This window comes from Tamandua tetradactyla, chromosome 12 (genome assembly GCF_023851605.1).
Source record: "Tamandua tetradactyla isolate mTamTet1 chromosome 12, mTamTet1.pri, whole genome shotgun sequence".
NCBI lineage: Eukaryota > Metazoa > Chordata > Mammalia > Pilosa > Myrmecophagidae > Tamandua > Tamandua tetradactyla.
In genome coordinates this window covers 63,360,656-63,609,884 of record NC_135338.1, presented here as the reverse complement: position 1 = coordinate 63,609,884, position 249,229 = coordinate 63,360,656, and the positions used below count along the sequence as shown (strand labels likewise).

At 42.1% G+C, this 249,229-nt stretch overlaps 3 protein-coding genes, 1 long non-coding RNA gene and 2 pseudogenes across 13 annotated transcripts; 3 read left to right on the top strand and 3 right to left on the bottom strand.

The window, feature by feature from the left end:
* The first annotated feature begins 101,591 nt into the window (after window positions 1-101,591).
* Window positions 101,592-106,724, top strand: HSP90AA1 (heat shock protein 90 alpha family class A member 1). Its single transcript, XM_077123583.1, has 11 exons — window positions 101,592-101,734; window positions 102,365-102,526; window positions 102,601-102,967; window positions 103,214-103,347; window positions 103,653-103,967; window positions 104,181-104,346; window positions 104,450-104,640; window positions 104,715-104,862; window positions 105,041-105,309; window positions 105,461-105,794; window positions 106,034-106,724. Exons 2-11 carry the CDS (start codon window positions 102,365-102,367, stop codon window positions 106,141-106,143), a joined length of 2,196 nt encoding a protein of 731 aa, XP_076979698.1. The 5' UTR covers window positions 101,592-101,734; the 3' UTR covers window positions 106,144-106,724.
* Window positions 106,725-107,507: 783 nt separating this feature from the next.
* On the bottom strand, window positions 107,508-124,492 carry LOC143652228 (uncharacterized). 3 transcript variants are annotated; one of them, XR_013160521.1, is made up of 4 exons: window positions 123,737-124,492; window positions 111,192-111,252; window positions 110,171-110,786; window positions 107,511-107,786 (listed from the first exon to the last, which is right to left on the bottom strand). It is a non-coding gene; the product is annotated as an uncharacterized LOC143652228 (long non-coding RNA). The 3 variants fall into 3 exon arrangements; XR_013160522.1 differs by having other exon boundaries at window positions 110,586-110,786; window positions 123,737-124,490; XR_013160520.1 differs by having other exon boundaries at window positions 107,508-110,786; window positions 123,737-124,483.
* Window positions 114,139-116,949, bottom strand: LOC143651556 (KATNB1-like protein 1; annotated as a pseudogene).
* LOC143652226 (uncharacterized) lies at window positions 123,989-167,075 on the top strand. Of its 8 annotated transcripts, none has more exons than XR_013160517.1 (10): window positions 123,989-124,040; window positions 124,325-124,598; window positions 126,864-126,931; window positions 127,522-127,587; window positions 160,597-160,660; window positions 161,297-161,435; window positions 162,302-162,352; window positions 164,891-165,086; window positions 165,806-166,360; window positions 166,820-167,072. XR_013160517.1 is itself a non-coding variant. In XM_077123582.1 (8 exons), exons 6-7 carry the CDS (start codon window positions 165,048-165,050, stop codon window positions 166,352-166,354), a joined length of 468 nt encoding a protein of 155 aa, XP_076979697.1. In that variant the 5' UTR covers window positions 123,989-124,040; window positions 124,325-124,598; window positions 160,594-160,660; window positions 161,297-161,435; window positions 162,302-162,352; window positions 164,891-165,047; the 3' UTR covers window positions 166,355-166,360; window positions 166,820-167,075. The 8 variants fall into 8 exon arrangements, 1 of the variants encoding a protein (XP_076979697.1); XR_013160516.1 differs by having other exon boundaries at window positions 160,594-160,660; XR_013160514.1 differs by lacking the exons at window positions 126,864-126,931; window positions 127,522-127,587 and adding an exon at window positions 165,478-165,629 and having other exon boundaries at window positions 160,594-160,660; window positions 166,314-166,360; window positions 166,820-167,069.
* Window positions 167,076-168,680: 1,605 nt separating this feature from the next.
* On the bottom strand, window positions 168,681-245,372 carry DYNC1H1 (dynein cytoplasmic 1 heavy chain 1). The gene is made up of 78 exons (XM_077123581.1): window positions 245,013-245,372; window positions 236,199-236,286; window positions 234,042-234,215; window positions 233,549-233,804; window positions 232,993-233,179; window positions 231,427-231,698; window positions 231,109-231,336; window positions 225,784-226,860; window positions 224,886-225,065; window positions 222,333-222,482; window positions 221,349-221,495; window positions 215,675-215,815; window positions 215,126-215,302; window positions 214,914-215,024; window positions 214,712-214,831; window positions 213,903-214,142; window positions 212,003-212,158; window positions 211,745-211,858; window positions 211,429-211,539; window positions 211,140-211,349; window positions 210,699-210,845; window positions 210,310-210,476; window positions 210,050-210,223; window positions 209,103-209,268; window positions 208,833-209,021; window positions 208,553-208,747; window positions 207,676-207,958; window positions 207,343-207,443; window positions 206,418-206,577; window positions 205,058-205,301; window positions 200,916-201,099; window positions 200,383-200,595; window positions 197,803-198,041; window positions 197,447-197,603; window positions 195,344-195,571; window positions 194,625-194,855; window positions 194,227-194,367; window positions 193,727-193,960; window positions 193,428-193,634; window positions 193,208-193,329; window positions 192,597-192,762; window positions 191,432-191,595; window positions 188,864-188,993; window positions 187,958-188,091; window positions 187,359-187,473; window positions 187,095-187,256; window positions 186,793-187,007; window positions 186,481-186,685; window positions 185,158-185,331; window positions 184,930-185,049; window positions 184,626-184,746; window positions 183,446-183,641; window positions 182,598-182,715; window positions 182,304-182,519; window positions 181,307-181,519; window positions 181,035-181,162; window positions 179,484-179,637; window positions 178,761-178,907; window positions 178,515-178,665; window positions 178,124-178,377; window positions 177,882-178,016; window positions 177,705-177,799; window positions 177,363-177,537; window positions 177,084-177,159; window positions 176,135-176,295; window positions 175,791-175,902; window positions 175,620-175,680; window positions 175,396-175,519; window positions 174,987-175,100; window positions 174,118-174,288; window positions 173,642-173,859; window positions 173,438-173,541; window positions 171,271-171,482; window positions 170,703-170,856; window positions 169,861-170,003; window positions 169,583-169,751; window positions 169,289-169,416; window positions 168,681-169,046 (listed from the first exon to the last, which is right to left on the bottom strand). The coding sequence occupies exons 1-78, from the start codon at window positions 245,266-245,268 to the stop codon at window positions 168,918-168,920; spliced, it is 13,941 nt and encodes a 4,646-aa protein (XP_076979696.1). The 5' UTR covers window positions 245,269-245,372; the 3' UTR covers window positions 168,681-168,917.
* Window positions 201,169-201,731, top strand: LOC143652225 (glia maturation factor beta pseudogene; annotated as a pseudogene).
* Window positions 245,373-249,229: the final 3,857 nt, after the last annotated feature.

Sequence of the window (249,229 nt, the reverse complement as noted above, 5' to 3'; positions counted from 1 at the left end):
TAAAAGACTCAGCTGTCTCCCTCCTTCTTAAACAAATATCATTGTGTGCTGTTTTGTCTTAGACACTAGGGATAAGACCAAAATGCAGGTTCCAAACCACGGCCTTGAAGGAAAAAAGTGAGAGAATCCATTTTCTCAAGACTATAACATTCCATCATTCACATGCACAAAAACAGTTGAGTAATTATGTAAAATATCTTTGAACTGAACTGAGTCCAAATTTGGATGTTTACTTTTTGAAAATAGAACTTGTGCTAGCTTTTTTTGTTTTTAATTGTTAAGATCCTAATTAGGGTTATTTAAATGACAGCTTAGTCAAACAACCCAATAAATTTTGTGGGTTTTATCTTTTTAGAAGTTACAGCAAGGACATTCAAGCTTAATAACCTCAACAACAATTTCTAAATTTTTCTATCTAAGAGACTTAAACCACAAGGAGAAAAATAAAGGTTAAGAAAAAGGAGTTGATATACATGCTGTACATAAAGAAAAAAAAATGTGTTACTTACATATGAGTAGCAGTACTTCTCAATTGTTTTCTGGACAGGCTCATCAACATTACTGGACTGCTGAGAAGCAGCCAGGAAAGCGTAGTGAAGTGGTAGTTGGGAGTTCATGACAGGAAGTAAGATGCAACAATGACGATTTGTTAATTTCATTTTCCATATAGGAGTCACTGTTTGGGAAAATAAAAACATAATTTATTTTATTAAGAGGATCTAGTCTAGGGTGGGGTAAGGAATATTCTCTGAAAGATTTATTTTAGGAGAAAAATGTTTCTATTATCTCCCCAGTTAGACTATGAGTTTGAGTGAAAGAATCATTTTTACCCCTGAATTATAAGAATCCCCTGGTATATTGCCAAGCATAGTAAATGTTCAACAGGTGCTGAATTTTCTCCCATCTTCCTTATGTTTTCACCATGTTTTCTTAATCTTTTCTTGATGTTTTCCATTTCCACATACTCCCTTACAGAGCTGAAGTACTTGGAGTTTCTCTTCCCTGTCATGCTGTGCTTTCAGGCCGCTACATAGTCCAGATTCCCTTCCCTCTCTGGGCTGGAATGCTGCCTCACCCTGTGGGGCTCAACTCAAAAATCGCCTCCACCTGATAATGCTCTGCCTGTTCATACCCCTGGTTTTAGCTTAAAGGCTTCTTTCTCGGAGGCTTTCCCTGATACCCCAAATCTAAATTATTACCCTATTATTTTCCTTCATAGCATTAGTATTTCCTTCACTGCACTTACCAGAATTTCTAATTATATACATTATGCATATATATGCATGTTTACTTAAGTCACCATCTCTGTCAGTACACTGTCAGACCTTTGAGAACAGGGATCCTGTCTTTTTTTTAAGCATTTTGTATCTAGATCAGGGCTTGACATTCAATAGGTACTTGACACATGACTCACCTCCTTTGAGAAACATTCTCCAACTTCTAGCATCTTATGTTAGTACTTAGCTTTTACTATGACATTTATTATATGACTGTCTCATTTCACTAGATTGTTAGCCACACACAATTGCAGTTCACATACTTGGAAATACACTGATTCATACTTACTTTTCTTATGGATTACCCCGAAGGTTAAACTCTGCTTTAACTTTGCATTACTTGTGCTTTCACGTAGCTTCTAACTTCTTCTGGGGGTTTTAGCCCGTTGTTTATTTTATGAATTTGGCTTTCAGGTAAGTACCTATTTAGCATACCTCTTCTTCTCACTTCCTTAGCCCTTAGTAGGATAGAATATTAAATTTCCTGGAGAAGTTTTAACTACATAAGAGTTATCTGGATATTTATTGTGATAAGGAGAGCTTATGGATTTGAGCATTACGTTATTCATTTTCTTTTTACTATGTCTTTCTCATTTAGAACATTGCTTTTTTGGTAATTGGTGCTCATTAATAGTTTAGTGGATTGACTATGTACCCAGAATAGAGCACTGGACTTGAAACCAAGAAATAAGTTCCAGTCATGATCCAATTATTTAATATTGTGTTAGAAGTGTTAGTCAGTGCAATAGCCAAAGTTTAAGATGCAATTATCATTATTGATGTGATTATATTTTGGAGAACCCAAGAGAATCAAACTCTTAAGAAACAATTAGACAGAGTAATAAGATAGCAAGTTATAAAATTGGTATTCAAACATTAACAATTTTTGAATGTCAAAATAGTAGCTAATTTATATATAATAGAGAAAAATATAATGGAAGAAAATACACTCAAAATAACATAAAATACAGAACTGAACTCAGGGTAGCTGATATTCATCACACAGGGAAGAGGGGGCCTTTAATTTCATTGACTACAATGTGAATGTGGCTGGGCTGTACTTCTGAATATACTTGAAAAATACTACAAAACTAAGAAAAAACAAAACAGCAAGTAAATGAAAAGACCTCATTCTCAGGTAGGAAGTTAACACTATTAAGTGCCATTTCTCTATAAATCAATGTACAAAAGGAAAGCAATGAACTAATGTTACAGTGTGACAAATCCCAATCAACAGACTTCTCTTTAGAACTCGTCAAAATTATTATAAACTTCCTTTGGAAGAATAAATATTAAGAATAATTATGGAATATTCTGAAAAAGAAGAATAATATACCATTACTTGCCTTCCAGATACTCATATGTATTATTTAACCTCTTTAATTAAAACAGATCCATGGAGTATGTAACGTTGGCATATGATTTGGCAATCCCACTACTAGGAATATATTCAGAAGAACTGAAAACAGGGCCTAGGATAGACATTTGCACACTGATGTTTATGGATAGACATTTGCACACTGATGTTTATGGCAGCATTATTCCAGTGGATGGAGACGGCCAAAGGATACGTGAATTAGTAGCTGAAGGGCAAACTGGTGTATACCTACAATGGAATATTGTGTACCTACAGAAAGAAATGAAGTTGTGAAGCAGGTAACAAGGTGAATGATCCCTGAGTATATTATGTTGAGCAAAATAAGCCAGAAACAAAAGGACAAATATCGTATGGACTCATTTAGAAAATATAAGAAAAATGGGGCCTAGATTGTAAGCTCTTACAGCAGTCATATTTATTCTTGGGATGCTGTTCTCAATGTGTATATCCTGGTATTTCCCTAGAATTTTGGGTACCTGTGTGACAACTAAGACTCAGAGTTAGACTTTAGCAGCTCTGAAAGCATTACTCTATACAGCAACTGTTGCAGAAGTCGAAAAAGAGATCAAACTTCAATTAGAGATATGAATGAAACTGATCTAGTTGGGACTAGGGTAAATTAGAATACAGGGTAAAGGATGACAGTGTCTGTGTTCTAATACTTCACCTTCTGTGTAAGACTAAAGGAAGAGAACTTTGTTTTGTCCAAAATTTAAATTTTCTGTAGCACACAATCTAACTTAACCTGTTTGGCCAGTTCATATAAACAACCTAAACACATGGAGCCTGGAGTAGGAAACAAGATCTTGTAATTCTGATAGCCTAATGTAATACCCTGACATTCCAGAGTATGCCGGGCAGATACAAAAGTATTTGCAAAGTCCCTTGAGGATAGGGGATCAGAAAAAAAAATCTATTAAACTTCCCCACCTGGGAAATTCCTGATACTCTCTCAAGCATTAGGGACTCCCAATTTAATAGGTCAAGTCCTGGATCTTGAGGCCTGCTCTTAGGAAATTCATTTCTGTAATGGGGAAGCTAGGCCTATAATTATGCCTAAGTGTCACCTCTAGAGAACATTTTTTTATTGCTCAGATGTGGGCTTTCTCTCCTAGCCTAACTCTGCAAGTAAATTCATAATCCTGGGTGGTGTGACGGTGGCTCAGTGGTAGAATTCTTGCCTGCCATGCGGAGACCTGGGTTCGATTCCTGGTGCCTCCCCATGCAAAAAAAAAAAAAGATTCATAATCCTCCCCCTACATGAGATATGACTTCCAGGGATAGAAGTCTCCCTGTTTACGTGGGACATGGTCCTGGGATTATGGGATCAACAATGCCTACCTGATCAAAAGGGGTAAAACAAATATAGCAAAAATAAGGTTTCTATGGTTAAGAGGTTTCAAAAAGAGTCAAGAGGCTATTCTGGAGGTTACTCTTATGCAAGCTTTAGCTAAATATTGCACATCGCCATGGTATGCCAAGCCCCAACCAATAGTATTCCTAAAACCCCTAAAGAATGTTCAGGGCTCTATCTGAGACTCTATAATAGTCTCAGTTTAAATTTCAGACACCAAAAAACCTGAAAATTGTTTCTGTGCCAGAGAAGCCCTGAAACCCAGAGTTACCAACCTTTCCAAGAACATCAAACAGTTGCACTCCTCTTCCCCTATAATGTCAACACCTCTTTTCAACATGAAGTTAGAATGGTCATTGCCCAAATATCCCTAAGGACTGGGAGAAGGATCAAATGAGAGGGAGGAGTTGTAACAGAGAAGATAGGATTTAGCAAATGAGTATAACTACTGAATCATTATACTGATATTTCTTATTAGTGTCCAGTGTATCAGAGCAGCTAGAAGAAAATACCTGAGAATGTGGAGCTGTACCCCATACCATCCTTTGAAATTTGTTCTATAAGTACTTGTTAAAATGTACTTTGAAATCTATCATTTTTCTGCATATATGTTATATTTCACAATTTAAAAAAAAGTTTTTTTTTTTTTAAAAACTAGGACTTCCAGCAAGATGGTGGAATAGGAGGGGCTGAGTTCAGGCCAGCTCCATGCAACAATAAGAGAAGGGACTGAAAAATGACCAGGACAGCAGTTCCAGGGTGTGAGTGACAAAAGAAGGTCTTCATCTCTACTAGGTGAGCCCCTGAATGAAAATTGGAGATAACTGTTTGAAGAGAACAGGGCGAGTGTGCTTCACCAGGATTCCAGCCCTTTCCCACAGCTGGTTTAGGAGATTTTTCCCTTATAGCTCCACAAGCTGGGATTTCCAGGTGGGGGTGGAGGGAGGAAATTGGAAGCTAACAGACTTGCTTTCCTTCCACACAAAGACCAACTAGCTAGAGTATAGAGTGTTCCTCACCCTTGAAACAGGTTGCTGTAAGCACCTGGTTTATTTCATCAGAGACTACAGGGCCTTCACCCATGGAGGAAGGAGAAACAGTGTTGGTCCAACAACCGGCCAGTGAGAAGGACTTGTTTTGGGTCCCAGTATCACTCCCCTACCCCCACAGAGGCTCAGAGACCAGAGGCATACACAGATGGTCAGGTGAGGTTGAGGAAACCAGACGAATTGTGCAGAGCGACCAAGCACCAGACATTTCCGGATTGACTGTAGGCAGGGGAAGCTGAAATCCCTAGTCCCAAAGCCCAAGTCATCCCAAGTGAGAGTTTGGGGGCCATAAGGACCATCAAGTACATAAATAGTGGGCCCTGGCTGTAATTACATTGGGCTTCTAATTAATTTTACTGGCACCTGTACCCAGGACAGGTGGGCCTGAGGGGAAGAGGTGGCTTAAGTGTGCCATCTGCTAGAAAGAATCAGAAAGTGCAGTCTGGCAAATTGCCTATCTGCCTAGCTCTCAATAGAGCTTTAAGGAGAATTACAATCCTTGCATGATATCAGGGACTTGGTTTGCGGGAGAAGGACTGACAAACCAAGTTCAAAGGGGAACTTTCAATGCAGATCTAAATACAAAACCATAGATTCATGAAGGAAATTAACTTGAAAAACAGCTTTATTAAGACTTTTAGATGCCCCGTGTGCCACATAAAATCATAAAACACGTAGAGACTCCCACAAATATGGCCCTATCAAATGAGCTAATTAAATCACCAGAGGCGGGGACACAGAATTTGAAACAACTAATCAGAGATGTTCATAGCGACATAAAAGATATTAAGAAGACACTAGAAGAGCATAAAGACTAATTTGAAAGAATTTGAAAATGAGCGGATCTCAGAGATGAAAGATTCTGTAGACCAAACTAAAAGTATAAAAGTGGGCAATCCGCGATGGCTCAGCATGCAGAGTTCTCACCTGCCATGCCAGAGACCCAGGTTCAATTCCCAGTGCCTGCCCATGCAAAAAACAAGCAAACAAAAAGTATAGTAGAGACACAGCAGATTTGAAGAGGCAGAGGAAAAATAAATGAATTAGAAGATAGGACAACTTGAACTTGATCATATAAAAGAAAAAATGGCAAGAAAGATGGAAAAAATGAAACTCGAGCTCAGGAAAATGATAGATAGCATGAAGTGTACAAATATAAGAATTATCAGTGTCCTGAAGGAGAAGAGAAGAATAAAGGGCTAGGAAGGCTAGTTGAAGAGATAATTTCTCAAACATTAAAAAAGACAATTACGCAAATCAAGAAAGTCCGACAAATCTATCCAAATAGGCCTACTCCAAGACACATACTGATCAGAATGTCAAATGTTGAAGAGAAACAAAAAGTTATGAAAGCAGCAACGGAAAAGCAATTCACTACATATAAGGGAAATCACATAAGATTGAGATCAGACTATTCAACAGCCATCATGGAGGCGAATCGGCAGTGGTATGGTATAATTAAGATTCTAAATGAGAATGATTTCCAGCCAAGAATTCTTGATACTGCCAAGTTGTCCTTCAAAATTGAGGGAGAGATTAAAATCTTTACTGACAAAGGCTAAGAGAATTTGCCAGCAAGAGACATGCCCTATAAGAAATACTAAAGGGAATTCTGTCAACTGAAAAAAAAAGACATGAGAGGGAGGTGTGGAGGACAGTACAAAATTGAAGAGTAACTGTAAGGGTAATTTAAATGATTATAAGAGAAAGGGAAAAGAATATATAGATCTGATAAATGAACACAGAAGCATAAGGTGGTAGATTCAAGAACTGCCTTTACAGTAATAACTCTGAAGGTTAATGGACTAAACTCATCAATTAAAAGGCAGAATGGATTTAAAAATATGATCCATCTATATGCTGCTTACAGGAGACTCATTTTAGACCTAAGGATATAAATAGATTAAAAGTGAAAGGATGGAAAAAGATGTTCTATGCAAACTCTAACCGAAAAGAAAGCAGGGGTAGCTATATTGATATCAGATAAAATAGACTTTAAATGTAAAGATGTCATAAGAGACAAGGAAGGATATTATATATTAATAAAAGGGGCAATTCACCAAGAAGAAATTACAATCATAAATGTTTACACTCCCAATCAAGGAGCTCCAAAGCACATGAGGCAACTAACTGGCCAAATTCAAGAGAGAAACTAATATTTCAACAATAAAAGTGGAAATTTTCAATACACCAGTCTGCTCTGTCAATGGAACTATCAGACAGAGGATCAATAAGGAAATAGAGAATTAAAATAATGTGATAAATGAATTAGACTTAACTGATACATATAGATTGTTTCACCCTAAAATACCAGGATATACTTTCTTCTCGAGTGCTCAAGGAACAGCCTCCAGGGAAGATCATATTGCTAGGACACAAATCAGGTCTTTATAAATTCGATAAGATTGAAGTTATTCAAAACACTTTATCTGACCACAACTGAATTAAGTTGGAAATTAACAATCACCAAAGAAGCAGAACTTTTACAAATATATGGAGATTAAACGATGCATTTTTAAACAATTAGTGGGTCAAAGAAGAAACTGTTAGAGAAATCGGTAAATATCTGGAGACAGATGAAAATGAAAATACAACATATCAGAACTTATGGGATGTGGAAAAGGAAGTGCTGAGAGGGAAATGTACCATCCTAAATGCCTTCATTGAAAATGAAGAACAAGCAAAAATGGAGGGCCTAACTACTCACCTCAAGGAACTAGAGAAAGAACAGCAAACTAACCCCCAAAATAAGTAGAGAAATAAAAAAGAAGAAGAGAAATAACAAAGATTAAAGCAGAAATAAATGAACTGGAGAACAACAACAACAACAAAAAATAGACAGAATTAAAAGTTGGTTCTTTGAGAAAATCAATAAAATTGATGGGCCCCTAGCTAGATTGACAAAGAAAAAAAAAAAAGAGGGGGTACAAATAAACAAAATTAGAATTGAGAAGGGAGTCATTACTATGGATCCTGAAGACATTAAAAAGGTCATAAAAGGATAGTATGCCAACTAGACAACTTAGATGAAATGAACAAATCTCTAGAAACATATAACATTCCCAACACTGTCTTGAGAAGAAATGGAAGATCTTAACAAACCAATTGCAAGTGAAGAGATTCAATTAGTTATCAATAATCTTCCTACAAAGAAAAGTCCAGAACTAGACAGCTTCACAGAGGAATTTTATCATTCCAGAAAGAACTAACACCAATAATGCTACAAGTCTTTAAAAAAATTAGGATAAAGGATCATTACCTAACTCATTTTATAAAACTAGTATCACTTTAATACCAAAAACAGAGAGAGTCACTACAAGAAAAGAAAACTACAGAAAAATTTCCCTAATGAATATGGATGCAAAAATTCTCAACAAAATTCTAGCAAATTGAATCTAATGGTAATTAAAAGAATTATACATCACAACCAAGGGAGTTTATACCAGGAGTACAAGAGTGGTATAAGAAAATTAATGTAATGCAGCTATTAATAAATTCAATGGGAAAAATCATATGGTCATATTGATTGATGCTGAAAAAGCATTCAACAGAATTCAGCACCCTTTTCTGGTTAAAAAACTACAAAAGGCAGGAATCGTAGGAAACTTTCTCAAAGTAAAGGGCATATTTGAAAACCCATAGCCAGCGTCATTCACAATGGTGAGAGATTGAAAGCATTCCCCTTAAGATCAGGAATGAGACAAGGATGCCCATTGTCACTACTATTATTAAACATTGTACTAAAAGTCCTAGCTAGAGTAATTAGACAAGAGAAAGAAATAAAAGGCATCCAGATAGGTAAGGAAGAAGTAAAACTTTCACTATTTGCAGACAACATGATCCTAAACTTGGAAAATCCTGAGAAATCCACAACAAAGCTACTTGAGTTAATAAACAAATTTAGTATAATGGTGGTGTTCTAATTTGAAAGCTGCCGGAATGCGATATGCCAAAAACAGAATGGCTTTTAAAAAAAGGGAATTTATTAAGTTGTAAGTTTATAGTTCTAAGTCTGTGAAAATGTCCAAATTAAGGCAAGGCTATAAGAATGTCCAATCTTAGGCATCCAGGGAAAGATACCTTGGTTCAAAAAGGTTGATGATTTTCAGGGTTTCTCTCTCAGCTGGAAAAGCACATAATGAGGTCTGCTAGTTTTCTCTTCAACAGCTTCTTGTTTCATAAGCCCCCTCAGGGGCATTTTCCTTCTTCATCTCCAAAAATCTCTGGCTGTGTGGGCTCTGTTGGTTCTGGTGGCTCTTCTGGCTCTAAAGCTTTTTCCAAAATGGTTCCCTCTTAAAGAGCTCCGGTAAGCAACCCCACCTTGCATGGGTGGAGACAAACTTAATGGAAACCATCTCATCAAAAGTTACCACCCATAAATGGGTGGGTCACATCTCCATGGAAACAATCAAAAAGCTCCCACCCAGCAATATCAAATGAGGATTAAAGAACTTGGCTTTTCTGCAGTATACAACAGTCAAACTGACACAAGTGGGATATAAGATTAATGTACAAAAAGTGGAAATATTTCTATATATAAATAACGACCTAAATATGGTGACAATTAAGAAAAAATTCCATTCAAAATAGCCACTAAAAGAATCAAGCATCTAGCAATAAACTCAACCAGAGAAATAAAAGACCTGTACATGGAAAACTACAAAATATTGTTAAAGAAATTAAAGAAGATCTAAACAGATGGAAAGATATTCCATGCTCATGAATAGGAAGGTTGAATGTTGTGGAGATATGAATCCTACCTAAATTGATCTATAGATTCAACACATTAGCAATCAAACTTCTAACAACATGTTTTGAACACTTGGAAAATCTAGTTATCAAATTCATTTGGAAGGGAAAGTAATCTCCAATAGCTAAAGATATCCTAAAAAAGAAGAGTGAAGTGGGAGGATTAACACTTCCCAACTTTAAAGCTTACCACAAAGCCACAGTCAGCAAAACAGCATGGTACCATGTACTCTAGACCTTCAGCTGCTGTATGAGATCAAAGGCAGAGAGGTTTATTATATCTAGAACCTAAATTTTCTGTAACACATAATCTGAATCAGCTTCTCTGTATAGCTTATCTAGACAGCCCAAATCTCTGAAGTCCAGAACAGGAATGAGCCCTAGTAACTCTTTATGGTTTGGTATAGTGCTAGGATTCATCTTAGACCACTGTGGGTCAATAATTAAAATGTACTGGTAGAGTCCCTTGAGGATCTGAAGGGGAAATATATACATATATTTCCTGAGAAATATATATATATATATCCTGAGAAACCCACAACAAAGCTACTTGAGTTAATAAACAAATTTAGGCTCCTCCTGCTCCGGCGGCTCTCCAACCACCACCGTGCCCTCTTCCGCCTTCACCAGCTCCTCCGCCACTGGCCTCGACAGCCTTGCCACCCTCACCTTTCCTCCTCCAGAACAGCTACTGGGGGAGTGGAGACGATACAGAGCAGCTCCCGGAGCCACGATGGAAATCAAAGGGACGGTGTACCCCATCCTGGAACAGCTGACTGTCTGGGAGAACCAGCTCCGGTGAGATTGCTGAGGGTGCGGGCTTTCCCGGGCGGGATGGCAAGCGGCCGGAGTCCCTCCCTTCCTCCTTCCCAGGCCAGCTGGCAGAATTGGGCAGGTGGTTCCCTCAGGCCGCGGCAGCTGGCGACTCCACTACGCGAGCTCCCCCAGACTAACTGAGAGAGTTGGGTCGGAAATCCCCAGACCGTGGAGAACGGTGACCGGGGGGGGCCCTTCCAAACACGTGACTCCCCGGTCCGGCTGGGAACGGTGCACTCTTCCAGGCTGCGGCGGCTGGTGTCCTCCCACCACGCTTAGCGCCCCGGGCCAACTAGGAAATTCAGTCGGGCGCTCTCCCGGGCTGCGGCGGCCGGCGACACTTTCCGCGTTCAGACCCCCGGGCCAGCTGGCACTCTTCCAAGCCGCTTCGGCTGGCGAACCTCCCCCACGGCGAGAGTTTTCCAAAGTTAAAGGACCCACACCACCTTTTCTTGGTGGAACCCGCAGACAAACGTGTGCCACGAGCGCCACCTACTGGGCAGGATAAGAAAAACAGAACCCAGAGATTTCACAGAAAAATCTTTCAACCTGTTGGGTCCAACACCCAGGGAAATCTGACTAAACGCCCAGACACCAGCAGAAGATAACGGATCATGCTCAGAAAATTGAAAATATGGCCCACTCAAAGGAACAAACCAATAGTTCAAATGAGACACAGGAGCTGAAACAACTAATGCTGAATATACAAACAGAAATGGAAAACCTCTTCAAAAACTAAATCGATAAATTGAGGGAGGACATGAAGAAGACATGGGCTGAACAAAAAGAAGAAATAGGAAAACTGAAAAATCAAATCACAGAGCTTATGGAAGTGAAGGATAAAGTAGAAAAGATGGAAAAAACAATGGATACCTACAATGATAGATTTAAAGAGACAGAAGATAGAATTGGTGATTTGGAGGATGGAACATCTGAATTCCAAAAAGAAACAGAAACTATCAGGAAAAGAATGGAAAAATTTGAACAGGGGATCAGGGAACTCAAGGACAATATGAACCGCACAAATATACGTATTGTGGGTGTCCCAGAAGGAGAAGAGAAGGGAACAGGAGGAGAAAAACTAATGGAAGAAATTATCACTGAAAATTTCCCAACTGTTATGAAAGACCTAAAATTACAGATCCAAGAAGTGCAGTGCACCCCAAAGAGATTAGACCCAAATAGGCGTTCTCCAAGACACTTACTAGTTAGAATGTCAGAGGTCAAAGAGAAAGAGAGGATCTTGAAAGCAGAAGAGAAAAACAATCCATCACATACAAGGGAAACCCAATAAGACTATGTGTGGATTTCTCAGCAGAAACCATGGAAGCTAGAAGACAGTGGGATGATATATTTAAATTAGTAAAAGAGAAAAACTGCCAACCAAGACTCCTATATCCAGCAAAATTGTCCTTCAAAAATGAGGGAGAAATTAAAACATTCTCAGACAAAAACTCACTGAGAGAATTTGTGACCAAGAGACCAGCTCTGCAAGAAATACTAAAGGGAGCACTCGAGTCAGATACGAAAAGACAGAAGAGAGAGGTATGGAGAAGAGTGTAGAAAGAAGGAAAGTCAGATATGATATATATATAAGACAAAAGGCAAAATGGTAGAGGAAAATATTATCCTAACAGTAATAATGCTAGATGTTAATGGACTGAATGCCCCAATCAAAAGACATAGACTGGCAGAATGGATTAAAAAACAGGATCCTTCTATATGCTGTCTACAGGAAACACATCTTAGACCCAAAGATAAACATAGGTTGAAAGTGAAAGGTTGGGAAAAGATATTTCATGCAAATAACAACCAGAAAAGAGCAGGAGTGGCTATACTAATATCCAACAAATTAGACTTCAAATGTAAAACAGTTAAAATAGACAAAGAAGGACACTATCTACTAATAAAAGGAACAATTAAACAAGAAGACATAACAATCATAAATATTTATGCACCGAACCAGAATGCCCCAAAATACGTGAGGAATACACTGCAAACACTGAAAAGGGAAATAGACACATACACCATACTAGTTGGAGACTTCAATTCACCACTCTCATCAATGGACAGAACATCTAGACAGAGGATCAATAAAGAATTAGAGAATCTGAATATTACTATAAATGAGCTAGACTTAACAGACATTTATAGGACATTACATCCCACAACAGCAGGATACACCTTTTTCTCATGTGCTCATGGATCATTCTCAAAGATAGACTATATGCTGGGTCACAAAGCAAGTCTTAACAAATTTAAAAATATTGAAATCATACACAACACTTTCTCGGATCATAAAGGAATGAAGTTGGAAATCAATAATAGGCAGAGTGCCAGAAAATTCACAAATACGTGGAGGCTCAACAACACACTCTTAAACAACAAGTGTGTCAAAGAAGAAATTGCAAGAGAAATTAGTAAATACCTCCAGGCAAATGAAAATGAAAACACAACATATCAAAGCTTATGGGATTCAGCAAAGGCAGTGCTAAGAGGGAAATTTATTGCCCTAAATGCTTATATCAGAAAAGAAGAAAAGGCAAAAATGCAGGAATTAACTGTCCACTTGGAAGAACTGGAGAAAGAACAGCAAACTAATCCCAAAGCAAGCAAAAGGAAAGAAATAAGAAAGATTAGAGCAGAAATAAATGAAATTGAAAACATGAAAACAATAGAGAAAATCAATAAGACCAGAAGATGGTTCTATGAGAAAATCAATAAGATTGATGGGCCCTTAGCAAGATTGACAAAAAGAAGAAGAGAGAGGATGCAAATAAATAAGATCAGAAATGGAAGAGGAGACATAACTACTGACCTCACAGAAATAAAGGAGGTAATAACAGGATACTATGAACAACTTTACGCTAATAAATACAACAATTTAGATGAAATGGATGGGTTCCTGGAAAGACATGAACAACCAACTTTGACTCAAGAAGAAATAGATGACCTCAACAAACCAATCACAAGTAAAGAAATTGAATTAGTCATTCAAAAGCTTCCTAAAAAGAAAAGTCCAGGACCCGACGGCTTCACATGTGAATTCTATCAAACATTCCAGAAAGAATTAGTACCAACTCTCCTCAAACTCTTCAAAAATTAGAAGTGGAGGGAAAACTACCTAATTCATTCTATGAAGCCAACATCACCCTCATACCAAAACCAGGCAAAGATATTACAAAAAAAGAAAACTACAGACCAATCTCTCTAATGAATATAGATGCAAAAATCCTCAATAAAATTCTAGCAAATCGTATCCAACAACACATTAAAGGAATTATACATCATGACCAAGTAGGATTCATCCCAGGTATGCAAGGATGGTTCAACATAAGAAAATCAATTAATGTAATACACCATATCAACAAATCAAAGCAGAAAAACCACATGATCATCTCAATTGATGCAGAGAAGGTATTTGACAAGATTCAACATCCTTTCCTGTTGAAAACACTTCAAAAGATAGGAATACAAGGGAACTTCCTTAAAATGATAGAGGGAATATATGAAAAACCCACAGCTAATATCATCCTCAATGGGGAAAAATTGAAAACTTTCCCCCTAAGATCAGGAACAAGACAAGGATGTCCACTATCACCACTATTATTCAACAGCGTGTTGGAGGTTCTAGCCAGAGCAATTAGACAAGAAAAAGAAATACAAGGCATCAAAATTGGAAAGGAAGAAGTAAAACTATCACTGTTTGCAGACGATATGATACTATACGTCGAAAACCCGGAAAAATCCACAACAAAACTACTAGAGCTAATAAATGAGTACAGCAAAGTAGCAGGTTACAAGATCAAAATTCAAAAATCTGTAGCATTTCTATACACTAGTAATGAACAAGCTGAGGGGGAAATCAAGAAATGAATCCCATTTACAATTGCAACTAAAAGAATAAAATACCTAGGAATAAATTTAACTAAAGAGACAAAAAAACCTATATAAAGAAAACTACAAAAAACTGTTAAAAGAAATCACAGAAGACCTAAATAGATGGAAGGGCATACCGTGTTCATGGATTGGAAGACTAAATATAGTTAAGATGTCAATCCTACCTAAATTGATCTACAGATTCAATGCAATACCAATCAAAATCCCAACAACTTATTTTTCAGAAATAGAAAAACCAATAAGTAAATTTATCTGGTGGGCAGGGTGCCCCGAATTGCTAAAAACATCTTGAGGAAAAAAAATGAAGCTGGAGGTCTCGCGCTGCCAGACTTTAAGGCATATTATGAAGCCACAGTGGTCAAAACAGCATGGTATTGGCATAAAGATAGATATATCGACCAATGGAATCAAATAGAGTGCTCAGATATAGACCCTCTCATCTATGGACATTTGATCTTTGATAAGGCAGACAAGCCAACTCACCTGGGACAGAACAGTCTCTTCAATAAATGGTGCCTAGAGAACTGGATATCCATATGCAAAAGAATGAAAGAGGACCCGTATCTCACACCCTATACAAAAGTTAACTCAAAATGGATCAAAGATCTAAACATTATGTCTAGGACCATAAAACAGTTAGAGGAAAATGTTGGGAGATATCTTATGAAACTTACAATTGGAGGCAGTTTTATGGACCTTAAACCTAAAGCAAGAGCACTGAAGAAATAAATAAATAAATGGGAGCTCCTCAAAATTAAACACTTTTGTGCATCAAAGAACTTCATCAAGAAAGTAGAAAGACAGCCTACACAATGGGAAATAATATTTGAAAACGACATATCAGATAAAGGTCTAGTATCCAGAATTTATAAAGAGATTGTTCAACTCAACAACAAAAAGACAGCCAACTCAATTACAAAATGGGAAAAAGACTTGAGCAGACACCTACCAGAAGAAGAAATACAAATGGCCAAAAGGCACATGAAGAGATGCTCAATGTCCCTGGCCATTAGAGAAATGCAAATCAAAATCACAATGAGATATCATCTCACACCCACCAGAATGGCCATTATCAACAAAACAGAAAATGACAAGTGCTGGAGAGGATGCGGAGAAAGAGGCACACTTATCCACTGTTGGTGGGAATGTCAAATGGTGCAACCACTGTGGAAGGCAGTTTGGCGGTTCCTCAAAAAGCTGAATATAGAATTGCCATATGACCCAGCAATACCATTGCTGGGTATCTACTCAAAGGACTTAAGGGCAAAGACACAAATGGACATTTGCACACCAATGTTTATAGCAGCGTTATTTACAATTGCAAAGAGATGGAAACAGCCAAAATGTCCATCAACATTAGAATGGCTAAACAAACTGTGGTATATACATACGATGGAATATTATGCAGCTTTAAGACAGGATAAACTTATGAAGCATGTAATAACATGGATGGACCTAGAGAACATTATGCTGAGTGAGTCTAGCCAAAAACTAAAGGACAAATACTGTATGGTCCCACTGATGTGAACCGACATTCGAGAATAAACTTGGAATATGTCATTGGTAACAGAGTCCAGCAGGATTTAGAAACAGGGTAAGATAATGGGTAATTGGAGCTGAAGGGATACAGACTGTGCAACAGGACTAGATATAAAAACTCAAAAATGGACAGCACAATAATACCTAATTGTAAATTAATCATATTAAAACACTGAATGAAGCTGCATCTGAGCTATAGGTTTTTTGTTTGTTTGTTTGTTTTTTACTATTATTATTACTTTTATTTCTTTTCTCTATATTAACATTCTATATCTCTTTCTGTTTTGTTGCTAGTTCTTCTAAACCGATGCAAATGTACTAAGAAATGATGATCATGCATCTATGTGATGATGTTAAGAATTACTGATTGCATATGTAGAATGGTATCATTTCTAAATGTTGGGTTAATTAATTTAAAAAATGAAATAAAACAAACAAATTTAGTATAGTGATGGTGTACTAGTTTGAAAGCTGCAGGAATGTGGCACTATTAAACTCTCCCATCTGGGAACCCCTGGGTACCCTCCCAGCCATTGGGTACTCCCAAGAAAATTGGCCAAACTCTAGATTTTGAGGCTTCCTCTTACAAAACTTATTACTGTAGGAGAGAAGGTAAGGCTACACATAATAAAGCATAAGAGTTGTTTCTGGGAAGCCTCTTTGTTGCACAGATGTGGCCTCTCTCTCTCTAAGCCCCACTCTGCAAGGAAAATCATTGCCCTCCCCCCCCCACCAACATGGTACAAGCCACTCAGGGGTGAAAATCTCCCTGACAACATGGGGCATGACTCCTGGGCATAATGTACGAAAAGCAGAAATGTTTCTATATACAAATAATGACCTAAATATGGTGGCAATTAAGGAAAAAATTCCATTCAAAATAGCCACTAAAAGAATTAATACCTTCTTGACCAAAAAGGGGAACAGAAGTGTAATAAAATATGGCATCAGTGACCAAGAGAGATCAAACGGAGTCGAGAGGCTGTTCAGGAGGCTGCTCTTTTGCATGGTTCAGTTCGATAGTACTAATTGCCATGATTTGCTAAACTTCAATCAACATCTCTTAAGAACACCTAGGGCTTGAACTGAGACTCTATAAAGGTTTCATGCACTAGGTTTTCTTCCTGAAACATAATTCTCAGAGGGTTCCTGGGTCAGATGGGTCCTGAGGCCCAGAGAGACCAGCCTCTCCAGGATTATTAATTACATTCCCCTGTCCTTCAGTGTGGACACTCCTTCTCAACATGAAGAAGTCAGAACAGGCATTTCCCAAAGATCCGTTTAGAGTGAGAGAAGGATTAAAGGAAGAGGAGAAATAGCAGAGAAGATGGGATTTAGCAGATGAGTATGGCTGCTGAATCACTACAACAATAATCCTTCTAGCCTCGTGCTTTGGAGCAGCTGTTACCAGACATAGACCATGGGTTCTTTTTCCCAATGTGCTCAATAACCAATTCCTGAGACCTCAGGATTTCAAAGAGAGATAGAGTTTATTATTAGGCACATAGTAGGAGAGTAGATGGCCTAGCAGCCCAAAATCTGTCTCCCTGAGTTTAGGGATGGTCTAATTTGCTAGCTGCCAGCATGCTATTTACCAGAAATGGAATGGCTTTTTAAAAAAAGGGAATTTAATAGGTTGCTAGTTTACAGTTCTAAGGCTGAGAAAATGTCCCAGTTAAAGAAAATCTATAAAAATGTCCAAATTAAGGCATGTAGGGAAAGATAACTTGGTTCAAGAAGTTGGATGAAGTTCAGGGTTTGTCTCCTTGCCTGGAAAGGCAAACATGGCAACACCTAATATCGTCCTCTCCAGGTCACTGGCTGTGGACTCTGTGGTTCTCTTGTCCTTCTGTCATGATTCTGTGGCTCTCTCCTCGTTCTCAAAAGGAACTTTCTCCAAAATGTCTCCTCTTTTATAGGATTCCAGTAAACTAATCAAGACCCATGTAGAATGGGTGGTAACACACCTCCATTTAATCATTTAATACCCAGAATGATTGAGTCACGTCTCTATGGAGATAACCTAATCAAGTTTCCAACCTATAGTATTGAATAGGGATTAGAAGAAACCATTGCTCCCACAAGATTGATTGGGATGAAAACATGGCTTTTCTAGGGTACATAAATCCTTTCAAACCAGCTCAAGGAGGTTCAAGGGTTTTAAGGATTTTAGCAAGGGGAGATGAAGTCATTTCGAATAGCAAGTTCTAAGCAGAAAAGGAGATGGTGTTATCATTATCATTTCAATAGGAGAACATTAGCTGAGAGGAGAGGCAGAGCTATCATTTCAATACTAAAGGAAGGGAGACAATTTATTTTTCAGTAGTAGAGTAGCTGATACCATTTACAAAGGCCCATGACTGAAGCTAGTTAATGGCTGACTTCAAATTCTTCATTAGCAATGGGGACTTTGCCCTACAAGGAAATGACCAGATAAAAGTTGCAACAGCTCTTACAGTCACAAAGGCACAAGATAAGGGCTTTCACAATCAGCAGAATTATAGTTTATGGGTTTGGGGTATTCCTCTCTGTCTACTCCAATATCCCAGAAAGCAAAATGGAACATAATTCAGTAATCAAAATCATCCTTTAAACCCTAATTTCTCAGTTACACAGCTAGAAGGAAAAATCTGAGATGGTGGAATGGTAGCCCATGACAAATCCTGGGATCTGTTCTGTAACTACTTGTTGAAGTATGCTTTGAAAATTATTGCCTTTTTTCTTTCTTTGCTTTGTATGTTATATTTTACAAAAAAAGAGAAAAAGTTAAAAACAAAAACAAAAACAAAAACCCAGCATGGTACTGGGACAAAGATAGAAGTATTGAAGTATTGCTCAATGAAATTGATTCAAGAGTATGGAGATTGACCACCAAATTTACAGTCAATTGCTCTTCAGCAAGGCTCCCAAATCTACTGAATTGGGACACAGTAGTCTCTTCTATAAATTGGCTTGGGAAAATTGGGTATCAGTAGTCAAAAGGTTGAAAGAGCACCCATATCTAACCCCTTATACAAAAATTAATTTAAAATGGATCAAAGACCTAAATATAAGAGCCAGTACTATAAAACTCCTGGAAGAAAACATAGGGAAACATCTTCAAGACTGTTAGGCCTGGAGGACAGAAAAACCTTCCTCCACTTCCCAAGACCACTTCACCATGCAGGACCGAAACCCATAGTCCTAGGCCCACCCCTGCAACCACTATGGGTCAGCCTACTCTGAAAACAATGTAGAATCAAAACCCATAGTTCTAGGACCACCCTCTGTGACTACACACACAGCCTGACCTGAAAACAATGTCACATAGCAGAATAGAAACTTAGCATTAGCCTACTTCTGCCAATTTTTCCACTCCAACTCCCTGCACCCAAGCCATAAAAACCTTATCCCCTGCTGCTCCAGTAGGGTTGCTCCCCCTGAGCACTGCCCAGGAGATTCTCTTTCTTCCTAAAATAAAACCTTTGCCTGAACTCCTTCATTCTTGCCTCGTTCTTGGTGAGTTTGCCCTCCAAAAACATGGTAATAGGAGGCAGTTTCCTGAACTTTACACCCAAAGCACAAGTAATGAAAGAAAAAATAGATAAATGGGAACTCCTCAAAATCAAATGCTTTTACACCTCAAAAGACTTTGTCAAAAAGATAAAGAGGCAGCCAATTCAAAGGGAGAAAATATTTGTAAATCATACATCAGATGAAAGTTTGATATTCCCTGTATGTAAAGAAATTACACAATTCAGCAACAAAACAATAAACCCAATTATAAAATGATACGAATAGACATTTTTCTGAAGAGCAAATACAAATGGCTAAATACACATGAAGCACCATCTTCTTTAGCTATAAGAGAAATGTAAATTAAAACTATGAAGAGATATCATCTCACATCTAAAGAATGGCTGCAATTAAACAAACAGGAAACTACAAATTTCAGAGAGGATGTGGAGAAATTGGAACATTTCTTCACTGCTGGTGGGAATGTATAATGATACAGCTGCTATGGAAGACACTTTAGCAGTTCTTCAGACAACTATATATCAAGCTCCCTTACAACCTGGTAATATCAATACCCACGATATAACCCAGAAGAGCTGAAAGCAGTGACACAAACAGATTTTGCACACCCAGTTCATGGCAGCATTTGTCACAGTTGCCAAACGATGCAAACAGTCCGAGTGCCCATCAACAGATGAGTGGGTTAACAAAATGTGGTGCATATATACGATGGAATATTATGCAGCAATAAGGTGAAATGAGGTCCTGAAGCATATGACAACATGGATGAGCCTTGAAGACATAATGCTGAGTGAAATAAGTCAGACACAAAAGTACAAATACTGTATGATCTCGATATCATGACTCTGGTAAAGATGACAATGTTGAGGGCAAGTCGAATGAGTTGCTCTGGATAATAGGCCAAGAAATGATCAGCTCCTAAATGGAAAGTCAATGCAACTGCCTCTTGATACTTTGCTCTAGTATGATCTGGATGAAGATTTTGAGGACAAATAATGGGGAATGTGATGCTCTCCTGCCAACATTGCCTTCCCTCCTCCCCCTTCTTTTCTCCTTCCTCTCTCCCTTCTCCTTTCCTCTCTTTTTCCTTCTCTCTTTATCTCTATTTCCCTATTTCTTCCCTAAAAATTTTAAATTAAATTAATGTATATATATACAATGGAGCTTCACTAATGTGGTTTTCAAAATCCACGTGATGACTACTGAGGTAGTCTACAAGTTTAACCTCAGTTATTATTGTATAACTTTATGAATTTATGTGTATTACCTCAGTATTATTGTTGTGTAACTTTATGAATTTATGTGTACCACTTTATGCATTTATGTGTATTACTCTATGTATTTGTGTGTATCACTCTATTAACTTATGCATTCATAAAGGTATATAAATGTAAGCTTTCTCAAAGGGAAAAAAGCAGAATGTTTGCAGAGCTATAATCACATCCAAGCTTACTCAACCATGTCCGAAGATATCAATGTGCAAAGACGGAGTCTGTCAGGCCTGTTTCTTGTCATGTCCAGGAGTTACCCTTATCTCAGACAAAAGAGTTCAGCTAAGGGCCAGATGGTAACTCCTACCCTGCAAGTTTTGTCTCTGAACTTTTCCTGTGTTTACCACCTGTTCCCTTAGTAACTCCCACCTTGCTCACTAGCCTATATAAAGTAGAAACATAGAATATTCAGGGCTCAGACTTTGGATGAAGAGTCCTCTGGGCCTGCCGGCAGTAAAGTTTTGTCCACTTCCCAGAGGCTCAGGTGCTTTCGTGGGTGGATCTGAGTTTTTCCTACTTCATTTCCACTTACTGATTTGATAATTGTGGTGATTAAATCATCTGTGAGAGATTTTTCTCCTATACTGAATTCAATAGCAAATAATCTTCATATGTAAGTGGAGGTGTCTTTTACAGGACCAGATGGAAATTATTTGTTTTATTTCACCAGTAATCTATTATAATCATATTCTTAGAAATGTATGGTTGAAAGCCACTTTGAAAACTCTTCCAGTCCATCTTCCTGATTTCATATGGGAATATGACCTTAAAGGCATTCGGAGAATATTCCAAGATGCTCCCTAGTAATTCATTCTACAATTTTAGAGTCCTTTTCAAGATTCAATACCTAACACTGTATTTTTTGTGGAGACAGAGTCAAAAATTAAACTGCCCAGGAAAGCTTGCCTACCCTCAGGAAATGAGGTATACACACCTGTAGTTGTAGATGAACATGATTCATAAATGAAAAATCATTTGGGGGTGGGATTATCCAAGAAACACTTTCTAGAAGAGGTATAATTTGATCTGGGCTTTAGAGGACACAGGATTTAGATTGGTAGAGAAGAAAAAGGTGCACATTTCTCAGGTAGGAAATTAGAAAACAAACCATGGTCTGGTAATAATTGTAAGACTACATTAACTGGAGCTGAAAAGTAACAGGTGAGATTGAACAGGTATGAGACAGTATTTCCCCCAGGTGTTCCAAAACCTGGGTGAGAGGTGATTTGAAATTGAAGCTAGAAGGCATGGAGGCTTTTTAACAAGAGAGTAAAATATATAAGCATTACTGTAGAGAGATTTATCTGGCTGAAGTAAGACCATTAGAATTGAGAAATTTTTGGAGGAACAGTATTGATTAAGAAGACACTACATATGCACCACAAATTTTTAAAAAATATACATACCTCTTGACACAGCAATTGCACTTCTAGTAATCTTTCCTAGCAAGGTAATCATGGGTGCACATGATGAGTCAGCTACAGAATATATTATACAGCAAATTTGTATAATACATCGGAATCAGCTCCAATTGGCCAATATGTACTGCCTAAATATATTATAATACCACCATATAGTGGACTACTAGGAGACCATTAAAACAGACACAATATAAGAATATTTATGTCAGAAAGAGATGACATATTGAAGAATGAAAAAAGCAAGGTACAAAATACTGTGTATGTAAAAGAAAAAAGTTTGTGCATCTCTGTGTATAGCTGACAATTTGAACAAACAGCACATTTTGATTATGTGGAAAAGGTAATTCTATTTTTATCTTCAGTCTCTTTAAACATGTATCCATAGGCGTGATCTTTCCCTGTCCTAAGATGAAATGTTGAGCAGACCCATGACTCTTAGATAATAAAAATTTCTCTAGCCAATCATAACCTAAAAAAATTTAAAAAAAGAATAAATCCAAAATTTTATCACAAATTAAAGCAAAAATATCACTGGGAGAGATCACAGAACTAGACATGGATAAAAATGGACAGTTAATATATCATAAAGATGGCAAGACTAATTTAATTAAAGGTATTAGAGCAAGCAACTACCCATGCAGAATAAAATAAATATGGGTTCTTCCCTCCTCACTCCAAAATAAATTCCAGGTGGATCAAAGATTAATATATAAAAATTAACATAAGACTCTGGTAAAGGTAACCTCATTGGTTTATACTGTAGACTATAGGGGACCTAGATGTATACAGAAGCTAGAGACAGGGAAAAGGTTACTCAGTGAGCTTGAACTCAAATGTAAGGTAATGGATGGTAACTATTAGTGGAGTTATAAGTATCATTGCCATATTGAAGGAGAGTATGATTGAAAGGGGATATATAGTGCCATGCATCCCACTGATTAACTCTATAATTATAAATAAGTTTTCACATGAATGACTTCAAAAGTTTGATCTTGAGAGTCAATAATAGAATCTATACGGTCAAACTAAAATTGCATGCTGTACCGGTTAGAAACTGTCATGTATCCCAGAAAAGCCATGTTCTTTAATCTTCATTCTATATTGCTGGGTGGTATCTTTTTTATTGTTTCCACAGAAATGTGACCCACCCAACTGTCGGTGTTAGCTTTTTTATTTAGTTGGTTTCCATGAAATGCGTCTCCACCCATTCAAGGTGTCATTGCATACTGTGGTCCTTTAAGAGGGAACCATTTTGGAAAAATCTTTAGAGCCGACAGAGCCCACACAGCCAAAGACCTTTGGAGATGCAAAAGGAAAAGCCTTATGAAATGAAGAGAGAAAGCTAGCAGACATTGCTATGTGCCTTCCCAGCTAAGAGAGAAACCCCAAACTTCATCAGCTCTTTCCTTGGAGTTAAGGTTTCTTTCTCTGGCTGCCTTACTTTGGACATTTCAATGTCCTTAGAACTGTGAATTTGCAACTTAAATTCCCTTTTAAAAGCCATTCCATTTCTGGTGTATTGCATTCTGGCAGCTTTAACAAACTAAAACACATGCTATGGGCAATAGTCAACAGGAAAAAAAGCAATAGCATCACAGCAATGCCAGGGGTAAATAATTGGGGAGGGAGTGACAAGAGGTTAGGGGAAGTTTTGACTTGATATTGGGTGAGTCAGTTCTGATATCAGTTCTGTCTCTTTGGACCAAGGAAAATTATCTAAAATTGAGAGTGCTGTTGATTACAACAAAGTGAGGATACTGTAAGACGGTTTATTTTGGACATTATCCATGATGCCCAACAGATAGAGTGGGGACAATGTGTTGGGCAAAATAAGCCAAAAACAAAAGAACAAAGATACTATGGTCTCTTTCAGAAAATTAGAGCCTAGATTGAAAGCTCTTATAGCAGCCATACTTAGTCCATAGTTGTAAGTGTATTTCTAGGTTCTTAGACACTGAGCTACATGTGTGTAAGCAGATATTTACCTGGAACTTTGAGAACCTCTGTGACACCTAAGACCCAGAAATGGAGTTCTACAGCCCTGAAAGGTAGCATTGCTACATTAACAGTTAAAATAACTGAAAAAGAGATCAGGTTTCAATTAGAGATTAAAAATGAAGCCTATCTGGCTGGGACCAAGGTAAATCAGAATACAGGGTAAAAGAGGATACCCTACTTTTTACTCTAGAGTTTCACCTACTGTATGAGACCAAAAGAAGGGAGGTTTATTGTGTCTATTACCTAAATTTTCAGTAACACACAATCTAAATCAACCTGTCTGGATAGCTCATTTTGGATAGCAATCCAAATTCCTGGAGTCTGGAAAGGGAAAGATGCATTGTAATTCTATATAGCTTAATGTAATACCCAGATACATCTCAGACTATGGTGACCTGATAATTAAAAAGTATTGGTACAGTCCCTTGAAGGAGTGAGGAAAAAAATAGGAAATATTAAACTTTCCCATCTTTGAAAATCCTGATACCTTCTCAGACATTTCATAATACTAAGAAAATAGGCCAAGTCTTTGATTCTAAGGCTTGCCTTTGTGAAACATTTCTGTGAAGAAACTAAGACTACCTATACTTATGCCTAAGAGTTGCTTCCAGAAAACCTCTTCTGTTGCTCAGATGTGGCCTCTTTCTCTCTAAGTCCAGCTCTATAAGGAAAGTCATTACCTGCATACATGGGACATAACATTCAGGGTTGAAAGTCTCTCTAACAATATGGGACATGACTCCCAGGGAAAGTCTGGTCTTGACACTGGAGAATTGACAACATCTTACTGAACACAAGGGAAAAAGAAGTGTAGCAAACTAAGGCATCAGTGGCTAAGAGAGTTCAAATAGACTCAAGAGGCTATTTTGGAGGCTACTGTTTGGGTCTAAGATGTGTTTCCTGTAGACAGCATATAGAAGGATCCTGTTTTTTTAATCCATTCTGCCAGTCTATGTCTTTTGATTGGGGCATTCAGTCCATTAACATTTAGCATTATTACTGTTTGGGTAGTACTTTCCTCTACCATTTTGCCTTTTGAATCTTATATATCATATCTAATTTTCCTTCTTTCTACACTCTTCTCCACACCTCTCTCTTCTGTCTTTTCATATCTGTCTCTAGTGCTCCCTTTAGTATTTCTTGCAGAGCTGGTCTCTTGGTCACAAATTCTCTCAGTGACTTTTTGTCTGAAAATGTTTTAATTTCTCCTTCATTTTTGAAGGACAATTTTGCTGGATATAGAATTCTTGGTTGGCAGTTTTTCTCTTTTAGTAATTTAAATATATCATCCCACTGTCTTCTTGCCTCCATGGTTTCTGCTGAGATATCTACACATAATCTTATTGGGTTTCCCTTGTATGTGATGGATTTCTTTTCTCTTGCTGCTTTCAAGATCATCTCTTTCTCTTTGACCTCTGACATTCTGACTAGTAAGTGTCTTGGAGAACGTCTATTTGGATCTATTTTCTTTGGGGTGCGCTGCACTTCTTGGATCTGTAATTTTAGGTCTTTCATAAGAGTTGGAAACTTTTCAGTGATAATTTCTTCCATTAGTTTTTCTCCTCCTTTTCCCTTCTCTTCTCCTTCTGGGACACCCACAACACATATATTTGTGTGCTTCATATTATCACTCAATTCCCTGAGCCCCTGTTCATATTTTTCCATTCTTTTCCCTATAGTTTCTATTTCTTTTTGGATTTCAGATGCTCCATCCTCCAGTTCACTGATTCTAACCTCTGTCTCTTGAAATCTACCCTTGTAGGTTTCCATTGTTTTCTTCATCTCTTCTACTGTCTCTTTCATTCCCATAAGTTCTGTGATTTGTTTTTTCAGACTTTCCATTTCTTCTTTTTGTTCATTCCTTGCCTTCTTCATGTCCTCTCTCAATTCATTGATTTGGTTTTTGATGAGGTTTTCCATTTCTGTTCGTATATTCAGAATTAATTGTTTCAGCTCCTGTATCTTATTTGAACTATTGGTTTGTTCCTTTGACTGGGCCATATCTTCAATCTTCCTGGTGTGATTTGTTGTTTTTTGCTGGCTTCTGGACACTTAATTACCTTAATTAGTTTATTCTGGAAATTGCTTTCACTTATCTTACCTAGGGTTTTCTTGCTCGATGAGTTTGTTTTCTATCTGTTCTTTGACCTTCAGTTCAGCTTTTTCTGGGCCTCTAGCTTAAGTTTTGTTTAACAGAGGGTAATTTTTCAGTTCTTGTTTTCTTGTTTCTTGTCCTGCTTGTAAGGTGCCTTTTCCCTCCCCACCCTTAGGAAGGTCTACATAGGTATTACAGTCTCCAGCCAGGTTTTCCCGGACTAAACTGGCCTCCTATCAGGGGGAAGGAGTCACCTGCATCAGTTTTCCCTGAGGGCGAGACCCAGGAGGTTGAGACTTTCCTGTGAAGTCTCTGGGCTCTGTTTATCTTATCCTGCCAAGTATGTGGCGCTTGTCTGTCTGCGGGTCCCACCAGCAAAAGATGTTGTGGCTCTTTTAACTTGGAAGGCTCTCCCTGCTGGAGGCGTGGTGGAGACAGAGGAGAGGTTGTAGGCTGGTTTTAATGGCTTCAAATTGTCAAGCCCTGAGTTCTGAATTCCTTGAGAGAGGGATTCCACCTGAGTTGGGCTTCACCCCTCCCCTGGGGAAGGCTCAGGTGGGAGACAGCCCTGAAAGCAGCCTATTTCTGCATATGCCTGGGGCAGTTGCAGCTTGTGTACTCCCACCGCTGAATCCAGAGGCAGCCAAGCCTCCGTAGAAACAGCCACAAAATCCTATGTTTCATCCCCTTTCCTCTTTTTTGGTTAGCCCAAAAGGCGACTTCCGTCTTGACCAGTTTCACCTGGGCTGGGGGCCTATTTTTAGTAGTCAGAATTTGTTTATTAATGCCACAATTGGTGTTTGGACTCAGTCCCTGCTACTGTTAGAGTCTCTTTCCTTTCCCTCCGGGAAGCCACCTGTGGGGGAGGGGCACCGGCCACTGTGGCTTGGGGAACTCACTGTTCCAGAGACTCACAGCCGGTCCAGCTGGTCCAGACTGGGGTTTGCTGTGTGTCCGGTCACTATCGTGGCTCCAGGAGCTTTTCTGTATGGTTTCTGGTTATTTAGTAGTTGTTCTGGAGGACGAACTAAAATGCGCACATTACTAAGCCGCCATCTTGGCCCCTCCCTTGGAGGCTACTCTTATGCAAACTTCAGCTAGACATTGCTAATTCCTATGGTTTGCCCAACTCTAACCAACATCATTACTGTTAATGCTTAAGATCACCTAGGACTCTGAGACTCTAGAAAAGTTTCGTGTACTAAGTTTATTTTCCTGAAACTGGTAATTTCCAGAGCCTTTCTAGGCCAGAAAAATGCTGAAACCCAGAGGGACCAGACTCTCCAAGATTATCAACTAATTACATACCCTATCCCTTACTGTCAACACCCTTTCCCAACATGAAAAAGTTAGAATGGGCATTGCCCAAATACCTCTTGTGCTGGTTTGAATTTGTGGACTCCAGAAACGCCATGTCCATTCAATATTGCTGGTTGGGAGCTTTTTGATCGTTCCCATGGAGATGTCACCCATCCAATTGTGGGTGGTAACTTTTGATTAGATGGCTTCTACGGAGTTGTGACTCCACCCATTCCAGATTGGTCTTAATTAGTTTACTGGAATCCATTAAAAGAGGAAACATTTTGGAAGATTTTGAGAGTTGAGAGAGAGCCATAGATCCATGAGAGCCCAGGCAGCCAGAAACCTTTGGAGATGAAGAAGGAAAACACTTGCAGCAAATCTTCAGGAAACAGGAAGCCTGGAGAGAAAGCTAGCAGAGGTCGCCATGTTTGCCATGTGTCTTTCCAGCTGAGAAAGAAACCCTGAACGTCACCAGCCTTACTTGAGTGAAATTAACCTCTTGGTATCTTAATTTGGACATTTTTATAGACTTACTTTAATTGGGACATTTTCAAGGCCTTAGAACTGTAAACTAGCAACTTAATAAATGTCCTCTTTTAAAAAGCCATTCCATTTCTGGTATATTGCATTCTGGCAGCTAGCAAACTAGAACACCCCTATATATTGGGAGAAGAATCAGATGAGAAAGAGGAGTTATAACAGAGAAAATAGGATTTAACAAAAGAGTATGACTGCCAAATCACTATATTGATAGTGTTTTGGGACAGCTAGAAGGAAAAATCTGAAATAATGGAATGGTAACCCATAACAAACTCTGAAATCTGCTCTGTAATTACTTGCTAAAATGTACTTTGAAAATTATTGTTTTTTCCTTATTCGTATGTATGTTATTTTTACAATTTAAAAGGTTTTTTTTTATAGCTCAGATGCAGCTTCATTCAGTGTTTTAACATAATTACATTACAATTAGGTAGTATTGTGCTGTCCATTTTTGAGTTCTTATATCTAGTCCTGTTGCACAGTCTGTATCCCTTCAACTCCAATTACACATTATCTTACCCTGTTTCTAACTCCTGATGGTCTCTGTTACCAATGACATATTCCAAGTTTATTCTCGAATGTCCGTTCACATCAGTGGGACCATACAGTATTTGTCCTTTAGTTTTTGGCTAGACTCACACAACATAATGTTCTCTAGGTCCATCCATGTTATTACATGCTTCATAAGTTTATTCTGTCTTAAAGCTGCATAATATTCCATCGTATGTATATACCACAGTTTGTTTAGCCACTCGTCTGTTGATGGACATTTTGGCAGTTTCCATCTCTTTGCAGTTGTAAATAATGCTGCTATAAACATTGGTGTGCAAATGTCCGTTTGTGTCTTTGCCCTTATGTCCTTTGAGTAGATACCTAGCAATGGTATTGCTGGGTCGTATGGCAATTCTATATTCAGCTTTTTGAGGAACTGCCAAACTGCCTTCCACAGTGGTTGCACCATTTGACATTCCCACCAACAGTGGATAAGTGTGCCTCTTTCTCCGCATCCTCTCCAGCACTTGTCATTTTCTGTTTTGTTGATAATGGCCATTTTGGTGGGTGTGAGATGATATCTCATTGTGGTTTTGATTTGCATTTCTCTAATGGCCAGGGACATTGAGCATCTCTTCATGTGCCTTTTGGCCATTTGTATTTCCTCTTCTGAGAGGTGTCTGTTCAAGTCTTTTTTCCATTTTGTAATTGGGCTGGCTGCCTTTTTGTTGTTGAGTTGGACAATCTCTTTATAAATTCTGGATACTAGACCTTTATCTGATATGTCGTTTCCAAATATTGTCTCCCATTGTGTAGGCTGTCTTTCTACTTTCTTGATGAAGTTCTTTGATGCACAAAAGTGTTTAATTTTGAGGAGCTCCCATTTATTTATTTCTTTCTTCAGTGCTCTTGCTTTAGGTTTAAGGTCCATAAAACTGCCTCCAATTGTAAGTTTCATAAGATATCTCCCTACATTTTCCTCCAATTGTTTTATGGTCCTAGACGTAATGTTTAGATCTTTGATCCATTTTGAGTTAACTTTTGTATAGGGTGTGAGATACGGGTCCTCTTTCATTCTTTTGCATATGGATATCCAGTTCTCTAGGCACCATTTATTGAAGAGACTGTTCTGTCCCAGGTGAGTTGGCTTGTCTGCCTTATCAAAGATCAAATATCCATAGATGAGAGGGTCTATATCTGAGCACTCTATTCGATTCCATTGGTCGATATATCTATCTTTATGCCAATACCATGCTGTTTTGACCACTGTGGCTTCATAATATGCCTTAAAGTCTGGCAGCTTGAGACCTCCAGCTTCGGTTTTTTTCCTCAAGATACTTTTAGCAATTCAGGGCACCCTGCCCTTCCAGATAAATTTGCTTATTGGTTTTTCTATTTCTGAAAAATAAGTTGTTGGGATTTTGATTGGTATTGCATTGAATCTGTAAATCAATTTAGGTGGAATTGACATCTTAACTATATTTAGCCTTCCAGTCCATGAACACGGTATGCCCTTCCATCTATTTAAGTTTTCTGTGATTTCTTTTAACAGTTTCTTGTAGTTTTCTTTGTATAGGTCTTTTGTCTCTTTAGTTAAATTTATTCCTAAGTATTTTATTCTTTTAGTTGCAATTGTAAGTGGAATTCGTTTCTTGATTTCCCCCTCAGATTGTTCATTACTAGTGTATAGAAACGCTACAGATTTTTGAATGTTGATCTTGTAACCTGCCACTTTGATGTACTCGTTTATTAGCTCTAGTAGTTTTGTTGTGGATTTTTCAGGGTTTTCAACATATAATATCATATCATCTGCAAACAGTGATAGTATTACTTCTTCCTTTCCAATTTTGATGCCTTGTATTTCTTTTTCTTGTCCAATTGCTCTGGCTAGAACTTCCAGCAAAATGTTGAATAACAGTGGTGATAGTGGACATCCTTGTGTTGTTCCTGATCTTAGGGGGAAGTTTTCACTTTTTCCCCATTGAGGATGATATTAGCTGTGGGTTTTTCATATATTCCCTTTATCATTTTAAGGAAGGATCAATAAAGAAACAGAGAATTTGAATATCCTCCTAGATGGATTCCTATCCTTTGAAGTGTTTTCAACAGGAAAGGATGTTGAATTTTGTCAAATGCCTTCTCTGCATCAATTGAGATGATCATGTGGTTTTTCTGCTTTGATTTGTTGATATGATATGTTAGATTAATTGATTTTCTTATGTTGAAACATCCTTGCATACCTGGGATGAATCCTACTTGGTCATGATGTATAATTCCTTTAATGTGTTGTTGGATACGATTTGCTAGAATTTTATTGAGGATTTTTGCATCTATATTCATTAGAGAGATTGGTCTGTAGTTTTCTTTTTTTGTAATATCCTTGCCTGGTTTTGGTATGAGGGTGATGTTGGCGTCATAGAATGAGTTAGGTAGTTTTCCCTCCACTTCGATTTTTTTGAAGAGTTTGAGGAGAGTTGGTACTAATTCTTTCTGGAATGTTTGGTAGAATTCACATGTGAAGCCATCTGGTCCTGGACTTTTCTTTTTAGGAAGCTTTTGAATGACTAATTCAATTTCTTTACTTGTGATTGGTTTGTTGAGGTCATCTATGTCTTCTTGAGTCAAAGTTGGTTGTTCATGTCTTTCCAGGAACCCGTCCATTTCATCTAAATTGTTGTATTTATTAGCGTAAAGTTGTTCATAGTATCCTGTTATTACCTCCTTTATTTCTGTGGGGTCAGTGGTTATGTCTCCTCTTCCATTTCTGATCTTATTTATTTGCATCCTCTCTCTTCTTCTTTTTGTCAATCTTGCTAAGGGACCATCAATCTTATTGATTTTCTCATAGAACCAACTTCTGGTTTTATTGATTTTTCTCTATTGTTTTCATGTTTTCAATTTCATTTATTTCTGCTCTAATCTTTGTTATTTCTTACCTTTTGCTTGCTTTGGGGTTAGTTTGCTGTTCTTTCTCCAGTTCTTCCAAGTGGACAGTTAATTCCCGAATTTTTGCCCTTTCTTCTTTTTTTGATATAGGCATTTAGGGCAATAAATTTCCCTCTTAGCACTGCCTTTACTGCATCCCATAAGTTTTGATATGTTGTGTTTTCATTTTCACTCATCTCGAGATATTTACTGATTTCTCTTGTAATTTCTTCCTTGACCCACTGGTTGTTTAAGAGTGTGTTGTTGTGCCTCCTGTATTTGTGAATTTTCTGGCACTCTGCCTATTATTGATTTCCAACTTCATTCCTTTATGATCTGAGAAAGTGTTGTGTATGATTTCAATCTTTCTAAATTTGTTGAGACTTGCTTTTTGACCCATCATATGGTCTATCTTTTTGACCCATCATATGGTCTAAGCACTTGAGAAAAAGTGTACCCTGCTGTTGTGGGGTGTAATGTCCTATAAATGTCTGTTAAGTCTAGCTCATTTCTTGTAATATTCAATTTCTCTGTTTCTTTATTGATCCTCCATCTAGATGTTCTGTCCATTGATGAGAGTGGGGAATTCAAGTCTCCAACTATTATGGTAGATGTGTCTATTTCCCTTTTCAGCGTTTGCAGTTTTTGCCTCACATATTTTGGGGCATTCTGGTTCCATGCATAAATTTTTATGATTGTTATGTCTTCATGTTGAATTGTTCCTTTTATTAGTACATAGTATCCTTCTTTGTCTCTTTTAACTGTTTTACATTTGAAGTCTAATTTGTTGGATATTAGTATAGCTACTCCTGCTCTTTTCTGGTTGTTATTTGAATGGAATATCTTTTCCCAACCTTTCACTTTCAACCTATGTTTATCTGTGGGTTTAAGATGTCTTTCCTGTAGACAGCATATTGAAGGATCCTGTTTTAAAATCCATTCTGCCAGTCTATGCCTTTTGATTGGGGCATTCAGTCCATTGACATTTAGTGTTATTACTGTACAGGTATTACTTCTACCATTTTGCCTTCTGTATTTTATGTCATATCTAATTTTCCTTCTTTCTACACTCTTCTCCACACCTCTCTCTTCTGTCTTTTCATATCTGTCTCTAGTGCTCCCTTTAGTATTTCTTGCAGAGCTGGTCTCTTGGTCACAAATTCTCTCAGTGATGTTTTGTCTGAAAATGTTTTAATTTCTCCTTCATTTTTGAAGGATAATTTTGCTGGATATAGAATTCTTGGTTGGCAGTTTTTCTCTTTTAGTAATTTAAATATATCATCCCACTGTCTTCTTGCCTCCATGGTTTCTGCTGAGAAATCTACACATAATCTTATTGGGTTTCCCTTGTATGTGATGGATTTCTTTTCTCTTGCTGCTTTCAAGATCATCTCTTTCTCTTTGACCTCTGACATTCTGACTAGTAAGTGTCTTGGAGAACGTCTATTTGGATCTATTTTCTTTGGGGTGCGCTGCACTTCTTGGATCTGTAATTTTAGGTCTTTCATAAGAGTTGGAAACTTTTCAGTGATAATTTCTTCCATTAGTTTTTCTCCTCCTTTTCCCTTCTCTTCTCCTTCTGGGACACCCACAACACATATATTTGTGTGCTTCATATTATCACTCAATTCCCTGAGCCCCTGTTCATATTTTTCCATTCTTTTCCCTATAGTTTCTATTTCTTTTTGGATTTCAGATGCTCCATCCTCCAGTTCACTGATTCTAACCTCTGTCTCTTGAAATCTACCCTTGTAGGTTTCCATTTTTTTTTAATCTCTTCTACTGTCACTTTCATTCCCATAAGTTCTGTGATTTGTTTTTTCAGAATTTCCATTTCTTCTTTTTGTTCATTCCTTGCCTTCTTCATGTCCTCCCTCAATTCATTGATTTGGTTTTTGATGAGGTTTTCCATGTCTGTTCATATATTCTGAATTAATTGTTTCAGCTCCTGTATCTCATTTGAACTATTGGTTTGTTCCTTTGACTGGGCCATATCTTCAATTTTCCTGGTGTGATTTGTTATGTTTTGCTGGTGTCTAGACACATAATTACCTTAATTAGTTTATTCTAGAGTTTGCTTTCACTTATCTTACCTAGGGTTTTCTTGCTCGATGAGTTTGTTGTCTATCTGTTCTTTGACCTTCAGTTCAGCTTTTTCTGGGCCTCTAACTTAGGTTTTGTTTAACAGAGGATAATTTTTCAGTTCTTGTTTTCTTGTTTCTTGCCCTGCTTGTAAGGTGCCTTTTCCCTCCCCACCCTTAGGAGGGTCTACATAGGTATTATAGACTCCAGATGGGTTTTCCCAGACTAAACTGGCCTCCTATCAGGGGGGAAGGAGTCACCTGCATCAGTTTTCCCTGAGGGTGAGACCCAGCAGTTTAAAAGACTTTCCTGTGAAGTTTCTGGGCTCTGTTTTTCTTATCCTGCCCAGTATGTGGCACTTGTCTGCCTGCAGGTCCCACCAGCAAAAGATGTTGTGGCTGCTTTAACTTTGGAAGTCTCTCCCTGCTGGGGGCGTGGTGGAGACAGAGGAGAGGTTGTAGGCTGGTTTTAATGGCTTCGAATTGCCAAGCCCTGGGTTCTGAATTCCTTGAGAGAGGGATTCCACCTGAGTTGGACTTCACACACACACCCCCCCCGGACGGCACAGGTGGGAGACAGTCCTGAAAGCAGTCCGTTTCTACCTATGCCTGGGGCAGTTGCAGCCCGAGTAGTTCCGCCGCTGAATCCAGAGTCAGCCAAGCCTCCATAGAAACAGCCACAAAAAACTCCATTTCATCCCCTTTCCTCTTTTTTCGTTAGCCCAATAAGGAACCTCCACCTTGACCAGGTTCGCCTGATCTGGGGGCCTATTTTTTTTTATTAATTAAAGAAAAAAAAGAAATTAACATAACATTTAGAAATCATTCCATTCTACATATGCAATCAGGAATTCTTAACATCATCACATGGATGCATGATCATCATTTCTTAGTACATTTGCATCGATTTAGGAAAAGATGTTTCTGTTGTTTTGTTTTAGCAAAACAACAGAAAAAGATATAGAATGTTAATATAGAGAAAAAATAAAAATAATAATAATAATAGTAAAAAAAGGACACAAACAAACAAACAAACAGACAAACAAACAACAAAAACCCTATAGCTCAGATGCAGCTTCATTCAGTGTTTTAACATGATTACTTTACAATTAGGTAGTATTGTGCGGTCCATTTTTGAGTTTTTGTATCTAGTCCTGTGGCACAGTCTGTATCCCTTCAGCTCCAATTACCCATTATCTTACCCTGTTTCTAAATCCTGTTGGTCCCTGTTACCAATGACATATTCCAAGTTTATTCTCGAATGTCCGTTCACATCAGTGGGACCATACAGTATTTGTCCTTTAGTTTTTGGCTAGACTCACACAGCATAATGTTCTCTAGGTCCATCCATGTTATTACATGCTTCATAAGTTTATCCTGTCTTAAAGCTGCATAATATTCCATCGTATGTATATACCACAGTTTGTTTAGCCACTCGTCTGTTGATGGACATTTTGGTTGTTTCCATCTCTTTGCAGTTGTAAATAATGCTGCTATAAACATTGGTGTGCAAATGTCCGTTTGAGTTTTTGCCCTTAAGTCCTTTGAGTAGATACCTAGCAATGGTATTGCTGGGTCGTATGGCAATTCTATATTCAGCTTTTTGAGGAACCGCCAAACTGCCTTCCACAGTGGTTGCACCATTTGACATTCCCACCAACAGTGGATAAGTGTGCCTCTTTCTCCGCATCCTCTCCAGCACTTGTCATTTTCTGTTTTGTTGATAATGGCCATTCTGGTGGGTGTGAGATGATATCTCATTGTGGTTTTGATTTGCATTTCTCTAATGGCCAGGGACATTGAGCATCTCTTCATGTGTCTTTTGGCCATTTGTATTTCCTCTTCTGAGAGGTGTCTGTTCAAGTCTTTTTCCCATTTTGTAATTGGGTTGGCTGTCTTTTTGTTGTTGTTGAGTTGAACAATCTCTTTATAAATTCTGGATACTAGACCTTTATCTGATATGTCGTTTCCAAATATTGTCTCCCATTGTGTAGGCTGTCTTTCTACTTGCTTGATGAAGTTCTTTGATGCACAAAAGTGTTTAATTTTGAGGAGCTCCCATTTATTTATTTATTTCTTCAGTGCTCTTGCTTTAGGTTTAAGGTCCATAAAACCGCCTCCAATTGTAAGTTTCATAAGATATCTCCCTACATTTTCCTCCAATTGTTTTATGGTCCTAGACGTAATGTTTAGATCTTTGATCCATTTTGAGTTAACTTTTGTATAGGGTGTGAGATACGGGTCCTCTTTCATTCTTTTGCATATGGATATCCAGTTCTCTAGGCACCATTTATTGAAGAGACTGTTCTGTCCCAGGTGAGTTGGCTTGTCTGCCTTATCAAAGATCAAATGTCCATAGATGAGAGGGTCTATATCTGAGCACTCTATTCGATTCCATTGGTCGATATATCTATCTTTATGCCAATACCATGCTGTTTTGACCATTGTGGCTTCATAATATGCCTTAAAGTCTGGCAGCGCGAGACCTCCAGCTTCGTTTTTTTTCCTCAGATACTTTTAGCAATTCAGGGCACCCTGCCCTTCCAGATAAATTTGCTTATTGGTTTTTCTATTTCTGAAAAATAAGTTGTTGGGATTTTGATTGGTATTGCATTGAATCTGTAAATCAATTTAGGTAGGATTGACATCTTAACTATATTTAGTTTTCCAATCCATGAACATGGTATGCCCTTCCATCTATTTAGGTCTTCTGTGATTTCTCTTAACGTTTTTTGTAGCTTTCTTTGTATAGGTTTTTTGTCTCTTTAGTTAAATTTATTCCTAGGTATTTTATTCTTTTAGTTGCAATTGTAAATGGGATTCGTTTCTTGATTTCCCCCTCAGCTTGTTCATTACTAGTGTATAGAAATGCTACAGATTTTTGAGTGTTGATCTTGTAACCTGCTACTTTGCTGTACTCAGTTATTAGCTCTAGTAGTTTTGTTGTGGATTTTTCTGGGTTTTCGACGTATAGTATCATATCGTCTGCAAACTGATAGTTTTACTTCTTCCTTTCCAATTTTGATGCCTTGTATTTCTTTTTCTTGTCTAATTGCTCTGGCTAGAACCTCCAACACGCTGTTGAATAATAGTGGTGATAATGAACATCCTTGTCTTGTTCCTGATCTTAGGGGGAAAGTTTTCAATTTTCCCCCATTGAGGATGATATTAGCTGTGGGTTTTTCATATATTCCCTTTATCATTTTAAGGAAGTTCCCTTGTATTCCTATCCTTTGAAGTGTTTTCAACAGGAAAGGATGTTGAATCTTGTCAAATGCCTTCTCTGCATCAATTGAGATGATCATGTGGTTTTTCTGCTTTGATTTGTTGATATGGTGTATTACATTAATTGATTTTCTTATGTTGAACCATCCTTGCATACCTGGGATGAATCCTACTTGGTCATGATGTATAATTCTTTTAATGTGTTGTTGGATTCGATTTGCTAGAATTTTGTTGAGGATTTTTGCATCTATATTCATTAGAGAGATTGGTCTGTAGTTTTCTTTTTTTGTAATATCTTTGCCTGGTTTTGGTATGAGGGTGATGTTGGCTTCATAGAATGAATTAGGTAGCTTTCCCTCCAGTTCGATTTTTTTGAAGAGTTTGAGGAGAGTTGGTACTAATTCTTTCTGGAATGTTTGGTAGAATTCACATGTGAAGCCGTCTGGTCCTGGACTTTTCTTTTTAGGAAGCTTTTGAATGACTGATTCAATTTCTTTACTTGTGATCGGTTTGTTGAGGTCATCTATTTCTTCTTGAGTCGAAGTTGGTTGTTCATGTCTTTCCAGGAACCCGTCCATTTCATCTAAATTGTTGTGTTTATTAGCGTAAAGTTGTTCATAGTATCCTGTTATTACCTCCTTTATTTCTGTGAGGTCAGCGGTTATGTCTCCTCTTCCATTTCTGATCTTATTTATTTGCATCCTCTCTCTTCTTCTTTTTGTCAATCTTGCTAAGGGACCATCAATCTTATTGATTTTCTCATAGAACCAACTTCTGGTCTTATTGATTTTCTCTATTGTTTTCATGTTTTCAATTTCATTTATTTCTGCTCTAATCTTTCTTATTTCTTTCCTTTTGCTTGCTTTGGGATTAGTTTGCTGTTCTTTCTCCAGTTCTTCCAAGTGGACAGTTAATTCCTGCATTTTTGCCTTTTCTTCTTTTCTGATATAGGCATTCAGGGCAATAAATTTCCCTCTTGGCACTGCCTTTGCTGAATCCCATAAGTTTTGATATGTTGTGTTTTCATTTTCATTTGCCTGGAGGTATTTACTAATTTCTCTTGCAATTTCTTCTTTGACACACTTGTTGTTTAAGAGTGTGTTGTTGAGCCTCCACGTATTTGTGAATTTTCTGGCACTCCGCCTATTATTGATTTCCAACTTCATTCCTTTATGATCCGAGAAAGTGTTGTGTATGATTTCAATCTTTTTAAATTTGTTAAGACTTGCTTTGTGACCCAGCATATGGTCTATCTTTGAGAATGATCCATGAGCACTTGAGAAAACGTGTATCCTGCTGTTGTGGGATGTAATGTCCTATAAATGTCTGTTAAGTCTAGCTCATTCATAGTAATATTCAGATTCTCTATTTCTTTTTGATCCTCTGTCTAGATGTTCTGTCCATTGATGAGAGTGGTGAATTGAAGTCTCCAACTATTATGGTATATGTGTCTATTTCCCTTTTCAGTGTTTGCAGTGTATTCCTCACGTATTTTGGGGCATTCTGGTTCGGTGCATAAATATTTATGATTGTTATATCTTCTTGTTTAATTGTTCCTTTTATTAGTAGATAGTGTCCTTCTTTGTCTCTTTTAACTGTTTTACATTTGAAGTCTAATTTGTTGGATATTAGTATAGCTACTCCTGCTCTTTTCTGGTTGTTATTTGCATGAAATATCTTTTCCTAACCTTTCACTTTCAACCTGTGTTTATCTTTGGGTCTAAGATGTGTTTCCTGTAGACAGCATATAGAAGGATCCTGTTTTTTAATCCATTCTGCCAATCTTTGTCTTTGATTGGGGAATTCCGTCCATTGACATTTAGTGTTATTACTGTTTGGATAATATTTTCCTCTAACATTTTGCCTTTTGTATCATATATATCATATCTGATTTTCCTTCTTTCTACACTCTTTTCCATATCTCTCTCTTCTGTCTTTTTGTATCTGACTCTAATGCTCCCTTTAGTATTTCTTGCAGAGCTGGTCTCTTGGTCACGAATTCTTTCAGTCACTTTTTGTCTGAGAATGTTTTAATTTCTCCCTCATTTTTGAAGGATAATTTTGCTGGATATAGGAGTCTTGGTTGGCAGTTTTTCTCTTTTAGTATTTTAAATATATCATCCCACTGTCTTCTAGCTTCCATGGTTTCTGCTGAGAAATCTACACATAGTCTTATTGGGTTTCCCTTGTATGTGATGGATTGTTTTTCTCTTGCTGCTTTCAAGATCCTCTCTTTCTCTTTGACCTCTGACATTCTAACTAGTAAGTGTCTTGGAGAACGCCTATTTGGGTCTAATCTCTTTGGGGTGCGCTGCACTTCTTGGATCTGTAATTTTAGGTCTTTCATAAGAGTTGGGAAATTTTCAGTGATAATTTCTTCCATTAGTTTTTCTCCTCCTTTTCCCTTCTCTTCTCCTTCTGGGACACCCACAACACGTATATTTGTGCGGTTCATATTGTCCTTGAGTTCCCTGATACCCTGTTCAAATTTTTCCATTCTTTTCCCTATAGTTTCTGTTTCTTTTTGGAATTCAGATGTTCCATCCTCCAAATCACTAATTCTATCTTCTGTCTCTTTAAATCTATCATTGTAGCTATCCATTATTTTTTCTATGTTTGCTACTTTATCCTTCACTTCCATAAGTTCTGCGATTTGTTTTTTCAGTTTTTCTATTTCTTCTTTATGTTCAGCCCATGTCCTCTTCATGTCCTCCCTCAGTTTATCGATTTCATTTTTGAAGAGGTTTTCCATTTCTGTTCATCTATTCAGGATTAGTTGTCTCAGCTCTTGTGTCTCATTTGAGCTATTGGTTTGTTCCTTTGACTGGGCCATATTCTCAATCTTTTGAGCGTGGACAGTTATCTTCTGCTGCTGGCGTCTGGGCATTTATTCAGATTTCTCTGGGTGTTGGACCCAGCAAGGTTGTAAGATTTTTCTGTGAAATCTCTGGGATCTGTTTTTCTTATCTTGCCCAGTATGTGGTGCACGTGGCACACGTTTGTCTCAAGTGTTTGGAATGGGTCTCCCCCAGTCACCGATCTCTGTGGCCTGGGGATTTCGGATCCAATTCTCTCCGTTGGTTCAGGGGCCGCGCGTGGTGGGGGCGTCAGCTGCCGCGGCTTGAGGGGACTCTGTGGCTGGTTGCGGGCCGCAGCTGTCCTGGGGGATTCCCCACCAGACCAGGAAGACTCCCGTGGGGGGGGGCTTCCGCGGCTTGGATAGCCCTCCTGTCTGAGACTCGTATCCGCGGACTCGAAGCAGAGACTCGAAGCCACCCCAAAAGAGGCGTGCCACCTGCCTCGGCTTGGGAAACTTGCTTCTCCAATACTCTCAGCCAGCCCGGAAAGGGGGGAGGGAGTAACTCGGACCACCGCAGCTGCCGCTGATCGGGAAATCGCACGCCGCTCGGGGGTCTCACTGCAGCCGAGTCTCGCAGTCAGTCTAGCCAGCCCAGACTTTGGATAGCCCTCTGATCTGAGACTCGTAGCCGCGGACTCAAAGCCGAGACTCGAAGCCGCCCGCAAAAGAAGGGCGCCGCCTGCCTCGGCTTGGGAAACTTGCTTCTCCGATACTCTCAGCCGGCCCGGGAAGGAGGGAGGGATTAGCTCGGACCGCCGCAGCTGCGGCCGCTCGGGGGTCTCGCCGCAGCCAAGTCTCGCAATCAGACTTGCCAGCCCAGACTTTGGATAGCCCTCTAATCCGAGACTCGTAGTCGCGGACTCGAAGCCGAGACTCGCAGCCGCCCGCAAAAGTGTGGTGCCGGCCCCCTTGGCTGGGAAGCTTGTCTCTCCGAGTCTCTCAGCCAGCCCGGGAAGGAGGGAGGGATTAGCTCGGACCGCCGCAGCTGCGGCCGCTCGGGGGTCTCGCCGCAGCCAAGTCTCGCAGTCAGACTTGCCAGCCCAGACTTTGGATAGCCCTCTGATCTGAGACTCGTAGTCGTGGACTCGAAGCCGCCCGCAAAAGTGTGGCGCCGGCTGCCTTGGCTGGGAAGCTTGTCTCTCCGCGTCTCTCAGCCAGCCCGGGAAGGAGGGAGGGATTAGCTCGGACCGCCGCAGCTGTGGCTGCTCGGGAAATCGCCCGCCGCTCGGGGATCTCACTCACCGCAGCTGAGTTTCGCAGTCAGACTAGCCAGCCCAGACTTGGTTACGCTGTGTGTCCATTCCCTGCTGTAGCCCCGGGAGCTGTTCTGTACTGTTTCTGTTCACCTATTAGTTGATTTGGAGTCGGAGGAACTAAGACGCATGTACCTTACTAAGACGCCATCTTGGATCCCCCGATTTAGTTTTTGAAGAGGTTTTCCATTTCTGTTTGTATATTCAGCATTAGTTGTCTCAGCTCCTGTATCTCATTTGAACTATTGGTTTGTTCCTTTGACTGGGCCGTATTTTCAATTTTCTGAGCATGATCCATTATCTTCTGCTGGCGTCTGGGCATTTAATCAGATTTCCCTGGGTGTAAGACCCCGCAGGTTGAAAGATTTTTGTGAAATCTATGGGCTCTGTTTTCTTATCCTGCCCAATAGGTGGCACTTGTGGCGCTCATCTGTCTGCAGGTCCCACCAGTAAAAGATGCTGTGGCTCCTTTAACTTTGGAAAGCTCTCGCTGTAGGAGGGGGTCGCCAGCTGAAGCGGCTTGGGGGAGTGCCAATCTGAATCTCCCAGCCGGCCCGGGGATCTGCGCGTGGGCAGGGTCGCCAGCCTGCGCAGCCTGGGTGAGCGCCTGTCCAAATTTCCCAGCAGGCCCGGGGCGCCAAACATGGCAGGGGAGCACCAGCCGCCATGGCTTGGGGGAGTGTCTATTCACTGTTCCCAGCCGGACTGGGAAGCCACGTGTTTGGAAGGGACCCTTGTCGCCATTCTCCGCGGCTTGGGGATCTCCGATCCAATTCTCCCAGCTGTCCCGCGGGGGCCTTGCATGGGGGGGGGCGCCAGCCGCCGCGGCTTGAGGGGACCGCCTGTCCAATTCTCCTAGCCGGCCCGGGAAGGAGGGCGGGAGGGACTCCGGCCGCCTGCCGCCCTGACCCGGGGAAGCCCGTGCCCCTCGGCGATCTCACCAGAGCGGATTCTCCCAGCCAGTCAGCCATTCCAGAATGGGGTACGCTGTCTTCTTGGTCTCTGTTGTGGCTCTGGGAGCTGTTCTGTATCGTTTCTACTTCTCTAGTAGCTGTTCTGGAGGAGGAACTAAGACCCGCGCGTCTTACTAAGCTGCCATCTTCTCCGGAAGTTGGGGGCCTATTTTTGGTAGTCAGAATTTGTTTATTAATACCACAATTGGTGTTTGGTTGGACTCAGTCCCTGCTACTGTTAGAGTGTCTTTCCTTTCCCTCTGGGAAGCTGCCTATATGGGAGGGGCGTTGGCCACTGGCTGCCCCACCTTGGGGAACTCACGGTTCTGAGGAGACTCGCAGCTGGTCCAGCTGGTCCAGACTGGGGTACCCTGTGTGTTTGGTCACTATCATGGCTCCAGGACTGGATTCTGTTTTTCAATCCGTTCTACTAGTCTTTGCTTTTGTTTGGGGAGTTTAATCCATTAACATTTAGTATTATTACTGTAAAGGTAGTACTTTCTTCTACCATTTTGCTTTTTGGATTTTATATGTCCTATCTTTTTTTTTTTTTTTTTATCTTTTTACCTTTACTGATAGTCTTCATTTCTACATTTTTATCCACACCTCTCTCCTGCCTTTTCCTATCTGCCTGTAGTGCTCCATTTAGTGTTTCTTGTAGAGCCAGTCTCTTGATCACAAATTCTCTGTGATTGTTTATCTGAAAATGTTTTAATTCCCCCCTCATTTCTGAGGGACAGTTTTGCTGGATATAGAATTCTTGGTTGTCAGTTTTTCTCTTGTAGAATCTTTAATATCACTCCACTGTCTTCTTGCCTCCATGGTTTATGCTGAGATATCTATGCGTAATCTTATTGGGCTTCCTTTGTATATGATGTATTGCTTTTCTCTTGCTGCTTTCAAAATTCTCTCTTTCTTTTTGACATCTGACATTCTAATTAGTAAGTATCTTGGAGTATATCTATTTGTATCTATTCTATTTGGGGTATGCTGTACTTCTTGGATCTGCAATTTTATGTCTTTTATAAGAGATGGAAAATTTTCAGTGATAATTACCTCCATTATTCTTTCTCCTCCTTTTCCCTTCTCTGCTCCTTCTGAGACATCCACAACATGTATTTTCATGTGCTTCATGTTGTCATTCAATTCCCTGAGACGCTGTTCATATTTTTCCACTCTTTTCCTTGTATTTTCTTTTTTGTGTCAGATTTCAGATGTCTAGTCCTCCAGTTCACTTATCCTTTCTTCTGCCTCTTTAAATCTATCATTGTAGGTTTCCATTGTTTGTTTGTTTCATATCTTCTACTGTGCCTTTCATTCTGTGATTTCTTAAAAACTTTTTATTTCATCTTTTTGTTTGACCAATGCCTTCTTTATATCCTCCCTCAACTCATTGATTTGACTTTTGATAAGATTTTTCATGTCTGTTTGAACATCCTGAATTAGTTGTTTCAACACCTGTATCTCATTTGAATTGTTCGTTTTTCCTTTGGCTGGACTGTATCTTCAATTTTCCTAGTATGAATTTTTAGAAGTTAGATTCAGTTGTCGACTTGGCCAGGGGAAGGCACCTAGTTCTGTTGCTGTGGACATAAGCCAAAGGTACATGAACCTCCTCTGTTGCTGATTATATCTGCAGTTGGCTAGGAGGCGTGCCTGCTGCAATGAATGATGTTTGATTTAATTGGCTGGTGCTTAAATGAGAGAGCGCAATGTAGCACAGCCCAAGCAGCTCAGCATACCTCATCTCAGCACTTGTAGCTCAGCCCAGGCCTTTGGAGATGCAGAAAGGAATCACCCTGGGGAAGGTTGTTGGAACCCAGAGGCCTGGAGAGAAGGCCAGCAGAGATCGTCCTGTGCCTTCCCACATAAGAAAGAACCTCAGATGAAAGTTAGCCGCCTTTCCTCTGAAGAACTAATGAAATAAATCCCCTTTTATTTAAATCCAATCCATCTCTGTTGTGTTGCATTCCAGCAGCTAACAAACTAAAACAGAGTTGTTATTTTTTCTGGTATCTAGGCATTTGATTTCTTAATTAGTTTATTCTGGAAATGATTTTCACTCTTTTACCTTGGATTTTCTTGCTGAATGGCTTTGTTCTCTATCTGTTCTTTGACATTCAGTTCAACTTATTCTAGACCTCTAGAATTGGTTCTGTTTAACTGATCAGAATTTTTCAGTTCTTGTTTTTCTGTTTCTTTCCCTGTGTATATGGAACTTTTTTTTTGAGGGGGCTCTTCTCAGATATTATAGATGTCAGTCAGATTTTCCCAGACTTTACTGGTCTCCTCCACTCAGGAGGAAAGAGTTGCCTGCATCAGTTTTCCCTGAGGGTGAGACCCAGCAGGTTGACAGACTTTCCTATGAAGCCTCTAGACTCTGTGTTTTTCCTATCCTGCCCAGTATATGGTGCTTCTCTGCCTGCAGTTTCCAACCAGCATAAAGTGATGCAGTGCCTTTCACTTCAGCAGAGTCTCCCTGCTGGGGGTGTGGTTGGAACAGAGGTGAGGTTGTAGGTTGACATTAATTTCTTCAGTTTTTCAGTCCCTGGGGCCTGAATTCCTTGAGGAAGGCTTTCCGCTTGAGCTGGGCCCTGCCTCTCTCCTGGAGAAGGCACAGGCTCCAGGGAATTAATTCCTTTCACCTGACCATCCACTTTGTCTCTCAGACAAGCTTAATTCCACCCTTGCCTTGGGGCAGTTGGAGCCTGAGGAGCCTTGCAGTTCTATCTAGTGAGCTTTTAAATTGTAGAAACAAAGCAAAAAAATCCTTTTCAGAGCCAGACCCCCATTACTCTGGTTTGTTAATCAAGAGCTTAAGTTAGTAGGAGCTTAAGTTAGTAGTTGCTTAAGTTATATATCTCTAGGCTCTATGTACCCCCCCCCCCTTTTTTTTAGTATCCAGCACTTTTGAAGTATTTTCTGCTGTCCAACTCAAAAATCCTCCAGTTTCATTTGTTTTTCCCCCATCAGCCCTGTACCTTCTCTGCCAGGACAAAAACTCCTAGTACCTTTGCTCTTATTCCAGGTTTATCTGAGCTGGTATTAATCAGAATTTGTTAATAAATTCCAAAATTGGAGATTGGTTGAGCTAAGGCATTGCTGCTAGTAAAGTCTGTTTTCTTTTCCCCTCAGAACCAGCTGCCGTGCTTTTGGGGGAGGGGTACCAGCCTCCATGGCTTGGGGAACTTACAGTTCTGTGTAGGGTTTCAGCCTGTCCAGCTTGTCCAGAATGGTGTATGATATGTGTCTCATCACTGATGTGGGCCCAGCAGTTATTCTGTACTCTTCCTGGCTATTTACCAGCCGCTCTTGAGGATGAACTAAATTCTACACCTCACTAAGCTGCCATCTTGCCCCCTCTGGTCAACTGATTTTTGACAAGTCCCCTAAATCCACTGAACTTGGACAACATAGTCTTTTCAATAAATAGGCATGGGAGAACTGGATATCAACAGCCAAAAACAAATTTAAAAGGACACTTATCTTACACCCTATACAAGAATTAATGCAAAGTGGATCAAATACCTAAATAAAAGGACTAGTACCATAATGCTTCTAGAAGAAATGTAGGGAAACATCTTCAAGACCCATTACTAGGAGGTAGCTTCCTAAACTTAACACCCAAAGCACAAGCAACAAAAGGAAAAATAGATAAATGGGAGCACCTCAAAATCAAATGCTTCTGCACCTCAAAAGCCTTTGTCAAAAAGGTGACGAGGCATCCAACTCAATGGGAGAAAATATTTCAAAATCACACACCAGACAAAGGTTTGATATCCTGTATACATAAAGGAATCATACAACTCAACAACAAAAGGACAAACAACCCAATTAAAAATGGGCTAAAGATTATGAATAGGCATTTTCCTGAAGAACAGATACAGATGGCTCAAAAGCAAATAAAGAGGTGCACATTGTCATTAGCTATAAGGGAAATGCAGATCAAGACTACAATGAGATACCACCTCACACTTCCAAGAATGGCTGCTTTAAACAAACAGGAAGCTATAAATGTTGGAGAGGATGTGGAGAAACAAGGACACTTATGCATTGCTGGTGGGAATGTATAATGGTATAGCTGCTATGGAAGACAGACTTGGCGGTTTCTTAGGAAACTAAATATTGAGTTGACCTATATCCAGTAATAGCACTAGTTGGTATATACCCAGAAGATCTGAAAGCAATCACATAAACAGACATTTCTGAAAAGTACACATTTCATGGTAGCATTATTCACAATTGCCAAAAGATGGAAACAATCCAAGTGTCCATCAATAGACTAGTGGCTTAACAAATAGTGGTATATAAATAAGATGGAATACTATGCAGCTATAAGATAGAACAATGTCATGAAGCATGTAACAACATGGATGGCTCTGGAAGACATTATGCTGAGTGAAATTAGCCAGAAACAAAAGGGCAAATACTGTATGGTCTCACTGATATGAACTAACATTAATGAGTCAACCTGGAGAATTTCAGCTAAGAACACTGGTTTTCAGGAGATAGAAATAGGGTAGAGACTGGGTAATTGGTGCTGAAGGGATACAGGTTGTGCAACAGGATTGATTGAAAAAATTCAGAAATGGATAACGCAATACTACCTGATTGTACCACAATAATGTAGGACACTGAGTGAAGCTGAATGTGAGAATGATAGAGGGAGAAGGGCTGGGGGCACATATAAAACCAGAAGGAAAGATAGAGGATAAAGACTGAGATGGTATAATTTAGGAATGCCTAGAGTATACAGTGATAGAGACTAAATGTCCAAATTAAAAACTGGTTTTGCATGAGGAAGAACAAAGGAATGTCAATATTGCAGGGTGTTGAAAATAGATGGTCATTCATATTTTAAGACTTCAAACTTCAATTTCTGCGTGAGACTAAAGTGAGAAATGTTTATTTCATGCAAAATTTATACTTTAACTAGTGCATTTCCTAATTTAACTTATATGGACAGTTTAATCAAACACCATAAGTACATGGAACTTTGAACAGAGCATGAGATTTTGTAAGTTTGTCCAGGTTAATCTGATGCCCCAATAAATACCAGAGCAATTTGAACAATGAATAAAGAATTATTTGCAAAGTTCCCTTGGGGGAATGGGGAGAAATGGATAAAAATTCAACTTCCCCATTTGGAGAATTCCTGATAGTCTTGCAAGAACTGGGGACAACCGAATCAATAGGCCAAGCCCTTGATCTTGGGGTTTGCCCCTGTTCTAGTTTGCTAGCTGCTAGAATGCAATATACCAGAAATGGAATGGCTTTTAAAAAGGGGAATTTAATAAGTTGCTAGTTTACAGTTCTAAGGCCTAGAAAATGTCCCAGTTAAAACAAGTGTATAGAAATGTCCAATCTAAGGTATCCAGGGAAACATACCTTGATTCAAGAAGGCCAATGAAATTCAGAGTTTCTCCCTCATCTGGAAAGGCACATGGTGAACACAGTCGGGGTTCATCTCTCATCTGGAAGGGCGAACACTGCGTCATCTGCTAGCTTCTTCTCCTGGCTTCCTGTTTCATGACGCTCCCCAGGAGGAGAAATGCCCCAGGAGGCATTTTCCTTCTTCATCTCTAAACATTGCTGGCTGATGGACTCTGCTTCACATGGCTATGTTGTTCTGCTCTGCTCTCTCTCAGATCTCTCATTCTCCAAAATGTTTTCTCTTTTATAGGACTTCAAAAACTAATCAGGACCCGCCCAATGGGTGGAGATATGCCTCTACTTAATCCAGTTTAACAATCACTCTTGATCAAATCACATCTCCAGGGAGATGATCTAATTATAGTTTCAAACACACAATAGTGAATACATATTAGAAGAAACAACTGCCTTTACAAAATGGGATTAGGATTAAAACATGGCTTTTCTAGAGTGGATACATCCTTTCAAACCAGCACAGCCCCTATGAAACTTATCCTTGCAAAGAATAGGATAAGCCTACTTAAAATTAGCCCCAAAAGTCACCCCCAGAGAACCTCTTTTGTTGCTCAGATGTCGCCTCTCTCTCTCTCTCTCTCTCTAAGCCTACTCAGCAAGTGAACCCACTGCCTTCCCCTCTCTACATGGGATATGACTCCCAGGAGTGCAAACCTCCCTGGCAATGTGGACATTAATCCTAGGATGAGCTGGCATTCAGCATCAAGGGATTGAGAAAATCTTCTCAACTAAAAGGGGACAGAGAGAAATGAGACAAAATAAAGTGTCAGTGCTGAGAGATTTCAAACACAGTCGAGAGGTTATTCTGGAGGTTATTCTTACGCATTATATAGATAACCCCTTTTTAGTTTATGGTGCATTAGAGTGGCTAGAGGGAAGTGCCAGAAACTGTAGAGCTGTGTTCCAGTAGCCATGTTTCTTAAAGATGATTACATAATGATATAGCTTTTGCAATGTGACTGTGTGATTGTGAAAACTTTGTGTCTGATGCTCCTTTTATCTACACTATGGACAGATGAGTAAAAAATATGAATAAGAAATAAAAAATAGGGGGAACAAATGTTAAGATAAATTGAGTGGATTGAAATCCTAGTGGTCAGTGAGAGGGAAGGGCAAGGGGTATGGAATGTATGAGTTTTTTCTTTTTTCTTTTTTTTTGCTGGAGAGATGCAAATGTTAAAAAAAAATGGTGGGCCACGGTGGCTCAGCAGGTAAGAATGCTTGCCTGCCATGCCCGAGGACCTGGGTTCGATTCCCAGTACCTGCCCATGTAAAAAAAACAAAACAAAAAAACAGAAGAGGGCGGGCCACGGTGGCTCAACAGGCAGGAATGCTTGTCTGCGATGCCAGAGGACCCGGGTTCGATTTCCGGTGCCTGTCCATGTTAAAAAAAAAAAAATGGTCATGGTGATGAATACACAACTATGTGATGATAGTGTTAGCCATCGATTGTAATTGTATCAAGAATGTATGTTCTTTTATTGTTTACAATTAAAAAAAAATACCACCTCACACCTACAAGAATGGCTGCTAGTAAACAAACAGGAAACTACAAATGTTGGAAACGATGTGGAGAAATCGGGACCTTTATGCACTGCTGGTGGGAATGTATAATGGTATAGATGCTATGGAAGACAGACTTGGCAGTTTCTTAGGAAACTAAATATTGAGTTGCCCTATGATTCAGCAATAGCACTACTCTGTTTATACCCAGAAGATCTGAAAGCAGTGACACAAACAGACATTTGCACACATGTTCATAGCAGCATTATTCACAATTGCCAAAAAATGAAAACAATCCAAGTGCCCATCAGTAGACAAGTGGCTTAAGAAAATGTATATACATACAATGGAATATTATGTAGCAGTAAGATGAAATGACATCCTGAAGCACATGACAAGATGGGTGAGCCTTGAGGACATAATACTGAGTGAAATAAGCCAGACACAAAAGGATAGATACTGTGTGACTCCACTTGTATGACCGTGATAAAGTTAAAATTCTAGGTTTATAATACAAACTATTGGGGACTTAGAGATACATACAAGCTAGAAATGGGTGAATGGTTAGCTAATGAGGTTAAATTCAAATGTAAGTGAATAGATAGAAGTGAAGGCAGTTCACTAGTGTGTCTATAAGTAATATTACCATATTGAAGGTGAAGATAATTGAAAGGAGTTGTTTAGACCTATTAGCTATTGCATGTTATGGGCTATGTTTAACAGGAAAACATTAGCAGTACCACAGCAACACCAGGGGTAAACAATGGGGGGAGGTTAAGGGGAGGTTTAGATACCCTATTTGGTAAGGATGTGTTTACTGTTTATCTTTCTCTTAGAAACAATGAAATTATGTAAAATTGAGAGTGTTGGAGTACTGTGGACTTTGGATATTATATACGTGATACCTAATGAATGCAAGTGTCTGAAGGATGCACTGACTGAGTAGATTGGCGAACGATGGTGTATACATATGATCAAATACTGTGCTGTTACAAAAAGGAATGAAGTTTTAAGGTAGGTAATTTTGTGAATGAACCTGTGGGACATTTGGTGAAGCAAAATAAGCCAGAAACAATAAAGCAATTATTGTATGGTCTCCTTTAGAAAATTATTAGAAAACAGGGGCCTAATGAGATTTTGTAGGTTTGTCCAGAGTGATGCCCTGATAAATCCCAGAGTGATTTGAAAGTGAATAAAAAAGTATTTGCAAAGTCCCTTTGGGGGAATGTTGAGAAAGGGGGAAAAATTCAACTTCCCCAATTGGAGAATTCTTGATATTCTCACAAGCAGTGGGGAAAACCAAAGCAATAGACTGAGTACCCAATTTTGGGGTTTGTTCATACAAAACTTAACCCCACAAAGGATAGGCTAAGCCTACTTAATATTAGGCCTAAGAGTCACCCACATTTGTTGCTCAGATGTGGCCTATCTGTCTCAGCCAACACAACAAGCAAACTCACCGCCCTCCCCCTCTCTACATTGGACATGACTCCCAGGGGTGTGGACCTTCCTGGCAACATGGGACAGAAATCCTAGAATGAGCTGGGACTCAGCATCAAGGGATTGAGAAAACCTTCTCGACCAAAAGGAGGAAGAGAGAAATGAGACAAAATAAAGTGTCAGTGCTGAGAGATTCCAAACAGAGTCGAGAGGTTATCCTGGAGGTTAGTCTTACACACTCAATAGATATCACCTGTTGAGTTAAGGTGTCATGGAGAGGCTGAAGGGAACTCCCTGAAAATGTAGCTGTGCTCTAGTAGCCAGGTTTTTTGAAGATGATTGTATAATGATATAGCTTTCTCAACGTGAGTGTGTGATTGTGAAAACCTTGTGTCTGTTGCTCCTTTTATCTACCTTATCGACAGATGAGTAAAACATACAGATAAAAAATAAATAATAGGGGGAACAAATGTTAAAATAAATTTAGTAGATTGAAATGCTAGTGATCAATGAAAGGGAGGGGCAAGGGGTATGGTATGTATGAAATTTTTTCTGTTTTCTTTTTATTTCTTTTTCTGAACTGATGCAAATGTTCTAAGAAATGATCATGATGATGAATATACAACTATGTGATGATATTGTGAATTACTGATTGTATATGTAGAATGGAATGATCACATGGTAAGAATGTTTGTGTTTGTTTGATGTTATGTTTAAAATTTTTTTAAATTAATAAAACAAAGAAAAAAACAGATTTAGAGATGTTGAGGTACTTACCAAAGAGTAACGAACAGAAAATTTAATGTGGTTGCCATGGGAATTAGTCAAGGGTTGGAGAGGGGCAAGTCAAAAGGCTGATATTTTCCATTGCAATCCCTTCAGTTACTCTTTAATTTTCAAGTACAAGTATGTATTGCTTTAATAAATATTAAAATGATTATATGTACAAAACAAATGCATGTATGTATACAAACTATGTGCATTGACTTGGAAAGTTGTACATGTTAAGTAAAAAGATCATTACCACCAAAAAATAAAATAAAATAAAAATTAATTAATAAAAAAAAAAAGAAAACAGAGCCTAGATTGTAAGCTCTTAAAGCAGACACATTTAGTCCTGAGTGGTAATTATTATTTCTGGATTTTGAGAGGCTGTTTTACATGTTTAACCTGGTATTTAGAGATAAGAATGAAGTTGAACAGGTCAGGATTAAGGTAATTCAGAACACAGGAGTAAGCAAGACAATGTCTATATTTTAGCAAAACACCTACTCTTCGAGACCAAAGGAAGAAAGTTTTATTTTGTCCAGAAACTACATTTTCTGAAGCACATACTCTAACTCAACCTGTCTGGGTAGCTCATTTAAACAGTCGAAGCACAGGAAGCCCAGAATAAGAATGAGGTCCTTTAATAGTGTATACCTTAATGTGATGCCTGGATACATCCTAGACTATATTAAGCAGTTAATCAAAAAGAATTGACAAAGTCCCTTGAAGGATGGTAGAAAAAATTTGAAACTATTAAACTTTACAACCGGGGAAATCCTGATACCATGTCAAACGTTAGGGACACCCAAATCAATAGGCCAAACCCTTGATCTTGAGGCTTACTCTTGTGAAGCTAATGTATGTAGCAGAGAAGCTTAGCTTACCTATAGATATGTCTAAGAGTTACTTCAAGAGGACTTCTTTTTGCTCAGATGTGGCCTCATTGCTCAGATGTGGCCTCATTCTCTCTATGCCCCACTCTGCAAGAGAAATCATTGCCCTCCCCACTAAGTGAGAAATGACATCCAGGGGTGAATGTATCCCTGGTGGTATGGGAGATGACCTCCAGGGATGAGTCTGGCCCTGATGCCATGGGATCAACAATGCCATCCTGACCAAAAGGGGGAAAAGAAGTGTAATGAATAAAGTATCAGTGGCTGAGAAAGTTCAAATAGTGTCGAGAGGCTACTCTGGAGGTCAACTCTTATGCAAGCTTCAGTTAGCGACTGCTACCTATCATTACTTGGCAAACTCCAACCAAAACCATTCCAGCCAATCCTAAAGAACACCTAGGGCAATATATAAGATTCTACAAAGGTTCCATGCACAAAGGTAACTTTCCAGAAATCTACAACCACTAGATGAGTCCAGGGACCAGATAAGTCCTGAAATCTAGAGGGGTCAGCCTCTCCAGAACATCAGCTAGTTCTATCTCCCTACTCCTTATTATTGACAGCTCCTTCCAACATGAAAAAGTTAGAATGGACATAGCCTAATTACTCCTAAAGAGTGGGAGAAAGGTTAAAGGTGAAAGGTAGAGTTATAAAGAGAAGGTAAGGTTTAACAGACGAGTATGATTGCTGAATCATTACATTGATATTTGTTTTAGACTCCAGTATCTCAGAGCTGCTAGAAGTAAAAACTGAAAATTGTGAAATTGTAACTCATACTAAGCTCTGAAATCTGTTCTACAACTAATTGTTGTGATATGCTTTGAATTGTATTGCTTTTTGGTATATATGTTATTTTTCATTAAAAAAGGAGAAAAAAAGTCAATTGTGATGATTAAAAAATATGTATTTATTCCTTCTACCTTCCAATGTTCTGGAGCAGCTAGAAGGAAAAATCTGAGATGATAATATGGTAGTCCATGACTAACTCTGGGATCTATCCTGTAACAACTTGCTGAGTGCTTTGAAAACTGCTACTTTTTTCTTTCTTTGCTTTTTATATATGTTATATTGTACAATAAAAACAAGCTTTATTGTATGTATGTTATATTATACAATAAAAACAAATTTTAAAAATAACATCGATAAAGTATTATTCACCCTTTTCAAAATCAAAAAGTTCAATAACTATTTACAAGTTATGAGGAAACAGATACAAATAATGGCTGTTAGTGATGTAAATTGGTACAGGCTCAATAGAAAATAATGTAGCAGTAACTAACAAAAATCTAAACTGTGTGTGCTCTTTGACCCAGCCATTCCACTTCTTAGAATTTATCCTGCACATATCCTCATAAACTCAAACTGATGTACATTCAGGGATTTTTTTTTTTGCTTTTTTTTTTAATTGTGAGAAATAACATATATACAAAAAAACAATATACTTCAAAGCACACTGCAACAATTAGTTGTAAACAGATCTCAGAGTTTGGTATGGGTTATAAATCCACAATTTTAGGTTTTTACTTGTAGCTGCTCCAAGACACTGGAGACTGAAAGAAATATCAATATAATGATTCAGCATTCACACTCATTTGTTAAATCCTATCTTCTCTGTTATAACTCCTCCTACTCATCTGATCCTTCTCCCAATCTACAGGGGTCTTTGGGCAATGCCCATTCTAAGTTTTTTATGTTGAGAAGGGTATTGACAATAAGGGATAGGATATGTAATTAGCTAACAATCTTGGAGAGGCTAGTCACTCTGGGTTTCAGGATTTATCTGGCTTAGAAACCCAACTGGAGGTTGAAGATGGAAAGTAATCATAGTGTATGGAACCTTTGTAGAATCTCAGATAAAGCCCTAGGTTCGGCGGAAATGGTTTTGGTTGAGACTTGGCAAACCATGGTAAATAGCAATAGCTAGCTGGAACTTGCGTAAGAGTAGCCTCCAGAGTAGCCTTTCTATTGAGCTCTCTTTAGCCACTGATACCTTATTTGTTAAAATTCTTTTCCCCCTTGTAGTTAGGAAGGCATTGTCAATCCCATGGTGCCAGGGCCAGGTGGGATATGGTGTCTGGGAGTCATATCTCACATTGCCTGGGACATACAAGGATCTTTATTGTAGCATTATTTAAAGTTCAAAAATGCTAGGAAACAACTATCTGATATGAAGCAACTGTGAAAAAGCTGATGTGAAATGACCTCTAAAATATAATGTTAACAGAAAAAGCCAGGTGCAGAATAGTGTTCATACAATATGCTACTATTTATGAGTTATTACAGCTAAAAGATACAAAACAAAATCTGCAAGGAGAAAAGGAGACAGCACAAAATTTGGAGGAAACCAGGTGTAAGTTTCCAGGAGTCTCCTTCTAGGGAAGCCACACAGAATCACTTAATTCCTCTAGCATTGAATTGTGACAATATGTGTAAAATGTTGCCCACCAGGGAAGCTCATTACAGGCTCAGCCACCTAGGTTTTTATTCAGAGCTAATCATTAGGTACCCTCTGCCTAGCATATACTCACATTCTAGACTCAGAATGTGAGTCTGGAACACAGAAGGAAATCATGTGTTCAGCATAAAGAGTTTAGGCACATCAAGCCACTCTTATCATTTAAGGAATGGTGGGAACCGTCCTGAACTCCCAAGTTTCCAGATGCCAGCCAAATGCCTTTCTAAGGATAGTAGTCTCAGGCCTGCCACGCTACCTCTTTTTTGCGCATTTGCCCACTGATCTTATCCAGAAGGTGCTCTTATAAACAATTATGGAGGCTGAAGCCAGGCTGTGACCTAGAACCTGTATTTCGTTTTTGTTTTCCTGGAAGCCCTCCATCAGATTGTAGCACTAGTATGCATCTTGCTGCTTACTTTTTTGTTTGTTTGTTTTGGTTTCTTGATCAAAGATGCTGGTGAAACATACACCTCAAGGTGGTAAAACAACAAAGGAAAGCAAGGGAATATGTGGTGGACACTGCCAAATGTGTGGTGGTTTTTATCTACCAAAGTCCATTCTCCTCTATTGTGTGATGGTAGCACAATATTGTAAAATACTGAACAAAGCTGAGGATGAGTATTGTTGAAAGAGAAAGGCTTCGGGCATGTATGTCACCAGAAGGAAAGCTAGAGGATTAAAACTCTAACTGTGACTTAGTGAAAACTAGTGTAGATAATGACTGTGGCCAATTCTACAAATATATTTAAGAAAGTTTTTACATGAACTAGAACAAATGCATGTCACTATTACAAGGTGTTAAAAATGGGATGGTAAGGGGAAAAACACAATAAATACAAACTAAAGTCTACAATGAACAGTAACATCGTTAGCTTCTTTCATTAATTGTAACAAAATAAGGGGATATAAAGGAGTGGTATGTGACTTTTTTCTTCTTTCTTTTCAGAAGAAAGGAGAATGCTCTTATATAGATTGTGTTAGTGAATGCAGAACTATGTGATTATACCAGGAGCCACTGACTGTACACTTGGGATGGAGTGTATGGTGTGGGAATAAAACTTTTTAAAAAAATTAACAGAAAATTACAGGTGCTAGAGAAGATGTGGAGAAAGAGATCTATCTATACACTGTTGGTAGGGAAGTAGAATTCTGTAGCCACTCTGGAGGCAGTATGGTGGCTCCTCAGGAAGTGAGTATAAAATTGTCATATGACCCAGCAATCCCATTACTAGGTATGCAGTTTGACACTATGATGAACCTCAGAAAAGCCATGTTTTAATCCCGATCCAATCTTTGGGGGCAGCCGTTTCTTTTAATCCTGATTCAATATTTTAGGGCAGAAATTTTTATTAGATTATCTCCATGGAGACATGACACACCCAATTGTGGGTGTGACCTTTTGATTAGATGGAACTGTGACTCTGCCCATTTAAGGTGTGTTTTGATTAGTCTACTATAGTCCTTTAAAAGAGGGACTGTTTTAGAAAAACCTCCGATGCAGGTGCATGGAGAACAGTTGTGTCAGAGCTGACAGAGACACAGATGTTTGGAGATACTTGGAGTGCCAACAGGGAGAGCAGATGCCTAGAGACAGGCAGAGGCCAGCAAACATCACCATATGCTTTCCCATGAGATACTAGGCAAGACAGAACCCAGAGTTGTGTCCTGGAGGAGCTAAGTGAAGGCCTACAGATTCTTAGATAGAAACCACTGGCATCATCAGAAGCTGGAAGCAGTAGAACCAGGAATAAGGACCAGCAGATGCCACCCACGTGCCTTCCCAGATAACAGAGGTGTTCCAGAGACAGCATCAACCTTTCTTGTGTGAAGGTAACCTCTTGTTGATGCCTTAATTTGAACATTTTCATGGCCTTTTATAAATTCCCTTTATAAAAGCCATTCCATTTCTTGGTATATTGCATTCTGACAGCTTTAGCAAACTAATACACTAGGTATATACTTGGAAAAACTGAAAGCAGGGACACAAATAGACATTTGCACACAGGTGTTTATGGTGGCATTACTCAAGTTTGACAATTGTGTTAGTCATGGTTCTCTCTCCAACAGGAGAGATCTGTAGAAATGAGATTTATAAAGGTGTCTCACTCAACCATGGGAATGAAAGAGTTCAAAATCCATAGGCCAGGCTGTGAAGCTGGCGGCTCCAAAGAAGATTCTCGACAAACTCCACAGGAGAGGCTCGCTGGCTGAAGAAGCAGTGTAAAAGTCTCTCTTCTTCATTAAAAGCCTTCAACTGATTGAATTATCTCAGTGTAGGAGACGCACCTTAGTTGATCACAGATGTAATTAGCCACAGATGCAGTCAATTGACGATATAATACACCAGCCTTTCAGTTTATTAACCAGCCACAAAATATCCTTGCAGCAATGGTCAGGCCAGTGCTTGCCTGACCAGACAACTGGACGTAATCATTTGGATAAATTGACATCAGAACCTAAATATTACACAAATGGATAGCCCAAGGGTCCATTGACTGATGAGTTAAAGGACTAACTGTGGTATATACATACCATGGAATATTGTGTGGCTGCAGGAAGGAGTGAAGTGATACATGCAACAAGGTGAATGAACCTTGAGAAGTTCCTGGTATAATAGATGGTGTATTGCACTTCAGTATTTTGAAAACATTATAGTGATAGGTACTTGACAAATGTGTTGGAGATCTTGGGAAAAATTGAAACAATGCAAATGTAAATACAAGGCAAATGTTAGGTCTCAGAATAACAAATAGTCGGAAGGGGGGGGAGTTATAAGGGTTCACTTCCTGACTTATCACTGAGCAATTTTTACATATTCTTAATGTTAACACTGATTATTGATTTAATCAAAATATAAATTATAACGAAAGGATGGGGAAGCAGGAGTTGGTGGTGATAAAAGAAAGCTAAATCAGCATGTATCATTATAGACAGTCAATAGTATCCACTGTTAATTTTTAAAATAGCTCTATAAGTCTATTATTCGAAAACTTCGAAAAGTTGAAAGTGGTTGCCTCTTGCGTAGCAGTGTAGAGGAAATGGAATGGGTGTGGCAGGTGACAGCTATTTTCCATTTAATTTTATCAGAATAATCTAAGTTTTTAAACTATGTATTATTTTGAAAAAAAATCAATTAAAATTAAATTTATATAGTGATAAGAGCTATAAATGTAGTAATTATTTCCAAAATTCTGTTTTATTCTAATAATCCTATAAATGTGGAAAGCAAATATTCAAGATAGGAGTTTGTGATATGTACAAAAGATCAGATTCGGGAGCATTAGAAGTTGAGAGCTTAGAGGTCTATGTTTTTTAATCTGAGAGTAGACCGAATAACCTTCTAATTAGAAAAGTGCATTGACGATACACCGACACAAGTGCCTTATCCTTTCACACAGGGAGCAGCAGTTTGTGAAGTGGCAGCCAGTCTACAGATCATGCTGTGAGTGGTGCTGTCCTTTATCAGACAAGCTGGGCCTCAGGAGCTTCATAAATAACCTCTATTCCCCTGCTGGGTTAACTACCTGAGAGACAAGAGTTGGACAGGTGGAGACTAAGCTACCCGATTTACTGCTAATAAGCTGATCCAAAAAAGGGGGGTATAGATCAGTGGCCAAAAGGACATGCTTACATTCCCCTCCAGTCAGTCCTACCCACCGTGTCACAGTCAGCTTGGGACGATGGGGGCTCCTTGACCAAAAGGGAGCCACGAGGCCAGATAGGCTATTCCTGCCCCCACCAGAGGAAACGCGCTGACTCGGGGTACAAAGGGAGGCCCCCTTGCCTCCATTTGAGAACAACTCTATCGGGCAAACCAAGCTCTAGGGCTCCTGTGGGGTTAGGCTGATGCCCACCGTGTGCTGACCAGCCCTTACTTCACCATGCCCCTGCCACGTCATGCTCCCCTTGCCCCTTCTCCTGAGAGTGCTTCCTCAACAAAGGTACTTTACAAGAACCCCTGTCCCTGTCCCCGGAAGCCCTGCTTCCAGGCCCCTGACCTAATTCAGGGACCATTCCTCTCTGCCAAATTCTGACAATGGTTAATAATGGTGGCCTGGGGACCTATGAATAAGGCCTTACTTGGAGAAAGGGTCTTCACAGATGTAACCAAGGACCTCGAGATGAGATCACCCTCGATTATCCAGATGGGCTCTAAATCCAATGACAAATGTCCCAATACTGAGGAGAGAGACGTGGCTTCATGAGGCCCCAAGCCAAGGACTGGCTGGGGCCACCCGAAGTGGGAGAAGGCCAGGAAGGAGTCTAGACTCTTTCAAAGGAGCAAGGTCCCGCTGACACCTGACACTGCCCTTGTGTCAGGATTGTGTGTTGAGACACCTGTTTGTGGAACTTATTCTTGGAGGCACAGACGAACACAGGCCCCCGAGAGGTTGAGAATTCCTGGCAGTTCTGAAAGCTGAAGTCCTACTAACGGAGACATGAGGGTATGGGGTGGTGATGGTCCCTCACCCCATCTCTCCAGACCATGGAAGAGTTGAGCTGGACATCGAGAAGAAGGGAGCAGCTCTTCTCCAGGTGAGTCCTTCTGCCTCCTCTCAAGACACTGAGCCCTCTGTCTTCTCCTCCCCAGGGTCTATCCTTCTTCATTCTCCTTGCTCTAACAGTGACTTTAAAGAACTTCTGTTTTTCTAGCAGTTTCTGGCAAACCACAGCATGGTCCTCTGGACCGTATTTGTCAGGACTGTCACTCCAGGCCCCATCTTTGGTTGTTTTCCTTCTATATTATGTCCATCCTCTCAAAAAACCAGCTCACCAGGGAGTGCGGGCTCATACACTACCCCTTTTTTTTCATCTCCAGCTTGACTATTCATGACGGTAGACTCAGGATTTCTTTTTGAAGGAGCTCCCTACTCGGTATTAGCTGGCAGAAAACAAGATGCCTGATTAAACGGTAGCATTTCCTGCACACTGACAGTCAGAAGCTAATGAAATGCTGTCAGCAGAAGTGGACTTTGACATGCATTGCTGAGAAAAGGGCAAAAACGTGCAAGAGCAAATGGCTAGGTTTGTGGGCCAAGGCTTTCAGAGGTCTGGAATCATCTGCAGGGGGGCTGTGGGCAGGCTCCCCAATGTGATGTACACACGGGTGAGATGGAGTCCGCACCACTGGGCCTCTGCAGGGAACTCATGCCTTCTCTGCCTGGCTCATGCTGCAGCTCTCTAATTGTCTCCCTGTGTCCAGGCTGGTGACCCTTCCATCCAAACTCCACCCAGCCACTGATGAGATCCTCCGAGAACACAAATCTTAGAATGTCCTGACCAGCTCACCCGTCCCCTGTGCCCTTTGCTTGCCAACCCTTTCCTCTCTCAGCTCCTGCCTCCCAGCTTGTGCCCTGGCAGCTGCTGCCCCCACCAGATTTTTCACCTTTGCACCTTTGTCCTGCGGTCCCCTCCTGTGGGAAGGCCCTGCCTTCCCCCTGGCTCAGGCTCTTCTTTTAGGACCCATGGGTGTCATTTGCCTTCGGGAGCCCTGTGCTCCCTTAACACCTTGGGCCTATTTTCATCTTTGCACTTTTGTCAGGGAATACAGTGACCCCTTCCCGTGTCTGTCTGTCTCCCCACCACAGCAGTGGCCCTGCCATGTGTCTCCAGCACCTTGGGAACTTGACCTCTGCTTGCCTCTTAGAAGGAACATGAGGCATTAGATGCCTGCTGTCTGCCCCTTCATCTACCACACAAATTATTTTTGCAGCACCCAAAATATTTTCTTACATTTATTTTTATCCAAGGAGAAAAGAAACTAGAAATTTCTACAATTAAAAGAACTCCAGTGTTTGATTTTTTCATTATTTATTTTTATACCACCACCAACTCCCCAAATGTATTTGAGGCAACTTATAACAAATTGTTAAAGCACCCCACTCCGCACCCTGCACCCTCCCCCCCCCCCACACACACACCAGCAGCAGACTTCAGCTTCTGTCTCACTGGCCAGCAGTGAGGCTAGGAAGTGCTAGGCCTTCACCCTTCACATGGGAGGTGTCAGGGAGATGGCCATGGGAAATGAGTGTGAGTGTGAGCAGCATTTAATGTTTATTTCTTAGGTTCCTCACTAATCCCACCAAGGGGTCCTGCTGCACTAGCAAGTAACAGCCCATCACTTCAATTTGTAAGACACGTTGAGCAGAAAGGAAATTTGTTCTTCTTTTGAGGTTCCCACACCCACCCTACCGAGAAGAAATTTCTGGGAATGCTGACAGATGCTTATGCGCTGTGACCTTAGAACTCCTTGGTTGTAAATGACAGCAACCTGACTCTCAATAGCTGAAATAAAAGGGTATTATTGACTCCCAGAGCCAAACTATAGGAGGCACAGGGATGGGCTTGGCTTTGGTACCACCAAGTGAAGGGCATGCTCCAAAGAACAAAGGGTGGGGGGCAAGCGCTGGGCAGTCAGCTGCAGCAGCCATCCACCAGACAGGGCGGCAACCCTGCCCATCCTGCAGGTCCTATCTCCTCCTGGGCTTCCTCCCCACTGCCACTGGAACCCAAGACCCTGTGAAAATAGAGCACTCCATTTGCTGAGGCTATGGCAGAAGCAGGCCCTACAGCAATTGAGTGTGCCAAGCCAGGCTTTGTGCACCCAGCCCTCTACTGCCAGTGGTTCCTTGGGATGTGGGAAAAGCCCCACTCCTCTAGGGGCCACCTTTGCCCAGGCCCCACCCAGCCTGGGGCCCCTCACACCCCATACTCTCCTCCATGGGGCCCTGGCAACCAGCTGTCTGGGCCCATGCACATGCCACAATTTTCCACAAGGCATGACCCATGGCCATTGGCTGTTCCAAGAGCCAGCCCTTTCCCTGGCAGAAATCCTTCCTCAGGCTCCAGAACAGAGGCCAGTCCTTCCTCTCCTAGTCCTTAGAGCAAGAGCCTCAGCTGCCATCACTTGTGCTCAGCAGAGACCCAAGGGCAGGCAGAGGGCAGCATTAGGATGGGAGAGGGGGCTTCGGGCCAGCCCTGATCAGGGATGTTGCAGGCAGCCTGCCTGATGCATGGCAGCCCATGGTGTTGGCTAGGGAACATGTTTGGCTTTCTCTGATTGGGCCTAAGTTGGAAGTGGGAGTAAAAATTAGGGGAGCTGCCAGTTGCCAAGTACTGGTTGTGTGGTGGCTTGTCCCTGGCATTGTAGTTTGCCTGCCCAGGCTGGTGGCCCCCCAGAGAAACCAGTCACCTGGACCTGTTGTTGCAGGGAGTGGACCAAGTTGTCCTGGAATCCTAAAATCTGCTTCCTGGAGTTACCCCCAGGTTACACTAGAGGGTCATGGGGAAAAAGGCCTGGTTGAGGATATGCTCCCTGGGTGGGGGGCTGACTTGGAATTGTTGATGTGATGGATGCTTTGAGGTTCATCCTTCAGTCTCAGAAGGCTGAACATACAAATGGGAAATGACCAGGATTCCAATCTGACTGGTGAGAATTGCCCCTAAGGCAAGAAACAGGGCCTATACACGAACCCAGGTTTTTGCCTCCAGGGTCCTTCAGAACAGAGTATAGGAGAAGTTTGTGACCTACAGAGGCTCACATCACTGAAGCCCTTAGCTTATCGAGGTCTACAAACACACAAGCATGCACACACATGCACACACACTCTCAGCCATGCCCTCACATGGTTCCAATGAATGAAGAGCCATGTCTTCATACAAACCGGTCCCTAAAATCAAGTTAACCACCCCTTTGCTGCTCAGGAGACCAACACCAGTCTGAGGCTGGAGAAAAATCTGTTCTCTGCACTTACAGAGAGGCAGCCTGTCAGGCCCCAGTTGGATGTCTTCTGTTGTAGTTTCTTTGCCTACTCAAGCAAGTCTGTACGATGGGTGAGCTTAAACAAGGGGAATTTACTGATGGATAGTTTTGAGGCTAAAAGAAAGTCCAAATCAAGGTGTCATCAAGGTGATGCTTTCCTCTGGAGGACTAGCATTCTGGGGCTGGCTGTGGACCTCCTCGATCCTAGGCTCCCAAGTCTCAGGGGAAGGCACATGGTGGCCGCTCCTGGCCTCTCCCTTCTCTTCCGGGTTCTGTCGAGATTCAGTTTCTGGCTGTTTCCCATGGCTTTCTCTAACTCTGTCTGAATTTCATTCTCTTATAAGGATACCAGTAATAGGCTTAGGACTCACCCTGACTGGGCTGGGCCACACCTTAACAGGAGTAGCTTCCTCAAAATGTCCCACTTACCGTGGTTCATATCCCTGGGAATGGATTAAGTTTCAGACCCTATTTTTCTGGGGAACACACAGCTCCAAAGCACGTTTTTCCAGGAGGATTTTTGTTCCCCTCATTTCCCCCTGAACCAAGAACTCTAGACTGCCCAGCATGCCAGAGCCCCAGCAGCTCTCCAGCCACCAACCTCATCGTGAGGAGACTGGTCTACACTGTGACAGCACAGATACAAACAAGTTCTCTCACAGACTAGACCAAATGTACGACACTGTTACAGGGAGTTAATAATAGATGTATGGGAAAAACACACCTACTACAGGCTATGGACTATAGGTAACAGTAACTTCTTTTTTTTTTTTTTTGGTGACAGTAATACCTTTCTTTTTTTTTTTTACCAATTTCATGGTTTTAGGTTTTTACTTCTAGTTGCTCTAAAATGCTGGAGACTAAAAGAGATATCAATTTAATGATTCACCATTCATATTCATTTTTTAGGTCCTATCTTTTATGTATAATTCCATCATCACCTTTGATCTTTCTATACCTCTCATTGGGGTTGTTTGGGCTATGGTAATTCTAAATTTTTGATATTGGAAGGGTCTGTCACTAATATGAAGTAGGGAGATGGACCTATCTGATGTTCTGGAGAGGCTTAGCTAGGCTTCAGGACTTATCTGGACCCATCTGGAAGCTGTAGGTTTCTGGAAAGTTATTCTAGTGCCTGGAACCTTTGTGGAATCTTATAAATTGCCCTAGGTGTTCTTTAGGATTGGCTGGAATGGTCCTGGTTTGGGGTTGGCAGGTTATGATAGGTAGCAAGGTCTACCTGAAGCTTGTGTAAGGGCAACCTCCAGAGTAGCCTCTCGGCTCTATTTGAACTCTCTCTGCTACTGATACTTTATTAATTATACTTCTTTTCCCCCTTTTGGTCAAGATGTAATTGTTGATACCATGGTGCCAGGTCTGGATTTATCCCTGAGAGTCCTCTCCCATGTCACCAGGGAGAACTTCACCCCCAGATATCATGTCCCATGTAGAGGGGAGGGCAATGACTTCACTTGCAGAGCTGGGCTTAGAGAGACTGAGGGCACATCTGAGCAAAAACAGAGGTCCTCCAGAAGTAACTCTTAGGCATACCTATAGGTAGTCTAAGCTTTTCTGCTACCTACATAAGCTTTACAAGAGTAAGCCTCATGATCGAGGGCATGGCCTATTGATTTGGGTGTCCCTAAAGTTTGACACAGTATCAGGGGATTCCCTGATGGTAAGGTTTAATAGTTCCATAGTCTTTCTCCACCCCCCCAGAGACTTTGCCATACTTTTTTATTATCTGGTTAATATACTCTAGAATGTGTCCAGGCATTACAATAATCTATACAGGATTAAAGGACTCTTTCTCATTCCGAGCTCCCCGTGTTTCAGTTGTTCAAATGAGCTATACAAATAGGTTGAATTAGATTATGCACTACAGAAAATTTCAGTTCCAGATCAAATAAACCTATCTTCCATTGGTCTCAAAGAGTGTGTGTGGTTCTAAAATATAGACACTTTCTTCCTTACCCCTATGTTCTGAATTACTTTAACCCCAACCTGTTCAGCTTCTTTCTTATCTCTAAATATCAGGTTATATATATATAACAGCCTGTCAAAATCCAGAAATAATAATCACCACTCTGGACTTAATGTGTCTGCTCTAAAAGCTTACAATCTAGGCCCCTGTTTTCTTATAAGCATTTTCTAAAGGTGACCATACCATTGTTGTTTTTTGTTTCTGAATTATTTTGTCTCACCAAATGTCCCACATGTTCATTCACATTGTTGTATGCCTCACGACATTGTTCCTTTTTGTAGCAGCACAGCCTTCATTCATAAGTATACACCATCATTTGCCAATCTACTTCTCCATCACTGCATCCTTCAGCCACCTGCATTCATCGGGCATCATGTAGAGGGCTCAAAGTCCACTGTCCATCAACACTCTCAATTTTAGATAATTTCATTGTTCCCAAGAGACAGAAAAATAAACACACCTTTACCAAATTGGAAATCTAAACCTCCTCTGAACTCTTGTCCCTCTCCCATTATTTACCTCTGCTGTTGCTGTGGTAGTGCTGATGGTTTCCTTTTGAACGTAGCTCATAGCATGCAATAGCAGTTTTCCCCCTGTACTTTGTACTTCAACAATCTTTATACAAGAATCATATCTTTGAAGTCATTCTTATAAGAATGATTCATATTTCTAGTGTGAGTCAATGGGACATGTAGATCTATACAACCCTTTCAATCTTGTTCATCTTCCATATGTGTATTAGTTAGGGTTCTAATAGAGAAACAGAATCAACAGGGAACACTTGCAAATATAAAATTTATGAAAGTGTCTCACGTGACCGTAGGAATGCAGAGTCCAAAATCCACAGGGCAGGCTGCGAAGCCGACGACTCCAATGGATGGCCTGGATGAACTCCACAGAAGAGGCTCACCAGCCAAAGCAGGAATGCAACCTGTCTCCTCTGAGTCCTCCTTAAAAGGCTTCCCATGATTGGATTTAGCATCACTAATTGCAGAAGACACTCCCCTTTGGCTGATTACAAATGGAATCAGCTGTGGATGTAGCTGACGTGATCATGACCTAATCCTATGAAATGTCCTCATTGCAACAGACAGGCCAGCACTTGCCCAATCAGATGAACAGGTACCACAACTTGGCCAAGTTGACACCTGTCCCTAACCATGACAGTCCACCCCTTGTCAACTTGGCACCTATATATATATATCACCTTAGACCATACTTAATTTCCAAATGAAAACAAATAAGCACACATTTTTTCTTTTACCTGACAATACTCAACTGTCCAGCATGTAACTGGAAACACATTAAATCTCTCCAGAATAGGGTGCAAATCCTTGGGCAACATTCATTCTTAAACTTGATATCTTACAACTTAAATAGTATAACACAAACAAAACAGCATTACAGTCCTCATTTCTGTAACTGATCACGTGGTCGAAGTTCATATTTATCACTACCTTCTTCCACTACCCATTCCATGTTCCCTTTCCCCTCAGCAAGCACTTCAGCTGGCCGTGGTTCTTTGCCTGGTGGGGTGACCCAAACCTTCATTCCTGAAGTCTCAGAGCCATTAGTGGTCCTGCCTGGATTGTGTTGTTGCAGTTTTCCATTGATTTTAATCACAGGGCATGGCAGTACTAATAGACGCCCCAGGGGATCTCCTATATTCCAAGAAAACTCTTCTTTACCTCCATTATGTAGCTGCAGTCCTACTTCCTTCTGATAGTCAGGGTCAATTACCCCAGACAATAATGTAATCCCCTTCTTGGTGTGTTGATCCAGAGGCATAAGTAGCCCAAAGTGGCCAGGTGGCAATCTTAACTTCCAGTTCAGTGGTATCACTGTTGTTTCTCCTGGAGAAAGCACACCCTGTTTTGGAACTAAAACCTGTAGACCAGCAGAACTCAGGGTAGCAGGGACAGGAAGCAAAAATTTTCCTAGTGGATCACTAGGAGTAATAGTGAGTGGCACCACACCCATTTCCACCCCTTGGTTCCTGGACCCATGGATCCTGGCTATGGGAGAAACAGCACCATACAGCAGACGCTGATTCAGAGCATACACAGCTTCCTGGAGAACATTACCCCAGCCTTTCAAGTTTTTGCCACCTAGTTGGCACCATAATTGAGTTTTCAAAAGGCCATTCCACCGTTCTATCAATCCAGCTGCTTCTGGTTGATGGGGAACATGGTAAGACCAGAGAATTCCATGAGCATGTGCCCATTCCCGCACTTCATTTGCTGTGAAGTGTGTTCCTTGATCCGAAGCAATGCTATGTGGAATACCATGACGATGGATAAGGCATTCTGTAAGCCCACGGATAGTAGTTTTGGCAGAAGCATTGCGTGCAGGGAAAGCAAACCCATATCCAGAGTATGTGTCTATTCCAGTTAGAACAAATCGCTGCCCCTTCCATGAAGGGAGTGGTCCAATGTAATCAACCTGCCACCATGTAACTGGCTGGTCACCTCGGGGAATGGTGCCATATCGGGGGCTGAGTGTGGGTCTCTGCTGCTGGCAGATTGGGCACTCAGCAGTGGCTGTAGCCAGGTCAGCCTTGGTGAGTGGAAGCCCATGTTGCTGAGCCCATGCATAACCTCCATCCCTACCACCATGACCACTTTGTTCATGAGCCCATTGGGCAATAACAGGAGTTGCTGGGGAAAGGGGCTGACTGGTATCCATAGAACGGGTCATCTTATCCACTTGATTATTAAAATCTTCCTCTGCTGAAGTCACCCTCTGGTGTGCATTCACATGGGACACAAATATCTTCATGTTTTTAGCCCACTCAGAAAGGTCTATCCACATACTTCTTCCCCAAACCTCTTTGTCACCAATTTTCCAATTATGGTCTTTCCAAGTCCCTGACCATCCAGTCAAACCATTAGCAACAGCCCATGAGTCAGTATACAAACGCACCTCTGGCCAGTTTTCCTTCCAAGCAAAATGAACAACCAGGTGCACTGCTCGAAGTTCTGCCCACTGGGAGGATTTCCCCTCACCACTGTCCTTCAAGGACACCCCAGAAAGGGGTTGTAATGCTGCAGCTGTCCACTTTCGGGTGGTACCTGCATATCGTGCTGAACCATCTGTAAACCAGGCCCGAGTTTTCTCTTCCTCAGTCAATTCACTGTAAGGAACACCCCAAGAGGCCATAGCTCTGGTCTGGGAAAGAGAAGGTAATGTGGCAGCAGGAGAGGAAACCATGGGCATTTGTGCCACTTCTTCATGTAACTTACTTGTGCCTTCAGGACCTGCTCTGGCTCTATCTCGTATATACCATTTCCACTTTACAATAGAGTGCTGCTGTGCACGCCCAACTTTATGGCTTGGTGGGTCAGACAACACCCAACTCATGATAGGCAACTCAGGTCTCATGGTAACTTGGTGGCCCATGGTTAAGCGTTCAGTCTCTACTAAGGCCCAGTAGCAGGCCAAAAGCTGTTTCTCAAAAGGAGAGTAGTTATCTGCAGCAGATGGTAAGGCTTTGCTCCAAAATCCTAAGGGTCTGCGTTGTGATTCTCCTATAGGGGCCTGCCAAAGGCTCCAGACAGCATCTCTATTTGCCACTGACACTTCCAGCACCACTGGATCTGCTGGATCATATGGCCCAAGTGGCAGAGCAGCTTGCACAGCAGCCTGGACCTGTCGCAGAGCCTCCTCTTGTTCAGGTCCCCACTCAAAATTAGCAGCTTTTCTGGTCACTCGATAAATGGGCTGGAGTAGCACACCCAAATGAGGAATATGTTGTTGCCAAAATCCAAAAAGGCCAACTAGGCGTTGTGCCTCTTTTTTGGATGTGGGAGGGGCCAGATGCAGCAATTTATCCTTCACCTTAGAAGGGATATCTCGACATGCCCCACACCACTGGACACCTAAAAATTTTACTGAGGTGGAAGGCCCCTGTATTTTTGTTGGATTTATCTCCCATCCTCTGACACGCAAATGCCTTACCAATAAATCTAGAGTAGTTGCTACTTCTTGCTCACTAGGTCCAATCAACATGATATCATCAATATAATGGACCAGTGTGATGTCTTGTGGGAGGGAGAAACGATCAAGGTCTCTGCGAACAAGATTGTGACATAGGGCTGGAGAGTTGATATACCCCTGAGGTAGGACAGTGAAAGTATATTGCTGACCTTGCCAGCTGAAAGCAAACTGCTTCTGGTGGTCCTTACTAATAGCTATTGAGAAAAAAGCATTTGCCAGATCAATAGCTGCATACCAGGTACCAGGGGATGTATTGATTTGCTTAAGCAATGATACTACATCTGGAACAGCAGCTGCAATTAGAGTTACCACCTGGTTGAGTTTACGATAATCCACTGTCATTCTCCAAGACCCATCTATTTTCTGCACAGGCCAAATAGGAGAGTTGAAAGGGGATGTGGTGGGAATCACCACCCCCGCATCTTTCAAGTCCTTAAGAGTGGCAGTAATCTCTGCAATCCCTCCAGGAATACGGTATTGCTTTTGATTTACTATTTTGCTTGGTAGGGGCAGTTCTAGTGGCTTCCACTTGGCCTTTCCCACCATAATAGCCCTCACTGCACGAGTTAGAGAACCAACGTGGGGATTCTGCCAGTTGCTCAGTACGTCTATGCCAATTATACATTCTGGAACTGGGGAAATAACTACAGGATGGGTTCGGGGGCCCACTGGACCCACTGTGAGACGGACCTGAGCTAAAACTCCATTGATCACCTGGCCTCCATAAGCCCCCACTCTGACTGGTGGTCCAGAGTGACGTTTTGGGTCCCCTGGAATTAATGTCACCTCTGAACCAGTGTCTAATAATCCCCAAAATATCTGATCATTTCCTTTTCCCCAATGCACAGTTACCCTGGTAAAAGGCCGTCGGTCTCCTTGGGGAAGACTTAGAGGAATGTTAACAGTATAAATTTGTGGCAGTGTAACAGGTTTCTCCCCCATAGGGACCTGGCCTCCCCTTCATTCAAGGGGCTCAGGGTCTGTAAACTGTTTCAAGTCTGGAAATTGGTTAAGGGGCCGTGACTCTGTGTTTTCGTAATTCAGGTTAGACTTCTGTTCCCTTGACCTAGAACTCTTTTGTTTATACAGCTCCAACAAGAATTTTGTAGACTGCCCTTCTATTGTATTTCTAGGCACCCCATGATTTACTAGCCAATGCCACAAATCTCTGCATGTCATATAATTTTGATGCCTCCTTTGAGTTTGTTGTCTATTATAATACCCACGTCTACCCTGTCTTTGGTGATTAAGTGCTGCCACCTGGCTTCTGCCAACTCGGGATCCTGTCATCCCCATTGTGTTTAAGGATTCCAGCTCAGTGACAGCAGTTCCTACAGTAATATCTGACCTACAGAGAAGTGCAACCACAGAGCTCTTGAGGGATGATGGTGCTAGTCTCACAAATTTATTTCTCACTGTTCTGGTAAAAGGTGCATCCTCTGGACATTCCTGGGGTGTAAGAGCAGGCTTTGCATGATAAATCCACTCTAACATCCCAATCTCTCTAAGCCTCTGGATCCCCTCATCTACATTATACCAGGGCAGTTCTGGCATTTCAACCTCAGGTAATGTTGGCCACCTTTTGATCCATGTTTCAACCAACCACCCAAACAAGCTGTTAACACCTTTTCTAACTGCTCGAGCTATAACATTGAATGCAGAATCTCTGCTTAGTGGGCCCATATCAATAAATTCAGCCTGATCCAGCCTTATATTCCTCCCACCATTATCCCACACTCTTAAAATCCATTGCCACACATATTCCCCTGATTTCTGTCTATATAAATTGGAAAACTCACACAGTTCTTTTGGAGTATAACGTACCTCCTCATGTGTGATACTTTGTACCTCACCTTTAGGGGCCTGTTGGGACTTTAGTCTAGTTACAGGTCTAGAAGAAATGAGGGGTGGTGGGGGTGGGTCATGAAAAGAATTAGAAATATCTTCCAAGCCATTTGCTTCAGGGCTTTCATTTGCAGTTTCATCTGGTGAAACAGGATTAATAACTCTAGGGCTAATCCCTTCAGGAGGAGGTTGGGTGGCCAATTCCTCAAGGCAGGCTGGAGGTGGGGCGGCTATGTCCTCAGGGCAGACTATTACAGGGTTATCTAAAGAAGGCTCAGCATGGTCTAGGGTTTCAACCTCACCCCCAACATCATTATCAATCCATATGTCACCATCCCATTTTTCAGGGTCCCACTCCTTTCCAATCAATGCCCTCACTTTAATGGCAGACACCATGCAAGACTGAGATTTCAGTTTATGTTGTAAAGTTGCTACTCTAACAATAAGATTCTGAGTCTGATTTTCAGAGGTCTCAAGTCTACGGCTACAGGAAATAAAATTTTCCTTCAGGATACTCATAGAAACCTCTACGTCTTTCAGACGGCACTTAAGCTTCTTGTTTGAAGCCTTAAGCCCATCCCTTTCACCCTTTAATGTAGACAGTGTATCTAACAACAACCAACCAACATCTCTATAACTCTTATTTCTACAAAACTCTGTAAAGGTGTCAAAAACATTATCCCCCAGAGTCTGGCTTCGTACAAACGAAGCATTAGGAGAATCGAATGATGTTATTTTGACTATCTCCTTTGCCAACTCAGTCCATGGATTGGGAGTGTCATTCTGATTACGGGAATCAGAGTCCTTAGTGTCTCTGAGCCCAGTCAGAGTAGAAAACCATTCATAAAAACCCATTTTTAAGATTCTGTTCCTTAAGAACCACTCCCGGTACCAAGATGTATTAGTTAGGGTTCTCTAGAGAAACAGAATCAACAGGGAACACTTGCAAATATAAAATTTATGAAAGTGTCTCACGTGACCGTAGGAATGCAGAGTCCAAAATCCACAGGGCAGGCTGCGAAGCCGACGACTCCAATGGATGGCCTGGATGAACTCCACAGGAGAGGCTCACCAGCCAAAGCAGGAATGCAACCTGTCTCCTCTGAGTCCTCCTTAAAAGGCTTCCCATGATTGGATTTAGCATCACTAATTGCAGAAGACACTCCCCTTTGGCTGATTACAAATGGAATCAGCTGTGGATGTAGCTGACGTGATCATGACCTAATCCTATGAAATGTCCTCATTGCAACAGACAGGCCAGCACTTGCCCAATCAGATGAACAGGTACCACAACTTGGCCAAGTTGACACCTGTCCCTAACCATGACAATATGTAATATTACTTGAGGACCCACTAGAGATTCACTTTCACTCCTATCTATTCCCTTACATTGGAGTTCAATCTCATTTGCTAACAGTTCACCCATCTCTAGCTTCTATGTATCTCTAAGTTCCTTATATTCTGTATTATAAGTCTCTGATTAAATCTTTATGGTGGTCAAAAAAGTGGAATCATGGGGACAACCAAAGCAATAGGCTGAGGCCACAATTCTGGGGTTTATTCATATGAAACTTAACCCTGCAAAGGATAGATTAAGCCTACTTAAAATTAGGCCTAAGAGTCACCCCCAAGAGAACCTCTTTTGTTGCTCAGATGTGGCCGCTCTCTCCCAGCCAACACAACAAGCCCTCCCACTTTCTACATGGGGCATGACTCCCAGGGGTGTGGACCTTCCTGGCAATGGGACAGAAATCCTAGAATGAGCTAAGACTCAGCATCAATGGATTGAGAAAATCTTCTTGACCAATAGGGGGAAGAGCAAAATGAGAGAAAATAAAGTGTCGATGGCTGAGAGACTTCAAACAGAGTCGAGGGGTTATCCTGGAGGTTATTTTTATGCATTAAATAGATATCATCTGTTTAGTTAAGAGTAGTGAAGAGGCTGGAGGGAACTGCCTGAAAATGTAGAGCTGTGTTCCAGTAGCCATGTTTCTTGAAGATGATTGTATAATGATAAAGCTTTCACAATGTGACTGTATGATTTTGAAAACCTTGTGTCTGATGCTTCTTTTATTTACCTTATTGACAGACAAGTAGAACATACAAAATAAAAATAAATAATAAGGGGGACAAATGTTAAAATAAATTTATTAGATTGAAATGCTAGTGATAAATGAAAGGGAGGGGAAGGGGTATAGTATATAAGAACTTTTTTCTGTTTTCTTTTTATTTCTTTTTCTGAATTGATGCAAATGTTCTAAGAAATGATCATGATGATGAATATGCAACTATGTGATGATATTGAGAATTACTGATTATATATGTAGAATGGAATGATCATATGTTAAGTTGTTTGTGTTTGTTGTTATAGTTTTAAAAAAATAAAAAATTAATAAATAAAAAATGTAAAAAAAAAAGGTGGAATCATACAGTACCTGTCCTTTTGTGTCTGGCTAATTTCGCTCAGCATTATGTCCTCAAGGCTCATGTATCTTATCATGTGCTTCAAGACGTCATGTTGTCTTACAGTTGCATAATATTCCATTGTATGTATATACCACATTTTGTTGATCCACTTGTCTGTTGATGAGCATTTGGTTTGTTTCCATCTTTGGGCGATTATGAATAATGCTTTTATGAACATCAGTGTGAAAATGTCTGTCTGTGTCGTTGCTTTCAGCTCTTCTGGGTGTAAACCAAGTAGTGCTATTGCTGGGTCATAGCATAGCAGGCAGGCCCTCCCCTCTTTCTGGTTCAACTGTGCTCTCTGTGGAAAATCCTCAAACCCCCTCTCCTTGCAGGCAAGCAAGATAAGGCACATTTCCTGGGATAGAAACCCCCTCTCCTAGCCTTCAGGAACTGGTGAAGATGCACATAGGCAAAGGAAGACATTCCTGGGGTGGGGGGCCCTCAACAGTTCAGCTCTGGGCCATTCTCAACTTAAATCAGCCAATTGTTTACCTTGTCTTTAACATGTCAAAGAGTCTATAAAAGCTAAGGTTGCCTTTTGTTCAGGGCTCAGACTTTCAGAGGCTACTCGGCTGAGTCCTATGGCCGTAGCAAATAAAACCTGCTTCCCGAAACTACAGATCCTTAGTCTCAGCCTGTTCTAACTTCGCAGAACGTTTTGCGCTACATTTCTGGGGGCTCATCTGGGATATGAGGCAGGTATACTGTCACCTCCCTCGCCCACAGTGGTGGCGGCACCCTGACTGGAGACCAGACAGAATCCAGTGCCGGCAGTGGGGCATTTCCCCATCTCTCGGATTCCTGAACTCCCTGGATGGGGCACCTGTCACCACCAGAGCGGCAATGGATCCAGGACAGTTTCTAGAACCAGGTTTCTGGGAGCACCACCTGTCTGTCTGGTAAGCACCCAGGTGCATCAGTTTCAGCCCACTCATAAAAGGCCAGGGGGGCCTGAGTGCAAGGGGAGCCTGATCACCTCCCAGACTACCCGAGTACCGGTCTACAGGTCCGAGTACTGAGGACCAGGGGAAATGGAAGTCTTCAGGTTCGGTTCTGGAAAGGGCGGTGCAGGGGGGGTGTTGGAATGTGTGTGTGGAATTGTGTGAATGAAAGGAAGTCCTGGGCTGTGCACCAGGCCATGAGTGAGTTCAGATTCTGCAAGTTTGTGGCAATCCTCATATGGCTCAGGGTGAGCAACCCTGGGGGGAGCAGCCGAACTGAAGGAAGTGACAGTTTATTCAAAACCCTTTGCTATTTGTCTCAAGCCCTTCCACTAATCATTGGTGCAGCAGATGTGAGAGGTGAAGTCAGTAAGACACAGTTGAAATGCATGATTTCTAATTTTAAAAAAAGGCTTTCACTAATGACTGGGGAATCAAGCTGACCCCTGACTGAGTTAGGAAACTGAATGAATTAAAGTGGATGGACCACTTTTTAGGAAGAATAAAAAGAAGAAATTTTCTAGTATTACAGCTTATCATCACTCTGTCTTATAAGTTAAATCTTACACATTTCAGAGTAAAGGAAAACATCTATGTAAAAGTTTTAAAATTGATTTCATAAAAAGAATCTGTTCTGTACAATTAATGTTGAACCTTGATAAAACAAACAAAACAGTTAAAATGTGCACTCTAGCTGGGAGGACTGGCTATCCTCTCAGAAGGAGGTGTACTTTAATAAAAATATCTAGGTCACAGGAAGCTCCTCTTGGTCCCTAGCCAGTTCCCAGAGGACCAAACTGGGCCTAGTCACATAAGCTAATTGGAATTTGGCCACTACTATGTGAAGTTATCATAAAAAGAGGAAAAAGAAAAAAAAAATCTTATGAGAGAAGGACAGCACTTCATCAAAATCTCATGCTTTACTATGTATCTTAACTAAGGAGACTCTGAATGCTGTCCACAAAATTGCTATGGATTTTTACTGAGAGTTATAATACTGCTTCTGAAATTCTCCAGTACTTCTCTCTTCAGGTGGTAATGCCATCTTACCTGGTGATGTGAACTATGCTCTATTTTTGAAGACTTTTAGGTGCTATCTTTTAATTATTTTCTTTACTTACTTTCCTGACAAAATCTATTTTTATGAAACTGAAGTCAGTGTTGTCTGCAAATCCGAACCTATAAATTAAACAGCCCCAAATATCACGTTGTCTTTTATGCACAAAATTGGCACTGAGAGCAGGATTTGCATTTCAGCATGGCTTCATAGTAGTAGAGGTCAATGAAACAAGCTTTAAAAATTTATGCAGAAACTGTGGAGTATGTTCTTCTAAATATTGCGATGCTTTATTAGGACCATACTTGGTAAATTGAAAGTTGCTGTTTTCTTGTCTTTTTGTATGCAGAATTGTTTTAAATTTAAATATTTTGTCTCCCTGGGTTATACTTTCTGGTGCTTTAAGACATTTGGGAATTTTTACATCAGTAGGCCCTCTTCAAAGTTTACTTAAAGTGAATTAACAGTAAGCCATGGGCTTTTAACATAGATTAGGAAATAATGTCATTTTTTTAGGGAAAAAGATCCTCTAAGCTCAAAGTAAAAAAAACAAACAAACAAGAAATCCCAGGATGGGATAATTTACCTTATTCCTCACTTGCAGAGGAATGAGCAAAATGCACAGGACCCTGTAAAAGTTAGGAAAATAAAATAAAACAGGAAAAGCCTATGAAAAGGAATTGGTAGAATTACAGGAAAAACTGTAAATACTGCAGGATCAAAATTTTGTTTTTGAAGAAATTGTTTTAATAATCAATCAATAGCTGAGAGGGCCACAGCCCATATAGTCTAATATAAATATAAGAAAGATAAGGTAAAATAAACAAATGAAAAGTACATATGGTATTAGCCACTGCCACTGATTAGAACCCTGATAAGTAGGATGATAATGTATAGAATAAAGCAGATAATAGAAATATTTTAAATAAAAAAGGTTTGTCAGGAAAAGAAAAAACATATATTAATTATCTGGATGGTCAAAATTGCTGATGTGGGGGCTGAAGGAGTGGTGTTGGACTATGCAGATTGTATGAAATTTATAAAAATTGGCACCAACCCCATCATATAGACTGCTCTTTAAAAAGTTTAATCAGCAAACTGGAAAGAGTTCTATCTTTCTGGCATTGGTTGCACAAAAATGTAATAAGCAATGCCCTGCTGACACTTTGGCTACAAAACAATCAACCCTGGTATACTTCATAAAATGGCAAAGCTGGAAAACATGGGAGACTGGAATTCAGGGAAAGGAAAAGCCAAAACAAACAAACAACAAAAATTTTTATGTGTTGGAATTTCAGTTGTGCATTAACTGGAGTGTTTTGGGTATTGAACATTATTCTAACAAATTTAATTTTGATAATAACTGTGTATGATGAAATGTTTGCTTGAGGTGGTGACTTGAGTTTGAAGGATATTTTTTTGCTGAGAGGAAAAAGAGAATAGTTTTGTCTGAACATGAAATGAATGGCCGTTTCAGAATGAAAAATGTGGGACAATGCCTGAATGAATATAGTAAGTTATCAAAAGTTTGTAAAGGGGAAAATATGGTCAAAGTTAAGAAAAGTTTTAAATGAACTAAAAGGAGAGGTATTGAAAATAATACCCAAACTTTTTAGCATCTACCCTCCCTCGCCTGAAGTCAAACCAGGAAACATGGTATGGGTAAAAAGCTGAAGAGGAAAACCAATTAAAAAGGGGGGGGGCTCCCTCCAGTTTTAATAGAAAGATCCTTACCATGTTGTTTTAGTAATCCCAACAGCTGTCAAAGCTGTGAGGAGCATCCTATAAGTTCACCACTGTCAGGTCAAAAGGGTCACTGCAGACCACCCCTGGGGGTGCACCCCTGATCCTGAACACCTGAGATACACCATCTTCTGGGAACCACTGCACCCTTCTTTCTCCATCACAGCTGAGATGAGCTGACCAGCCCGTGACTGAGGCCGGAGTGACCATCATTGCCCTGTTCTAGCTCACCAGAAGCAGCTAGTCAACGCATGGCTGAAGACTGAGGAGGCCTCCGAGCCCTGCCTCAGTCACCCCGGAAGCTGACTGATTTATGCAGGGCCAAAAGTTAGAAAGTCAACACATGGACATTCTGGCCTGCCGGGTCTGTGGACTAACTGTCTTTTCTTGTTCTTTGTATTTGTGTTTCATTTAGCAGTTTCAGCCCTCCTGGAAATAGGTCTCCTAGAGTTCTTCCTGAAAACCAACTTTACTCTAATTTGATGGAATCCCTCTTACCTGGATAACTTCCCCCTTCCTAGCTGCTGCTCAGTGTGTGTGTCTACACTAATATTATAAAAAGGGTTTTAAGGTAGAAAGTAAGTTAGTTACTGTTTGTAGGAGTTAAAAGGTTGATGTTTAACCTAAAGCTTGCAGACTCAAGTCTATGAGGAAATGCAGACTTGAGCTTTCAGGATCTGGAATTTCAATAGAAGCTGAGATATGCAGATAAAGCATAATGAGATATGGAAGAGACTTGCTTAAGGGAAATTAACATCCTAGCCTAGAAGTATTTACTTCCTGGAACTTATTTTTGCATTGTATAGCTTTTGCATGCAAACAACCTTTATCATTTTTCTTGCTAGTAAATAATTTTGTACTTGACTGAAAATATGCCCCAGTATACTATAATCCCACCTCACCAGGTTCAATAATGCTGTTTTCATTACTCTAGGATGGCAAAACTGACAAGGCCTCCTGGAAGCTGGTGCTAACTTTATCTCTTGCCCAAAAGTTATGAGCTAAGCCTTCACCGAAGAAAAAGAAAAAAACATGGGCTCCCAAAAGCATGTAACCAAAGCTAATGCCCCACCAGCAGGCGAAAAAACCCCAAAGCAGGTACTTGGCCTAGAGGCCAGGGGGCATAGGTTGTCAAAGAGACAGATCAGACCCTCTCAGGGGTTGTTACTGCTCCCTCACTTGCACACCTCATACCACCCTGCTTGGCCCCGGAAGATGGCTGGTTAGCCAAAGACGGGTAAAATTCCTCAGGGGAGGAACAACCTAAGACAGGCACAGTCACAAATGGGCCATCAGGAGAAAACTTGAGGCCAACAGAGGGAGGACACAGAACTTAACCCCATCCCAACTTCACAAGGGCCTAAACCCTGCATGGCTACATTTTTCCCATGCCGAGCTCAGACTGGAACATGCCAACACCTGCAGCAAATAAATAAAATGAAATATAAATGATGTTATAACCCCTCCCTAAAAGTCGGGGTAAGCATCAAAGGGGGGAAATGTAGCAGGCAGGCCCTCCCCTCTTTCTGGTTCAGCTGTGCTCTCTGTGGAAAATCCTCAAACCCCCTCTCCTTGCAGGCAAGTGAGATAAGGCACATTTCCTGGGATAGAAACCCCCTCCCCTAGCCTTCAGGAACTGGTGAAGATGCATGTAGGCAAGGGAGGACATTCATGGGGTGGGGGGCCCTCAACAGTTCAGCTCTGGGCCATTCTCAACTTAAATCAGCCAATTGTTTACCTTGTCTTTAACATGTCAAAGAGTCTATAAAAGCTACGGTTGCCTTTTGTTCAGGGCTCAGACTTTCAGAGGCTACTCGGCTGAGCCCTATGGCCATAGCAAATAAAATCTGCTTCCCAAAACTATGGATCCTTAGTCTCAGCCCGTTCTAACTTTGCTGAACGTTCCTGGAGGCCTGTGGCCTCATTCCGGGTTTTTGCGCTACAATAGGGCAGCTCAATATTTAGTTTCCTAAGGAACTACCAAGCAGTCTTCCATAGTGGCTGCACCATTGTATATTCCCAACAGCAGTGCATAAGTGTCCCAGTTTCTTCACATCCTCTTCAACATTTATAGTTTCCTGATGGTTTAATAGCAGCCATTCTTTGGGTGTGATGTGGTATCTCATTGTAGTCTTGATCTGCATTTCCCTTACAGCCAGTGAGAATGAGCATCTCTTCATGTGCTTTTGAACCCTCTGTATTTGCTCTTCAGAAAAATGCTTATTCATATCTTTAGCCCATTTTATAACTGGATTGTTTGTTCTTTTGTTGTTGAGTTGTAATGATTTCTTTGTATACACAGGAAATCAAACCTGTGTCTGATATGTGATTTCCAAATATTTTCTCCCACTGAGTTGGCTGCCTCTTCACCTTTTTGACAAAGTCTTTTGAGGTGCAGAAGCATTTGATTTTGAGGAGTTCCCATTTATCTATTTTTTCTTTTGTTGCTTGTGCTTTGTGTGTAAAGTTTAGGAAACTACCTCCTATTGCTAGGGCTTGAAGATATTTCCCTATATTTTCTTCTAGAAGCTTTATGGTGCTAGTTCTTATATTTAGTGTTTGATCCACTTTGAGTTAATTTTTTGTAGGGTGTAAGATAGGTGTCCTCTTTCTTTCTCTTGGCTATTGATATCCAGGTCTTCCATGCCCAATTATTGAAAAGACTATTTTGTCCCAGTTCAGAGGATTTAGGGGCCTTGTCAAAAATCAGTTGACCATAGATTTAGTGGTCTGTTTCTGCACTCTCAATTTGATTCCATTGGTCAATGCTTCTGTCTTTGTGCCAGTATCATGCGGTTTTGGCCACTGTGGCTTTATAATAGGTTTTAAAGTCAAGGAGTGTTAATCCTCCCACTTCGTTTTTCTTTCTTAGGATGCTTTCAGCTATTAGGTGTCTCTTTCCCTTCCAGATGGATTTGGTAGTTAGTTTTTCCAAATCTTCAAAGTAGGTTGTTGGAATTTTTATTGGTACTGTGTTGAATATGTAGATCAATTTGGGAGGAATTGACATCTTAAGTATATTTAGCCTTCCTATCCATGAGCAAGGAATGTCTTTCCACCTATTTTTTGTTTTGTCAAATGCTTTTTCAGCATCAATCAAGATGATCATGTGATTTTTCCCTTTTGATTTGTTAATGTGCTGTATTACATTAATTGATTTTCTTGTGTTGAACCATCCTTACATTCCTGGCATAAACCCCACTTGGTCATGGCGTATAATTCTTTTAATGTGCTGTTGGGTTTGATTTGTTAATGTTTTATTGAGAATTTTTGCATCTCTGTTCATTAGGGAGATTGGCCTGTAGCTTTCCTTCCTTGTAGTATCTTTACCAGGTTTGGGTATGAAAATGATATTAGCTTCATAAAATGAGTTAGGTAAAGTTCCTTTCTCCTCAATATTTTGAGGAAAAGATTGGGCAGGATTGGTGTTAATTCTTTCTGGAATGTTTGATAAAATTCCCCTGTGAAGCCACCTGGCCCTGAACTTTTCTTTGTAGGAAGATTTTTGATGACTGATGGAATCTCTTTACTTGTGATTGGTTTTTTGATATCTTCTATTTCTTCCTGAGTCAGTCTGGCTTGTTTGTGTGTCTCCAGGAATTTGTCTATTTCATCTAAGTTGTCTAGTTTGTTGGCCTATGTTGTTCATAGTATCCTCTTATATTTCTTCAGGGTCTGTGGTAATGCACCCCTTCTCATTTCTGATTTTGTTTATGTGCATTCTCTCTCTTTTTCTCTTTGTCAATCTTGCTAGTGGCCCATCAATTTCATTGATTTTCTCAAAGAATCAACTTTTGGTTTTATTGATTCTATCATTTTTTTTGTTCTCCCATTCATTTATATCTGCTTTAATCCTTGTTATTTCTCTTCTCCTATTAGCTTTGGGGTTAGTTTGCTGTTCTATCTCAAGTTCCTCCAGGTTTGCTATTAAGCCCTCAATTTTTGCTCTTTCTTGTTTTTTAATATAGGCATTTAAGGCAATAAATTTCCCTCTCAGCACAGCCTTTGCCACATCCCATAAGTTCTGAAAAGTTGTATTCTCATTTTCATTCATCTCCAGGTAGCTACTGATTTCTGTAGCAATTTCTTCTTTGACCCACTGGTTCTTTAAGAGTGTGTTATTTAATCTTCATATATTTGTGAATGGTCTCATTCTTTGGTGGTTATTAAGATTCACCTTCATCCCACTGTAATCAGAGAAAGTGCCTTGAATAATTTCAATGTTTAAAATTTTTAAAGACCTGTTTTGTGCCCCAGCATATGATCTATCCATAAGCACAAGAGAAGAATGTATAACCTTTGCTTTGGGGTGCAATGACCTATATATGTCTGTTAGGCCTAATTCATTTATCAAGTTATTTAACTTCTCTACTTCCTTGTTGATCTTCTGTATGGTTGTTCTATCTACAGAGGAGAGTGGTGTATTGAAGTCTCCTACTATTATTGTTGAAACATCTATCGCTCCCTTCGGTATTGCCAATGTCTGTCTCATGTACTTTGGAGCTCCTTGATTGGGAGCATAAACATTTATGATCATTATATCTTCTTGGTGAATTGACCCTTTAATTAGTATATAGTGTCCTTCTTTGTCTCTTATGATATCTTTACATTTAAAGTCTATTTTGTCTGGTATTAGTATAGCTACTCCTGCTTTCTTTTGGTTACAACTTGCATGGAAGATCTTTTTCCATCCTTTCACTTTCAATCTATTTGTATCCTTGTGTCTAAGATGAGTCTCTTGTAAGCAGCATATAGCTGGATTTTGTTTCTTAATCAATTCTGCCAATCTGTATCTTTTAATTGGTAAGTTTAGTCCATTAACATTCAAAGTTATTACTGAAAAAGCATTTCTTGATTCCATCATCTTATCTTTTAAATTTTATTTGTCAGATCTATATATGCTCTTCCATCTTTCTCTTTGTATTCTTTAAATTATGCTTAGTGGTACTCTTCAATTCTGTGCTCTCCTCCAGACCTCCCTCTCCTGTCTTTTTTTTTCAGCTGGCAGAACTCCTTTTAATATGTATATATATATATATATTGCCTGTTTTTGTTTTTACTGGAGGCTCAGGTGGCACATGACAGTTCATAAAATGGCTTCAGAGGTGGGGGGGACAAAAAATAAACTGGGATGGAAAAGAAAAATAAACAGGAGGAGGTAAGTATGGGCTGGTTGCTTCTCAGCCTGATTTAGGGGAGGGAGTTCGTGCCTCTGAACAATAAGGATGGATTTCTTCCTTCAACCCAGATGGCAGCTCTGGGTGTCCTTTGCATTGGAATCACTCCAGTATGGTGGTGGGGTCCCCACTGTTGATGGGGGCTGAGGTCTTGGGGGCTGTGGGCTGCCTGGGTCTCTTGTTGACAAATTCTTTCAAGACTTCTATGTCTGTGGAAGCTTTAATCTCTCCCTCAATTTTAAAGGACAGTTTGGCTTGGTGCAGAATTCTTGGCTAGAAGTCTTTGTTTTCAGGTTCTTGAATGTATCATACCACTGCCTTCTCACTTCCAGGGTGCTAGTTGAATAGTCTGAATTCAGCCTTATTTGATTTCCCTTGTATGTAATAGATTATTTTTCTCTTGCTGCTTTCAGGATTTTCTGCTTCTCTTCAACATTTGACAGACTGATTAGTATGTGCTTTGGGAAAGGCCTATTTGAATTTATTCTGTTTGGAGTGCATTGGGTTTCTTTGACTTGTATATTTATGTTCTTTATAAGGGTTGGAAAGTTTCCCTTCATTTTATCCTCAACTACTCTTCCTAGCCCTTTACTCCTCTCTTCTCCTTCTGGGACATCAGTGATTCTTATATTTGTGTGCTTTGTTTTGTCTATCATTTCCCTGAGTTCCCATTCAATTTTTTCTCATCTTTTTTGCCATTTGCTGTTTTGAGTCTTTGAAGTCAATTATCGTGTCCTCTATATGAATTATTCTTTCTTCTGTCTCTTCAAATCTAGTGCCATGTGCCTCTAGTATGGTTTTTTTTTTTCATTTTTTTTGTCAACAGTCTTTAATTTCTGTGATTTCTGCTATTTTTCTATTTATTATATCAAATTCCTCTTTGTGCTCTTCTACTGTTTCTTGATCTCCTTTATGTCATTTGCTATCCCACTTATTTTATTAAGTAGAGTTGTATGGACATCTTTGATGAATTGTTTCAATATCTGTGTCTCCTCTGATGTTTTAACTAGGCCATTAGGCAGGGCTGTATCTGTCTGCATTGTGATAGGCTTAGTGACCTTCTGCTGTCTTCGTCGCATGTAGATATCTTGATTGATTTACTTTGGGAGTTGATTTCTTCCAGTAGTCTAAGGCCTTGTGTTTGTGGGATGGTTGAAGAGCAGGGAGCAGGGCATGGGGTGGAGCACTCAGCACGGTGATTTGTTTTAGGGCAGGTATGGGCACAGGTTGGAGGTGTCACACAGGTGCTTGTGAATGGGGGCGCCCAGCGGCCAGGGAAGATGTAGCTGTGCGGGTGCACCAGTCAGGGGTGCGTAAACCTGCTGTGCACTGGTCTAAGGCATGGGGCCCTTTGTGTGCATGTGTAGAGCTACGGCAGTAGGTTGGCATTAAGCCTTTGTGGATTGGGGGCAGATGTGACTCAGCTGTGCAGGTCAGCACTTTCTCACAGCTGGAAGTGAGGCTGAGGTCTGTGTGCATGCATGATTCTAGGACTGCTTTAACTTGCAATTCACAGAGCTGAGTGACATGATTGGGGGGCTGTGCATATGTGTGGGCCTGGAGTGCATTCAATGGTTGCGCTGAGCTCAGGGAGGGCGAGGTGTGGCTATGCAACACTATGGGGGGGCAGGGGTAGCCTAAGTATGGAGGTTAGTGCCCACAATATTTATGCGCAGGGAGGGGGAGGTAGTGCTTGGGAGGGGTGTAGGAGAGGTGGGTTGGGCTGCACTTGGGGTGGGGGTATGGAGCAGTTACGAGCACTGGGGGCTGGGAGGGTGGGTGTGCCTGGAACGTGGGGAAAGGGAAGGGGTATGGGGTGAGTTGCTGGTCATGGGGCTACGCTGGTGAGGATAGTGCGCCCAAGGAACATGGCCTGCCTTACTTCCTAGTCCCGTGTTTCCTTCCGTGCACACCCGTGGGCTCCGCAGCTCTGCACCTCTATGCCAGGCTCCAGTTTTCTGCCTCTCAGTTCCTTGGCCTCTGCAACCAGGGCTGCACATGTGGTGCAGAAGTCTCTCCAAGGTCAGCTGCACTCCCAAATTGCTGCCTCAGTCGCCCTCCTGTTCCCTCTTTAGCTTTTCTGTGGAGCAGGGCTAATCTCAAGCTGCTCTTGTTGGTCATCTTCCTGGAAGTCCTGTAACAATAATATCTTAATATTTTTTCATCAACAGTAACAAATGTACCACATTCAAGGCTGTTCTAGTTTGCTAGCTGCCTGAATGCAATGTACCACAAAGAGAATGGCTTTTAAAAGGGGGAATTTAATTAGTAGCTAGTTTACAGTTCTAAGGCTGAGATAATGTCCCAATTAAAGCAAGTCTATAGAAATGTCCAATCAAAGGTATCCAGGGAAAGATACCTTGATTCAAGAAGGCCAGTGAAGTTCAGGGTCTCTCTCTCATCTGGAAGGGCACATGGCAAACACGGCATCATCTGCTAGCTTTCTCTCCTGGCTTCCTGTTTCATGAAGCTCCCCGGAAAGCATCATACTTCTTCATCTCCAAAGAACTGGCTGATGCGCTCTGCTTCATGGTGCTGCAGCATTCTCTGCTCTCTCTGAATCTCCATTCTCCAAAATGTTTCCTCTTTTATAGGACTCCAGAAATTTATCAAGACCCACCCAAATGGGTGGAGACATGTCGTCACCTAATCCAGTTTAACAACCACTCTTGATTAAATCACATCTCCAGGGAGATGATCTGATTAGTTTCAAACATACAGTATTGAATAGGGATTATTCTACCTTTATGAAATGGGATTTTGATTAAAACATGGCTTTTCTAAGGGCCATACATCCTTTCAAACAAGGACAAAGGCTAAAGGGTCAGTAATGGGGGATGGGGAGTAAAGGGTATGGGATGCTTTGGGATTTCTTTTTATTTTGGGGGGAGTAATGAAAGTGTTCTAAAATTGTGGTGATGAAGGCACAACTATGTGATGATACAGTGAGCCACTGTTTGTATACTTTGGAAGAATTGCATGGTGTGTGACTATATCTCAATAAAATTATATATTTTTTTAAAAAAACAGGTCTGCATGGAGCCTAGAAAAGAACTGAGTTTCCATTTGTGCTGCAGGCACCCCAGCCTAGTCCAAGAGAAAGTGCCGTGGAGTGAGGGAGGGAAGCCACAGAACACCTGCAAGTGACCCAGCTCCCTTTGTGCTGACTCTCTACCTTTCAGCTCTCACTCAGTCTCCCTCCTTGACTTTATGACTAGGAAGGGAACACACCATCTGCTCTACCCCATCTGAGAAGGAGAGGAAAAATCTTAAGGAAGCCAGGCAAGGCCTACTTGGGGTGTTGGGTCCATTTTACTAAATGTATTTCCTTTTAATTCAGGAGTGTGTTCCTCCCACAAAGCTTCTTTCCAGCCAGCACTATTCTTTCTACTGCTAGTGTGGATCTTAGTAACAGGCTTGCCACAGTCCCAGGGCTTTTCCAGAGCTTCTCTCCTGCCTCCCAAAGGCCCAGTTGTTATTGTTGTCTGGACTTGGAATACTTTTCTTAATAACACCTAGAAAAATCCTGGCAGCCTCTCTGGGATCTGTTCTGCCTTCACGAGCAGATTATCTATGTCTCTTTGTGTTTGATTTGAAAGTCCAGAGCAAATGAATGACACTGTTACAGGGAGTTAGTTCATAATAGAGGGGTATATGGGGAAAACACATTTATTGCAGCCTATGGACTATAGGTAACAGTTATATCATAATATTCTTTCAACAACAGTAACAAATGTACCACAACAAGGTTAAGAGTCAATAATGGGGGTTGGGGAATAAGGGGTATGGGATGTCCCCAGCAGGTTACTTTTCACTGACACCAAAAAAAGCCCTCAGTATTTCCCTAGCGGCAGATAGACATGTGATTCTGAACCTGCCATTTCACTCTGCCCCAGGAAGCAGCCCTTCCAGATCTCTGCATTCCGCGGCTCATCCCATTTGAGTCATCAGGATTCAGAGGCACAGGGAGGCAGATTGCCACCCATTTATATTGGTTATGCTAATGTCTTTAAAACTATCACCCTGGGAGCTGTAATGGTCGCTCAATGGCTCAGTGGCAGAATTTTCACCTGCCATGCCAGAGACCTGGGTTCGATTCCCATTGCCTGCTCATGCAAAAAAAACCCAAAGTAGCACGTTTTGGGGCGGTGTGACAGTGGCTCAGTGGCAGGATTCATGCCTGCCATGCCAGAGACCCAGGTTCAATTCCCGGTGCCTGCCCATTTCTTAATTAATTAAGAAAAAAATTAATTATCACCCTGAATATTTCAAGCTCAAGCTAGCTAGCCAGTCAAGCCTTAGCGAGGGTCACGGAATAGTGAGACAACGTCTCATCTGTATCTTTCCTTCCCTTGTCTGCCTATTTATGCATTCGACGAGCATCTCCTGAGGTTCCACTGTCGTCCCAAGCATGGCCCCAGAGGCTGGGGGTCCTGGGAGATACCAGGTCCCCACCCTGCAGGAGGGCCTGTTACACCTCATGCCAACACAGGGCCCACACCCACAGATGAGAACAGAGGAGGAAAATAGCACAATTCCCAGTGCTCCCAGAGGAAGGGGCCCATGAGCACCTGAATGGATAACAAACACACATGCAAAAGCAAGAAGGGACACAGGCATGTGGGAGGTAGCAGGAGGGGTTGGGTCTTAGGTGGGCAGTGGCACCAAGAGGTGAGTGCGGAGGAGGAGGCAGGTGTCCAGGCAGGCCGTCCCCAGGCAGGCTGTGCTAGGAGCTCAGGCTTGAGTCTAAGGTCAAAATGACCCATGGAAGGGGTGCACAACCATGGAAGCGTCAGAGTTAGACTCAGTGTTTTGGAAATGTTTCTCTGGCCTCTGGTTAAACATGATGGATGGAAGATTGGCCATGCAGAGATTAATGCAGTAACAATTCTCTATGTGTATATCATGCAGCCATGGAAACAAAAGAACAAGAAAGGAGAAAGCAGCAGGAGAGACGGATGAACCAAATTTTAGATGCTGGGCAGCAGATGGACAGGCAAGAGCTGATGTTTGCTCAATTGTCTTTTTATGCAGTCCCCAGCCAGGACAATGCCCAGCATCTGGTCATGTGTTGAACAAGAAACAAGGTGAGGTCCTAAAATATGGATCAGAGCTTTGAGATTTGTGGGTAAGGACCCAGCAATCTCACTGGAGGACCCAGTGACGGAGTTCATACGCCTTGCATGAGGAATTTAACAGATGAGGAAACCAAGGCACCCAGAGGTTAAAGAAACTCACAGGGTCACTCACGTTAACATAGGAGTAGGGAGTTAGCTGTGAAGACCAGGAAAGACACTCAACCTCCTTATTAATTCAGGAAATGCTAATTAAAATCACAGTGAGATATCATCTCACACCCACCAGACTGGCAAAAAAATATTTTAACATAACAATGATACTTATGGGGGTATTGACTGCTAACATTTGGAAAACAATTTGGCCATATCGGCTAAAACTGAAGAAGTTTCTACACAGTAAAACCAGAAAACATGACTAGAATGTCCACAGCTAATAGGACAATGGATAAACAAATTATACAGCAGAATATTATAATACAGGGAAAAGGAATAGCTACAACTATGCAGTTAACTCGAATAAATTTCATAAACATAGTGTTGAGGGAAAAAAAAATCAAGTCACAGAATATATACTTTTTATATTTAAGTTCAAATACATGCATTGGTTAAGGACACAGGTATGTGCCTACACACACACACACACACACACACACACACACACACAGAGTAAAAGAGAATATATCTCAACATTATTGGTTATGTCTTTCTTAAGCACAGTGGCCAGTACATGGGCACTGATTTTATTATCACCCTTGAGTGCTTATATATATTATTCCATCTTTTTATGTGCATGGAATATTTCATAACCAAAAGGTGAAAACTCAAATCCATCACAGAGATACCACTTTATTTAAAAAAAAAAAAACAGAAAATAACAAAAGCTGGTGAGGATGTGGAGAAATAGGAATAATTATACATTGCTGGTGAGAATGTAAAAATGGTGCAGCCATTGTGGAAGACAGTTTAGTGGTGCATTAAAAAGTGAAACACAAAATCATCATATGACCTGGCAACTCCATTCCTCAGAGTATACCCAAAAAAATTGAAAGCAGGGACTCGAACAAATATCTGCACACCGATATTCATAGTAGCATGATTCACAATTGCCACAAGATAGAAGCAACGGCAGTATCCATCAACTGATGAATGGATAAACAAAACGTGTCTATCCAACCAATGGAATACTATTCAGCTATAAAAAAGAATGAACTGGATGAACCATGAAGACATTATGCAAAGTGAATAAGCCAGACACAGAAGGACAAAAATTGTGTGATTCGATTTATAGGAAATATCTAGAACAAGCAAATTCACAGAAAGTAGATCAGAAGTTACAGGAGCTGGAGGACAGGGCAATGCAGACTTATTGCCTGATGGGCCCAGAGTTTCTGTTTGGGGTGATGAAAAAGTTTTGGAAATGGATGATGGTGGTGGTGGCACAGTGTTGTAAATGTACTTCATGTTACTGAATTAAACACTTAAAATAATTTAAATGGCAATTTTTTTGGCATCATATATATGTATAAACACAATAACAAGTAAATTAAAAATAAATAAATCACAGAGGCTGAAGGCGTTCAGCTGACAGAACCACGTCCTGAGAACGAGCTGTGACCCGACTCCCCTAACTGCTGCACATACTTCCTCTAAAAGCATTGGGCGGCTCACCAACCGTTCTCTTTTAAAGGGGGAAATTTTAAATAGTCATTGTGTTTATTGATTTTTCAAAAAGACAATAAATTAAAAGAGATACCATTAGTGGCATGAACTCCCAGACCCCTGTGAGAAGGAGGGGGCTGGGCACCCTCCGGTGGGAAGTGGGCCCAGGGAAGGGCGCTCCTGGGGAACAGAAGCAGACATGAAAAGTCTGGCTGCTCCCCCTGGAGATCACCACCCGGCTCGGGGGGAGCCTGCAGCCCCTCCATGCGCTTGTCACAGTGAAGTAGCTATATGTTTTACCATGGATAACAACATTGAAAGTCGACTAAGATTTTCTGTTGGGCATCTTGATTTTGAAATGAAATTCAAAGTTGTCACAAGGGTTTTGAGAGTATAGGCAGCATATCTTTCGATGCTGCTTAGAATTAGACATTCTAATTAGCTTAGAATTTAATATGGGTCCTTATTATAAATCCATTAGCAATTTGAACTATGAACTTAGCACTGTAATTGGCCACACCACATTAATTGGGATACACAATTAGTTGAGTAAAGTATCTACATGTTTGTCTGCCCTGATTTTGGAGAAGATACAGTAGATGAAAGGCATGGAAGTTCCTAGTAGCTCCTTCTGGGCTTAGTTCTATTTAAAAATGCATGCCTAATTTCTATAGACTTGTTTTAACTGGGACATTTTCTCGGCCTTGGAACTATAAACCAGCATCTGATTAAATTCCCCTTTTTAAAAGCCAAAAAAAAAAAAAGAGAGAGACATGTCTACCCTGGTTGATCTGTCTTTGAGCTAAGGGATCCCAAACCACATCATGACATTGGTGAAAGGAGACCTACAGGATCACCTGGCCCAGTTGTCTGCTCCCTGCCCCATTTTACAGATGAGGAAACTGAGGCTTGGAGAGAAGCCACCAGCCCCAACCTCCCACAACCTGTCATCCTGAGGCAGTCCTACTGCATTCAAGGCCAAAGGAGAAATGAAGGAGCAGCCCCACCTCTCCCTGGGGGTCCTGGAAGGCAGCAGGAAGGGGTGATCCTGGAGTAGTCTGGTGGGACTGTGGGGGTGGAAGTGGGGGTTGTGGGGTGGAGTTGGGGGGAGTGGGGTGCAGGGTTCAGAGGGCTTACAGGGAACAGCTGCAGCACCAGGATATGGAGGGCCTGCTACACCCAGCCCAAGGCAGCGCTGAGAACCACAACCCCACCTGTAGCAAGGTGGCCAGATGAGGGCCCCCACCTCTCTGAAGGCAGCCCGGTGGCCCCCTGGGTCAGTGCAGAAATGAACCGTCTGCTCCTAGGGATCCGAGATCAGAACAAACACCTCCTGGTCCTCCTCCAGGTTCAGTACCTGCCCCCACCCTCGGGGAGTAACAGAGAGGATAAGCAGCACCTATGGGTACCTGTGGGGACAACTGGGGGGTGGGCAGAGTTGCTCGCTTCCCCCCAGTTTTAACAGGAGGAGAGCAGGGAGGACTGATAACTCCCTCCCCCGCCCCATACACACACGCGAACTCTCCATTCTCAGGCTCAGCAGGACTCGAGTTTTGCTTTTTTTTTTCAATCCTCCAGTCTTTCTTCCTGTGTGTGTGGCTTTTGAAAATAGCTCTTTTCGCCCTTTTATAAAGTCACCTTCGTTCTTTTTTTTAACATGGGCAGACATCGTGAATCGAACCCGGGTCCTCGGGCATGGCAAGCAAGCACTCTTACCTGCTGAGCCACCGTAGCCCGCCCTCACCTTCGTTCTTACACAGTGAAAGACCACAGGGTCTGTCATGAACATTTCAGGGCGAGCCACTGATGTTGGGGACCAAGCCTAGCGCTCACGTGCTTGCTTCCTGACTTCGGCTCGCGGTGACAAAAGTCAGGTTCCTGAACGCTCGAGGGCCCACTGGCCTGCAGGTGGCGCCAAAGGCCAGGCACTGCCTCTGGTCGCAGGGCTCCGCAAGGCGCACGCGCAAATGAGTTTCCTCGTTCTACGGTCGGGAGCTGCCTGCCCGCCCGCCCCAGGATCTCGAGCCTAGGAATAAACAGAAGGCAACGACGATGTCAAATTTCGGTAAAACCCGGCGAGAGGCATCGAGATGAACCAGAAGAGATAGTTTTTGAGCTGAGCTCTGATTACAAGGATTGACGGGAGAAGAAAAGGGCTCCAAGTAAGGCTCAGACGCTCCAGGAGCATGGGGGACACAGTTTGCAGTGGCAGAAGAGTCTGTAAGAGACTGGGGCCAGGATGGGGAAGCCCGGGAGCTGCTGCAATAACCTCTATTCAGTGAATGAGTGAAAGGGTGCTGGAGATGTCCTCTGAGGGCCACAGGCACTGTGTGTGTGCGGCGGGGTCATTCAGGAACAAAACTGAACAGCAGTAGAGCCCCGTATTCTTGGTGCAGTTTCCACCCTCACCCCCACCCCCACCCCCGCCACCCCTGTTTGGTGCTTCCTCTTTCTGAGCCTGTTTCTCTGCCACATTCTGGCCTGCTCCGTGGGTTGGAGGTGAGTCCCCCTCCCTCCGTGTCTGGGGAGCTCCTCTCATTCCCACCTCCACGCCCCGCCTTGGGCATGCTCATCTTGGGGGTGCTGCAGACACCACACATCACCCAGAGCCCCCGCGCCGAACTGCCGTCTGCTCAAGAACAGTCCCCAGGAGGCCAAGTGGCCCAACTGTCAGTCCTGGCGAGGGGACCTGGCAACTTCTGTTCTGGGAGAGGGGCAGATAAAAACCAGGGGATGGGGAACATATGGCGCCAGCTGGGCCAGCTGGAAGGCGTGCCAGGAGCTGGTGGCCAAGGGCGGGATGAAGCAGGGACCCTGATCATGCAGGGAGAAGGCATCTGAAGGAAAAATCCATGGGCTTGGCAGCTGTCCAAACGTGGGGCTGCCAAGGAGGAACGAATCAAAGGTGACTCCAAACGCTTGAAGGCAAGTTCAAAGGAAAATGGCAGTGCTTCTGGGGTAAGAGGAGTTGATCTAGAGGGAAGACAATGAGCTCAACTGCGTTTCCAGGACTCTTGGTTTGAGAGGGCACCACCTGAGCTCTGTGGTGTGCCTCGGTGTGACTTCCGTGTACAGGAGAAGATGGGCATTAGTACACATCTATCTCTGGATCACAGGTGGCAGGAGAGGCAGAAGGGTGGCCTCCTGCAAGGAGGGAAAGCTGGGAAGGGAGAGGCCCCCTCCCATGGTCACCCTGGGCTCCTGGCAGGCACAGCCCCTCCATTACCTCAGGCTCTCCCTCTCGGTCCCCAGGCTTTCTTGCTCTACAGAGACCCTCGTCCTTAGGACTGTTGTTATGCTTGTCCAACCTTAGCCTGCTTTCCCTTCCTTCCCACTCCATGGCTTTCCCTGCATTCTTGCCCATGTCCCCAGCATCCTGTACATAGGACACTCAGCCACTCAGATGCTCTGTGTGGCTGTGAACTCGTTTCACAGCCACTGGCCGTAGCATTTAGGCCCATCTCTCCACCCACGGGAACTTGAGGGGCTCCCTCGGCCCACCCCACCTGTTAACGCACTCTCCTGAAGTCTTTGGGCTCAGCACCCTGCATGATTTGGCCCCCAGGCCAGCTAGTGGCTGGCCACCCCCTGTACCATACCAGGCTGTCCTCCTACACACTGAAGGAATTCTCCAGCCTCCATCTTCTTTCCTGCCTCTCACCTCATTCTTCCTAGCTAATTCTACTGTTTCTTCTAGATTGAGCCTCAGACCCCAGGAGGTCTGTGGCTACCTCCTGCCCTTCCTTCAGCTTCCAAACCAGTCACCAGGACAGCTAATCCAACTAGGGTCCCTCACGCTTTCCAGACACTCATCAGAGTGCCTAGGTCCATGTGTCTGCCTGACATTGGTGTCCTGTCTCCACCCAATTGTGCTCCTGCCTAGTCCCCAAGGCCTTTCTGAAAGACTATGACTTTCAAGTAAAAAGCACTAAATGAACGTTGTTTATTAAACCTTAAGACACCATTTTTAAAAATATCTCAATGGAAAAAAAATATCTCCATGGCCAAAATGTCTTCGCGCCCTACTCAGTGGGAGCGAAGGGAGAGGGAGTGTCCCCTGCACTCCTTCTGGAGACAGCGTGAGAGGGAAAGGGGAGAAACTGATAGTCCCACTGCCCCCAGGCATGCCTGCCCAGGAAAGGCCTTGAAGGGCTGCTTAAAACGTGCCAGGCAAAGAGCAGTGTGGGTACCAAAGCATACCCAACTGCAAGTTCAAGAATGGGAAACTGATGTGCTCTGTGGACATCCACTTTGAGGCCAACTCCATAGCTCACATGTGGCCCCAAACAGAAGGCTAGCCTCATCACTCTCTTTCCCTTGTGTATGAGTACTCATTACTTCTGCACGCCTAGTCTGAACTGTTCCCTGCCCTCTCCAGCAGGGAGTCCAGACCTCTTCTCAAGACCCCGCAGGTGGGCATGAGTGCACAACCAGGATGGAATCTCCTCTGCAGGCAGAAGCCCCCCTCCCCCCACTCTCCATCAACAGAACAAATGTCTGTCTGGGAGCACTCCCTGTGGCTAGTACCTCACAGCTGCCTCCTCACACCCTTACAGGAATCAGACCTGCTTTAGAGATAAGATCAAAGCACAGAGGTTGAACAGCATACTCAGTCACACAGCCTATGATTGCAAGGCTGGGACTCACAATCAGGCCCCAAGCTTGTGCTCTTAACTGACATCACACTCTTTCGGTCAATTACAGCTCTTCATGTATTTATTTATTTTTGAAACAATTGATTTTTCTTTCTGAAGTGTAAGCCACTGAATTTTCCTATGTAAATAAAATTGATTCTTAACATTGGTCCAAGATTTTTGCTAAACATCAAATTTTAACCACAGTTCTGTAGGGTATAACTGACATGCAATAAACTGCCCGTGTTTAAATACAGATGGACATGTTTTGACATCCATAAAAACCATCACTGCAATTAAGATAGTGACCTCATCTATTGTTCTCCAAAGTTTCCTCACAGCTGCTTTGCCATCCCTCCCTTTTACTCCTGCCCAGCCCCCAAAGATGGGTTCTCTGTTGCTATAGAAGAAAATGTATTTTCTAGAGTTTATATAAGTGACTGGCATCGTTTGCAGAACTATTTTTCATACAAAGTATTAACCAAGATAGACTATATTCTGGGCCACAACACGAATCTCACTAAATCTAAAAGGATTCAAATCATACGAAGTATGTTTTCTGTACACAATGGAACTGAACATTAAAAATCAGGAACAACAACAAAAAAGATAGCTAGAAAACTCTCGAATCATTTGGAAACTAGGTAATAAATTTCTAAATAACACATGGGTCAAATAAGACATCAAAAGGGAAATTAAAAAGTATTTTGAACTAAATAAAACTTAAAATACAACCTACTAACATTTGTGAGCCCTCACTGGGCCCTCATTGGGGGACCCCCAAATAGAAGACTTTTCCCTCCTGAGCCTAGATGTCCCCATCTGTACAGGGGGATCAAGGCCACCAATTTCCTAGAGAAATTGTGAACTACCTAGCTCAGGGCCTGGTGTGACCTGGTAGGCAGGTAAAGTTGGCAAAAGTTGCTGCTAGGGCAGGCAAGGAGAGAGCCTAGCAGGGCTCATTTCTCTACGTTAGCAAACACAGCAGTGGTTGTGTGCCAGGCCCTGTCCTCTACCAGCTCCCAAAACAGAATGAATTCATTGAGCTGCCTAACAACCTATGGGAAAGACATTTCACCCTAGTTCACAGATGCTGAACCTGAGGCACAGAGAGGGTAAGTGACTGACCCCAGGTCACACAGATAGGAAGGGGCCGAGAGAGAAGTTGAATCCAGGCCATGTGTCCCAGCTTAACAGAGGAACACAGAAAGGTTTCAAGCAGGGCAGGAATAGGGACAGATCCCATTTCAGCACGATAACTTTGGGATGAGTTCAACAAATACTCAGGAGGCAAAACCTGCAAGATGTCTATTAGAAATCTATTAACTGTAGCGCTGAAGAAGCAGGAGGAAGCCCTGTAGAAAAGGAAGTGAAGTAGAGATGGACTGACCTCCTACGAGTGTGAAAGAGTCCAGGGACTGGGGGCAGAGTGAAGCACAGGGGCCCTTCTGTTCCTTATCTGTGCTACACAAGGCCCAGATGAGAATCTACTCATAAGAGGACAGGGAGCCCTGGGCAGTGCGACAATGGCTCAGTGGCAGAGTTCTCGCTGGCCATGTAGAAGAACTGGTGACTGCCCATGAAAAGAAAAAAAAAAAACTTACATAAGAAGACAGAGAGGCAGAGGTGGTGGTAGGGAGGGGTCCCTGAGGAAACATGTATATCAAGAGCTCAAGCCCTAGTAAAAAAGAGGGAACAGTGTTCCAGGCAGTGGGAACAGGGGAATACAACCCCAAGAGGAGGGGTCACGAAGAGAGGAGGGACCATGATGGCATGCAAATGGCAGAGCATTGTGGAACTGTGGGTTCTGGGGGAAAGACCCCTATGCAGGCAAATGCATTAGGTCACAAAGGCCTGGTTAATAAGTCCTGCCTTCCCCCTGGAGCTATAGGAAGTAGGCAAGGACTGTGGGTGGGGTGGGGAAGAGGGGGGTTTGTGTTCTTAAAGCTGACCTTGGCTCCAGGTTGGAGAGCGAAGGAGATGCAAAGAGCAGACAAATGGCAGCAAGGCATACATGTGAGATGACGGCTGTGTAGGCCAGGCCAGGCTCAGGGATGGTAAGGCACAGAGGCATGCTGCTACAAAGTGAGTATGCTGGAGGAAAGCTGAGGACCTAGGACCCAGCTCCAGGACCTGCCCTGAAAAGCCGGGGGGTCTGAGAAGGAGCAGCCAGAAGGGTGGGAGGAAAACCTTAGCATGTTGATAGTGGAAAACAAAGCAAAGTGTGTCAAGGACAGGTGAAGGAAGACCGGTCTCAAAACGTCCTTAGATTTAGCACCTGATGAGGAAAGAGCTAAAGCACCAGAAGTTGGCCCTGGAAGGAGGGATATTCAATGGGCACTTGCCAATAAAGGATGACAAGACCCAGGGAGTATTGGGGTAAGTTCACTGGCGGGGAGGGTGTGAAGGGCCAGGAAACCAGGATCAAAGCATTTCAGGGTTAGGGAGCGCTTCTTCAAGCAATTTTACATCTCCTGGGCAAGGGCAAACGTTGGGGTGAGAAGGAAGACAGGGACCAGGTCTCCAAGTCAGGAGCCTGAGGAAGTGGTAGCTGACAGGGCAGAAGGTGGAAGACCCACCCACCCATTACTAATCCTCCCACTGTCTCTCACCCAGCCCAGGCTGTAGGGAAAACCTGCCAAGAACATTAAACACATATTAGGCTAAGAAAATCCTGGGTCATGTATATGACAAACACCACAGACACATAGCCGATGATTTCATTCTATTTTTCTTTTTAAAAGGATAGTCAAATGCACTATATTGATTTCACAGACTTATCCTCTGTCTCAAGCTCCAGTAAGAAAACCCCTAGAGAGGACAATGTATAGAGTGCACCCTTAAGTTTGGTTCCATCTTAAGAAAGTTCCAGAGGGTTCCCCAGGTCCAGGAGTCAAGGAAAAAGTGGTTGGGCCAATAGTGGGTGAAGCTGGGGGCCAAAAAACAAAGGAAAGGGGGAGCAGAGCAGATGCTTAGGGGAGGGCGCTGAGCACCAGACCTGGCCTCGATTTCCTTAGCTGTGTTAACAGGGAAGAGCCTTCCTCCTCTAAGACTTTTTAACTATAAACTGGCATTGTTCAAACGGTTTTGGAATTTCCACTCAGCAAATTAACTACCCAAGCAAGAAATTAAGTGGTACTTAAGGACACCTCAAATTACGTAAAGGAACACATAAAGAGATAAACTCCACAAATCATGGTGGGTGTAGCTGGGTAGCACAAATTTGTTTACCAAGTCCCAGAATTTCAGACGAAGGGACTCTCAAAATTCACAGGGACCGGTTTTAGGGCAAACTAAAAGTCTTCCACAAGTAATAGTAAACCCCAAGGGACTGCAAAAGGGTTTGGAGAACACATAACTAGTGCCATTGGAAGTTACTCACAAAGCCAGCCCCAGGTCCACCCTTCATGCGTTGGGAGGGAAGCCCCGAAATCGGAGCTGTACCTCTATTCTGGGTATTTCCGTGGTATGGGGGTGGCAGTCCAAAGGAATCACCAGCTCCAACGCTCCCCCCTCGGCCTCAAAACCGGGGGTGCCCCTTGTCCAAAAGTGACCCCTCCAACGAGACTCCTTTTTGCGAAGGGAGAAATTTGGAGTCAGCCTTGCCACCTGTCCAGTCCATCGTCCCTTGTCCTGGTCAGGGGAACACTTAAAACAGGTGTGAACTTAAGATCACAAATAACTGGGACGACTTCACAGTCGCTAAGGCTATGAAAATCGAAGAGGGGGAGAAAAATTTGGCTTGCTAGAAGACCATACTGGCTTTACAAAGCTCAAGCAAGAGAGGCGAGGATGGTGAAACTGTTTTAAGTGTCCCCAAGAGCTTAAAAACACTTAAAAGAGGTCGGGGGAACGGCGAAGGACACTGCAACTGGAGCTGCGGAGGCTGTGTCACCACTCCCAGCTTGACTTCCGGAACTAATGACCTACCCCTTCCAGACGTCACCTGACCTCCATCCTTAAAAGCTGCCTGTGCCAAAGCCCACATGCGCACTCACCTCCCTCCATCTTGCGTTTGGTGAGTTCCGCCTGGGAGCACAGAAATAAACCCCCCCCCCACCCATACACACACTTTAAATTTCCTGGTGTACCTTTCTTCTTTCTCACCTTTTTGCCTCCTAAACCTTTCATCTGGTGCCTGAAACCCGGGAGAGGAGCGCAGGTGCCGCCTGCCTGGCCAGAGGTGCCCGGGCTTCCTCTCTCCTCCTTCCTCCACAAAGCCAGAGACAAGGGATCCTTCGGCCCACCACTGCATCCACCACAGATTGGGTAAGTCCCTCCCCTCCTAGCCCTGCTGCCGGGTCTCATGGTTCCGGTTCCGAGAGAGCCTGTCCGTTAATTACTCTCCGAAAATTGTGAATTCACGTCAGGTTCTCTTCCGAGGGCTGAGGTGAACGGGGACACCCGCAAGCCTCATACCCTCTTTCTGGGACTCGAAAAGCTGTGGGGACGCCCCGCTTCTCGTTTCCCTCCCAAATTCAGGTCCAGGACCTGAAAGGGCCTCAAACCAGGGTGAGACGTCCCCTGGGGAGACAAGCCCCTGCTCGTAAGAGTTCCTAGGACTCTCTCAGGGCGTTGGGACGCTGACACCCCCTGGGCTAGTCCTTTCTCTTTTGAGACCCGTCAGTATGGGCAATAAATCCTCAAAAACCAAACCTCATACTCTTCTGGGTTGTCTCCTGACTAACCTATCCATACTGGATTTACTTCCAGACAATCGGCCAAAATGCCTCACTTACTTTTGTAAAAAGGCTTGGCCCCAATATCAATTGGATAATGATTCTCATTGGCCTGAGGATGGGACTTTCGATTTTAATATCCTTACGAACCTCCGCAACTTTTGCCAGAGGAATGACAAATGGGCCGAAATTCCTTATGTCCAGGCTTTTTTCCTTCTGCGCTCCCGCCCCTCCCTTTGTACCTCCTGCTCTATAGCTCATGTTCTCCTAGCCAAGGAAACTCCCAAATCCCCACTTCTCTCAGAAGAAACTTCCTCCTTTTCTGACCCCCTCGATTCATCTTCCTTTAAAAGACCAGGGCCACCACTGCATCTTGCGAAACTAACCTCCTCTCCCTCGCTCTACCCTCCCCTCCCTCCAGCAGCGCTCCAGTCGCCATCTTGCCTTTCCCTCCCCCCTTCTGCTTCAGTGACATCTCAGTTGCCATCTTCTCCTTCTCTTCCTCCTTCTGTTCCAGTGACGTCCCAGCCGCTATCTTTCCCTCCACTCTCCCCTTCCGCACCGGCGGCACTCCCGCTGCCATCTTGCCTTCGTCTTCCTCCTCCACTGGTGGCGCTCCAGCCACCATCTTACCCCCCTCTTCCTACCCCTGCTCCAGCAACATTCCAGCCACCATCCTATCCTTCCCTTCCTCCTTCTACTCCAAAGGCTCTCCCATTACCGGCATGACCCCCACCCCCTGCTTCGGCTCTTCTGCCACCAGCTAGTTCCTCGCTACCCTCACCTGTAAGCTCCCATACCCGCTCAAAAAGTACTTTACTCTGTCCCCTCCAGGAGGTTGCAGGACCTGAAGGATTAATTCAGGTACACACTCCCTTCTCTCTGGCCAATCTTTCACACATTGAAAAATGGTTGGGTTCCTTCTCCAACGATCCAACTACCTATACTAAACAGTTCCAGTATCTAGCTAATGCTTATGACCTCACTTGGCATGACATTCATATAATCTGCTCTTCTTCCCTCACTACAGATGAAATGGACTGCATTTTCAATGCAGCCAGGGCCCACGCTAACCAGGTGCATATAACCTACCACACCATGCCGGTAGGGGCCTAGGCCGTGCCAGACCAGGAGCCAGGGTGGGAATATCAGGATGACACTCCAGCGGGGAGGAACGGGCAGACTAGACGGGACAAAATGCTTACATGCCTCATAGCCAGCAAGCAGAAAGCTTCACATAAAGTAGTAAACTTCCATAAGCTAAGGGAAATTACCCAGGGTCCTGATGAAAACCCGGCCGCTTTTCTACACCAGCTCACAGAAGCCCTCTCCCAATATACCCGCCTAGACCCCGACTTGGAGGCTGGTAAAACTGTTTTAGTCACACACTTTATATCCCAATCGGCTCAAGATATAAGGCGTAAACTTAGAAAAATTGAGGAAGGCCCTCAGGCCCCTATCCGTGACCTGGTAAACACGGCCTTTAAAATTTTTAATACTCGTGATGAATTGGAGAGGGCAGAAAAGGAATCCCGGGACCGCCCAAAGGCGAATTTACAAACCCAATCCCTGACTGCGGCTCTGCGGCCCACTTCAACGGAGAAGAAGCCAGCTACGACTAATCCACCACAAGGAAAGTGCTTCAAATGTGGCCTCGATGGACAGTGGTTCCGCCAGTGCCCCAATCCTCGACTGCCCAAGGGACCATGCCCTCTCCGTGGTAAAAAGGGACACTGGAAAAGTGACTGCTCCTCGGTGCCTGGCCGTGAAGGGGCTGTCCTTCCAACCCCTAACCCACAGCTAGCAGTCCTGGGCCTGGCCACCAATGACTGACAACACCCGGCCTCAGTGACCCCAATCACCCTCATTGAGCCCAGGGTAACAATCAACGTAGCAGGTAAGTCCACCTCCTTTTTAGTGGACACAAGGGCTACCTTCCCTCTTACTCAGGTCAACTCCTTCCTTCCCAGGTCACCGTTATGGGCATAGACGGCCGTCCTTTGTGCCCCTTAACTACTGGACTGCTAACGTATTTAATAGAAGGGTACCCCATTACACACTCTTTCTTAGTAATGCCTTCTTGCCCCAGCCCATTAATGAGGCGAGATCTTCTTGCCAAATTAAGAGCCTCACTACATTGGATAAAAAACCCTCAAAAAGAACTTCATAGCAAGTGCCGGACTAACACCACTATCCACAACACCACCCATGCCCCCAAAGGACAATATTTCTGGTGTAATGGAACTCTTACCACATGCCTTAACTCCACTGCCCCAGGACCATGCTTCCTGGTAACTATTGTTCCTCAATTAACCCTCTATGGGGAGTCCGAACTAACTTGGTTACTGCCCTCTCCTCGCTCAAAAAGGGCTGCCTTTCTTCCTATCCTAGTAGGCATCAGCCTAACCACTTCAGTTGCAGCCTCAGCCACAGCAGGAGGGGCTCTGGGACATGATATTTTAACCTCTCAAAACTTTGAAACTCGACTACAGGTAGCCCTGGAATTGACATCAGAATCCCTCTCCTCTCTACAACGCCAACTCACCTCATTAGCCCAGGTAACTCTTCAAAATCGACGGGCCTTAGACCTGCTGACAGCTGATAAAGGAGGAACGTGTATATTCCTCCAAGAGGAATGCTGCTATTACATCAACGAGTCAGGTCTGGTGAAACAAAATATTCAAACCCTAAACAAACTAAGAGACGATCTCTACCACAGAAAACAAGGAACCAACTCTGCCTTAAGCTGGATTTCTTCTCCTCTGGTGACATGACTCCTCCCACTACTAGGACCAGTTATCCTAATCTGTCTCTTTTTTCTCCTAGCTCCCTGCCTCCTCAACTTCCTTCAGGGGTGCATGAAGGAACTATCCCCAGTAGAAGTCAACCAAATGCTCCTGCATCATTATCATCACCTGCCTTCCTCACCAAATTCCTACAGCCAGCCTCCCCGCTCCCCTGGCCATGACGGTTCCAGCCTATAACCCCACGCCGCCCCATTACAGCAGTAAGTAGCCAGAAAGATCTCAGCACCCTATTATCACAAAAAGGTTGGAATGTTAGGTCAGGGGAACCGTGAAGGGCACTGCAATCGGAGCTGCAGAGGCTGTGTCACCCCTCTCAGCCTGACTTCTGGAACTAATGACCTTCCCCTTCCAGAAGTGACCTGACCTCAAACCTTAAAAGCTGCCTGTGCCAAAGCCCACACGCGCACTCACCTCCCTCCATCTTGGGTTTGGTGAGTTCTGCCTGGGAGCGCAGAAATACCCACCCACCCCCCCCCACTTTAAATTTCCTAGTGTACCTTTCTTTCTTCTCACCCTTTCGCCTCCTAAACCTTTCACTAGTGACCCTTCATCCGCACCCCGTCACGGACCGACCCTACACGCCTCAAACGCACTAGTCTGCGTCACGAGCCCCAGCCCCCCACCCCCATGCAAAACGAAAGTTGACAGTGGAGAGGGCAGGCACGGAAGAACCCTCAATCCATGTCCCAGAACCCTAAACATAACCCCAACCCCCTAATCACTGCCTGGGTCACCTAAATGCTGCCCCAACCCCCCAATCCGTGTCCCGGAACCCTAAACACGACACCAACCCTCTAACTGCTGCTCTGGACCTCTACACGCGACCCTGGACCCCTAAGTCGCAGCCCAAGCGTTGAGCAGACGCTTACGCCATCAGGGAGGGCACACTGCCTAAGAATCAAGAAATCACTGCAAATTTCACAGCAACTCGGCCACGTGCACTATTTTCCGGGCCCCCAGTACCCTCGCCGAGCTGGGGGCACAACCCAGGGGCCCACCGAGACCCCAGGGCCAGGGCACGGGTGGCAGGGATACACACAACCGGGACCAGCCTGAGGAAAGAGGGTGGGCGGGGGTCGGTGGCGCCGGAAGCGCAGAGACCTTCCCGAGAATTCCGGGCCGCGCAGGCGCAGAAGGCGACGCGAGAGCGCGCAGCGAGGCGGGGCGGGACGCCTAGGCCATTCTCGGCTCGGGGCGGGACGCGGCCAGGGCGCAGGCGCAGGCGCGCGGTCGCGGCGGCAGTTGGGGAGGGTTCTTCCGGAAGGTTCGGGAGGCTTCTGGAAAAGGCGCCGCGCGCTGGGCGGGCCCGCGTCTATATAAGGGAGGCGCGGGGGTGGCGCGCCAGTTGCTTCAGCGTCCAGGGGTTGCTGCGGTGTGGTAACTGCGTGTTCCTATCGCCAAGGTAAGGGGAACTTGGGGGTCTCTTCTGGCACGGGAGGGTGCTGGTGTCTGGGAATGAGCGGGGAGGCGCGGCCGGGGGCACCAGACTCAGCCCCCAGCACCTTTCCGCGGTTCTCGGCCTATGAGTGTGGGGGCGGCCCCCGTCTCCCTTCCGGAGGCTTCGGGCCTGCCGCGGCCTCCCCAGAAACGGGTTCCGGACGCCCCTTGGTCTCCCGGGATATTCTGCCGAGGCGGTGGGGGATGGGTTCTATGCGCGGGCAGAAACGCCTTAGCGCCGAGGACTCTCCGGGCAGACGGCTCCCGGTTTCGGTCCCAGCTCGCGGACGCGGGTGGCGGCGGGGGGGTGGGGGGGGGCGTTATGGCGGCGTGGCGGGGAAAGGGGGCGCCCCCGTTGGCGGGGCGCGATAGAGGCGCACTGAACCCGCGACGTCTCCTGGCGGGGTGTGCGCGCCCCTGCGATTATCGCCGCGCTAAATGAGGTCATCCCTTTGTCAGCCCGCTGGCTATTTTCGGTTTCCTTAAATTTTTCTCTTCCCTGGGGCGGGTTTCTAAAAATACCGGACGGGTGCTCCGGACCCCGAGGCGCGGCTACGCGCCACGCCGCGGCCTGAGCGCGCGCTGCCTTCCGCAGATGCCCGAAGAGACCCAGACCCAAGACCAGCCCATGGAGGAGGAGGAGGTGGAGACGTTCGCCTTCCAGGCCGAGATCGCCCAGTTGATGTCTTTGATCATCAACACTTTCTATTCTAACAAAGAGATCTTTCTGAGGGAGCTTATCTCAAACTCGTCGGACGTAAGTCTGTGTTCCAGGGTCGGGTGTGGGTGAGGACCCGGCCGTGGGCTTGACGGGTGTATTCTTGCGTATAGGCTCTGGACAAAATCCGATATGAGAGCTTGACCGACCCCAGCAAGCTGGATTCCGGGAAGGAGCTGCACATCAATCTTATCCCCAACAAGCAAGACCGGACGCTCACCATCGTGGATACCGGCATCGGGATGACTAAGGCTGACCTGATCAACAATTTGGGCACCATCGCCAAGTCGGGCACCAAGGCGTTCATGGAGGCGCTGCAGGCTGGTGCCGATATCTCCATGATTGGCCAATTCGGCGTGGGTTTCTATTCTGCCTACCTAGTGGCGGAGAAGGTGACGGTTATCACCAAGCACAATGACGATGAACAGTATGCCTGGGAGTCATCGGCGGGAGGCTCCTTCACTGTTAGGACCGACACAGGTGAGCATCTAAGGGTGGGGTGGGGGGGGGTGGTGCTGAAAGTCTTGAGAAAGTGAGAGCCAATAGAGATGTAAGCAGGTGCAGGAGCCGAGCGTGCTGCTGCTCAGCCTTATGAGAGGGGGTAAACCCTGCCTATTAGGGACTGGTTCAGAAAGTGCTGGCAAGGACCTCTTAGGTGACCTTGAGCCAAATGGGTATTTTTTTTAACCTTAACTATATCTGAAAGTTGTATTCTTTTCCTTTAAGGTGAACCCATGGGTCGTGGAACAAAGGTTATTCTGCATCTGAAAGAAGACCAAACTGAGTATTTGGAGGAAAGAAGAATAAAGGAGATAGTGAAAAAACATTCTCAGTTTATTGGCTATCCAATTACTCTTTTTGTAAGTTTGTACATAAACTGCAAACTGCGTAGTGGACGCCTGTATGTAATTAGCTGAACTTGAAGTCTTTAGGCTTAACTAAGGAAGACCCAAATTTAAAGGGTTTATTAATGCTGGTCTGAAGCCTGTTTGGAGCTGGGTTCCTCTGACCTTAATTCTGTATACAGAAGTAAGGCTGAAATAATTTGTTGCTGTAAAGTTTCCTTACAGGTTTCTCTGCGTGGTTGACTTAGATTATGATATAAGTACTCTTAGCCTGTTTTAGTCTTAGGAAGCAGAGTATTTCACGTAATTTTTTTAACCAGGTGGAGAAAGAACGTGATAAAGAAGTAAGTGATGATGAGGCTGAAGAAAAGGAAGAAAAAGAGGAAGAAAAAGAAGAAAAGGAGTCTGATGATAAGCCAGAAATAGAGGATGTTGGTTCTGATGATGAAGAAGAAGAAAAGAAGGATGGTGACAAAAAAAAGAAAAAGAAGATCAAGGAAAAATATATTGATCAAGAAGAACTTAACAAAACAAAACCCATCTGGACCAGAAATCCTGACGATATTACTAATGAAGAATATGGAGAATTCTATAAGAGCTTGACCAACGACTGGGAAGACCACTTGGCAGTGAAGGTGAGCATTGAGTGCTTCCAGAACTATCATGCCTCAGCCAGGTAATTGGTCTCAAATGGTTAAATCAGAGGGTAGGTGGTGTGGGCTTTTTTCTTTTATGTCTTAGTGCTTTAAGTTGTGTGACTGCAAGTACTTATCTGTCAGTTAAAGTGTTCAGTAAAAGCTGCTTTCACTGTCTCTTGGTGTTTAGTGTTTTGTTCTTTTTTCCCCCAGCATTTTTCAGTTGAAGGACAGTTAGAATTCAGAGCCCTTCTCTTTGTCCCAAGACGTGCTCCTTTTGACCTGTTTGAAAACAGGAAGAAAAAGAACAACATTAAGTTGTATGTTCGCAGGGTTTTCATTATGGATAACTGTGAGGAGCTGATCCCTGAATATCTGAGTAAGTGTGGCTGGGTTAGTTTATGTTTCTTTGGGTGTCTATACTAAACAATTTTTGTCTTTGGGTGGTATATCTTGAAGGCATTTGGTCTATGTTTTTTCAGATTTCATTAGAGGTGTGGTGGACTCTGAGGATCTTCCTCTAAATATTTCTCGTGAAATGTTGCAACAAAGTAAAATTTTGAAAGTTATCAGAAAGAATTTGGTCAAAAAGTGCTTAGAGCTCTTCACTGAACTGGCAGAAGATAAAGAGAACTACAAGAAGTTTTATGAGCAGTTCTCTAAAAACATTAAGGTTAGTGTAAATCTGTTTGATACTTTTTTTTTTTGTATTTTAAGAAAACCTCTAAAGCTAATATTATCTTGCAGCTTGGAATACACGAAGACTCCCAAAATCGCAAGAAGCTTTCAGAGCTGTTAAGATACTACACATCTGCTTCTGGTGATGAGATGGTTTCTCTCAAGGACTACTGCACCAGAATGAAGGAAAACCAGAAACATATCTACTACATCACTGGTAATGAACAGTAAATGCTAGACTGTTTAATTATTTTGCTCTCCAGCCCTTAGAGAAACTGATTGTGTGAATGAACATATGTGATCGACATAGGATGCTATTTGATTGTGTAAGTATTCTCAAAGAGAGATTAACCCAGTTGTTAAAGGCTTAAATGTAGCTACTTAATGCATTTCAGGTGAAACCAAGGATCAGGTTGCCAACTCTGCCTTTGTGGAACGTCTCCGGAAGCATGGCCTAGAAGTGATTTATATGATCGAGCCTATTGATGAGTACTGTGTCCAACAGCTGAAGGAATTTGAGGGGAAGACTTTAGTGTCTGTCACCAAAGAAGGTTTGGAACTCCCAGAAGATGAAGAAGAGAAAAAGAAACAGGAAGAGAAAAAAACAAAGTTTGAAAATCTCTGCAAAATCATGAAAGACATCTTGGAGAAAAAAGTTGAAAAGGTACGTGAGTATGTCTATATTTTCTTAAAATGACACTTTCTAAAGGTGTTCCTTCAAACTTAAGTTGTAGCTCCTTTTTGAACAGTAAATTTGGTGAAGTAAAAGGTAACCTTTCTAGGCTTGGTCATTACTTCACTTCCTTGGATTGCAGGTTGTCGTGTCAAACCGATTGGTCACATCTCCATGCTGCATTGTTACAAGCACATACGGCTGGACAGCAAATATGGAAAGAATCATGAAGGCTCAAGCCCTAAGGGACAACTCAACAATGGGTTACATGGCAGCAAAGAAACACCTGGAGATCAACCCTGACCATTCCATTATTGAAACCTTAAGGCAGAAAGCAGAGGCTGATAAGAATGATAAGTCTGTGAAGGATTTGGTCATCTTGCTTTATGAAACTGCACTCCTGTCTTCCGGCTTCAGTCTGGAAGACCCCCAGACACATGCCAATAGAATCTACAGGATGATTAAACTCGGCCTGGGTAAGCCTTGTACTATGTAGTATGTTGTATTCCTAAGAAAAAGAAACTTGCTCACTGCTTATTGAAAGGGGGTAACTTTCAGTCACTTAGGGAAGAACATGGCTAGAGGAATGAAATCTCACTTCAGTCACATGGTTTTTAGGGATAAATGGATTGCTTAGTTGAAAAGGGCTGGCGTGAAAATGAGATTCATATTGGGCTAGTAAAATATTCCTAATGAGGTTTTTATTTCCAAAAAGGTATTGATGAAGATGATCCTACTGCTGATGATAGCAGTACTGCTGTAACGGAAGAAATGCCACCTCTTGAGGGAGATGATGACACCTCACGCATGGAAGAAGTGGACTGAGCTTTCCCTACAGGATGTGTACACATGCCCAATAGTTGCTCTTCATTCCCACCCATAATATATTTTCAAGGAATTTTTTGTTTATTTTTGTTAACATAAAAATCTGTATGGCATGACAACTACTTAAGGGGAAGATAAGATTTCTTTCTACTTTAAAGTGTGATACTGTGATACTTAGGCACTAAAGCAGAGCTAGTAGTTCTTTTCTTGTTTCATGTTGGCTTATTTTAACTGATTGAGGTAAGCGTTTATTGTAAGATGTATGTAACCTAATGTTAACTTTGTGGTCTCAAGTGTTTAGCAAGCGGATTCCTAGTAGACCAAATCTACCACGAAGTGTGTGTTCTGAGGCATATACCTTGATGTTTAAAAGAAGTCTTTAATGACTTGTTTCATCTTTGAGGATCTACCTTTTAAACCTTCCATCTCTTGTAGTTTACAACTCTGCATGTACTACTAGGCCTCTAGAAATTAGTATGTTAAACCAACTCAATGGGAGCAAATATCCATAGGGCTTGTTTTCCAAAGAAAAGTATTGTTTAGAGTAGCACAATTCTAAGACAGCCTATACTGTTGCAAAGCAAGGGAAACACTCATCCAGGCTTCTGAGTGGACATAACAGTGCCCAAATCCTGTTCTGCTTAAGATGGTGGTAACACATACTGGTAAATAAAAAGAAAAGTTGTATGAAAGTGTCTTTATTCTTTGGTGGGCTTACTATACATGGCAGGGTGGGCCCACAAGGTACAAACATAGGTCTACAAACTTTTCTAGGAGAATGAAGGGTGATACTTGAGATACTGGCTGCCTTAAGATCTGCTGTATCCTCTGGCTGCCTCACATTTTGGTGTGTAGGCATGCAGGTATTGGAGGAGGCAAGGAGACGTACTTTCACTACTGTCCTCTGAGGATTTTCATGTCTAAACTGCTTTTTAGTGGTATTTGTAGAACATCTTATGTTCCACAGTCACTTACTGTTTTAAGTTTATGAAAAGTCAAAGTTAAATTGCCAAAGTTGTTTGCCCCTCACCTGAGAGTTCCTTTCATTAGTTCCCTGGTTCTTCATTCACTTTAGGACTAGCTGTATGTTAGCTGTGAACACCTGTGTCCAAAGTTGATGAAACAAAGGTGGGTGTGGATCTTTCAAGACAAGAAACGGCTGGACTACGTGAGGTCACATCTAGGGCGTGGGAGTTCAGAAGGGCAAAGACGTCAATTTAACAATGCTCAAGTTGGACGGTTCTTGGAAAAAGAGTTGGTAGTAGGTAGTGTATAGCATTTAGAAGAACCCTGAGTTTAGGACCACATAAAGTATTGGGAAATGTATGGGTCTTAACTGATGTCTGGCACAGTAAGTGTTTTAGAAGTTCTTTACCATGGGGGTTATTGGTTTCTTAGTGCTCAGCAGGTGTTGAGGGCCAAGGAAACGGTAGCTGCATTTAATCCTCAAGATGCCTTTTTTTTCTCCCTCTTTTTAATCCGTTTACCCAATAAACAAAACGAAACTTGAATTGCGGTTACCTGTATCTGGATCCAAAGTTAAGTCTATTCCTTGCTAAAACTTGCTCTTGGACAGGTCGTGGTGGCTCAGTGGCATAGTTCTTGTGTGCTGTGCCAGAGACTCCAGGTTTGAATCTTGGTGCCTGTCCATGTAATATAAAAAATAAAAAAAATCTAGCCCCTTTAAAGAAGGAAACTTTCAGGAGGATGTTTGAGCTTTACAAACTGAAACAATCTTGGGAAGATTTACAAGGTTTACGTCCTGAGCTGATTTCAAAACGCACTGTGTTGTAGCAGTACTTTAAGGCAGTGTGGTGTAAGGATAGACGTAGAGATCAAGGGAACAAAATTGGGTGTCTAAAAAGAATCACAGATTAGGGCAAGGTGTCAGATTTGCTGGGGGAAAGAATGTCTTCAAACTGTTTGGGACTAACTGGGTATTTATTTGGGAAAAAAAAAAGAACCTTGACCCTTTTCTCACACCATGTCTTCAAATTAACTCAAAATAGATTATAGTCCTAAATATAAGAGCTAAAGTTAGAAAATGTGTAGAAGACGACAAAAATCTTTTATGACTGTGGGTGCTAGACAAAGATTTCTGAGGATATGAAAACCGCAAACCATAAAAGGAAAACATAACTGGGCATCACTGAAATTAAAATTTGTTCATCAAAAGACAAGGTGAGGGGCAGACAACTGGAAAGAAAAGACAAGGTAAGGGTGAGCAGCGGTGGCTCAGTGGCAGAGTTTTCACCTGTCAAGCCGGGGACCCGGGTTTGCTTCCCAGTGCCTACCCAGGTAAAATAACGAAGTAAGAAGCTGGAAGCTGGGAAGCCCTAGTTGGCAATTCACATGCCTGTGTGAGAGGGTGGCATCCTGCCCACAAGGAGAGAACATGGCAGTTCAGCATTTGAGACCCAGGCACTGCCCTATGTGTCTCTTTTTCTCTTTTTTGCTATAATAAAACTAATATGTTAAAAAAGAAAAAAAAATGGTAAGGGACACTTTCTCCAGAAGAGACAAATAACTGATCAGTACATGAAAAGATGTTTAACATCTTATTCATGAGGAAAATATGAATCAAAACCAAGAGATAACCACTTCATATCCACTAGGATGGCTATTATTTAAGAAGCAAAAACAAATTAACATGTTGGTAAGGATGTGGAGAAATGTGAACCCTTCTACAGTGTTGATGGGAATGTAAAATGGTGAAGACCTTGTAGAAAACAAAATTGCCATGTGACCCAGCAATTCTCCTAGGTATATACCCCAAAGAATTGTGAGCACGGTCTCAAACAGATATGTGTACACCAATGTTACAGCAGGATTATTCACAATAGCCAAAAGGTGGAAGCAACCCAAGTGTCTAGCAACCCATGAATGTATAAACAAAATGTGATATAGTCATACAATGAAATATTGCTCAACCATAAAAAGGAATAACGAAGTGTTGATACGTGCCATGATATGAACTCTGAAAGTGTGTTAAGTGAAATAAACCCAATACAAAAGGACAGATATTTTGTATGATTGCACTGATATGAAGTAGCTAGATTAAGTAAATCCATAGAGACAGAAAGTATATTAGAGATTACCAGGGGCTGTGGGGATAGGAAATGGGGAGTCATTGTTTAATGGATACAGAGTTTCTTTTTATGATGGGTGATGAACAAGTTTTGGTGGAGGATGGTAATGATGACAGTACCACATTTTGAATGAAAATGATGCTACAGAATTGTTCCCCTAAAAATGGTTAAACTGGGATATTTGGTCTTACACATAATGTTAGCACAATAAAAAGTAACAAAAGGAAAAGGCAAGCCTCACCTGGGAGAAAATATTTGAAAACTATCTGATAAAGGACTTGCATCCAAAACACATAAAGATCTAATAAAACTGGATGATACGACAATTGAATAATAAGCATACATTTGAACAGAATCTTATGATTTGAACAGAACCTATACAATTGCTCAAATGAGCACATGAAAATATTTTAACATCATGAATCACCTGGGAAATGTGAATTGAAACCATGACCATTAGAATAGGTTAAAAAAAATTGATAACGCCAAGTGCTGGTGAGGATGTGAAGAAACTGGAACTCTGGTTGCAGATGAGAATGTAAAAAGGTACCCCCACTTGGAAAAATAGTTTACAAAAGGCATATTCTTACAAAGTCCAAGACACATCTACCATTTGACTTGGTCATTCCACTCCTAAGTAACTACCCAGGCAAAAAGGAAACATGTCCCTGCAAAGACTTGGATGTGAATATTCATAATAGCATCATTCGTGATAGCCCTAAACAGCAAATCACCCAAATGTCTGTCACCTAGCGGATTAAAAAAATGCGATGAAACCATACACTAGAAGGCTACTCAATAATAAAAAAGGAACAAACTGACACAACAACAAAATGGATAAATCCTAAAAATATCATGCCAAAAGAAGCCACTCACCATATGATTTCATTTTATGAAATTTCTAAAAAAAGAAATTTCTGTAACCACAGAGAACATACCAAGTTTGGTTAGGGCCAGGAATCAGGGTGCAGAGTGACGGCAAACAGGTAAGAGGGAACTTTGACGGATAGGTGGATGATGAAAGTGTCCTAAAACTTGATTAAGGATGACTATGTGAAGATACATATTGACTAAAATCCATCGAGCTGTGTACTTAGAGTAGGTGGATTTTTATGGAAAGTTACTATCAGTGAAAAAAAAAAAAGAAAGAAAGCAAAGGTATGCAAGGTCGTCTGCTGGGATTCACAGGTAACCTTGAGGCTCTCTGCTCCTCCCGCCTCTGACGCTGGGGGCTAGCATTGACCTCAATGATCGCTGCCTCAAGCTCATTTCCTGGAATGTCAAAGAACTTGACTACAGCTGCAGGTGGTAGACCTGTGTGTGGTCCACATGGCCTCCATGGAGGGAGAGTACCTGGACTACCAGGTCCAGCAACAACACAAGAGGAGAGAAAGGCCATCAATTTTGCCTGTGAGTCCTTGACTCAACTGGATTCACAAGACACTGAGACTCTCCCTTCCTTGATCCAATTTCTGTCCCAGATCCCCTGAAGAAAGGGAGGGGCTTAGAGAGCCGAATCTTGACATGAACCATCAACAAAGTACACTGCACCTGCTGAAAACCAAAAAGGAACCTTTAGTGAGGCACTGGACCTCTGTGCCTCTTTATTGCACCTGTAAATTGGAGATAACAGTATTTATGTTCAAGGCCTATTCTAGCATTTACTAGGTAGTGCATTTAGCATGGTGCCTGGTTTTTAATGAGTGCTGATAACTAGCAACTTTAACTTCCAAGGACTCTTCCTTCAGCTCAGGGAGGACCCTTTACCCTGTCCTTTGAGCTGACCTCACCCATGCCCACTTCTACCATAGAAGTTTTCCAGCCCAAGCCTCACGTCCTCCGGAAAGTTTTCCTAGACCACTTCTGCCCTCACCACCTCCCCATCCTCTACACTTATAGTAATCCCGCCCCCCCCCCCCCACCAGGCATAGATTCATCAAGTTTTCATTGAACACCTACCAGAACCGCCCAATCATCTGTTCAGGGATCACAAAGATGAAAACAGCGTCTTTGAGGAAGGCTGCAGAGCAAAATGATGTTATGTCAACCTCAGTGAAGTCCAAAATGCCCCAATTGCGGTATAAGCACAGAGGGAAGGGGAATTCCCCCTGCTGGTAGGGCAGAGTTTGAGGGAGGGTCCAGAAAGGAGGAGACAGTATTCTGTAAAGCTGGCCTCATTTCAATAGAGAAGGAAGAACAGGAGGCTTTCCCAGAATAAAGGAGGAATGCACCTCCAGGCTCCAGAGCGTGGTTATGTTTGGCCTTGGGGCACATAAGCAGCCTGATACAGGGGCAGCGTGGGGTGCACAGTGGGGCATAGGAGGTAAAGCTGGATAGCTACAAGCTTTCCTTGATGGTATATGCCTTGAACATCAGCCATGGCCTGGTGGGCCCCCTGGACACTACCTGGGAACTGACCCAGGGTGCAGGGATAAGGTCCCTGCTCTGCAATTGGTGGGGCCCGTACACATCCCTTTGAAAAATGTGTGTAATAGCAAGCAATTCTGAAGCCATTTGGTAAGTCAGTCCCATAAAACTCTCATCTTCATGCTTGGTGGCCCCTGGCTCCATTCTAGCCTACCCCATCTCATCTCAGATGAGAAAAAATGCTGGAAGGGTGAACACAGACAACTGTCTGGGCTCAGGGAGGACAGGGCCAGGGCAAATCCCACTGTGGTCCCCTCACCCTTGTATTTCAGGTCTCCCAAGGATGCAAGCAGCCAGAGGGACCAGGGGTCTGAAACCCAGGCCGTCAGCAGAGCCGTGGCCCAGGCTCCAGAGGAAAGACTTTAGGAAGAACTGAGACGATCAGTCCTGAGCGTGAGAATAGGGATTTTTGTGAGGTTTGTTCACTCAGATATGCCAAACACCTATAAAAATGCCTGGCACAGGGCAGGTATTCAAATATTTGTTGAACAAACAACTTGTTAGCCTAAGCATTTCACGGTTTACAAACACTTTCACTTGCAGTTTCTAATTATTTTCTTTCATTAAAAAAATTATCTTGCTTACATATACATAACATAAAATCAGCCATTTTTACCTTTTTTTCTTTTACATGGGCAGGCACCGGGAATCAAACCCAGGTCCTCTGGCATGGCAGGCGAGCCTTCTTACCTGCTGAGCCACCGTGGCCCACTCCATTTTTACCATTTTTAATGCAAAATTCAGTGACTTTACTTACTTTCACAATGTTGTGCCACTATTGGGCATTGAATCATGTCCCCCCCAAAAGTCATGTTCAGTTCGCAATCCCTGATCCTGTGGGTGTGGAGATAAAAAGAATCTCTCTCTCTCTCTCTCTCTCTTTTTTAATATTTAGTGGTTTTACTCAAATGAAGGAAGCTTAAATGATACAGAACTGAAAATATTAGAAATTTATATACCATGAAAATGAACATAAATTAGCCAACTTCATGGATATTTCCAGTTAAGCATGCATACAAATGTGCATTCGCCTTTTAAAATTTTATATATGGGTATAACACATACATACATGTCATGATGATTCTAGCAAAAAAAAAAAAAGTGCCAGAGAGACTAAAAATATTCTTAAATTTTAAAAATGGTGTGGATGCTAGTGATCAATGAAAGGGAGGGTTAAGGGGTGTGTATAATTTTTAAATTTTTTTTCTGTTTTCATTTTGTTTTTCTGAACTGATGTAAATGTTCCAAGAAATGATCATGATGATGAATATGCAACTATGTGTTGATATTGTGAATTACTGATTATATATGTAGAACGGAATGAGCAAATGTTAAGAATGTTTGCCTTTGTGGGTGGGCTATGGTGGCTCAGCAGGTAAGAATGCTCACCTGCCATGCCAAAGGACCCAGGTTCGGTTCCCGGTGCCTGCCCATGTAAAAAGAAAAAAAGAATGTTTGCCTTTCTTTCTTGTAATTTTTTTTTAATAAATAAAACATTTTTTTTAAATGGTGTGGAATAGTTTTCAACACTAACATTCTAAATGAATGTAAGCCCCTGATTTAATCCCATGATTTTATCATGCCAGAAAAATGGTTGGTTTTAAAAAAATTTAACAGATATTGGTATCACAACATATTGGCTCATTAATAATTAAAACATTTTGCAAACATAGTATATATATCAGTGTGGACCAACAATGTTTAACATTGATTACTGCTTTTTTTTTTTTCTCTTGGCATGGGCAGGCTCTGGGAACCAAACCTAGGTCTCCGGCATGGCCGATGAGAATCCTGCCACAGAGCCTCTGTTGCACTGCCTTTAACATTGATTATTTGCACTGTTTTAATCTTTCAGTCTTTTCAACATAAGAAAATAGCTACACACATAATGTTTTCTTATAAAATACAATCTTTAAAAAAATACACTCAAAAAATTAATGATGATCGGTCTTTGTGGTTTCCAGCGATAAGTCCTGTCTTATGTTTTTCACATAGTATAAATTATATTCTTATGCAATATGTAGGATTTCATTCAGACTCAGTAGTTCTTAAACAATGTCAACAAATAACCATATAAATCACAAATGCAGCAAAGGTGAACAATCTTCTTAGTGCACTTTTACTTCATTGGAGTTGAAGCTGCTTCTTCTGGATATTTTCCGCTTCAATATGAAGTAGATTGCTAAAGAGTTTCATTAGTGGTTTCATTATGTGGCTTTTTTTTTAGTATGCTGTATTTTTTTTTTCCATGTGAGTATTCTGTTATTACAGCACCATATATTGAATTTCTGTTTGTTTTCTTTCTTTCTTTGCTTGCTTGTTTTTTTTTTTTTAGGAAGTGTGTTATGTGGCTTTTAAAAGAAAAAATGGTCTTGATTTCTTTCACAGTTCACAGTTCTCAGACAAGATTTTTTTTTGGGAAATCAGATAGTCCAGGGATATTTTGAATAACCAAGCACTGTTTAGCAGATGAAACCTCTCAATGCAATTGTAATAAGTAAGCATCTACATCCTTAGCTATACTGCCAGTATATCACAGAACCAAAATAAGATGGTTTTCCTGTTCCCACAATCCACTTAATTGTCGTTTTAAAATATGAATATTTCCATCAGTTATAATTTCTGTTTTGGATGATAGTTCTGGACACCATCTTTTTATGGCTGCTTGAAGCCAATTTGAACCAACTATTACATATTATTCACATTTGCTTGTTTTTTGGGGCAGGCACCGGCAATCGAACCCAAGTCTCTGGCATGGCAGGCAAAAACTCTGCCTGCTGTGCCACCATGGCCCGCCCAAATTTGCTTTTAAGTAGTGACTTCATTAAAGCCAAGAAGTGTACACACAGCCAAGTGAGATGTATCGTTTCTCTTCCTGTAAACTATTGGTGAGCACAGGAAGGCAATCCACCAAGCTCTTCCATCCTCACAAAACAGGCCACAAGCTCACTTGTACTTCTCTTCCTCCAGAAAGTTAAAGCTACATTCAATGTCAAATTCCAACTGAACAAAACTTGTGCCCCTTGGAAGCCAGGAGAAGAAGCTGACAGATGATGCCGTGCTCGCCAAGTGCCTTTCCAGAAGAGGGAGAAACTGTGTTCACCATGTGCCCTTCCACTTGCGAAAGAAATCCTGAACTTCATTGGCCTTCTTGAACCAAGGTATCTCTCCCTGGATGCGTTAGATTGGACACGTCTATAGACTTACTTTAACTGGGACATTTTCTTGGCCTTAGAACTGCAAACTAGCAACTTATTACATTCCCCCTTTTAAAAGCCATTCTATTTCTCGTATATTGCATTCCAGCAGCTAGCAAGCTAGAACACTAATAAAACAGCATCCAGTCTACAAGCTAAAAACAAAACAAAACAAAACTTGTGCCCCTTACGTGGGACATGACATCAAGGGGTGAAAGTCTTCTTGGCAGCATGGGAGAGGTCATGGTCAGGTTCATGGGTCAACTTGGCCAAGTGGTGGTACCTGTTTGTCTGGTTGAGCAAATGCTGGTCTGTTTGTTGCGATGAGGACATTTCATAGAATTAAATCATGATCATGTCAGCTGCACCACATTTGGAATCAGCCAAGGGGGGTGTCTTCTGCAATGAGTGATGCATAATCTAATCACTGGAAGACTTTTAAGGAGGATTCAGAAGAGACAGGCTCTTCTTCCTGCTTCAGCAGGAGAGCCTCTCCTGTGGCGTTTGTCCAGACTCTCCACTGGAATTGTCGGCTCCACAGCCTGCCCTGCGGATTTTGGACTCTGCGCTCCCACGGTTATGTGAGACACTTTTATAAATTTTATATTTGTGAGTGTTCTAGAGAACCCTAACTAATACAGGAGGGGACTCCCAGGAATGATTCTGGCCCTGGCACTGTGGGATCAACAATGCCAAGTGTAACAAATAAGGTTTCAGTGGCTGAGAGAGTTCAAATAGAGTTGAGAGTCTCTACTCTGGAGATCTCTCTTATGCAAGCTGCAGTTAGAAATTGCTATCTATCATAACTTGCCAACCCCCAACCAAAACCATTCCAGCCAATCCTAAAGAACACCTAGGGCAATATATAAGATTCTACAATGGTTCCAGATACTAGGGTAACTTTCCAGAAACCTACAACCTCCAAATGAGTCCCTGGACCAGATAAGTCCTGAAACCTAGAGGGGCCCAGCCTCTCCAGAACATCAACTGGTTCCATCTCCCTACCGCCCAAATACCCTTAAGAATGGGAGAAAGATCAAAGGTGATGGTGGAGTTAAACAGGGAGGTAGTGTTTAACAAACGAGTACGATTGCTGTATCATTATATTGATATTTCTTTTAGTCTCCAGCATCTTAGAGCAGCTAGATGTAAAAACCTAACATTGTGTAATTGTACCCCATGCCAAACTCTGAAATCTGTTCTCCATCTAATTGTTGTGCTATGCTTTGAAATTTATTGCTTTCATATTTTTGTGAAAAAAATATGCTATTTTTCACAAAAAAGAAAAAAAACTCGATTGTGATGATAAAAAAAAAATTATTCCTTCTAGCCTCCAATGTTCTGAAAGAGCTAGAAAGAAAAATCTGAGATGATGGAATGGTAGCCCATGACAAACTCTGGGATCTGTCCTGTAACTACTTACTGAAGAGTGCTTTGTAAACTATTGCTTTTCTTTTTCTTTGCTTTGCATATAAGTTATATTATACATAAAAAAAAGTTAAAAGAAAAAACTTGGGTGGGCCACGGTGGCTCAGCAGGCAGAGTTCTCACCTGCCACGCCAGAGACCTGGGTTCGATTCCCGGTGCCTGCCCATGCAGGAAAAAAAAAGAAAAGAAAAAGAAAAAAACTTGTGCCATTGTTTTATGGTCCTGAGAAACCTCAGTAAAAAAACCACTATATTTTGATGATGGGCTTTCTGTCTGTAAAGAGCCAGAATCACTGGAGTTAGCCAAATTTGTTCAACTATGAAGGCATAATTTTCCAGACACATGGCCGGTACAAGCCACTTCATTTTCTTTATTTGTGATGTCAAAGCTCCCACTCCTAGGGGACTATTTTTTTCTGTAACAAGGAGTTGGAAAAGGATGATGAACTTTCTTTCTGCAATAGATCACCTCCTTAGTTTATCTGTTATCACAGTTGTCCAACTGTTCATTTTCATGTAAGCAGCCAACTGTTTTGGAGATTTCTTAACCTCCTTTCTGTTCTTATTAGTGAAATTAGAGATCCTTTTTCTAGGAAGATCAATGGAATGATCCTCAATATTATTACAAAAGTTCTGTTTTTTAATGTTGTGGGTTTCAGATGCCATAATCTCTTAAATACCTTTATGTAGTCCTTGTCACAATAAATATTTATACATTATGGGTCCAAAACCATTGCTTTATCATTATATTTTATGCATTTCCCTTTTATGTCTGGCACCTCATGGTACCGTGGCAGCCTAAAGCATCCCTTGGGTCCCTGGCAGGCCCCACTCTGTGTTATTCAAAGGTCGCTGCACACGTGGCCAGCCGGGATACCTCCCCCAGTGGGTACCTTGCAGGCTCCGCCCAACTTCCCCCTCATAAATAGGATCTCTTGAAGATGTGACGTCAGTTAAGCTGTGGCCCAGCTAAATCAGGTCGGGCTTTAATCCAGATTACTGGAGTCCCTTTTAAGTAGACCCTTTCTGTTAGACACAGAAAGAGAAGCCACAGAGAGAAGCAGAAACTGGAAGTCAACAGAACCCGGAAGAAATAGATGCCACCATGTGCATCGCCATTTGATGGGAAAGTCAAAGCACTCCAAAGATCGTCAACCAGCCAAAAGACACCATATCCCGGAGGAAGCAAGCCTACTAGTTTCTGAAACCATGAGCCAATAAATTTCTATTGTTAAGCCAATCTCTTGTATGGTATTTGTTTCAGCAATGAAGAAACTAAAAGTTACAATCACCACCACCATCCATCACCAAAACTTTTTCATCATGTCAAAGAGAAGCAATAACTTCCATTTCCCTCACCCCCATTCCCACCAGCCCTTGGTACCCTCTAACCTACTTTCTACCTCTATGAATTTGCCTATTCCAGATGCTTCATATAAGTGGGATCATTCAGTATTTGTCCTTTTGTGACTGGCTTCTTTAACTCAGTATAATGTTTGCCAGGCTTATCCATGTTGTTGCATGTATCAGTACTTCATTCCTTTCCATGGTTGAATAATATTCCTTTATAAGGATAGACCACATTCTATTTATCCATTCATCCTGTTGGTAGGCATTAGGTTGTTTCCACCCTTTGATTATTGCTGCCATGAATACTGGTATACATGTATCTGTTTGAGTCTTTGTTTGCAGTTCTTTGGGGCTATACACCTAGGAATGAAATAATTGCTGGGTCATATGTACATAATTCTATGTTTAACTTTTTGAGGAACTGCCAAACTGCTTTTAGCATTCTATTTTGAAGATTTCCAAAACATATACAGAAGTAGATAATAATGATAATAATAATACAAGAAGTTGAAAAGGATGCAGAGAAACTGGAACCCTTGGACACTGCTGGTGGGAATGTAAAATGATGTAAAATGGAGTAGCCAATTTGAAAAACAGATCAGCAGTTCTCAAAAGCTTTAACCACGTGATCTAGCAATTCCATTTCTAGGAATATACCCAAGAGAAATGAAAACCTATCTTCATCCCAAAGCTTGTATGTTCATAGTAGCCCTATTCTAACAGCCAGAAAATGGAAACAATCTAAATGGCCATTAACTGGTGAATGGATTAAACAAAATGTGGCATCCATATAAGTGAATATTATTCAGGAATAAAAAGAATGAAGGACTGATATATGCTACAATATAGATGAAACTTGAAAACTAAGTGAAAGTAGCAAAGCCAAACACAAAAGGGCAAAAATATTGTAGGATTCCATTTATATGAAATATCCAGAACAGGATATAGAGTCAGAAAGTAGATTTATGGTTGCCAGGAGCTGAGGGGAGAGGGCATGGAAGTGACTGCCAATAGATAAAGGGTTTCTTTGGGGGTGATGAAAATGTTCTAAAATGATTGTGATGATAGTTATGCAACTCTGCAAATGTGAAATACCACTGAATGTCATTCTTTAAAATGGGTAACTTGTATGGTTAATGAATTGTATCTCAGTAAAGTGATCATGTATTTTTTAAAGATTTTTTTTCCGTATTAGAGAAGTTGTAGCTTTACAGAATAATCATGCATTGAAAAGAGGACTCCTATATACCACCAACCTTGCACTGGTGTGAAACATTTGCTTCAATTAATGATGGCACGTTTTTATACTTGTACAATTAATTAAGGTCCATGGTTTAACTTAGGGTTCACTGTATAGTGTAGGTCCATGGACTAAAATAGAAAATTACCATATATACAAGCTAATACGTCCCATTTTCATCATACTCAGATATATATTTCGGTGCTGCTAATTGCATTCACACTGTTATGCTACCATCACCACCATCCATTACCAAAACATTTCCATAATTCCACACAGGACTCTGCCCATTTTAAGTCTTAACTTTCCATTTCCTATCTCCATCCTGTCCCTGGTAGTCTATATTCTAGATTCTGCCTATGAATTTGCTTATTCTAATTGTTTCAAATCAGTGAGATTATACTATGATTGTCCTTTCATGTCTGGCTTACTTCATTCAACATAATGTCCTCAGGGTTCATCCATGCTGTTGCATGTATCAGCACTTTGTACCTTTTTATAGGTGAATAATAGTCCATTAGATACCTCCAGATGGGTCCCAGGTCTGGATAAGCCCTAAAACCTAGCACAGCCTCTCCAGAACATCAGATAGCTCCATCTCCCTACCCCATATTAGTGACAGACCCTTCCAATATAAAAAATTTAGAACTGCCATAGCCCAAACAACCCCAAAGAGAGGTATGGAAAGATGAAAGGTGATGGTGGAATTATACATAGAAGATAGGACTTAACAAATGAATATGAATGCTGAATCAATACACTGATATCTCTTTTAGTCTCCAGTATTTTAGAGCACCTAGAAGTAAAAACCTAAAATTGTGAAATTGTAACCCACGTCAAAGTCTGAAATATGTTCTACAACTAATTGTGGTGCTGTGCTTGGACATTTATAACTTTTTTTGTATATATGTTATTGTTCACAAAAAAAGAGGGAAAAAATAAGTCAATTGTGAAGATAAAAAGAGTACTTAAGCCCTCTAGCCTCCTATATTCTGAAGCAGCTAGAAGGAAAAATATGAAAGGATTGTATGGTAGCCCATGACAAACTCTGGGATCTATCCTGTAACCACTTGTTGAAGAGTGCTTTGAAAACTATTGCTTTTTTACTTCTTTGCTTTGCATACATGTTACACTATACAACAAAAAAGTAAAAAATTTTCAATTAGATGTCTTTACCACATATTGTTTATCCATTCATCTGTTGATGGGCACTTGGGTTGCTTCTGTCTTTTGGAAATTGTGAATAATGCCACTGTGACCATCAGTGTGCAGATATATTTTTGAGCCCCTGCTTTCAATTCTTTTGGGTACATACTGGTAGCGGGATAGCTGGGTCAGATGGTAATTCTATACTCAGCCTTCTGAGGAATCACCAAACTGTCTTCCACAGTGGCTTCACCATTTCACATTTCCACCAGCAATGAGTGAGTGTTCCTATTTCTCCACATCCTTTCCAACATTAGCCATTTGGGTGTGAAATGGTATCTCATTGTGGTTTTGATTTACATTTCCCTGATGGCTAATGATTTGAGCATCTTTTCATGGGCTTTCTGGCCATTCGTATGTCTTCTTTAGAGAGATATCTGTTCAAGTCCTTTGCCCATTTTAAAATTGAGTTGTTTGTCATATATATGCATTAAAGTAGAGGGAATTGTTTTATGAACCACCATGTACCCATCCGCCAGCTTCAGCAATTTATTGTTACAGAATCTCATTTGATTTGGACTCTTATGAGGAAGATATGATTAATCTCACTTGTAGATAAAGAAACTGAGGCTTGGAGTGGTCACACAGCAATTAAGAGGTGAGGCCAATGATATCTTCTGCTACTCGCTTCCCAGTTGGATTGTCCATGGACTGAAGCTTTTCCTCTTTTCAGCCTCCCCATTCAAAACCCTCATTCTAAGTGATTGGCTGAGCCTATGTCATGTGGCTGTGTCCCAGGTGCAAGGGAGGCTGGAAAAATGAGTATTTGTCCTTTTTACCTTCTGGAAGGAGAAACTGGCTTACCTCCTACCTAGCCTCATGAAGTGGGGAGTCTTCAGATCATAGGTGGGGGATTCAAAAGTGAACCACTAAAACTGACAGATGCTCCTCCCTCAATGCCTCCACCCAGGCTCAATCCTACTGTCACCTGGCCTCAGCTTACACAGCACTTTCTTCAGAAAAGCATAAGCCCCTGAACCTTTCTCTGTAGCATCTATGACACTCCAGTGAAATGATTATAGGTTTAGTGTGTCTTCCTGCCTTTCCACTGTCTGTCACCTCCCATGAAAGGATGTGTATTCAATCCCTTCTATGCCAGCTCTGTGCCTGGCATGTGGTAGGTTCTGACACATCTTTTGTGGAATGAATGAATATCTGGTACATACAACTGATATTTTCCTCTTCTGGTAGAGATGGAAATTTGTTTTAAAGTTTTTGTTTCATTTAAAAAGCTTTCGTTATCTTTTCAAAGCCCTCAAGTTCTGCTCAAACCTTTGAAAGGGTAAGTACAGATTATTCTTCTGCAGGAAGGAACATGGCTTTCCCTCCCCGGGAAGAACGTTCCAGGAAGCAGCACTTTTAGTGAGTCATGGGGTATTAATAGCACCATCAAAATCCAAACAAAGATTCACTTGTATTACTGCAGAACCAATGAGCTGAGCAACATGCCAAGTGTATCTGTCTGCTTGGAACATACATCTTCTTAGGAAAGCACTTTAAGGCCTCAACAGATGACCAAAAGAAAGTTCTAGAGCTTGAAATGTGATCCTCAAAGAAGCACTGTTGTTTTTAAATTCTAGATTAAAAAAAACAAAAAACAAAAACTGACAGTTCCAAATGGAAAAAAAAAACAAAACAGCTATCCACTTTTTTAAACAGTTGAATGGATTAAACCAATAAAATAATAACTATTTGAATACTATTCATTGTGAATGTGGAAAAATTATAGTTTTGTACTTCCTCAATTAATAAAACTGATTCATAGCATTTCTAAGCAGTCTCTGAGTCCTGTGGGTTCTGTTGGCTCTGTCTCCTTCCTTAGCCTGAAAGGTCAACAGACATATGAGAAGATGCTCCATCTCCCTGGTGATTAGAGAAGGGAAAATGAGCACAAGGGCATATGTTTTACACCCAGTGGAATGACAGAAAATTAAGTCTGACAACAGCAAATGTCAGCTAGAATATGGAAAAAGGGAACTCTTGTGCACCCCTGTGGGAGTGTGAATTAATGCAGTTACTTTGGAGATCAAATTGGCACATCTTATGAAATTGAAGATCGTACTATCAACTTGCACTTCCTGGTGTGTACTAGAGAAAGTTTTGCCTACTTGCATAAGGAAACGAAATGTACAAGAATGTTCTTTGCAATACTACAGGATGGAAAACTTGAAACTAGCCTAAAATTCCAGAAACAGTAGAGTAGATAACATGTCTTGGCGATTCCAGTTACCAGCAAAGACAGGGGATAGAGGGATTAGCTAAATTAATCCCACTATGAAGCAGCCAGACAAATCCAGAAGATTCTGCAGGATATCTGGTTTGGTCTCTTCCACAAATCAGTGTCATCAACACACACACACACACACACACGCACACACACACACAACTGTTCTAGATTAAGGACACTTACGGTCCCAAAGCCAGTCACAACCTAGAGGTCTATTGGTTCTGGTTGATGGATGGCCCTGTTGGGGAAGTCTTGTTTCTACCAGTTAACCATTTTCATGGGGTAACAGTGGCAGGGGTTCCAATTCCTCAATGAACCTTTTCCCCACTTAATAGTACACATTTTTTTTTAAAGCTCTTTTGTTTTGGTTCTACATATTCTTAGCTTTATTTTTTCCACTTTCCATTATGGTGAGTTTCAAAGGTACACAGAAGTACAGAATAGAGTGAAACACCCACTTCCGCCATTGTCCCCAACCACTAGCCGACTACTCATGGGCAGTTCTGCCTGTCACACCCCATGCCACCTCGTCCTCTCCCTCCTGTTATTCTGAAGCAGTTTCTAGATGTTGTCATACCATTTCATCTGCAAAGATTTCATCTCTTCCTTAACACATCTCTGTAGTTCAAACATTATCAAAGCACTACAATTGAAGGCACAATTGAAAATGAGTGATTGCCCAAACAAGGAGGTTACTCTCTTTGCTTCTAGTCAACATTATACCGCAGATCTAGCCAGGGCAGTTAAACAAGAAAAAAGAAATAAATGACATTCAGAATAGAAAGGAAGAAATAAAACTATGTTTGCAAACAGAACTTATATATAGAAAATACTAAGGAATCCACTAAAAATTATTGGAACTGAGTTCAGTAAGCTTGCAAGATACAAGCTCAACATAGAAAAATCATTTGTATTTCCATACACTGACACTAATAATCTGAAGAGGAAACTAAGAAAACAATTTTATTTATAATAGCACCAAAAAGAAAAAAAAAAACTACTTTGGAATAAACGTAACAGCAGCAGTGCAAGACCTGCACATTGAAAACTATAAAACATTGAAGAAATTTAAAGACATCCTAAACCAATGCCAACGCTTCCCAGGTTCATGGAACAAAACACCAAATATTGTTATGATGGCACAGATGTTTTCCTGAAAGTGGTTAAAATGGCCAATGTTATATCGTACATAGGTTGCCATAAAAATTTTTTTAAAAAAATATTTTGTTAAGATGGGAATACTCCCCAAAGCAATCTAAAGATTTGATAAGATCCCTATAAAACAAAAACCCCAGCTGGCTTTTTTGTAGGAATTGACAAGGTGATACTAAAGTTTCTATGGAAATTCATGGGACCCAGAAGAATCAAAGCAATCTCAAAAAGAGAACAACAAAGTTGGAGGACTCACACTTCCTGATTTCAAAACTTACTAAAAAAAGAAGTGATCAGGGCGGGCAACAGTGGCTCGTCTGCCATGCCTGAGACCCGGGTTCGTTTCCAGGTGCAGAAGTGATCAGTTAACATGATTCATTTCAAAGCTGGCAGTTTAGGATTCCGAGGCCTCCTCTCAGAGGATGACAGTTGAGTGAGCAGTGAGAAGTCAACAGGCAATTTCTACTCAGGTGTGTCTGGCCTACGATGAGCGCACAGAGGGGAAGAGTCTTCAGTGAGGCTTGGGAGGTCTCAGGAGGAGGGCTTCCTGGAGGAAGTGCGGGACCAAGACCCAAAGGCTAAGTAAGAGAGAGTCAGGGGTGAGGGTGGGGAGCATTTCAAGCAGAAAGAAGAGCTTTTACTGGCTGGGAATGGAAAGGTCTTGGTGTCTCCGGGACTAGAAAATAGAGAGGAGATCCAGTGGCTGCAGCTGGGGTGAAGGTGGGGGCGGGGGACAGCTCTTAAGTGGGGAAGATAAAAGAAGCTGCTGGAGACACGTGGCCTGTGGGCCTCATGTTGGGGTGCTAGGGAATCATCAAAATTCTGTAGCAGAGTTAAGTCTTTTAAAAGGTCTCTCTGGCTTCCAGGAACCTTGCAGGGGCAACAGAACCCACGGGGCCTGAACTGGGCGCGGAGGAAGGAGCTGCATTGTATGAGGGCGGGTCTGGGCGCGTAGGCGGTGCCTCCAGTAGAAGAGCGAAAACCTCTGTCTCCACGTGCAGGAGGACGCACTCGGGGCGCTCTCTTGGTTGCCATGGTGATGCCTATGACATCATACGGGTCTGGGCTGCAAGGTACTTATTCTCCTACTTGACTCACTGATGATCACTCTGGGAACAAAATGGACATCCCATCCAGAAGGTAAGCCTCGAGTCACGGGCCTGTACCCTGCGCAACTGCAATCTTGGCTTTTGACTTCAGCCGCTTGAATTCGGAGTGACGTCCAGGGCCAACTTTACCTGAGGCTTGGACACAACGCTCTTCCTGACTTCAACAACAACATACCTCTACTGTCCTCACGTTTCCGTAGGCGATTCCTGCGGTGTCCACATGCTGAATTTGGGGCGACTTTTCCCTTTACCCCAAGGCCCTCTGCGGTGCAGGTGTCCGCAGGTGCGCCCGGACAGGTACGCCGCCCTGCGGGAGGGGCCCCATCTGGGCGCCTTGGTTCTCGCCTTGCTACCCCCGCAGGACACGCGTGACCATCGCGTGGGCCCCGGGAGGCCAAGGGGCACTGGCCGTGTGCGGGCCTTGGTGCGTCAGGAGGGGCTGAGGTCAACCCGTCCAAGGTGAGATCCCTTCATCTTTCCCTCATGTGGGGAGGAACTTCCCCTCCCCAGGGTTCGGTCCGTAGAGTGGTGAGACCCCACATGAAGAGTGAGTGGCCGCAGAGGGCTTTCAACTGGGGTGGCCGAGGCCAGCTTGGTGGGGAAGGAGGGGCAGAATTGGAGGAGGCTTCTAGGAACTGGGAGGAACCTCTCCCCCTTTCCTTTAAACCCACTGGGAGAATTCTGTGACACCGGCTCTCTTATCAACTGCATGCAAAGTTATACAGAGTTTTTCAAAAGTAGAGTATTATTTCAACCAGAAGTGGTTCCCTGTAGAATAAAATGATTTAAATAAGATATAAAATCCCTATGGCCTCTGTGCTGGTGGCGTTTCTGCCCATTCCTTGCCCCTGAAGGGTGGTTTTTTACTGTGATTGTGGAACTTGCTCTGTAAGGCCAAGAGGCTTTCAGTGTTCATTTTTGGAATGCTTTTGTCCCTTTAAAACTTGCTCAACATTGTCTTGGACTTGAGTTATGACTTTTGACCTTTTTTTAGGTAACATAAAGGACAGGAAATTGCAAACTTGGAAAAAAAAAGCCCACTGTCATCCTTTTTAAATTTATTATATCCCAGGATAATTGTATAAAAGATTGGTCACAACAATACCAAGCATGGAATGAAGGGGTCAGTTGTTTAAAAAAAAAAAAGAAAAAGAAAAACTCCAAACCTGTGAACTGTGCACCAAAATACAGAACCTAACTCCACTCTGACAGACCTCACCATATAAGGGGTAGAACATATGTTTTTAAGCAACCCATTCTTTTTTTTAAAAATTCCTATAAAATTCACATAACATGGAACTCACATTCTAATCACTTTACAGTGTACAACTCACTGGTGTTTGGTACATTCACAGTTTTGTGCAACTATCACCACCATCTAGCATCACCCCAAAAGGAAACTCGGGTCTTTAAGCAGCCATCCCCTCCTCCCATTTTCCCAACCCCCTCACAACCCCTATTCTACTTCCTGCGTCTGTGAATTTGCCTGACCTGGACATTTCATGTAAAGGGAATCTTAGGATGTGTGTCCTTTTGTGTCTATCTGCTCTCCCTCTGTAGAATGTTTTTGAAGTTTACCCACGTTGTGGTGTGGATCCGAATTTCCTTCTTATTTACGCCTGAAGGGGCTTCCCTTCTGTGAAGAGACCATGTTTAGTTTTCCGCTCCTCGGGATGGGTCCTGGTCTTTGGGTCTTGCCTCCTTTGGGCTGGTTCCCCTGTGCTTTTAGAATAGGGGGTACTTGTCAGGCTGCTGACTTCACGGAGATGTGTCTCTATTGCATTTGAGTGGAGATTTCCCCAGGGCCTGCCCTGGCCCAGGTCCTGGGGTTTGATCATGATGAAATCCCTTCCTGTTAGGTGCTCACGCTGTTACCGGACAAACACTGTGGATTCTTTCACCTGTGCACTCAATGACCAATTCCTGAGACACCAGAGTTTCAAAGAGAGAAAGAGTTTGTTACTAGGCAGGTGGTGGTAGAACAGATGGCCTAGTGGCCCAAAATCTGTCTCCCTGGCTTTAGGAGGTTCAAGGTTTTTAAGAATTTTAGCAAAGAGAGATGAAGTCATTTTGAATAGCAAATTCTAAGCAGAAAAGGAGGCAGTGTAGTCATCATCATTTCAACAGGAGAACATAAGTTGAAGTGGGGCGGGGGCAGAGCTATCATTTCAATACTATAGGTGTAAGCCAAAAGGAAAGGAAACAGGCTATCTTTCAGTAGTAGAGTCTAGTTGATACTATTTACAAATATCCAGGGGTGAAGCTACTTAATGACTGACTTCAAATTCTTCATTAGGGCCTTTGTTGTACAAGAAAATAACCAGATACCAGGAGTCACAGCTCTTATAGTCACAAAGGCACAAGGTAAGGACTTTCACAATCATTTCAGATATCAGGAGCTGAATATACAGTTTAGGGATTTCAGGTATTCCTCTCTGTCTACTCCAATATCCCAGAAAGCAAAAAGGGATATGATTCAGTAATCAAAATCATCCCTTAAATCTTGATTTCTTGATTACAATTCTTCCCTCTCATTTGATAAATATCTCTCAATCTTGAGGGACATCTGGGTGACAACTCTCTAACTGCTTCAAGGCTGAAAAGGGGGCATTGTTATTAAGGGGCAGAGGGATGGACAATGAAACCGGTTGTTGTTCTCGAATAGTCTAGTATCTCTGGGTTTCAGAGCTTCTCTGGCATTGGGACAATCTGGAGGCTTCAAGTCTTTGAAAAACAAACTTAATAAGTAAAATTTTATAGAGTGCGGGATATCTTTCAGAGTTCCCAGGAACACTACTGGTTGGGGATTGCCATATTGTGGCAGTTTGGAATATCTGGCTGAAACTTGCATAAGAATAACCTCCAGAATGACCTCTTGACTTAACTTGAAATCTCTTAGACATTGAAACTCTATTTCTTTCTGCCCCTTTTGGTCAACTAATCCATGATGCCAGGGCCAGACTCATCCTTGGAACTTATGTCTCATGATGCCGGGGCCAGTTAAGTCCTGCTATGCCAAGGTGAGTTATGTCCCATGATGCCAGGGCCTGTTATGTTTCATGTGGCCAGGGCCAGGCTCACACCCCTGGAAAGTATGCCCACATTTGGGGGGGTCAGGGGGAGAAGCTGAAAATTTGGCTTAGAGAGAGATCACATTTGAGCAATAGCAGAGATTTTCTGGAGATGACTCTTAGGTACTAATCATAAGTAGGTTCAGTTTACTATTACAGAAATAAGTTTCTTAAGGGCAAGCCTCAAAATTGTGGCATTGGCTTATTAAATTGGAAGCCCTCTTGCTTAAGAAAATGTCAAGAATTCCCCAGGTGGGGAAGCTTATTCTATTTTTCCCAGTCCCTGAAGGGACTTTGCAAACACTTTTTCATTTTCTGCCCCAAAATTCTTTGAAATGCATCATTGCATAACATTAACTTGTACAGAACACTAAGATTTTGTTCCTTATTCCAGGTTCTGTATCAAATAAAGCTGAGTTAGGTCATTTAACTGACTAGACAGATTAAATTAGATAGTGTGAATTTTGGACAAAATAAACATTTCTTTTTATCTCACACAAAAGTTAAAGCTTTAAAATACAGACAATATTATTCTTTACGTTGTGTATTGATTTATCTTAGTTTTAACCAGATCAGTTCCATCGTATTTTTAATCGGATTTTGATCATTTTCAGTTTTGTTTTTTTTTAACAGTTGCTGTATGGACTTCTCTTAGAGAAATCTGAGTCTCAAATGTCACACAAGTACTTAAAGTTCCAGGGAACTAGTAGGTTACATAAAGGAGAAAGCATTTCAGAATTTAAAACAATAACAGTTAAAGCTTACAATCTGAGCTTTAATTTTTCTAACCATTTTTAAATGAAGCTACTTTTAGAAATAAAAACATTAGACAATTGTCTTATATTAAGAAACCATAGCAGAGGTTTTGCTTTGTTTCACTTCTACACATTTACCAGTTATGTTAATTGACAGATAAAATATAATATATATATATTTGTCCTACCATTCTTTTAAAGTTTTCCTTTTACAGATGGAGCTCTGACTATAACTGACCATATATACCTTTAGAGAAGTATTAGAGCAAAGCAACGCAACTGACAATTTGGTTATTCCTTTGATCTGTAGCTTTTCAGGATTAACTAAAACTATGACTAACAACAGCATATCATTGCTCAACATCATACAGATTAGTGTCAGGATATTACATGGATAGTGAGAATATTGTCAGGATTTTAGGAATTTTATGCATTTTAATATTATTTTACCTCTACAAATTTAACCAGTAAGAGCTTTGTTTTGTACACAGTGTATGCAGATGATTAAGAAAAACTTAAAAAAAAAATAAAAACTTTAACAGCAGACTAACAATCCACTTTATTTTAGTCTATGTGAGTACGTGGCTTGACATAGAAGCTTTCTTTTTTTTGAAATACATGATAAATAGATACATTAATTTTTGGTCAGCACTGACTATGACAGACAGAATTTACCTTCATAAATTTTTTTACAACTGTCTACATTCACTCAGAGCTTGTTTGCTTTTTGGGAAGTGCGCGGACCGGGAATCGAATCCGGGTCTCCCACATGGCAGGCGAGAATTCTATCACTGAACTACCCTCACATCCCCAAAACTAAGGTTTCTGAATCTTGCTGCTCGGAGTTTTTCTTCTTTTTCCTCTTTTACTTCAGAAGTACCAATTTATATATTTATATCAGGCACTTAATTATTTCTAAGCAGTTCAAATAGAGCTCTTTAAGAATTTTCTTAATATTTATTTTTTAGACGTTTTAAGTATTTTGTGGCATTTTCATGCAGCATTCTCTTTTTAAAACTTTTTTTAATTGTGAAAAATTGCACATAGTTATACAACAGATTTTAAAGTTTGGTATGGGTTACAGGTCTACAATTTTTCATTTTTTCTTCTAGCTTCTCCAAGACGCTGGAGACCAAAAGAAATGTCAATATATTGACTCAGCAGTCGCATTCATTTGTTAAATCCTATCTTCTCTATTATACTCTTCTTTCTCTCTCTTTTTTTTTGTGAAAAATAGCATATGTACATGAACAGGCAGACAGACATAAATAGAAGGTTAGTTTCACAAGAAATAGAAACAGAAATGTTTTTTCCTCTTAGGTTTTTTTTTTTTGTTATTTATTTAATCAAGGTGACATAAAAGTTTAAAAGTAAATAGAGGAGTTAACATGATTTTTAAAAGTCATAATTTTTTTTAAAGTGAGAAGGCATTGTCTAAAACAGTAAGGAAGGAGATAGTCAGTATACATACCACATACATAAGTATATTGGTCCAATAAAACATAAAATATTTGTCATCTAGGCAGATTATTCAGATGGTTAAAAACCTTTTTATAGCTTCTCACTAAGAGTGTTCTAGTTTGGTAGCTGCTGGAATGCAATATACCAGAAACGGAATGGCTTTCAAAAAGGGGAATTTAATCAGTTGCTGGTTTACAGTTTGAAGGCCAAGAAAATGTCCCAATTAAAACAAGTCTATAGAAATGTCCAATATAAGGCATCCAGGGAAAGATACCTTGGTTCAAGAAGGCCATTGAAGTTCAGGGTTTCTCTCTCAAGTGAGAAGGTACATGGTGAACACAGTCAGAGTTCCTCTCTCATCTGGAAGGGCGCATGGCAAACATGGCGTCATCTGCTAGCTTCTTCTCCTGGCTTCCTGTTTCATGAAGCTCCCTGGGAGACATTTTCCTTCTTCATCTCCAAAGGTCACTGGCTGGTGGACTCTGCTTCTCGTGGCTGTGTCACTCTGCTCTGCTCTCTCTGAATCTCTCATTCTCCAAAATGTTTCCTCTTTTATAGGACTCCAGTAAACCAATCAAGATCTACCCAAATGGGTGGAAACACACCTCCCCTAATCCAGTTTAACAACCACTCTTGATTTGGTTACATCTCCAGGGAGATGATCTAATTACATACAGTATTGAATAGGGATTATTCTGCCTTTATGAAATGGGGTTTTGATTAAAACATGGCTTTTCAAAGGTACATACATCCTTTCAAACCAGCATAAAAAGCAAACAAATAATCCGAGAAAACACTGCCATTTTAACAGAATGAAAACCAAATTCTTGTTTTGCATGGAGCTGCATCTGTTAAGAAAACTATGAAAAATCTTATGAAACTATAAAATCTTAGCCAACCCTAACCACAACTAATAAAATTCACTTCTAACAAGACTTCAACAACTTTCTATATCCATCCATTTTGTCCTACATATTCCTGTTTATCATTCTGCAACAATCAGTTATTTTACTTTAGGGGAAAAAAATTTCCTTAACAACAATACTTCCAACCTACTTTACATATTCAAATTACAAAAAAGGATCTTGAAAGCAATCTTCAAGCCAACATCCTAAAAACACAATTCTTTTATCTTTTATTTGTGTGTGTGTGTGTGAAAAATAACATATATACAAAAAGCAATATATTCCAAAACACAACAACCATTAGTTGTAGGGCAGATTTCAGAGTTTGATATGGGTTATAATTCCACAATTTTATGTTTTTACTTCTAGCTGCAATAAGATACTGGAGGCTAAAAGAAATATCAATGTAATGATTCATACTCGTTTGTTAAATTCTACCTTCTCTGTATAACCCCACCTTTCACCTTTGGTCTTTCTCTAACTCTTTAGGGGTATTTGGGCTATGCCCTTTCTAACTTTTTCATGTTTTAAGGGGCTGTCAGTAATAAGGGATAGGGGGATGGAACTAGTTGATGTTCTAGAGAGGTTGGTCCCTCTGCATTTCGGGTTTTAACTGGTCCAGGGACCCATCTAGAGGTTGTAGGTTTCTGGAAGGTTACTCTAGTGCATGGAACCTTTGTAGAATCTTACATAACACCCTAGGTGTTCTTTAGGGTTGGCAGGACTGTTTTTTTTTTTGTTGTTGTTGTTGTTGTTGTTTTCTTTTTTTATTAATTAAAGAAAAAAAGAGAAATTAACCCAACATTTAGAAATCATTCCATTCTACATATGCAATCAGTAATTCTTAACATCATCACATAGATGCATGATCATCATTTCTTAGAACATTTGCATCAATTTAGGAAAAGAACTAGCAAAACAACAGAAAAAGATATAGAATGTTAATATAGAGAAAAAAATAAAAATAATAATAATAGTAAAAAAAAGAAATGGAAAAAGAAAAAAAAAGACAAACAATCAAACAGACAGACAAAAAAAAAAAACCTATAGCTCAGATGCAGCTTCATTCAGTGTTTTAACATGATTACGTTACAATTAGGTATTATTGTGCTGTCCATTTTTGAGTTTTTGTATCTAGTCCTGTTGCACAGTCTGTATCCCTTCAGCTCCAATTACCCATTATCTTACCCTGTTTCTAACTCCTGCTGGACTCTGTTACCAATGACATATTCCAAGTTTATTCTCGAATGTCGGTTCACATCAGTGGGACCATACAGTATTTGTCCTTTAGTTTTTGGCTAGACTCACTCAGCATAATGTTCTCTAGGTCCATCCATGTTATTACATACTTCATAACTTTATTCTGTCTCAAAGCTGCATAATATTCCATCATATGTATATACCACAGTTTGTTTAGCCACTCGTCTGTTGATGGACATTTTGGCTGTTTCCATCTCTTTGCAATTGTAAATAACACTGCTATAAACATTGGTGTGCAAATGTCCGTTTGTGTCTTTGCCCTTATGTCCTCTGAGTAGATACCTAGCAATGGTATTGCTGGGTCGTATGGCAATTCTATATTCAGCTTTTTGAGGAACCGCCAAACTGCCTTCCACAGTGGTTGCACCATTTGACATTCCCACCAACAGTGGATAAGTGTGCCTCTTTCTCTGCATCCTCTCCAGCACTTGGGCAGGACTGGTTTTGGTTGGGGTTTGGCAAGTTATGGTAGGTAGCCATGTCTAACTGAACCTTGCATAAGAGTGACCTCCAGAGTACCCCTCTCGACTCTATTTAAACTCTCTCAGCCACTGATACCTTATGTGTTACATTTCTTTTCCCCCTTTTGGTCAGGATGGCATTGCTGATCCCACAGTACCCGGGCCAGACTCATCCCTGGGAGTCATCTTCCTTGCTTCCAGGGAGACTTTCACCTTGGGTTGTCATGTCCCATGTAGTGGGGAGGGCAATGATTTCACTTACAGAGTTGGGCTTAGAGAGAGAGAGGCCACATCTGAGCAACAAAAGAGGTCCTCCAGAAGTAACTCTTAGGCTTAAGTATAGGTAGGCTAAGCTTCTCTGCTACATGCATAAGCTTCACAAGAGCAAGCCTCAAGATCAAAGCCTTGGCCTATTGATTTGGGTGTCCTTAATGTTTAACACAGTGTTGGGGGTTCCCTGCAAATAAAGTTTAATAGTTCCATATTTTTTCACTTATCCCTAGGGACTTTGCCAATCATTTTTTACTATCTGCTCAATATATTCTAGGATGTATCCAGGCATTACATTAAGCTATACAGGATTAAGGTCCCTCATTTTTATTCTGGGTCCCCGGATGATCTATCTAGACAGGTTGTGTTAGATTATGTGCTCAGAAAATTTAGGTTCCAGACAAAATAAACCTTTCTTCCTTTGGCCTCAAAGAGTAGATGAGTGTTCTAGTTTGCTAGCTGCTGGAATGCAATATACCAGAAATGGAATGGCTTTTAAAAAGAGGAGTTTAATGAATTGCTAGTTTACAGTTCTAAGGCTGAGAAAATGCCCCAATTAAAACAAGTCTAGAGAAATGTCTAGTCAGAGGCATCCAGGGAAAAATACCTTGGTTCAAGAAGGCCGATGAAGTTCAGGATTTCTCTCTCATCTGAGAAGGCACACGGTGAACACAGTCATGGTTTCTCCTTCGGCTGGAAGGGCACATGGTGAGCACGTGTCATCTGCTAGCTTTCTCTCCTGGCTTCCTGTTTCATGATGCTCCCTAGGAGGCATTTTCCTTCTTCATCTCCAAAGGTCTGGCTGATGGACTCTGCTTCATGGTGCTGCAGCATTCTCTGCTCTCTCCGAATCTCCTTCATTCTCCAAAATGTTTCCTCTTAGAGGACTCCAGAAAACTTATCAAGACCCACCCAGATGGGTGGAGACATGTCTTTACCTAATCCAGTTTAACAACCAGTCTTGATTAAATCATATCTCCAGGGAAATTATCTGATTACATACAGTATTGAATAGGGATTATTCTGCCTTTACGAAATGGGATTTTGATTAAAACATGGCTTTTCTAGGGTCCATGCATCCTTTCAAACCATCACAATGAGGTTCTAAAACACAGACAATGTCTTCCTTATCCCTATATTCTGAATTACCTTAAACCCGAACTGATTGGTTTCATTTTTATCTCTGAATATCAGGTTATACATACATAAAACAGCCTCTCAAAATCCAGAAATAACAATTTACACTCTGGACTAAATGTGACTGCTATAAAAGCTTACAATCTAGGCCCTAGTTTTCTTATAAGTATTACTAAATGAGACCATACAATAATCACTCTTTTGTTTTTGGCCTATTTTGCCTCACCCAGTGGCCCACAGGTTCATTCACAATGTTGCATGCCTCACAACTTTGCTCTTTTTTGTAGCAGCACAATGTTCAATCATATTTATATACCATCATTTGCCAATTAATTTCTTAGTCAGTGCATCCTTCAGCTACCTCCATTCATTGGGCCTCATGTATAATGTCCAGAGTCAACAGTCTGTCATCACTCTCAATTTTAAATAATTTCATTGTTCCTGAGAGAAAGATAAAATAAACACACTCTCACCAAATAAGAAATCTAAACCTCCCCCTAACTCTTGTCCCTACCTCCATTATTTACCCCTGGTATTGCTGTGGCACTGTTGATGTTTCCCTGTTAAACATAGCCCATAGCTTGCAGTAGCAGGTTTCCCCCTATACCTCAAATTTATGCAGTCTTTGTACAAGATTAATACCTTTGCAGTAGTTCATGCAAGAACTTATTTATATTTGTAGTGTGGGACTACGTACATCTAGACAACCCCTTTCAATCAAGCTCACCTTCAATATGGTAATACTACTTATAGACTCACTAGTGAACTGCCTTCACTTCTATCTATCCCCTTACATTTGAATTCAACCTCATTAGCTAACTGTTCACCCATCTCTAGCTTCCATGTATCTCTAGGTCTCCTGTATTTCGTATTATAAGCCTCTGCTTTTACCTTTACCATGGTCATAAAAGTGGAATCATACAGTACTATCCTTTTGTGTCTGGCTTATTTCACTCAGCATTATGTCCTCAAGGTTCATTCATCTTGTCACGTGTTTCAGGACATCATTTTGTCTTATTGCTGCATAATATTCCATTGTATGTAGATGCCACATTTTGTTAATTCACTCGTCTATTGATGGACACTGGATTGTTTCCATCTTTTGGCGATTGTGACTAATGCTGCTATGGACATTGGTGTGCAAGTGTCTGTGTCACTACTTTCAGCTCTTCTGGGAATATACCAAATAGTGGTATTGTTGGGTCATAGGGCAACTCAATATTTAGTTTCCTAAGGAACTGCCAAACTGTCCTTCATAGTAGCTGTACCATTATACATTCTCACCAGCAGTGCATAAATGTCCCAATTTCTCTACAACCTCTCCAACATTTGTAGTTTCCTGTTTGTTTAATAGCAACTATTCTTTTAGGTTTGAGGTGGTATCTCATTGTAATCTTGATCTGCATGAAATGACATCTCTTCATGTGCTTTTTAGCCTCCTGTATTTGCTTTTCAGAAAAATGCCTATTCGTATATTTAGCCTATTTTATAATGGTTTTTATTGGCTCTTTGTTTGGTGAGCTGTATGATTTCTTTATGTATACAGGATATCAAATCTTTATCTGATGTGCCATTTTCAAATATTTTCTCCCATTGAGTTGGCTGCCTCTTCACCTTTTTGACAAAGTCTTTTGAGGCTCAAAAGCATTTGATTTTAAGGAGTTCCCATTTATCTAATTTTCTTTTGTTGCTTGTGCTCTGGGTGTTAAGTTTAAGAAGCTACCTCCTGTTACTAAGTCTTGAAGATTGTTCTAGTTTGCTAGCTGCCAGAATGCAATATTGATAGTAATCATGTTAAGAATGTTTGTATGTCAAGAATGTATTTTTGTTTACAATTAAAAAAAATAGTGTATTGTTTAATCTCCATATATTGTGAAAGCTCTGTTTCTTTGTTGATTATTAATTTTCCTGACTCCATTGTAGTCAGAGAAAGTGCTTTGGATAATTTAAACTTTATCAAATTTCTAAAGACTCAGTTTGTGTCCTAGCATATGATCTATCTTGGAGAACGTTCCAAGTATGCTCGAGAAAAAAATGTGTATTCTGGTATTTTGTGGTATAATGATCTCTATATAAGTATTAAGGCTGATTCATTTATCACATTGTTTAAGCTCTCTATTTCCTTATTGATCCTCTGGTTGTTCTGTCTATAAAGGAGAGTGGTGTATTGAAGTCTCCTACTAATTACTTTTGAAATGTCTACAGTTCCCTTCAGTTTTGCCAATGTTTGCTTCATGTGCTTTGGAGCTCCTTGATTGGAAGTGTAAACATTTATGATTATTATTTCCTCTTGGTGAATTGTCCCTTATATTAATATATAGTGTCCTTTTTGTTTCTTATGACCTCTTTACATTTAAAGTCTATTTTATCTGATATTTGTGTAGCTACCTATTCTAGTCTGCTAGCTGCCGGAATGCAATATACCAGAAACAGAATGGCTGCTAAAAAGGGAAATTTAGTAAGTTGCTAGTTTACAGTTCTAAGGCTGGAAAAATGTCCCAATTAAAGCAAGTCTATCGAAATGTCCAATCTTAGGCATCCAGGAAAAGATACCTTGATTCAAGAAGGCCAGTGAAGTTCAGGACTTCTCTTTCAGCTGGAAGGGCACATGGCAAACACAGTGTCATCTGCTAGCTTCCTCTCCAATTCCATGGGAGGTGTTTTCCTTCTCATCTCTGTTCTAGTTTGCTAGTTGCCGGAATGCAACACACCAGAGACGGATTGGCTTTTAATAAAAGGGGGGTTATTTTGTTAGTTCTTCAGAGGAAAGGCGGCTAACTTTCATCTGAGGTTTCTTTCTTACGTGGGATGATCTCTGCTGGCCTTCTCTCCAGGCCCCTGGGTCCCAACAACTTTCCCCGGGGTGACTTCTTTCTGCATCGCCAAAGGCCTGGGCTGAGCTGTGAGTGCTGAGATGAGGTATGCCGAGCTGCTTGGGCTGTGCTACACTGTGCTCTCTCATTTAAGCACCAGCCAATTAAGTCACGCATCATTCATTGCAGCAGGTATGCCTCCTAACCAACTGCAGATGTAATTAGCAACAGATGAGGTTCACATACCATTGGCTCATGTCCGCAGCAACAAAACTAGGTACATTCACCTGGCCAAATTGACAACTGAATCTAACTACCACAATCTCCAACAGCTGCTGGCTGGTGGACTCTCTGCTTTGTGGTTTTGCGGCATTCTCTCTTGTGGGTTTCTTGTGACTCTGTCATTCTTCTCCGCTCTCTCTGAATCTCCTCCTTTCTCCAAAATGTTTCCACTTTTATAAGATTCCAGTGAACTAATCAAGACCCACCCAAATGGGTGGAGACACATCTCCACCTAATCCAGTTTAACAACCACTCTTGATTGAGTCACATCAACAAGGAGATGATCTAATTACAGTTTCAAACATACAGTACTGAATAGGGATTAGAAGAAATGACTGCCTTTACAAAATAGGATTAGGATTAAAACATGGCTTTTTTAGGATACACACACATCCTTTCAAACAAGCACAAAGATGTTTCCCTATATTTTCTGCTAGGATCTTTATGGTACTGGTTCTTATATTTAGGTGTTTGATCAATTTTGAGTTCATTTTTGTATAGGATGTAAGGTAGGAGTCCTCTTTCATTCTTTTGGCTATGGATATCCAGTTCTCCCATGCTCATTTATTGAAAAGACTATTTTGTCCCAGTTCAGTGGATTTGGGGCTCTTGTTGAAGATCAGTTGCCCATAGATTTGGTGGTCTACTTCTGCATTCTTGATCAGTTCCATTAGTCAATACTTCTGTCTTTGTGCCAGTACCATGCTGTTTCAACCACTATGGCTTTATAAATTTCAAAATCAGGAAGTGTTAATCCTCCCACTTCATTCTTCTTTTTTAGGATGACTTTTAGCTATACGAGTCTCTTTCTCTTCCAGATGAATTTAATAACTAGCTTTTCTAAGTCTTCAAAGTAGGTTGTTGGAATTTTGATTGATACTGCATTGAATCTTTAGATCATTTTGGGTAGAGGTAACATCTTAACTATATTTAACTTTCCTTTCCATGAACAGGGAATATCTTTCCACCTATTTAGATCTTCTTTTATTTCTTTTAACAATGCTATGTAGCCTTCTGTGTACAAATCCTTTACATCCCTAGTTAAGTTCATTCCTAGATACTTGATTATTTTAATTGCTGTTTTGGATGGAATTTTTTCCTTAATTGACTCCTCAGTTAAGTTATTACTTGTGTATAGAAATATTACTGATTTTTGCACGTTAATTTTATATCCTGCCACCCTGCTGAATTCGTTAGCTCAAGTAACTTTGTTGTAGATATTTCAAGTATAGTATCATGTCATCTGTAAATAATGAAAGTTTTACTTCCTCATTTCCAGTTTTGACACCTTTTATTTCTTTTTCCTGCCTGATTGCTCTAGCCAGAACTTCTAGTACAATGTTGAATAACAGTGGTGACAGTGGGCATCCTTGTCTCATTCCTGATCTTTGGGGGAAAGCTTTCAGTCTCTCTCCATTGAGTATGCTGCTGGCTATGGGTTTGTCATATATACCTTTTATCATATTGTGGAAGTTACCTTTGATTCCTGCCTTTTGAAGTGTTTTTATCAGAAAAGGATGTTGAATTTTGTCGAATGCTTTTTCAGCATCAATTGAGATGATCATGTGATTTTTTCCCCTTTTGATTTGTTGATGTGCTGTATTACATTAATTCATTTCCTTGTGTTGAACCATCCTTGCATTCCTGGTATAAACCCCACTTGGATGTGATGTATAATTATTTTAATGTGTTGTTGGATTCAAGTTGTTAGTGTTGTTGAGAATTTTTGCATCTGTGTTCATTAAAGGAGATAAACCTGTAGTTTTCCTTTTTATAGCATCTTTACCCAGTTTTGTTATTACAGTGATGTTAGATTCATAAAATGAGTTAGGTAGTATTCCTTTTCCCTCACTTTTTTTGGAAAAGTTTGAGCAGGATTGGTTCTTTTGGAATGTTTGATGAAATTCCCCTGTGACGCCATCTGGCCCTAATAAATTTGCCACGTGTTCAACTTGTAAGAAGTGTCAAATCACTACAAAATCCTGGTGGCAAATGCACTTTCTTGTTTTCTAATTCTGTTTTCATGCTTTGATAACTAAAGCTGTGTGATCTTGGGAACCAGGATGGATAAGGGTTGACGTAGGGGCCGGCTGGAAGTTGGTAACATTTGCTGCCCCCTAAGGCTTTCAATTTTTAAACCTCAGGTTCCAGGTTATGATTTCTCAATACCTTTCCTTTCAACCTGCAGGTCAGTCTATAAATATGACCTTTTGGTGGTCCCTGGTGTAACCGGTGCCCTATTGGCAATATTGGCAGCTGAGCCCTGTTCCAGGTTCAAGAGTCTTGATACTAAAAGAATTTAATATGAGAGGGCCAATAAGAATAAGTAGTAAAATTTATTAAAGAGAAAGAGAGAGTACATGTTAAAGCAGTTAATGCAGACCCATTCAAAGGAGAAACATACACTGAGTAGAATGGGTTAACTTGTTTTATGGGAAGGTTTGTTGGTGGCAGATTTCCGCAGTAACCTTGGAATATTAGGAGCTTACGTGGTTTGTATTAACCAGGCGTTTTACTGGGCTAGCATTGTTTTAGGAAGAGATACCTACTGATGCTGTGGCCTGCCCATAAAGTATCCAAAATTTGTCTTTGGGAAAATTTTTAAATCTTTACAACCCAGGCTTTCTGTTTTAACTAGAAGCTTGCTTTGGGCCCATGATTTTTACAAGCTTTTATGGTTTGGGGAGATTTCAGTGGTTTTAGGAGAAATTTTTGTCCCATGAAGTACGTGCTTTGCATTAATTCCTTTGGAGCTACATAAGAAACAAGAGATTTGCAGTTGCCCATGATCTCTTGTTTTTTTTATACGTAAATATAAAATTTATTAAAGTGTCTCACATAACTGTGGGGATGTAGAGTCCAAGGCTAGGGTAGGCCACAGGCTGGCAGCTTCAAAGAAGGTCCTCAGCAAACTCTCAGGAGAGGCTGGCTGGGCAGAAAGAGTGATTGTCTCTTCTGTGTTCTCTTAAAAGCCTTCTAGTGATTAGATTAAGTGTCACTCATTGCAGAAGACACTCCTTTCTGCATTTGCAATCAGCTGTGGATGCCACCAATGTGGTCATGATTTAAGTCCAAGAAATGTCCTCATAGCAACAGACATGCCAGCACTTGCCCAACCAGACAACCGGGCACCACCACCTGGCCAAGTTGACACATGAACTTGACCATGACAACTTCTTACACTTTCCTTGTTTTGATGACTTTGACAGTTCTGAGGAATACTGGTTGAGTATTTTGTAGAGTATTCCTCAATTGGAGGTTGACTGATATTTTTCTCATGATTAGACTGGGATTATGGTTTGGGGAAGGAAGATTACAGAGGTAAAGTACCATTTTCATCATGTCATGTCAAGGGTACATACTATCAATGCCCATGAACTCTTTTAAGAGCTGGATAGGAAACTAGGGACCTGTAGTTGTCCTATTCTGTCCTACTTCACTGGGATTTTTTTTCTCATTAAAAAAACAAACATTATTTTGAAATACTTTCAGATTTACAGGGCAGTTATAAAATAACGCAAAACCCATAACAGAACTCCACATACCCCTACCTACTCACCTCCTATACCCAGATCCATCAGGTTTAACATTTGCCACATTTCCCGTATCATTCTTTCTATACATCTATCCATCAATCCATTTTCTGAACACTTGAGTGTAGACTGTATAATTATGCTCTTTGAGCACTTAATACTGATATTCACTTATATCTGAAGGATATTCACTTATACCTGAAGTGTAGTTATAAGTTCAAGAAATTTAACATTGATATCAGGCTTAGAGTCTATATTCCAATTTTTCCATATGTCCCAATAATAATCCCCTTGAGCCTTTTTTTTGCCACTATTAGATACCATCCAGGATGATGTGTTACATTTAACTATGAGTGTCTCTTTAGTTGCTCGCTTTTCTTTACTTAATGGAAACGTATGTCAACATAAACTTTCCCATCTCAGTCCTTCCCAAGTCTACCATTCAGTGGGGTTAAACCCTCAACACCTTCCATTCCTAGAACTCTCCCATATCCCCAGATAGAGACCCTACACCCTTTATGCATTAACTGCCTATCTCCGTTTCACCAGAACTTGGCAAACTGTACTCTCAGTTCTGTCTCTATGAGCTTAAATATTCTCTGATAATTTCTTTGTGGTTCCATGGATCTTAAATTTAACATCCTAAATCTGTACTAATCTCTTTTGCTTTGATACTAACTTGAAGTCAATGGTATACACAAACTATTTTCCTATATCCCTCTATCCCCCCCACCTTTATGTAGTTTGTATCACAGATTGCATGTTTATACATCATGAGTCCCAAACCACTGATTTCTCATTGCATTTTATACATTTGCCTTTTAGATCCAGAAGGAAGTAAAAAGTGGAGTTAAAACCAAAATATGATAGTAATGATATCTATATTTACCCCTGTTATTACCTTCACTAGAGTTACTTATTTCTTCATTTGGCCTTGGTCCATTGTCTATTGTCCTTTCCTTTCAACCTGCAACTCTCTTGAGCATCTCTCATAGGGCTGGTCTAGTGGTAATGAACTGGCTTAGCTTTTGTTTATCTGGAAATGTCTTAAAATGTGACCTCTTCATTTTTTTAGTATGTTTAACTGTAAAATATGACATATATACAAAGTAAAGAAAGAAAAAAAATTTTTAAAGCACACTTATACAATCTAGAAAAGATCCCAGAATTTGTCATGGGCTACCATTCCACTGTCTCAGGTTTTTCCTTCTAGCTGCTCCAAAACATTGGAGGCTAAAAGGAATATTAATATAATGATTCAACAGTCATACTCTTGTTAAGTCCCATTTTCTCTGTTATACCTCCTCTTCCTCCTTTGATCCTTCTCCTAATCTATAGGGATCTATAAGCAATGACCATTTTGAGTTTTTCATGTTGAGAAGGGGTATCACATTGAAAGATAGGGGGATGTTATCAGTTGATAATCATGGAGCAGCTGGTCCCTCTGGGTTTCAGGATTTATTGGACCTAGGAAGAAGCCGCCGGGAATTATAGGTTCCAGAAAAGCAAAGGTAGTGCATGAAACCTGCACGCAAGGCTTCTGCCAAAACTACCATCTGTGGGCTTACAGAATGCCTTATCCATCGTCATGGTATTGCACATAGCATTGCTTCTGATCAAGGAACACATTTCACAGCAAATGAAGTGTGGGAATGGGCACATGCTCATGGAATTCTCTGGTCTTACCATGTTCCCCATCATCCAGAAGCAGCTAGATTGATAGAACAGTGGAATGGCCTTTTGAAAACTCAATTACGGTGCCAACTAGGTGGCAATACCTTGAAAGGCTGGGGTAATGTTCTCCAGGAAGCTGTTATGTGCTCTGAATCAGCGTCCCCTGTATGGTGCTGTTTCTCCCATAACCAGGATCCATGGGTCCAGGAACCAAGGGGTGGAAATGGGAGTGGTACCACTCACTATTACCCCTAGCGATCCACTAGGAAAATTTTTGCTTCCTGTCCCTGCGACCCTGAGCTCTGCTGGTCTACAGATTTTATTTCCAAAATGGGGAGCACTTCCACCAGGAGAAACAACAATGGTTCCATTGAACTGGAATCTAAGACTGCCACCTGGTCACTTTGGGCTACTTATGCCACTGGATCAACAAGCCAAGAAGGGATTACATTATTATCTGTGGTGATTGACCCTGACTATCAGGTGGAAGTAGGACTGCAACTACATAATGGAGGTAAAGAAGGTTTTTCTTGGAATACAGGAGATCCCCTAAGGCATCTTTTACTACTACCATGCCCTGTGATTAAAATCAATGGAAAACTACAAGAACCCAATCCAGGCAGGACTACCAATGGCTTTGAAACTTCAGGAATGAAGGTTTGGGTCACCCCACCAGGCAAAGAACCACGGCCAGCTGAAGTGCTTGCTGAGGGTAAAGGGAACATGGAATGGGTAGTGGAAGAAAGTAGTGATAAATATGAAAGTAGTGATCAGTTACAGAAATGAGAACTGTAATGCTGTTTTGTTCATGTTATACTATTTAAGTTGTAAGATATTAAGTTTAAGAATGAATGTTGCCCAAGGATTTGCATCCTATTCTGGAGAGATTTAATGTGTTTCCAGTTATATGCAGGACAGTTGAGTATTGCTAGGTGAAAGAAAAAATGTGTGTTTTATTGTTTTTTATTTAGAAATTAGGTGTGGTTTAAGGTGGTATATATAGCTGCCAAGTTGACAAGGGGTGGGCTGTCATGGTCAGATTCATGTGTCACCTTGGCCAAGTGGTGGTACCTGTTTGTCTGGTTGGGCAAGTGCTGGCCTGTCTGTTGCGATGAGGACATTTCATAGAATTAAATCATGATCATGTCAGCTGCATCCACAGCTGATTCCATTTGTAATCAGCCAAAGGGGAATGTCTTCTGCAATGAGTGATGCTTAATCTAATCACTGAAGGCTTTTAAGGAGGATTCAGAAGAGACAGGCTTTCTTCCTGCTTCGGCAGGTGAGCCTCTCCTGTGGAGTCATCCAGACCCTCCGCTGGAATCGTTGGCTTCACAGCCTGCCCTGCGGATTTTGGACTCTGCGTTCCCACAGTCACATGAAACACTTATATAAATTTTACATTTGCTAGTTTTTCCTGTTGATTCTGTTTCTCTAGAGAACCCTAACTAATACGTAATCTCAGTTCAAACCCTAGGTGTTCTCAAGAGTCAACAGGAGTGATATTGGTGGGGGGTTAGCACATCTTGACAATCAGCAGTATCTAACTGAAGCTTACATAAGAGTAGTCTCCAGAATAGCCTCATGACTCCATTTGATCTCTCTTAGCCACTGTTTTAGTGGGGATTTATTAAGCTGCAAGTTTACTGTTCTAAGGCCATGAAAATATCCCAATTAAAGCAAGCCTATAAAAATGTCCAAGTTAAGGCACCAGCAAGAGGTTACCTTCACTCAAGATAGGCCAATGACATTCAGGGTTACTCTCTCAATTGTCAAGGCACATGGTGAACATGGAAGCATCTGCTAACTTCCTCTCTAGGCTTTTTGTTTCACGACGCTCCCCCAGGGGCATTGTCCTTCGTCTCCAAAGATTTCTGGCTGCATGGGCTGTTATGGTTCTTGTCATTCACATGTCTCTGTTGCTCTCTAAAAAGAGACTCTCTCCAAAATGCTTCTTCTTTTAAAGGATTCCTGTGAACTAATCAAGACCCACCTGGAATGGGTGGAGTCAGAGCTCCACGGGAGCCATCTAATCAAAAGTTAATACCCACAATTGCGTGGGTCACTTTTCTGTGGAGATAGTCTAATCAAGTTTCCAACCTATGGTGCTGAATAGGAAGAAATAGCTGCTTCCATAAGATCAGGATTAAAACATGACTTTTCTAGGGTACCTAATCCTTTTGAACTGGCACAGCCACTGATGCCTTATTTTATCATACTTCCTCTCCCCATTTTGGTCCCGAAACCGTTGTCGATCCCATAATGCCAGGGCCAGACTCATCCCCGGATGTCATACCCCACATTGCTAGGGAGATTTCCATCCCTGAATGTCATGTCCCATGTAGTGGGGAGGGTAATGATTTCCTTGCAGAATTAGGGGCAGAGAGAGAGACAGAGAGACAGAGAAAGAGACCGCATATGAGCCACAGAGATTCCCTGGAAATAACTCTTAGGCCTCATATGAGTGGTCTTAGCGTCTCCCCTACAGAAATAACTTTCATAAGAACAAGCCTCAAACTCAAGGGGTTGGCTTATTTTCTTGGACTCCCTAGTGGTTGAGAGAGTACCCAGGATTTCCCAGATAGAGAGTTTAATAGTTCCGTATGTATATATTTTCCCTTCCCCTTCAGATCCCCAAGGGACTCTACCAATACTTTTAAATTATCAGCCCACCATAGTCTGAGATGTATCCTAGTATTACGTTAAGCTATAGAGAATTACAAGGCCTCGTACACATTCTGGACTCCAGAAGTTTGGGTTGTTTAAACCAGACGAGTTGATGTAGGGTTCCTCGCTCATCTGGAAGGGCAGATGGCAAACACAGCGTCATCTGCTAACTTCTTCTCCTGGCTTCGTGTTTCATGAAGCTCCCCAGGAGGCATTTTCCTTCTTCATCTCCAAAGGTCGCTGGCTGGTGGACTCTCCTTCTCATAGCTATGTTGTTATGCTCTGCTCTCTCTGCATCTCTTCATTCTCCAAAATGTTTCCTCTTTTATAGGACTCCAGAAACTTATCAAGACCCACCCAAATGGGTGGAGACATGTCGTCACCTAATCCAGTTTAACAACCAGTCTTGATTAAGTCACATCTCCAGGGAGATGATCTGATTACAGTTTCAAACATACAGTATTGAATAGGGATTACTCTGCCTTTATGAAATGGGATTTAGATTAAAACATGGCTCTTCAAGGGTACATACATCCTTTCAAACCAGCACAGGGGATATCTATATAATATGTAAGAATAACCTTCAGGATAACCTCTCGACTCTCTTTGAAATCTCTCAGCCACTGACACTTCATTTTGACTCATTTCTCTCTTCCCCATTTTGGTTGAGAAGATTTTCTCAGTCCCTTGATGCTGAGTCCTAGCTCATTCTAGGATTTCTGTCCTTTATTGCCAGGGAGGTTTACACCCCTGGGAGTCATGGCCCACGTAAAGAGGTGGAGAGCGGTGAGTTTGCTTGTTGTGTTGGCTGAGAGAGAGAGGCCACATTTGAACAACAAAAGAGGTTCTCTGGGGGTGACTCTTAGGCCTAATTTTAAGTAGGCTTAGCCTATCCTTTGTGGGGATAAGTTTTATATGAACAAACCCCAAGATTGAGGGCTTGGCCCATTGCTTTGGTTGTCCCCACTGCGAGAATATCAGGAATTCTCCAAATGGGGAAGTTGAATCTTCCCCCTTCTCCCCATTCCCCCAAGGGGACTTTGCAAATACATCTTTATTCGCTGTTCAAATCACTCTGGGATTTATTGGGGTATCACTCTGGACAAACCTACAAAATCTCATGCCCTACTCAAGGGTCCATGTTCTTATGGTGTTCAGTTAAACCGTCCACAAAAGTTATATTAGAAAATGCAATATAATATAAATTATAAATTCTAATATAAATTAGAAAATATAAATTTTGTACCAAATAAACATTTTTTCCTTTAGTCTCACACAGAAGTTGAAGTTTTAAAATATGAATGACCATCTATTTTCAACACCCTGCGATATTGACATGCCTTTTTTCTTCCTCACGCAAAAACACTTTTTAATTTGTACATTTAGTCGCTATCATTCTACACTCTAGGCATTCCTAGATTATACCATCTCAGTCTTTATCTTCTATTTTTCCTTCTGATTTCATTTGTGCCCCCAGCCCTCCTCCCACTTTCATCCTCACATGCAGCTTCATTCAGTGTTCCAACATTGTTGTATTACAGTTAGGTAGTATTGTGCTATCCGTTTCTGAATTTTTGCAGTCAGTCCTGTTGCACAATCTGTATCTGTTCCGCTCCAATTACCCAATATCTACCCTATCTCTATCTCCTGATGGCCTCTGTTCTTAACTGAAATTCTCTAGGTTCAGAGTGAAGTGGTTTTTGGCACTTGGCAGGCAGCCTGAGGAACACAGTGAGCATTTGTACTGGCCCTTTGGCCAAGCTCTTCCCTGTCCCATCCCTGACACTGGTCCCTACCCCCAGAGGGGCCAGCGGCTGTACTGTCCTGGGAGCCCGGGAGTGGGCCACACATGGAGGAGGGGTTTGGGGTTTAGAGGAAGGAGCTTAGGGGGTGCCGAGCCCATGATTTCAGGACCAATTAACCCATGTTCAATTGCTGTTCACATTGAGCCCTTCTCCCTTTCTGCCTTCAAAGTTCTCATTTAAATATTTGCTGTTACCATCAAGATCTGCACCTGCGGTGGCTCCACCCAGGCCCGCACCCTAGGCTTTAAGGCTCACCGCAGTGGCCTTCCTACTCACCATGGTGTAGGAAGGAGGTGGCCCGTCCTACTTCTGTCCCTCCTGCATGCGTCTGGACTGCCAGCGACTGCCGAATATTCGCCCGACACTCCAGCGCCATCCATTTTCACAGCCCTGACACTGAGCAGTTTTGGACACCACCACCCCCCCTCCTGCTCCCCACCTCCATCTTATACAACACCTTAAAGCAAACAACAAACAAAAGCCCATGCCTGTGCCAAAGAAGGAACAGGTGATTCTGCATCTAAAATAAAATGTGGAAGCAAAGAAAGCAGCCCGATTGGGTCTTAAGGGCTGCCATCAGCAGTGAGGTTGAATACAGCAATACATCGCAACTAAAATACACTCTGAGACTTTTTGATAACTCTTCTAGTGGTTTATCCTCCCACGTATCTATTTTTTTGGATCTTTTTCTGAATGTTAGGCCCATTTCATCTTTGAGCCACAGGACTATTAGGGTCTGTCCCTGAATATTTCCTTACTTGGTCCCTCAACTTTTGCAGGTAAGCAGAGGGAGTTTTGTTTAAGTTTATTCCTCAAAAAAAAAAAAAAAAAAAAGAAACAAAACAAAAACGTAATACCCAACAAGATTTTGCTGGAAGAGATCCATCTTTACTTTAATTAAGAATCCCTTGTGTCTCTTTAATCATCCAGCCTCTCCTTGGCTCAGCTACTTGCCTAAATAAATTAGAAAGAAAGCAAGTATCTTTTCTGTCACGTCAAAGCATGCTAACATCACTTCTCATAAGTAGTTGGCAGGTCCTGTTAGGAGACATCATAATCCTCCTAGGAGCCCAATTCCTGCACTGACACTTTCATAAAACTGAACTCCTATAAGAAAATGCTCTCACAACATGATAGTTCTATTCGCCCATTTGCTTCATTCTGATTAGTAGTAAGTCTGCAATTCCTGCATTTGGCAAATGGATTTATTACAGAGAAACCTCAACTCTGCATCAACTGGTCACATACCACTTAGAAATAGTTTTATTGAACCAAAGAGACAAAACTAGAAAATTACCAAAATATCAGTAACTCTGGGTAGCTTCTTCAAGTCCCTTTTTTATTTTATTCTATTTTTTAATTGACAAGCCAAAACAACATACATACATGAATATTCTTAACATACAAATATTCCATACATGGTGTACACTTAGTGGCTCAAAGTATCATCACATAGTAGTATATTCAACACCATGATCATTTTTTAGAACATTTGCATCACTCCAGAAAAAGAAATAAAAAGAAAAAAGAAAAAACTCATACACACCATGCCCCTTACCCCTCCCTCTCATTGACCACTAGCATTTCCATCTACCCAATATATTTTAACCTTTGTTTCCCTTATTTTTTTTCTATACCCCTCACCACTCCCTTTCATTGATCACTAGTGTTTCAATCTACTCAATTTATTTTAATATTTGTTCCCCCTATTATTATTTTTTTAATCCATATTTTTTACTTATCTGTCCATACCATACATAAAAGGAGCATCAGATACAAGGTTTTCACAATCTCATAGTCACATTGCGAAAGCTGTATCATCATACATTCATCTTCAGGAAACATGGCTACTGGAACACAGCTCTACAGTTTCAGGCAGTTCCCTCTATTCTCTCAAATATATCTTAAACTAAAAAGGGGTTTATGCTGGTTTGAAAGGATGTACGTACCCTAGAAAAGCCATGTTTTAATCCTAATCCCATTTTTTAAAGGCAGCCGTTTCTTCTAATCCCTATTCAGTATTGAATATTTGAAACTGTAATTAGATCATCTCCCTGACCATGTGATTTAATCAAGAGTGGTTGTTAAACTGGATTAGGTGGAGGCATGTCTCCGCCCATGTTTAATGGAATTCTATAAAAGAGGAGACATTTTGGAGAATGCGGGAAATTCTGGGAGATTCTGAGACAGCAGAAAGACAGCCACGAGAAGCAGAGAGTCCACGAGCCAGTGACCTTTGGAGATGAAGAAGGAAAATGCCTCCTGGGGAGCTTCATGAAACCGGAAGCCAGGAGAGAAAGCTAGCAGATGACGCCGTGTTCGCCATGTGCCCTTCCAGCCGAGAGAGAAGCCCTGACTGTGTTTGCCATGTGCCTTCTCACTTGAGAGAGAAACCCTGAACTTCTTTGGCCTTCTTGGACCAAGGAATCTCTCCCTGGATGCCTTAGATTGGACATTTCAAAGACTCACTTTAATTGGGACACTTTCTCAGCCTTAGAACTGTAAACTAGCAACTTATTATATTCCCCCTTTTAAAAGTCGTTCTGTTTCTAGTATATTGCATCCCGGCAGCTAGCAAAATAGAACAGGGATATCTGTATAATGCATAAAAATAACCTCCAGATAACCTCTTGACTCTGTTTGAAATCTCTCAGCCACCAACACTTTATTTTGTCTCATTTCTCTCTTCCCCATTTCGTTTGAGAAGGTTTTCTCAATCCCTTGATAATGAGTCCCAGCTCATTCTAGGATTTCTGTCCCACGTTGCCAGGGAGGTTTACACCCCTGGGAGTCTTGGCCCACGTAGAGAAGTGGAGGGCAGTGAGTTTGCTTTCTGTGTTGGTTGAGAGAGAGAGAGATAGGCCACATCTGAACAACAAAAGATGTTCTCTGGGGGTGACTCTTAGCCCTGATATTAGGTAGGTTTATCCTACCCTTTGTGGGGTTAAGTTTGTTCATATGAACAAACCCCAAGATCAAGGGCTTGGCCTATTGATTTGGTTGTCCCCACTGCTTGTGAGAATATTAGGAATTCTCCAAATGGGGAAGTTGAAATTTTCCCCTTTCTCCCCATTCCCCCAAGGGGACTTTGCAAATACATCTTTATTCACTGTTCATATCACTCTGGGATTTATCAGGGTATCACTCTGGACCAACCTACAGAATCTCATGCCCTACTCAAGGTTTCATGTACTTATGGTGTTCAATGACCTGTCTATATAAGTTATATTAGGAAATGCACCGGTCAAAATACAAATTTTGTACCAAATAAACATTTTTTGCTTTGGTTTCACTCCGTAGTTGAAGTTTTAGTTTATGAATGACCATCTATTTTCAACACCTTGCAATATTGGCATTCCTTGGTTCTTCCTCATGCAAAAACTTTTAAAAATTTGTAGATTTAGTTACTATCAGTACACATTCTAGGCATTCCTAGATTATACAATCTCAGTCTTTATTGTCTATCTTTCCTTCTGGTTTCATATGTGCCCCCAGCCCTCTTCCCTCTATCATTCTCACATTTCAGCTTCATTCAGTGTACTAACATTATTTTATTAGAGTTAGATAGTATTGTGCTATCCATTTCTGAATTTTTACAATCAGTGCTGTTGTACAATCTGTATCCAGTCAGCTCCAATTGCCCAATATCTACCCTATTTCTATCTCCTGATGGCCTCTGTTCCTAATTGAAATTCTCCAAATTCATTCATTAATATTAATTCATATAAGTGAGAACATACAGTATTTGTACTCTTATTTCTGACTAATCTCACTCAGCATAATATTCTCTAAATCTGTCCACATTGCCACATGCTTCATGACTTTATTCTTTCTTATATAATATTCCATCGTGTGTATGTACCACAGCTGCATAATATTCCATTGTATGTATATGCTGCAGCTTGTTTAGCCACTCCTCTGTTGATGGACATTTGGGCTATTTCCATCTCTTGACAATTGAAATTAATGCTGCTATAAACATTGGTGTGCAAATGCTCATTTGTGTCCTTGCCCTCCTGTCCTTTGAATAGATACCTAGCCATGGTATTGCTGGATCATATGGCAATTCTGTACTTAGCTTCCTGAGAAACTGCCAAACTGCCTTCCACAGCAGTTGTACCATTTGACATTCCCACCAACAGTGGATTAGTGTGCCTCTTTCTCTACATCCTTTCCAAACACTTGTCATTTTCTAATGTATTTTTTTTATAATGGCCATTCTTGTGGGTGTGAGATGATATCACATTGTGGTTTTGATTTGCATTTCCCTAATAGCCAGTGAAGTTGAGCATCTTTTCATGTGTGTTTAGCCATTTCTATTTCCTCTCTTGAGAAGTATCTGTTCATTTCTTTTGCCCATTTTGTAATTGGGCTGTATGTCTTTTTGTTGTTGAGTTGCAGAACTTCTTTATATACTCTGGATACTAGACCCTTATCTGATCTGTGGTTTCCAAGTATTGTCTCCCATTGTGTAGGGTGCCTTTGTACTTTCTTGAAAAAAATATTTTCAAGGAATTGAGAAAATTTTCTTGACCAAAAGGGGGAAGAGTGAAATGAGACAAAATAAAGTGTCAATGGCTGAGAGATTCCAAACAGAATTGAGAGGTTATCCTGGAGGTTATTCTTAGGCATTAAATAGGTATCACCTGTTTAGTTAAGGAGTTCATGGAGAGGCTGGAGGGAACAGCCTGAAAATGTAGAGCTGTGTTTCAGTAGCCACGTTTCTTGATGATGATTGTATGATGATATAGCTCTCACAATGTGACTTTGTGATTGTGAAAACCTTGTGTCTGATGCTCCTTTTATCTACCTTATGGACAGATGAGTAAAACATATAGAATAAAAATAAATAATAGGGGGAACAAATGTTAAATATAGATTGAAATGCTAGTGATCAATGAAAGGGAGGGGTAAGGGATATGGTATATATGAATTTTTTTATTTTTTATTTTTTTTAGATACCAAAAAAAAGGTAACCAATGCAAACACTCCTGTTTTGATCATTCCGTTCAACATGTATAATCAGTAATTCACAATATCATCACATAGTTGCATATTCATCATCATGATAATTTCTTGGAACATTTGCATCTATTCAGAAAAAGAAATAAAACAAAAACAGAAAAAAATAATACATACCATACCCCTTATCCCTCCCTTTCATTGATCACTAGCATTTCAATCTAAATTTATTTTAACATTTGTTACCCCTATTCTTTACTTTTATTCCGTATGTTCTACTCATCTGTTGACAAGGTAGATAAAAGGAGCATCAGACACAAGGTTTTCACAATCACACAGTCACATTGTGAAAGCTATATTGTATTAGTTAGGGTTCTCTAGAGAAACAGAATCAACAGGGAACACTTGCAAATATAAAATTTATGAAAGTGTCTCACGTGACCGTATGAACACAGAGTCCAAAATCCACAGGGCAGGCTGCGAAGCCGATGACTCCAATGGATGGCCTGGATGAACTCCACAGGAGAGGCTCACCAGCCAAAGCAGGAATGGAACCTGTCTCCTCTGAGTCCTCCTTAAAAGGCTTCCCATGATTGCATTTAGCATCACTAATTGCAGAAGACACTCCCCTTTGGCTGATTACAAATGGAATCAGCTGTGGATGTAGCTGACGTGATCATGACCTGATCCTATGAAATGTCCTCATTGCAACAGACAGGCCAGCGCTTGCCCAATCAGGTGAACAGGTACCACAACTTGGCCAAGTTGACACCTGTCCCTAACCATGACATATATCATTATGCAATCATCTTCAAGAAACATGGCTACTGGAACACAGCTCCACATTTTCAGGCAGTTCCCTCCAGTCTCTCCATTACATCTTTTTTTCTTTTTCTTTTAAAATTTATTTATTAATTTAAAAAATTAACAAATGAAATAAAAATTAACATAGATAATCAATAATTCACAATATCATCACTTAGTTGCATATTCATCATTTCTTAGAACATTTGCATCCATTCAGAAAAAGAAATAAAAAGACAATAGAAAAAGAAATAAAATGAAAACAGAAAAAAAAATTATACCTACCATACCCCTTATCTCTCCCTTTCATTGATCACTAGCATTTCAAACTAAATTTATTTTAACATTTGTTTTCCCTATTATTTATTTTTATTCCATATATTCTACTCATCTGTTGACAAGGTAGATAAAAGGAGCATCAGACACAAGGTTTTCACAATCACACAGTCACATTGTGAAAGCTATATCATTAATCAATCATCTTCAAGAAATATGGCTGATGGAACACAGCTCTACATTTTCAGGCAGTTCCCTCCAACCTCTCTCTCCATTACATCTTGAATAACAAGGTGATATCTACTCAATGCATAAGAATAAACTCCAGGATAACCTCTTGACTCTGTTTGGAATCTCTCAGCTATTGACACTTTGTCTCATTTCACTCTTCCCCCTTTTGGTCGAGAAGGTTTTCTCAATCCCTTGATGCTGAGTCTCAGTTCATTCTAGGATTTCTGTCCCACGTTGTCAGGAAGGTCTACACCCCTGGAAGTCATGTCCCATGTAGACAGGGGGAGGGTGGTGAGATTGCTTATTGTGTTGGCTGGAGAGAGAGGCCACATCTGAGCAACAAAGGAGGTTCTCTTTGGGGTAACTCTTAGACCTAAATTTTAAGTAGAAATTGACCTATCCTTTGTGGGGTTAAATTTCATATGAACAAACTCCAAGACTGGGGGCTATATATAACTCAGCCTATAGCTTTGGTTGTCCACACTGCTTGTGAGAATATCAAGAATTCAGCTTGGGGAAATTGAATTTTCCCCTGTACTCACCATTCCCCAAAGGGGTCTTTGCAAATCCTTTTCCACTCACTGATCAAATCACTCTGGGATTCATCGGGGCATCACTCTGGACAAACCAACAAAATCTCATGTCCTACCTGAGATTCCAAGTACTTATGGTGTTCAATCAAACTATCTACATAAATTATATTAGGAAATGCACTAGTCAAAATATAAATTTTGTACCAAATAAACATTTTTTGCTTTAGTCTCACACATAAGTTGAAATTTAAAAATATTAATTACCATCTATTTTCAGCACCCTGCAGTAATGACATTCCTTTGTTCTTCCTCATGCAAAAACATTTTTAAAATTTGTATATTTAGTCACTATCATCATACACTCTAAGCATTCCTAGATTATACCATCTCAGTGTTTATCGTCTATCTTTCTGAAAAGAAGTTCTTGACTCTACCATCTTACCTTTAGTTTTTTGTCAGATGTATATATATATTTTTCCCTCTCTCCTTTTATCTTTTAAATTATCATTACTCTAAAGCTAAAATTGTGAAATTGTAACCCATGTCAAGCTCTGAAATCTGTTCTACAACTAATTGTGTTGCTGTGCTTTGAAATTTATTGCTTTTTTGTATCTATGTTATTGTTCACAAAAAAAGAAGGAAAAAAGTTTATTGTGTTGATAAAAAATATTTAAGCCTTCCAGCCTCCTGTATTCTGGAGCTGCTAGAAGGAAAAAATTCTGAGAAAAAATTCTCTGAAATATGTCCTGTAAGTACTTTTTGAAGAGTGCTTTGAGAACTATTGCTTTTTATTTCTTTGGTTTGTGTATATACTATACAATAAAAAAGTTAAAATAAATAAAAATTATCGTTACTCATGTTCATCAATTCTGTGCTGTCCTTCACATCTCCCTCTCTTGCGTGGTTTTTCAGGTGACAGGACTCCCTTTAGGATTTCTTGTAAGGCAGGTCTCTTTTGTTGAGTAGTTCTCTCAATCTCTGTCTTTAAGATTTTAATCTCTCCATTTAAAAAAAATTTTAACATTTTTTAAAATTGTGAAATATAACCTATAAATAAAAAAGCAATAAATTTCCAAGTACATTTTAACAAGTAGTTATAGAACAGATTTTAAAGTTTGGTATGGGTTAGAGTTCCACAATTTTTCGTTTTTTCTTCTAGCTGCTTTAAGACACCGGAGACCAACAGAGATATCAATATAATGATTCAGCTGTCGTACTCACGTGTTCAATCCTTTCTTCTCTGTTGTACTCCTCCTTCTCTTAAAATAACGTATATACATAAAAGCAATAAATTTTCATACACAGCGCAATACTTAGTTATAGAACAGACTTTAGAGTTTTAAATGGGTTACAATTCCACAATTTTAGGGTTTTATTTCTGGCTGCTCTAAGGTATTGGAGGCTAAAAGAAATATCAGTATAATGATTCAGCACTCATACTTGTTTGTTAAACCTGACTTTCTCTATATAACTCCACCATCACCTTTGATCTTTCTCCCACTCTTTAGGGGTATTTGGGCTATGCCCATTCCAACTTTTTCATGTTGGAAGGGGCTTTCGATAATATGTGATAGGGGGATGGAACTAGTTGATATTCTGGAAGGGCTGGCCCCTCTACATTTCTGGAGTTATCTGGTCCAATAACCTGTCTGGAATTTGTAGGTTTTGGAGTACATGGAACCTTTTTTGTAGAATCTTATATAATGCCCTCGGTGTTATTTAAGATTGGCAGGAATGTTTTTGGTTGGGGTTTGGCAAGTTATGATAGATAGCAATGTCTAACTGAAGCATGTGTAAGAGTGACCTTCACTGTAGCCTCGACTCCATTTGAACTCTCTCAGCCACTAATAACTTATTTGTTACACTTGTTTTCCCCCTTTTGCTCAGGATGGCATTGTTTTGATTGTTTTGATCAGGATGGCCCACGGTGCCAGGGCCAGGCTTATCCCTGGGAGTCATCTCCCATACTGCTAGGGAGACTTTCACTCCTGGATGTCATGTCCCATGTGGGGGGTGGGGTGGGGTGCAATGGTTTCACTTGCAGAGTTGGGCTTAGAGAGAGAAAGGCCACCTCTGAGCAACAAAAGAGGTCCTTCTCGCCCTCTATTTTGAAGGATAACTTGGCTTAGTATAGAGTTCTTGACTGGCGGTTTTTTTCGTTCAGGATCTTAAATATATAATACCACTGCCTTCTTGCTTCCATGGTGCCTGTTGAGTAGTCCAAAGTCAGTGTCATGTATTTTCCCTTGTATGTAGTAGACTGCTTTTCTCATGCTGCTTTTAGGACTTTCTGTTTCTCTTTAACATTTAACAGACTGATTAGTATGGTCTTGGAGCTGGCCTCTTTGGATTCTTTTTGGAGTTTGTTGGACCTCTTTGATTTGCATATTTATGTCTTTTATAAGGATTGGGAAGTTTTTCCTGATTATATCTTTGACTAACCTTCCCTGCCCTTTACTTGTCTCTTTTCCTTCTGGGACCACAATGATTCTTATATCTGTGCACCTTTTGTTGTCTGTCACTTCCTTAAGATCCAGCTGTGTTCTTTTTACCTTTCTTGCCATTTGTTCTTTTGTGTGCTCTAGTGCAGTTGTCCTGTCTTCCAGCTCACTTATTCTTCTTTCTGCTTCTTCGAATCTATCCTGTCTCTGGTATATTTCTAATTCAGTCTACTATATCTTTTATTTCTGTGACATCTGCTATTTTTCTATTTAATCTTTCAAATTCTTCTTTATGGTCTTCTAGTATCTTCCTGGTATCCGTTATTTATAAATATTCTTGAGTAGTTGTTCTGTGTTCTGTGTCCCCTTCCGAGTTTTGATTTGGTTGTTTGGCTACGCCATTTCTGTTTGGATCTTCACATGCTTTGTGATTTTATGTAGTGTTTGGGGCATTTGATTATCTTAGCAAGGTTATTTTGCAAGTTGGTTTCCTTCACTTATCTGAAGTTTTGTATTTACTTGGTTTTGCACTGAAGGTTTCCTTTTGCACTTGGTTTGTCGGTTATTCCCCACCAGATCTAGGTCTGGATCTCATGTAGGGGATATACTTTAACTTGAGAGTCTATTAAGAGCTAGACTGGGTAGTTCAGTGGTAGAATGGCCACCTACCACACAGGAGACCCAAGCTCAACTCCTGGCCCATGCCTGCCCAAAAAAGAAAAACAGAAGAGTAAAAATATGAAAAAAAAACAACATGAACAACACATCTCAACAGTGGTGGGCCCCAGAATCAGAATGAGATACCCCAAGATATATTGTGAGTGGACCCAGACTGGTGCCCATAACGGGAGAGAAAAAGTTTAAGAAAAAAAAGAAAAAGAAATGAAATAAAATATAACAATATAAAATAAAAAATAAGAATAGAAAATAGAAAATTTCTATAAAAATAAAAATAAAAAACAATGAAAAAACAATTATACTACTAATAAAAATATATAGAAAAATGTATTTTAAAAGGGGATTAAAAAAAGAAAAAAGAGTATTAGGAAAAAATATTAAAAAAATAAAAACCTAGGAAGTTAGGGAGTTAGGCTGCCTGCACTTACTGCGTTTCACCAGCAGGTGGTGCTCCCGAGGCACCTCCTTCCTCAGCCCCACCCTCCCGGCTGGCAGGGGCTGGAGGACAGCGTGTATGCGGGGGTGGGGGTGAGGTGGGGGTTGGGGGGGACTACTACCCACTGTGGTGGCCAGATGACCCGTCCCTGCTGGTGGGACTGGGAAGCTGACCAGTGCCCAGGGATCAGCCGACCTGCAGTGCCCAGTGCCTGGGGGGTCTGCCAGACATGGCACCCAGGCAGGCGACCCGACCTCCTGAGGTGGACCATCGTGCTCCCTGCAGGCGCTTTCAACCGCAGACCCACGCGGGAAGATCTCCCCAGCTGGAGCAGAGGGATGGTCAGTTCCCTTGGATGGCACCTGCCCTCACGGATCACAGCCACCAGACTCATCCCAGTCTCCCGTCTCGATCCCCACACCTCTCTCTTCCCCCCAACTCCCTAGAGAGCCTGCTGGGTCATTCACACCCGAGACCACAGTCCGGGTCATTTCCTCCTCATCCCCAATCTTGTTCAATGCAGTAGTGGTGAGCTCAATTCGCTCCGCTCCACCATCTTCCCAGAGGGCTTCATGTTTTTAAAAATTGTGATTCTGTATTCCTCAGGGTTCTACAGGAACTCTGATGAAGGTTTTCAACCTGTTAGATTGGGGCCGGGTGACTAGTACCAGCTGAAACAGAGGTGGAGGTACCCCCTTCTCTACAGAGTCTGAAGGATGTAGGAGGGACACTGACCGCCAAGTCTGGGGACACGTGCACTCCTCAGAAGCCTCCCTCTGCACACGGGAAGGAGATGAGGAGTGAGGGCTGGACTTCCCAGTCCTTGAGATGTTCAAAGTGACTCACTATTGTGCAGCTGTCGACACCTTCCACAGGGGCACCCCAGCTTCCAGAGCCCCTCACAGTGGAGTGGTGAAAAAGGCGATTTGTTTCTTTGCATCAGGGCTCCCCTGCTCCAGGCCCATATTTGGACTGCTGTCTCACAGCCAGCCCTTGTCTTGCTCGATGGCATGGCTGAACCAGAATTCTCAGGGGACAGAGCTCCCTTGTCTGAGGACAGAATGAGCTGTCAATTCCTGATGACATTCTCTCCCCAGGCATTAGGGACGTCACATGCAGAGGCCCCTCTGACCTGGGCTAAGCCCTGAGGGATGGCCTGCATCTCAGCCCCTGGGCTTTGCCACTAAGGAGGTGACTAGGAGCCTGTCCTTTCTCCCTCGCCAGTGGAAGGCCCTTCCCTCTCCTGGGTGAGGGCAGACTGGAGAGCCAGTCTCCCTCAGGACCCTCATCTCCTGTGCCCCATGCCGTCCTGCAGGTCATCAGACAGGGTTACTGGGATGTAAAGCAGACACTCACACCTGGACAGGGTTGCAGCTGGAAGCTGCCAGAGCAAGATGCCAGGTGGATTCTCATGTTTTATGCTGGGGCTCATCTTTTCTAGGAATGAGTGCTGCCACCCACCCAGGAGTCAGGGGTTGTGACACTCTTGGGGAAGTGGGGAGCCCCCGTGCTGGCTTGTCCGGAGTACCCTCTATCTCTAGCCCACTTTGCTTTTGGTCCTATAAAGGAAGGAGGCAGGGCTTGGGAATGAGTTTAGGGCGACCCTGAAATCTGATTTTCATGGTTGAAACACAAGCCCTATTACAGGCTGAGTGGTGAAGCACATTGTTAGATGTTTTTACAGTTTAGCGTTGTCAAACTGCCTCCACGCTGGAAGATTTCTTCCTCATGACAGGGCCAAAATCTTCTCTTCCTTCCAGTGACAGTTTCAAAAAAAACAATTACTTTACATTTAGATTTCATTGGGTAATGGAATGTTTAATTGGCAATTTAATTAATATTGATTTAATTTAATTGTGATAACAAGAACATCCTTTATAAGTAAGTTTGCTAACAAAAGAACTGAGTCTTATAAAAAAAACTTGGAGAAAGGTGAATGGGTTTCCTAGAGAATAGTCTACCAGCCATGAGCATTTGCCCTCACTTTGAATAATATCAGTCAGTATGTCTTCCAGAGCCAGAGGTGTTCTCCAATATTCCATAAGCTCCTGTACATTTCCTAGTCTTCTCTGCCATTAAATTGGGGCCAGATGACTGGTTCTAGCCAGTGAAACTTTAATGTTCTGTCTGCTTTGTAAGTCACTGTTGCAGTGATGATGTGCAAGATGTGGGAAACTTCATAATCTGAACCCCTTAAATGACTGAAACTGAGGTAAGCACTGGGATTTGCTTTTTTACTGAAGATTAATATGTTTGAGATAACCACTCAGGTTTGATTTTTACTGAGACTTAATAAGTTACTGCATCATAATCTTGCCTTTCCTATCATGTGATATTCAACTAAAGAAAGAGAGTTCATAAATTGATAGGGTAATTCAACTGAGGTAATGAAAGTTCATTTATCTGAACATTTGTTTGTTTTTCTTCTCCCAGTGTGTGTGTGTGTGTGTGTGTGTGTGTGTGTGTGTGTGTATCCCCAGTAACTAGGGAAACAAAAGATACAAAAAAGTCCATTAACTTGTTGCCAGTCAGCTGGCCCAAAAAAGGTAGCATTGGGCTGACTGTATGCTGTGAGCAGAGCTGGGGCTTGGGGAGGTGAGGAGAAGATGGGTGACCGGGTCCCTCCACTTGCCACCATTTCACTTTTTTGGTACTTTTATGTAAAGTCAGTCTGGAGCAAGACTGAGGGAATGCACAGGATGCGTCCCTTCGGAGAGCAAAATTAAGTGGGTTTAAGTAGGTCAAAGGAATGCCAGAGCCTATGAAACAAGCCTGGACCGTTTGAGCAACAAAATAACTTAGCATTGGGTTCTCACCCAAAGTATATGGATGAGTCCATTCTGATATAATGATTTGAAGAAACAGATTAATGGAGGAGAAGAGACAAATCTTCCATGCAGAAGAATTTGGAATAGCTTATGTAGGTCCTCTGCCCTCGGGAGGCAAAGCCTACCCCTCAACCTCCAAGTGTGGCCCGCACACAGTGACTGTCTTCCAAAGAGAACCCTTTTAGGACAAAAAGAGTCTTTTACAGTGGAGAGACCTGACAGTCAGCCCGTGAGCCAGGGCGCCATGGCCAGCACCAACAGTGAGGTCATTGTTGATACAATGCGCCCTCCACGGGGTGGGAGGGGAGTGCTGCTTTATCTCTAGCGTCCGCCTCCCCCAGACCCATAATCCCACCTAATTACGAGGAAAACATCACCTTCCAATAGAGAGGCATCCTACCAAAAACTCTCAAGCTCATCACAAGGGCAGCCCAGAAGAGCCTAAGGTTAAAGATCATGTGAGGCTGTGGGTGGGATCAGCCCAAGGACATTACAGCCGCCTGAAAAAAATTTGCACTTTAGCTAATACCAAAACAACAAAGTAGTAAGTCGATTTCTTTTTTACTGGAAACATTTCTTTGCCTTTAAAATGCTTTAGTTCTGCCTGGCCGCATGTCCTTTTCTCTGAACCTTTGATGCACGGGCCTCAGCATGGGTGTTCCAAGGAACTCAGCCCGGGAGAGACTGATTGGTCAGTGACAAGCTGCTACACTGCCCATGTTAAGAAGTGATTCTCTTTCCAGCAGGACTTAGCAGGCCCCATCCCATACGGATTCTTGAAGAAAGCAAGTGACATGAAACTCCAAGGAGGTTTGTAATCTCTTGTTCTCAAGAGGGTTTGCTCTCCTTTGGGTGTGTGAGATTTTTGTTTTGTTTTTAACAACCTCACATTTCTTAGGAAAAGCTCTCTGAGTTTGTGTGAACTTGGGCAAATCAGTCCCCACTCTGGACTTGTTTCTTCACCAGCTGAAAACGGGGGGAGGGGGTTTGAACTGCACAGGTGCCCCTAAGCTCCCTTCTGCCTTTCACATGTCTGACTTTGTTGATGAATTTGTACGGTATTTTAATGATGAGCCTTCCTTACGAGAAATGACTTTTGTAGGAAGAGCTAAGTGAGAAATCACTTACGTAAGAAATTACTTTCTGAAACATTGGCTCATGGGCTGCATTCATGTTACAGGCTATTGGCTGGTTTTCTTTTAACTAAACACTGGAAAACGTTCTAGATTTATTTTATTGAGCTGTAATTTACTTGCAGTCATGTGTACCCTTTTTGGTGTATAGCTCTGAGTTTCAACAAGTGCATGCAATTGAGCAGCCACCACCAAAGACCAGAGGGCCACCTCACCCAGATAGTCCTTGGGGCCCCTGGTCTCATCAACCCTCCCCTCGCACTTTGCAGCCACTGATGTGTGCTTTTCCCCTGTTCACTTCATATCTCTTCAGTGAAGTAAAGAATCCACTACCTGCTCCCTGAGCCATGGCCGGGCTGCGGCATTGCCGCTCGGGCTGCATCCGAGCAGCATTCCGTGCTGTCGGGGCCGGCTTCCAGAAGACACACAGAAACAGGCTCCGTTGCTTCCAGGTGCTTCTCAGCTCCCCACATCACTTCTCTCCTGCTGGTCTTGGGGGTTTCTGGGGGAGGGAAAGAAGGAGGCAGCTGGCTTGACCCCACCAAGTGTGCCTGAGACAAGAAATACTTGTGCTGAGCCCAGACACCCCCCTGGAAATATTCTTCCCAGTGGTTCTTGCTGTCATCATTATGGGACTTGTTTTCTCTTGCAAAAGCTAGAGACACTGAGGGGCACCGTTCTCGCCTGCCATGCCGGAAACCTGGGTTCAATTCCCGGTGCCTGCCTGTATTTAAAAAAAAAAAAACAAAAACAAAACTAGAGACATTAAAATTCCAGGGCTTTAAGTGCCAACAAAACAGTCCCTTTTCCAGGCAGCCTGGGTTTACTGGGGAAGGGTCTAGAGTATCTGACCCCAGACCTGGGTTCTTCTGAGAAGCTTCCTCCAGGAAGGGTTCGGCACTGGTTGCCATGTGCCACGATCCTCGGGCTTCATCAAGAACAGGTGAACGGGGCGCTACCGGGTGGGGGGAATCGGGCCATTTTAGTCCCTTCTGATGCGATGGTGACCGCGTCTGGCCACAGGGTTCTCCCCTTGCTGGATTCCTGCCTCTACTTTTCCCATTGGCAGAGAGGCCTAGATTGCATGTTAGTCCCTCAAACCAAGCCCTCTAGAGGTGGTGCCTTCTCTGCTCAGGCTCTGGGAAAATACCTGCTCCTTGCACCCTCCCAGCCTGTCGGGGCCACCTACCCTGTGAGTCTGAGCAGGGCAGAATCTGGAAGCTTGGGCAATGGACACCCCTGTCCCCTTGACTTTGAAGACCAAGCTGCTGTCTGCCCACCTGCAGAGAAAGGAGCCTTGAAGCCTTTCTTTTTCCAGGCCAATCACAGAAAGATTCGCATGGACTTTGTCGAAGGTATTTGGAAAGAGGTGAGTCCTGTCCTGGGCTGGGCCAGCAGTGTCCATATTCTCCCAGTGCCGGGGTTTCACGCAGGCCAAAACTGAGGAATCCTTTCCTTCTGGATACAGGATACATTTTTAAATAAAATAGGCCACCAGGCCTTTCATGGCCTCCTTGGAAGTCTCCTTGCCCTTCAGCCCTTCCGTGGCTAATCGAAGGAGCTGGGCTTGGTGGCTGGGACATGGGCCAGGAAGTTTGTGGTTGAGTCTGGTGAGTCTGGTGAGTATTGACTCAGGGCCTGAGACCAGGACATGTCTTTCTAATCCAGAGTCCTGTCCACGGGTCCCCACCTGCTCGGCCAGCTCCTCTTGGTGTGTTTAGTGTCAGATGAGTTAAGGGACAGTTCTCAGGCACGTGTCAGCATGTGCAGATTGACCTTCCACAGGGTGGGAGGAGAGTGCTGCCCTTTGTGCTAGCCTTTGCAGAGGCCCCTTTCACCCCTGGGGCTGGTGCTCAGAGTAAGAGCAGGTTCACTCAGGGCTGAGTGCTGGACAGAAGTCCCCTCTGAGGCTGGCAGGACAGGGACCCTATTTCCAGGTCTTGTTGTAAAGCCCCTGGGTTCAAGGGGATGGTTTGCAGCTGTCACAGTGTCTAATCAGGGCAGGGCTGGACTGCATGACATGGAGGACACATCACACCCAGAGGAACCTCGGGGTGGGCAGGCCTGGGTGCGAGGTGGCTGGGCGTGAGGGCTCTGTGGGCCCCCCAGATTTAGACTTGAGTGAGCCTGCCAGGCCCCACTGCCTTGGGCCTTTCCCTACAGCTGTGTTGGGGTCCCCAAGATCAGCCCCAGGTTTGATGATGGGCTGGGAGGCTCATGGGACTGTATGTGGTTTTTTGTTACAGCAAAAGGCGACAAAGCCAAGTCAGCCGAGGGAGGAGGTGGTGGGCAGAGCTTAGAAGAAGCCAGGTGGGGGTTTCCAGGAGCCCTCCTCTCGGGGGGGGGGGGAGGGGGGTTCCATGGGCCGCACTGGATTCCTCCTGCATTGAGTCATGAGGACGCACATGAGGTGCAGCCCACCCGTGAAGCTCCTTAGGGATTCAGCACCCAGAATTTTTTTTTATTGGGGACTGGTCATGTAGGCCCCCTTGGTGTGGCACATACAAAAATTCCAGACTCCGAGAAGGAAAGCAGGGGCTCAGCATAAACGACATCATATCTACAGTTTAGGCACAGGGAGCCCCTTTTACCAGATCCAGCAGGGTGGGGCTCCTCTTGACACCCCAAGTTCTAGATACCAGCCAAGGGCCCTCCTTGCAAGCAGGCCTTTCTAAGAGGAGTTGTCTCAGCCGTGCTATTTTAGTTTCCTTGTTGCTAAAGCAAATACCATGCAATGGGTCGGCTTAAACCAGGGGAATTTATTGGCTTATGGTTTGACGCTAAAAGAAAGGCGTCATCTAGGCAATGCTTTCTTCCCAGAAGACTGGCATTTGGGGCTGGCTTCTGACCCTCCTCAGTCCTGGGCTCCTCTGTCATATAACAAGGCGCAGGGCGGCCGCTCTTGGCCTCTCTGTTCTCTTCCAGCTTCAAATCCTGACTGCTCCCTCAGCTTTCTTTTTCTTCTCTTCCTGCCCTATAAGACCCCCCAGTAACAGGATTAAGAGCCTTCATGGGTCAGGTGGGCCACACCTTAAGCAAAATCACCTCCTCAAAAGATCTTACTTACCATGGATCACACCCACAGGAATGGATTAAGTTTAAGAACATGTTTTTTGCAATACATGCAGCTCCGCATTGCCACGCCTATTACGTCAGCTCCTTTCTGCACAAAGGTTTACTGTATTTTTCAAAAAATGTTTGCTGTGATGGTCAAATGGATTGTTTTTCCTCTTTCAATTAAAAAAAGAAAATTACTTGGCCTGGAAGATTGATAAGACCTCTGGTTCATGGATGGTCGGCCAGCCTCAGAGGCAATTCAGCTGTGGCTGGCACCTGGGCTTTCTAGGGTGAGATGCCACATGGGCCGGAAGGTGGCTTGTGTACCGGTGAGTCGTTTTAACCAGGACCCAGTGAGTTAGGGTTGGAGCTCAGCTTTTCTGCATCTACTGGTGTCTGTTGGCTTCTGTGTGGTTCCAGAGTGGATCTCCCACCCAACCCCCTCTTCCCCTCCCATCCAGGAGTCGGTACTTGAAGAGCCCCTTGCCTGAGTCCCGACACTCGTGACAGTTCCTGAAATTGAAATGACGTCAGCAGCTGACTGATTAGGGTTTTTAGCTATTTTCATTTTTCTTAAAATTAAATAACAGTTCATTTATGAACTGATCCAAGATGAAATGAGCCGCTTGGAAGATTCTCACTAAACAAGGGAAATGCTGCCCTCCCCCACCACAGGGCTGTTGCCAGGGGTCCCTGCACTGGCCTTCCAGGCCCTTCTGACAGCCCGTGTGTGACTGAAGCCACAGTGTTAACCAGGGGTGAAGCAGTTGGGAGTGTAGACAGGTTTAGTCATATACCTAAGTACAATGCCCTGTCTGTCTTCATGGGGGGACCTTTCGCATGTCCACAGGACCTTTCAACACAGCCCTGGAAGTGGACAGAAGGTCTAGCTTACCCATAGGAAGTTCCGGAAATGATGCTGACGTGTCAACTGTCCACATAAGTACAGGGGATTTAGAGTTTCTCAGGACACCTTTACTGCTAGAGCCACTCAGTCAACGAAGAGCATGGACATAGAAGGTGTTAGGCGGGGAGAAGAACAAGTGGTAAGTTCTGGTGTGAAGGGCACAGAGCGGTGGGGGCTGGCGGCATTATCAGACATCCAGAAAGCTCCAAGAATGGGAGGTGTTGGGTTGGCCCTTTCTGGGAGCCAGATAACCAGCCACAGCTTCTGACCTGGCATGACACCCCTTTCAAGACCAGATTGGGCAATGGCCTAGTTCTTTTGTAAAACAAGGAACATCTGGACTTGACATACTCATTTCAGCTTTATTCACTCTTCAGCCACCTACTGGGTGAGGAGCAGTGGGGGCTGCATGGAGCCTCCCAAGCCCTGCCCTGCTCAAGCAGCTGTCAGAGAGGGAGCCAGGGCAGGGGAGAGTGAGCAGGATTCAGCTAGGGGCTGACTTGGCATCGTCCTCGATTTCCCTTCACCAGGAAAATGGCTCCTTGCCCTTTGGAAGAGACGTTAAGAGAAAGTGGCAGAGCTCAGACCCACAAACGGTGGGCAGGGCTGGCTTGGGCCGGCAGTACCCCCAGGACTGAGTCCAGGGCTTCCAAATTACGGGGCCGGAGCTAAGCTGCCCAGGGTCAGTGGGTTCCCCCCCACCAGGCTTTCTGGGTGTTGGCAAATGTTGATCACATGCATTTGGGGGATTTTTCTGCCACCATCAGGGATGGAAAACTGATTTGCTTACATAAGGAGTGTTATACTTTATCCCCCAGTAGAGATCACTAACTGGCTTAGAAACACTTCTGCCATCAGTTTTTAGATCCTTACGATGGTGAGTTGGAAGAAATGCCTGCTCCTTCCGACTATAGTTTCAGCAGTTGATTTCTGGGCAGAATGCACTGTAATGTGGCTTCATCTATGCTTATGACAAAGGATCCAGAAGGTGTTAAGCTGGAGGACTCTCCCTCGTCCAAAATACCGGACATCTTCCTTAAAGCCACAGGCTGGGCCCCCTCAGGCCTGGAGGCCGCCGATGTGGACATGCTGCCCATCAGTGAGCCTAGGCCGCCAGTCCAGGACAGCGGCCCCGAGGCAGGAGGCTGGGTCCTGAGGTGTCCCCAGTGGCCAGAGGACTCGAGGATGACTGAGGAGTGGGGGCCCCCAGCAGCCGGCCCCTTTGCTCCCACCGAGATCCCCCATGCCAGCAGCCATGGGCGGAGCAGGGCCAGGGCGTCACGGTGGCTACCCAGACTTGGAAATGAGAGAGACAAGGGGCCCAAGCTCTCACTTCTCAAGAGAAAACTGGAACTTTTACTTACAGAGCCTGAAAGAAATAAGAAAAAGAAGCAGTATGTGGCCTAAGTGAAGGTAAGCTGATCCCATCCATGGAGGAAAGGGTCCCCAGAAGTGCAAGGAACCCTGGGGCTCAGTGTGCAGCAGAAGTGAACAAATATCTTGGTGAAACCCTTGGAGCTTTTTATAGGTCTTGAAGTAGTGGCCTGCCTTCAGAGGTGGGTTTCCAGTTCAGGCAAAGGTGCTTTTCCATGGATGCCTCTCATTCCCATTATATATTCTTGTTTTTATTTATAAATAAGTAAGAACCTATAGTTTTTGTTCATACACTTTAGGAAGAAAACATCTGCTGAGCACTAGTTTGGGCTCCGTCTGTCAGAATGATTGTGGTCTCAGCATAGTAATGTCTAGAACTCATGAACCATGGTTCTTTTGCCAAGTTGCTGGGCGGTGTTTGCTGAGCCCTTGTGGTAGCATCCCAGCCCCAGAGCAGGTCTGAGGTTCTGATGCAGGCTGGCCTGTCTCCCTCCACAGCTGCTGCCGAGGTCCTGCTGTCCTCCTCGAGTCCAGTGCCCTCCACCCTGCCCCCAAGACAACACTTTCCCAAGGGCCAATAAAAGTGAAGTCAGCCAAGAGGAGTTGCTCATTCAGCCTGTGGGGGTAGATCAGCACCTCCTGGGCGAGTCCTTTGTTGGCCCCTTCTTGAGCCTGTTGGGGCCCTGCCTGCGCTAGGTGGAGCTGCCCCGTCAGCAGGTGCCGGTGCGGGGAGAGGGGACCGGGAGTGGGCAGCAGGGTGCTCTAATCTCACTGCCTTAAATAACACCAGGACAAATGGGGCTGGTGCCAGGCTGTCCAGCTTGACCCTCACCATGGTCCTGGTGGAGGCAGCTGGATCCCATTATGGGGAAAGAGGATGGAATGCCCTGGGGGGGCAATCAAGGTCATCAGCTCCTGCATGGTGGGGCCAGGGTGAGAGAGTTGCAGTTCCCAGGGGTCTCCCTGCCACCACTGGACCAGGCCCAGTATTTGTATGGAGGTGGAGGTGAGAGTGGGGGTGGCAGCAGCCACACAGAAGGCTTGAGCAGGTTCTAAGACCGGCATGCTCACAGGCTCACATAGGAGGCTGTGAGTAAAGGCCTCAAGCACTCCTGGTGACATCTGTACTGGAAGCCCCTGGCTGTGGGGGAGGCACAGACCTGGGCCTGTGGTTTTCAGCCCCTCCGCCCCCTCACCACTTGTCTTTTAGGGTCTGAGTGTCTGGAAGCTGGGGCTTTTGTTCAGCCCATTTGCCCGGTGCTCTCATTTCCTCCTGGAGTGGGGCCTTTACAGTTTGTAGGAAAGCATTCCCTTTCCTGTTACCACAGTGAATTTCTATGTCCAGGCCTCACGGGCAAAATAGGCAGGGGGCATCTAGGAGCTCAAATAGTGGCTGTTGCATGTGGAGGGGGAAGGGTCCCTCACTATTGTCAGGGCAGTCTAGGTCCTCAGGTGAGAACCCACTGTGCCCTTCAAACTCAACACAGACACACCAAGAACCCACCCTTATTGGCACAGAGAGAAACATCAGGAGTGCACACTGATTTCCATCTAGGGTGGGCCTTGGCCTGGAGTCCAGCCATTCAGGGATGCTCTGTGCAGTCCTGGTGGACTTGAGCTCTCAGCCATTAGTGACATACCTAGAAACTCTAGAGGCCACCTGAGATTGGGATTGAGGGACAGGTTTTTATCTTGAGGTTGGCCTTGCTGGTGGGACCCATTTGAGACAGTCTGAGCCTCCATGCCTGGGTGGCTGCTGATGCGCTTCATCAGGCTGGGGAACAAGATTTACCCCAAGGCCTGGGTGGCGCAGGGTAACAGAAGGCCAGACACGTCTTTTCATAAACCAATGGCACCATTGGCCACACCTAGTTTTTGTCCCAGGGATTTGTGGGAGACAAACACACTTGGGGAGCTAAGTAGCAGGGGAGCAGCATCAGGATGCATAGCACCCTTGTCTGACACAGAAGGCAGGCCCCAGAAGGAGGCCTGCTCATGCCAAGGCACTGGCTAGGAGGACAGGATGTGCCCAGGCCCTTTCTGGCATGCTGGACTTTCCGTCCATGGAGGGCCCAGGTCCTGAACCTGCAAGCACCGCAGCTGCTATGGGCAGCCGAGCAGAGCTCACTTTGAGTACCAACTGCTCAGGACAAAGTGAGCATTGCCTGGACTGCAGCCCTCTTCCCGCCGGTCAGGGGGAGAGTCTGGTAGGCTGGGCTGAGCTCTGCTTTCAGCAGGGGCCCTGGGCGCCTGCCAGCTCAGAAAGCACCGGCCCTCAGTGTCCAGCAGAATGCCCAAGGAGAGGCCTGGTGACCAATTCCTGCAGGTAAAGTGGAGAGAGAGAAGAGGCAGGAGCCGGTTCATGCTTAGTGTTTTATTTCATAAAACAAGCCATGCTAGAAACCCTCTAAAACCGTATCCTTCCAGCTTGCCACTGTCTGCCACTCCAGCTCCAGATTCCATTCTGTTTCTTCCAGTCTCAAACCAACGACTTACTTTCCACAATTCCACGCTTTCCAAATACTTTAATAATGATAATAAATGTTAAATATTGACTTTTACTATTACAGAAAGGGGACACTAGAAAATTTTAGTTTTACTCTGTGCACAAGACTGCAACACCACGCTCGTAGAAGCTGCGTGGATCCTCCTTTGTGGCAATTTCAAAGTCTACTGTGAAGATAAGGTCTGCCCGGGTGAAGTTCAGGTAAACAGGTAAGGTCACCTACAAGAAGAAAAGGACAGGGGTCACAGTTAATTTATTACAAGGAAGGTAAGAAAATGGAAAGGCTTCCCAGACACTGCAGGTGTGTTTTGGTAACAGAGGGTTTGGTACAAGAGGGAACTATGGCTTTTTCTACAAAGTTGTGGAGTTTCAGCTAAAAGTACATCTTGTGCTGCCATGGTCCAGGTAGAGAAATTAGAACCACGAGAAAGAGCCAACACTCATGGAGGAGAAATACTCACCACATTTGCCTTTTTCTCTGCGTTTGTTTGCTTGACCCAGCGAAGTTGTGTCAGAGGAAGGAAGGTCGAAATGGCATTTGAGAGCGAGAGCTTGTTGTTATTGCATGTGGCCCCTTGGAGCTTTAAACCTGTAGGGAGGACATCGGAGCCCAGGCTGACAGTGTGACCTCATGGGTTCACAGACCGAGCTGTTCTTGCTTACCCTCTGGCCACCAGAAACATTGGCACTGGGAGTGATGTCTGATGTCACCACGGTCACCATGGTCACCCGTGAAGAAATAAATGCCAGCTCACCCGTGACTCCGAAGCTGCAGGCATCGAGGGCGGCCCCCTGTGCGGTAGTGACATTGACCTCCAGGCAGAGCTCCTCCAGTGACCAGCTGTTGGCCTGGGCGACGTACTGCCTGGTGGCGGTGATGTAGGCCTCAGGCACGAACAGGCCGCCTAGACATACGTGGATGTTCTGTGGAAATGTGGTTGGGTGAGGCTTGGGCTGGGCCCCAGAGCTGGCCTTGGGGTCTGAGGGCCACTGTTGCTCTGCCTACAGGTTTCCCACCTGCCCTGACAAATACCTTGAGTTCCTTGGCACCGCCAGATGCAGCTGCCAGGGAGATATTCTGTAGCTGCTGGATCCTCTCACTGAAGTCGGACACCCACTGGATGACAGTCATGCCAGCAGGCACCGTGTAGTGGGACCAGCTCCGGGGCAAGATCCCTGTAGCAGGGCACAGAGAATCGGGGCTCATGCCAGGCTTGATCTGTGTCGCCCAGTGTGACCCAGAGCATGCCAACCACACACACTGATGGGCAGACCAGGTCTCAGCCTGGAGGACCTTCCAGCGTGTGTTTCGAGGTTCCCAATCATTTCCTAGTTCAGAGGTATCACTCATGGGCTCAGTGTTCTGGGCATCTGGGCTCTTGGGGCAGAAGGTAAAGCTTGGGTGGCCCCTGCCTTTGGCTCAGCAATCCCACCTCCCTTCGTCCTGGCCTAACCCACCATCTGCAGCAGACACATTAGTTTCCCAGGTCCCAATGTGCTACTGCCCCTCGCTGGGCCACACAGCCTAAAGAAACTGTCTATGTTGCATAAAGATTTGGGCAACGTTCAGAGTCAGATTTATTAGTGAATGAGCATAAAAGATATTTGGGGGCATTCCTAAGACTCCCCTCCACTTTAAGATAAGGGCACAAAGCTATACTCAGGAAAGCCACCTTCCCAAGTCGAGCATGTCATTCCCAGAAGCAGTGCTGGGCCTGGGAAGGGGCCCATCACTGCAAGTAGTCTAAGGGTGAGTGAGGGAGGGTCTAAGGCCGGGCCCAGGGCCAAGCTCCCACCCAGGCCTCACCCACGCCAGCACCCGGCACTGAGCGCCCACTGTGCAGGGGACCAGTCACAATTCAGCTCCCGGAATACCTTTCACCAGCTCATTTATGAGGGTGCGCAAATAGTTGGTCTGTTTCTTCTTTCCTTCACACACTTGAACAACATCGGCAAGGTCCTGGCGAACATCTTGAAGTAATTTAGCGCCCATCTTCACTTCTCTCTCAAAGAATCTGAACAAAGGATCCTAAAATTGTTCAAGGAGAAGAACAAAAATGACTCTACAACCCTGTTGAACACTACAGCTTCACCTGAGCGTCACCCGAGCAACGACTGTGCACTAGACCAGGAAGCAGGCCAGTGTGAACTGGAGGGCTGGTCTACTCCGCTGCAGCCCCACCTGCCCCACCAAGGCTCTTGAATTCCTCCAGAGGAAGAACAGCTGCCTGTGGTTCCTTTGGAAGATTTTTTGACCCATGGTATGATGTGTAACATTCACATACTAGAGTACTTCTAGCTAGCTTAAAAAGGGTCAACTATTTTCTCAAAGCCTGTTTCCTGAACTTGTCCTTAAGGTACTCAGAGGTACACCGGCTTTGAGACCTCTATGGCCATTCTGCATCGTCTCGCTAAGAGCCCCAGGCCCTGTGCCCCCAGATACCTTGATGTTCTCCACAGTCCGTTTCAGGTGGCTCAGTGTCTGGGGGATCAGGTGCAGCCAGTTAGAGGCAGTGGTGTGTAGTGTCCTCATCCAGGCAGGGCGTCCGTCTGACGTGGAGTCTGTCCTGGTCTTCTTCTCGGTTTCCGCATATGCCAGGTCGTCCTCATCCTCTAGCATCTGCATCTTCAGCATTTTACTGATCATGTCCACGCCTAAGCCACCAAGGGCAGGTGAAAGGGATGGATGGGTAGGAGATCAAAGAGGTAATCAGGATGTGATGGTAAAGGCCCACATAGTAAGTTTACACAGGAGTAAGACTCGAATGATACTGAGTCGGTACATGTTTTTAATGCATAGAAAATGGCCCAACTGAAAGGATAAAAGGAGGTAAACACAGAAGAAAAATCATTACCAAGTAAAGTACACAAGTTCGACATGAGCCAGCCAACCTGAGAACCTAAAATTAGTCAGACTGGAGTTGGGGTTCTTCAAGACTCACAAAGCCCCTATGAAACCTGAAATGAGGCCCATGCTCTCTGCTGCCAGTGAATGAAAGAGCAGGGGGATGGGCTCTAGGAAGAGATGCCATTGCTCTGGTCACTCTTAGAACTGGTCACTGTGGTGTCCTTCTGGTTTGTGACTACTGCTCACGTCCTGCCACGCCAACTTGGAACCATATGACCTCCCCCAATGCTAGCCCCAGGTTGTTCCAGGGGATGCAGAAATGCATCTTGGTTCAGCCTTACTGTGCCTGGGTCTCCTGCGGACAGTGCTTACCCTGCACCTGTACTCCACCCCTGGACGTGGACTGAGAGGCTCTTGGAAGACTGCACAACAGGGGAAGAACTGGGGCTTTTGCATCAGACAGGCTTAGGCCCAAGCCTCAGGGCCTGCAGATAGTGGTGGCAGGACTTTGAGCAACTTGGCTAATTCTGAGCCTTCACCTCTATACCTTGGATGGGAATAGGTGAGATGAGGGTGTAACTTCCTAGCATGGTGCTGGTGTGACACAGGGAGACCCAGCTGATACGGAACGTAGCTGGTGATGAACCCTGCAAACTACTGTCCTGTCTCAGAGGCTAGAATAACATCTAGCCCCATCACTGCTTGTGGCAAAGCACACCCAGTGTTTGTTAAGACCCTAAATGATATAAGTACAAATTTAAGTACAAGCTTTCATACCAGACAAAGCGGCAACCTAATCCCTTGGCAATCTGCTTAGCCTCCTGGCCTGGAGCTTTCCTTTGAGTCCTTGCTAAGACCAGCCTGACTTGGCTGCTAACGATCGCCACTCTGTGCTGGGAACAGTTACATCCACGCTGAAGCAGGCGTGTTCACAGTGCATCCCTGAGGGAAGCGTGGCCTCCTCCCAGCAGGGAGCAGGGTCTTGCTGGTGGTTCTTGGTGTCTTGGGACTTGCTAAAGAGATGGACTTAAATGAATTATTTTATTCTGTTCTATTAACTAACTGCCTGAGCTTGGGCAAATCAAGCTTTTCTTTTCACCCTGGGCCTGTTTCCCATAAAGAGAAAACTTTGGATAAGATCAGCAGTTCTCAAACTTGGGCCTCCATCAGACTCCTCTGGAAAGTTGTTACAATGATAGCTGAGCCTGTCCCAGTCTGTCTCATAGGTCTGAGGTGGGGCCCAAGAATATGCATTTCTAAGGCCTTCCCAGGTGATACTGCTCATCTTGGGGGGCCAGGCTTTGAGAACACTGTGTCATGTGCCTTCTTGGCTCCCTTCTGGCTCATGGTACTTGAATACTGTTGAAGAAAAACCTCATAGATGAAAATAGAAAAAAATGCTAAAAATATACTCCAATAAGACTAATGGTCTGATAGTTTTAAAAGGTCACTTGATACTAGATAATTTCAACTCCTCTTTTAAGAGTTGAAAAATATTTCTAAATGTTCAATGGAAACCTAAGTGCAATTTCCAGACCACATGTATAATCAAGCCTCTTCCCAGAACAGAGTCTGTGTTATAGTAGATGCCCACTGGAGCCGACAATTTTCTTTCCCTCCTCCAGGAGCGGAGACTGGGGTAGACTGGGTAGTCTGAGCAAGAAGAAAAGATCCAGTCCCTTAGCCACAAACGGGAAGGTTCCCCACAGCAAATGTGCAGTATGGAGTGAGGCCCTGGAAGCCAAAGCAAGGGTGTACCCACCCTGGGTGGTGAGGAGGACTCTCTCAGCGTTGTTAGGCAGGCCCAGCCAGGAGGGCGTCTGCGCATCCGGGAGCAGCTCTACCCACTGCACAAACTCCTCTCGCCTGAAAAACCAGCAGATTTGAAAACGTGTTAAGAGAACTATGCTACGTTCAATGCCAGCCCATTCCTGACTTCATGACCATCTTAAAGTCACCTGCATACCTGATGCCATCTGGCATTTGAATGTCTTTGTGCCCATCAACCTTGCAAGCCAGCTTAAATTCACTGTCAAAACTCTTTGTTGTGAACAGACGCTCCAGGAAGGTGTTGAGCAGACGCTGGTCAAACTCATTGTCCACTCGCCCACCGTAAATGGACTGGGCCATCAAAGTTTTCAGCGCAGACCAGGGGATCTTATCCGGGGAGATGTTCTGCCTTCCCTGGTGAGGGTGGGGGGAGGGTGCTGGTTTACTTGTGCACAAAACAGAAGGAGGCAGGCACCCACAAGCCCTGCTCTCTGCTCATTCTTTACATGAATCAACACATGATCTACCATGTGCTGTGTTTTGGCTGCCACCAAGTGTCAGCTCATCCCTGTAAAGCTAAGCACGTTCTTTTTCTCACAGTCTTTAACTTTGGAAATGCTTTTTTCTTCCTAAATATGCATCCTCGTCTGAAATGAAACAGTCCACACTTGCCTTGGCTGTGTCATCCAGCCACGTGTCCACTGTGTCGCAGGCCGACCGCAGGTCAGATTCCCCAAATTCGTATTTCTTAGACCACCCCAGTGGTGCGTATCTAAGGCGCTCTTGGATGACAGCGTGGAACCAGGCCAGCAGGAAATACAAGCGAGCGCGCTCGTTGGGAGACTGCGTGAAGAACGGGTTCAGAGTCAGAGGCACCAGAGGGTAGCATACGTCCTAGCTCGGAAATGAGGTGAACTTTACAGTTCTCCACACACCAACATGTGAACTATCTCAAACAATAAGCAGAGAGTTAATACCAGTATCACTGCTAGGAGAAAAGCATACCAATTTTCTACCAGATGTGATCCAGCAATACTGCTGACAGGAATTATTTAACCAATAGAAAATTATATAGAAGAAAAGACAAAATTCCTAAAGATATTAGAAATGGTGGATTGTAGCACAAAATAAAAAGTACTTGTGAACCACAGTCAGAATTGGTGCAAAATCCTTGACACAATCACCCTCCCTGCCCAAGAGTCAGGGTCTCCATGTGGGGCTGTGTGCTTTGAGGGGAGGAGGCTCCCCAGGGTCCACTCACAGGATGCAAATCTGCATTCCAGCTAAAGCGTCGCTGTGGAAATGTTTTCACCATCTGGGAACCCAATCCTCTCACCTCTGTAGTCAAATACTGTATAAATGCACTTTTATTTTCAACCTCCTCATAGGAAAGAACTTTTGCTTACAGTTAAACAGCAGGATTACCTGTCCATTTGGCCCTTATGATGCTGCTGGAAGCACAGAGCCCCACGTCTGCACTCTGCGGCATGACTATGTATGAGCTTATAAAGCATAAGAACACAGGGGAAGGCAGTCCTTACCTTGCATATTCTCGAGACTGGGATGCTGCTGAAAGTTCGCAGCATGTTGGCCTTCACCCCTGGTGGTGGCTCAAACACGAAGATGCGACCAGCTCGGAGCAGATTCACAGGCACCTGTAAAACATGATCGCATTACTGCTCTGGTTTTGACTTGGCTTTCGTAAGACCACACATACACATGTAGGATGTCACGCTGCATTTAAAATCAGCATCTCGCATCCTTTTTTTAATTATTATCTTTTTTACTTAATATTCTTATTAAATGCAATGAACAAATATACAAACATTCTTGATATGCAAACATTCTTGTCATGGTATATAATCAGTGCTCACAATATCATCGTATAGTTATATATTCATCACCATGATCAGTTTTTGAACATTTCTCTCATCCTTTTTAACCACACACCTTGGGATTGATTTCCATAGTAAGAAAGAGCCTGAAGCAAGCATGTGGCTGCAGTGAATGCAGTTTCTTTTCCAGCTGCATCAGCCACCCGGGAGCCAAATGTACATTCTTCAGCATCACCCACCTGCACACAGAAAGTGAAATCACACAGAACATTTCAAGTTTCCTTCCAGAATTCTTGGGGACTAAGGCCTTTTAAAACAAAACAAAACAAAACAAGTTACCTGCCCGACTTCACAGCTGTATTTATTGCCTTATCTGCTTGATTAAAGCCCTCTGCCGAGCCTGCCACAAGAAGGCTCAGTGTTAGCCATGGGAAACTTGACCTTTAATGCCTACCATGAATTCTGTGGTGCTCCAGCCTGTGAAAATGATCATAGATCAAGCATTCTTACCAATTGCAATCGAAGTGATCTGTGTGTTCTGTTCAGCTGCAAGGTCTTCCACGTGTCCGCTAGCATCATAGCCAGGTACTGAACACATCAGGACAGGAGTGTTTGGCTTCACCTGCAAACGGAGTTGCACTAGAGTGAGTGTAGGTGTAGGGTACGTGTGGCTGTCAAGAGCCGCATCAAGAAGTTCCTCTTGAGCCCTGAGGTGTGGCTGCCATGGGGATGGATAGACTCAGAATCTACAGTCAACAGTGGTCTCAGGAAGAGCAAATGCAGGGGCTGCCACCTCCTGTGGGAGCCACTCACAAAGATCCCAGGGAAGCCAGAGCTTGGACCAGGTGTGTTACCTCTGTGTCCACAATGTGGGTCAGGTCCAATGGCTGCTCCATGATGGACATGAAGGACTCTCCAAGGTTGGTTGAGACAAACATGTGGGCCATGGCCAAGAGCCGGTCAGGCCGGAAAGCCTGGATCAAGAGCAGACGGTGGACAGCCTGCCCAATAGGTGCTGAAACAAGGCAGTGTAAAGGTTGGAGGATGATGAGAGCACTGGCTTCTCAATGCGTCCTCCCTGCACTGGGACTGTTCTTCCTACAGGCACCTGCTCAGCACACACTAGTCTTCAAGACTCAGCTCCCACAGCATCTCATCTCTCTGCCTCGCAGAGAATTCGCCACTACCTCCTGTGTCTTCACTGAACCCTCTGACACCTAGGATAACGCCTTATAACCTAGGTAAATTTATAAGGCCATAATATCTCACTCACTAGTTTTTTTTTTTTAACAATGACACTAATGCCTGCTCATTGTAGAATATGGAAAGTTTTTCAGAAAAGTCTGAAGAAAAAAATAAACTCACTCAGTCCCAGCTCTGTTAACCCAACAGCGCCTGCATGCTCTTTTCTGTGGCCTGTGAGCTGCTGAGATCAGAAAGCATGTGCGCCTTCCTCCTCTGTGGCCCTGACTAGCCTCATGTGACACTCAGAAATTGCCACGGCATGGATGAAGCCAAGCTCTCTTCCATGTCAGGCAAGAGCTTTCCTCTATATCTCTCTTTTGACTGCTAAATAGGAGTTGAAACAAGAATTAGGAATTCTTTTACTCTCCCATTTCGAGGCCAACTCTTTTCCAGAAGCTATCTCCCAAAAGTGTTTCCTAAAACATTTTAGTATTGGAACACTTATCTGGAGAATCACTGACATTCTTTGAGGGGAAGGGTCCTTCAAGCAGCAAAAATTAACTTTATACTTAGATCCAGAATGAAGGCAAAAGGGAGAAGGTCCTGATGTGGACTTACTTGCAGGTGTTTCTTCATTCCAGAGGTAAGGCACAGTCTGTTCTGGGGAGTTGCTGTCTAACCAGATGCCAAATTGCTGTGAAGACAACATTTAAAGCATCACCATGGAGCAGACCCAAGCTTGGAGGGCAGAGGAATTGAGATGAATGCATTAGATATCTGATTCCCAGGGCTCACAAATATATTTTGAGCTTTATATATAAACACACATGCTTTCTTATTGTTAATTTCATGGTGGAAGGCCAACATTGTTCACTGGCACAGCCTCCGAATGCTTACCTCATCTGCCTGAACCTTTGCAATCAGATCTTTAAATGCAGGAAGACAGCTCAATCTCACCACCGCTTCTGCCTGCTCTACAGACAGGCCCTGGATTTTGGGGGTAGAGCCGGCACTCAGGACAATTTCCTTTCCTCTTAAGAAGTGCTGGAATTCAGCATCATAGGTGGGCTCCCTGGGAAAGGCACAATTATTCAGCTACGGTCTCTTACTGCTATTTTCTCTGTTACTAAAAGCAACAGTGATGAATTTAAAGGGACAAGTCAAGAATTTGCCCTATCGTAAAGGATCCATTGGTTAGCCAGGACAGGCTTTGGAGGGGGGAGCAGGTGCCCAGCCTACCCGATGGTGCCCTTCAGCCTGATCCTGGCCAGCAGCATAGCGAGGGTGATGTGGTCCTGGTGCAGCATGCCTCTTGCCACTCGGTTAAATGCCACCTGGGGCAGAAGTAAGGCAGAATGACATTGCTGAAGGCAATGGAGAGTGTCCCCATGGAGAGTGTGAGTGCTGGCTCTCTACCTGGAAGAGGTCCTTGGTGATGACGGAGAGGCGCTGTGTGTGATCGGTGACGCCTTTCAGGTTCGGGTTTTCATATAGGACGTTGTGGTAAATGTCGAGGAAGAATTGGAGGGAGTACTGGTACAAAAAGTGTATCTGAGAAGCAAGTGTAGGATAGCGATAGGACATATGCACAGATGCAGAGGAACCCCACCCCACCCCCCACGCCCCTCTAGCCACTGGAAATACTGCTGCCCCCTCACCTGCTTCAGAGACTCCATGGTGAAGTAAATGCTGCTGCAGGCAGTGGAGAGCGGGAGGTACTGCTGAGACACGGTCTCCACCTCCTGCATGACGATGTCCGTCTCCTCCACTTTCCTGGTCACCTCTGCGGCCTCTCTCTTGAGGTTCTCCAGAGTTGTGATAATGGTGTCATCATCCAAAATGCGTCCTTTGACCTCGTTCAGAGCTTGTAGCAGAGATTTTTCTAGCTGACGTAAACGTAGCTGAAACTCCCCTTAAACAATTAAAGGATTAAGTTTGCTTTAATACTTACATTCTGTTGAAGGAAAAAGCACTCCAAACTGTTGAACATAAATCGGGGACAGCCCAGCCCTAAAGTTCAGCCTCCTAACTACAGATGCAGAAATATACCTTGAAGTTTAAGAAGATCAGAGCGTTTTTCATCCACATCAGGTCTCTCTGCTTTCAGCACTTCATTGAGACACTGGCTTTGTAAACTGCTACGGGTGACAGTGAAGTTCACAAATGTGACCCGGGAACAGAGGTCTGGTGGGAACTCAACCTGCCCAAATGGACAAGGGAACAGTCTATTTAGTTAATGCAGCCACAAAGCCAACTCCAATCCCATTTTCAGGTATGAAGTGTTTCATTCCTTACAGTTGGATCTCTGGTGGACAGGAAGATGACAAACGACGGCGACAAGTCTATATCCTGGTCCCCGAGGGTAATCAGCACTCTGCCTCCTGTTCGCCGAACTTCACGATTCAGTACTGGGTTCAAAACGGGGTCGTAGCTTTCCACATCCTGATCACACACAGATGCAACTCAGGGGTTAGGCTTCACCATCTTTATTTTCAGACAAATGATATCTACTAACATGAACTTCTTCCTTCAGAGAAAAACCTCCTTCTCCCAGAAGCTTCCTAGGCTCTCTGGACATGGAGTGGCAGATGTACTAGCCACCAACCACCAGTGGCTACACAAATTTAAATTAACTGAAATGAAAAAATCCAGCTCCTCAGTTGCAGCAGCCACATGTCAGTCTGGCAAATGCTCGACAGCCACAGGTGGTGGGGGTTGCTGGGCTGGGCAACAGCTTACAGGCGCTCTCTACCACTGCAGGACTATCAGCTAGCACACCCCTAGACTAAACAGAATTTGCAAACGTTGCTTTTGTTCAACTAAAATCATTTATAGGACAATTGTGAGGCTTCTCATTTTGATGCCAAAATCTTAAAAGTTCAAATGCTATCATCAGTGTCTATATTATGTAATTTAATTTTACTTCTTGTCAATGTGTTTTTAAAAAAATTAAATGTAGCCCTAAAAGGAATTCACCTCAAGAAGCAGGGTTTGAAGCACTCAAATGAAAACACAAACCTGGACAAGAAGAGGGTTACCAAATCTCAGTGCACTCTCTAAATTCTTCCTGAAGGCGTCGTCCAGAAAACTGGTGCGTGTGATCTTCCGGTCCTTGTATTCGTTCATGATGAACTCTGTGGCCTGCCCAGAGGGGTCGATGATCAGTGGATACCTGAGGGTAAGGGAGTGAGAAAGCAGGTAAAGATAATCTGAGGACAGTACAAGAATATAGCTATAAAAGTTCTGGAGAAAATGGAAGAGGCTATCACAACTACCCCGGGAATTTTTAGAGGTGTTTCCAGATTTAAAAAGATAAACGTGATTTATATGCTAAATGCTACAATCGTCTTTTTGAAAAACTACTATAAAGGACATAATTTTCGTCATATACTTTATCACACAAGGTCAAAGTAAAAAATTCTTTTCTCTCTAACAAAATATTCTTCCTTGTAGAGCATCCTGCATTTCCTTTTGTCCCAATACCAACCACATGATAGGCCGCACTTTATCAGATCCAGTTTACAGATGAAAAAACTGGGCCCAAAGAGGTTCAAGTCATTTGTTCAGGGGTACAGAGTCCATTAAAAAAAAAAGTCTTGTACAAAATTCATAAGATATAAAAGGGTACATTGTGCAAAGAACTGCCCCTTACCGACCCCCAGTCCTATCACCCAAGTCCCCTCCCCCAGAGGTACTAATGAGACATCTGGTTTCCAGTCTTCCATTACAGCACAAACTTTTGTTCTGATGAATATTCTTGTACTTGCCACTTGTCATGTGTGCCAGGCTATTCCAGGCTATTGTTAATTTAGTTCCTAGAAGTGTAACTCCTAGGTCTAAGGCTATATTTTTGATTTAAACATATTTAGTCCCACAGGCAAACTGCACCAATCAATCGATATTCTCCTTGGCACCTGCGAGAGAGTCTGCTTATGAAATTCAAATGGCATCTGGTAGAGGCTTCATTATCTTTGTGTGTCCCAGGACAGTGACACATAGTAAGGGCTCAATAAAGGTTTCAAGATTTTTAGATGAGGTTAAAAAGAAATCTGGGATATTTTTTCAAAAAAAAAGAAAGGAAAGAAAATCCCAGGATATCCTGGTTTAAGAGATGCCACAGAGGAGAGTCAAGCCTTAGAGCGCTCAGGGCCTTTTAAGTGAGGCCAGCTCTCAGGGCCCCTCGAATTTCATTTTTCATTTTGGCCTCTTAAAAAGAAAAACAGGTAGCAGTTTCCTTGTTAACTCTTTGTTTCAAACTAAATATTTCCAGTTTCTACAACATTTTAAGACAGGGACTATTTTAATGTCCTTCCTGTCACCCCTCTACACACAGCCCTGCAAATTAGAGAAGTTACACAAACATTTATTGTAGAATGTTTTGGACAGTCCAGATGTAAGAATGATGCCAATCCCATCACCAGGGTTAGCATTAGCCTAGTAGGTGCTGCAGACCTAACTCCAGTTTCCTTTTCATCTCTTCAAACAAAGGTGTGTTTTGAAAAGTAAAAATGGGATCACTGCACATGAAGATTTCTAACCTGCCTTCTTTTTGGGCTCATGAGTACATACCTGTTGAACCGTTTCAGCATGATGGCATTTTCTGTGCACAAGTCATCAGCAGGCAAGGAGCTGGCCTGCCAGCGAAGACGCTCGTCAGCATTAGAAAGATATTCAGTCCTTGCAATATCTGTACGGAACTGAAAGATAAAGACAGTTATATTTCATCCTTTTCAATAATACAGGCAGGGTAATTTTCAAGGTCAGACTCTTCCTAAAAATCTAAACATCAATTTGGCTCACACCTTGAACATATCTTTTTGAAATTCTTTACAGACTGTTACCTGGATATTTGCTTGCTGTAAATGATGGGACCAGGTAGTAAACAAGTTCTGACGCATCTGCTGGTCAAAATAACCTGCGTAAGCAATAAACGCAGCTGACAAGAGACAGTCTCCAGCAATGGTGGACATCTGGTTTTTGAACGTTTCACTCGTTTTTTCCCACCGTTCACGCTCAGCAGACAAACTCTTCAGAAGAGCAGTACTCCGGTTTACCTGGAAAGAAATCCAACAGGCTGATCAGGGACCAGTACTTTCAGGATTACTATCAGATGCTTCAAATCAGTCCATCTGCATTAACTGCAGGGCTTGGGAGGGCTGGGAATGTACTTGGTTCATCATGGTCCCCAAGGAGGCGAGACCAGCTAACAGAGGACTAATGATGACTCAGGTCTCAGAATCTAATCTGGGCCATAAGGTGAGTACAGAGAGGTTAACTTTCAGCTTGAAAATATGCACAAGTAGGGAGTCGGTAGGGAAAGTGGGCCCTGGAGGTGGAAGGATCAGCAGGATATGGATTGACCTGAAGGGAAGACAGAGACTAGTTGTAGGAGACTGAAGAGCATGTTTTGAGGATTCAAAAGAGGAGTGTGGGTGTGAGCAACGATGGGATCAGTGGAAGGGGACAGGAAAGTGGATGGGAGATAACCAGTTAACAAAGCTTGAAGGGACAGGGAGATAAGAAGGAGAGGGAGAAGACTCACTGGCTTTAGACTGTCCAGCTTGTATCTAGCTACCCTTAATTAACATCACTTAGTAAATTATCAGTCTTTAACATTTTCCAGAAGAACAATCAAGGAGGATCCCAAAAGACAGTAAAGAGCAAATCCACTGAGACCCACACAAGACATGAACTGCATGTTAAAAGTGTATGTGCCTCAGCTTACACCAACTGGAGGCCAACATTTGTCTCAGGTGACATAACCCTTGAAGACAAAATTTCCAACTATGAGTTAACAAGAAGATGCAGCAGACAAAAGTAAGATGAGACCAATCTTACTTTTGCTTCTACAGCAGCCAGGTCAGCCTTGATAGCCTGGGCCTCTGATATCAGGACTGCATACTCTTCCTTATAGCGGGCAATGCTGGCTTCTAGGTCCCGGATCATCTGCTCCACCTCATTGGCTTTCTGCTGGTTGTCCTTGGCATCATCTTCCAACTTCTGTAGCTCGTTACGCAGGGGCTCCACACGCTTTAACATGTCTGCATAGTTAAGCTGAGAAGGGCAATCAGTGGTGGTTATTTAAAGGTGACTGACAAGAGGCCAGCTGCCACCCACAGCCGAGCCGAGTACCTGTGCGATGGCCCACTTCACCATGGGGCCACATGCCAGCGAGGCCCGATTCACAATTTCATAATTGTAACTCGGATTGGACATGTAGTTTTTCTTCATCTTCTCTCTTATGGCATCACTGCAAAAGAAAAATTGTATTTCTAAGCATAGGCAGGGGAAAAGCAAAGTGTATTTATGAAATCAAATGTATATGACTAAAGAGTGGTGCAATGGTGGCTCAGTGGCAGAGTTCTCGCCTGCCATGCTGGAGACCCAGGTTTGCTTCCCGGTGCCTGCCCATGTGAAAAAAAACACAAAAACATGCATGTCTAGGACCAAATTTTTATCCTTACCCCATTGATGACCTAGGCTAGAACTAATGGTACTTTAATTCCTCAAGACTAAAAGTCGACAAGGCTGCTAATGAAATTCTCCCTGTTAGTAACTGGCCTAATCTTTTCCAGGTGTTTATTCCCTCACCCAGTAGGAGACAGAGTCTACGACCAGTTTTCTGCAGCAGGTCGGCTGGCCTTACTCTGCCTTCAACAAGGTGCTGAGTCCTTACAGAACTCACAGCCATTTGTGTGGGATGGAATAGTACTTGCATGCAGGAGTGCTGGGATTGAAAAACTACTGACAGAACACTGGAAAGAAATCTGATTTCTCTGAGTGAAAACAGCCTAGGAAGGCATTTGTGTAGTTACAATAACTGAAGCTGCCTCATGGTATACAACTACACCAGAGATGACAAAGCAGTTCCTTAGGAAAATGTCACCTGGCAAGCAGTGCCACTAGGAAATAGGAAAACCTCTGAAACATGAACTTTGCTTTTAATTTCTAACAACAGCTTGATATTTTCACTTACTCACCTGATCTCCTCGGCAGAGAAGTTTACAATGGTTGGGATGAAGTTCTCCCTCATGATGATGGAACGGATCTGCTTCCAGTCCGTGGTACTTTCCCCCAAGAGCAAACAGATGGACTCCAGGGCCAGCTTCACTGCGGCAGGAGGGTTGGCCATAGACCGCACCTCCACCAGGTGCTGCTTCTTGATCGACTTCACGGCTAAGGGCAGCAGTCAAGGCCCGGTGGAACAAGAGCAGAGAGGTTTGATTGGGGAGGGGGACAGAGAGCAATCATTGTAAGACAAGAACTGGACCAGAAGATTTGACTCCAATTAAAAAAAAAACTTCTCAGAAGATCTAAGTTAATGTAAAGTTTACCGTCTTAAACTCCCCTGGAATTTTTAAATGGCTGATCTTTAAAATAATTCTGAAGAGCTCATGTACTATCACTAAATTACAAAAACTTCTTGCAGCTAGCTCCTTGCAAGTCCTCATTAAATCACTTTATTTCCAGACAGATTTCTAAACATTTAAAAAAATTTAATCATGCATTTGTTTTTCATAAAATTTCAACAAAAACGTTTTCCTATCTGCCACAATTTAGTAGTTGTCTAATGGGCTGGGTGGAGGTGTAGGATCAATAGTTCTGGAAATCGGCTGTTGTATTCTACAAACTAAAATGCACGATCTTGTAGCTTGAAATTTTATGAAAACGTTTAAGTGATTAGCAAGTGAGAACTAAGGTAAAAATTTCTCATCCATCTCCAACTTTGAATGAAAATCTATAGTTTGGTGCTAAAATGAGTTATTTTCATTCCTCCTGGGCTATAATGCAGATGCTATGGCTGGGTGACGTGAAACACGTGAAGCACTATGGAAGGAGAGCCCAGAGTTAAGGCTGCTCTGATTTACTGTATAGATATGAAAAATAAAGTAGGGTGACAGGTCACTGCCCCTTTCTAAATAGCACCTCACAGGCACTTCAGGAGAGGGAAGAGGGAGAGAAGAGGCTGCTGTCAATATTCAAATGAGTCACGTTTATTAAGGTGAAAACGACCAGCTTCATGGGAACACTGCTTTAAGAGATGAAGACAACTGAAGCATTTAGAAAAGCCTCTCGGTAGTATTCCAGGGAAGGCTGAGTACTGCACTCAGTTGCCTACTCTTCTCTCTAGGAAGTCAGCCTGCAGCAACAGTTACCTACCATTCTGGGCCTCAATGACTGCAGGCTCCACCTTGTCAAGGTCTTCTTTGACACTCATCTGCTTGTCTGCAATCACTTCCTGCTGCTTGTGCAGCTGCTCCTGGATTTCTTGGCTCATGACCTGGAAAAGAAGGATGGCTCAGCTTAGCTATAGTTAATCCACACTGCCCACTTCAACACAAGCCAAGAGGTACACACCAACTACCAACCTGAAACCCAGCTCACAACCAAACTTCCTACTCCTTCATGAGATGGAAAATTCCAGTAAACACAAGCCAGAGTTTCCTTACGTAAAGGGAAGTACCTTTTTCTTTTCAGCTTCTTGTTGATCTTTAACCATCTTTTTCAGCTTGTCATTAGCTGCAGCATTTTTCACTTCTAGCTCTTGACTCTTTATCCTCAAGTCACGACGTAGCTCTTCTACCTAAAGAACCAAAACCAGAGTGGGAAAATAGAAACACACAGAAATTATCTTAAAAGGGGCCTTCACTCCAACCAGCTCCTAGTAATGACGCTTACACATGTGCAGTACCTGGTCGACTGTCTCTTTGATTTTCCTGAGCCCAACGTTCAGGTGCATCTGCTGCTCCTCCAGCTCACTCCTCTTCTCGTGGAACAGGTTGGCGTAATGGTTAATGAAGTCCAGGTAGTGGCGAGGCGTGATGGCCATTGTCCGGCCTCCTCGTTTTGCGAGACGAGCATTGGCCTTCCAAATATTAAAAAAAAAGTTAAAATCTTTTCACCTTTCAGATATTCTTGCCATTGAATCCCAGAAACTTCTGACTATAATCAGCCTTGTCAGTCCACAGTGTGACAGTGGAATAAACTCAGCGCTGAGTGAGGACAGGCAGGGTAGAATCTTAGCATGGCCACTCACAGGATAAAGAAAGTTCCTTAACCCCCCCTGAGCCTTTTTCTTAAACATCTCTAAAATGAGGATGAATTTGCCAACCTCAGAGTCATACTTTACAGGGAAAGAAAGGCTCTATGAACTGTTACTTGCCATCTAAGTGTTGGCTGTGCCTGTTTTATCATTTGTCACTTATTTTCAATGGATACTAAAATACGAAACAGCACAAACGAGAAAAGGGCAAGGTAGCCCAGGCTTATGTGATAAACCACTTTGGTTCCCTCTGGCTTGAAGGGAGGATATCTGAAGCAGTGTAAACCGAGACCAGACCAGCCAGGAAAGCCAGGGCAGACTACATTCTTGAGGCAGTGAAGACGGCCTGCACGTGCAAAGTTGGGTAAAAGACGGTGCCGACAGGACATTACAAGTTCAGAGTGGTCTTTACGAAACTCAGCCAGTACACAGGAGTAGGAAGGACCCTTCTAGTACAAAAAGTCTTTAAGCTAGAGTGAGCAAACTGTGGCTAGCAGGCCAAGTCCTGTACACTGCACGTTTTTTAAATGAAGTTTCACTGGTACACGGGCCCATCTATTTGTTTACATACTATCTGAGGCGGCTTTTGCACTACACAACACCAGAGTTATGCAGAAGCAACAGAGATCCCAAACATTTACTATGTAGCACTTCTCAGAAAAGGTGTGCCTGTCCCTAGTCTCAAGGAGACAAAATGTCAGAATACACAAAGGCAATGGAAAGAAAAAACGAGGGAAGAATACTTGACAGAGGAACCACTGTGGGCAGTAAAAGGGTTGGATGATTCCAGAACGCAGAGCCTGGTGACAAGGAAGAATGGAGGTAAAAAAACAGGTGGAAAATTGGTATTTATTTTGTAGGAGAACATACACAGTGAAATGTGAAGCACCTCAAGGTCTGTTTTCTTATCAATCTACTTTTATACTGGCATGACAGTTACTTTGCTTTTTACCTCCTAGCAACTGAACCCACCTGGTGCAGAGTCTGATGAACAAACACGCAGCTATTCACAATGGCTTCCCGATGTGAGGGTGGCTGTGGTAGCTTGTCATACACGACTGGCATGTAATCAGGGACAATATAATTCGGCTTCTCCAGGTCCATCTTACTTGTGAATTCTTTGCCAACTTGATATAGTGCTTCAGTGGACCAGTCACCAAACCAGTTCAGCACACACCTGGAAAAGATGCCTGTGTCTCAAAACAGCTACCCCAAGCAGTGTTTCCCTGGAGGAGGAAGACACCAGAGGTTCTGACAGAGAAAGCTCAGCAAGGGTCAGTTTACCTGTTGAAAAGTGCTGGTGAGGTGGCTGCCCGGTCCTTGAGTCCCTCTGAGGATGGGTTCATGGTGAAGACAACGTGGAGGTTGCGAATGACCTGGCTGGTGAACCACTTGTATAACTCCTCATGTGAATCCAGCATCAAACCTTCTTTCTGAGCTCCCTCTTTACACTGGGTCATTAGGGTGGCATACTCGTCTCCTTCAAAGAGACCAGGAACCTAAGGCAAAGAAACCCACCATGCTTTACTGGTCCTCAGCCCAAGGCCAGGTAACCTGGAGCTCAGTGCAACATGCCTCTCTGTTACCTCTCCATTGGCCAGAAGGGTATTCATCCGCTCCAGGAATCCAGAATCTAAGACGTTGGATTCATCCATTATAAATGCTATCTTTTCATTTTTACAGCCCGACCGCCTCAAGACTGTCCGAAGATCTTCATCAAAATCTTCCCCTGTGTATTTCCTGTGGACCTACAGGAGCAGTTGGCTAGTTAGGTCCATTCCTACTCAAGGGGTTGTGTGCATGAATCCAGCCAGCATTGCTGGGATTGAGAGGCTATGGACCAGACCCACCTTAATCTGGTACACACTCAAACCATTCATCCAGGCAACAAAACGAGACAGCGTAGTTTTTCCTGCTCCACTAACACCAATCAGAAGCAAGTGGCCTTGAGGTTGACGGAATATTCTGAAACAGGACCAGAAATGATATAAGGCTTTTATTCTCCATTCCACTTTTGACACCCACATTCTAAATATTTTTAGGATTTTGAACTACAACATTTTCACTATGTTTTAATTTGAATTTATACATTAAAATATGTTTAGCAGTTGTGATTTGCCAGGTCCCAATGGGGACGTCAAGATCAAGAAGACATAGCCCCGCCCTCTAGAGGATCAGATGAATGGTGAAGAGAAACCCTATTCTAGTATGAGGGGTGTATAAACTGCCAGGGGGGTCATAAAATGAAGTTCTGTCTGGGAGGACAGTTCAAGAACAGTTCAGCAGTGAGAGTAGGGGGAGGTACTTCAGCAGAGTCAGCTTGTGGGGGTGGGGAGGAAGGGGCACACAATCCAGGCAGAAGAAGAGTGGGAGCCTCACACAGCCTGGCACACACACTACATGAAGAACAGTTTGGCAACTGGCGAGGCTGTAACAACAAAAAGCCCACCGGTCGATCCTGAGCACGTGGTCTAAAACTTCGTTGAACAGGACCAGAGGAACGTCCAGCTCTTCTTCATAGAAGACTTTTAACCTGGCTTTCACATAATCTCTCAACTCTTCTTGGTCTACTGGGATGTAATCCTACAGGAAAAAGAAACACACTCAAATACTTAGACAAAGTCATCCTAGTTATCATACCAAAGACAATTATTTTTCCACATACTATGAATTAGTGTTAAACAACAGAACAAAAAAAGACCATCAGCAAATGGTCCTCTTGTCACCCCAGACACAGCTGTCCACATCTCCCTCTCCCCCTGTGTGCACCCTAAAGGAAAATTTATTCAACCCTGCATCACCAGTGCCAGGGAGAGCGTAGATAGTTTATAAGTTTTATGTACTACAACTTACTAAAACATCCTAATCTCCTTTTCAGAGAAAAAACTCATAGCTATTCTGGAAATGATGACTCTGTTTAGCATATTAGTGTATGAAATATTTGCACAAAAACTATTCATAATTGCCCCATCTTCATCAAAAGATAGGTTGGAAGTAAAGATGAAACCAAGATTTCTTTTACTGCAAACATGCTGAGGCAATGTCTTCTAGTGGTTGGAAATCCACTGCTCTGGGAACAACCTCCCATGGAAGTAAGAGACAAGAGCTAGTCAGCAGCCTCAGCCATCCTCCTGGGATCTTCTGCCCTAAATTACCAATGACTGCAAACATGAAGTGCAGCATGTTTACCATGTGCTTCAAAAGAGGATCCTAGGGTGGGCCATGATGGCTCAGCAGGCAGAGTTCTCACCTGCCATACTGGAGACCTGGGTTCGATTCCCAGTGCCTGTCCATGGGGGGGGGGGGGAAGAGGCTCCTAACCCAACGGACAGAAGAAAAGGTATACGTTCATTACCTTTGACAACCAGTTGCTGTATAAGATGGGCCGGCTCATTGCCTTCTCCTTGTCTATGTTTGGAAAGTGCTTCAGAGCAACCATATCGATATTTTCATCGGTCCAGCGCCTCTCTTCGTCTTCCACGAGTCTGTTGGAAGGAGAGTAGCATGCATGCAGTTTAGCCTTGGAGTCTAGACGGAGGCCAGGGTGAGGAAAACTGTTCTGTGGGTACTCTGGCCACTCCAATGGCTGGAATAGGTCCTTATCACAAATTTTCATTTTCTACAAATGGAAGAACCTAAGAATCTAAACTCAAGACTTTCTAAATTATTATTATTATTATTTTTTTTTTTGCATGGACAGGCACCAGGAATCGAACCCAGGTCTCTGGCACAGCAGGTGAGAACTCTGCCACTGGGCGACCGTGGCCCACCCACAAGTTGATATTTTGGTATTAAATATAAAAGCCCTCAAAAGTATAACACCATCTGAATTTTTTTTAATGTTCTTAAAAAGGTTTAATTAGATTGATTTTAGAAACTGAAAATCTGATTCTGATTCCTCAACTGGCTTACCATAAGTGTGCCAAATATTATGGAGCAATAAGCAGAAATAGGTCCTGCAATAGATAGCAGTTTTGAGGCCTTGGGCCTTTAAATAAACTGGCAAAACAAGTGGGTGTGACTTTGACTGGCTTTACAGGTGTGGTGGTACTTTCTGAGAAGCTGAGTATATGACATGTTATGCAAACTCCCAGGTGGAGGTCCAGTTAAGGGGAGGTAGTTACTGAGCCAATCAGAATTTAGAGGCACAGCTGCTATTTGGTATCTTTGAGTCTGCACAAAACTTTATCTCTGTATTATGGGAAATCTGTGTGAAATAACACTGTGGCTCAATTTTTGGAAAACTTTGGATTAAGATAGGGAGCCTATAAAATAAATAAATTTAGTTTGAAATGCTAGTGATCAATGAAAGCGAAGGGTAAGGGGTAATGGTAAGTATAGTCTTTTTTTTTTTTCTTTCCTGTGTTCGTTTTATTTCTTTTTCTGAATTAATGCAAATGTTCTAAGAAATGATGAATATGCAACTAAGTGATGATATTGTGAATTACTGATTATGTATGTTGATGTTTTATTTTGTTTCTTAATTTTTTAATTAATAAATAAATTTAAAAAAAAAGATAGGGAACCTAAAGGTAGCTTAAGTGATAGCAACAAGATCACTACTTATTTTTTAAGTAGTGGAACTCAACACAACAAACAGACAAGAGAACATGACTACTCTGGCTCCTACAGCCCTTACTCTGCCTCATATCTCTAAGGCTCCTCTGTGGACCCCAAGAACCACAAGGAGTGGATTGAAACCAATGATCTAAAACAATGTGATATTCTGAGAATTTCTTTATAGTCTGGATAAGAAAAGCTGCCTAGAGACAGGAGTAACTGCCCAGAGGTTCAGCCGTTGCCCATTGAAGTGCTTCCTAGCTTGGAAGGACCAGCCTGCCTTGGGTGTTCCCAGGGAAGTGACTGTAACCTCACCACTACTGACCCCTGAACCTGAGACTCTAAGGGGCCCCAGGAGCTTATCCTGCTGGGAAGCATGTCCTCAACTCCAGGAGTGAGTGGCCTGGCCCTGCCACCAGAAGTCTCATCTGGCTTGCATCTACTCGGCAGTGCTCCCCACCCACTCCACCCCCCCCCCCCCCCCCCCCCCCCGCCCCGGCTCTGTTTTCAGTAAACTGGTTCAGGGTAGAACATTTCCCCAAATAATTTGCAACAGGAAACTACTGGTGCTCTGTTAAATGATGTATCTGTTAGGATTTATCGTTTATTAGAGATTAGAGTTAGAACAACATCAATTTAACTTCTTTTCACTAACCTAAATATTAGGGCAGGAAATTAATTTTTCTGTAACAAGGATTGTATTGAACTATAAAGACTGCAAAGAAAAGGTCCTGATTTGTTGAAAATTTAATTTTTAAGACTGCTGCAAAGGTAAAGAAGCTACTGCTGTGACTCAAAGTATAAAATTCTTAGTGACTGATGCTGTTCACGATCGCCATTTGTAATTCTTTCCTTTAAGTACTGACAAACAGCTCTAGGAAAACTCAAAACTTAGGAGGCAACAGTTAATAAGGATGGTTAACAGCTAAAAGAGAAGAGGGAGGTCCCAGAGACACAGCTGTGAACTCCAATGACAAGATGGATGACAGGTGGAGGACCAAGGACCCTGCACCCGAGGTGACTGCTAGAGGCATCTCAGTTCTCTGGCAAGCTCCCTACCAGTGTGGTGCTGCCTCCACAATTAAAGAGGACACACGGAGAGGCTGATGTGCCCTGACCCTAGGTCACCTGGTAGCTAGGCAAGGTGAAGTGGTAGCTTCATTATGACCCCATTATGTTGGGAGTGCTGGTGATCAATTCCAGGGAGCAAGGTTGCCTCTGCCCTAGCTGCCTCCACTCTCTTACATCACAGTCAGCCCCCAGCTCAAACCTGGATGGGCCAGTCCCACCCAGACCCTACCTTAGAGGGTCCTAAGACCTCAAAGGAGAGAATGCTGGTAGCTAGACCCCTGGCTGTTCTGACCTGTCCTGGAAGAGGCGGAGGGCTTCATGTGCCCAAATCCGAATGAGGCCTTCGACAGGCAAAGTCTCCAGAGGTCTCAATGCTTCAAAGATTCCCCTCACCCATCGGGTCATCTCACGGGGTGAGTAGATATAATGGGGCTGTGTGTCCTGAGTGAATCTCTCCTGCAGGAATGAGAAACATGGCAATGATATGCAGATATTATTATGATATGAAAATCAGCAAAGAGGCAAAATGCTGTATAAAGTTTTATGTTAAAGATAAAGAATCTAGACCCTGGAATACTTAAAGGTGACTCAGTAAACTATGTTTGAACAACTGGACAACTTATTCAGAAAAGTTAGATCTAAGCTGCTCACTTTTAAGTGAAAATCAGTTACAATTAGAGTTAAATATTCTAAACGATGAAACTACAGAAGTCCTTCTGAAAATACATATTTAAAAAATGTAATCCCTAAGTTGAGGGAAGGCCTTTCTAAGCATGATTTCAGAAGCAGATACAAAAATAAAGACTTAGATGTGATTACATTAAGAATTCTGCAGGGGAAAATACATTTGCAACATAAGGCAGTCTAGCTCTTATGAAGCAGTAAAAAGATGGACACGTTAATAGCAACACCCCAACAGACAGTCCTTTCCTACCATCCCTTCCTGCAAATGCCCTAACAGGCAGTCCTCTCCCACTATCCCATATTAAAGGGCTAACATGGGAAGGCATATTGAAAAAATACAAACCAAAACACTTTTGCTTATCACAAGGGCAAAGGTGAAATGTTGGGGAGGGTATAGTAAACGGGGCAGTACTGGTGGGAGTGTAACTGATTCGACCCTTGAGAACAACTTGGCCATATGCCATCACGAAGGTGGCAGAAGAGTAATTACAGATGGAGAAAATGTTTATGTGATTAGAAGTGTATCTAGTCTTTATAAATGGCACAGTACAAAAGGAAATTTAAAATATACAAATGTGTTCAGAATTACGATGGCAAGGACTAGTGTGGAGATGCTGACAATGGTACCACCTGAGTAGAAGAACGATTTTGAGGATGGATCTCAGAGAAAGTCTCTTGTCTCTACAAGAGCTCTGAATAAAGCCCCATCTTTTCACAGAGTTCTTCAACTACTAGAAGAAAAGCCTTCCAGAGGGCTGAGCCCCTCCCCACACCTGAGACATGGTGTAGAACTCCACCATGGCAGCAGTGAGCGGCTCTGCGTAGGTCCGCAGGGATGGGATAAGCCTCAGCATGGCGCGGTTGAAGGTGCCGTAGATCTGGGTTAGGGACGCAGGTCCTGGGTAGTCCACATACACCACAGGCACATGACGCAGGAACCTGTGCAAAGAGTCCCAATGAACTGGACAGGAGGGCACACAGCCCTGGGCTGAGATTCGAGGTCATGTCTTAATCCCACCAACATAAGCTTGATGCAAAGAAAGGGTTAATTTAGATCACACTTAAAATGCCCTGAGACATAATTGTAGATTCAAATAACCTGAAAAAGTACTAAGCAAAGGTAAGAAAATAATTTAGGCTTATTTCAGCCTTATGTTAGTCTTATAGACAGGTCTGGGGCATTTTATTCCTTAGAAATCAATTTTTGAGGGTGCTTTCCCAGTGTAACTACAACACAGGACAGCCCCCAGGAGGAATTCTGTGATAAGCAATTTTTTGCTTCCTTTTTTATAATTAAAATTATATTTTTGCTGAGCTGTGTTTAAATCGACCCTAGAAATGTTCCATGTGTGTGAAGCCCATGAAGGTTACAGAGTTGCCCTACCTGTGAGAGAGGGGCTTTCTTCCAGGATCAGTGGGTGGGTTACATGCCCCAACAAACTGAATTCTCTCTAGCTTCACCCACGTTTGATCTGAGGTTCGGTAAAAGCCTCCATGCTCCACCATCTGAGAGAAAATACAGAGGGTGATACATGAAGAGGAAAATGTAAATAACAAACACTTTGTAGGGCAGGAGGTGGCTGGGCTTGTGAGCATCCACATACCTGCCGGATAAAGGATATGACCCTCTGAGTCCCATATTTGTCCATGTCTGGCAGGTTGATCTCGTCACAGAACAGCACCAGCCACTTTCCAAGTTGGACTGGGGCCAGGACGACGCCGTTCGGCGTGCGCCGGTACTCACAGTAGTGATCGAAGGTTTTCAGAAGCAGCTCTGGAGTAGTAGCACTCGAAAAGTTAAGACCGACAACCTTTAGGAGGTAAGAAACAAAATGAAGTGTCACGAGACCCATCTTGGATTCCAATAGCCAGGTCTCTACAGCCCCTCCCTGGCAGTTGTCACCTCCATATCAGGCAGGGCCCTGAGGGCGCTGAAGAGGGTCATGGTCTTGCCAGACCCAGGAGGGCCACAGAGGACAAGAGGCTTGTGCTCAGCCAGCCAGGTGTACAGGAGTGCTTCATGGCGGACAGTGTCCAGGGTCGGCACGACAACATCGGGGGCTGCCACCTTGTGCGTCTCTACTTCGATCTGAGGCACCTTGGACTGCCATGGGGACCACTCTCCACTGATGGAGACCTGCATACAGGGGAGGGAAGGCAAGTCACTCTGGGCCAATGAGCCTTTACTTATAAGACTTGCTCACTGGAATACAGACCGGAACTTTCAAGATAAGGACAGCTGAAGCTCACCTGCATCTCTGCTATGACATAACGTGACAAGGACAAAGTCCTTAGGTGAAATGGAAAAAATGGAGAACTGAAGTTCAGTTATGATGCTCCAGGATGAATTAAACCAATGTGGCAAGAACCAGGGAAAGGAAGTGGTCATCTTCTCACACTTACTTCATAATCAATAATAGGTATGTTGGGTGCAGTAGGCAGTGGCACGGTAGTAATTCTTCTGATATATTCACCCAACTCTGCTCTCATCTTCAGCCGACTGTCTCCAGACAAGGACCAGAGTATGGCATAAACCAAATATCGCTATTAAGAAATAAATCACAATCTTGTTTTTTTTTTAATAAAAATTCAACAATGACAAAACAAAGACCTTAATGGCAAAATTGATCTTTAAGAGAGTAGCTCTTGGATCATGGATACCTGCTGTAGCCTTCCCCCACTCCTCCCATGAAAGCCTGACCCTCTCCCAGAAGAGAAAACGCACCCGATTAGGCATCACATTCTGGGAGGGCCACAGGCCCACTGAGAAGCCCTATCCTGGGATCCCAGAGCTCCCTGACCTGGATATAGCGCTCCAGCTGCTCGATCTGCATGGGGAAGTCAGGGTGGTTGGCATTGTACTGCGCCACATTGCGGCAGGCCTGGTGCAGCATGGAGAAGAGCGAGCCCAGGCAGCGGAGGCGCGTTAGGTCCATGATGTGCTCTAGCTTGAATGCGTGCTCGAGGGCCTTGATGACCAGGCCGTTGGATGTGAAATAAGGCTGCATGATGGTTGCTGCATCCCTTTGGATCTGGAAGAGGAAAGAAATGATGCTTGGTGGTCATTTCAAAAAGCCTTTTCCCAGGCCCAACAGAGGGTCCCATGACCTCAGACAAGTAACTCTGGACAAAAGGTCAACAACCTCATTCCTTCATCCTGATGGTTCTCGAAATCACCCTTCCTAGGAAGGCTGGGCACTACCACTGAAAATTGAAAAGGGCAATGTTTCATCATTTTATTGAGAGACACATAAGATTCTAAATAGAATTTAAAAATTTTTCCTATACATGTCCTAACTTTTGGAGCTGCTCCTGTTGGACTTCCCCAGAAGCTGGTATAAGACAACAGTGACTAAAACAGAACCACAGTGCTTGGAATACCTTCTGTGAACAGCACCACAGCTTCTGGGTGTTCCAAGGAACAGGACATGTTTGAGCCTCACCATGTCCAACTGTCCCTACATCCTCAAGTGCTGATCAGTGCCACCCCCTGACAGGAGCAGGCCTGTGGTGCCTATACCTGCAGCATTGGGGAAGCGGCCTCTTCTCCTTCATCTTCTTTACCCTTGCGCCGACGCTGAGCCTCGTCCTCTCCTTCATCCAACGGGATGCTGCGCAGCCTGGCTAGGAAGTTGTTGAAGATCATGTCCGTGCTCAGCACATCCTCACTGAACCAGACCATACCACAGCGGGACACTGTGGCCAGCGTGGCATACTTCAAGTCCTGTACCTCAAACATTATCCGCACCTACAGAGAAAAGATCATGGAGACCAATGACATAGGTGAAGTAGAAACTTGGAAATTAAAATTCTTTTACCTATGTTCATACTAAAAGAGAACTTAATTCTTCTGCATTTCTTTTGAAAGTAAAAACATCCATACTAATATCACTACAACACCCACCAGCCTTTCTTCACAAGAATTTGGGCAGGAAAAACATGTGGTGGGGAGAGGAGGTCAGACCACCACGTTCAAACTGCCTCAACCAGAAGAGCTCTTAGTAGAACCCAAGCAGTATGGTTTCCTGCGAGGTGAGAGCAGTGGCAAGCATCCACTCAGCACCCATACAGGCCCTGTGTGGCTCCACTGTTTCCAGGGCTTAAATTCGCCCCATTCTCACCATGACCCAGCAGACAAAGACCACCACCCTCACTTTGCAGATGGGTTGGGGAGCCTGTACAGGCCCCTCTGCTGGTGAACTGTGGTGAGCATCTCAGTGGGTACTGAAAGCCTCTCGAGGAGAGCGATCACTTTCACCAACACCAGGACCTGCTGGAACTCCAGCTTTAAAAGAACCTTACTTTTCCTTAGTTAGTCAAACCAGCAGATGAGCTTGAGTGAGCGACATAATTTGAATTGGCACCAAGCACCCACTGCTTGGGTTCCGAAGGGATCTGGTAACCAACCCTGGCCCTCCTTGATAAAGGTTCCTGTTCATCAAGTACTTGTCTCCTCATTTTTCTCAGGCCCATGCCTCGTCCACTGTCAGATCCCATCAGCACAATCTTCAGGTTAGACCCAGAACCTAACATTCTTCATGGCCTTCCTGGTGACCCCCTGTCCACCACATCGCTTGGGCCTGGATTACTGAAGCAGCCCCCCAATGGTCTCCAGGCTTCCACCCCGCGCCCCTTCAACTGTTTGCCAAATAAAAGCCCTAAAGACCTTTTCAACATAAGCAGGTTACATCACACAGAATACATTGCACATGCTGCTCAGAACTTGCCAGAGGTTCCTCACTCAGTCACCATACGTGCTCAAGTCCTTGCATGGACCTCTAAAACCCTACTTGAGCTGGTCCCTGTTACGTTTTCTGACCTCCTGCTTTGTTCCCCTAGTAGTCACCACTTCAGCCACTGCCCAGGGCTCTCCCTGCACTCCCCAGGCCCTCTGTTGTCTCAGCTCTGTAATTCTTGCTCTTTGTTCCTTCTACCCAGAGTGCCCAGGAACTTATAGGACTAGCTCCCTCACCTCCAATAAGTCTTCACCTTCTCAGGGAAGCCTCTGGTTACCCCATCATAAATTTCAAGCTTGCCTGTTACTATCACTTGCAGCTCCCATCTGATGTTTTTTTTTCTCCTTAGCACTTATCACTATTTATTTTGTCTGTCAGTCTTCCCCATCAAGACATAAGCCCCTTGAGGACAAGGGTTTTTGTCTGTTTTGTTTACTGCTGTATATCAGAACCACGTCTGGCATATGACCGCAATGCAAAACTGTTGACTTGAGTATGAATACACCAATCTCTGTCAGGCCTGCCCACATGTCAAATACTCATTTCCCAAGTTATAGGCTTAAAAACTTTCACATCTGTATTTCTCATTTGGCCACTTCCTTGATATCTAAGGGAAGAGATCATAACTACATAACCAGGGTTGTAGTTAGGGTTAATTATGGAGCATGCTCAGGCAATGAATAAATGGAAAAAAGTTATTGACAAATCCTAACAAAATATTTCTCCCTAGCCATAAGAATGAGAAAGGTCTACTATTTGGGAGACATTTACTCAGTTTGAAAATGATTTACATAATTTACTACAACTCAACAGATCCAGTCTAGAGCAATGCTTGGCTGGCACAGAATGTTTCCCATTACACACACACACAAAAACATGCTGCTTACATTGGGTGGAAGGCTGAGGCGCTCTCCATTTGGTAGAGTTAGGAGTTTGTTGTCATCTAGAACTGAGTTCAAGTTCTCAACCCACTCAGGATCCACATCGCCATCAAAGACAATCCACTGGCGCTTCTGCAGCTCACCTCTGACATTATCTATGATCCTAGTTTGGAAGGATTTAAAAACAGCTGTTGACTAAATAAAAATTTTCACATTAAGAATGTTCACCCTATCATAGTTTCTGAAGTGACCTTTCAAAATTCAGATCTTGGTTGTAAAAGTGCTGTACACCTGAGTATATGGGAAGGATGATCCCTTAGGTCCCCATTCACTGGAATGGACACCACCTGAAGTGAACTTACTTTCTCAGAACATGTGTGAACAGCCCATCTGTCCATTCCCGGGTGTTGGGGTCCAGGGTCCCGTAGAGGTGGTCTTTGCTGATGGCCTTGGGGTCAATGATATGGGCTACCCCTTCCACACCCTCAAGTCTCTCCAAAGCCTTAAGCAGAACACGCCAGGCCATGCTTTTCCCACTTCCTGAGGGCCCAACCATCATCAGGCCATGATTAATCTGGGTGATCTGATAGAGTTGGAGAACCTGCAGGGCCAAACAAGCCAGCATTGTAAACAAGAAGAAAGGGAAGGTTCTCCACCCATCTCTCATGACAAGAGCAAGAAACACGTGTTCTAAGAACTCTTAAAGGTATGCACAGAATTTGTTAACTAGAGAGACACTACACAGGCCATAGCTAAAAAAATATTTCAAGAAGGATTTTAACTAAACTGTGAGGAGTCCTCTAATAAGCCAGGAAGGCTGGGAGCTGTGGATGCTCATCAAGCTGCCTCAAAAAAGACTCAAGAAAACCTGAAAGATTTCCCGAAGTGAAAACATCTCTACATCAATAAGCATTACAGAATATTTGCAAGATATATTCAAAAAGACATCCCACAAATCATTCTTTCACTATTTATGTAGTACCTTCAACATGACACACAGGTAGCACAGAATTACCTTTCGGGAGAGGTGTGACTGTTTTTGGCTATACCAGGAATATTTGCATAAGGGTAAGTAGGGGCATTTTTGTACATTTATATTTGAGATCTGGGAGGGGAAAAATCAGAACGTTGGCATTTATCAGCTACTCCTTGTGACTTTCTGAGAGATCCCTCAGTAAAGGGATAAGGACTAGGCTGTCCCCTAGTCCCACAAGCCCCCAGAAGCCCTCTCAGAAATGGCCAGCTTCCCTCAAGCTAAAGGAGCACTGAGTATCTAAGTCTTGTTAGTTCTTTGATGATTTCAATAAGTTGTTCTATTTATGTTGTATCCAGATTATTTTCATCAACTCCAGCAGAAGGTTTGCCTGGATTACTTCTGCTGTTCTTAAATGACAAGTCCTCTAGTTAGGTCTTTTTTAAAGGAAGGCTGCAAGTGTCCCTTGGCTTTCAACCCTTCTACCTGTCTGTTTTTGCCCCCAGAGTAAAGTTCACATTTCCTAACCTGGCCCTCAAAGCCTGTCATTCCAGCCTTTTATTTTCCTTTGCTGCACCCTCACCCTCATCTCCCCTCACTGCTTCTATTTAAGAAGCTTGTACATCCCCTACACCCTTTTGCTTCTCATCTCCAAGCCTTTGCTTCTGAGCATCCCTGGCCTGAAAAATGTCCTCCTTCACTTTCTCTTGGAGGTTTCCAGCACCCCTCTCCCAAGAATGACAGACTGTACCTTCTCTGTGTCACCACAGTCCCCATGCTACAATTATTATTATATATTGACACTATATTTGCTATACTCACTCAGCAAGTAATTACTAAGATTCTATAAAGGTTCCAAGCACTGGGGTAACTTTCCAGAAACCTACAACCTCCAGATGGGTCCCTGGACCAGACAAGTCTTGAAATGCAGACGGCCAGCCTCTCCAGAACATCAACTAATTCCATTCCACTATCTGATATCATCAAGAGCCCCTTCCAACACGGAGAAGTTAGAATTGGCATAGTCTAAATACTTCTAAAGAGAGAAAGATCAAAGGTGATTGGAGAGTTTTACAGAGAAGGTAGGGTTTAACAAATCAGTATGACTGCTGAATCATTATATTGATATTTCTTCTAGTCTCCAGTATCTTAGAGCAGCTAGAAGTAAAAACCTGAAACGGTGGAATTGTAACCCATACCAAACTCTGAAATCTGTTCTATAACTAATTGCAATGTACTTTGAAATTTATTGCTTTTTTGTATATGTGTTATTTTTCACAAAAAAGAAAAAAAAAAGAGTAGGAGGAGTATAACAGAGAAGATGTCATTATATTGATATTTCTTTTGGTCTCCACTGTCTTGGAGCAGCTAGAAGAAAAAAACAAAAAATCGTGGAAGTGTAACCCATTCCAAACTTTAAAATCTGTCCCATAATTACCTGTTAAAATGTACTTGGAAATTAATTGGTTTTTTGGTATATATGTTTATAGTTCATCAATTAAAAGAACATTAAAAAAAAAACTCAAGAGACCAAATAGCTTGAATAAATGATAAACTTTTGCTTAAATGAAGCTCATAGATAAAGGGAAACTGATGCAGAATGCAAATCATGTATTGATTAGCAGATTTATCTTGTTAACCTATGATACTGAAAGTCCTACAAAGCTAACTCTCACCAACATAAATAAATTTACATTACAATCATGCATTTAACTCAGCATTTTCAGAGAATGAACTAAACCTAAGAAGAGTAATTTTTGGAGAAGTTTTGATATCCCTAGATTTAAACTAAGAAAATTTCAAGCAAGTGTTAGGGTGATTCTTCATAAATCAGATAAGGTGCCTGCCCCAGCCATTACACGTGGTTTCTTCTTATTGGCCTACAGCATTAGAAACATCAATTAGCGAACTGTACTCTAAAGCCAGTGGAAATGGATGAGAGTGTTATCCAACAGAACAATCCACTTACCTTTTCAACCCACATTCCGCCAACTTCTTCTCCATCACCGTACGTCAAATACATTTCCTGACATACTTTCTTCAGTTCTTCTCGGAGAGCAGTCATTTCACCCCGATGATACTGGACTCCAGGGAACACATCAGACAAGAGACTAAAGAGTAGTGGAATATCTTCTGCAACCAGCTTTGGCACCATTGTCTCACAGACGCTCTGTATAAGAATCTACACAGAAAAAGGAAGGAACTGAGCTCCAAGGGCAGGGAGCACAACTCATACATTCACTGCTATATTTCTAGGAGATGCTGAAGAAATAACTATGAAATGAATAAAATACTTTGAAGATTTCAATTCTAGAATATTAGTTCATCTGTTCCCTCATATATTCATTCAGTTTACTGTAAATATTATAGTATATTCTATTTCCACACGTGAATCACAATGAGGAACTGATAGAAGAATGAACTGGCAAGTCATGATTTATTCAAAACGTACATTTAAATGCTTATAAATGTTTAAGTGACCAAAAGAACATTTGTACAAACCTCTTGTTCGGGTAGATTTTCAGCAATTTCTCCTTCATCAACTACTTCTCCCCGTTCTTCCTTCTCTCTCTTTATCTTCTGAATTCGCTCTCTCTTTACATTACCTGCACTCACCAGCACACTCTTCAAAGCCCTAAGGCCAAAGTCATAGTGGCTTTGAGAAGACAGTTGCTCATCACAGAGTCTAGAAAAGAAGAAAAGGTTTTCTTGAAAAAAAAAAAAACAACAGTAGCAGCTGACAGCTGGAAGGAAAATGGGTGAGTCTTTGATGGTCTGTGATGTTGCTAAAAATTTAGTGGAAAAACTAAGAAAGTTTTGTTTCCGCAAAAAAAACAGCGCTGTTATTATAATGAAGATTGATAAGGATAAAGGCCTGGGGGTACTGAATGAGGAGCTGGAGGGCATTTCACTTGATGAACTTGAACTACTTAAAGGACAATCTCGCTTCACTGTGAATAGTTATAAATATCAATGTGATGATGGAAGAGTCTCATATCCTTCGTGCTTTATGTTCTCCGGGCTTGTTAGATCTAAGTCTGAACAACAGATGATGCATGCTGGGAGTAAGAATGAGCTAGTCCAAACAGCTGAACTAACCAAGGTATTTGAAATAAGAAATACCAAAGATCTGATTGAAGAATGGTTACATGAGAAACTTGGATTTTTCTACTGATGTTAACTTCTGTGTTTTTAAAGTATTTATATATTACCCTGACCATACTAGAACCAGACATGCTTATTTACGCCTAAAAATGCACCGTTATATACAGTCTTGTTTTCTTTTCCAGTAAAGAAACATTTTTCATTTGTGCAAAGTTTGAGCAAAGAGGAAATTATCTTCAGAATAATGAAACTTTGTAAGTGTTTCCTTATATTTGTAATTGTTTGATGGACTATTTCTCTCCAGGGACTTTCTGCACTCTCGTGACTAATTTCTATAATATATGGTTCTGAATTTGTTACTATTTACAGACACCATTGGGAAATGGATATTCCATTGTGATAGACAACAGCTGCCTCCTTTGGACAAATACTGGATATGAGCAGTTTATATATGAAAATAGCGAATGATCACTTGTCAAATCTCTGAAATTTAATTTGAGGTTACAGACTTGAGTGACCCAATTTTAGCCATGAATAATGATTTACTGTTGTGTAATCTGCATTACAAGTACATTTTTTCATCAATCCTACCTTTTTGGTTCCCTCTTTTTAATCAAGTTCAGAAACTATTTATCCCTCCTGGAAGCTATTTTTATCACTAACACATTCTTCAGATCTGGGAGTTAGATTTTATGATAAAGTTATGATTATTGGGCTTTCTTATGGAAATAGCATCTTAGTCTTAGAAATTGGTGGGATGTTACTAATCAAGAGCTTCATTCCTTATTATGTCATTTCTAGATAGTTTCTAACCTAGATTAATAACACTTTATAAAGTATCTCCTAATATTCTAAGAAAACTAGTTAGTTTAAATGTGCTAATACTGTGCCTTTGATTTGTTAACTTTAAAGTTAGTTTAAAATTTTTTCACTGCTGGTATTCTAGATTTGGTGAAATTAATACTTTTGTAAAGGGTCTAAATAAAACAGTTTTTTAGTATGTGTATCCAAAATTTGTAATAAAATCAACTTCATATTTTTAAAATTCCAGGGATCTGTTTGCATGGGTGAATACGTGGCAGTTGAGTTACAATTTTGGTTATATTTGTGGTTGGGTTTGTGCCATATGAAAAAATTACTTATCTTAAAACCCTGACCAGTTAATAATATTAGCATATCAACAGAAATTCTAACTTATATCCTAAGTGTCAGAAGATATTCTAAATTGGACACCTGAATAGTGTGTAACTGACTAGTCTAGTTAATTGGCATAAAACAAGGATTCTGATATATAGTGTACTTTGATAAATGTATAAAAAACCATTTAACATTAATTTGACTATAGGCCTAGAGACTCAATGTAGGGAGTAATTTGGTGAGTAAATTCTTAAATCAAGAAGCACTAGAATGAGAAAGTGTTAGAGCAGCTATTTGTTTTTCTTACAATGAATGGAAAGGAGTCTTTATTCCAGTAATTTCCAGAGAGAGAGAGAGAACTTCATCTAGGAAGTTTATGAATTCTTTAAACAGGTATTTTCATACTGGAAAATAGCTTGCTCATTTAGAATTCAGATGAAATGCAAATATGATGCAAGAGAATGTAGAGTGTTTTTAATATTTTTGAACGAAGGAATTAAAATTTTATTTCCCCTGGTTCACAGCAATAAAAGAAATTAGTGTTGTAAAACATTTTTAAATGAAGTTCCTTGCTTTGTCTTGGGTGGGTTTTTTTGTATGTGTATTTTTTAATTTGAAAGCTCTGTCTTCCATAATGTTAATCAGGTAATATTGACCTTCCATACATAGAACTCTTAGTTCACTCTTCTCTAACGGGGACAAATTGCTGTGACAAACCATGTTTTATTGTGCTTGTCTGACTCTCCTTATCAACACCATGTATTCTGCAAGAGCACAGATTGAGATTAGGTAATCGGTAGCATAAGTTTTTATTCCCTCTGTATACTATTAAGTATCCTAAAAGGAGATTTACAAATACCATGCTCTCAAATGTTCACAAGCTTTTATCTAAATTTCCCTTTCATGTGACCAAATTTTGCATTGTTCAAAATATATGATCTCTTTTTTTTAACCTTCTCTCAAGTAGTAATTCTGTATCTCCTAATTTCAGTTTTAACAATCCATAGCATTCTGGTATAGACTATTCCCATTCAGTCTTAAAGCTTAATCTTTTCTTTTTTTGGCAGCAGATTTTTGTCCTGGGAATCTCTTTCATGGTTAGTTTTGAAAATGTTGGCCTTGCATTATGCACAGCATTTAATGTTGTCAAAATAAAACCAACTAGTAATTATGGTATGTTTTTAGTATGGTTTTTATGGCAACTTAAATGACAAATGAAGTAAACTGCTCTCAGGTTACTATGATGAAATTCCAAAATGTCTAAGTTTTGAACAGTATTCGGTTTGTTATGGCATTGAAGCAATTATGTTGAGAAAAAAAGTTGGTCGATTGGCTGTTTTTAATTGACTTTTACAATATACGTCTCAATGCCCTATTTCTAAACAGTTTACTAAACACCTTGTGCAGTTAAACAAATCGTTAAACAGTTTAAGAGGGTGTTGCTAAATTTTTTATGTCATTACTAAAAAAATCTTTGTAGCAAATGCCTGTCAGCACTTTTTCCTCCCTTTTCTTTGTTTTTTTTTTTTACATGGGCAGGCACCAGGAATCAAACCCGGGTCCTCTGGCATGGCAGGTGAGCATTCTTGCCTGCTGAGCCACTGTGGCCCACCCAGAAATTCCCTCCCTTTTTTATCTCCTATTTTCAGGAGTAAAGCATAGCCATAACTGTATCCTAGTCTGACACATAACTAAAAATTTACAGTTTGGGGAGTTTTTGCCAAATTAATTTTGGTCGTTTATCCCTCACTCATAAACAGAAGGGAAGGCCTACTTAAAATATTTGGACTACTTTAAAAACTTGAGCAATGTCATGAATCCATAATGTGGACTAGTAGATATTTTTGTAAGAGTTTAAAATGCTGATATTTGGTAGAAGTAGAGAATAACTCGTATTTTATCAATTCAGATATTAGTACGGTTGCTTTCCCTATTTGTTCAATAGACTGACAATACTGCAAACTTTATAGAATTTGAGCCTTTACAATTTAAGTGAAGGAGTGTCAAACATTTCTGGTTAAATTCAGGACAGTTCTTTTACATAATCTGATATAATCTCATTCAGGAGGCTTAAAACATTAGTGGTCAATCTTGTGAATTTTAATGGTTCCCTGTTGTTTACAAAATCAACAACTGGTACAATTTCTTGATGCTGTGGTTTCAGTCTCTGCTAGTTCATATTGCATGTTTATTTTGGACAGTTTTTTGTTAAGCATGGTGCTTGCACTGGTTTAAATAAAATGCTAACAGAGGAAAAAACAACAGTAGCATCAAGTGTTAAGAAATAACAGACAGAAACTTTTGAGACGTGCTATAATAAGGAAAATGAATATTAAAGTCAAATGGGTACACTCGTGACACCCTAAGACCATGGTAGGGCAGACTGGCAGTCAGTTACTCACTTAAAGAAGGGGACGATCTTGTTGGCAAGCACCTCGGCAGTGCGGAAGCCCTGTGAATACAGCATGACCTGGGCAATCAGCTGCCGGTCAGGCTTAGTCATAGCCAAGCTCCGGAATAGCTTCTTCAAGTTGTCTGGAAGGTTCGACCTGCCTGCGTAGCCAGGGTTCATGGTAATGAAAATGGCCATGTCCGGGCTCACTTTGACTTGCTTGTTGAGTAGCTCACAAGTAATGGGGGCAGAGGCTGAAAACCAGATGATGGCATTAAGACTCGTCAAAAAAAGCTGGTATAATTCTATCTAAAACAACAAAGCACCCATTTTTCTAAAGCCCAGAAGTCCTGAGGAACTCCAGCAAAGCTCCCTAGAAAGACGTACCAGGTGTACTTGCCCTATTCAGACTAACCCACTGACACACACCCCTCATGTACATGGAAGCAGTTTGAATGTGTAAGAGATGAAGCCATCAGAGGCTGGAAACACACTTTTCTATTTGGTGGAAGGGAACACTGTTGCAACTGCTTAGCTAGAGTAAATGTCTGTGCCGTAAGGTCAACTCCAGGATATAAATGCAATCTGACAATTGCAGAGACAAAGATGATCAATGTTGTAACACAACCGGGTGGCTTAATCATGAAAGTAATCTTCATCTAAAATTTTATCAAAAGAAAAAAATCCTCTGAACTACTAAGAATAAACTTATTTATTCCATTAAATATTATCAATCACCATTAGAAATCAAATTAAGCAATTACATGGTTTGTTTTCTTTGACCCTCTTTTTGTTTTATTTAGGTGGTCAGGCAAATTGTCTGGTAAAACAAGTATCATTATCCTGGGATAAAAGTAAACAATAAAGTTAAACTCTGTGCACCTAAGGGAGAACTTCATGTCTATTCACCATCAATGAATTTACTTCTTCCAGCACCCAACCCTGCCTCCAGGGACTTTGTGTTGAACAAAGCAAATGAAGCAGCCCTAGGAGCCCCTGAAAACACATAATCCTATGGTGATAGAGGGCTCATTCTCAAAGCTAGATAGGAGAACACGCTGGTTAAACAAGGAACCAAGAAGATTGTCTCTGGGAGGGTGCAGAAAGGAGTGGGGAGCAGTGAGGGTCCCCACAGCAAAAGGGAGCACAGAGCTGCTACTGGACACAGGAAACTGTCTGCTACTGCACTAGACCGAAGCATACATGCTGCTGGTGCAGAGTCAGCCTGCGGCTCTGACCTTATTACCCACGACTGCATTCATGAGTTCCTGGGAAATGAATTCTGATTTCTAATCAAAAGGGTAGCACATTAGTTCACAATGGAATTTCCCTCTACCTTCTGTATTTTTAAGGAGACAGAAAAGACTTACTCTTGTCATAGTTGGGATTGGAGTGCTCGCGCAGAGCCTCCTGTATGCACTGCACCTGCTGGGACACGGCAGAGAGCATCCGCTCCTCCAGGCGGTTAAACTCATCGAAGCAGCCCCACGCACCCACCTGGCAAAGCCCCACAAAGATGCGGCCCATGGCCTGAAACAGAGAGAGAGAGAGACTCTGCAACCACTTACTTAGGCCTCAGTTTTACATAGTTCAGATGCTGGCTCTGATTATCTATCCAACCTTCGGCAAGTCACATCTTTTTGAAACCAAGTTTCCTCATCTTTAAAATGGGAATAATACCATGTACCTCACAAGGAGGTTTGAGGATGAAATTATACATGTGAGGCAAGCCTCAGCACCTCCGCACAGCAAATACTGACTGAAAGATAGCCACTGTCACTGTGCGCGTGTGACATCCTAGTTTTTTCTTCTTGTGCCAATAAAAACTATTATTCTTATTCTATTGGTTTTTGTCAATTAAAAAATACCTCTTCTAGGGAGCATAATGGTGGCTCAGTGGCAAAATTCTCGCCTGCCATGCTGGAGACCCGGGTTCAATTCCCAAAGACTGCCCATGTGAAAAAAAAAACAAAACAAAAAACTCTTCTATATATAATTGTTCATCCTCAGACAGGGACACTAAGCACTTTTTTCAAAGTGCCTAAGAAATTGTTTTTTGGGAAATGATACACTACACTGAAAGATCCAACTCTGAAAATACAAAGCTACAGGGTATATCAAAGCACACAGGCTGGACATCTTAAATGGTTCAAAGTAACACCGGCTCTACAAGGACCCAGAAGGCTGATGAGCCATCTTGAGCTTCTAGGCCATGGGCTAAGAGGTGCAAGCTTGGTATTCTCTAACTGAGCCTCTCAGGCATTAGATTTTAAGTGGTTCCCTAAAGTTTCTCACCTGAAAATCAAAGGTTTCATCACAGTTGAAAACCAAAACAAACCGTCCAAGCTGATGGCCGAGAGCTTTGACAGACTCTGTTTTCCCAGTACCAGCAGGTCCTATTATTTGAAGAAAATTATTTGAGTATTTGAGTCTATGCCTAATAATTAGGAACATATCTCTAGCTTTAAGAGAACCGTAAAAATCCAATCAAAGTAGATATAATAAATGCAAGCAAATTTAAGGCTTTGGAAAGTACTAGCCATGCTAAGAAACACATTTAAACCAGCCATGTGATCTTTAACAAGCATGTTTCATGTGAACTCCACACATTTGGGTTTGTGGACTTACCAAATGGTGAGCCCCCCAGTCGTGCTTCCAAGGCCTGCGTCATTGTCAAATAGCAGCGGTCTGTGAGTGGGGTCTGCACCAGCTTGTCCTGGACGCCCAGGTACTCAAAGCCATAATTAAATTTGGCATTTGCCATCTGAATTGACAACTGCTGCAACACATCAGTTTGCTTAGGGTCAAAGTAAAACCGCATCTGGCTGAGCCACTCAAAGGATTTGGCATTATCAATCTTGCTTTTGATCAAAGACCTTGTAACATCCCTCTGGTGAACCAACTCTGTAATCTGAGGAAAGACAGTCACTTGAAACGTTTATCAAAAAATGAAGTCACATATTATAATCTATAAACTTGTGGATTATTTGTTAGGCTTAAATTGAACTTCCGGTACTAGTGACTTTTGATAAATATTCCAAAACATAAACTAATTTTTAAAAGACAATAAAATGTTATGTGACAGAATCACATAGGGTCAAGACAGCTGCAGACAAAAAAAAGGAACCATGACAAACAGAAAAACTCACTTTAAATAAAAACTCTGGACACAGAATAAAACATAATAAATGGACACCTGTCTTTCATGTTTGTCTGAACCATCTATACCCTGCAGACTGGGCCACAGAGCCCAGATGCAGAAACTTCGAGCTCATAGACATACTCCTGGGCACACCCAGTGCCTCTCTCAGCACTGCCAAAGGTGCTTCTCTGGGAACGAGAAGATGATAGAGCAAAAGAACCTGATCAAAGCCTGTTACCTTCTTTCTACAGTGATGCTTGTATACCACTGAGCTTATCTCCCAATAAGACCAGAGAGTCAAAACCCACCCCAGAGTCTACCAGTGTGCCACTGGTTAGGATCAAGTCAGGGAATCAGACTAACCAGATGCTCCAGTTTCCTTCGCCGCAGTGGGGGCTGCTCCATCAGGACGGAGTCTGCCAGCACATTGAGAGTGACCTCCACGTTGCTGAGCACAGAGTGCAGGGGTGCGGCATCGCCACCCCCACCCACTCCACCCAGAGCAGACTCCACGTTTTCTGACCAGGCTATTTGGGCAGACAAAACCACAAGCTGGGCCTGAAAGACACAAGCAGTTCCACAGCATCTTCTCAAAGATCAGCAAGAGCGTCTGTCTTCAGTCTGACCCACTTCTACACATTACCTGATACTTATCAATCCAAGTGATGTAGGTGTTTGGATCAATTGAAGTTGCTTTACCAAAAATCTCTACTTCTGTAACAGACTCAGCAAGAAGTTTAGCCAGGGTGACCCTCATCTCCTTTTCTACCAGGGTGAGCCACTCATTGATTTTGGGATGTTCAGTAATTGATACAGGAGTTTTAAACATGACCTGAAACAAATGCAATTTAAGAATTAAGATGTACAAAAATTTGAGAGAAGTTTTCTAAGCTACAAACATAAATTTAACCACCTCCTCTCCTTCACGGGATGAAATGCCTAAGACGACAGAGTTATCTTCATTCAGGATGATGCTCGAAACTCCAGCAAACATTTTCTTGAAATGCTTCTGTAACTTAGCTACATTCTTGCTATTTCCAATGATTTCGAGCAAATCTTCATCACCCACAAAATAGAATCTAAGATGAAAAAAGCATTTAAGTTGCTAAAAAATTGTAATAATCACAAATAATGTGAATTAAGGCAAAATTTCATATTGTAGAAAGGGAAAGAGGATGTGCGTGGTGGTGGACATCTGTGGGATTACAGAGCTCATCTAAATATTTTCCACCTCTCAGCAAAAGTTACATATTTATGTAACAAGATCTTAAAGAGGAATTCAGTGAATTTTGTGTCATTCATCTAACTTCATGAATGTTTTATTTTAACCTATAGAATTCATGTTAAGCAAATCACTCAGTAAGGATGAGATGCCACTTAGAAATAATCAAAGCTAAACATTTAAGAGATGCAAGCTGCCTGAGAGGGTGGATGATAGTATAAAGTTTTAAAAAAACCCACCCACTAATGCAAGGTGTTAATAATAGGGGAAAGAACATGTGTTCTGTAAACTTAGAACTGCTCTAAAAATTAAGTTTATTTAAAGAATCAAAAAAGAAATCCGGGGCAGGCAATCATGGCACAGTGGCAGAGTTCTCGACTGCCATGCCCAAGACCTGGGTTCGATTCCCAGTGCCTGCCCATGCGGGGGAAAAAAAAATCCGAGGTGAATTAAGGATTGGTTATAATTAGGAATCAGTGAATGAAAGGGAAATGATTTCATTAAATGGAAGACGGCTAATAAAATCTTTGATGTAAAAATTGACTGACGCACAGGCCCAGAAAGGAGAGAAGATGATAAGAAGAAAGCACAAGGAAAACTCAACTTTATTTAAATACAAGTGAAAACAAATCTCTTACCTGGGAAAAGATGAGCGCTCTCTTTCCAGGTATTCTCCCAGTGCTTTTTGGATCTTTCCGAGCAAGTCTGCCAATCTTTCCAAAGACCTCTGTACCCCCTGGATATTCAGAACATCCATAACAAGGGGAGACTTGGATACTTTTTTCATTAGAGCCAAAAACTCTGTGCTGATACTGCAAATCAAATGAGAATATGCATCAGCCTTTCAGGGAGGGGATGTAGCTCCTCTCTGGTTCTTTAGTCTTGGAGAGAGCCCTACCTTTGAAACCTCTGGGTTTCCACTGGTAGCAGTTGCTTGATGTCCGCACTGCCAGTGAAGATGCCTTCCAGGTAGACCCACCGCCGCTGCACGTCAATCCACACATCAAAGAGAGCCATGATTCGGTTCAGTTTGTCTTCCCAGCTAAGCGCATCCTCTTCAAAAACCTAGTGGGTAAACAGAAGGGCACTGCTGCTCAACTTTCACTGATAGATTATATGTTAAAACCACTAAAAAAATGCAGATTATGATGTCCCATCAAGGTATTTCCCTTACATTTAAAAACATGTAGTTACCATCAGCCAAAATGTATTTCCATGAAAAGGGAGGGAACACACTGACAGGGGCAGGGGATGGGAGGGGTGGGAGTTGTGGTCCCTGAACAGCACCTTGTAATATGGTGAGAGCTTCATGGCCGACACACTGTTGATGTGCTCTTTGACCTTGTTGAAGAGGTCATCCCAGCCACGAATCAAGCGACACTTGTTCTGATAGTTAACCAAATCTAATTCATAAGTATTCCACACCTCTCTTATCTGAAAAGAAACCAGAAAGAGGTCTGGTATTAATATGCCATCATCAGATGCATGAGAGACCAAGTGTTAGGGGGACCAAAAGGACCACACACAACCACATACTACTTTTAAGAAGCTAAAAACATGTAGTACCATTCTGAGGACATTTTGATTTAAAGAAGGTTTCCCAGTAGATATGTACCTCAATAGCTACTGTATGTTAGCCATTCTTGCCCTTTCATAATTCTGTTTCCACAGCTCAGATCTATAGCCTGAAGTTGGACCGAGAAGTAATAGTCCAATCCTACTACTTACCTGTTTCAAAAATTCTTCCAAAGCCATTTCCCCTTGTGCCACAAGCAGTACATCCTTGACAATTGCTTCGTTTTTCTGCAAGTCAACATCCCAGATTTGGCCAAGGGTTAGCTCAGAAACCACCCAATTAACATGAAGTCTTTTCATCAATTGTTTCCAATGGCGATCTTTAAGTGCTTCAGATTTCAATTCAATCACCAGCATGTTTATCTGTGGGGCAAAGGAGCCAAGTCACTCAGGCAGTTCTGTCTCCTCAACACCTGTGGCTATGCAACACTGAGGCACCCACCTTCATGTAACCCTTCAGCAGCCTCTGGACAAATTCATAGGATGCATACTGCCGCAATCGTGCAGGAAAGTTTTTCAGCTGGTTCAAGAGGCCATCTAAATTTTGTCGAAGCTTTCCAGAGAAAAATAAGATAATATTTTGTTTGCAAACATTTCTTTAAGTGGTGAGATATTTTTAAAACGGTTTTAAAATAAATTTTATTTTAGTCTGGATGATTAATCACATGTAAAACATTGACATTTTGTTATTTGTTTCTTATTTGCAAAGTCTCTATATAAAGGCACATACAGACATACCTATATATTTAACTAAATACCTTTCGAGGCTGTACGGAAACCCATGGCTGCTCTTTCATCTGATCAATTTGTTCCCAGACTTTAGAAAGTTCTGACCAAACGCCTTTCAGGTCCTGTAATTCCTCTAAGGCCACCTGTAATGAAGAACAGTAGAACAGTTACATTTTGAAAGTAGAAAGTATCTCCACATATAGAAGGGACCTTGTGAGACTACCCAGGTCAGTGGCAAAGTGGGGATGAGAACCAGATTTCCCATCTCCCCATCAAACAGTTCATACCTGTACTCGCTCTTCACTGCCACTGAGAAGCCCTGTGTCGGTCAATTCCAACGCTTCCTTGGCCTTTGCACACTTCTCTCTGTCATCCTTCAGCCTGCCAAACTTTCCTTCATAGATAGTAAGAGCTTGAAGTGCCTCCTCTGGGCGAAGGTTTCCCTGAAAGCAGTTAGAGCATAGAAAAGTCCAGAGTAAAGCTCAGGAGAATAATTTGGTTGAAGGTAGAGGGATCCTGCGGGGCTTCTGGAGATATACGATTCCTTGAAAATGTGGACAACACATGTAAAAATTCAAAAGTTGTATATTTATATTTGTGAATGTTACTGAATCTAGGCTACACTTTAATAAAACATAAGAATCCATAAATAAAAAACAAAAGCAGAGCCCCTCTCAATTCCAGCCCATGTTTTACCTAGGATGGAATACATTGCTGTCAGAGGAATGAAGCTCTGGGGGTCTGACAGCCACACCTTTTCTGATATACACAAGGTGCCACATCAGTAAGTGAAGACTAAGAAATAAAAGCACTGTCCTTACCTGAAATGGATGCTAGTTCAACATTAGCGCTAGTGTTTATAGATTTCCTTTTAATTTTAATAACCTTTAAGGATGGCTACATAAAATGTCATAGTTTGCTACAAAAGCAAAATACCAATTAATTTCAGCTATCACACATTACCAACACGAAGGTGAGGAGATTAGAGACATCCCAAATTTAGTGACAGATTTCTTGCCCATTCCCACTCTCAGGGAACACACTCCCCTGCTGGAGGCAACATTTATAACCCAGCAGTACTGGCATTAGTAAAAGCAGAGACCCTTTCTTCTTAAAACAGGGACCTGTGAACACAAAGTAGAATCTGACAAGGCCTAGCAGCCCAGAAACAGTTAAGACAGGACAAAACACTAATCAGTAAAACAAGAGGCTAACTTGCCCCAGGCCTGTTGGAGAAACTTATACCCCCAAACTAGAAAATGAGATTAACGTGCAAAATATTTTAACATCCTTACCCCTTATATATGTCTATGTAAATAAATAACATTTGAATTCTGTCCCTCCTAGACCAACTATGCCACCATCTCTTTGCTTGAGCCTTGCCCTTGCTTTTCCCTCTACCTGAAACACTTCCCCCAGCTGTCAGTACAGCTCTTGCAGGCCACCACTTCCATGTCACCTTCCCTGACACGGCACTAAACCACTAACACAATGCTTCTCCCCCAGCCCATCACCCTTCCCTCATTTATTTTTTTTCTGTATCACTTCACATCATCAGACTCAAAATCTCTATTTTTCTTACTCATTTGTTATTAGCATCTGTCTCTTCCCACTGAAGCATAACTCCGTGTGGGAGTCACTGCTGCATCTCCCCCTCTCTAAAACAGTGCTCAGAACGTTGGTGTTCACAGAATACTGAGCACACAGAGAGAACTGAATGCAGCAGGTTCTAGGCACAGAAAGGTTTAATAATTATAAAAATCACCAAAGAATCTGCCCCCCTACAATATACAAAGTAGCAGGACCAATGGGAGGCTGGGCCTGTGGCTATGAGAAATTAATTTCTAATTGGAACAGCCTATGTTAGAGGACAATTTAGGAAGAGAAAAACTCATCTTTTGAACCATTTCCTGACATAATGGCAGTCATTAGGGGTTCTGGGTAGGAAGAGTTAGTCTGAGTTAGATTCTTTTGTATTTTCAAATTTCCTAAGTACAAATACTACTTTTTGAACTTCAAAAGGGAAACAAGTCTTCATTTCTGGAAAGTTAAATCCCACCAAGGGTTTTTAAATTTTTTTTTTTATTTTTTTATTTTTTTTTAATTTTTATTTTTTTTTGGGTTTTTAAATTTTAAAGAAAGCACATCAGATTGTGGTTTAGAAGCTTCAGATAAGGGGAGACTTACCGTGACCGGTTTGGTTTTCTCCCAGTCTGTCAGCAGGTCAATCGTGCGGCTCTCTACCGCCCGGTCTTCCTGCACGATCTTCATCTGCAGGTTTGCCACCTGCTGCTGAATGGCAGAGTCCTTCCGCCGCATGATGTCATTGAAGGCTCCCCACTCGCCCTCGATGTTGTCAATATAAAGCCAGGAAGGCGGGAACTGGAACCTCTGCTTTTCCAGCAAGCGCTGCCCATTGCGGTAAAGCTTTCACAGCAAAAAAAGATTTTTTTTTTTGGTATAAAAATAACAGAAATTAATCAGATTACCACAAAAGAGAAGATACTCTATGACTACAGAACACAAGATCAGTGCATTTCCTCTTCTCCTAAAATCTTCCACCCCAAGATGACTGTGGTCAGAGGGCAATGAGCCCTGACACCTCTACCCCGCCAGTGCAGTTAGTGTACCTGGCTGTGGCCAAATGGCCCTGAACAGCACAAAACATGTACTGGAGCTCATGCTCCATCCCCTCAACCTAAATAATATGAAGAATGTTCAACAAGTCAAGTTTTAAGAGACTAAAACAGTGGTCCTCAAAACTTAATGTGCATAGAAATCACCTGCAGAGCTTTTTAGAATGCAGATTTCCAGGACATCTGCCCTTCCAACAAGCTCATCTCAGGTGGTTATGAGAAAGACTGTGGGCCATGCCACAAGAAAAGCACCTTCCAGGTTAGTTAGATTCAGAACACTCCCTCAGAATACAAAGTGTTAAGGAAAACACATTAAACTAGTGGTCTGGTTTGAGAACTTCAAACATTCAAAGGGTTTACCTCAACTTGTTTTTCAAACTGCTTGATCTTGCGCTTCAAGGACTGCACATAGGTGATGAAGGTCACTGCGTCGGAGGTGCTGGCCGTGTCCACTGAGTGCTGCTCGAGCTCTTGGCGAGACTGTGTAAGGAGAATGAAGCCAGTGAGTGTGAAGGCGGCTTACAAGCACACTCACTAACCTGACAGAATCCTGCCTCCTCACCTTTGAGATCTGGGAGTGGAATTCAGTCATGTTTGATCCCAGCATCTGTCCAAATTTGCTGAGAACCTCCTTGTGCCAAGAATCATACTTCAAATTCACCTTGGACTGTACCTGAAGTGAGGGAGGCAGACCACATCGTCAGTGCTTTCTGCTTAACTTCTGTCAAACAGAAATGGTGCTTTACTCCAATACCATTCAACAGCAGAACTCACCTTGCCATAATCTATAACTACTGGGCCAAACTCCTTCTTGGTTTCCGCATTGTCAAAAGTTCCTCTGGCCTTCCTTATTTGGACCAAGAGAGCTTGCCATTTGTTTAGATCCTCCCCAAGTCTGTTATAGATATTTTCAGCTTGCATATCCCATAAACACTGATACTGAAGCCAAACCTGCAAATGAAGACATAGTTCAATAATGCTGTCTGGTTTTCCATGTTGTAGTCACATCTATTATGTTCATTTTCCATTAAAAAGGTTCAGGTTCTTTCATCACCATTAAAAGTAGAAAATTTTTACCTCAGAATCTTGAAATTTCCATTACACAAAAGAATAAAATTTACTATTCCTCAAAATGACAGTTAATACCCTCAAAAGACATGTCTTATGTTAATTCTTTGCTTTTAAAAAAAATCCAGATATAATCTAGAGAATCATATTACATGCAGTAAAAAAAGTTTTAGCTTTATATGTATAAGATTTCATACTCTGTATGTTCTAGACTAGGCTATACAATCTATTAGTGTGAAAACTGGAGCTTTATACCTTGACATACTGCTCTACTTCAGTCACGATGCCCATAACTGCAGAGTATGACTCTTCCAGGGCGACAGGGCCATCGGGCATCCGTGTCAGAGCATTTCGGTAGAATTTTTCCTCTTCGGTCAGTTCATAATGCACACCCACCTAGCCAACCGAAGGCATAAATGAACACAAGTAATGCATACAAAAATGTGAACTTCAGAGTAACCTCTGACCTAACTAATGAGCTGAAAGAATAACTTGTGATTAAAAACTGCTTTTAAGGGAGAACATCCACTTACCTCAGCCATAAGTAACCTACTTATAGTTAATGCATCAAACTCATAAAAAGAATAATTAGATTAACCACAAGCTAGAAAAATATGGTACCACTAAAGGCACAACGCAAACAGAGCGCATGCTGAAGTTAACAAGCAGAGGGCATGACACTCCTGAACGGCAGCACTCACAGACCTAAAGGTCTTCATTTGAGAAGTTAGAACTGATGATTACATCTAATACAACGTGAGGCTATGACCAAATATCGTCGTCAACTTAGCTAATGGAACCCATGGTATGTTCATTCATTTGTTTTAACTATTTGAGCGTCTATTATGTCCCTGACACTGTTCTAGGTAAAATAGACAGTAAAACACAAAAACCCTCTGCTCACTTGGACTTATATTTTACAGAAGAGACACAAGGAAAAAGTTAAATAAACAAAATGTCAAATGGTGCAAAGCATCCTGGAGAAAAATCAGGAAGGGGGACCAGGAGTGCTGGTGGGGGGTGCAGAGGTGGGAGAGGCATTTTAAACAGGGAGGTCAGGGAAGTCTCAATGAGAAGATAACATCTGAGCAGATACTAGATGGAAGGAAGGGAGAAGGCCCTGTGGGATCTGCTAGAAGGGTGTTCTGAGCAGGGAAATCAGCAAGCTTAAAGGCCTTGAGGCAAGATATACTTGGCACATTTTAGTACCACAAGAGTCCAGTGTGCTGGAGTAGAGAAAGTGAGGGGGAAAAGCAATAAGCAGCAGGTTACTTGGGGCCTAGCAAGTATCTGGTTTTCAGGTTGAGTGAGATGAGAAACCATTATTAAAGGGCTCTGAAAGAAGCAGTGTCAGGACAGACTTACATTTGAAGACTTAAATCTGCTGAAAATAGATTTTAGGTGGGACAAAGGCAGAGGCAGAGAGAACAGTTAGGAGGTAATCTTAATAAGACAAGGGAGAACTGATGGTACTTAGATGAGATGGCAGCAGTGGATACGGTAAGAAATATATTAGGTACATGTCTCTCTATATACATATTTAAAATATTTTTCTTGAGAATCTTCACATACACACAGTACATCCACAGTATATAATCAATGGTTCACAATATCATCACATAGTTGTATATTTGTCACCATGGTTATTTTTAGAACATTTGTATCACTCTAGAAAAAGAAAAAGAAAAACTCATATGTCCCATACCCCTCACCCCTCCCTCACCTCAACTACTAGTATTTCAATCTAGACATTTTTTTTAACCCCTTATCCTCCCCTATTTTTATTTTTCCTTATTTTTTTAATCATATGTCCATACCCAATCAGGGATATATTTTGAAGACAGAGACAATGGGAGTCAAGGATGACTCAACAATTTTTGGCCTAAAGGATGGGAAGGGAAAGATTGAAAGAGAATCAAATTTGAGAGTAGGGGACTGGGGAGACATGTCTATCGGATCACCAAGGGGTAGATGCCAAGTAGACAGCTGGTTACACAAGTCTATAGGTCAGGAGAAAGGTGCAGGCTGAAGATATGAAATGGGAGTTGTCAGCACATAGGAAGGTATATGAGGCCCACAGACTGGATGAGATTGCTGTAGGCAAGGGTAGACGCAAACATTTAAGAGGTTGTAAATGAGGAGAGAAAAACTGGAACCAACAAAGGAAACAAGCCAGTGAGATAGCAAGAAATCCAGTAGAGTGAGGTATTCTGGAAAAGCCACCTGAAAAAAAGTATATCAAATCCACAAAAGAACTATTAGAGCAAATTAACAAATTCTATGATATTTCAGGGTAAAAGATCAATGCACAAAGATGAGTTGTGTTTCTACACACAATGAACAATCTGAAGAGGAAATAAAAAAAATTTCATTCTTAATAGTACCTGAAACAATGAAATAACTAGGAATAAATGTAACCAAGGAGGAGAAAGGCCTGTATGCTAAAAACTGTGAAACCCTGCTGAAAAAAACTAAAGAAGATCTAAATGAATGCAAAATGTCCTGTGTTCATGGATTGGAAGAGTAATATTATTAGGATGTCAATGGTATCCAATTTTCCACAGATTCAAAGCAAACCCTATCAAAATTCCAGCAGCCTTTTTTTGCAGAAATGGAAAAGTGGATCCTCAAATTCATACAGGAGCAGGCCATGGTGGCTCAGCAGGCAGAGTTCTCACCAGCCATGCCAGAGACCAGGGTTCGATTCCTGATGCCTGCCCATGTGAAAAAAAAAAAAAAAAATTCATATAGAATTACAAGGTGCCTCAAAACAGCCAAAGCCATCTTGAAAAAGAAGAAAAAATATGGAGGTCTTATATTTTCCAACTTCAAAACTTACTACAAAAGCTATAGTAATCAAAACAGTGTGGCACTGGCAAAAAAATAGACATATAGACCAATGGAATAGAATTCAGAGTCCAGAAATAAACCCTCACATCTATGGCCAATTGATTTTCTATAAGGATGCCAAATACATTAAACAGGGAAAGAATAGTCTCGTCAACAAATTGTGCTGGGATAAATGGAAATTCACATGCTGAAAACATATACCTCACACCATATACAAAAATTAACTCAAAATGGATCAACGACCTAAACATAGCAGCTCAAATCATAAAAATCTTAGAAGAAAATATAGGAGAAAACTTCGATGACTTTAGATTGGGCAGTGATTTCTTAGATATGATATCAAAAATAAACACAACTAAAGAAATAAACTGTGGGTTCGATTCCCGGTGCCTGCTCATGTAAAAAATAAATAAAATAAATAAACTGGACTTCATCAAATAAAAACTTTTGTGCAAAGGACAGTATCAGGAAAGTGAAAAGACAGCCTACATGATGAGAGAAAATAGTTACAAGTCATAAGTCTGATGAGGGTCTAGTCTCCAGAATATATAAAGAACTCTTACAATCCAACAAAAATTGATCAATAACTCAAATAAAAAATGGGCAAGAGACTTGAATAGACAGTTCTCCAAAGGATATACCAATGGCCAATAAGCACATGAAAAGATGCTTGATAGCATCAGTCATTAGGGAAATGGAAATCAAGACCGAGACACCACAACACACCAACTAGGATGGCTATAATTTAAAAAGTGTTGATGAGGATGTGGAAAAACTGAAACCCTTGCATGTTGTTGGTGGGAATGTAAAATGGTTCTGCATTTGTGGAAAAGAGTGTGGCAGTGTCTCAAAAAGGTTACAAAGAGAATAACCTTGTGACCTAGCAAGCCTACTTCTAGGTACATACCCCCAAAGTTGTGAAAACAGGCACATGGACAGATATTTGTACACAAATGTTCACAGTAGCATTAGTCATGATAGCCAAAAGGAGGAAATAACCCAGTTTCATCAACAGATAAACTGATAAACAAAACATAATCTATTCATACAATTCAATATTTTTTAGCCATAAAAGGAATTAATGAAGTTCTGAGATATGGCATACGAATGAACCCTGAAATCATCATTGAGTGAAATAAGCCAGATACAATATGGCAAATATTGTATGATTCCATTAATATGAATATTCAGAATAAATAAATTCACAGAAACAAAAAAGTAGATTAGTGGTTACAAGGGGCAAAGGGAGGTTCCAGAGGAAGGGGGAGTTATGTTTAATAGGCACTGTGTCTGGAGTCATGAAAAAATCAAAAAGTCTTGGTAATGGATGGTGGTGGTGGTAGCACAACACTGTGAATGCAATTAATGCCACTGAATTATGTACTTAAAAATGGTTAAAACAGGAAATTTTGCATTACGTCTAATCACAATTTTAAAAAGTTATCAAGAAGGAGGATGTGAGCACCTGTGTCACATACTGCATCTGAGAAAGACAAGGACTGAAAAACTCACCTTGTCAGCTGGGTGGGATTCTCCAGTGACCTTAACAAGAATAATGTTATTTGAGTGACAGAGTGAGTGCCCCAAAGAATGAGGAGAGGGGAACTGGAGACGGCTAGTACAGACTCGCATGTACTGGGGTCATGCTTATTTGCTGTTGGGGAAGACTCAGAAGAGAGGGTGAAGTACTGAAGCAGTGGTCCTGATTAGGTCAAGAGGGACTGGGATCTAGTGCACGAGGAGAGGGGATGGCTTTAGCTTCTTAAATTTGGAAATAAACAAGCTTAGTTAGTACCTTCCTAATATCCCAGAATAAGAGAACAATGCAAACAGAAGCACAGTTAGTTAAAACAGGAGAAATACAACAAAAACATTGTAGGTAGCCTCCTTGGAGGCAGAAGCCAATGTGCATGGCTTGATTCTGTTCAGCTGGACACTGCAAGGACCATGGGCAATTAACTACAAGTTAGTCACTGCTCCAATGTTATCCACCCCACCAAAAAAAAATCCTAAAAAAAAGTGCATTCATGTTCAAATAAACCATAGTTTAGAAAAGAGATGTAATTTCTAGTAAGACCATTACATTCTAGAAGAGTCTGCTGTAACTGAGATGGTGAAATCTTTTTATTTAAAAACCACTGGTCTTATTTAGGAGGAATAGTGCCTTGAGGCTGGGGACTAACAAGACCTCTAAGTTTCCCTTTTGCTCTAGAAGCATATTAGTAAGAACATGCTGTACCTGAGGTTTGCTTTAAAGTAATCTGGTGGGGAAAAGGGAGGGAGTCATACATGAAGCCAAATTGGCCACACATAGGCAATAATTAGGTCCAGGTGTCACTTGGTGAGGTGATGGTGCCCTGCTGTTCTGTTGCTATGGACTTAAATCATCAGTATGTGCAATTCACCTACGGTTGGTTAAGGCGAGTATGTTTTGCAATGAGTGACTTTAAGTAGCTGGAGACTTAGAAGAGAGAGGTCAGAAGAGAGCTCAGGAGCTCAGAGTAACTAAGACCCAGATGTCTGGAGATGCAGAAAGGACATGCCCTGGGGAAAGCCGTTGGAACCCAGAAGCCAGGAGAGAGGGTCAGCAGACATTGCCATGTGCCTTTTCTTGTGACAGAGAAACTCAGATGAAAGTCAGCTGACTTTCCTCTGAGGAATTATAAATTTATAATTAAAGGAATCTCCTTTATAAAAGCCAGTCTGTCTCTGGCATATTGCATTCTGGCAACCTTAGCAAACTAAAACTAAAGCTGTGAGCCTTCTCTACATGGTTTAGAATCATCCATAATTAAAAGTGGGAGAAACAAGAAGCAGGAATTAGGACTGCCAAAGAAACTCAACTGAGGGAATTTCTAAGAGACTATTAAGACCAGAGCTGCATAAACCAAATAACTATTTGGAAAAAAACATCAGGTTACCCAAAGCTTCCTCTAGCTTTCCCATACCATACTGAGTTTGCAGCCTAGCATTTGATAAGACACTTACAGAGCTTTTTAAAAAGGCTATTGTGAGGAGATGGTGTCCTTAGAGCTTCAAAACAGGTGGTGTCCAAAGGGGGCAAGTCCCTAGGGCTTACCTGGTACCGCTGACTCTGGATCCTGGGCAGAGAGAGTATGACCATCTTCCAAGCAAACATTTCCTGGTACAGCTTGTATCTGCATTCTTCGATTGGTGGATTCAAATAGATCACCTGATTGGTTATCCTTAGCTCATGAACAACATTCTGTCAAAGAAAGGTTTCATGTCTTACTCATCATTAAGAAAACAATGGAATTTTTTCACAAAGTTTGCTAAGCTATGGTTGGCACCTCTTTCATATATGGGAACAGATGGATTGGGATACCGGTAAAAAGCATCTGTGTGACCACTGCACTAGTTCATGGATCACCACTGGCTGTGATTCAGGTTATTGCTGAAAAGGAAAAATTTTAGTATCATCATCTGAAATTCCATTTGAAGTGATAATATTCAAGTTCTGAAACTATTTATTGCTTGTATATTCGTCAGCAAGATATTTTTTCCCAGTGTAGATTCTTTTTGGATTTGTTTTTTAAGTAAAAAAAAATCATTTTAGACATACAGAAGAGTTGTGAAGAAAGTACAAAGAGTTCCCATATATCCTTCACCAGCTCCTACTATGGCACAATTACCAAAACAAATAACCATTGCTATGATATTATTAGCCGTCTCTACTGGGATCTCTACTTGGATCTAATCAAGGAAACCACATCACATTCAATTGACATGTCTCTTCAGTGTCCACCAATCTGTGATATTCCCATGTCCTTCCTGGCCTTGACACTTTGTTAGAGTACTGATCAGGTACTTTGTAGAATGTCCCTCACCTTGGGTTTGTCTGATGTTTTTATCATTAGGTGGGGGTTCTGGGCTTTGGGGAGGAGCACTTCTCAGGGACCGCAATGCCCATATGACCTTCTGGAGCTGATGCCTGAATCATTTGATTGAGGTGGTCGCTGTTAGTCTTTCCCACTGTAGAGGGGGTTATTTTTCACTTTCAGAAGTATCTACTAGCAAACAGGTGGCCATGGGAAATACTCACTTTGATCTTGGGCTCTCCACCAGGCTTATGGCTCACTTGGGGAGCATCTGTATCCATGTCAACTTCTGCTTTGTCTTCAGCTTGTCCAAGAAGGACCTGGGTCCAAGCCCTTAGACCCGCTTGTAGGCGAACACCCAATATTCTTTCAATCTACAGAGAAAGAAGAGTCAAATAACATATTTCTTCCAAACGTTAGCTCACAAATCCTATTAGTCTATTAAGTAATATTTCAGGTCAAAGGTAAAAAGTTAATAAACTACAATCCTTCATTTCACTTTACTCTCCAGTCTCACTTCAGAAATATTGTCTCAGACAACTAAGACTGCTATTTCTTATCTAAGTTAGGCTGATGGTGCTCTCCATTTTGGGACTAACTGAATCACCAGCTCTTCCAGCTTAGAAATGACAAGGAGATTCGAACACAAATGCCACACAGTTGAGGATTTGATAATTGTTCACTATAATAGAAAATTCACAATATAAAAGTGTCTTTTCCTGGCAGCCTCAGAGATAAAACCGAAAATAAACTGTAATTTGGAGATTATACGATGTGCTTTTAACAAGTAAAGAAAAATGTTTCCTCTTATACAGAAAAGATAAGTCAATTGTCTTCTCTACACATCTGTGAACAGTCGGCCTCTGTGCCACACAATCATCCTGGGAATGCCATGAAAATTACTATGAGAAAAAATGTGGGTTCAGGAGAGTAGGGAATTTGTTGATATTCATTCTATTAATGTTCCAGTATGTAGATGCAACACAATTTAATTATTCACTTTAAAAAAATGGGCAGGCAACTCTGCAAGTAAAATCATTACCCTCCCCACAATGTGGGACATGACTCCCAGGTATGAATCTGGTTCCTGGCACCATGGAATTGACAACATTTACCTAATCAAAAGGGGGAACAATGTAACAAAATAAGATATCAGTGGCTAAGAGATTTCTGGAAGATACTCTTAGGAGAGCTTCAGAAAGATACTGCTAATTGCCATGGTATGCCAAGCCCCAACCAACAGTATTTCTATAAACCCTAAAGAATACCGAAGGCTCTATCTGAAACTCGATAAAAAGTCTGACTCACTAAATTTATTTTTCAGAAACCTGTAACCCACAGAGGGTTTCTAGGCCAGATAAGCCTTGAAACCTAGAACTATCTATCTCTCCAAGAGCATCAACCTGGTATATCCCCCTACCTCATAATGTCAATATTCTTTTTCTGGAATGGCCATTGCCCAAGTATCCCTAAAGAGTGGGAGAAGGATCAAAGGAGGAGGAGTAGTTCTATCAGAGAAGACAGAATTTAAGAATTGAGTATGACTACCGAATCATATATTTCTTTGTAGTCTCCAGCAGCTGTAAGAAAATACCCGAAGTGGTGGTACTGTAACCCATACCATACTTTGAAATTTGTTCTAAAACTACTTGTTAAATGTACTTTGAAATTTATCGCTATTTCATATATATGTTATATTTCACAATTAAGAAATGTTTAAAAAAACACACAAATAAACCAGGGACAGAGAGGGAAAAGCCGTGAACTGCAAACAGCTTGGAAACAGACCTGTCTATAGGTCTGTGGCAATCCAGCAATCAGGACTCCCACTCTTAGGGAAAAAAAATGAAGAAGGCTTCAGCCTGTGTGCCCAGAGCACAGACATTAAAGGCTGTCAAAGCATTAACTCCCCCTCCCCTATCACCATTGGTAATCAACTATCACAAGACTCTACTGTAACCAACTCATGCAAGACTCTGCTGAACTTTACAAGTTGCTCCGTTCCTCTTGTTTGCACAAACCACTGACTTTCATTTCCTGACCAACCACCATTGGGAAGAATCTTCTGTTAGTAAGCCCCTAATTAAAACTCATGGATAACTCTGTCTAGCATGCTCTTTGGTTTGAGGGCTGTGCTGGGTTGGAAACAGGGTCACATCCTCCTTTCTGACATTCTTCACCGTTCTCTATTTGCAGTCTACCAATTAGAATGTGAACGTGGACTGGTATGCATGCTTCATCTATGTACGTGTCTATTTCTATGGAAATACACAGATTCGCCCCTCAGAGGATCCACAGGCTCCTACTCACCAAGCCTCAATTACTTCAATGATATTACTATTGCCAAGAGTCTAGCTGAGGGATCCTCTATACCAGGATAAGAGGTATTTGTTGCTGGATATTTCTTTTTAAACTGAAAGAGGGGCAGTTTTGTCAGAGGAAGATGCCTAGAGGGCTAGGAAGGAGGATAATCTAAGTTATTAGGACAGTAGGGAAGGGCAAGTGGGAAGTGACCCAAGTATGAAATCCAGGAAATAAAGGGAACTCTTCTCCCTTATAGTTTCCTGCTTCCATGATTTAGAGCCGAAGTTAGTACCAACAGTATCACAGTTCAACGTTAGAATTAAATGAGACTTTTGGAGGGGAACTGGACTGTCACTGATAACCTCTATGGGAAAATGCTTTTCAATGACAACCGAATAACCTTATGAAATGGGTCTACTCCTACATCAGCAATAGACAAATGAAAATGATAAATAACAAATCCCTTCTCTTACCTCCATATCAAGTTTATTGACCCAGATGGGCAAATTGGAATAGGAATGTAGATTTAAGTCATCCACTGCCTTCTGGACTCTGTTCAGGATCTCTGAGAAAGTTTTATGATCATACATACACGTTTCCAAGGAACGGACTTCCAGGTCTATTTTTTCTTCAATAATCAGCAGATCATCCACCTAAAAGAAGGTAAATTTAATATTTAAACATTCATTCACTTACTACATTCCTTTATGTTTACACATATTCTTCTCAGTTAATTAGCAGAGAAATATTTTCATAAATAGTAACCCTCTTTGTTGTGGTGGAGATATTTACTCCCAGTCCTTGTATCCTCACCAAGGGCAGGGGAACTGATAGAACATAAGCAGCTTCTCTCCACTCAATCACTCAGGCTCATGGGAAAGGTGACCTCTGACTGGTAAGTTTGGGAGAAGGAATTAATGTGTTCTGTACAGGCCCTTATCTGCCCTCTGGAGCCAGCTGGGTACCAGATGCAGGTACGCTAGGCCTCTCACATGGCAGGCTCTGGGATGGGAGGCCCAGCTGTGCTAGTGGCTAGGAAGGAAGGCTATGCTTGGTTGGATCATAAGCAAGCACCACAGCTCTATTCAGCTGCATCGGTAATAAAGCACTTATTTTGCTCTCTTTCAGATTCCCGGGCCCTTCATTTCTCAGTTGATTTCTAAATGCAAACTGTTAACGGCCTTCCCTAAAGCCCCAATACCATCAAACAACATGTTGAAAAAAATGGCTTCTTCCATATCTCAGTTAACATGGCCTTATATTGTTATCAATTAGGCATGCCTTCTACGGGAGAACTAAAGTTTTTAATTATTTATCTATTACTGAATTTAAATCATTATTAGGATACTTGAGAATTAAATGACAACAAACCTTTTCTTGGAAGTTGAAGACAGTCTCTGCTAAACGCTGTACATATGGATCAAGTTTATAGGATTCCCACACCAAGGCAATGCCTTCTGCAATCAAAGCCTGCACTTCCTTTTTCAAACCAGCCACCAAAAGTGAAATGGTGTTACGCTCTTCCACTTTTTCACAGGTCCGTTCATAAGTACGGACACTTTCAATCAGTGAGATGGCAAATGGATAAAGTTGGTTTGCTTGATGAGCCTTGTTCACAATCGCCAGTGGAACTCGGAAACCTAGCCACTTGAGATTTCGAACTTCTTTTGAAAGTGTGATAATCTCAGGAAGAAAGTTAACTTTCAACTTAAGGACATTTCCAGTTCGACCTCGAACTCGAGTGCTTTCAATGGTGAAAATGCGCCCAGAGACCCCAAGGTTACGCTGCTGCACCTTCCTTGCCCAGTCGTCAAATATTTCTTGAGTATTGAGCTTCATGCGGAAACTGTCTCCATCCTGTTTCAACTTCTGCCCTTCCACGTGGTTCTCCCAACCCTTGCCAAGGACATCCTCCACACGTTTCATGTAGGCAGTCAGCTGTCTGTCGATCTGTTTGGCCCAGATGATAGACCCAGAGACAGGAGGCAAATCACGGACATGACTCATCTTACAAGCCTGACTCTGTGGGTACTGAACCTTGAACTTGTCATGAAGAGACTCGATATCATCCTTAACGCGCTGGATTAGCTGGGTTTGATATTCACGAATGGCACCACGAATGTGAGGCCTGACAAACAGAGCATTGAACCTGGAGAAAATCCTAAACATCTCGTTAGCATTCTTGGCTGTACCAAGCTGATCTCGAAGGCGAGCAGTGATTCGGGTTTCTACCCTATCAATCCTTTCATCATATCTCTTCATTGCAGCCTCCCATGCTTCTGTGCCTTCTTTGGAAACATCTAGTCCATCTACTTCCTTGACATTTTCATAAGCAAGGTTCACTTCCTCAATAGCATTTGCATCAGCAGCATCAAAGAGAACCTCAGCAACTTTCATATCCTGGGGTTCAGGTACCTCTCCTTGATTCTGTTGTGCAACTGCTGTGACCTAACAGTAAAAGAGACAGATAAAATTTTAAAAATTTGCCAAATGAAGACTCATTTTGTTGTACACCAGTAGCACACACCACAGAAAAGTTCTAGTCAAGTACATAGGTTTGCAACTTTCAGTCATATCTTTTACAACTACAACTCAATGAAATTAAGTAAAATAGAGTATATTTTAACTCTACATTATAAAGATCTTCTCAAAGTATAGTTTTGTTGCTTAAGTGGCCAAAAAGTAAAAACTGGGTGTTTGGTAGTTAACTCTTCAATGTTTAGTCTACAAATAAAGCTGCACTGGCCAAGTTAAGTAATTCATAGGGGTGCTAAGTCTAAACTCAGTACCAAAGTAAACAGTTTTCCTTTTAGATTTTTAAAACCTTAACCACAGCAGAAGGACACATAAAAAGTGTCATAGCATCAGAGAAGGAACCTTAGATTCCCTATTTACCTACTAGAGGAAAGTAGAGCAAACAAAAGATGTATACCTAAGAAGTGTTAGACTTCCACACACATCTCATGCCCATGCTCCCACAGAATTATAAAGCTGGGAAGAGGAGTGGGCTGTGAATTCGTTGGGGGAAAATTACAATACGTATTTTCACAAACCTCTGATCAAAATTTAGCATTTCCTACAATTATGAATATAAGCAAAAAGTCATAGGTAGTTACAGGTTCTATGATCTGCCACCAATTAATACTTCTCTACCATGTCACAGCTGTACCTATCTTGTGATCTTGTTTATGCTCACCATTACCTCAAAATCATGGTATTAGAGTCATATTTAGAGCTCGCTATTTTATGTTTTCACTGAGAAGCACATATATTATCACATCACAATTTTTTCAAGGTTGATAACTTTGTAAAGCTATGCATTATATTTTATACATTTAAAAATATTCTGAGGGGCGGGCCACAGTTGATCAGCAGGCAGAGTTCTTGCCTGTCATGCCAGAGACCTGGGTTCGATTCCTGGTGCCTGCCCATGCAAAAACAAAACAAAAAAACATTCTGAGGACTCCTGGTAAACGGCAGGTCTCAGTTCCGAAAAACTTATTAATAATAACTATCTCAGTATGATGGAAAACAACAAAAGACAGGCAACAATTTCAGATGTGTTTAGTTATAAAAAACTGCATCGGGTAAGAGCTGTGAGTTGCTGGCAGTGAAACTCAGTTTTACTGGTGGGAGCCAAACAGCGACAAATTAAAAGGAGGAGACTGTAAAAGTGAGAAAGCCTGAGAATGGCCAAGATGATAAATCGTGCAGGTCCATGGGAGACCCCAGGGAGCCCTGTACGAATTAAAGCCTAAGGAGACTTACGGATCTGCTGGGCCTGTGAATGAGTTCTCCCTGCTGTCAGTTCAGGCTGCAGAGGAGGGAAGCCTTACTGACTTGAAGTACCCTCATCATGGACTTACTGCTGCTGAGGGGACACTTATAGGGAGCCCGCCTTAAGAACAATAAGGAGGCGATGGCTGCATACTAAGGAGGAGAACAATTTTGTAGCATGCATACAGGCAAACAGACTGCCTGCTAAAACAGAAAACCAACAACATTCAGAAGGATAAAAAGAATTCAAAATTGCTGTAACATATTATCTATGATGTCCAGTTTTCAATAAAACTTATTAAATACACACAAAATTTTTTTTTTAAGTATTAGACATGCAACGTGATGACCCATACCTCAGGAAAAAAACCCAGTCAACAGAAACTGACTCCAAATGGGCCTAGACTATGGACTTAGTAGGAAAAAATTTCAAAGCAGCTATTATAAATATGCTCAATAAATTTTTTTAAGTTTCCAATAAAAGGAAAACACACACAAAAGACAGAATAGGTAATCTCAGAGAAATGCAAACTATAAAAAAAGAACCAACTAATAATGCTAGAGATGAAAGTTGCAAAAGTTTAACTGAATTTTTTTTAATTCACTAGATGGGATCAAGAATAGCTTTGTGATAGCAGAAAACTCAGTGAACTGGATGATAAATTTGAAGAAATGAATGCTAAAAGTTAAGCATGTAGTTTTAAGAAAACTCCCCAAATGTGGTGGAAAATATTAACTTAGATCTGAGAAGCCAAAGAATCCCAAGAAGTATAAATACAAAGAGAACTACACCTCGAAATATCCACTCAAAATGCAGAAAACACATTATTGTGAGAATAATTAGCAGTACTGAATAGTGTGTGAATGTAGTGGAAAGGGAAAGTTTAGAATCATGTATGCCACCTAAAGGAAAGTTGGAGGTTAAAACATGGGAATGTAAAACAGTGAATCTTGTGATGGACAATGACTGATTAATTGCAAATAAAAAAAAAAGTTATTTCACGAACTAGGACAAATGTATGACACTATTATAATGATGGGTATATGGAGAAAAATGTACCTACTGCAAACTATGGACCTTAGTTAACAGTAATATTTTGGGGGGGGCTTTTATTTTTTATTTATTTATTTAAAAAATTCACAACAAACAAAAATATTAACATATCATTCCATTCTACATATATAATCAGTAATTCTTAATATCATCACATAGTTGCATATTCATCATTTCTTAGAACATTTGCATCGATTTGGAAAAAGAAATAAAAAGACAACATAAAAAGAAATAAAACGATAACAGAAAAAAAAAGATTATACATACTATACCCCTTACTCCTCACAACAGTAATATTTGAATAGTCTTTTATCAACAGTAACAAATGTACCAACTAATACTATGGATCACTCACTAATGGGGTGGGGATAAGGGGTTTGGGATGTTTTGGGTTTTCTTGTCTTTTCTGGGCTAATGAAAATATTCTAAAATCGTGGTGAATGCACAACTATGTGAAGATATTGTGAGCCAGTGATTGTATACTTCAGATGGTTTGTATGGTGTGAATATATCTCAATTAAAATTGCACAGAAAACCGCAGAAACTAAATTTAAGAGAAAATCTTAAAAAGCAAGGAAAAAAATAGCACTGTATGTAGAGGATCAAGGATAGGATCTACGGCTAATTTCTCATCTGTAACCATGGAGGCCAGATGGCATTAGAATGACATTCAAAAGACTGAAAGGGGGGAAAACCTTTCAACTAAGAATTCTAAATCTTGTATCCTCCAAAATATGAAAGTGAAATATTTTTCCTGATAAACAAAATAAGAGTATTCAATGATAGCAGACTTATCCACTAGAAATATTTAAGGAATTCCTTTAGGCTAAAAGGAAAGGACACCAGATAGTAATTCAGATCCACAGAAAGGAACAAAGAGAATTAGAAATTGTAACTATGTGGATAAATACAGAAGATTATATACGATTTACTCCACCCTGAACAGTAAGCAATTTTATTCAGTGGATAAGACTCCCTAGAAGGCATGATTTCTAGACTAGATTTTCCTCCCCAAATTTTATTATAGAAATTTTCTAACCAAAGGAAAGTCGAAGGAATTATAGAGTGAACATCCCAGCATCTCCACCTGTAGTCTGACCAATTAATTATATTTGTTTTTGTTTTTCTTTTACATGAGCAGACACCGGGAATCGAACCCAGCGAGAACTCTGCCACTGCGCCGCCATTGCCTGCCCCTCCACCTAGAGTCTGTAACTAATACGTAGGCAATTAACATTTTGCTACATTTGCTTTATCATATTATCTACCCATTTATCAATTCATCTTATTGTTCTGGTCTGAACATTTTAAAGGAAGAGGAAATTGGTGAAAAGGAGAGAAAGGTGAATTCAGAAGGGATAAAAGCAGGTACAGGGCGGGCCATGGTGGCTCAGCAGGCAAGAATGCTTGCCTGCCATGCCAGAGGACCCAGGTTCAATTCCCGGTACCTGCCCATGTAAAAAAAAAAAAGCAGGTACAAGAAAATGAGTTTAGTTCTTTTAATAATTCTCAAGAATATGGAATTATTATCCATTTTACAGATGAGGAATCTTGGAAAAAGAGATTAAAATAATGTATCCAAGTCACATAGCAAGTTAAGAGGTAGAATCAGAACCCACCATTTAAAATCCAGGCAGTCTGGTCATGAAGTACAGATAGGGATCATAAGTGGAAAACAATAAAAATTAGGGAAAGGTATCTGGATTGAAACAATATATAATACAGAATCACTAGATCTTAAATATAGCAGTAAATAGACAAAGATGTGGTTAAAGAATTTAATAATGCAAAACAGAAACAAGTGGTTAATTCTTCATAAAGGCATTAAATAACATATTTATGCATTTTTAGGAGCTGACTACTACCTGTGGCCGCAGGACCCTGACAATAACAGCTCTCAGCTGTTCATGCTGACGTCTAAATTTTCTCATCTGGTCAAGGCGAGCCTGAAGCTTCCTGTGTGCAGGGTTGATACGCCACACCATTTTCAGATTTTCTTCCCTCTTTCTTTTTACAATGTCTCTCAACAACACCTGAAGTTTCTCATACTCATCATCCCAAGTCTGAAAAACTTCAAAGCATGCCACCATGACCTAGGATACAATTAAGAAAGGAAACTTATTATTAAAGCATATTTTCATCTCAGTATCCTGAGGCAGATTTTCTAAAACACCAAAACTTACTTTTTCAAATTCTTCATAAGCAACATGCATCAATTTTCTAGTTCCCAATACTTTTAGTAATTGAGAACTCAAGTCCCTTGAAATTGCCTCCACCAAGCGCAGCGCCCTCTGAATGGGATATTTCGTGTTTCGGATCTTTCTCAAGTGGGTGAATATTGCAACAAGTGCCTGCCTTATTTTGTCCAGTTCAGTAGCAGAAAGCAAATCATTCAGCGGAAAATCTTTCATCAGGGGATTGTAGTCATTCACAGTTTCCAAAGCTTGTTTGAGACCTGGATTTAGAGAAATAGTTCACAGCTTTCACATAAGGTAATAAAACTAAAAGGACATTTATCACAGGCTTGGTGCTCGGGAAATAAACTACAACATCTCCTAATAATGAAACATTCTAACGTTGTAAAAGATTTCTATGATGCAGAAATACATCATAACTGAAAAAGAGAACATGTTATTAATAGGATGATGCCCCTGTGGTTCCATTTTTGATTTTTGAAGAGAAAGATCAAGCCATACACACTCCAAAAGCTGTGGGGGAGGCCTCACGGATTTTATCTATTTCTGCTTTCAGTATTATCTAAACATTCTACCAAGAACAACTACATTTAGAAAAAGTAGAACTTTACCGTCCTTGAGAACATTAAAATTTTAATTTTATACCTAGGGCTCAAATAGGTGAGTGTGTTATGGACCTGGAATCACAGAAGAGCCTGGGTCTTAATCTATTTCTTGATTTCATCTGGCGTAAGAATTTTAAAAAAGTGTATTAGGAGAGAAATAAAGATTTCAGGGATCTTAAAAAAAAAAATCAAAATATATAATTCACGATTAGTGAGCAATGCGAATGCTAGGTAAGGTGTGTCATGTGATCAGAGTAACTGGAAGATTCTTATTTGGAATTTCCTTTAACATTTAAAATACAGGTACCACACCTTTTCTCAGGGACGTGGGCGGTGGCTAAATAAAAACCTGACAACAACTACAATCTTAATTTCTTGTTCTAATGTCTCCTGTGGGCCTAAGAATGCCTGCTCATTCCACATTCTGTGTGCCCAGAACTTGCCAATGTAGCACCACTCACCCTGTCTACATGTCAGAAAACTCAGTTTATTCTGACCACTTATCAGAACAAAGAGGAAGGTAAAGGAGAGGGAAAAGGGGCAGGTAAAAAGAGGAAAAGAAAGGAGTACTGACCAGTTCTTTTCCCACTGCTCTCTGGGCAAATTACTTCTGCTTAAATGAAATCATCTTTCTGCCTGAATTGTCAAAAGTACAAGAAAGTACAGTCTATTCAAGGAACCAAGTAATTGAAAAACAGAAGGGAAACTCCCAGATCTTGGTACACTTGTGCCTAAAAACAGACTTAAGTTCTCAAAATCCCTGAAGAGAAAGGGAGGTTACATGGGAAAATCATATTTGTTACCTAGAACTGAGGGAAAGATGGGACCAAATGCAAGAGAGGAAATAATCAGGAAAAATGGTATATTAGCTTTCATCTAAATTATCAGTGAAAGTTCACAAAGGCCAGATCAATAATTTACTGATCAGATTATTAGGTCTTGCTTTTACCTGTGTCAGTGTCAAAACTGACTGTGGCATGGAAACGTTTGCCATGTTTCAAGATATCCAGAGTAAGGAGAACTTCTGGGCTCTCTCGTTTCTCCTGAATGCGGTATAATGCTCGTTCCAAGTTTAGCCAAAAACTGATTTCTTGTAAGGCAGTTCCTGATGCAGGATCTCGATCAAGTTTGGTCACCTTTAAAGATACAATTACATTTAAAAGTACTTACTATTTAAACAAAGGTATGAAAAAGTACTAAATATATGCACCACAACTTAGTTTTAATGTCTCAAGTATATCTTCCCGTAAATTAAAGTAGTTTTGATCTGAAACAACTGAGAATGATGTTCCTTCAGGGTTAATATTGACGCAATCTCAAGCTGAACCATGGCCATCCCATCCAGATTGACCTCAGTCTTCCATGAATCGTTCCCGGATCAAAAAGAGGCACCAGCATCCAGTGACCACAGAATTCACAGGGTGGAAAAAAACTCAGACCAGTTTCCCACACAGACATGAAAGAGTAAAGCATTTCACACATTCTTTTCAATGCTGTGCTCTTACTTTTTGAATTTCTCGGATCCAGCGGTTAACACCAGATTGCAACTGATTGAGAAAAGTTGGGTCTTCCACTTTATCTCCAAAGTCTGTAACTTTTGGCTTTTCTCCACGCTCATAACACTGTTTTGCAACATTTGTAATGATTGGATGAATTGGAAGGCTAATCTCTGGAATTTCAATATTTTGCTGCAAGTGAAGGAGTCCCATTTCAAGTTCTGCAATCTTTTTTTCAACTGAGGGAGCCATTTTATCACCATCCCTAAAAAGATATGCAATACCTCAAAATTTAGTGTGTTATATATTTTTTAAGAGATTCTCTTATTTCAGGTTTGTCAAATATTAGTAATACACATTAATGAATGCAAAGGATTTATACTCTTCTGATTTACCAGCTTTACCCTCCCCATGCACTGGTTTTACAACATCTTCCATAAATACCTAACGAATGTTAAGTGAAATACAACATTTAAACAAACTGAGGAAAAATGGGTTTTACCTGTCTGCCTTGCCAGACTCTCTGATATAGGATTTAAAAAAAGGAGCCACTGCATTGCTAATGAAAGAATGCAGGGTTTCATATGGGGAGTCTTCACTGAGTGTGAGGACACGCAGTTGAGAAGACACTGGTTTGTCAGCATCAATTACTGGAGTACGTTTAATGAACGCCAAGCTAAAAAGAAAGCAAAAGAATAAATCAGACAGAAGACTTTCATTCCCAATCAATCTTAATAATTGTTGCCTTCTTTGTGTTACATATGAACTAAAAATTAATTTTTAGTTAATTAATTTTAACTAAACAGTTGTTCAGTTGTTTTTCTACTAGTAAAAGGTAATGCATATCTTTCTTTTCTCACCTGTGTGAAAGCCACAGAATCAAGATTATGATTACAGCATTTGGCCATGAAACCAAGCAAAGTAAACCTGTCTCATATGCAGGCTGAGTTCATAATCTTGGCACCAATAATCTAATCTTCCCTAGCAGATTTATTATTAAATCTGATCTTACACTAATTTATACCACTTATTTAGAACTAAGTACCTTATCAGCTTGAAAATATGAAAGTTGCCAACAGGCTAACATGACAAGAGATCACCGCAGGCTCCCCACAATCTGGCCTAAACTAACTCTTCTGCAGTTGCATCTCCTGTTATGCTCCCTCTTTCCCACTCCAAGATGTCACTCAAACTAGATGGTTCATTCCCTATACACGTTGTGTGCTTTTGCACTCTTGCTTAGTAAATCTATCTACCCTTGCTAAAATTCTAGGTTATCTCTCTCATGAGGCCTTCCCTAACAAGCAACCTCTCCATCCCCCATGTGGCCACTATATTTAGCACCTTGAAGATTTGTCTAGTGTTCAGTTAGTTGTATACCATCCCTAAAAACACATGAAATTTTCCTCTCAAAAGATCATAAGATTCTTAAGAGGAACAAGGTTTTCCTTCTTTGCATACCACTCTACACCTACTGCCATACCTCATACAAAATACCTGATCGAAGTTGGTTGAATTAATGGTTTCAAGAAAATTAATATTTGAATCTTCCAGTTCCCAGGTCAGTATTTTATACATAATACTTCATATTATTCTAAAAAGTCAGTGAATCTTCCTGATGGGTGCACTGAGAAGAAACACAATCACAGTAGTATTCCTGCCAAATGTATAGCCTAAATCTAAACATGAGGAAATATCAGACAAGCCCAACTAAGGGATATTTCAAAAACCACTGGCCTGGACTTGTCAAAAATGTTAATGTCATGAAAGGCACAGACAGGTTGAAATACTGTTCCAAAGTAAGGGAGATTAAAAACAGGAAACTAAATACCATGTGTGATTTAGATTCTGGATCAGGGGAAAACTCTATAAAGGACATTACTGAGAAAACTCGAATGTGCACTGTAATTAGATAACAATAGTGTCCAATGCTACTCTTCTGAATCTGGTAACTGTGCTGAGGTGGGGATGAGGTGGTGAGTGAGAATGCCCTTATTCTCAGGAAATATACATTGAATTATTTAGGGATAAAGGTGCACGCTGTCTACAACTAACTCTCAAATGGTTCAGGAAAAAAAAGTGATAATGCAAACATGACAACATGTTTACAATCGGTAAGGCTCAGGATGGGTATCTGGAAGTTTTAGGTACTAACTATGAAACTTTCCATAAGCTTGAAAGCATTCAAAATAAAAAATTTTAAAAAGCTTACACAGAACCAACTGCAACATTTACATATTTAAATTTGGATGTGCCTATTGGAGTATAGATTGGCATAATTTTTCTGAAAAGTAGGAAATCTGGTAACATGCATTATTTCTGAACCAATAAAAATGCTATCGTTAGTGATTTATCTTGAAATGAATCAGACCTGTACATAAGAACATTTACTAGTTATTTATAATCATGAGAAATCACATGAAATCTGAGAGTAATATTAGATGTGTTAAGTACATTATAGCTCAAACATAAGATGGGTGCTAAGAAAGGGCCATTATAATAATACTTTAGAATTTATATTGACTTGGAAATTCCCCTACATGAAATCAAAGATACAATACTGAATTCAAAGAAAAGTAAGTTTTTTAAGAGTGTAAAATTCACATTTAATTCCCCACAAATTTATAATCTCAGATAATAGTATATTCATGCTACTCACCTATTGGACTTAATCCCATAATGAATGTCTATGTTGATGTTATAAGAAATGAATTCTTTTTCTTCCTCTCCTTCATCACCAACATCCTCTATAAATCATAATAAATATTACATCAAATTCATATCAACATTAAGAATTTTTTATTTTAGCAACTGCATGTTGGGTGATTTAACTTCACCCCCATCATCACATAACTTGGCAGCTACATATTTTTGTCTACCCGTTTTTTCTGACTCCTGACCCAGTCACTTATTTGCTATGTGATCTTGGGCAAGGCAGTTAACTTCTTGGCACCTCCATTTCCTTGTCTGTAAATGGGGACAGTAAGAGTAGTCTAAACTGTTGGCAGGTTTACTGCGTTAACACATGGGAAGCCAGGAAGGTCTGGGCAGGGTTTGTTGTTGCTAAGTTCTTGCTAGCCCATCCTGGGGGCTTCAGTCCCTGTGCTCCAAACATGGAAAGCCACTTTCCATTTCCAAAACATATTGTGTATCCTGCTTAGTTGTGTGCACAACAATTTAATGCATGACAGGCACTGTACGAACCATTTTATGTCTTAGTATGTCTCACATCTAACCCTCACAATGACCTATGAGGGCTGATATGACTGCTATTATCCCTAGTTTCCAGGTAATAAATTTAAGTAAATTGCCCACAGACATGTGGCTGGAAAGTGATAAAGCCAGATGTCAGAAGTCAGTGGTTCCAAAGTCCGGGCTCTTTGCTACTACATGTTCTGGCCTCCCTTCAAGACCAGGCCCAATGCAAGCTCCTTTTAAGAAAACCACTACCAAGCAATGGCTGCAGGTAATGAAAAAGTCCTGGTAATGGAAGCACAAAATGCCAGTGTAATTAATACCACTGAAGAATACACTTAAAAACGGTTTATATGAGATGCTTTGTGTTATATATTTGTTACCACAGTAACAGAGAGAGAGAGAGAGAAGAAGAACATCCCTGGAGGGACCCAGAGGCATTGTGCAGCTTCCCCTCCATCTCATCACTGCACTCAGAGTCAGCCTCAGGTGGGATCTATCAAGTGTCTTCGTCCTGAGTGTGAGTTCTAGAAGGCAGGGGCATACTGGATCACACAGAGCACAATGTTGTGCACACATCATTCATTTTCAAAAGTTACCTGGAACTTAGAAGTAAGACAGCCTCAAGATGACTGCAAGTTAAATTTCTAAATAATTAAAAATCAAAATTGAAAAGTTAAAATAAAAAATTTAAAGAATGGAAAATAATCTAAACCTCTGTACCTAGTACCAACCCACTAGATGCCTAAATGTTTTAGTTGAATTATCTTTGTAATAACAGACTCTATGAAATATCTGCTTTAACAAAGACTATAATCTAAAGGATAACATAATTATTACCTTCAATTTTAAGTCACAAGGTAACAGAAAGTGTAGGAGACTTAAGAGTCAGAAGACCTAGGGTTAAGTTCAACCTCTTATAGGCTAAGTGGGTTTTTTCTTCCTCTGGGCTTCAAATTCTTGAGATGTAAAATAGGCGGTGGAGATAGGGGTGGTGTAGTGAGCTCGGTGGCTTATGAGAGTTCTTTAAATACTAAAACTATACACTCTGGGTTTACAGGTCTGAGCAAAGGCTATCGGCATCATTAGTTTGAAGATGAGGTAAACAGAATTCAAAATTCACACTAAAAGAGCATAAAATATTAGTATATCTATCAAGAAGAAAATATCGCTTTTGTACAACTTCACGTAGGGGAGAGAGGACTAGGTGGTAGAACGCTCAAATATGTCAAGCATTTCCTAACTGTTTTTACACAATGACATTAAAAAAGAGAGAAAAATATATGAATCAATGGATTTTTATAAGTCACGCCACCTGAAACCAAATCACACATTATGATTGCAATCTGCAAATGTAAGCATTTGGATAAAGATAGTAAGGAAATAGCCACAAATTAAAATAACACCCAAATGATACATAGAGAATAAAAGTAACTTCCCATAATCAACAAAGGAAATTACTACTGACAAAAGGTAAAAATGTGGTGTTATTGGTATGCTAACCTTGAATCATTTCTTCCCCCCAGATAAAGATTCACCATCTATGGGAAAACAATCCTGCTGAGGACCTGCCGATTGGGATGTAGCATCTAAACATGCTGCCTGCACTTCCTGACGCAGGCTCCAGGCGCCGGCTGCACGCCAAGGGGTGAGTCACAGCCCGGCCGACAGGCTTCAGTTCAGCGCTAGGAATACCGCAATGCAGTGGGCCCAGGAAGGCACACCCAATGACACACTTCCCAGGCAGAGAAAATGCACACAGACATTTCAACTGAGGTGTAACGTCCTAACTGGTCTTGAGGACATTAATTTACGGAGTCATCATTATTCAAAGACACTCTGAATTTATTTCTAACGCTTATTACCTATACAGTGAAAAAGCAACAGAATTCTGAGTATTTCTGACTCCCATTTATAAAGAACCTAGGACACTGTTTCATAAAGTGCCATAAAATAATTTAATCTTTTTGCCTTTCTGTAAATCATTATATCTTCCAAAGAACGGTAACCTGATGTTCTAGTTCTGCAGAAACATTATTTTAAAACTGCTCAGAGGAGAGGACACTTGATAATTCTTAATAACAAAGAAGCTATTAATCCCGTTATGTTTAGAAGCTTATTTCCAAACACAACATGCATGTTTTATCAGGTAATATCACTTTCAGTAAAGTTAAAATTAGTCCCCTGAGGCTCAATAAAGTTGTAGGTTAAGGCACAAGGGACCATGGTGTCCCGCCTGCAGACACAGTTAAAAGAACCAAAGGAGAAAAGGGAAGGCCTTGCTTCTCTGAGTCCCTAGGCTGCAAGGTGTGTGATCCGCATTACCCAGACCTACGATTTCCAGAGATGTTCACGATGCCATTTAGAACAACTCTGTGTACACGTCCTTTGAAAGCCTACAATAATGTATTTCAAATCACTACTGTGAATGAGGGGAACATTATGTCTCAGTTAAGAAAACATAAAAAATATGCAAACTCAATTGTCCCCCTTAAATAGACCAAGGCAAGTTTTACAAAATCTAGTGAAGGTAGGATTGGAAAAAGGGATAAAGCACAGATAAAGCCCAAGTGAAATCACCAGGCTTCCACAGCCTCAATGGTTCCCTCACCTTGTTCTTCCCTTCCACCTTTCTAAGCCTCAGACCAAGACTACCCTCCTCTAGCACACGAGGCCACTCAGTTTCTAGACCCCAGTCCCTGCCATATCACATTACTTGTGATATGATTCTGGCTCTTTTACCTTTCCTTTGAAAATCTTGAACATATCAATACCAAATTATTTTGGCTGATCACTATCATATTTTCCTCCCCTTTTTTCTAATGAGGTTGCTTTACTTTTTTCCCCTTTCCCATATCTGGTGCCTTCGTCTCATCACCTCAATGTCCTTCTTTTGTCTTTTTGAAGAACGTGGCTTCTTTGCCACAACCATTCCCTGCTCTGTATAAGGCTAAGAATGTGGTAAGAAAGTCTGTTTTCTCATCAACCTGAAGACTTCTACTTGTAATGTTATTAGGAGTATGAAGAGAGTGTTGAACCCCATATAAGAGTTGCACGTAAACTAAGACTGAAGTTCATTTCGCTATCTCTAGAGAAACAGAAATGAAGATAGAAAAATTAATAAATTATGAATATCTATGGAACTTAAGACAGTTCTTTTAAAGGCTAATATTAACTGAAAAGACAGAAATGATCATAAACAAAATGAAATAGAGTAAAACAAATGTGCCTGTCAATGGATACCAAGGAACTACACAGAGAGATTTGTTTTTAGCATTCATAATCTTTCTTAAAACAACCTTTTCTCAACTGGATATTAAAATCCTGGAGTTCCAGTTTCCTCACTCAGAAAAACATAGAGGCTGGCCTATGCTATATCTCTCTCAGTGCTCCCAGACTGATCCTCTATGATGCTGAGAAACAGAATTTCCACCCTTCTTTCAAAAAGAATTTGACAGTTGCCCCTTTGCTGTACATAAATTTCATTTATTGCGCTGCCTAGCACATTCAAACATACTTCGCTGCAGTCTGGTTTGCCCTACAAAAGGGTGGACAGCACAGGACAGTAGGAATCCAGGGAGCCGGACTCCAGGACTGTCTCCAAGATAGTACAATTTTATAGAGAACTCTTCCTGTCAATTTACAAACGATTTTATTAACCATTTTGGGGTATAAGTAAAGGCCAGAAATGAATACTACCCTTCTTAGTTATCATTCTACTGCATTTCTTACTTTTTTGGGAAAATTGAGTTCTCAGAAAAGTAAATTTAAAAATCTCCCCTAAATGGAGAAAATGCTCAAAAGGACATTGTTGGGACAGTTGAAAAAAATGGAATATTACAGCATGCTTTATATCAATGTTAAATTTCTCAAATTTGATAGCTATACTTAATGAGATTACATAACTGAAAATCCTTGCTCATAGGAAATACACATGGAAGGATGAAGTGTTAAGGAGTGTGATATATATGACCTATTCTCAAATGTTTAGAAAACAGACACAGAGTTAGACAGACGGAATGATAGAACAAATGAGGCAAAATGTTGAAAGTTGATAAATCTGGATATGTGGGTAGGGAATATATTGGAGTTATTTGTACTGCTTGTTTGGTTTTCCTATTATTTTTGCAACTGTCCTGTAAGTTTGAAATTATTTCAAAAAAAAAAAAAAAAAGGAATTAGGGTTTATGCAGGGCAGGGTTTCTTTACCTATGGAGAAGGACCAGATTTTTATTCTTTCTCCCAATCTACTATGGACCAATCCTTAGTAAATAACAATAAAAATGATAATATACTTGGATTCAACAAAAAAACACAAACATAGTAACATTCCCTATAAAACTTTCCTACGCTATTGTATCTCTAAGAAGCTGAGCATTTTAAGAAGCTCTAGTTTTATTCACAGACCAGTGCTAGCCTTGACTACACTATTCCACCAAATACTATATCTTAGTTAAAATAAAAAACTTTAATCCCAAGTTTATATTGACTAAAAGCCACCACTATTTTCAGTCTTTAATGACAAAGTTTCAGGTATTAGGGTGGGTTTAACAAGTCACTGGAGTATAAAAAAGTAACAGAAACCCAGCACCTGATGGCAGCCTGTCACTAAGGCACTGCAAGAATCACAGGAAGTCAAAAAAAAAGTCAATTCCACCAGCTGCAAATTGAAACAGACACAACCTGTTTCAACCTAACCCACCCCACTTCTAACAGGGATAAAACACAGCAAAAAATGCATTTCACCTAAAAAGTGCTGCAAAAGTATCATTAGCACTGTAAAATATCTAGTTAAGTAATGGGTAAAACAGAACACATCTGGTCCTAATTTATAAGTACCATGAGGAAAATTTTCTACAAGCCAAGAATTACAGAAAGATTCCTTTTTTTTAAAATAGGAACTCAAATTTAACATCCCTTTTCCCACTAACTTAAAAATTCTTCACCATTAAAATAAGCTGTGAATTGACAACCTTTATTATATCCCGTAAGAAATGTTATACTTTACCAAAAGAAGTTTATACCTAACTGGGGTAGCTAAACACATACATACACATTACATATATAATGCTTCTCTATTCAACTACAAGTATTTGGAAAATTCTTTCCATGAAAACAAAAAAATAAAGATAATTTCCCCTTCCCATTAAATAAATTATATGATTTCCTCAATATTGATGCTCTTTACTACATTTAAACAATGCAGATTTACTTTCCACATTAAGGCAAGTCTATTTTTTCTTCATAATTGAGTATGGGTGTTTAAGTCCAATAAACTGTACAAACGCCAATGCTAACTCAAAAAAAAAAAAAAAAAAACCTGGAAGAAAGTTTTCCCACCGTGTGTCCTGGGCCTGTACCTGTCATATCTAAACTGGGATACGGTGTAGCCAAGATGGAAACAAGAGTGATGGAAATATACAGAGTAATACTGGATTAATTTTTAAATCTTTCCTTAGATTTTCCTAAGTAAAAAATAAATTATAGAGAGATTGGATTACTAGAAACACTCAGGAGTTTTTATAAATACAGAAATGAGGTAAGATTTCAATTTTAGATAGTCTCATTTCTTGGTCGACTTTCAAAAGTGCAAGTCATTATGCAGCCAAGATTTGTATGCCTGGATCTTCATTTTTTGCTGATAGGAAGACAACGTACCTATAAAGAAGATACTGAGCTTATCTGCACTAGAGGATACTACAGAAATAGGGTTCTCCCTCCTTCAATTATTTTAGCAAAGTTCAATTCTAAGATGACTGATAAAAGTAAATTACTGAGAACACTTCAGAAGCAAAGAAGAAAACTTAAAAAAATTTTCCATAATCAGTTGTTACCAGAGATAGAAATCACTGATTTCAATATGTGAATGATACAATAAAAATATAATTAATATTGGTTAGATGCAAAATACTAGTAGTCAATGAGAGGGAGGGGGGTAAGGGGTATGGTATGTATGAGTTTTTCTTCTTTCTTTTTCTTTCTTTTTCCGGAGTGATGCAAATGTTCTAAAAAATGATCATGGTGATGAATATACAATATGTGATGATATTGTGAGCCATTAATTGTACACCATGTATGGAATTTTTGTATGTTAAGACTGTATATGCTTGTATATTGTTATCAATAAAAATTAAATATATACATATAATTGAAAATTAGCCAAAGTCAAATTAGTCAAAATACAGTAAGGTAAAAAAAAACAGATTAAAATACATTTTAATAAAATCATGTATATGCATTGAAAAGCACATGCAAAGTGCTGACAGTGGTTATATTTGGGTCAAAGGATTCCAGGTGGCTATTTCATTTATCAGTGTACTCTAAATTTTCTACCATGACTACACATTCTTTTTGAAATTCAGTAAAGAAGCTAAATGTGTTTTTAAATAATAGTGGTTTCCATGCAGGAAAACATAATTCCAAACATAACAAGAAACAACCCTAAACACCTTTATTCCTCCACAGTCTCCCATCTGCAGCAGAAACCAACGCTACAGTGAAGTATCTTCTGAGTAAGGATAGACCTTGAAAGAAACAAACTATCAGAAAGAAACACAAGATTGGGTGGGAGAAGATAGTGTATGCTCCCTTACTCACAGGAGAACTACACGGTTTTTTCTTTTGAGAAGCCATTTTCAGAAATTCTCAATCCCACCACACTAATGCTAAGTTTTACTTAGACATCATCCCTAGACTCCCAGATGCATGGTGCCACACCCATATACTGGCTCATCAGATACACTCACTTTTATGACTACAACACGGTCTTAAAAAACCAACTTGTAACCCTCCCTGCAGAGGAGCTCTAGCCTCTCCAAGCAAATCTGACCTTGCTTTTGAGGAGACAGCTGGAATATGCAAACCTTTTGGTCCCAGCTCCTAAGATAGCTTAACCTAGTCTTATTTTTTTTTTTAACTGGAAAATAAGACTCTAATAGCAAAGTATTTTCATTAGGACTACCTAAGCTTGTTCAGATAGAAGGTATGACTGGCAAACACCAGTAGTGGGCTGGAAACTGAGATGTTGGGTCTGAGGAGAACAGCAAGTCACTTCAGCTGCTGCGTCTGTTTCCTCGAGTGTAAAATGGGGAGGTACGCCCACCCGGCAACAGGCCCTGAGGACCCAGCGCGGCGGCCTTCGGGTCTGCACAGCGCGAAGCTGGGGTGCCCGCCGCCTACACTTCCCGAAACTCCCACCGGCCACGACCTACTGCCTACACCACGACCTGAAGACCGAGAATCCGGGTTGCCAGGCTCCAGGGTCTGCCCTGACCGCCCGCCCGAAGCCGGCTCGGCGCGAAGTGAATCGAAACTGAAAAGCGCCGGGATATTGGCAGCAGGGATGCGGCCTCGCCCGCGCTCGGCCCAGGGAGACGCTGTCTCCACCCAACTCGGCCATCTTGAGAGGCCCGAGCAGACAAAGGGATCCCATTGTTCGGGGGGATGGCAAGAGGGTGCACCCTCATTCCCGCCCGCGGCACTGACAGGGGCTCCCCCGGAGCGCGGGTCCGGGCAGGGGTGTGGCGACAGAGAGGCCCCACCCGGCTTCCGCGGGCCGTCTGCGGCCGTGGCGGCCCCTTACCGCGGGACGTCTATGGCGGTGGGGAGCCTGGACGCCCCCTGCCCTTTGGAACGACCCTTCTCGCGGGGCGTTTGTGGCGATGGGGGACCCGAGCACCCCCTGCCCTCTGGGGGGGTCCTCCCGCGGGGCTTCTGTGATGGTGGGGCCCGGACGCCCCCCTGTCCTCTGGGAGGACCCTTTCCGCCGGGCTTCTGCGTCCATGGAGGATCGGGACGCCCCCTGCCCTCTGGGGGGCCCTTTGCGCGGGGCGTCTATGGCCATGGAGGACCTGGATGCCCCATGCCCTTTGGGGGGACCCTAAGCAGAGGAGTGTCCGCGGCCATGGAGGGCCTGGACGCCCCCTGCCCTCTGAGGGACCCTTCCAGCAAGTGTCTGCGGCCATGGAGGGCCGGGACGCCCCCTGTCCTCTGGGGGACCCTTCCAGCAGGTGTCTGCGGCCATGGAGGGCCTGGACGCCCCCTGCCCTCTGCGGGGACCCTAAGCAGAGGAGTGTCAGCGGCCATGGAGGGCCTGGACGCCCCCTGCCCTCTAGGGGACCCTTCCAGCAGGTGTCTGCGGCCATGGAAGGCCGGGACGCCCCCTGCCTTCTGGGGGGACTCTTCCAGCAGGTGTCTGCGGCTGTGGGGGGCCCGGCCGACCATGCCCTCCTCGGGATGCGGCCCTGGGACCACGCTGCCCCCGGTCAGGCGCTGGTACCTTTGAGGGTGGACCGTTCCACTAGGACCGTGTGGACCTGCGGGTCCGAGAGGAACTTGCGCATCTGCTCCAGGGCACTCTTCTCCTCCAGCGCAGCCTCGAGAGCGGCCGGCGCCTCGCCGCCATCCTCTAACAGCAGCGGCACCAATTTGCGCAGGTGCTTCTGCAGCACCGATACGTCGGCCACATTCTGCACCGCAGACACCTCCAGGCCGGCGGAACCGTCTTCGCCGCCGCCGCCGCCAGGCTCCGACATGGCGCCGTGCTCGAGACCCGCAGGGAGCGCTTAGAGAGAAGGAGAGAAACAGGCGCCGGAGACCGCGCCGCCCGCTCCCCTGCGGCCGACTGAGGCCAGCGAGCGCCGGCCCCGCCCTAAAGGCAGCCCCGCCTGCTGGCTCCGCCCTGCCCGTCCACCGCAGCCGCTGACACCCGCTCGTCATGACGTTGCGCATGCGCAAAAGCCTGGCGCCGCCACCACGCGGCCTTCTGGAATTTGTAGTCCCAGCGCTGGGTGGGGTCCTGCGCAGGGGCGGAGCCCGACGTCCGAATGGAGAAGGAGACTTGGCTTGGCATGGGGGGGGGGGGGGGCGGGGGGTTACCGGGTACCACGTCTGTCTTGTTCAGTGCTATGGCCTCAGAGTGCCTGAAACACTCCATAAATGTCGAATGAGTGAATGAATGAATGAATGGTAAACTTTATAGAGCGCTTATCCTGTGCCTGGAACTGTTGTAAGAGTTTAACCTGTGTTCTTTCATTGAATGAGTGAGCGAGCGAACGATCGAATGAATGACCATAATGTGTAAAGCGCTAAAATACAGGCCTGATAGATGTGCTGTTTAATATACGTGTGTGGTGGGGGGGCGGGTTTCAAGGTATGTTTCAGATGGGGAGGAGGTGTGAGGCGTGTCAGGACAGCCATGTTGCTAGGGGGAAGTTGGGAGGGGACATTCCCAGCAAAGGACCAGCTTCTTCGAAAGCAAAGGGGCCCGAAGGTCGTGAATGCAGGGGCAATGTAAGGAGAAGCTACATGACACCTGATAGGTTGGGTTAAAGTTAAGCTGTGATGGCTCCTGATGACCAAAGTCTTCCCTGCAAGGACACTGTGAGTTGGAGGAGACTGGCGTGGGAGTACCTAGCTAGGACAGGTATGCTCAGCAAGCGCTGTCACTGTCACCCTGTAGGCCCCAGCCTCTGGGTCTGCACAATGCAGGGGCTGGCGTGGCTGCCTGCCAGTATTCCCTCAGCTTCGACTAGCTACGACCTCTTTTCCTACACCAAGAGACTTAAAAGGAAGAATGCAGGCTGCCCACTTTCGTGGTTCAAAGAGAACAGCTTTTTCTGTGGGGCAGTAATTTTACCTTTGAAAGTTCAAACTCATACCTTACTTAGATTGGGTAAAGACTGGGAAGGCAAAAGCCTTTGTTTACTTTAAAGTGCATAGAGAGCTGAGGCCTGATTGGTGGAATCATGATGGGATGACCTGAGTCCCCCAAATCATCTTCGGAAAACTGTGAGACTTACAAAAGCTCATTCCTTGCTCATTTACCTAGTGCCAGGCTCCAGGGGGCTGTCAACATATGGTGATGAATCAGATAGACCTTTTCATTAAGGAGCTTACAGAAAAGAGAACAGATTAACTCCCCATCTACCTGCCCTCCACCGTTCTCTGTCCCTCCTGTGTGATGTACCCAAGGAGTTCTAAATAATCTTCCAGGAAAAAATTAAGCAACTGCAATGAGTCTGTGCTATGATCATAATAGTTATGAATAATAACAGTTCCATGAGCTGTTAACACTGTGAGCTCACTGCATACCCGAGGTTATGCTGTTTTTCTCCCACCTGCCCTTTGTACGTAGGAACAGGGAAGAAGAAGGCATTCTATTAATGCAGGTTATTTAACTTTGAATTGGCTGCATACTGTCAGAAATCAAGAAACTCAGACAGGAGCCTGCTGGCTGCACAGAGGCTACAATGCAGTCCTCTCAATGAGTCAGCACCGGCTGGAAAGATGCAGCCACTTGGGCATCCAAGGAACTCACATGTCTGCAATCTGTCCCTGAGCCCTGGGACCAGAGCACCAGGCTCGGATTTGCAGCTCTGTTTGAGAAGCTCAAAATTATCACTGTTTCTGAAAGGGATGAGTGGAATGCAAACAATCAATCTCCAAAATTCACACATTAACCAAATGTGTTCTTGTTTCTCAGTTTTCCAAAGATGTTTGTTGTATTTAATTTTTTTTAAATGAGAATGGTTTGCATTGATTGAGTGCTTACTGTATACAGGGTGCTATGTGCATTATCCTCACAGGCACCTAGACTGCCCCAGGGCTTACAGGTGAGGCAAGTGCCTCTTCCTTGGGAAGTGCCCCTTCCGGACCCCCACCTCCCAATTCTGGCCTCTCCCACATGCTTGCTTGCTTCTTTTTGCATCTCTGCGCCCTGCCATCCATAGTAGAATCTACTTTCGACTGGCAGTGGGCAGTGGTTACCAGAGGAAGAATTCATTCTAAGTTGACGGGACATGACGGCTGCTGGGACATCCCACCCATAATATTTAATCAGAAATTGGTGATGAACTGTCCAGGAGGATGAGACCATATCTGTCTCCCCCACCCCGTTCTCTAAAAACACCACAGTCCGTGGCTCCCAAGTCAAGCTGGGTGCTCAGCCTCATCCCTTCTGCACTCGGGAGCCCCCTCTTCTCCCTCAAAGCCACACATAGTACCATCGCCTTGTTCATTGCCCCTTGTTCATGTCCCTTAGCTCTTCCGGATTCCCAGCACCATCGGAACGGACACTCGTTAATGGGTGTACACCACCAGAATGGGGTGCTGACGAGGGCAGCAGTGGTGGGTCCACAGGGCAGGTCTTGGATGTGGACCTTCCTCGCAGCTTTAAGTCAGCCTTGGCTCACTCCCTCAGGGGGCTTTCAGACCACGCTCATCCCAGGGCACAGCTTGAGACTAGCTGGAGGCTACAGTTCTGAGTGGTGGGACAGGTCTGCGGCTGGTCCTCGCCCTCTAGTGGTGCAGAGCAGGATGCGTCCTGGAACTTTCTCCCACCGCCCTGTGTGTCCAGGAGGCATCACCGGACTCATCTTCCCATAGTCACCTGGGCCACCTGTGCAGGCTCACAGAGGAGTCATGGTAGTGACCAGAAGGAGAATCTCAGCCTGTGGCTCATCTGGAGGGTGGCAGAGAAGCTTTTTCTAATTGGCCAGACAATGCCCAAGTCGTGCTCCTGGCTGCTGGATTACCGGGGCTGGCCTGGGGTGATTTGCTCTGCGCCTGAATGGAGCAGCAGTTTTGTCAGGCTGAAGAAGGTTTGCCCCAAATTGTCACATCCCGATGCCTGGATCTTGTCAAAATGACCTTATTTGGAAAGAGGGTCTTTGTAGGTGGAGCTAAATCAAGGATTTTGAGATGAAGTGGTTACCTTGGATGATGTGGGTGGGCTCTAAATGCCACCACAAGTGTCCTTATACGAAAGAAGCGAAGAGAGATGCGCACCGAGGAGGCAGCCATGAGAAGACAGAGGCAGAAATCGGAGGGACACGGCCACCATCTGGGAAGTCTTGTGGCCTCAGCAGCCCTGCCCACACCTGGGTTTCTGCCCAGAAAGACCAGTTTTGGATTTGGGGCTACAGAACTGGGAAAATACATTTCTGTTGTTTCAAGGCAACAAGATTATGGCTCTTCATCACAGCACATACCGGCGGCCGAGACAACAGTCTTGTCATGGAAGGTAACGTGAGGGCCCTGCAAGGTCTCGTTCATCTTCCACGTGCCTCCAAAGACTGCAGCCGAAGCTGTGCTGTTTTGCCTTACATGTCACTATCAGTGTATTCGGCAGGTGTGAACGGGAGAACCTTTTCTTCTGCTGCCCAGGGAGAATTTGCCAGACCAGGAGCGGAAGTGAACAGAGCATGCCCGGCTCTCACCCATCCCCACCCCCATCCCCACCCCCACCCCCAACCCCTTAACTGAAAGATGAGTCATGGCTCCCTCAGACCATGTTTCTGCTCTGTTCCTTCTCCTGTGGATTCCATCCGTTTGTACCTGAGACAAATATTTTGACCCGGTGGAGGCTTTTTATAGGACCTTTTGCATTGTAGTCATAGAACCAAGCAGAGCAAACTCCAGCACACAGCACTGAATGATGTCTGGGTCTCTGCATCAGTAGGGACAGGCTAGGATAAACTGCAGTAACAAATGGCA

Coding starts and splice junctions, on each gene's coding strand:
- LOC143652226 (XM_077123582.1), top strand. CDS start 165,048: ATGGACATAGAAGGTGTTAGGCGGGGAGAAGAACAAGTG. Junction 165,087..165,925: donor GGCGGGGAGAAGAACAAGTG/GTAAGTTCTGGT, acceptor CTTATGACAAAG/GATCCAGAAGGTGTTAAGCT.
- DYNC1H1 (XM_077123581.1), bottom strand. CDS start 245,268: ATGTCGGAGCCTGGCGGCGGCGGCGGCGAAGACGGTTCCGCCGGCCTG. Junction 236,287..245,012: donor GGAACGGTCCACCCTCAAAG/GTACCAGCGCCT, acceptor TATGATTTATAG/AGGATGTTGGTGATGAAGGA. Junction 205,302..206,417: donor CAATCCCAACTATGACAAGA/GTAAGTCTTTTC, acceptor TCTGGTTTTCAG/CCTCTGCCCCCATTACTTGT.
- HSP90AA1 (XM_077123583.1), top strand. CDS start 102,365: ATGCCCGAAGAGACCCAGACCCAAGACCAGCCCATGGAGGAGGAGGAG. Junction 102,968..103,213: donor CACTGTTAGGACCGACACAG/GTGAGCATCTAA, acceptor TTTTCCTTTAAG/GTGAACCCATGGGTCGTGGA. Junction 103,968..104,180: donor AAGACCACTTGGCAGTGAAG/GTGAGCATTGAG, acceptor TTTTTCCCCCAG/CATTTTTCAGTTGAAGGACA.